Genomic DNA, 234,136 nt, shown 5'->3' on the forward strand with positions numbered 1-234,136 from the left:
CAGTAAATACCTGTTTTATTGTTCTCCTGCAGTCTGAGTATTAGTGATCCTCGGACACTACAGGAAGCACCTGCCACCCATTAAAATCCCCGGCATCAGGTAACTGCTCCAGGAGGGGAGTCCCGGTCGGGGAGGTGGCGGGGCGGGAGGCGAAGCCTGGGCAGGGGAGGTCCAAGGATTCCTTGTGGGCCTGAGGGAGAAGGTGGCAAGGATATCCGGAAAGGTAGCAGGTAACTCACCACTCCATTTTAACTGCCCTGATGCCTGGTTCAAGTTCTGCTCAGCACTGTTTGTGCTCAAGCACACATTGCTCAGTATTGCTGACTGCACAATAAAAGTGCTCTGGAATTTCAGAGAAGTGTTTACTGAGTTTACAGACACTGAAGTCACTTCTCTAAATTGACTGATCTCTTTAAGTGTATTAGCTACCAAACAACAGTGTGCAAGCTGAGAGGATCATCACAAGGCTCGATATACCGTGAATTTCATGCTGGTGGTTGCTAAAATTAGAGAGGTCTGCGGTGCCAGCATCAAAGGAACAGATTTCCCAATGCGTGCTGCATTGTAAGACCTATCATGTCCTGGACTCGAGCGTTGGATTTGGATAAGGGAATCGGAGTTCATATGGTAGTTGAGGCCTGTAACACAGTGATCTCAGTCAAGGATCTCAATCAAGTCAGCAACAGCTTGTTTGAGGGGATGGTTCTTCAACTCTCAGAATTACTCTTTCCTAACTGATATTCCACAGCAACATTTAACTAAAGGTGTTATATCCGTGTATCTTAATGTTGTGTCCTTCAATAATCAGACAAAGACTGCAGGGAATGATCAACAGGTGTTTACTGAATGAGGGTTCAAACTGCAACTGACTGTACAGATCACTACTCAGGGTTTATATACAGGTGTGGTCACTGCCGGTACTACAGGATACAGGAGCTGTAAAAAGTAGTTCTCCCCCTTAAAGGTACATACATTACAATTCCTCCCCTTTTAGATTAACAGTACCATAACACTCATTTAACAATTAAATATCAACTAATTACAATTAACACTTTTAACATGCAACATTAACTGAAAATAGTCTATTTATAAATTCAGTCTCTAGGGAGGCTTCCTGATTCTTTCTGGATAACGCCTTTCCCGAGTGTCTCGCTCTTGGTGCGGAGGCGATTCTAACACCCTGTCGTCAGTTGATTCATCAGCTTCCAATGCTATTGTTTCTGAGGTAGATGCGACCTGTACGTCGGGTTCCTCACCAGGTACGTATGGCTGAGACATGGGGTTGACTCGTTCCTGTGACTCTAGGATCTGGTCAGCATGGCGTCTCACAATGTTCTCCCCAACATCCACTGTGTACATTAGTAGCCCCTGCCATGTGCATATCATTCCTGGTTGCCATTTCTCTGTTCAGTAGTCGCAGGCCAAGACTGGTTGCCCTACACTGAAGCTCCTTGTCGGCTTCTCATTGATGTGCTGGAATTGCTTACTCTCAACATCTCTTCGTACATTTGGTCTGAGCAAATCCAGGTGAGATCTCAACCTTCGGTTAAAGAACATCATGGCCGGGGCCTGGTTGGTGACTGCATGTGTCGCATTTCTGTAGGCTAACAGGAAATTGTCCACCTTATGCTGCAGTGGAATGTCGTCATCGCACATGGCCTTTACTGCTTTTTTAAAGGTTTGTACGAACCTCTCAGCCAATCCATTTGTGGCTGGATGATACGGGGCGGATGTGTAATGCCTTACCCCATTCCTTTTCATAAATCTTCGAAACTCTTCGGACACAAACTGTGGTCCGTTATCAGAGCAAATCTGCTTTGGCAAGCCGTTCCTGGCAAAAATGGTCCGTAGGACTGCAATAGTTTTCTCCGTGGTGGTGGAGGACATTTTGATCACCTCAGGCCATTTCGAGTGTGCATCCACGGCTATTAAAAACATTGAGTCCATGAATGGACCAGCAAAATCAATATGCACCCGTTGCCATGGAGATGAGGGCCACTCCCATGGGTGTAGAGGGGCATGTGGTGGTGCATTTTGGACCTTCTGGCATCCTGAGCAGCTCTTTGTCAGGTCCTCGATTTGCTGATCGATCCCCGGCCACCACACATAAGCCCTAGCAAGGCTTTTCATTTTCACCCCTCCCAGATGACCTTCGTGAAGCTCATTGAGCACTCTCTCCCTTAACTTGGGTGGAATTACCACTCGGGATCCACACATCAAGGTCCCCTGGCATACTGACAGCTGTTCTCTTCTGGATGAGAATGCTGGCAACAGTGAGTCGCCATGTGCTGGCCATCCCTTCACCGTCAAATCATATACCCGAGACAGTGTCGGGTCATTTCGGGTCTCCTTCTCTATACCAGCGTTAGTTACTGGCAAGCATTCAATTATAGTCGAATGAAATATTTCAACAGGATCCACTGCTGGTGCTTCCTCCGCAGTAGGCAGTGGCAGGCGTGATAGCCCATCAGCGTTTCCATGCTGTTTCGTGCCCTTATACTCGATTTCATATTGGTGCGCCCCTAGAAAAAGGGACCATCTTTGTAGCCGTTGCGCAGTCATCACCGGAATGCCCTTCTTTGGATTAAAGATGGAGACAAGTGGTTGGTGGTCAGTCAGCAAGGTGAACTTCTGCCCGTGCAGATAGTGATTGAACTTTTTCACTCCCCACACTGGGCTGAGGGCCTCCCTGTCAATCTGGGCGTAGTTACGCTCCGCTGAGGTTAGTGACCGAGACGCAAAGGCTACTGGCCTCTCCGAGCTGTCCGGGAATTTGTGCGACAGCACCGCTCCAATGCCATAGGGTGATGCATCACACGCCAACCGAATTGGTAGTGCTGGGTTGAAATGAGCCAACACCTCTTTTGATGGTGTGGAGATGCCGGAGTTGGACTGGGGTGGACAAATGTAAGAAATCACACAACACCAGGTTATAGTCCAACAGCTTTATTTGAAATCACAAGCTTTCGGAGCGCTGCTCCTTCTTCAGGTGAAGTGGAGAAATGCATAAAGACACAGCTTATATAGTCAGAGAATCATGTCAGATGTTTACAGGTAACCTTTCCAACTGCCATTTATCGCACCTCGGCAGGGAGATAATCACAGCAGTCAAAGGTGTGAATGGTGTCCAAACAGGTCAGTCAGGGAAACATTACATCAAAGAACAATGAGGTGGGGTCACAAGGGGTCAAATATTGCAGATGCTGGGGTCTGTATGAAAAACAAAAAAACAGACAAAACACATTTTTTTTGGCTGGACATCACAGCAGGTCCAGCCGCATCTGTGTAGAGAGAACAAGCCAATGTCGACTCGAGTCTGGATGACCCTGCATCAGGTGGGGTTACATGTAGCGTGACATGAACCCAAGATCTCGGTTAAGGCCGTCCTCATGGGTGCGGAACTTGGCTATCAGTTTCTGCTCGACGATTTTGCGTTGTCGTGTGTCTCGAAGGCCACCTTGGAGAATGCTTACCCGAAGATCGGAGGCTGAATGTCCTTGACTGCTGAAGTGTTCCCCGACTGGGAGGGAACACTCCTGTCTGGTGATTGTTGCGCGGTGTCCGTTCATCCGTTGTCGCAGTGTCTGCATGGTCTCGCCGATGTACCATGCTCCGGGGCATCCTTTCCTGCAACGTATGAGGTAGACAACGTTGGCCGAGTCACATGAGTATGTATCATGTACCTGGTGGGTGGTGTCCTCACGTGTGATGATGGTATCTGTGTTGATGATCTGGCATGTCTTGCAGAGGTTGCTGTGGTAGGGTTGTGTGGTGTCGTGGTCGCTGTTCTCCTGGAAGCTGGGTAATTTGCTGCGAACGATGGCCTCTTTTGATGTGATCAATGCTTTGCTCTTCTGGAAAGCTCGTTTACATTAGTCACCCCACTTCCATGGTACCCCCGTTTGCAGTAGGGTGTTCAGTGGGTGTAGTACGGTAGACAAATTCGGCAAGAACTTATGGTAGTAGTTCACCAGCCCGAGGAACGACCTCAGTTGTGACACATTTTCCGGTGCTGGAGCCTTGACTACTGCCTCAATCTTTTCAGGGGACTTATGTAACCCCTCTTTATCAATAACGTGGCCACAATACGAGATCTGCTTCTGGAAAAACTCGCATTTGTGGCGATTAGCTCGGAGCCCATATTCCTTCAATCTAGTGAGCACCTGCTCTATAGTATATTTTGCCCGTGACCAGGATGTCGTCCAAATAACACTGGGTCCCTGGAATCCCTTGCAGGACTTGTTCCATTGCCCTTTGCCAAATAGCCGGAGCTGACGCTACCCCGAACACCAGCCGGTTGTATTGGTAGAGACCATCATGAGTGTTGATCGTGAGGTACTGTTTCGAGGCTTCTTCTACCTCCATTTGCAGGTACGCCTAGGCCAGATCAATCTTAGTGAAGCATTTCCTTCCAGATAGCGAGGAGAAAATATCTTCAATCCGCGGAAACGGATATTGTACAGTGTGAAGGACTGGGTTCACTGTCACCTTAAAGTCCCCACAGATGCGAACCTTCTTTGGTTACCCAGGCGTATTACTCAATGACCTCTTCATTACAGGAACGATGGGTGTAGCCCACTCGCTCCAGTCCACTTTGGACAGTACTCCTGAACGTTCCAAACCTTCCAGCTCTGCTTCGACGGCTGGGCGGATTGCATAAGGTACTGGTCTGGCCTTAAAAAACTTTGGGCTTGCATTTTCCTCTATTTTGATCATCGCTGTTATGCCTTTTAGTGTTCCGAGTCCCTGCTGGAACACTTCTTGTGCGTCAGTTAGCATTTTTGACATTCGCCCAGGTATGACGTCGTCATCCTTTTTGGCGTCTACAGTCAGTGCTTGTATGGAATGCCAATCTAGCTGTATCTTCCAGATCCATTCACGTCCTAGTAGTGGTGGTCCTCCATCTGGCAATACATATAGGTCCATTTTTGGTGTTTCCTTGCCGTTATATATAACGTTCACCCTTATTTTTCCTTTGGGGTAGACTTTTTGCCCCGTGTACGTCTTCAAGACAATCTTTGTATCTCTCAAGGGTATATGTGAGAATAGCCGCTTGTAGTCCCTTCGGTTTATGACTGTTAGGGCTGATCCTTTGTCCAATTCCATTTTCACTTGGACTCCTGCTATCTTGAGCGTGATCCAGATAGTTTGGTGATCCTCCGTTTTGATCACATTGGGGCAGAAATTCCTCCCCAAACGCGTGAGTACGGAAGGGATACTCACGCGTCTGGCTGGAGGAAATGCCGGTTTTCAGCATGCACAGCGCATGCGCTGAAAACCGGCATTTCCTCTCCTCTCACCCAAGAGTTGAAGAGGCTAGCGCGTGCGCTGTAGGGGGCAGCGCGTGCGTCTTGGATTTCCTCTGTTTTGGGGGATTTGCGCATGTGTAAAGGCCTCCGGTCTTTACGCTTGTAAAAAGCACACGTAAGTATTTATTTTTACAGGTAAGTGGTGTTTTAGTGCAATTTAGAATTTTTTTTTCCACAGGTTTATTATTTTAAAGAATCTACAATAAGGTAAGTTTAGTTTTAGACCCTTTTTATTAAAAAAAAATTTTTTTCAAAAAAAAAATTGTTTAAATTATTTTTTAAAACTTATTTATACTTAATTTAATGATTGGGATTTTTTTTAAATTTTATTTAAAGTTTAAGTAGTGTTTTGGGGTGCAGTACTTCTCATGAGTTTGACAGTTCTTACTCTCAAACTTATGAATGAAGTTTCCCCTCCCCTGATTGGCTGAACAGTGCTCACCTGATCCCAGCCGGCACATCGCACTAACTACGCCGCTGGGTCAGGTTAGCACAGCGCGCCGACATCAGAACCTGGCCACTGAAAGGAAATCCACTGCGGGCCAGGTTTCAGATGTCGGCGCGCAGGGTGAGCGCACATCGGGGGCTTGCACGTGCGGCAAGCCCCCAACACCAAGTTCTGGGCCATTATGTAGTTTCAGACAACCCAGCTCCTTGCTTCCGGAGTCTGTATCACTCTTCTGTTCGTCTGAACTACTCTCCGTCACCTTATGTACCTTCTTGTACTTCTCCTGTAGAGATTTCTTGCTGCTGGTTTTCTTTCTCGACCTGCAGACTCTTGCTATGTGTCCTACTTTTCCACACTGTCTGCACACTTTGTCCTTGAACCAGCAATCATTATGGTCGTGTGTTGTTCTGCCGCCGCGATAGCACTTCACTGTTCCGTATGACATTTCATTTGTGCCATATTCTTGCGGTCTCCGTTGTATCTCTGCAGCGCCCCGTGCTGCTGCTTCGTGTGAAACTGCAGTGCTGAAAGCCTTGTCCAGTGTAAGATCCTTTTCTGATAGAAGCCGTTTCTGGGTTCCTTCACTTTGAAGCCCACACACAAACTTGTCCCTTAAAGTATCTGCTAGTCCCGTTCCAAACTGGCAGTGTTTCGATAGCTTGCGCAGTTCCGTTAAATACTCAGCATTACTTTCATCTTTATGCTGGTTCCTTTTGTGAAACTTAAATCTTTCTGCTATCAGCAGCGGTGTGGGGTTTAAGTGGTCCTGTAGGAGTGACACTATGTTTTCAAAATCCTTTTCTACTGGCTTCCCTTGGGTTACTAGGTTTCGTAGTAAGCCATACATTTTTGCACCCATTGAATTCAACAATACCAGCGCTTTCTTGTCATCTGGCACGTCATTCACCTTGCAGTATACTTTTATGCGTTCGACATATGTCGTCCAATCTTCGACTTCATTGTCGAACGCTGTGATACTGCCACTCTTCGGCATTTTTGGGTTTGGTTAGACTGGCTTAAAATGGCGTCTCCCACGCTTTCCTTTCTTCCCCGCTGCGGCTTAAAATGGCGTCTCCCGCGCTTTTCTTTCTTCCCCGCTGCGGCTTAAAATGGTGTCTCCCGCGCTGCTGCCAATGCCGCTCTCGGCGGTTCTCATGGCAAATGGCGACACCCTGTGGGTTTCGTGCGCTGCTCCTGCGCTGCTGCCAATGTCGCTCTCTGCGGTCCTCGTGGCAATGGCAGCACCTCGCGTTTTCCTGCGCGCCTCTCTCCCCCGTTGACGCTGCTCGGCCCTTGAACACCGGCTGCGCTCTGCTCTCTCTCGTCTCTCTCCCCGTTGACGCCGCTCGGTCCTGAACACCAGCTGCACCCTGTGCGCTCTGCCCTCTCTCTCTCCCCCGTCGACGCTGCTCGGCCTTTTTCTGTGCCGCTCGGTCGGCTCTAGCCGCCGCTGTCCGGGAAGGGTCTGCGGAGTACCTGTTGCCAGCCCGTTTCGCTGGACCACCGTGACTGGAAAGCCAAGCCTGGCTCTCAACAGCCTCCCCTGCGATGCTCAAATCTCCGTTAGATGACTGGGCGGTTGCCCGTGGTCGATGCCCGTGCTTCTGGACTTGACCTCCTTCCACTGTTCTCCAGGAGCGAATCCCTGGGAGGTGATGCAGAGTTGCAGGTAGGTTCGAATCTGCGTCATTGCCAATAATCAGACAAAGACTGCAGGGAACGATCAACAGGTGTTTACTGAATGAGGGTTCAAACTGCAACTGACTGTACAGATCACTACTCAGTGTTTATATACAGGTGTGGTCACTGCCGGTACTACAGGATACAGGAGCTGTAAAAAGTAGTTCTCCCCCTTAAAGGTACATACATTACAAAAGGAACTAGGAATACTTTACAAAGTAGAAAGTGGGGAGCATTAGCTACCATGCAATTAGAAGTTTCACTCATAAGAATCTATATTATCTGGCAAATTACTGTAAATCTTTAAAGACATATTTCTGCAAACCTGGACCTTCAGGTAACTTGTTGTAATGCTAACAGGGTCTTGTCTTGATTGTATTTAAGATAGATTTTTCTTAGCAAGTTCAGGATATTATGAAAAAAGTGCAACTGAAGTCACATCCCTTAAAGAAAACTACATTGGTATGGAGTTACAGAAAGGAGGGGAGAAAGAGGGCAATAAATGGAAACTGCGGAGATTGAGTGCATCATTGACTGTTGTCCATCCAGATTGTTTTACTTTATTTTTACTTCCCAAATTGGCTCTTTACACCTTGATCTAGAGTACAGTGTAGCTGGAAGATATTTCTGCAGACATAATCAGTGCCATCCCTAGGTTGAGGCAAGCGTGGGAAGGAAATTCTCCACAGCACTTTTTTCCTCCTTATTCTGACAACTAAACCAAGACTGGCAAAGCAGCTGACTTGGAAAATCTTGAGTGTAACATTTGGGTCTCTTTGCTGAGAGTCTGATATGCTAATGGTGCAGATTACCAGGCCATGCCTAGAGCAGGCTGTATTGACACTGGCAACCTAGTTACAGAAAAATGGTTTATTGAGAATATGTGAAGGCTCAAAAGGTTTCTGTGATGTGTCAGCTTCTGGTGAGTGCACCAACTTGTATAAGAACATAAGAAATAGGAGCAGGAGTAGGCCATTTCGCCCTTCGAGCCTGCTCCACCATTCAATAAGATCATGGCTGATCTTCTACCTCATCTCCACTTTCCTGCACTATCCCCATATGCCTTGATTCCCTTAATATTCAAAAATCTATCGATCTCTGTCTTGAATATACTCAACAACTGAGCCTCCACAGCCCTCTGGTGTAGAGAATTCCAAAGATTCACCACCCTCTGAGTGAAGAAACTTCTCCTCATCTCAGTCCTAAATGGCTGACCCCTTATTCTGAGACTGTGATCCCTGGTTCTAGACTCCCCAGCCAGGGGAAACATCCTCCCTGCATCTACCCTGTCAAGCCCTGTAAGAATTTTGTATGTTTCAATGAGATCACCTCTCATTCTTCTAAACTCCAGAGAATATTGGCCTAGTCTACTCAATCTCTCCTCATAGGACAAATCGTTCATCAGAGTTACAAGCCAGAAAAATGAATGCTCATTAAACTTGCTTGACACTAGTGTGTTCACTGTGCCAAAATATTTCTGATGAATCATTTGAGGCCAGGGAAGCTATTGCAAAGTGAATGTTACTTAGTTTGTGAATGTCAGTCAAATGTTCACTTAACTGAGATTTTAGCACACTGTAGCAGTCATTTTGTTAAAAAAAAATCCCTAAATCTATCAGACAGTAATCAAAGACTTGTGTTAAAGAAGCTATGCTATTTGAAGTTGTTTGGATTCCATTTTTGTATTGAGGACTCCATTATGTGGTTAAATACAGTTCCTTCAGAAATTTGGTAAAACAGGCAGTATCTGGAGAAGGTCAACAAGACCCCCCCAAATCTCCAAGGCCCTTGAAAGACTGGTACTAACTGTCATCATATAAGATAGATTCTGATTCCTTCTGTAGTTCTAATCCTCTGATAGATACATCTATCCGTTTGACAACTTTGTGTTTACCTTTTTTGTACATGTAAGGAGACAAGACAGCTTATGTTATGTCCTGTGGAGTTTTTCCCCCCCAGGTATCACGAGACAGTAAGATTTTGTAATGCTGAGCTAGTGATACCTAATGTAAACCAAGGGTAAAGGTCATGAAAGAGCTATGATGTAATGGGCTTCCAGCTGAGGGATAAAAGCAAGATTATTGGAATGCGAAGTTAGGAAGACTGAGGGTTGGCCACCCTGCTACTGAGCTTAGTAACTGCAACATGAGGCCTCCCGCAGCCTTCACATCATCGCGTGTGTTGTCAGTGAGTATAGTTTCCTCTAATAAATTTATCAGCACAAGACTCCACGTCGATAACTCTCATTCTAGTTCTAAGCTTGTCTCTCTCTATAGTATATTTACTAACAGTTTGCACATTTTTAAGTTTTAAAACCTGCTCCCAAGATAAATAGGGAATTTACTCATTAAAGACCACTGATCATTTGTATCACAAAGTACAGATGAAAGTGAATAATGGCGAATGAATTGAAATATTTTACTTGCGGGTGTACAAGGAGACATTCAACTTTTGTTGGCTGGGATGGGGTGGGGGAAGTGTCAGTTTTTGGCACTCTAAAAATGACTTGGTCTCAACTTTGTTTTCAAATTACCAACTAGTCCTCCTGGGTGTGTGTGTGTGGCGGGGGGGTGGCGGGGGGGGGGGGTGGGCGGGAAATGGGGGAGTGGAGGGAAGGGGAAGCAAATGGGGTCTCTTCAGGGTTGTGATGACTCCAAGGTGGCAGATTAGAACTGAAATGGCCCCTGTGGCAGAATTGTTGCTTGAACACCGGAATTAGGCAGATTTTTAATACTTCAGGGCACTTCTGATGTTCTCCCAGCCAGTCTGACTCATAAATGGGATCTGGTGCAGTAGAATTGGAAATAACAAGCAAATACCCTAACAGATAGGGAGATCTTGACTGGGCAAGTAGTGGAAGTTTACCAGTGCTCTGTGCTGATAAGCTGTGTGGTTTTAGCTGGGTAAATTGAAGCAGTATTCCTATGCACACTTGGGGGGTCCCTAAGCCATGGCTCTTTCCAACATGCACCTGAGCTCTCTCAACTTAGCTAAATGGAGAGTCTTCTTACGGGGAGAAAGTGTGCACTTCATACTGGGGAAACAGGATCTCTATCTTTTTGGATTTCTTAGAGCTTTGATTGAAGACTGTTAAACATACTGTTGGATTTTCTGTGTGTCAAAAACCAAAAATGTTCATTTTTTAATTTGGAAGAGATCTGAATAATGGTCCTTTAAAAGCCGAAATCAATTCTAAATAAACCAATGGCCTCCCTAATGGTTCAGGTTGATAAAGTAAATATTTTGTGATATGAACAGTTTTGAGTAACAACTTCCAAACAATGGTGTCAATAGTTAAGGATGTCACACATTCTGGTCTCAGCTAAATCATTGGCAGCCTTCATATTAGCAAGACCAATAAAAATACAAAGAGTGGGAAGTAATAAACAGTTTGCGGGCTCTCGGGTCATTCATATGACTATGAGCGGCCCAGCTATATCTCGTTTCATAACCCCCTAGAGTGAGATTGCTCAAGACACTCTGTGAAGGCTTAGTAATGTTGGAAAATGGTGCCTTATTTAAGTTTGAGATTTGGCCTCAAAAATTGGCTTAAATAGCAGTTCTTAGTGTTGCTGCTGAATAAAACCAGTATCATAAAATATGACTTGGCATTAACACAATCTAAACAAACATTAACACTGAGTCTGCTATTTTCTAGTTAGTGTTAAGTCAGTGTAAAATATATTTTCTCGTTCTTTATTAATATGTAGAGAATACAAGTTAATAAGTACCTGATGATATATTTTTCAAGAGAATATAGACATGTATCAAATGTTTGCACACAATTATTATTTTACTATAGCCATTTCCTTGATAACTTTGTTAACACTAATTCAAATTACAGAGGTTAGACAGTTCAGGTTCACACAGGTGACTATCAGGTGAGTCATGTAAACATTACTGCACAGTATTTCATTAGAAGAATAAAAGTAACCCTAGACAAAGTCATTCAAAACATTGCCAACTTCTGCTCAGACAAAAGACTTCGGTACATTGTTCAATGTGCTTTGGTTCTGCAGGCTGCCTAGATTAGAAATACTGGAACTCATTAAATAAAGTGTTTAATCCTGAAATACCTTCATGCTTAATAATCACTTTTTTGGAGAGAGAGTGAATTACAACAGTTCGAAGATTTCTCTAATTTATCTTTATTGTCTTCAGCATCAATAGGGCATTTTAGATGCTGAACAGCACAAAGCACACTTATTTTGATCGCTGAATTCAGTACCCTGAGATCATATTGTATTTCTTTAGCCATACTGAAGAATACAAACATATTGCAAGACCATCAGTATGAAAGACAATCCTACAAGGATAAAGTGTACAGTGATAAACATATATATTGCTGTTTAGATATCCTCTGAATATTTAAAATTGTAATATTAGCATACAATGACCATTGGGCAATATTAACAGCTGCCAGCACCTGCCAACCTTATCCCAGCATAAGTCATGACTTTTAGGAGGAGGGGTAAAATAAGAGGAAGACAATTCAAAATGATCTGACCCTAGGCTGGATTTTCATTCAGAAGTCAGGAAGGAGGCGGGACTACAACTTTCGGGTTTTAGTCCCGCCTCCATCGAGATGCGGCCAATCCACGCAATTTTCACTTGATTGACCTTGTTGAGCCCGCCCAGCGGGCTCAGCAGGCCAATTAAGGGCCACCCGGCAACACGTGACGTCACAGACTGAAATTTCATCTGTCAAGACGTGTTGACAGATGAAATATCAGTGTTTCACAGCTGTTTGACGCTGTCAAACACTGACAGTCTTACTTCTAACCTGAGTCCTTCTACGCAGACTCAGTTAGAAATCTCGCCGGTACTGAAAGCTGCAGGCTGTCACTTTTGACAGATCGCAGCCATTCTACTTTCTGTGCCGGCTGAATGATGGACTCCCGAAGCCTAGAGGAAGGAAGGCTGTAAAGGTAAGTACAGGTAATTTAAACTTCTTTACACACTTTAGACACACCAAAACACACTTACCTTTGCACTCATGCACCCATCACTCACCTGAACACCGACATCTCGACCCCTCCAAGTCCTTCAACCCGATGGCCCAACTCCTCTAACCTGCCGTGGTTTGGAGCCGTTGGGATTCCCACACGACAACCTTCAAAATAGGGATTAGGCTAAAAACTGCCTGTTAACTACCTGTTAACAGGCAGTTAATTGGCACTAATCCCTTCCCGCCTCGGGTCAGCGGGTCCCAGTGCGGGGCGGGTACCCGCCTCCTTTGAAACTTACATGGAGGCGGGTTTTGGGCGGGATGGTGTCGGGACCCCCGAATTCGGGATTTTAGCCCCCCGCACGCCTAAAAGCCCGCCTCACGGCACACTGAAAATCGACCCCTATATATTTCAGCAGGGAAAATATTTTCCCAATAGTCTAGAGACATCCAGATGTTTTTATCAAGATCATCAAACTGTGGCATTGGAACATCACAAAGGTAAGAGTCTTCATCTTCTTAGGCTCTCTTGCCGTGCCGGAGCTCCGAGTAGAGCGTTTGTTTTGGGAGTCTCGTATCGGGCATACGGACGATGTGGCCGGTCCATCAGAGCTGATCGAGCGTGGTCAAAGCTTCGATGCTGGGGATGTTGGCCTGAGCGAGAACACTGACGTTAGTGCGCCTATCCTGCCAATGGATTGGCAGGATCTTGCGGAGGCAGCGTTGATGGTACCTCTCCAGTGCTTTGAGGTGCCTGCTGTACATGGTCCATGTCTCTGAAGCATACAGGAGGGCGGGTATCACGACTGCCCTGTAGACCATGAGCTTGGTGCTGGGTTTGAGGTCCTGGTCTTCAAACACTCTCTTCCTCAGGTGACCGAAGGTTGCACTGGCACACTGAAGGCGGTGTTGGACTTCGTCATCGATGTCTGTCCTTGTTGACAGTAGGCTCTTGAGGTATGGAAAGTATAAGGCCCATGCTCTCGTACGCTTCGGTGAAGGTGTTGACGATGGTTTGGAGTTCGATCTCAGAGTGTGCGCAGATGCAAGCATCATCTGCATACTGTAATTCGATGACAAAGGCTGGGGCGACCTTGGATCTGGACTGGGGGCAATGGAGGTTGAACAGTTTCCCGTTTGTTCTGTAGATTAGCTCCACTCCAGTGGGGAGCTTACTGAGGGTTAGATGGAGCATTGCAGCCAGGAAGATCGAGAAGAGTATTGATGCGATGACGCAGCCTTGCTTGATCCTGGTCTGTACATGAATTGAGTCTGTGGTGGATCCATTGGTCAGGATCACGCCTTGCATGTTGTCGTGAAGCAGGCGGAGGATGGTGACAAACTTTTGAGGGCAGCCGAATTTGAGGAGGACACTCATGGTTGACAGTGTCAAAGGCCTTTGTGAGGTCAAAGAAGGCCATGTACAGCGGTTGGTGCTGTTCCCTGCATTTCTCTTGTAGTTAATACGCAGTGAAGATCATGTCCATTGTGCCCCTTAGTGGACGGATTCCGCATTGCGACTCTGGGTGGAGCTTTTCAGCCACTGGGAGAAGGCAATTGAGGAGGATTCTTGCGATGACATTTCCTGTGGTAGACAGCAGGGAGACTCCTCTGTAATTACCGCAATCGGACTTGTCACCTTTCTTGAAGATGGTCACGATTACGGCGTCTCTGAGATCCCCTGGCATGCTCTCCTCCTTCCAAATAAGAGAAATGATTTAACATATTCGCACCAATAGTGCTTCTCCGCCATGTTTTAGCACCTCGGCGGGGATTCCATCTGCTCCTGAAGCCTTGTTGTTCTTCAGTTGTCGGATGGCCTTCTCAACCTCATGCCGGGCTGGGGTTGTGCTGAGGTGGCGGCGGGTAGCATGCTACGGGATGGAGTTGAGGACACTCGCATCGAAGACAGAGTCTCGGTTAAGGAGATCTTCGAAGTGCTCCTTCCAGCGGGCACTGACTGCCGCTCTGTCCTTGATGAGTAGCTCTCCGTTCTTGGCCCGCATTGGGGTAGGACCTTGGGTGCTTGGGCCGTAGGTGGTCTTGACTGCGCTAAAGAATCCACGCACGTCGTGGTTGTCGGCTAGCTGCTGGATCTCCTGCACTTTCTCCACCCACCATCTGTTCTTTAGGTCGCGAGTTTTTGTTGGACCTCGGCCTTCAGGTGTCTGTAGAGCTGCTTTCTTGCTCTCGAGTTCTGTTGCTGTTTCCAGATCAGGAATGCCTTGCACTTGTGGCTCATTAGCTCCTGGATCTCCTGGTCGTTCTCGTCGAACCAGTCTTGGTGTTTCCTGGTCGAGTGACTGTCTTAGTCACTCTATTTTTAGACTCATAATTGCTGATTAGAGTCATAGGGCTAGATTTTCAGTTGCTTGCGCCAGCAGTTAGCGCCTTAAGAGAAGTGATTTTCGGGCGCTATGCGTGTAGCGCCTGGGCGCAGCGCAGTTTGCGCCCCGCCCCAAATTAAGTTGCCCGTTAGCGCCGGCGCAAAGTTTAGCGGCCGCCCGGATGCGCGCGCAGAAAATGACGTCACATCCTCGTGCAACGCCCTTTGGCCGCCCCGAATCCAAACTTCAGTCGGACCGCCCCATTGTGCGCCTGGCGTCCAGAGCGTTTGTAAAATGGAACGCAACACACCCTGGGGAGCGCAAATTAAAGGGCACTCGTACAAAAGGCACTCTGCATGTGTTCTGTGGAAGTAAGCTGTGTGTTGTTCTGAACGGTCTAATTATTCCTCCTCCTCCTCCTCCTCCTCCTCCTCCTCCTCCTCCCGTTTCTCCCGTTTCTCCCCAGACTTTGCATTTGAAAAAAATACATGCACCCTTCCCCTTTAAGAGCTCACTGGCACCAGAGTGTCTGCCGTGCGCTGCGCTCGAGCTCGGGTGTTGCGCTCTCCACCGCCGGCTTAGCGCCTAAAGATACTAGTGGAACGCCTCTTTTAGCGCTCCACCAACCTCTTAGGGCGAAGCCACTGAATTTCCGGCAACGGGGCGCTACTTTGGGGCGGGCGATAACTTCGGGCGGGCGCTAAGCTTAGCGCCCCAAAACTGTCTATACTGAAAATCTAGCCCATAGAGTCATACAGCACGGATAGAGGCCCTTCGGCCCATCGTGTCCGCGCCGGCCATCAAGCCCTGTCTAATCTAATCCCATATTCCAGCATTTGGTCCGTAGCCTTGTATGCTATGGCATTTCAAGTGCTCATCCAAATGCTTCTTGAATGTTGTGAGGGTTCCAGCCTCCACAACCCTTTCAGGCAGTGAGTTCCAGACTCCAACCACCCTCTGGGTGAAAAAATTCTTTCTCAAATCCCCTCTAAACCTCCCGCCCTTTACCTTGAATCTATGCCCCCTAGTTATTGACCCTTCTACTAAGGGAAAAAGCTCCTTAGTATCCATCCTATCTATGCCCCTCATAATTTTGTACACCTCAATCATGTCCCCCCTCAGCCTCCTCTGCTCCAAGGAAAACAAACCCAATCTGCCCAGTCTCTCTTCATAGCTGAAGCGCTCCAGCCCTGGTAACATCCTGGTGAATCTCCTCTGCACCCTCTCCAAAGCTATCACATCCTTCCTGTAGTGTGGCGACCAGAACTGCACACAGTATTCCAGCTGTGGCCTAACCAGTGTTTTATACAGCTCCATCATAACCTCCTTGCTCTTATATTCTATGTCTCGGCTAATGAAGGCAAGTATCCCATATGCCTTTTTTACCACCTTATCCACCTGTTCCGCCGCCTTCAGGGATCTGTGTACTTGCACACCCAGATCCCTCTGACCCTCCATCTTGCCTAGGGTCTTACCATTCATTGTGCATTCCCTTGCCTTGTTTGTCCCCCCAAAGTGCATCACCTCGCACTTTTCCGGGTTAAATTCCATTTGCCACTGTTCCGCCCATCTGACCAACCCATCTATATCGTCCTGCAGACTGAGACTACCCTCCTCGCTATTTACCACCCTACCAATTTTTGTATCATCCGCGAACTTACTGATCATACCTTTTACATTCATATCCAAGTCACTAATGTAGACCACAAACAGCAAGGGACCCAGCACCAATCCCTGTGGTACCCCACTGGCCACAGGCTTCCAGTCACAAAAACAACCTTCGACCATCACCCTCTGCCTTCTGCCACTAAGCCAGTTTTGTATCCAATGTGCCAAGGCACCCTGGATTCCATGGGCTCTTACCTTCTTGACCAGTCTCCTGTGCGGGACTTTATCGAAGGCCTTACTGAAATCCATGTATACCACATCCACTGTGTTACCCTCATCTACACACCTAGTCACCCCCTCAAAAAATTCAATCAAATTAGTCAGACATGATCTTCCCTTGACAAAGCCATGTTGACTATCCCTGATTAATCCTTGCCTCTCCAAGTGGAGACTAATTTTGTCCCTCAGAATTTTTTCCAATAATTTTCCTACCACTGATGTTAGGCTCACTGGCCTGTAGTTCCCCGGGTTTTCCCTACTCCCCTCCTTGAATAATGGTACTACATTAGCGGTTCTCCAGTCCTCTGGCACATCCCCTGTGGCCAAAGAGGTTCTGAATATATGTGTTAGAGCCCCCGCAATCTCTTCCTTTGCCTCACACAGCAGCCTGGGATACATTTCGTCCGGGCCTGGGGATTTATCCATTTTTAGGCCTGCTAAAACCGCCAATACCTCCTCCCTCTCGATGTTAATATGTTCGAGCATATCACAGTCCCCCCGCCCTATTTCTATGTCTACATCGTCCCTCTCCATAGTGAAAACAGATGCAAAAAATTCATTTAGAACCCCTCCTACATCTTCCGGCTCCACACACAGATTGCCACTTTTGTCCCTAATGGGCCCTATTTTTTCCCTAGTTATCCTCTTACCCTTAATATACTTATAAAACATCTTAGGATTTTCCTTTATTTTGCTCGCCAGTGTTATTTCATGGCCCCTCCTCGATCTCCTAATTTCTTTTTTAAGTTGGGTTAACTATTATCTATAAGGTATTATTTGAAAGGTGTAGTATCTCCTTAGACCAGGCATCACCTGCTGTTTAACTCAATATTCACTTTATCCTCAGTAAATTAAATGCCGCAGTAATCCTGTGGAACATGAGCAGCCCACAAGCTTTTAATAAACAAGTGGTTTATCTGAACAGTCAGGTCAGGGTAGCAGGGAAAACTAGATGGATTAGAGAAATATATCATGTTAAGCCTGTACAATGGTTTTGTCCTTAAATTTTTCTGTATTATGTATACTGCTATATTATTTACTTTTAAAAAACTTTTTTAACATTCAAAATGACCTTATGATTGGAGTGACCATCTCCTTACCACTTGCAATCCTGAGATATATTGCTGAATCAGTATTGAATCTTTGGAACTGAGGTCAAATGAATGCCAGGACATGTTTCAATTTTGGAAGCCTGGTGAGGTTTAGAAAGCGTGTTTTCTTTCACTTCATTTCATTGTGTGGAAATGGTATTTTTTCCTACTGAAAAGCTTTAACTGAAGTACTAATGAATTTGTGTGGACACACCCATTTAACATAGCATTCTTTGGGACCTTGTTCTATTGTGAAAATTTCTCAAAGTCACATGTAGGTAAGATAAAATGGAAACCGAGGTGTTACTGGGGTCCTGGGCTACTTGTCACAAGTACTGCAATCTCCTGTGTATGATGTCACAAGTTGTGAAGAACACAGAACACCATCCAGGTTAGCAGCAGGAGGAATCTGCTGGGATTTTGACCTCAGGATCACATTTTGGTGAGTATTTGTGAAATCCACCACAGTGTAATCAGAAGAGTTAAATGACTTGTCTTCAATGTCTCTTGCTTCAAGTGCCTTCAAGGAATTAGCATCCATGGGTGGTGAACCATCGTTAGTGATCCCTTCATCCAAACAGTGCTGGACAGAAACTCGAGGGCCAATTGCATCTTTAGTAGCACACGGCCCAGCTTCAGTATAGCCAATGGCCTTATCAACATCCGGCGTTGTGCAAAAGGTGACAGGTTGTGAATGGGCTTCAGAATCCTCATTCTGTGAAGGCAAAGTGCTTCCCTGAAATCAGCTGCATATCACTTCCACTGCTGATCCCAGTTACAATTGTGTAGAAATCCATGTTAGCTGTCTGTTTAGTTGTCACATTTTGATCCAGAGTCTCACAGATCTCATCTTCTACAGATGTATTCTGTGCATTGTTTTTCAGAACTACACTATTGCTGTGTTTTTTGGGAGGACTCACTGGGTGCTGGCTTAGCTCAGAATCAATTTTATTAAGTAGTCCACCATTGTGATTAGCTAAACAATCATCACAAATACTAGGAAGGCGGCTAAAGATGGTGCTCTCTGCATCAGATGTATTGGTTTGCATATCACATCTAGCACCCCCTCTATCTTCCAGAAACTCCTTTGCTGTTTTGTAGTTGGATGCAGGCATTTCATCTGTGTTATCTTCAATAAACTCTTTGCAAGAATCCTCATTGTAATGAGGTGGTGTGTAGCCATGAAATGAATTTAGCATCAAGTTGATTTCATCGACTCTTCTTCTCTGTAATATTTAAAGGCCGAATTACAATAACTATAAATGAAAGAAGTGTTAAAGTGTGTTTTCAAACAGGTTTAAGAATTATTTTATATATTACATTACAAGGGCTTTACATGCCTTCTCATATCCTGCATAAATTGCTAAATTACATAAGAACATAAGAACATAAGAAATAGGAGCAGGAGTAGGCCAATCGGCCCCTCGAGCCTGCTCCGCCATTCAATAAGATCATGGCTGATCTGATCCTAACCGCCAATCCACTATCACAGAACCATCTCCTGAATCTAACAGAATTAGACACATGAAATAGGAGCAGGATCAGGCTACACGGCCCCTGGGCCCGCTCCGCTACCCACAGGGCCATGACCGATCCGAACCTAGACTCATGTCCAAATTCCTGCCCGCTCCCCATAACCCTTAATTCCCTTTACTTCTAGGAAGCTGTCTATTTCTGTTTTAAATTTATGTAATGATGTAGCTTCTACAGCTTTTTGGGGCAGCATATTCCATGGACCTACCACCCTCTGAGTGAAGTAGTTCCTCCTCATCTCAGTTTTGAAAGAGCAGCCCCTTATTCTAAGACTATGCCCCCTAGTTCTAGTTTCACCCATCATCGGGAACATCTTCCCCGCATCCACCCGATCCAACCCCTTCACAATCTTATATGTTTCAATAAGATTGCCTCTCATTCTTCTGAACTCCAATGAGTAAAGTCCCAATCTACTCAGCCTCTCCTCATATGTCTATCCCCTCATCCCCGGGATTAACCGAGTGAACCTTCTTTGTACTGACTCGAGAGCAAGTATGTCCTTTCTTAAGTATGGACACCAAAACTGTATGCAGTATTCCAGGTGCGGTCTCACCAATACCCTGTACAACTGAAGCAATACCTCCCTATTTTTATATTCTATCCCCCTAGCAATGAAAGCCAACATTCCATTGGCCTTCTTAATCACTTGCTGCACCTGCATACTAACCTTTTGAGTTTCGTGCACCAGGACCCCCAGATCCCTTTGTACTTCAGTACTTTCCAGTTTCTTGCCATTAAGATAATAACTTGCTCTACGATTTTTCCTGCCAAAGTGCATAACCTCACACTTTCCAGTATTGTATTCCATCTGCCAAATCTCAGCCCACTTACTTAGCCTGTCTATGTCCCCTTGCAGGTTTTTTATGTCCTCCTCACTCATTACTTTCCCTCCCATCTTAGTATCATCTGCAAACTTTGATATGTTACACTTGGTCCCCTCCTCCAAATCGTTAATATAGATTGTAAAGAGTTGGGAACCCAGCACTGACCCCTGTGGAACACCACTAGTTACTGATTGCCAGTCTGAGAATGAACCATTTATCCCAACTCTCTGCCTTCTGTTAGATAGCCAATCCTCTATCCATGCCAGAATATTACCCCCAATCCTGTGATTTTTTATCTTAAGCAATAATCTTTTGTGTGGCACCTTGTCAAATGCCTTTTGGAAGTCTAAATACACTACGTCCACTGGTTCCCCTTTATCCACCCTATACGTTACTTCCTCAAAGAACTCCAGCAAATTTGTCAAACATGACTTCCCCTTCATAAAACCATGCGGACTTTGTCCTATTAAATTATGATTATCCAAATGTCCTGTTACTGTCTCCTTAATAATGGACTCCAAAATTTTACCTACCACAGATGTTAGGCTAACCGGTCTATAGTTTCCAGCCTTCTGTCTACTGCCCTTTTTAAATAAGGGTGTTACATTTGCAGTTTTCCAGTCTGCCGGGACCTTTGCCGAGTCCAGGGAGTTTTGGAAAATTATTACCAATGCATTCCCAATCCCTACCGCCACTTCCCTCAAGACCCTAGGATGTAAGCCATCAGGTCCAGGTGATTTATCCGCCTTGAGTCCCATTATTTTACCGAGTACCACTTCCTTAGTGATCTTGATCGTGTTTAGCTCCTCCCCCCCTTTAGCCCCCTGTTTGTCCAGTGTTGGGATATTCTTAGTGTCTTCTACTGTAAAGACTGATGTAAAATATTCATTCAGTGTTTTTGCCATCTCCATATTTCCCACCATTAATTTCCCGGTCTCATCCTCTAAGGGACCAACATTTACTTTAGCCACCCTTTTTCTTTTTATATAACTATAAAAACTCTTACTATCTGTTTTTATATTTTTTGCTAATTTACTTTCATAATCTATCTTCCCTTTCTTAATCAATCTTTTTGTTATTTTTTGCTGTCTTTTAAAGTTTTCCCAATCCTCTATCCTCCCACTAGATTTGGCTACCTTATATGCCCTTGTTTTTAGTCGAATACTATCCTTAATTTCTTTACTTAGCCATGGATGGCTGTCTTTTCTTTTACACCCTTTTCTTCTCAGTGGAATATATATTTTTTGGAAGTTGTAAAATAACTCCTTAAATGTACACCACTGATCATGTATCGTCCTACCCTTTAATCTATTTTCCCAATCCACTCTACTCAATTCCGCTCTCATACCTTCATAGTCTCCTTTATTCAAGCTTAGCACGCTTGTTTGAGATCCAACCTTCTCACCCTCTAATTGAATATGGAATTCAACCAGTTATGGTCACTCATTCCAAGGGGATCCTTTACTAGGACATTTTTAATTAATCCCGTCTCGTTACACAGGACCAGATCTAAGGTTGCTTGCCCCCTGGTCGGTTCAGTTACATACTGCTCAAGAAACCCATCCCTAATACACTCAATGAACTCATCCTCAAGGCAGCCCTGCCCAATTTGATTTGTCCAATTAATATGATAGTTAAAATCCCCCATAATTATAGATGTTCCCTTATTACAGGCCTCAACTATTTCCTGATTGATACTCAGTCCAACAGAGTTGCCACTGTTCGGAGGCCTATAGACTACGCCCACTAGTGTTTTTTTCCCCTTATTATTCCTTACCTCCACCCAAACTGTTTCATTATCCAGATCTTTTGACCCAATATCATTTCTCTGTATTACAGTGATTCCTTCCTTTATTAACATAGCCACCCCACCTCCCCTTCCTTCCTGCCTGTCCTTCCTGATCGTTAAATAACCTGGTATGTTTAATTCCCAGGCATTGTCACCCTGCAGCCATGTTTCTGTAATGGCCACAAGATCATACCCATATGTAGTTATTTGTGCCATTAACTCGTCTATTTTGTTACGAATGCTACGTGCATTCAGATAGAGAACTTTCAAAGATGTTTTGTGACACTTAGTTCCTGCTTTTGCCCTTTTTATTACTTTACCTTTTACTCCATACCTTCTGCCCCTTCCTGACACGCTCTGGTTTTTAATTTCCCCACTGCTACCTAAGTCTATGACCTTCTCTGTTGTCATTTTTATTATTTGCTCTCTAGGAACCTCCCCCCCACTAGTTAGTTTAAAGCCCTCTCTACAGCCCTAGTTATATGATCCGCCAGGACTCTAGTCCCAGCACTGGCCAAGTGAAGCCCGTCCCGACGGAACAGCTCCCTCCTGCCCCAGTACTGGTGCCAGTGTCCCAGGAAGCAAAACCCATTTCTCCCACACCAGTCTTTGAGCCACGCATTTAACTCTCTAATTTTATTTGTCCTAGCCAAATTCGCTCGTGGCTCAGGTAATAATCCAGAGATTATTACCCTTGTGGTTCTGCTTTTTAATTTGGCCCCTAGCTGCTCAAACTCCCTCAGCAGAACCTCCTTCCTTGTCCTATCTATGTCGTTGGTACCAACATGGACCACGACAACTGGATCCTCCCCCTCCCATTCCAAGTTTCTCTCCAGCCCAGAGGAGATGTCCTTAACCCTGGCACCGGGTAGGCAACACAGCCTTCGGGACTCTCGCTCTCGGCTGCAAAGAACTCTATCTATCCCCCTAACGATACTATCCCCTACCACTACAACATTTCTTTTAACTCCCCCCACTTGAATGGCCCCCTGCTCCACGGTGCTGTGGCCAGGTTGCTCATCCTCCCTGCAGTCCCTGCTCCTGTCCCCACAGGGAGTAAGAGCCTCGAACCTGTTGGACAAGTGCAAGGGCTGCGGCTCCTCCAACACTACCTCCTGGATCCCCGTACCTGCCTCACTTCTAGTCACACCGTCCTGACCCTGGCCACGGACTACATCTGCATTAATTAATCTAATTGGTGTGACTACCTCGTGATACACAGAGTCCAGGTAACTCTCCCCCTCCCTGATGTGTCTCAGTATTTGAAGCTCGGACTCCAGCTCTTCAACACGGAGCCGGAATTCCTCGAGCAGCCAACACTTACTGCAAATGTGATCACCGTGAGCATCAATGGTGTTCACCAGCTCCCACATATTGCAGCAGCAACACATCGCCTGATCTCCCATTCTATGTAATTAATTAAATTTATCAATATTATTCTTAAATATCCTCTGCCCCGATTCTAGATGGTGAATATCACACCTTAGAAACTATAAACCAGAGATTTAAGCTTAAAAGGGAGAAATACTTACCAACCAATCACTTACCCGCTTTCTGGTGACGTCACACTTGGATTACTTTTTACCTCTCTCCTTCCCTCCGAGTTCAGAGACTGGAGACTGGTAGGCCTTACCTGGTCTCTGGGACTTTTATACCTCGCTCTGCCGCTCAGGGTTCCCGCCGACGCTGTGAGGCCTTACCTGGTCTCTGGGGACTTTTATACCCCGCTCTGCCGCTCAGGGTTCCCGCCGACGCACTGAGGCCTTACCTGGTCTCTGGGGACTTTTATACCCCGCTCTGCCGCTCAGGTTTCCCGCCGATGCTGTGAGGCCTTACCTGGTCTCTGGGGACTTTTATACCCCGCTCTGCCGCTCAGGGTTCCCGCCGACGCACTGAGGCCTTACCTGGTCTCTGGGGACTTTTATACCCCGCTCTGTCGCTCAGGATTCCCGCCGACGCACTGAGGCCTTACCTGGTCTCTGGGGACTTTTATACCCCGCTCTGTCGCTCAGGATTCCCGCCGACGCACTGAGGCCTTACCTGGTCTCTGGGGACTTTTATACCCCGCTCTGCCGCTCAGGTTTCCCGCCGACGCTGTGAGGCCTTACCTGGTCTCTGGGGCCTTTTATAGCCCCGCTCTGTTCTATCTTCTTGAAAAAGTGTTTGGCAAACCTTTTAAAATTTGTTTAGAAACAACCTCATGATGTAAATTAGATTACATATAACCATTGTGAAAAAATGGCGGTTTTGGCTCATCTCCCTCCCCAAACAAAGGAACGGACCGTCAAACACTTTTTAAATGAATTGTGCTGGACTGGGAATCAATTTTGTCTCAACTGAGATTATAGAGCCCAAGAAGGAATGGTTGTCCGATCTTTGGAGCCAAGTTCATTTTCATTTGGGTGTCAGTCACACCACAGGCACTGGTCTCCCTTGTATCACTTTCCTTCCTTATGAATTCAATGAACAATAATAGAAGTATGTGAATCATTTTTCTCTATGTTTGGCCCTTGTTGTAAATGAAAGCAAAAATAAATAACCTGAATTCTATTTTTTAACAGTGTGTTGGTGTGGACAACATAGAGCCTTGTGTTACTGTTTTGCTTGTGCTGTTTAGTGGCTCGAGTGTTGCTTTGTACTGCTGAGTATTAACTAATGCATAGACATCGGTTTCTGATGTGCTTTCACAGTGACATGGCTGATGTCCAAAGAGATGCCATGGAGGAAATAGTCTTAAACAGCCCAGTCCAGATAGTGAAGGCATTTTTGTCCAGGATTAGAAAAATCATTATTTAAAAAAAGCAAAACATTTGGAAAATTGACATATGGCAGGTAGATAGACAAATTTTGAAAAATGTGTGTTTTAAAAATATATTGTTTGTGCTATTCTCATGTTGTACACATGACTAACCCTTGGAAATTCCCTGCCCAAGTGTTTGTACTTGTAGCCAAGTATTGGAAAGTCCCACTCCAGTTGGGGTGAGTTATGTGAATGCATTTTATTCAAATTAAAACAGCGGCAGCCTGTGAAACTATGGTGGTGATTCACCAGTCACACTCTCCCAGCGCCTGTACAGTGTTGTAGCCCTATCTCCAACCAGCATTCACATCGAGATAGGCTTCCACTGGAAATGCGGGCACTCAGCAGGAGTTAGCATCTCCAGGTGAGGAGGGATAAAAGGAGAAAATCTGAGAGAATGATGGAGAAAAACACACAATCTTTAACTGTCAATTAAGAGACGAAACTGCTGAACTTTCCAGAGAGTCTTGTGCTTGGTTCTCAACGTGCTTTACAATCAGAAACAGTTAAGTTATATAAGGCACAAAAAGGAAAGGTTTTTTTTACGCTGTGAAAAGTAACTAGGGAGTGATTCTGCAACAAAAGTATAAGGAGAAAGCTGTGCATTTGATAGGTTTGTCCTATATTGTGCACAGAGGAACCATCTGGCCCACCTTAGCCTTTCCATCCAGAAAGACCCTATTGTCCCACCGCACAGCATCAGCTGTTTCTTAAATTAGTCCAGGACTTTCATCTCCACCGCTGCTCTGGGACAGGAGGCAAGAACTGTGAGATCAACCGTAAAAAATTAAGGTTTTATTACAGCTGCCAAAGGGAGGGTCTTGATGATTCAATTTGTTACTGTAAACATTTATGTTATTCTACAAATAAAAGAAAGATGTTTCCTTCAATTATTATATTGTTTCACTCACAGGTAGTCTGTTTTTAGAGAAGTATTAAAATCTCTACGCTAGACAGGGTCATAATAAAGATTTGGCCAGAGATTGTCTCTTAACCAGCAGAGGGAGCTACTAACCAGTCCGCCATTGTTTCTCAATAAACCTTGCATTGTGCAGTATGAAGAGTTAATTTTAGTAGAAATTGATTTACATTAAAAAATTGAGTTAATAAATTGGACAATTCTATTGTTTGGGAAGACACCTCTGAGAGCACTGTATCAAGGCATCACTAAGAAATGGTACAAAGTTATCTCCGCATCAGTGAAGTTCAAGAAACAGCGGCCTGGAATTTCCTTAACTGGCATAACCGGCAAGCTATGCTAAAATTTATACCAATCATACCATCGACAATTTAGATCCAAATTTCCTGAGAATCTCATTAGCATAAATAAAAACAGCATAAAACAAGCAGAAAACAGCATAAACAAGGACTTACACCATATTCCTTTTTTTAATGTATGAAAGTTAAAAGTTTGAAGCCATCAAACCATCCTTTATGCACATTAGGCACAGCATGTTTAAGAAAATACAATCATGGAAGCTTTTCAATTTTTAATGTAACTTGTTCTGATGCCGTAAAATGCATCCAAAGATACAGAAAATACAATGTAGATGTCAATGATGAAAAAAAATGCTTTAAAAAGTGTAATAAAACACTAGAAATATGACTTTGGGTCTTCCTGTGCCTAAAATTTTAAGCGTAAATTTACACCCATTCAGAAATGGCTGAAATGTAGGAAGCTCGTGTTCTCCAGTCTTTAGCATGGGGGGGGGGGGGGGGCTACGTTAATGAGGAGCGGAGAGTTTTGGAGGAAATTTCAAAGGATAGGGGAAATTCAGGCGTAGCGCAAAGATGGGTAGCAAGGCACTTACGCCCAAATTTCGTTGAACTTTTGCGCTTAAACTCGGCATTATGCCACATTTATGCTGTTGTTTTGGTGCAAGTTTACAGGAAATTGTGGGCTGACCTATGGGCTAAATCAGTCCTCCAATCCTGCCAATTACTGAAACACTCTCACCCACTCCCCTTGCTGCTTTAGTATTTGTCAAAGTGCGCATCATTCGGAACTCAGGATTGCATGGTATCCAAATCATAGAATCATAGACATTTACAGCGCAAAAGGAGGCCATTCGGCCCATCTTGGTCCATAGCCTTGTAGGTTATGGCACTTCAAGTGCATATCCAAGTACTTTTTAAATGTGGTGAGGGTCTCTGCCTCTACCACCCTTTCAGGCAGTGAGTTCCAGACCCCCACCACCCTCTGGGTGAAAAAATTTCTCCTCAAATCCCCTCTAAACCTCCGACCAATTACTTTAAATCTATGTCCCCTGGTTATTGACCCCTCCACTAAGGGAAATGGGTCCTTCCTATCCACTCTATCTAGGCCCCTCATAATTTTATACACCTCAATTAGGCCTCCCCTCAGCCTCCTCTGTTCCATAGAAAACAACCCCAGCCTATCCAATCTTTCCTCATTGCTAATATTCCCCAGCCCAGGCAGCATCCTCGTAAATCTCCTCGGCACCCCCTCTAGTACAATCACATCCTTCCTGTAATATGGTAACCAGAACTGCACGCAGTGTTCTAGCTGCGGCCTAACTAGTGTTTTATACAGTTCAAGCATAACCACATGGCCAATTTTTGTATCATCTGCAAACTTCTTAATCATACTTCCTACATTTAAGTCCAAATCATTGATTATACCACAAAAAGCAAGGGACCTAGTACTGAGCCCTGTGGAACCCCACTGGAAGCAGCCTTCCAGTCACAAAATCACCCTTTGACCATTACTCTTTGTTTCCTGCCTCTGAGCCACCTTGGTGGTGGGAAAATTATTGGAAAAGATTCTGAGGGACAGGATAAATCTTCATTTAGAAAGACACGGATTAATCAGGGACAGTCAGCATGGATTTGTTAAGGGAAGGTCGTGTCTGACTAACTTGGTTGAATTTTTTGATGTGGTAACAAGGAGGGTCGATGAAGATAGTGCATTTGATGTAGTCTATATGGATTTTAGCAAGGCTTTTGATAAGGTCCCGCATGGCAGACTGGTCATGAAAGTAAAAGCCCATGGGATCCAAGGCAAAGTGGCAAGTTGGATCCAAAATTGACTCAGAGGCACGCCAAACTTAAAGCAACCAAGAATTTCAGCTTTCATTTTTGTCTTAACTTTTCAGCCATTGTGCTTCTAAAGTGAATTAATCACCCCCACCCTTCCCCAACCCCAGGGTTTAAACAGCGAAACATGACACAAAAAGAATCTAACAGGAGGAGCATCACAATTAAAGGGAAAGAAGGAGGAAGGATAAGAAGAGGCAGTCTTTCTTTTACACACATGGGGTGGGGTTATGGTTTATTGTATATTGGGCTGCATATTTGTGTATAGTGGACTATTGCACAATCATATGTGGCCCACTCACTGGTTTGACAAATGTATCCAGCTCCTAGCTCCAAAAGGTTGGACATCCCTGGTAGGTAGCTTGTGCAAACCTGAGTAAAGTACCCATATTGTGTATATGTTGACCATCAGCCCATGTATTCTTCAGCCACTAAAGTAGAAACAACATAGTTGGCCTATGTAGAATTAATCAGGACTTCGGTGAAGGTGTTGACGATGGTTTGGAGTTCGACCTCCGAGTGAGCGCAGATGCAAGCGTCGTCTGCATACTGTAATTCGACGACAGAGGATGGGACGACCTTGGATCTGGACTGGAGGCAACGGAGGTTGAACAGTTTCCTGTTTGATCTGTAAATTATCTCCATTCCAGCGGGGAGCTTACTGAGGGTGAGATGGAGCATTGCAGCAAGGAAGATCGAGAAGAGCGTTGGTGCAAAGACACAGCCTTGCTTGGCCCCAGTTCGTACGTGAATTGGGTCTGTGGTGGAACCGTTGGTCAGGATCACGGCTTGCATGTCATCATGAAGCAGGCGGAGGATGGTGACAAACTTTTGAGGGCAGCCGAATTTGAGGAGTGTGGTAAACCACTGTAGTTCACTGTGTTCACTGTTGTTGTTGTTGTTGTTGTCGTTCACTCTTGTTTCACTGTTGTGCCTGACTATGCCTCAGCTGACTCCGCCCCTGGGCTACCGAGTATAAGAGCGGCCGCATGGCAGCTCCTGGCATTCGGTCGTCCACTAGAGGCATAGTCCTGATCTGTCTGAAGTGCAATTCAGTAGTTAATAAAAGCCTGTTGTTCTGAACTCTGCCTAGCCTTTTATTAGAATTGATAGCGCATCAATTTTATTAACTACTGAAAAAAAAAAAAAACGATGCTGCAGATTCTTAAGATCAAGTGCCTGGAACTCGACCCGCAAGAACCGGACTCGACTGCTAAGTTCTCGCACTGGCTGCACTGTTTTGAGTCCTTTCTGACTGCATCCGGCGAGACCGTCGCCGCCGATGCCGACAAGCTCAGGGTACTGAACTCTAAAGTAAACCACCGAGCTTTTGCCCTTATCCGGGACGCTACGAGCTACCAGGGGGCTATCGACATCTTGAAGGAGCAATACGCACGCCCGGTCAACTATGTTTACGCAAGACATCTCCTGGGGTCTCGCAAACAACAGCCCGGGGAACCCACAGAAGCATACATACGGGCGCTGAAGGAACTCGGCCGAGCCTGCGAATGCAAGCAAGTAACAGCCACGGAACATACGGAGGAGCTCATCCGGGATGCCCTCGTGGCGGGCCTCAGGTCCACTCACACACGGCAGCGACTGCTGGAAATTAGCGAGCTCGACCTAAAGAAGGCGATTTCACTCACCCTCTCGTTGGACGTAGCCCACCGGAACATGGAGGCCTACTCCCCGGACCACGCGGCCGCCTCATGGATGCCGCAGCCGCCGCCACCTTGGGACGCGGCGCCGCCACGGGCCCTGGCCTCAACTGCTGCAGCGACGTCCCGCCCGAGCCAGAAATGTTATTTCTGTGGCCAAACCAAACACCCCAGGGCGCGCTGCCCGGCGAAAAACGCGGCCTGCTCTGCCTGCGGTAAGAAGGGACACTACGCTGGTGTCTGCAGAAGCCAGAAGACCCCTACCTCCAGCAGCGCCGCGTGCGATTCATGGGAGCGGCCATCTTGCCTCCCTCCAGCCTCGTGGGGATCGGGATCGTCATGGGCGCCGCCATTTTGTCCTTCCTCTCCGACGCCGCCATCTTGTCCGCCATTCTGCCAACGGGCCCCCGACTCACCCACCGCCGCCTCACCGGGGTTCTACAGCGACGCTACCGACTCCACAGCGGCCTCCACCACGCTGGATCAATCCAGACCCCATCAGCTAGCCAGGTCCACGATGGACATCCAGGTAAATGGCCGCGCCACAACTTGCCTTTTTGATTCCGGGAGCACGGAGAGCTTCATACACCCTGATACAGTACGGCGCTATTCTCTCTCGGTCCGGCCAACGCGCCATCGGATCTCCATGGCCTCGAAATCCCACTCAGCAGACGTCGGCGGCTACTGCGTAGTGACCCTCTCGGTGAAGGGCTCCGTATATAAAAATGTAAAGCTATTCGTCCTGCCACATCTCTGCGCTGCCGTTCTACTGGGGTTGGACTTTCATTGTCACTTTAAGAGTGTCACCTTGACATACGGTGGACCTCTTCCCCCGCTCACTGTCTGCAACCAGCAGTTTTTAAATTGCCCGCCGCGCCCCACCTGTAGTCTCTCCACCCTCAAAATCACCCCCCCCCCCCTGTTCGCCAACCTCACCCACGACTGCAAGCCTATCGCCACAAAGAGCAGGCGATACAGCACCGGGGACAGATCCTTCATAAGATCTGAGGTGACGCGGCTCCTGAAAGAGGGGATTATTGAGGATAGTACCAGCCCCTGGCGAGCCCAGGTGGTAGTCGTTAAGACTGGCAACAAGCAACGCCTAGTCATCGACTACAGCCAGACTATCAACAAGTACACCCAGTTGGACGCATACCCCCTCCCCCGCATAGCCGACATGGTTAATAAGATAGCGCAATACCGCGTTTTCTCGACCATTGACCTCAAGGCAGCATACCACCAAATCCCTATCCGCCCTGAGGACCGCCAGTACACAGCTTTCGAGGCAAACGGCCGCCTTTTTCACTTCCTCAGGGTTCCTTTTGGCGTCACCAACGGTGTCTCCGTCTTCCAGAGGGAGATGGACCGGATGGTCGACGAGAATGCGTTACAGGCCACGTTTCCCTACCTAGACAACGTGACCATCTGCGGCCATGACCTGCAGGACCATGACGCCAATCTTGATAAGTTCCTCCGCACGGCCCAACTCCTAAACCTCACGTACAACAAGGAAAAGTGCATATTCCGCACAGCCCGCCTCGCTATCCTTGGTTGCGTGGTGAAACACGGAGTCATCAGTCCTGACCCTGACCGGATGCGCCCGTTGATGGAACTTCCCCTGCCCCACTGTCTCAAGGCCCTCAAAAGGTGCCTGGGCTTCTTTTCCTATTACGCCCAGTGGGTCCCTCATTATGCGGACAAAGCCCGTCCACTTATCAAGTCCACTTCCTTCCCCCTGACGGCGGAGGCCCGCTTAGCCTTTCACCGTATAAAAGATGACATTGCCAAGGCCACCATGCACTCGGTAGACGAGTCCATCCCCTTCCAGGTGGAGAGCGATGCATCCGACTTTGCCTTGGCCGCTACCCTTAACCAGGTGGGAAGACCCGTGGCCTTCTTTTCACGAACCCTCCAGGGCTCCGAACTCAGACACTCCTCTGTGGAAAAGGAGGCCCAGGCCATTGTGGAGGCGGTGCGCCACTGGCGGCACTACCTGGCTGGAAAACGATTTACCCTGCTTACTGACCAGCGTTCAGTTGCTTTCATGTTCAACAACAAGCAGAGGGGTAAAATCAAAAATGACAAGATTTTGAGGTGGAGAATCGAACTTTCCACCTACAATTACGACATCTTGTACCGGCCAGGGAAACTCAACGAACCCTCAGACGCTCTATCGCGAGGCACATGCGCCACCGTGCAGATCGATAGACTACGGGGCCTCCACAACGACCTCTGCCACCCGGGGGTCACCAGGTTCTTCCATTTCATTAAGGGCCGCAACCTGCCTTACTCCATCGAGGAGGTCAGGACCATGACCAGGAGCTGCCCAGTCTGTGCAGAGTGCAAGCCGCGCTTCTATAGGCCTGACAGAGCAAACCTGATCAAGGCCACCCGCCCTTTTGAGCGCCTGAGTATCGACTTTAAAGGGCCCCTCCCCTCCTCTGACCGCAATGTGTACTTCCTCAACATAGTTGATGAGTACTCCCATTTCCCTTTTGCCATCCCCTGCCCGGACATGACCACCGCTACGGTCATTAAATGCCTGCACAACCTCTTTGCTCTGTTCGGTTTTCCCAGCTATATTCATAGCGACCGGGGCTCGTCCTTCATGAGTGACGAACTCCGTCAGTACCTGCTCATGAGAGGTATTGCCTCAAGCCGGACCACCAGCTACAACCCCCGGGGGAACGGACAGGTTGAAAGAGAGAACGCGACGGTCTGGAAGGCGGCCCTCCTAGCCTTAAAATCTAGGGGCCTTCCGACCTCCCGTTGGCAGGATGTCCTACCCGATGCGCTCCACTCCATCCGGTCACTGCTGTGTACAGCCACCAACGCAACCCCCCATGAGCGAATGTTTGTTTTCCCCCGGAGGTCCACATCCGGTAACTCACTACCACACTGGCTGACGTCCCCAGGGCCCGTCCTGCTGAGGAAGCATGTAAGGTCCCACAAAACGGCTCCCCTGGTAGAGAAGGTTCACCTCCTCCATGCCAACCCCCAGTACGCCTACGTGGCATACCCGGACGGGCGGGAGGACACAGTCTCCATTAGAGATCTGGCACCCTCGGGGTCCACTGACCCGCCACCATTGCCCCCCACCACGACCCCCTCCGACACGGCCCAAAATTCAGTAGACCCAATTCTCACCCCTGTCCATTCCACCCCAGTAGACGGCATGCCGCGCCCCCAGGACCAGCCGGAGCCCACTCGCCCACCCAACACCAAAGGGGACGATACGCCGGTGCTGGACCCCGCTCAAGACGCGTCGTGGGAAGCTGTACCATCGCAACCGTCGCCACGAAGATCTCGACGGCAAACGAGGCCGCCCAACAGACTCGCCTACTCGAACTTTTGATACACTTCACCCCGCCGGACTTAATTTTAAACGAGGGGTGAATGTGGTAAACCACTGTAGTTCACTGTGTTCACTGTTGTTGTTGTTGTTGTTGTCGTTCACTGTTGTGCCTGACTATGCCTCAGCTGACTCCGCCCCTGGGCTACTGAGTATAAGAGCGGCCGCATGGCAGCTCCTGGCATTCGGTCGTCCACTAGAGGCATAGTCCTGATCTGTCTGAAGTGCAATTCAGTAGTTAATAAAAGCCTGTTGTTCTGAACTCTGCCTAGCCTTTTATTAGAATTGATAGCGCATCAAGGAGGTCACTCCATAATCCCTCACGGTCGAACTCCAAACCATCGTCAACACCTTCACCGAAACGTACGAGAGCATGGGCCTTACACTAAACATCCGTAAGACCTCTACCAACCTGCCCCCGCCACACAGTACTGCCCCCCGATTATCAAAATCCATGACAAGGCCTTGGACAACGTGGACCACTTTCCATACCTCGGGAGCCTACTGTCAACAAGGGCAGACGTCGACGACGAAGTCCAACACCGCCTTCAGTGTGCCAGTGCAGCCTTCGGTCGCCTGAGGAAGAGAGTGTTTGAAGACCAGGACCTCAAACCCGGCACTAAGCTCATGGTCTACAGAGCAGCAGTGATACCCGCCCTGCTGTATGCTTCAGAGACATGGACCATGTACAGCAGGCACCTCAAAGTACTAGAAAGGTACCACCAACGCTGCCTCCACAAGATCCTGCAAATCCATTGGCAGGATAGGCGCACCAATGTCAGTGTTCTTGCTCAGGCCAACATCCCCAGCATCGAAGCTTTGACCACGCTCAATCAGCTCTGATGGATGGGTCACATCATCCGCATACCCGATACGAGACTCCCAAAACAAGCGCTCTACTCGGAGCTCCGGCACGGCAAGAGAGCCCCAGGTGGGCAGAGGAAATGCTTCAAGGACACCCTCAAAGCCTCCTTGAAAAAGTGTAACATCCCCACCGACACCTGGGAATCCCTGGCCCAAGACCGCACAAAGTGGAGGAGAAGCATCCGGGAAGGCGCCGAACACCTCAAGTCTCTTCGCCGGGAGCAAGCGGAAGCCAAGCGCAGGCAGCGCAAGGAACACACATCAACCCAAGCACCCCACCCACCTGTCCCTTCAACCACCGTCTGCCCCACCTGTGACAGAGACTGTAGGTCCCGCATTGGACTCATCAGTCACATGAGAACTCATTTTTAATGTGGAAGCAAGTCATCCTCGGTTCCGAGGGTCTGCCGAAGAAGAAGAATCAGGACCTGTAAATTGAGAGCAGTTCCCACATGGAGGCAGCAATATTTCCAATATTAAATTCCTGCCTTTTAAAAAGCACTGGGCAGATGAATGAGCAAACTCATTTGGTGCATTGCTTGTGAATGCCCTGCCCCATGTTTTGCCTCTTTTCAAAGTGAACAAAAGTTGCTCAACTTGTTTTGCAACATTTGAGCTGTCCTGTAACACGCACTGCACTACTTGGGGTGTGTCACTGAAGATGGAATGGTGAATGTAAATCAAGTCTCTGACTTTGCTGTGGCAGACCTCAGCTTAGCTCTGAGTACCAATACATTAAAGTTTAACGTGTTGCTCATGTTCAGAGTCTCAGCTGCAATCTACCTCATTTATACATCAGACTTTTCATCAACGCGAGGGAAAAGTACATGGCAGCAGCAGCAAGTAAACATGGTCACTCGCAGCCCAACTGTCTGCCCAACATTACCTTCTCATGATTCTAACAAGGAACACCTTCAACTGGACTCCTCTAAGTGGGGTTGAAATAAAAATAGGTGTGTTTCTAACATGTGTGCCCTTTTTTGAGCTGTTTTATTAAGCTAAAAAGCCTAAATGAAGCCTAAGTCCTATTAAAATCACTTAAAGAGGCCCCTGATGATGGGTTCTGTGCTGGGTCAATGACACTGGCCCAATCAGAGCAGAACAGTTTCAGATTTGATCATTATCTGTGTTGTACATTGATTTCATTATGTGGGGGAGGGGGGAGGGCGGAGGCGTCAGTAGAAATGCGACAAATGGTCGCAGCAGCTGTAGGCTAGCAAGGGGAAGAATCCAAGAACTGCTGGAAGTGTGCGTGTTTACACAAGGTGAGGACAGAGCCAGGCTCAGCTGTGGTGCCCTCTGTGGTAGAATAGCCCAGTGACGCTCACTGTCTAGATTTGCACTTGAAGCATGGCCGTTGGAGCGAGGAACTGGACAGTACCTGCTGCCCATGGAACAACCACCGAGCATCTTACTATTATCAAGAGGAGAGACAATGGTTAAAGGGAGAGTGAAACAGTAGTGAGCAGACAGGGGTCAGGTGCACTGGCAGCAGATTCATTTATTTGTCACCATGAATTCAACTGTGGAGCCCACCAGTGTCTGCACCAAATGTATCTGCTTGCAGAGCGTTCTTAATGTTCTCAATGCAAACGGTAGAAAATTGGGGCCGTGTTGTCTGATCTTCTTTTCTTTCGATTCAGTTCTTTTCCATTAACGGGGGTTAATATGTAGCTTAGTTCTGATAATAATTGCATCTGCTGTGGAAACGTTCACCTTTGTTCTTCTCAGACTCGCCTAAGTGTGGTGATTAACTGCTAATTTTCAGTGACAGTGCATGTTGTTGCCTGCTTTCTACGTATTTCGTTTTGCTATCACTGAAGCCTTTCTGCTGTTTATATTAGCACGATAGCAAAATACTGCGGATGCTGCAAATCCGAAATAACAACAGGAAACGCTGGAAAAACTCAGCAGGCCGAGCAGCATCGGTGGAGAGAGAAACAGAGTTAACGGGCCAGTAATTCCAGTCCCAACGCGTGAGTACGGACGGGGTACTCACGCGTGGGCCTGTTGGAAGTGCCGGATTTCAGCATGCACAGCGCATGCGCGGGAAACCGGCATTTCCTGTCCTCTGAACCAAGGGGTTCAGAGGACAAACGCGTGCGCGCAGGAGTCTGCGCGTGCGCGCTGAAATTCCTTTTTTCCACAGGTTTGCGCGTGTGTAAGGGCCTCTCCTTGGAGACATAAGGACTTCATTCTTTAAGGTAAGTGGTCTATTACTTAAAATTATTACATTTTTTCCACAGCTTTATTGTTTTTAAGGACTTTACAGTAAGGTAAGTGTAGTTTTAGACCCAATTTTAAAAAAATTATGTTTTTCAAAAATTTGATTAATTGTTTAAAATAGTTTTTTAAAGTTATTTATAGTTTATTTAATTATTGGGATGTTTTAAACATTTTATTTAAAGTTAAACCAGTCTTTTGGGCGCCCGTACTTTTCATGAGTTTGACAGTTCTTACTATCAAACTCATGAATGAAGTTTCCCCTCCCCTGATTGGCTGCACAGTGCTCACCTGATCCCAGCCGGCACATCGCACTAACTACGCCGCTGGATCAGGTAAGCACAGCGCGCCGACATCTGAACCGGGCCAGTGACAGGAATTCCAAGCAGGCCCAGGCTTCAGATGTCGGCGCGCCGGGTGAGTGCACATCGGGGGCTTGCACGCGCGGCAAGCCCCCGAACCTAATTTCTGGGCCAACGTTTCAGGTCGATGACCTTTCGTCAGAACTGGAAAAAAAGCAGGAAATGGAAAGCAAGTTTGGGTGCTGGGAAAAGGGGGAGGGATGAAATAACAAAAGGGAAGGTATGAAATAACAAAAGGGAAGGTCAGTGATAGGATAGAAAGCAGGAGAGATTAAGAAGCATTGAGAGACTTTAAGAGATATTCAAGGCAAGAGGAGGTGGTAATGGGACAGGTTGAGGAACAAAGGATGGCTCTAGATGGGGTGTGAATTGTGCTGGTAGAATGAAGGACAGCTGAAGGAAGGGAAGGAAAAACAAAAAGTGTGGATAAAAAAAGAAAATATATATATGTGATAGGGGCCGAGGTTATGATCTGAAATTGTTGAACTCTATGTTGAGTCCAGAGGGCTGTAGAGTGCCTAATCGAAAGATGAGGTGCTGTTCCTCGAGCTTACGCTGAGCTTCCGTGGAACAATGCAAGAGGCCGAGGACAGTGAGGTCTGAGTGGGAATGGAGCGGTGAATTAAAGTGACAGGCCATCAGGAGCTCGGGGCCCCCCTTACTTACTGAACGGAGGTGTTCCGCAAAGCAGTCACCCAACTTACTTTCCATTTCCTGCTTTTTTTCCAGTTCTGACGAAAGGTCATCGACCTGAAACGTTAACCCTGTTTCTCTCTCCACCGATGCTGCTTGGCCTGCTGAGTTTTTCCAGCGTTTCCTGCTGCTGTTTATATTTCTGTTTTATGCAAATGGAAACTTACTTTGTCAACACCTACTAATTCCATTTTTCTCAATTTAATACGTAACTATTCTTAACAGTTTCTTTTTTCCAAATACTGATGTACCTACCAGTTTGTATTTTATAAATAACAATGTATAGCAAGTTTATTTGTACTTTGCTATAGGTTTTCTGTAAGTTGTGTTTTAAAATGTAAATCATTATGAATAACTACTAATGATTACTACTTACTATTTTAGCAAAATAGCACCATTAATGTATATTTTCATAAGTTATTTCCTGAGTTTTATTTTGGACGTAGGAAAAGTACACAGCTAGAGGTTTGAAGTTACACTTTGAAAAGGTCTGTTCAGGATCTGGGCGCACTGCCTAGAGTTCCTATGTTTGTCATCTATATTTATCCCCTTAGTGTACCACTGCAGATTAAAATAACAGAACTACTTTTGTTGGTTTCACAAATTCCTTGAGGAATTTTAATGTTCAGCTGAGAGAGCTTCTGCATGGATTTTAACAAGATGTGGTTTGCCACCAAGCTGTGTTTGCGTGGATTGCTGGGAGGTTTACTGGGACTGTCAAAGTGCATTTTGTCATTCTACAAATTCTAAGTTTTCCTAACTGTGGGTGACTATTTGGACTGTAACAATCAACATCTAATATATTGAAAATAAATTGATTACATTTGAAAGTGGAAGCATTTAGTACTTACAGCTATTAATACCTTCCAGTTACTTTCTGATATGAATGTTGATATACTGGGAGCTTTGTCCTGAGTTTGTCTTTCTTGAATAAATACACATAGTTTAACTCCCAATACTTTTGCATAAGTAATTTCATAATTTACACCCTCAGTGGTGCACATGGAATGCTGGGAACTTCAGATACAGGGGACTAAATTCGATAGCCCCTGAAAACGGGCGTGGGAACTGCGATGCGTGATTAACCCACACCCGTTTCTTCCAATGTAGGCAGAATGCCAACTTCTGCTGCCTGCTGATTAACATGATTGCAGTGTGCAGCCAGCGCTAACCGCGCTGTAGAATAGCTACACACATCAGCAGGGGGCCCAAAATCATACCTTGCTAGCACTACTTAAAGCTAGCCTTCACTGCTTATAGCGAGCCTGCACCTCTTAAAGGGGAGGTGCATTGTGGCTGGGGCAGGTGCTGAGAGTCATGGTCCAAGAGATTCTGACCTGGGAAAGAGTGAGGAATGGCACAACAGGGGAGAGAGCAGGCTCCAAGGTTTTCTGACGCTCCACTGGAGGCCTTGGTGGAGGTGGTGGAAAGGAGGAGAGATGTATCCACAGAGGGCCAGGAGGTCCTCTAGATACACGCTCAGAAAGCAATGGGAGCAGATAGCCATGGCGGTCAATGCCAGGAGTCAAGTCCCGAAGACCTGGATGCAGTGCCGCAAGAAGTTCAATGACCTCACACAAGTGGTCAAGGAATGCAACTTCAAATGCCATATTCTACCAACTGCACCACTAGCCTCAGCTGCTGCTTAATGCACCACACCCCATCACTCACCCACCAACAATCTCTATCAATCAGCACTCATACCCAACATTCGTAGCTTCACCTCACTCTCACTTACCACTGCCGCAAGCCTCACACTCACATCTCACAGCTTGCACACACTGCTAACTATTTAACTATGATAGCCACATCACCCAAACAGATTTCACCAAACTCACTGATACATTTCCCTCTACCTTGCAGAACAAAGCGGTGCACAATCGGACGCAGCAGGAGCTAACTGGTAGGGTACAGGCACACCTCCTAAACCCCGTAAAGGAAACGGTCCTGGCCATTATTGGGACGGGCATTGCTGAGGCCGAGGCCAGCAGCAGGGCTGGATCCATCGAAGGTAAGGTATCCTCATTCCTAATGCTGCTTCGTATATTCCACTTCCCCCTCATCCCACAATTTCTTCTGATTTACAGGCTGCAGATGGTGTAAGCATGCACCTCTTACTTTCACCACCCCCCTTCCCCTCATCACAACCTTATCCTTGTGCCTTTCTCCTTTCAGATATCCAAGAACTGCCAGGCAGTGGTGGAAGAGCAAGAAGAAAGTGAAGATGAGGGAACGCCATCACTCGATTTAACAGCTGCAGGCACTAGTTCAGATACTGCCACTGCACGCCATTTAGAGGAGAGTAGAGACAGGATTTGCACGTGGTGAGACACCGGGCACGAGTGGCCTGCAGCCAGAGCTGGGGCAAGGATAGCGCAGGTACCAGCTCATCAGAGGGCGAGGTCGCACACGAGTTCTGCTGCAGAAAACTCAGATGAGAACTTTGATGGGGCAGGCTACAGAAGAAGGCTGATGGGTATACACAACAAAATGATTGGTGCATTGGGAAGCCTGCCAGAAAGCCTGTGTGCAATGTCAAGGAGCATGGAGGAGTCCAGTACCAACTTGGCACAGGGCTTTGTGCAGAGCTTGGAGCCCATCCTTTCCAGCATGGAAGTGGTGGCCAACTCCATTAGCACACTTGTGGACCCAACCATGATGCAGCGTCTGAAGGCCAAGGTCTCAGCTTCCATTGCAGCAGAAGCAGCAGCCACCCAACGTCTGGGTGCTGCAGTGGAAAATAGGACAGGATGTACAATGGGCGGGCGATTTTCTAGCACTGATTTTGCTCCCTCGCCAAAGTTGAATTTTGCCACCTAGATTTCTAACTGTTGGGAGGGAACTCTGTGCATGCTGTTCAGGCATGTGCCATGCTCTCTCCTGGACATGACATAAGCCAAGCAATTTCAAAAAATTGTTCTTGGGTGACACTGGCAAAACAGCATTTATTGCCCATTTCCAGTTGGGGGAAAAATTAGGTTGGCTGTGCCACCCATTAGCGCTTAAAGAGGTCGAGAAGTGGGGCGCTAACCAACTAGCGCCCGGGCGCAGCAAACCCTGCGCCTCTTCCAAAATTGAGTGGGCATTTAGCGCCGGTGCTAAACCGTAGCGCCCGCTCACCGGCGCACGCAGATCATGCCGTCATTTCAGTGTGCAACGCCCTTGGGGCGCCCCGGACTGGAAATTCAGTGGCGCCCCCCTCCGTTCCGCCTGTCGCTACCAACGACAGGTTACCTGGAACGTTTCCCAGTTGCAGTCGGGCTGGGGGGGCGCTATTTAAAGGGGACTCTTCCTGGATTATTAGTGGTAGCCATTTTTGGACCACACCTTCTGTGAGAGAGAGAGAGAGAGTTGCTCAGAGACAAACGGAGAGCCATTTCTGCAGTGAGCCAGCGCTGGCTGAGGAACTTTAGCCTTCTGAACATAACTTTGCAGTTGGTAAGCTTCACAACCGGCATAACTTTCAGTGCTCACTTACTATGGGGGCTGCATTGGATGGGAACGTCGTGCTTCTCAATCATATTGACAGGGCACAGAGACGCAGGGATAGAGTGGCAGGCATGGCCAGATGGTGGAGGGCCAACAGACGTCGGCACACGAGACCTTACACTGCCAGGGTTTTCCGCCAACAGTTTTCGTATATCAACATGTCAGAGGAGCAGTGTTTCCGAAGGCTGCGCTTCAGTGAGGAGGTGGCCACTGAGCTCTGCCACCTGCTTCAGCCAGATTTGCAGCCTCAACTAAGGTGCAGGACATCTCTGTCGGTGGCTGTGAAGATCACTGTGGCTCTAAACTTCTATGCCAGCGGCTCCTTTCAGGCCGCTGCTGGGGACATTGCCAACAGTTCGCGGTGCATTGCTGTATCCGTCAAGTGACTAATGCCCTCTTTAAAAGGAGATGGCAGTACATCTCCTTCCCAATGACCCCAGACAAGCAGCAAGAGTGCGCAGAGGGCTTCGCAAGGATAGCGGGCTTCCCAATGGTGCAGGGCGCCATTGACTGCACGCATGTGGCTTTGCGGGCGCCTCTAGAGAATGCGGAGGATTTCCACAACCGAAAGGGGTTCCATTCTTTGAATGTGCAGCTGGTCTGTGACCACCGACAGCTGATACTCGCTGTCAATGCCCACTTTCCAGGCAGCAGCCACGACGCCTTCATCCTGCGCCAGACTTCTGTGGCAGACCTTTTCGAGGCCCCAGTTCACCCAGGAGGCTGGCTTCTCGGGGACAAGGGCTATCCTCTGTGCCCCTGGCTGCTGACCCCGCTCCATTCCCCCAGCACCCCTGCTGAAGAACGATACAACGAGAGCCATCAAGCAAACAGGAACATCGTGGAGCACACAATCGGCGTGCTGAAGCAACGGTTCTGCTGTCTGGATCATTCCGGAGGAGCCCTTCTGTACTCACCTGAGCGAGTCTCCCACTTCGTGGTTGTGTGTTGCATGCTGCATAACCTGGCAATCCTCAGGACCCAGCCAATGCCACCAGACATTGAAGCACCAGCAGAGGAGGAGGAGGAGGAGGAGCAGCACCAAGACGGGAGGGAGGCACAAACTGCAAGGGTCGTCCGTCAGAGGCTTATAGCAAGTCGCTTCTAGGCCTCTCTGAGGGAATGCTTTCTGCCATTCCAAGAACATGAATGGAACCGTTCTGCTACCCCTAGGCCAGTCAAGGCAACAATTTGTGCAAAGAACAGACATGGACATTGTGAATAAATAAACTTCTTTATTTAACAAACTGTGTATCCTTACCGCATGACAAAGCAATGGAAACAAACACCAAAACAAACAGACTGCCACATAACTGGCTCTCACACCCTGGAGACAATGTCCAAAACATAACCAACATTCAGACCAGCATCCTCGGCCTTGAATGAAAGAAATAACATAATTTAGCAACACCTCCTACTTTTTGCCCCTCGATGGTGATCTGCTTCCCTTGCGGAATTGCCCCCTTCCCGCCCTGCAGCTCCTCCGTAATGGGACCCCAGTGGCTGCAGCAAGGCTGGGAGAGGCCTGCTGACTGTCCAAAACTGAGACCGCAGATGCCCTTGAGGGACGGCCTGGACCAGCTCTGGGCCTGGAGGGCCCGGCTGCTGACTGTTCCAACTCTGCATGGGCGGCAGCAGTCTGTCCTACAGGTGGTGGCAGCTGCAGTGGAGAAGTGCCAGTGGTGGCATCAGGAATGCTGTCATCCTGAGAGCAGACAGCAGCTCCCTGGTCGGCCGACACACTGGCACTCTGACAGGGCAGCACCGCAGCATGCGCAGCAATTGGCTAGTGCACAGATTGCTGGCCTGCTGTGGCGCGGCGAGGGCTCCGGGGAATCCTGCCCGATCCAGCGAGGGTGGCAGCAGTCAGTGCTCGCGTGGCCTCAATCTGCGTCTGCATGAGACCAGCCACTGACTACGTGGCAGCACTCAGCACTTGTGTGGCAGGTGCCAGTGCTTCGCCGAAGTCCTAGACAATCCTTTCCAGTGCTGCGCCGAAGTCCTGCACACTCCTTGCCTGTGCTGCGCCAAAGTCCTGGACACTCCTTGCCAGTGTCTCAATGGAATCGGGCATCCTTGCCACTGCAGCCATGAGCTCAGTGTGCCTCTGCCCAGCCTGGGCGTTCATTTCTGCGAGGGCACGCACCTCTTCTGTGTTCTGTGCAGCAGCACTCGCGGCCCGACTCACCCTCCGGGGAGATGGTGCCCCCGAGCTTCCCTACCTCCCTCGTGTTGCTGCAGGCTGCTGGGTCCTGGAGCTGCATCCTCCTCAGACCATTCCCCCCTGCTCCCCTCCAGGGAAGGCGTCTCCCCAGTTTGGACATGGGCTGGCTCGCCTGAGGGTGGCACGGATGGTCCGGCTTCCTCCTCCTCGTCTCCTCCAGAGTCACTCGCACTGGCAACTTGAGGGCCCGCCTTCCGAGCTGGTGATGCAGCATCTGAAAGCAGGGAGGTTCAAGAGTGGCTTTAGCGAAAGGACAGGGTGGCAGCAAGGGATGCATGAGTGCTGCAATGCTCTGAGTTGGCTCGAGAGTGAAAAAGCATGCTGGTGTGGGGAACAAGTGGAAGGAGAGTGGTCAAAAAGGTGAAGACCTTACCATTGCTGTCCACAATGGGGTCGGGATCTCCAGAGGCGACGGGGCCAATCATCTGGCTTGCCACAATCTGATGGACTCGTTCCTCCAGGTCTGTGAGGGTCTGCAGGTGAGACCGGCCTCCTCCGGTCCGATGCTGTTGCCTTCTATTATGGGCTAGCTTGGCCTGCAAGAGAAAGGACAGGGTGTGAGGAAACCTGCAGCCCTGATATGGGATGACATGCCTCCCATGGTCGATTAGCCCTTACATTATGCTGCCCTGACCTGGGATGACATGCCTCTCATGTTCGATTAGCCTTTACATTATGCTGCCCTGATCTGGGATGACATGCCTCCCATGGTCCAGGAGCCCTTACATTATGCACAGAGCTGAATGTGCGTGTTTCCAGAAAGGGCCATGGGTGCTGGGTGACAGCTGGCCATTGGGGCTTTGCACACCCTCTGGCCATAAAGTGAGGTCCAGATGGAGGGATGAAGATGATTCTGAAAAAGGCACTCACCCTGACGACCCGAGTGAGGTCGTTGAACTTCTTCCTGCATTGCACAGGAGTCCTGGGAACCATGCTGCTGGAGGTGACTCTGTGGGAAACCTCCCTTCAAGCTCTGCGATAATCGCTGTGCTGAGGCCTCCTGCCATTCTCTGGGTAGAGTACAGATCGCCTGTGCTCCACCGCGCCAACCAGAGCATCCAATGCCCCCTCGCTGAAGTGCTGCGCTCTCTCCCTGGCACTCTCCATGTTCAGGCAGTTGTCGACGCCACAGGTAGGTTACCGCCGAGTTTGAGGCCTCCGATGCGCAGGGTGCGGCTGGAGATGATGATCGATCCGCCCCTTTAAGAGCTGTCCGGCGCCAGCGTGTCTGGCTGCACTCGATTATTGACAGCACCTGCGCTGCGCCCGCCCGCGGAGATATTGCGTCGCGCCACCGGGTTAGCGCCTTAAGACTGTCGTGCAGCGCCTGATTTAGCACCGCAATCACCTTCAGGGGTGCAGGTACCCAATATCGCTGGAGGTGGCAATAATTTGCGCCTGACGCTAAACTTTGCGCACCGCCAATACTAGCGCCCCAAACGGGGCGATACAGAATTTCTCCCCCTAAAAGTCAACCATGTAAACACAATTCTGCATTGGTGGCCGTGCCTTCAGCTGCCTTGGCCCGAAGCTCTGGAATTCCCTCCCTAAATCTCTCCACCTCTTTCCTCCTTTAAAACGCTCCTTAAAACCTACCTCTTTGACCAAGTTTCTGGTCAGCTGCCCTAACTTCTCCTTATGTGGCTCGGTGTCAACTTTTTTTTTGTCTTATAACGCTCCTGAGAAGCACCTTGGGACATTTTACTACGTTAAAGGGGCTATATAATTACAAGTTGTTGTAGCATTGTAAATGCACCCTCAAACACTTTGAACACTTTCAATGTTTTTTATAATACTGCTGAGCCTGGTTCCACAGGCACCTCCATTCACCACTCACCCAGCTTTACCAAAGGTGGCCTCTTTGTTTCGGCAGCACTGGGCTTCTGTTGTACAAGAGATTGATTCAAGAAAAATCACAGGCCAATAATTTCTGGAATATGTGTTGTAGAGCAGAAACATTTACGCACAAGACTGCTGAAAGTGCTCCTTCTCAGAACTGGCAGGGGAAGCTAGATAAGCGCATGAGGGAGAAAGGAATAGAAGGATATGCAGATAGCGTTAGATGAGGTAGGGTGCGAGGAGGCTCGTGTGGAGCACAAATACCTGTATAGACCAGATGAGCTAAATGGCCTGTTTCTGTGCTGTACATTCTATGTAATATATAAATTCTGTAGACTGGAACTTTTGCTGTAACCCTTTTATTGTCTGAGGCACCACTCACACATCTTCTAGGCAATTTTACCTTCAGGAGACATGGGTCAATTCCATTGATCTTGGGTTTCGGAATGGGAGGAAGCATGAAACTTTTGATTCTGTAAAAATAAAAAAAGTGAAAGGTGAGCTTGCTACTAAAGGAGTACCATCTTCATAAAATAAAGTTTGGCTTTTTAATTTTTTTGAAATGCATCATCATGTCACTGATACAAGAGATCAACAAAAATTGATTGTTCTGATTAAACTTGCATCCCTTCACTCCATGGTGCCACTCACTAGTGCTCTAATTTTTGATATCGCCACATTTTTATTCCTATATTTTCACATCCATATGTATAGTGAATGAATATTGCTTTTGCCCATTCATATCGTAAATGATAACATTGTAATCAGAATGTTGTCATAAGTTTGCCCACCTTAGGTTTGTGGGCTTATGGTGTCAGTAGCTAGAAAGAAGTAACTGTCAAGTAAGTGGTCTTTCTTGGGGTTGGAAGAACTGGCTGATGTAGTGAGTTATCTCAATGTTCTTTCACCTCTGGCATCTGAATTTGAATCCACCCTAGATTGACAGAATGAAAATCTGCTCTCTGAAACCCGTAGGCTGAATTCATCAGATTCAGACACCAACAAGTAAAAAAAAGGTCCTTTTGCCACTTTAGTTTTCAGTTCAATCCAGTGCTCATCCTTAAACAAAATGGCCCTGAAATTCTTTGGATGTTCATCTGGTCTCCCACTGTATCTCTAGTGGGCAACCAGCGAAACCACGCTCCCACCCCCACCCCAAAAAGGACAGTGCCGGGTCCCCAGTGAAAATTCAGACTGTCCTTCAACAACCAGGGGGAAAAGCCAGTGGTAGGACTGCCTACTCCAGGAGTTTCTGTTCCTCGGGCAAAGTTAGGATCCAGTGAATCATTGGAGGCAGGTATACCAATTAAGGTGAGGCATACCGGCCTCCACAAGGTTGGATATCGATCTCAGTGGTGCGGCCCAGGCCAGGTAAGTGACCTGGACCCCTGATTTTGTTTTAACAGATCGGTCCCCATTACCGAAGAGTCCGATGGGACCATGGCCAGGGTTGGCTGGGGTGTCAGGCCCCATGTACAGCAGGCACCAGAGCTTTATGTTACTCCAGTCAGACGGGCAGCAGTGATGGGTCCGAAGTAACACTCGTGCCCACCTTTACCATGGCAATGAGGTACCCTCCCAGTGGCCCTACAAACTCTGGCATGGCCAACATAGGTGGGCACCAGCAGGCAGAATCCTGGTGTTCTGCCCCCACTATGGCTATATTACACTATGATCCAATCTGATGGTCACTATACATTATTTGGTTTCTGTAAAACAAGTAAATCATAACTGTAGGTTAGGCCTCTTAGCCATCCTCACAGTGTTTACAAGAATTTTATTCTGTTCTGGATAATTAAGGTACTTTTTTGCTGGGTTTTTGCATAAACAGTCTATATTGGAGATAATCTTCAGTTTTACCTTTTCCTCAGGCATACAGCAGCACTCAGTCCTACGATCAGTTTTCTGCCCTTGCAGCGCGTTCCTATGCAGAGCTAGACAGGTAGCTAACAACTTGATATCTTCCCATAAAAATCACAAGGCTTGACTTTTCTTGTAAACTTTACTGAAAGATTCTTATCGTGAAACTGAAATACAATACAGAAATGGAAGCACACATTAGTATACAAGCACATAACTGATATGCATACACAAATTTAGGTACGCCTGAGCAACACAGTACATTTGGCATGTAACTTACCAAAACACGTGGAAACACAGCTTACTGTGAATATACATTTAGCAAACTGAAAGGCATTCTCTTTAAATTAGCCCTGTACATAGTGCATCAAAATACAGCTACAAGTTAACCAGCTAGACAGAGAGCGAGCACTTCACGGCTAGCTGTGTAAGTTTGCTTACAGAGAAAAGTTACAAACTAAACATTTTCTGCAAAATATAGTGTACACTAATCATCTATAACATTCTCAAGTACTTACAGACAAATAGTGTCTAAGGCTGGAGCGTGACAAGAATATAACTTCCCAGACCATGTGTGGCTGCAGGTCTGTGATATACAGTAGTTTACTTTACTGCACTTTACTGTACTTTACTGCACTTTGCTGTGCTTTACTGCACTTTACTGTGCTTTACTGCACTTGCTAGGTACTAGGTGGCAGCACACAATGGAAATTGACCCAAATTACTCAAACCCCTGAATTAACTGGAAAACTAACATAAATTCCTAAAGGAAGGCAGCACACTCCCCGCTTGGTACAATTCCATTGTACCACTACAGATACAAAAGAAAACCTAAAGAAAACGTCCTTTGGCTGCAAACATACTCAGAATCCTTTCTCTAGGTTTCTTCAGAAAGGAGGACTACGATCTCTGAGACTGGCCACAGAAACACTTTGACAGTCCCTTCCTTGACAATCTTCACCTCCACCTTGCGGACCCTCTTGTCCCTGCTCGGCAGAGTTTTGACAACCAGTCCCACTGGCCATTCATTTCTGTGTGCTTGGCTGTCTTTCAGCAAGACAACATCTCCCACTTTGACATTTGGCTTGTCTTCTGTCCATTTCCTACGGCTCTGTAGGGTGGACAAATACTCTCCTCTCCATCTCTTCCAAAAAGTGTCTGCAAGACACTGGACTTGCTTCCACTGCTTCCCGTGCAGCTCAGCCATGTCGAAGTTTCCAGAGGGGGCTGAAATAGCACTCATCTTTTGAGTCAGGAGCATCGCTGGGGTGAGGACTGCAGGCATGTCTGGGTCGGTGGACACCGGCACCAGGGGTCTTGCCTTCATGATCGCCATGACTTCAAGCCATGAGAGTGCTCAAGACATCGTGTGTGAGATGAGTGGGTCCCGTCCGAAGCAGCATAGCATCCAGAATACGCCTGGCAACACCGATGAGCCTCTCCCATGAACCGCCCATGTGGGATGAATGCGGGGGGTTAAACACCCACGTGCATCCTTTCTTTTGGAGGTAGCTTCTTACTGCTGCATCATCCGTGTGGATGTCCTTACAGGCACCCACGAAGTTAGTCCCTCTGTCGGAGCGGAGAAGTTTGGCTGGATCACAGATTGAGAAAAACCTCCTCAGGGCATTAATGGTTAGGAAAGCTTTGTCGTCCATGGATAGTGCTGGCTTGTCATCATCCTTGGACCTTTCAAACACTGAGCATCCTAGGCTGTCTGTGCTCACAGTGAGGCCTGCCTCTTCCTCACAGGCAGAGGAGGTTGACCTATGATGCTGCGTCATGCCATCGTAGTCTTCCTTTACCTGGATCCTGTTTGGGCATGGGCTGAGAAAGGGTGTGCGACCGTTGTGCAACATGTTTGTTTTATAGACGCTGACATCCGCTGGTTTGTGGACTGTTCCCAGGCAAACTCCACCCACGAGGACCCATCCCAGGTCAAGTCGCTGCGCATAAGGAGCATTGTGGGGCCCGTTGATTTGCTCACGCACCTTGTGCACCCTTAAGATGTCTCTTCCCAAGAGCAGGAGGATTGGAGCGTCCGGGTCCACAGCTGGAATCTTGTTGGCAACTGGCTGTAGGTGGGGCTGATGGCGTGCGACCTCTGGGGAGGGAATTTCCGTCCTATCATCTGGCATCATGTCACACTCAATTAAGGTGGGGAGGGGAAGCTGTAGTTTCCCATCCATGGATTCGATCATGAAGTTGCCAACTCTCCTACCCGTAGTCTCTGTTGTCCCTGAACAGGTTTTTAGCATGTACGGAGCTGCGCTGGCCTTGACTTCAAAGAGATTGAAGAATTCTGTCTTCGCTAGAGACTTGTTACTTTGCTCATCAAGCACTGCGTACATCTTGATTGCCTTCTCCTTTCTCCCTGCAGGATATGCTTTAACCAAGCAGATTTTGGAGCATGAGCGTGGGCTGCTTGCATTTCCACAAACCTCTGTACACTTGGAGGTGACTGAAGAAGATGCGCTTTCGCTTTGCTCCCCGCTATCCTCTTTGTCAACCGCAGCACTCTCGGTGGTCGAAGGAGGAGGACCTGGATGCAGGGCTGTGATGTGTTTTTCACTGTTGCACTCGAAGCACTTGATTGTCGCCTTGCAGTCTTTTGCCATGTGCATAGTCGACCCACAACACCTGAAGCAGATGCAATTCTCTTTCAGGTATGATTTGCGCTCATCAACAGGCTTGCCTCTAAAGCTTCGACACTTTTTGAGTGGGTGGGGCTTCTTGTGTATTGGACACTGACGATCTGGGTCATCCACTTTATTCCCAGCAGAACTGGATTGGTTGACTGAGGGTTCGGCTGGAACATTTGTTTTGTGCACGCTCACAGAGGCTTTGTTGCTGTACTTTGTGGGTTTCTCTGTTCTCGAAGGAGCGTAACTGCTGGAGGTGGAGAAAGTGAAACTTGGATCATTCCTCACCTTTGCCTGTTGTTGGACAAACCTGGAGAAGAGAGAGAAGGGGGGAAATGCTACTCCGTAGTCCTCCTTGTATTTGGATCCCTTAGCTATCCATTTCTCTTGAAGGTTGTAGGGGAGCTTTTCCACTATTGGGTTTACCCCACGAGCTGTATCCAAATACGAGAGGCCTGTCAGGTAACCTTCTCCCTTAGCACACTCCAGTTCGAGGAGAATGTCACCCAGTTCTCGAAGCTCGACATTATCTTTGTTAGTTAGCTTCGGAAAGTCCTCAATCTTCTTAAGCAGTGCGTGTTCAATGACTTCTGGTGTCCCATAACAGTCTTTGAGACGTTGCCAAACCAGGTTGAGGCCTGCTGTGGGATTGCGGATGTGCGCTGAGCGAATTCTCCTCGCCTGTTCTGACGACTCAGCTCCGAGCCACCTTGCCATCAAATGTAGTTCTTCTCTGGCTGACAGATTCAAGTCCTTGGTGGTAGTCAGGAAGGACGCTTTCCATGACCAATAATTTTCAGGACGGTCATCAAATTCTAGAAGACCTGAACTTAACAATTCTCGGCGGATGAGGTGCCTAGCGAGGTCTTGTGCACCTTCTGGCTCGGGTGAGGACTGCTTGGCTGGATTGGCCGAGTGCTGTGGAGGTCTCTGCAGGTAAGTCCTACTTGTTTCTTCTATTTTAAGCTCAGTGTCTCTGAAAACAGGCTGTTTGTTACTGTGGTGAGTAGCTGGTTCTGCGTCGAGATACCTGGATGTTTCCTTGAAGAACAATTTGGAGTGTTGTTGGACATACTCACTTGTACGTTGCACTAGACTGAGGGGCTGTTCTAGAACATATGCTTCATGGCTGTGCTCCCCGCCTTCGTTCTCCTCACCTTCTTCATAAGCTGCAGCTTCAGCTTCAGCGGCAGCGGCAGCTCTCTGGCTTTGGAGAATGTGGAGACTGGCGTCGAGGTCAACTCTCTGCTTCATCACACTAGCTTCTTTTTCAGTGAAGGACAATTGAGCCTGGGCAGCTTTTGCCTTGGCATGTGCTTTGGCGGCTGCAGAAGCTGTCGATGATGACAGTCTGCTGGACCGCCGAGATGATCTAGAGGATGCTTTAGAGGACTGTGACTTGGCATCATTTGCTCGAAGAGGCTCATGCTTCTCGGTTGGCTGGTCGACGTCCTCTATGGTATATTGTCTTCCTGAGCGTAGACTCATGGTAGCTGAGTGGTATCTTCTTGTGCTTGAGCCTGCTGTGCTGTTGTCTTTTCACTTTTCTGCCCTTGCAGCGCGTTCCTATGCAGAGCTAGACAGGTAGCTAACAACTTGATATCTTCCCATAAAAATCACAAGGCTTGACTTTTCTTGTAAACTTTACTGAAAGATTCTTATTGTGAAACTGAAATACAATACAGAAATGGAAGCACACGTTAGTATACAAGCACATAACTGATATGCATACACAAATTTAGGTACGCCTGAGCAACACAGTACATTTGGCATGTAACTTACCAAAACACGTGGAAACACAGCTTACTGTGAATATACATTTAGCAAACTGAAAGGCATTCTCTTTAAATTAGCCCTGTACATAGTGCATCAAAATACAGCTACAAGTTAACCAGCTAGACAGAGAGCGAGCACTTCACGGCTAGCTGTGTAAGTTTGCTTACAGAGAAAAGTTACAAACTAAACATTTTCTGCAAAATATAGTGTACACTAATCATCTATAACATTCTCAAGTACATACAGACAAATAGTGTCCAAGGCTGGAGCGTGACAAGAATATAACTTCCCAGACCATGTGTGGCTGCAGATCTGTGATATACAGTAGTTTACTTTACTGCACTTTACTGTGCTTTACTGCACTTTACTGCGCTTTACTGCACTTTACTGCGCTTTACTGCACTTGCTAGGTACCAAATATCCACTAGGTGGCGGCACACAATGGAAATCGACCCAAATTACTCAAACCCCTGAATTAACTGGAAAACTAACATAAATTCCTAAAGGAAGGCAGCACAATCAGTATAATGAAGCTGGCTATCAGACCCAACGGCACTTTAATCTCTGCATAGCAAAAAGTTAAACATTTTTAGACAGTTATTACTTTTTGTGTCTATGAGGTAAATATTATGAGTTAGTATTACATAGACCGGAATCTTCCCAGCCCTGTGAGTGCGGGCTTGGAGGCGGGCCCGCTGTCAAAATGGCCCTGATTGACAGCGGGGCGGAAGTCCGCTCTGAACCCACCTCCGTGTAAGTTTCTCAACTGTCGGGTCTGCCTGTGTATCGCAGACCCAACACCAAGCGGCAGGTCAGTTAATTAAGTACTTAACAGGTCGTTTAAAGCTGTTTAAGAGGATTAAAAGCAGGCACTTACAATTTTACCATCTTTCTGATGAGTTTGTCGTCCCTCGGGGAGCACGCCAGGTAAGTGGAGTCGGGTTCTCAAAGACTCTCCATTGCTTTCAATAGGTGACAGCTGCAAAAGTGGTATAAAAGCTACCATTTTACAGCTGTTCACTTTCCAATGTCAGAAGTTGCAGCCTTCAGTGTTAGGAAGAGTCTTTTCAGCCTCATACACTTTAGAATTGTTTGTAGTGAACTCTATATTCACTGTAACCTTCTTTGAAGAAAATTTCTGACCAGTGTCAGATTGCTTCTGTCAACTCAACTGGATCTGGCATATCAACAATCAAAATGGGCATGATTTATGCTCTCTCGTCTTGGCCCTCCGAGTCTGATGAGGAACAGCTGCAGGAACAGCAGAACCAGCCACACCAGCAGCAGCAACAACAAGAGCGCCAAGCTTCTCCTCAACCATCTCATGCTGCACAGGGTGGAGGGCATCAGCGCAGGGATGCACCGTGCTGGAGGCATTACCCCCCAGCACAGGGTCTATAGGCAGAGGATGAGCTACCTAAACATGACAGAGCAGCAGTGCCGACAGAAACTCAGGCTATTGCACCAGGTGGTCACCGACCTTTCTGCATTGCTGGAGGAAGACCTGCAGCCCAGAGGAAGGGGTGAACAGCCATTGCCAGTGGCTGTCAAAGTCACCCTTGCCCTCAACTTCTTCCAGACATCTGCCGCAGACATTAGCGGCATTTCCCAGTCTGTCGCACACAGATGCATCACACAGGTCACTGATGCCCTATTTAACAAGTTGGGCAAATATAAAGTTTACCACTCATCAAGCCAGTGTGACTGAGCGGGTGATCAGCTTCGCCACTCTGGCTGGCTTCCCACGGGTGCAGGGAGTGATTGACTGCACACATGTGACGATCAGGGCACTCCATCACAATCCGAGAGCTTTTGTGACCCGCAAGGGTTTACACTCCCTAAACGTTCAGCTGGTGTGCAACTGCAATAAAATCATCATACAGGTGTGCGCCAAGTTCCCTGGCAGCTGCCATGATTTGTACATCCTGCGCCACTCCACCGTCCCCCAGCTGTTCGAACCGCCAACCAGTCTTTCAGGTTGGCTGCTTGGGGACTAGGGCTAGCCCCTCAAGACATGGCTGATGACACCTTTGAGGAGGCCAGCGAATAAGGCTGATGGAAGGTATAATCAGAGCCTCATCTCCATGAGAACAATCAGCAAGCAAACTATAGGGTTGCTTAAAATGTGGTTCAGGTGCCTGGACAAATCTGGAGGGGGCCTTCAGTGTGCACCTGCCAGGGTATCGAGAACAGTTGTGATTGGCTACGCCCTTCACAACATCGTTCAGTAGTGAGGACTGGCGCTAGATGATGAAGATGGCGCAGAGCCTCACTGGAGGAGGAGGAGGAGGAGCAACATGAGGTTGGCAACGCCGACGAGGAAGAGCTGGAGGAGCCAGCAGAGCCATTAAGACCAGTGCATGAGAACGTTGCTGGTCGTAACACCAGGGATGCCCTCATAAATACCAGGTTCCAGTAACTTTGTGGATGTCACACATTTGCCTGGTACAGACGTCCACGTGTTGGCATCATCCCACACCAGCAACTCAAACCATTCAATCAATGACTACTTCCTTACTTTCATCATCAGCACCATTGCTGCATGTCCAATCAGTCATGACCATACACTCTGCCACCTCCATTCTATCCCACACATCTGGATGCGACTGCAAAGTGAGAGAATTAAATGATTTAATTACAGAGCTCTATATTTTTACAACCATCTTAATGATACTGATAAACACACCCGAGTGAAAACCTTTGTGACTATTTGTGTGGGATCTTTCTTTTTTGGGTGCTTCTTCGTGGTGCTACTCCTGTGGCTTCAGCTGAGGTAGAGGCTGCCTCCTCACCTCCCTGCTGCATCTGCTTAGATGCCTTTGGCAGTTGTCCTCTGGGTTTTGGGGCCCGGCCAAAGTCTACTCCTCCTGCAATTGCAGGGACAGGCTCACTCTCCAGGGAGGCATCTGTGGCACTGACTGAGGGACTGGCAAGGGGGTGGAAGTTGGAGCGCTTGGAGCGGAGCCCCCACTTCCATGTCCCCTCCAACCATCATCCCTCTCATGTGACACCAGCACTTCCCTGCTAGCAAGAAGCTGGAGAGCACCTTGCTGCACCTCAGTGCGGACATTAGAGCCCACGTCTATACTGACATCCCTCCTGGAAAGGACATCTATGAGCCTCTGGTTTCTCTCCTCCATAGATGCCCATCTATCCTCCATAGATGCCCATCTATCCTCCATAGATGCCCATCTATCCTCCATAGATGCCCATCTATATAGAAGAGAAGCCATGTTGTCATTACACTGGCGCTGTGATTCCTCCATGCAGGTAGCCATCCTATCCATCGAGGAAGCTATAGATGCCAGTGACTGTGACACGGTGCTACTCATGTTGGAGATGGACTCCTCCATTCTCTGCAGACTCGTAGTCAGCGCAGTTGCAAAACCAATCAGAGCCTCCTGCACTTGTTCCTTCAGCTCCAGGATCGCCCTCTTCTTGAATGGCCCCCGAGGCTCAGCGTCTGCATGGAGCCGAGCAGAGCTGGAAGACTCCTGCGCCCTCCGATGAGGAGTTTCCACTGCTGTCACTGTCTCCACCATCTGCTCTTGCTCACTTGTGATGTGTGAGACATTAGGTGACAACACTACTCTATCTCGCGATGGCCTCACCGAGGTGTGCGTATCTGCGCTGGTGCTGGTTTGCGTTCTGTGAGGTGACGCTGCGCCCTCAGAGGCAGAAGGCTCCTCTGAGGAGTCTTGTTCCTCTTGCTCTTGGACAATGGGGGCAGGGGGTCTCCTGATGGACCTGTTGGAGAGTAAAGACATGATTTAAATATATGACATCTTACATGCAGACACATACCATTATACACATCATCACCATTAATTTTCTGATCACATACCACCCCATATGAGTGGCTGATGAAAGGCATGCAACTGTATGGATAATAATTGTCACCAGCTTCTTCTATTGAGCCTCTCTCTCCATCCCCCACTTCCGGAACCTCCACCACACCAGCAATATCGAGTGCTGCCCCCTCTGTGCTTGACAAATGAAAGATGGACTGAGGGCCTCCTCCCGTTCTCACCCACTCCCTCTTATTGTGGGCAATCTTTTCCTGCAAAGAGGCAAAGAAGAGAAGGTTTAAAGAGACTGATGGAATGACCATCATTTATGGAATGGCATACAGCTTCACAGGGAGACTTTGATGGAGTGGCTTGGCGATACCAAGTTGCCTCCTTTTGTGCTGTTACTTGCTTTCATTGCATAACGATGATGCTGAGTGTGAGTGGGGGAAACTAAGATGGGGACCTTATAATGCAAATAGAGAGAGACGGATGGATGAAGGTCTAAGGGATCTGGGGCTGAATAACTTTGTGCAGGTGTATGGCTGGCAATGCACAATGGTGGGGATGTGATGACAGGCACAGCATCATTAAGGAAAGTGTAGGTATATACTTACTTTTCCTGATCTTAGAAGATCATTAAACCTTTTCCTGCACTGTACCCGGGTGCGACACACTACTGAATTCACGTTATCTCTTCGGCTATACTAAGCCATGCTGATTTAGTCTGTTGAGGAGGCCGCTTCCTGCCATCTGCAGGGAAGAGAACCTCCCTACGTGCCCTCACTCCCTCAACAAGATGCTGGCAGGACTCATCGTTGAAACGAGGAGCAGATCTCTGCCTTTCAGACGTCATGGTACAGACCTCCACTCACTAACACAAGCTTCACGAAAGAAAGTCCAACTGTCAGCAAATGGGGTCATAGCCCCTTTAAATATACCGGCAAGAAATGCGTCATCTAGTGACATCACCGGATCCACTCCCATTAATTGGAACGGGAAATGCGCAGGGCGGCCTAACAAGGCCCTTAATGGTAAATTCTTATTTTTGGCTGAGATCGCCGCAGGAGCGGGTTCGTCACCCACCGTCGCCATCTCCCGCCTTCACCCCACCCAGGTAGGTGAAATCGCGGCCATAGAGTCTACAGCACAGAAATGGGCCATTCAGCCCAACTGGTCTCTGCCAACGCTTATGCTCCACATGAGCCTCCTCCCACCCTTCTTCATCTAACCCCAGTATGGAACCTCACTTGATGCAAAGACAGATTGGACGATTAGGCATTGAAATTAGTGCACCCAATTTATGGTGTTCCCAAATGTTTGGTCATAAGAATGAATAGTCAGGAGATTGAAAGTTCCAGTGGGCTGGATTTTTCCAACCTCGGTGAGTCCGTGGCGGGCGACATCTGTGGGGTGTGGGGACCTCACATCTGTCTCGATACCAGCCTCCAACAAGATTTTACATTAATAGGGCTTGTTAAGCCCGCCCTGCGAGGTTCCCGGCCAATTAAAAGGAAGCGGATCTGATGACGTCATTTGATGACGCATCATCAGCCGGTTTCCTTAAAGGGGCCATGTCCAAATTGATTTTGACAGTTCTGCTGTCAGTGTTCCACAGCATTGAGGTGCTGCAAACACTGACAAGCACTGCACAAAGGTGCACGGCTGCACCCAGGCTCTCCCATGACTCCCTCCATATGCTTATGGAGGGAGTCACAGCACGCAGGGAGGTTCTCTTCCCTTCCAATGGGCAGAAGAGACCTCCCCAGGAGACCAACACAGCCTGGTTGCACATTGCACTGGAGGACACAAGCAGGGATGTCGTCAGGAGTACCTGGCTGCAGTGGCACAAACCTTTCAATGATCTCAGTAGATCACGAAACGTTACTGCAAAGCCCCACTCAACCTCATCCTGCTGTACCACTCATCACATCCCCATCCCTCTGCCTTCCCTACTTTACTCCTGCACATCCTTACTTACACCAACTTACCTTGCATCTCCACCCATCCCTCTCTATCTACATTATCACGTCCCCATCTCACTAGCCACCCCTCACACTCACCCTCATCCTTGTCCAATCATGTGGCAGCCAAGTGAAGTAAATCTGGCCATGGGAGAGCCTGGGTGCAGCCGTGCACCTTTGTGCAGTGCTTGTCAGTGTTTGCAGCACCTCAGTTGTTGATGATGCTGGTATGCCCGGTGATGTTGGTGTTGGGGCTGATCGTTGTGGGGTTCTGAGGACCAAGGTGAGATTTTTTTAAGGGCACCAATGTTGCTGGAATAGATGGCAGGTGAGGTTGAGATGACAGAAGCGATCTGTCAATGGTGAGAGAGGTTGCTCCAAGAAGGTGACACTGAATGGAAAGTGCTCCAAACACTTCAAACCTCCATAAAGCTGAAAAGTGTATTTCAAATCCTGAAGTCTCCAGCTTCTGAGATTGGAAACTGACCAGCTGTGAATGGTAGCTTTTATATCACTTTTGCAGCTGTCACCTATTCAAAGAAATGGAGAATTGTTCAGAACCCGACATACTTACCTGGCGTGATCCCCAAGCGACGTGAACCTCGTGGAAAACTCGGGAAAATGGTTTGTACCTGGTACAATGCTGCTTAAATTGCTTTAAACACCCTCTTAACTATCTCAATTGTCTGACCCGCCACTTAGTGTCGTGTCTGCAAAGCGCAGACAGAGCCAGCACTAGGGAAACTCACAAGGAGGCGGGTTTAGAGCAGGATACTGCCCCGTTGTCAATCTTTTTGATTTTGACAGAGGACCCGCCTCCAAACTCACCCTTTGAGCGCTGGCAAAATTCAGTCTATAAATTGGGCAAACTGGACTCATTGCTCAATTGTCCAATCTGTCCTCCCACTGAGTGAGGCATCATACTAGGAGCACTATCTTGTAACATTTAGTCATGGGGAAAAAATTCGGTTGCTTTGCACCTCCCATTAGCGCCCGAAGGGGCACTAACGAGGCGCAAAGCAAACGCACCCGGGCACTGCGCCGCTAACGCCTCCCGAAGAATTCAGCAAGAGGTTAGCGGCGGCGGTAGCACCCTGTAGTGCTGGGCCGCTGGCGATGATGTAATCGCTGTGCGCAGCATCCCGACCGCAAACTTGGCTCGCACCCCCTGACCTAACGTCGGACGCTATGTCCAACAGGGTCAGGGTGGCATTTTTGCGGCCGGGTGGCGATAATTAAAGGGCAGGTGCTGGGCGGCCATTTTTTTTGGGCCTCCTGCCAGCACCTGCCCCCTCTGGCCTCCTCCTGCGGGGTGCCGGCCGCGAGCCCTCTTGAGTGCCGGGCTCTTTTGCCGGCACCCCGCTCCCCTGTGGTCCAGCAGGACCCCGCTAGGCCCCTCCCCTTTTATCAGGGGAGGGAGGCCTGTAGTACCGCGGCGCTACATGCCGACACGTAGCGCCACGATATTCAATGGGAGCGCCCAAGAGAGAGGGGGAGCGCTTCCAGTAGTGTCCCGCCTCCTGCTTGGGGCGCTACCATTGAAATTCGGGCACGGGGGCACTAACTTTTTTGGGGTGCTACAAGTACCACCCCGGCAAAGTTATCGCCCCAAAGAGGGCGCGAGCCAATTTTCCCCCCATAGAATCATACAGCACAGCAGGAGGACATTTGACTCTAGGGGCTAGATTTTCAGTATAGACAGTTTTGGGGCGCTAAGCTTAGCGCGCGCCCGAAGTTATCGCCCGCCCCAAAGTAGCGCCCCGTTGCCGGAAATTCAGTGGCTTCGCCCTAAGAGGTTGGTGGAGCGCTAAAAGAGGCGTTCCACTAGTATCTTTAGGCGCTAAGCCGGCGGTGGAGAGCGCAACACCCGAGCTCGGGCGCAGCGCACGGCAGACACTCTGGTGCCAGTGAGCTCTTAAAGGGGAAGGGTGCATGTATTTTTTTTCAAATGCAAAGTCTGGGGGGGAGGAGGAGGAGGAGGAGGAGGAGGAGGAGGAGGAGGAGGAGGAGGAGGAGGAGGAGGAGGAATAATAATAATAATAATAATAATAATAATAATAATAATAATAATAATAATAATAATAATAATAATAATAATAATAATAATAATAATAATAATAATAATAATGATTGATTGGTTGGTTGGTGCCCGGAAACATAAATAGACCGTTCAGAACAACCACAGCTTACTTCCACACAACACATGCAGAGTGCCTTTTGTACGAGTGCCCTTTAATTTGCACTCCCCAGGGTGTGTTGCGTTCCATTTTACAAACGCTCTGGACGCCAGGCGCACAATGGGGCGGTCCGACTGAAGTTTGGATTCGGGGCGGCCAAAGGGCGTTGCACGAGGATGTGACGTCATTTTCTGCGCGCGCATCCGGGCGGCCGCTAAACTTTGCGCCGGCGCTAACAGGCAACTTAATTTGGGGCGGGGCGCAAACTGCACTGCGCCCAGGCGCTACACGCATAGCGCCCGAAAATCACTTCTCTTAAGGCGCTAACTGCTGGCGCAAGCAACTGAAAATCTAGCCCATGGTGCCTGTGCCGGCTCTCTGAAAGAGCTACCAATTAATCCTACTCCCCTGTGCTTTTCCTATAGCACTGCAAATTTTTCTTTTTTAGGTATACTTAATATCCAATTCCCTTTTGAAAGTTGTAATTGAATCTCCTTCCACCAGTCTTTCAGGCAGTGCATTCCAGCTCATAACAATTTGCTGAGTAAAAAAAATCTCCTCATCTCCCCCATGGTTTTTGCAAATAATTTTCAAACTTTGCTGGAATGCATGAATGTCTCCTTTCTTAAACCAAGTTATTATATATTTGATAGTTTATCTTTAATATTTCTTCAAAGGCAAATATCATTGTGTGCGCAGCTAAATAAGCTCTTCTGTATTTCCCAGGAGGAAGAGGTCAGCCACCCTGGTGACTACCTGGGCACTTTCAGATCCACAACTGCTGCCACATATTCAACAACTCCATCCTGGCATCTTCCCTGTATAAACACCAGCACAGAGACACCAACTTATGAGGAATTAGTTAGACAGTCAGAAGAGTTGTAACTGGGTGAGTCACTGGTGAGAATGAGGACTTGGGAGTGGAAGAGAGGGATAGTGCCGTTCCTACATGGAGGGGGAGAAATGGACACAGATCTCACGGGTTCAGTTTTCAAAAGAGTAATTATTTGAGAGTGCCGATCTTATGTGGAAGCAGTAGAAATGGTTTTTATGCATATGGTTGAGATGATGGATAAGTGGAAGGTGTAGCTATCTGCATCTGCACACAGTACAGGAGTTTCTCATGGCCTGCAAAACGTCCTGGAGACTGTGACTGCACAAAAGATTTCTGTAGCATCAAGGTACCAGGCAGAGCTTCTAAGGACAACAGTGCTGCAATAGGTGCTATGAATAGGATACTTTCACACAGCTTCCCATACCTGATTAGGACTATTCTGTCTGTGATGACACCGACCAGTGGCACCTCAGAATTTGTGCCCAGCTCCAGTGGGCTGCAAGGAGTGGGCACAGATATCGCCGTCTCTCTGGACAGTGGCACTTACTTAATGTCTCCTCAGTGCCTTTATATTAGAGAGCTTGAGATATGGGACCAGCACCCCTTGTTACTGCGAGTGCCAGACTGCCGGAAGCTGCTCCCTCTGGGACAGCAGCAGCTCTGAGAAAGGAATCACCTGAGCGCTCTAAAGCTCCCAGGGAACAATCCCAGCCACCAGCACTTAACCTCATCTCAATCAGGGAGCTGTTTAAAGGAGTAGTAAATTCGGAAGTAGGGTAAATAAGGTAGCTGGCGCAAAAGGTAGTCATGGTGTTAAGCAATAGTTGCAGTAAGGGATCATTGACTTTATTGTCACTTCCTGGTGAATGTTGTTTAAAGTAGGCAGCTTGATCACAGAGTTGTGAGTTCACTTCTGGGTCTACTTTTGACATTTTGGGAGTTGGAGGATGGCAGGGGAAATGTAAACTTTTGTCTTATGAAGGACATTGGCAGAAGTCTTGGAAAATGAGAGACTTTGTGAGAGTGTGTGGGGATGAACAGACAGGTGTGAAGTGACTTTATTTGGTGAATCAACCTTTATTTATTGAAAGTTCTGGCTATCAACTGTACTCTTCTTGCTCTGAGTCTAGTGCTTGCTGACATAGGCAACTTCTCCCTTTCTTCTAGCATTGCTGCCACCCTTCCTAAAACTGTCATTACCTCCCCCATTTAAAAAGTCTATCCTGGACCCTTCTATTCTCACAAACTTAAATCAAATCTGCTCCTTTCTTCCAAGATTTGTGCTCCTTTTTGAGTCCCTCAAGTCAGCCAGTTCGAAGCCACTAACCTGTCTCTGCCGAATGCTACGCATCTGCTTCAACCACATCCTTCAACATCTTTCCACTGAGTGTATGCCTTGTTTTTCCTTCCACCTCTCATTAAATTGCATCTGCTACCTGTCTGCCCTTCCCTTTAACCTGTCTATTTCCCCCTGCAGCTTTTTACAGTCCTCTTTACTGTTTGCCAAACTCCCTACTTTTGTTGAGGGAGAGATGAAGTTCTGTTATGCACAAAGTGAACATTTGACATTTGATTGGTTGCATTCACTTTTTTTCCCCCTTCTATTTTCATAATTTTATTTCTAACATCTTTACAGCTGACTATTTACAGCTTAAAATGAACAGAAGGATTGAAATAAGCCCCTGTACCTTTACGATAGCAAAATACTGCAGATGTTGGAAATCCGAAATAACAACAGAAAATGCTGGAAAAACTCAGCAGGTCAGGCAACATCCGTGGAGAGAAATTTGAGTTGACGTTTCGGGTTTGACCCTTCTTCAAAACTGGAGAGAAAAGGAACTAGATCGAAGGCAGGGCTGCGATCGGACAAAGGAATAAAAGAACCAAAAGAAGTAAAAGAGATTAGAAGCTAGACGAGATCCCAGCCTATTACCATCTCGTCTAGCTTCTAATCTCTTTTACTTCTTTTGGTTCTTTTATTCCTTTGTCCGATCGCAGCCCTGCCTTCGATTTAGTTCCTTTTCTCTCCAGTTTTGAAGAAGGGTCAAACCCGAAACGTCAACTCAAATTTCTCTCCACGGATGTTGCCTGACCTGCTGAGTTTTTCCAGCATTTTCTGTTGTTACCCCTGTACCTTTAGTTTGTCCAGGCGGTATAGTGATTATCTCACTCCATGAACTCCATGAGCTCCAGTGGCCTGAGTATTGGGGTTTGCACCGAACTTGGATCTGGTATGATTCACCAGGTTTAAGATCAAACAACACAAATTTTGTTTCTTGTAGAGGTCCATTTATCTGGGAAAAAAAAGTAAAAGAGCATTCAGTTCAATTTTCTTTTACAATTCTAAACATTTTAATAAAAAGATTAAAGAGGTCATGCCCTCTGTTTTAAAAGTCTGTCTAAAAACATAATTGTCCTTCGTGAAAATTATAGTTTAGTCCAGACTGAGCAGCTGCAAATAATTCATTCCATCTATTCCCTCTTTGCCTTGCGAGGTTACTGAAGGTCAGGTTCAGTGACACACATTATTGAGGCCAATCATCTGTGAAGCCGAACCAATCATATTTCAAGATCTGCTGTCAAGCTGTTGAAGAACAGGACTTCCCGCTAACTCAGCTCACAAAACATTGTCTGCCTCCCCCAGTGCTATATGCATGAACAGTTTTGGCCATTAAAATCATATGCGTACTAGTACTTTTGGGATCCATAGAACAAGTGTGCTACAGTGAAGGATGTGGTACAGGAAGTATTTTATATGGTTTCTCTATTAGATAGAGAGACTTCATGTGCTTTTTAACATCAGAGATGGTAGATGAGAGTGTGACAGTGAGGAAATAATATGCTTTCACATCTTGGCTTCTTTTAAAGGAAAACATAATAGTCTTTGTGAACAAGATACAGTTTTATGTGCAAAGATATCACTAAAGCACTGTTGATAAGGAAAATCTTTACAGTATAAATCACACAAAGCAAAAATAATAAAATCAAGAGTTAACCCAAACCAACAATGCAGATGAGGGGACCAAGTAAGTAAAAGGTTTCAAACATTTTTAAAGAAAAAAATTAATGGGGCAGAATTTGCAGTCGGTATGACGGGGTATCATAGAATCACAGAAATTTACAGCACAGAAGGAGGCCATTTGGCCCATCATGTCTGTGCCAGAGTACGCCATCATACCGCCTTTGAAATTGACCGCAAGTTCGGGATTGCACGTGCTGAAAACCGAACTTGCGATCTATCAAGTTCTGACTCGACAGGTCATTCGCTGTCACTGTCAAATCCTCATTGCTGGCACAGAGTTGGACTAATTGCCCACCAACTGCCCAGCAATTACACAGGAAAATTTACGGCTGGTGCAAACAGGCGCAGGAGCCTGTTTGCACAGCGTAAGGGGAGGGTTGGATGTGGGTGAAGCATCAAAACAGCAGCTTTAATGCTCAAAAAGGGATCTGTGTTTATTTTACCACATGCTTTGCTGAAATGGCATGTTTTACAGCACATCAGGGCAATGAAGTTCAGTAAATGGGGTTGACTGCATGGCACGATCAATTTCCTCAGAACTGCAAGATTTAAGTTAAGTTAAGCAGGGCTGTCATTTCAGTGCATTTAATTGAAGATTGAAAAAAAAATCACTGCATTTCCATATTGCGGGTGATGAGGTGCTGAGCTTAACCAGGGATAAATCGACCATGTTCACTTGATTATTATGGACTACCACTGTTATCCCATGAGTCAGATAAATGGTGTAATATGTGAATTTAAAATTTGATTGATGTTGGGCATCGGAGATTTCTGTTTCTTGATTGGTGCACCGCCCCACGTGATCCCAGGTATGCTTACACACAAAGTGTGCCCCTGGGATTCGTGGGCCACTACGCTACACACAACTCTGCAGTGAAACAACACAAGTTTTCGAAGGGGGCCTCGCACCAGGTAAGTGCCGATTTCTTTCAGAGGTTGGTAGCATACTCCTTAGCTACGCCGCCGACCGTAATTTCAGGGCCAATAAATGTGAGAAATTTTTATAATAATTAGACAAACGTTAAGATAATATAAATAGATAAGAGAGAAAGGGTGAGGAAGATAGAATGATCAAAAGTAAAGTGCCTTGATTTTTTTTAAATAGTGCTTATTTTAATCATTCAGTTTATACCAATGGTAACTTGCAATTATATAGCACTTTAACATAACAAAAATGTCTCAAGGTGCTTGACAGAGGCATAGGAAAAAATGTACACTGGTTCAAGGAAAGAGATATTAGGGTGACAGGTGAGCGGGACATGGTGTGGGATAGGATATGAACAGCAGAGTTTTGGATGAGCTGAAGTTTATGGAGCATGGAGGAGGAGAGGGCTGGGAGAGCATAGAAAAGTCGCAAACATATGCATCTGTCCTCTGACAGACAGGTCTTCAAACCAGCCAGTATATCCTACAAGAATGCTTTGACCATTGTCTTCAGGCCTTTGGGGGAACATGTGGAGAAATCCTAGCAGCTGGCTTTCAAGAGATTTGGAGCAGAATCTCTCAGGGTCTGCAGGATCTAACTGATACCATCAGACTTGCCTTTCTGCTAATCAGTGGGCACTCGGATCCAGGGCCCAGTACATGATGTGGTTAGAATCTGCCATTACGATGCCATATGCTCTCCTGATGTCAGCTCATCTGATCTTTCTAACCAGGTCCTTCAGCTGGTTGTTCATGTAGGTATCAGGATACAGGAGCAGGTTGTCCACGCACCTGCAGTGGCGAAGCAACCTGAAGAAGAATCCTTACGGGGCTCAGAAGCCCTGAGATGAGAGTCACCGCAGTCCCAAAAGGCTCATTATACCACAGCACATCCAAGCACTAGCGGCGTTCCTGGTCCTCAGGTATCGCCTCAGCGCAGCGCCAGGATAGATTTAAGAACAGGCATAGAGCGGCACCAGAGGTAGGTACTGTGGTTAAAAGAAGCACTTGCTATAAATATATACATGCACAGTAAAGCCAACTCATGATATGAAGTCCAGTGTTCTGAAATGAGCCTGTTCTTTGTAATTTTTGTTTGAGGCAATGTTTGGTGGTCAGTTTGCACTGGGAGACGGAGTTCCTTCTATGCTATGTACAGGGGCGGAATGATCATGGGGAAATCGGGAGAGATCCTGAGTGTCCCCATGAATATTTTATCAGCGGCCCCTCCGTTTCTCTGTGAGAATCCCGTACCCTTTTGGGGGAGCCAGTCCGCCCCTGGCTGCCTGACCTAACTGTTGCCTACTTAAGCAGACATCTTGTGAAGCATCATCGCGGGAGCAGTATGGTCTGTAGTCTGTAGAAGGGTACCTCCTAGTTGGTCCCCTTTTCCTTTGGTGTAGCTTTATTCTGTGAGTCTTTGTCATTTCCTCTTCCTCCTGCTCCTGCTCCGCCTCCATTATAAGGACAAATGTAAGAAATCACACAACACCAGGTTATAGTCCAACAGCTTTATTTGAAATCACAAGCTTTCGGAGCGCTGCTCCTTCTTCAGGTGACAAGTAGGGGAATGGCCACAGTGAAGGCTATGGTAAGGGCTCAGAGTCAGAAGGGTAGGAAGGCAAAGATTTCCCTGCCTGAAACTGCTGAAAGGCAGCTTACAGAATCCTTTCTTAGTTGCACAGATGAGAAAATCTTTTTCTACTTGCTTCATTCGAAGCTGATGTTTCGGATAAAGTATGTGGACATTCAAAGCCTGTGAACTCAACCACTTCGTGGTTTGACAAGTCATGCAGGTCATTTACTCCTCATTTAACTTAAGTTGGTGCAATTGTGGTGTAAATAGTGGGATTTCTGGGACAGTGGCTTTGGCCTGTCAGCTGTGTAAATACCTTGGAGTGGGGGCATCTTCTGCCAGCACACAATCGTACCGGAATTTAGCATGTAGTTTAGAACGGGTGTAACTGATGTATCTGACTTATGCCCCAAATTCCAGTCCCCTGTGCCAGAACTATATCACCTTTTCACCAACAACAAAAAAAAGTCAGAATTTCAGGCTCTGCATGTTTTATTAAATTTAATTAAACTATCCAAGAATGACAAGTTATAGATCATTCCATTCAACTCTATCTCCTCTACAATCTTTCATGTGAAATTTGCAATATCCTGATGTATAATGAAAAGATTGAAGATAAACCAGGAAGCCTGGCTTTTCTCACACAAATCTAACTAAAATCAGTGGTAAGTTATTATGCAGGTAGCATGTCTCTGATGTTAGACGAGATTAGAACCGTGTTCTTGAAAATTCAAATGAACACCAATCACATGATGTCACATGGTGCTGGCATCATCAAATGATGATCACATGAGCTGCTCATGTATCCAATCTTATCATATCATTTCCAAATATATTTACAATCAATTGTCAGGTAGAAATTTTTGTTTATTTCAGCTCCATCACTCTGCATTGTCACAGGCTTTAAAAGTACTCATCGTAGTCTCTTTACTCTGCTTCCTTCTGCCCTGCAAGTTTGTAAATTATTTGCACAGCTTCCTTTAAATTTCCTTCTCTCTCACTGTGCTACACTCTAGTCTCAGGCAGGTGATTTCCACCAAAATCACAGTTAAACAGCATACTGGCAGGTGGATATATAATCTCATACTTTATTTGAAACTGGTTTTTGAAAGTTTAAATAAACACGATTTCTTTAGGGCTTATCCTCCTGGCTCACTCCAGCAGTGTCTCAACAATAACTAACATTTCTATAGCACTCCTCACGTCCAGGAAGATATCGTAAAGCACTTTACACGGCGATGGAAAATAACAGATGCCAAGTATGAGGGACTAAGCGAAAATAGAAGAAAGTTAGAACAGGCAGAGCGGTTAAAAGCCTGGTCGAAGAGAAGGGATTCCAGGTGGTTCTGAATGCAAGGAGGGAAGCGATGAGGTGGAGGGGTTTATTAGTCAGCTGTGTGGCTCACCTCAGATCAGTAGCTTCAGTGGATGAACCAGATGCAATTTGGAAATTATAGGAAGGGGAGCTAGCCTGGGAAATCTACATTCTTCCAAACTGTTGATAACGTAATACCAAATGTCGCCTTAGGAGTTGGAGTCTGAGAGTCAAGGTCAAAAGGAATTTGATAGTAAATGAAATAAATAAAATAGGTGAAATTAAAAGAGAATTTTGACTAAAATGTAGTAATTTGAGTAAAAACCTTGCTGTTTTCAACTCCAGAATAAGCCTTCCACAAAAGGCTTGGTAATCATTAATTGTACCAACTTCTGGCAAACTTGGGAACAGGATAAGCAGCTAATTGGAGATATGGGTTGAATGGTAATCAGTCAGGTTACTGGAAAAGTAACGGAGACTTGGGCATGTGATTCCTAAGAATGCGTCACAGGAGCAGTGGATCATGGGTAAGATGAAATACGTAGGACCAACTGAGAATCAAACACGCGATGTTCTGCTCAGTATGGCTCAGTGTAAACCAAGTGGTGCCTTTATGCACTATTTCAAATGGCTCGTAACTTCAAGAATATCTCAAAAAGAAAATCTTAGATAAAAACAAATATGTATATTGCATAAACAAATCATAACTTTAGTACTTCTGAGTTTTATAGTCTTCCTTGCTCAAGAATAAAAATACATACATGTAGGCTCGTGTGGAGCATAAACACTGGCATGAACATGCTGCCTGGCCTGCTGAGTATTTCCAGCATTGTCTGTTGTTATTCCAGATTTCCAGCATCCGCAGTATTTTGCTATTATACTGGCATGAACCTGTTGGGCTGAATGGCCTGTTTCTATGTTGTAAATACTTTGTAATAGTTTCCTCCATATATCAGCAGAAAGGTGACATTACACATTAATCTGCATCAGATTATATGTACTTTATCTGGCAACTGAAGTTGTATTTCCTTTTAAAAGGAATCTTGTTTCCTACCTCAAACTTTCCAATGATTACACCTACTTTTCCACATGGGAGAGCAACACTATAAAAACAGAAAATGCTGGAATCACACAGCAGGCAGTCAGCATAAATGGAGAGAATAAACGGGTCAACCTTTCAGGCTGGGCTGTTCCTCAAAACTGACAAATGAAAGATGAGCAGGACAGTTAGGTGGTGCCTGTAAAACCTTTTGCTCACTATGGCTTGCAGATTATATAATGTAAAGAACTAGATTACAATGAAGGAATGCTGACATTGCACCATATTAATCAAAACAAGTTCTCAGAATTCTTTCAGAAACACTGTCCCATTAAAAACAATAGGAGTACAAGAGGGTAGCAAAATGTTATACTTCCCAGATCAGCATGAGTTTCACAGGTGGACTAGCACTTCAACTGTACTCACATGAACCTGCCCTGGGAGTGTTTGATGGGACAGTGAAGAGAATGTTTTGCTCTGTATCTAACCAGTGCATTACCTGGCGTAGGAGTGTTTGATGGGGCAGTGTAGAGGGAGCTATACTCTGTATCTGTGCTGTACCTGCCCTGCGACTGTTTGATGCGACAGTGTAGAGGTTGGGAGAATTTTTTCATGCAGAGAGTTGTTGGAGTATGGTATGATTTGCCATAGGAAGTGGTTAAGGCAGAGACCATTGCATCTTTTAAGTGAAAATTGGATAAATATTTGAAGCAGAGGAAGATACAGTGATATGGTGAGACCACAGGACAGTGGGATTAGTTTTAGATTGCTTTGGTAAAGAACTGGCACAGACATGAAGGGCCAAATGGCCTCCTTCTATGCTCTAAGCTTCTATGACCTCATAGATGCCTATTGTTCTTTGCTCAGACAGATTGGTTAACCTCATGGAGAGAAGCCCTCCAAGAATTGGCATATGTGGAGTAACATGGTAATAGTCAGCTGACACTCAAGTCAGTGGTAGTTATGCATCATCACTTGGCCTTGTACTCGTAGCATTAGATGCTACTTCTAACAATAATTAGCCTACAGTGACTCCAGTAAAGGCACAGGTACAAAAGGACTAGTACAGAGACTGGGGCTTTTTTCTTTAGAAAAGAAAAGACTCAGAGGTGACCTGATAGAGGGCTTGAAAATTATGAAGGGGTTTTATAAGGTAGACGTAGAGAAGATGTTTCCACTTGTGGAGGAGGCCAAAACTAGAGGCCATAAATATAAGATAGTCATTCATAAATCCAATAAGGAATTCAGGAGAAACTTCTTTACTCAGGGAGTGGTGAGAATGTGGGACTCACTACCACAGGGAGTAGTTGAGGCGAATAGTATAGATGTATTTAAGGGGAAGCTAGATAAGTACATGAGGGAGAAAGGAATAGAAGCATATGTTGATAGAGTGAGATAAAGTAATGTGGGAGGAGGCTTGGGTGGAGCATAAACACCGGCATTGACCTGTTGGGCTGAATGGCCTGTTTCTGTGCTGCAAAATTCTATGGGGGAAAAATTCATTCCCTTAGCACCTCCTGTTAGCGCCAACAGATGGCGCTAATGGGGCACTAGAGCAGTATCGCTGGGGCGAGGTGAATCCAACGTTACACGCCAAATCCCGCCCTCCCCCGTAGTGCCGCCGGTAAGAGTTATCGCCGGGAACGTCAACGCCAGTGAGTGTGCAGTGCTCACTGACCGCCTGATCTGCTAAATTGATTGTCGCCACCTACCTTAGCACCTGGAGTAAACACCGACAGGGATTACTGGCGTGAAGCACCAGGAAGCCGGCTCCAGGGATGTTATTTAAAGGGATCATCAGTAATGACTTGCAGCTGTCAGGTTAGTACAGTTTCAATGGTTTCTTGTCAGTTTCACATACTCCAACAGTTTCATTCAGTAATTTAAGAACATAAGAACATAAGAAATAGGAGCAGGAGTAGGCCAATCAGCCCCTTGAGCCTGCTCCACCATTCAATAAGATCATGGCTGATCTGATCCTAACCTCAAATCTTCTATCACTCTCCATCCACCCGAACCCATGTGATCTCCCGGGAGAGGCAAAAAACCAGATAGAAAACCCAATGGCCAATTTGGGAGAAAAAATCTGGGAAATTCCTCTCCGACCCATCTAGGCGATCGAAACTCGTCCAGGAGATCACTCTGTCCCTATATTTTCTACAGTACTTACCTTCTGTAAAGGCGATCTCCACCCCAGCCAGGAACAGGAATAAAACCATCTCCTGAAATCTAACACAGAATTAGAACACAAGAAGTAGGAGCAGAACCAGGCTACACAGCCCCTGGGCCCACTCCAATACCCACAGGGCCATGACCATTCCGAACCTAGACTCTGTCCAATTTCCTGCCCGCTCCCCGTAACCCTTAATTCCCTTTACTTCTAGGAAACTATCTATTTCTGTTTTAAATTTATTTAATGATGTAGCTTCCACAGCTTTCTCGGGCAGCAAATTCCACAAACCTACCACCCTCTGAGTGAAGAAGTTTCTCCTCATCTCAGTTTTGAAAGAGCAGCCCCTTATTCTAAGATTATGCCCCCTAGTTCTAGTTTCACCCATCATTGGGAACATCCTCACCGCATCCACCCGATCAAGCCCCTTCACAATCTTATATGTTTCAATACGATCGCCTCTCATTCTTCTGAACTCCAATGAGTATAGTCCCAATCTACTCAACCTCTCCTCATATGACCACCCCCTCATCCCCGGGATTAACCGAGTGAACCTTCTTTGTACTGACTCGAGAGCAAGTATGTCTTTTCTTAAGTATGGACACCAAAACTGTATGCAGTATTCCAGGTGCGGTCTCACCAATACCTTGTACAACTGCAGCAATACCTCCCTGTTTTTATATTCTATCCCCCTAGCAATAAAAGCCAACATTCCATTGGCCTTCTTGATCACTTGCTGCACCTGCATACTAACTTTTTGAGTTTCGTGCACCAGGACCCCCAGATCCCTTTGTACTACAGTACTTTCCAGTTTCTTGCCTTTAAGATAATAAGTTGCTCTACGATTTTTCCTGCCAAAGTGCATAACCTCACACTTTCCAGTATTGTATTCCATCTGCCAAATTTCTGCCCACTTACTTAGCCTGTCTATGTCCCTTTGCAGGTTTTTTATGTCCTCCTCACTCACTACTTTCCCTCCCATCTTTGTATCATCTGCAAACTTTGATGTGTTACACTCGGTCCCCTCCTCCAAATCGTTAATATAGATTGTAAAGAGTTGGGGACCCAGCACTGACCCCTGCGGAACACCACTAGTTACTGATTGCCAGTCTGAGAACGAACCATTTATCCCAACTCTCTGCTTTCTGTTAGAGAGCCAATCCTCCACCCACGCCAGAATATTACCCCCAATCCCGTGATTTTTTTATCTTGAGCAATAATCTTTTGTGTGGCACCTTGTCAAATGCCTTTTGGAAGTCTAAATACACTACGTCCACTGGTTCCCCTTTATCCACCCTGTATGTTACTTCCTCAAAGAACTCAAGCAAATTTGTCAAACATGACTTCCCCTTTAAGAAACCATGCTGAGTTTGTCCTATTAAATTATGTTTATCCAAATGTTCCGTTACTGTCTCCTTAATAATGGACTCTAACATTTTACCAACCACAGATGTTAGGCTAACAGATCTATAGTTTCCAGCCTTCTGCCTACTACCCTTTTTAAATAAGGGTGTTACATTAGCAGTTTTCCAATCTGCCGGGACCTTTGCTGAGTCCAGGGAGTTTTGGAAAATTATTACCAATGCATCCACAATCCCTAACGCCACTTCCCTCAAGACCCTAGGATGTAAGCCATCAGGTTCAGGGGATTTATCCGCCTTGAGTCCCATTATTTTACCAAGTACCACTTCCTTAGTGATTTTAATCGTATTTAGCTCCTCCCGCCCTAGAGCCCCCTGTTTGTCCAGTGTTGGGATATTCTTAGTGTCCTCTACCGTAAAGACTGATACAAAATATTTGTTCAGCGTTTTTGCCATCTCCATGTTTCCCACCATTAATTTCCCGGTCTCATCCTCTAAGGGACCAACATTTACTTTAGCCACCCTTTTTCTTTTTATATAACTATAGAAACTTTTGCTATCTGTTTTTATATTTTTTGCTAATTTACTTTCATAATCTATCTTCCCTTTCTTAATCAATCTTTTAGTTATTTTTTGCTGTCTTTTAAAGACTTCCGAATCTTCTATCCTCCCACTAGATTTGGCTACCTTATATGCCCTTGTTTTTAGTCGGATACTATCCTTCATTACTTTACTTAGCCACGGATGGCTATCTTTTCTTTTACATCCTTTTTTCCTCAGTGGAATATATATTTTTTGGAAGTTGTAAAATAACTCCTTAAATGTACACCACTGATCATGTACCGTCTTACCCTTTAATCTATTTTCCCAGTCCACTCTAATCAATTCCGCTCTCATACCTTCATAGTCTCCTTTATTCAAGCTCAGCATGCTTGTTTGAGATCCAACTTTCTCACCCTCTAATTGAATATGGAATTCAACCATGTTATGGTCACTCATTCCAAGGGGATCCTTTACGAGGACATTTTTAATTAATCCTGTCTCATTACACAGGACCAAATCTAAGGTTGCTTGCCCCCTGGTCGGTTCAGTTACATACTGCTCAAGAAACCCATCCCTAATACACTCAATGAACTTATCCTCAAGGCTGCTCTGCCCAATTTGATTTGTCCAGTTAATATGATAGTTAAAATCCCCCATAATTATAGCTGTTCCCTTATTACAAGCCTCAACTATTTCCTGATTAATACTCCATCCAACAGAGTTGCAACTGTTCGGAGGCCTATAGACTACGCCAACTAGTGTTTTTTTCCCCTTATTATTCCTTATCTCCACCCAAACTGTTTCACTATCCTGCTCCTTTGACCCAATATCATTTCTCTGTATTATAGTGATTCCTTCCTTTATTAACATAGCCACCCCACCTCCCCTCCCTTCCTGCCTGTCCTTCCTGATTGTTAAATAACCTGGTATGTTTAATTCCCAGTCATGGTCACCCTGCAGCCATGTTTCTGTAATGGCCACAAGATCATACCCATATGTAGTTATTTGTGCCGTTAACTCATTCATTTTGTTACGAATGCTACGTGCATTCAGATAAAGAACTTTCAAATATGTTTTGTGACACTTAGTTCCTGTTTTTTCCCCTTTTAGTACTTTACCTTTTACTCCATACCTTCTGTCCCTTCCTGACACGTTCTGTTTTTTAATTCCCCCACTGCTACCTAAGTCTATGACCTTCTCCGTTGTCATTTCTATTATTTGCTCTCTAGAAACCTCCCCCCCCACTAATTAGTTTAAAGCCCTCTCTACAGCCCTAGTTATATGATTCGCCAGGACTCTAGTCCCAGCACTGGCCAAGTGGAGTCCGTCCCAACGGAACAGCTCCCTCCTGTCCCAGTACTGGTGCCAGTGTCCCAAGAAGCAAAACCCATTTCTCCCACACCAGTCTTTGAGCCACGCATTTAACTCTTTAATTTTATTTATCCTAGCCAAATTCGCTCGTGGCTCAGATAATAACCCAAAGATTATTACCCTTGAGGTTCTGTTTTTTAATTTGACCCCTAGCTGCTCATACTCCTTTAACAGAACCGTCTTCCTTGTCCTATCTATGTCATTTGTACCAACATGGACCACGACAACTGGATCCTTCCCCTCCCACTCCAAGTTTCTTTCCAGCCCAGAAGAGATCTCCTTAACCCTGGCACTGGGCAGGCAACACAGCCTTCGGGACTCCCGCTCTTGACTGCAGAGAACCCTATCTATCCCCCTAATGATACTATCCCCTACCACTACAACATTTCTTTTTACTCCCTCCACTTGAATGGCCCCCTGTACCACGGTGCTTTGGCCAGGTTGCTCATCCTCCCTGCAGTCCCCGCTCCCACCCTCACAGGGAGTAAGAACCTCGATCCTGCTTGACAAGAGCAAGGGCTGCGGCTCCTTCAACACTACCTCCTGGATCCCTGGATTTCAAGGTTCTTTTGTATCAGGAGTTTTGTGGCAACTAAAAAGTAGCTACATTTATTCTTCAAAGAATCAAACTGCTACACTTAGAAACATTAATGGGGGCTGTATTGGCATGCCACCTCGCCCTCTAAGCTCTACGGCGGAGGAAACGTAGGCAGCAACAAAAACAGGAACATTTGCGCAGAGGGAGGAGGAGAGCCATCAGGGCCCTCAATAGGAGGCCTTACCCTCTGAGGGTATTCCGAGAGCACTTCTCCTACCTTCAATTAAGCGAGGAACAGTGTATTAGAAAGCTTCACGTCACCAAGGAGGTGGTTACAGAACTCTGCCACCTCCTGCAACCAGACCTCCAGCCTCAGATCGGGGCGACCACGGCTCTCCCATTGGCAGTCAAAGTCACTGCGGCCCTCAATTTCTTCACCAGTGGATCCTTCCAGTCTGCAACAGGAGACACAGCTAACATCTCGCAGTTCGCTGTCCATCGCTACATCTGGGAGGCCACTCAGGCTTGGTACAGCAGGAGAAGGGATTACATTGGCTCCCGATCACTAGGGAGAAGCAGGACAAGCGTGCATGTGGCTTTGCCAGGATAGCAGGCTTCCCAATGGTGCAGGGTGCCATTGACTGTACTCACTTGGCTTTGCAGGCACCACATAACAATCCTGAGATCTTCCATAACCACAAAGGCTACCACTCACTTAATGTGCAATTAGTGTGCGACCATGCACAGCGAATCCTCACTGTCAATGCCCACTATCCTGGCTGCAGCCATGATGCCTTCATTTTGCTCCAGACTGGTGTGCCAGCACTCTTCCAGCCACCATGTCAAGCTCGTGGCTGGCTGCTCGGAGACAAGGGCTATCCACTCTGCACCTGGCTCATGACTCCCCTCCACAACCACACAACACTCCTGCCCAGCACTCATATAATGAGAGCCATGCTGCCGCCAGGTACATCAGTGAGCAGACCATTGGCCTGCTGAAGCAATGGTTCGGTTGCCTTGACCGCTTGGGAAAAGCCCTCCAGTACTCAGCTGAGCAAGTGTCTCATTTCATGGTGCTCTGCTGCATGCTCCACAACTTGGCCATCATGTGGGCATAGCCCTTGCCACCAGGGATTGCGGGACTACCTCAGGAGGAGGAAGAGGAGAAGGAGAAGGAGGAACAGGAGCGAGGGAGGAGGCAGCCATTCATTCGGCCTTCCGGAAGGGTGGTCCGTGACCACCTCATCAGACTGTGGTTCGAATGAATTAAACCCCAGATCCCTGTTGCTCACCACATGCCCATCATTCCATCCCTGTTGCGGCCATATCACAGCGCAAAGCTGAAATGAGAGACACAAATTAATCCAAACTAAATTAATAAATATATCAAAACTCAGTGAATACATATTTACACCAAAAATATTAACTATTCACTCTTGTGCAATCCCTTAGTGCCTCTCGTTACTGTGCCTTTGCCTACTCCAGTGCTCATACGAAGTGTTGGCCCAGTGGCTGCAGCACGGCGGGTGGAAGGCTGCTGAGTGTCGGTGCCAGAGTCTACAGATGGCCTTGCAGGACGCCCTCGACCAGTTCTGGGCCTGGAAGAGCCGGCTGTAGACTGCACCATCTCAGCATGGGCAGCAGCAGTCTGGGCTGGCTGGATGACAGGCAGCGACAAGAGCAATGGTGGAGTGGCAGTGGTGGGAGCAGGAATGCTGTCATCCTGAGAGAGGACAGCAGATTCCTGCTCCACTGACCCACTGCCACACCTTCGGGGCAGCACCTCAGCTCCCCAGCAATCTGTTGGAGCACAGATTGGTGGCCTGCTGTGAAACTGTGAAAGCCCCGGTGGACGGTGTTCGACCCAGCACGATGGCAGCAGTTAGAGCTTGTGTTGCATCAAGCTGAGACTGCTTGAGAGCAGTCTGAGATTGGATGCCACCAAGCATAGACTGCATTACAGCACTAAGACATTGTGTGGCTTCCGCCTGTGCTGCAATGAAAGCTGCCACATTGCCCATGACACGCGGCTTTAGGTCTGGGTCACCACGGTCTCTCTGGGAGTCTACCATCCTTTGCAGACTGGTAATGATGGGCTCCTTGGTGTGCGCAGAGCTCTGTGCAATGTTGGAGGCGGACTCCTCCACGCGCCTTACCACTGAGGAGAGGCTTTCGGGCACCCTTGCCATTGCACCTATCATCTCCATGTGCATCACCCTGTGCAGGTCCTGCTACTTAGCCTCTAAAGAACTCGTAGTGCCAGTATCTGAACTGGTGCCTGTGGGTGAGACATGCAGTGATGCAGTGTGTTCTTCCTCCTCCTCTTTTCCTGCCTCGCTCTCTACGGTGCCGTCAGGGACAGGCTGCTTAGGTGCTTGCTGATTATCTGAAAGCATAAAGGCACAAGAGTCGGGTTAAGGTGAGGGGAGGGGGGCAGGAAGGGAGAAATGCATTAGCTGGAAAGTGCGAAATGGTTGTGGTGTGAGGGGGAAGTGGGATGTGAGAAGAAGGAATAGGGATAAACATACTGTTGTTGTCCCCAAGGGGGTAAATGTCACCGGTGGCCATGGCGTCCACCACCTGATGCCCAATAATCTGCAGCACTCGATTCTCCAGCGCAGACAGTGGTTGTGTGTCGGCTTGTCCCCCGCCTGTGCGCTCCTGCTCCCTCCTGTTGTGAGCCACCTTGGCCTGCAAGAGAAAGGAAAGTCTGTGAGTGAGTGTGGAGCAATGTGTTTGGGTGATGTGCCTGCCATAGTTGAATAGCTGTCATTGTGTTCAAGGTGTGAGATGTGGGTGTGAGTGTTGGTAGGTGGAGATTGTTGGTGGGTGAGTGCTGGGGGTGTAGTGCTTTGGGCAGTGTGTGAAGATTGTGCTTCAGATGGTGATATGGAGCATTTGTTGAAGCATTCACTCACCCTGACCACCCAAGTGAGGTCGTTAAATTTCTTCCTGCTCTGTGTGTGGGTCCTGGGGACCACAGTGCTGCCCGAGATGTGCTGCGCTACCTCACTCCACATGGTGCGGAAGACTTGTGGTGAGGGCCTCCTGCCACTTGCCCGGTAGAGCAACGCCCTCCATCTCCACAGCGAAAACCAATGCCTCCAATGCTTCATCGCAGAATCTGCGGGCTCTCTCCCTGGGGCATGGATCTGCCATGAGTACACCTGGTTCAGTCCTTTAGCTCCTTCTCCTTGTTCTGCTTCTGCTTCTGCTTGCTGAGGCAGCTGCACAGCCAGCAATGCTGAGAATGAGGTTCTGCAGCATCAATGAACCTCCCCTTTAAGTACTGAGAAAAGCCTGTGGCAATCATGACTTGCGAATAGACTGCACCTAATATTGGTCCACCCTTTGAGTGTAACGCCCATGAGCTTGGGCTTTAAAACTTGAATTAGGACGCCAATTATTTTTTTGAGCAGTGAGCACGAATTTTGCATGCAGTCTAAAGCATTAATGCCAGCGCTAATTCTCCAACTTTTCTACTGACACCGCCCATTCCTGGGCTATAATGAATTTCTAGCCCTATGTATTTCTATGTAATTTTATGTAGCTTTATCTCATGAAGCTCGCCAGTTGAATATGCAGCCATTCACCAGTTTTACCTCTTCAACTAGGAAAGTTCTTCAGTCTCCAGGTTACAGACTCTGTTGAGGTAGGTGCACTACCTGGGTTCGTAGTCACTGCAAGCCTTTGATCTCTTATGTTCTCTGCACTCTTGCCCAGCCTCTTGTTCTCTTATTCCAATTTAATATAATCACCTATGGTTGCTAGTGCTACCCCATGCTGTCTGACAAAAAGTGATGAGCACCATTCACTTCTTTGTTGATACTTCAAAATCTTCCCAATTGTTAAAATCACGAACACTGGGGGTAACTTTAACTTTTGACAATGGTATAAAACGGGCGATATCGAATCAGACGGCCATTAAATACATCCCACCCAATTTTCCTCTCCATTAATTTCAATGGAAAGAAAAATTAGGCGGGCTATATAATGTACAGCCATTCCAATTTCACCCATTTTACACATTGCTGAAAGTTAAAATTACCACCACTATATCCAACCCGGCGTAAAATATTCACATTTTGAGTTGACTTTGCAGCTGTAAATTGCAGTCAAGCTTGTTAATAACGATGTTAACAAGGGTTTAACAATCAAATATTCTGGGCCCACAAAAAGCTTTGGCCCACTGTCAGCCCATCCAAGGCCCCTCCTCCCCCATAATCACCTCCCCCTCCCTCAGGCTCCAGCTGTCAGCCAGCTCAGTGGAGGATCCAGCCGATTTGCCATCCTCCCATATCTATTGAGTTACAGCAGGATGCTCACTTGGCTCCCGCAGCTTTCCTGCAGCATGTAACTGAGGCCTGGGCCTCAAAATGGCGCAGGCCTCACAGTAGTAACAATGAGTGGTCAGCGAGCACGCTCCAACCACTGTCCACCTGTTGTCTGCCCCAAGTTAAAATCGCTCCAATACGCACAATCTGTATTTAAAAAGAAAGAAAGATTGCATTTATATAGCGCCTTTCACGACCACCGGACGTCTCAAAGCGCTTTACAGCCACTGAAGTACTTTTTGAAGTGGAGTCACTGTTGTATTGTAGGAAACGCGGCAGCCAATTCGCGCACAGCAAGCTCCCACAAACAGCAATGTGATAGTGACCAGATAATCCGTTTTTGTTATGATGGTTGAGGGATGAATATTGGCCAGGACACCGGGGATAGCTCCCCTGCTCTTCTTCGAAATAGTGCCATGGGATCATTTACGTCCACCTGAGAGGGAAGACAGAGCCTTGGTTTAACGTCTCATCCGAAAGACAGCACCTCCGACAGTGCAGCACTCCCTCAGCACTTTGGTTCCAAAAGCAGTTTAGTTCGTTCCTCGAGCTTTGAAGAACACCGACAAAACTTGAACCAATTGTAACTACACTTGGTACAAGACTCTGGCTTTCAAACTCTGATTTTTGTTCATTTAAGTTAATGGATGTCTTGGTTACAAGTGTGAAATCTTTCCTGCCTGATTTTAGCTATTTTTAGTTCTGTGCCCAGCTGATCCTTTATGCCAAACACAATAACCGAAAATCTATTTATTTATGTATTTTGACAGGATTTAAAGGGACGGGCACCAGGCCAAAAGCCAAAAGATAAACAAAAAAAAAGATTGTCACAGTATCTGCATGCTATTTCCCTGAGGGTGCAGGACAGTAACACTGACATTGATATTCACACTTCCAATGGAAAGAGTAAGCATATAAATAAAGATGGATATATGTATCTTTGTACTTCTTTTGACACCAGTAAACACCTTTGTTGTTTATGTCCCGCTCCAGAGACTTGAGCACAAAATCTAGGCTGACACTGCAGTTCAGTACTGAGGGAGTGCTGCACTGTTGGAGCTGCTGTCTTTCAGATGAGACGTTAAAACTAGGCCCCTAGGTCTGTCCTCTCAGGCGGACATAAAAGATCCCATGGCACTATTTCGAAGAAGAGCAGGGGAGTTATCCCCGGTGTCCCAGCCAATATTTATCCCTTAACCATCAACACTAAAACAGATTATCTGGTCATTATCACATTGCCGTTTGTGGGAGCTTGCTGTGCGAGAATTGGCTGCCGTGTTTCCTACATTACAATAGTAACTACGTTTAAAGTTTGATGTAGTGTATATAGATTTTAGCAAGGCTTTTTACAAGGTCCCACATGGAAGACTGGTCACAAAAGTAAAAGCCCATGTGATACAAGGCGAAGTGGCAAGTTGCATCCAAAATTGGCTCAGAAGTAGGAAGCAAAGGGTTATGGTCAATGGGTGTTTTTGTGACTGGAAGGCTGTTTCCAGTGGGGTTCCGCAGGGCTCAGTACTGGGTCCCTTGCTTATTGTGATACATATCAATGATTTAGACTTGAATGTAGGGGGCATGATTAAGAAGTTTGCAGATGATACAAAAATTGGCCGCGTGGTTGATAATGAAGAATAAAGCTGCAGACTGCAGGAAGACATCAATGGACTGGTCAGGTGGGCAGAACAGTGGCAAATGGAATTCAATCCGGACAAGTGCGAGGTAATTCATTTGGGGAGGGCTAACAAGGCAAAGGAATACACAATAAATGGTAGGACACTGAGAAGTGCAGAGGAACAGAGGGACCTTGGAGTGCATGTCCACAGATCCCTGAAGCTGGCAGGACAGGTAGATAAGGTACGATAGCAAAATACTGCAGATGTTGGAAATCCGAAATAACAACAGAAAATGCAGGAAAAACTCAGCAGGTCAGGCAACATCCGTGGAGAGAAATTTGAGTTGACGTTTCGGGTCGAACCCTTCTTCAAAACTGGAAAGAAAAGAAATTAGATCGAAGGCAGGGCTGCGATCGGACAAAAGAAGTGAAAGAAACAAAAGAGCTAGACGAGATGGTAATAGGCTGAGATTAGGTGTAAAGTGTACTGGCAGGGCAAGAGATAGCTGCCAGGTGTGAGAGAGAAACAAAAGGAAAGTGGGGGGGGAAAAGGAGTGGAAAAATTACAAGAAAAAATGTGTAATAGGGGCCGAGGTTATGATCTGAAATTGTTGAACTCGATATTGAGTCCGGAAGGCAGCAGAGTGCCTAATCGGAAGATGAGGTGCTGTTCCTCGAGTTTACGTTGAGCTTCCGTGGAACAATACAAGAGGCCAAGGACGGTGAGGTCCGAGTGGGAATGGAGCGGTGAATTAAAATGACAGGCGACTGGAAGCTCGGGGTCACCCTTACGGACTGAACGGAGGTGTTCCGCAAAGTGGTCACCCAATCTGCGTTTGGTCTCCCCAGTGTAGAGGAGACCGCATCGTGAGCAGCGAATACAGTATACTAGATTGCGAGAAGTACAAGTAAATCGCTGTTTCACCTGGAAGGGGTGTTTGGGGCCATGGACAGTGGGAAGGGGGGAGGTATAGGGGCAGGTGTTACATCTCCTCCGCTTGCACGGGAAGGTGCCAGGCGAAGGGGAAGGGCTGTTTGGGGTGATAGAGGAGTGGACTAGGGTGTCTCAGAGGGAGCGGTCCCTACGGAATGCTGAAAGGGGAGGGGAGGGGAAGATACGTTTGGTGGTGGGATCACTTTGGAGGTAGCGGAAATGCCGGAGGATGATCCGTTGAATGTGGAGGCTGGTGGGGTGAAAGGTGAGGACAAGGGGAACCCTATCGTGGTTCCGGGAGGGAGGGGCAGGGGTGAGGGCAGAAGTGCGGGAGATGGAACTGACACGGTCGAGGGCAGTGTCAACCACGGTAGAGGGGAATCCTCGGTTGCGGAAAAAGGAAGACATGTCTGAAGCACTGGTGTGGAAGGTGGCATCGTCGGAGCAGATACGGCGGAGACGGAGAAACTGGGAGAATGGAATAGAGTCCTTACAGGAAGCGGGGTGGGAGGAAGTGTAGTCCAGGTAGCTGTGGGAGTCAGTGGGCTTGTAGTGAATATTGGTCGATAACCTATCCCCAGAGATGGAGATGGAGAAGTCGAGGAAGGGAAGGGAAGAGTCAGAGATGGACCATGTGAAGGTGAGGGAAGGGTGGGAATTGGAGGCAAAGTGAATGAAATTGTCAAGTTCGGGGCGAGAGCAGGAAACGGCACTGATACAGTCATCAATGTATCGGAAAAAGAGGTGAGGGAGGGGACCCGAGTAGGACTGGAACAAAGATTGTTCCACATAGCCCACGAAAAGGCAGGCATAGCTAGGACCCATGCGGGTACCCATGGCAACACCTTTGATTTGGAGGAAATGAGTGGTGTTAAAGGAGAAGTTGTTCAATGTGAGAACAAGTTCAGCCAGGCGGAGGAGGGTGGTGGTGGATGGGGACTGGTCGGACCTCTGTTCAAGGAAGAAGCGGAGCGCCCTCAGGCCATCCGGGTGGGGGATGGAGGTGTAGAGTGATTGTGCGTCCATGGTGAAAAGGAAGCGGTTGGGGCTAGGAAACTGGAAACTATTAAAGTGGCGGAGGGCGTCCGAAGAGTCGCGGATGTAGGTGGGAAGAGACTGGACAAGGGGAGAAAAGATAGAGTCAAGATAGGAAGAGATCAGTTCCGTGGGGCAAGAACAGGCTGAAATGATGGGTCTACCAGGGCAGTCCTGTTTGTGGATCTTGGGAAGGAGGTAGAAGCGGGCTGTGCGGGGTTGGGGAACTATGAGGTTGGTGGCAGCGGGGGGAAGATCTCCAGAGGAGATGAGGTCAGTGACAGTCTTAGAAACGATGGTTTGATGTTCGGTAGTGGGGTCATGGTCCAGGTGGAGGTAGGAGGAGGTGTCGGAGAGTTGGCGTTCAGCTTCCGCTAGGTAGAGGTCAGTACGCCAAACAACAACAGCACCACCCTTGTCAGCGGGTTTACTGACAATGTCAGGGTTGGATCTAAGAGAATGGAGTAATGCAAGTTCAGAGGGAGGTAGGTTGGAGTGAGTGAGGGGAGCAGAGAAATGGAGACATGTCTTCCTTTTTCCGCAACCGAGGATTCCCCTCTACCGTGGTTGGCACTGCCCTCGACCATGTCAGTTCCATCTCCCGCACTTCTGCCCTCACCCCTGCCCCTCCCGCCCGGAACCACGATAGGGTTCCCCTTGTCCTCACCTTTCACCCCACCAGCCTCCACATTCAACGGATCATCCTCCGGCATTTCCGCAACCTCCAAAGTGATCCCACCACCAAACGTATCTTCCCCTCCCCTCCCCTTTCAGCATTCCGTAGGGACCGCTCCCTCCGAGACACCCTAGTCCACTTCTCTATCACCCCAAACAGCCCTTCCCCTTCGCCTGGCACCTTCCCGTGCAAGCGGAGGAGATGTAACACCTGCCCCTATGCCTCCCCCCTTCCCACTGTCCATGGCCCCAAACACCCCTTCCAGGTGAAACAGCGATTTACTTGTACTTCTCGCAATCTAGTATACTGTATTCGCTGCTCACGATGCGGTCTCCTCTACATTGGGGAGACCAAACGCAGATTGGGTGACCACTTTGCGGAACACCTCCATTCAGTCTGTAAGGGTGACCCCGAGCTTCCGGTCGCCTGTCATTTTAATTCACCGCTCCATTCCCACTCGGACCTCACTGTCCTTTGTAGTGTATGTGCTTTAAGTCAGAACTACTTTTTACAGCTCCTGCATACTGTAGTACCGGCAGTGACCACACCGGTATATAAGCTTTGCGCATGCCTCTGTACCCCAGTCTAGAGATCACCCTCCTCCAGTAAAGACCTGTTATTTGTTTATGTACAGCATCCGTGTAATTATTTATCCACTGAACCACGGATCTAACAGTGGCGACGAGTGTTGATGCAAATCTACCTGCAACATAAAAAAAATAAAAAATAGTCGAGTCCAGGAACACGGGCGTCGACCACGAGCAACCGCCCAGCAGTCAGGCAGAGATCCAACTTCGCTGGGGAGGCTGTGGAGAGCCGGGCTTGGTTCCCCAGCCACAACGAGCAGTAAGAGACCGATGACAGGTCCAGAGCAGACCCTTCCCGAGCAGCGGCGGCTGGAGCCGACCGACGGCAGAGAGAGAGAGCCGGGCAGCGTCGACGGGGTAAGAAAGAGGGTGAAGAGAGCAGGGCACAGCTGGGGGTTGATCACTGAGCGGCGTCGAGGAAAAATACTGCAAACCGGAGAGAGGGTAAGAAACAGCCGGGTTCTAGACTGAGCGGCGTCGACAAATATCAAGAGAAGAACGCGCAGAGCACAGCCAGGGATCACGGGCTGATCAGGGTCCGCGGGGCGAAGCAAGGGGAGACGCCATTGAGCTGCGGAGAAGCAGGGAGAGCACGGGAGGCGCCATTGAGCTGCAGAGAAGCAGGGAGAGCGCGGGAGGCGCCATTGAGCCGGGGAGAAGAAGGAAGCGCGCGGGAGATGCCATTTTGCGAAGCCGCAGCGGAGAAGAAGGGCGAGCGCAGGAAGGAAGGAAAGCGCGGGAGACGCCATTTTGTGCCAGCGGAGAAGAAGGGGAAGCGCGGGAGGCGCCATTGGGGATAGTTAACACACAACCAAGGATGCCGAAGAGTGGCAGTATCTCTACATTCGACAATGAAGTCGAAGATTGGGCGACATATGTGGAACATATTGAGGTGTACTGCAGGGCGAATGAAGTGCCAGATGCTAATAAAGCACTGGTTCTGTTAAATTCCATGGGTGCAAAAACTTATGGGTTACTGCGAAATCTAATAACCCCAGAGAAGCCAGTAAACAAGAATTTTGGAAGCATAGTAGAAATCCTACAGGACCACTTAAACCCCACACCGCTGCTGATAGCCGAACGATTTAAGTTCCATAAAAGGAACCAACACAAAGACGAAAGCAATGCTGAGTACCTAATGGAAGTGCGCAAGCTATTGAAATACTGCCAGTTTGGAGCGGGACTAGCAGACACGTTAAGGGACAAGTTTGTGTGTGGGCTACAAAGTGAAGGAACCCAGAAACAGCTTCTATCAGAAAAGGACCTTACGCTGGACAAAGCTTTCAATATGGCAGTAACACACGAAGCAGCCGCAAGGGGCGCTGCAGAGATACAACGGAGACCGCAAGAATATGGCACCAACGAAATGACCTATGGAACAGGGAAGTGCTATCGCTGCGGCAGAACAACACATGACCAGAAAGATTGTTGGTTCAAGGACCAAGTGTGCAGACAGTGTGGGAAAGCAGGACACATAGCAAGAGTCTGCAGGTCTGGGAAGAAAACCAACAGTAAGAAATCTCCACAGGAGAAGTACAAAAAGGTACACCAGGTGATGGACAGTGGTTCAGACGAACAGAAAAGTGACACAGACTCCGGAAGCAAGGAGCTGGGTTGTCTGAAACTACATAAGGTAACCGAAATGGAGGATCACCAGACTATCTGGGTTACACTCAAGATAGACGGAGTCCAAGTGGAAATGGAATTGGACACAGGGTCAGCTCTAACAGTCATAAATCAAAGAGACTACAAGCGGCTATTTTCACACATACCCTTGAAAGCTACAGAGATTGTCTTGAAGATGTATACGGGGCAAAAAGTCTACCCCAAAGGAAAAATAAGGGTGAAAGTGACATATAAAGGTCAGGAAATACCTAAAATGGATATATATGTATTGCCAAATGGAGGACCACCACTGCTAGGACGTGAATGGATCCGGAAGATACATTTAGATTGGCATTCCATACAGGCACTGAAGGTGGAGGCCAAAAAGGATGACGACATCACACCTGGACGACTGTCAAAAATGCTAACTGACGCAAAAGAAGTGTTCCAGGAGGGACTAGGAACACTAAAAGGAATAACAGCAACAATTAAAATAGAGGATAATGCAAGCCCAAAGTTTCTGAAGGCCAGACCAGTGCCTTATGCGATCAGACCAGCGGTTGAAGCAGAGCTGGAAGGGTTGGAACGTTCAGGAGTACTGTCCAAAGTGGACTGGAGCGAGTGGGCTACACCCATCGTTCCTGTAATGAAGAGGTCGTTGAGTAATACGCCTGGGGAACCAAAGAAGGTCCGCATCTGTGGGGATTTTAAGGTGACAGTGAACCCAGTCCTTCACACGGTGCAATATCCGCTTCCACGAATTGAGGATATTTTCGCCTCGCTATCTGGTGGTAAACGCTTCACCAAAATTGATCTAGCCCAGGCGTACTTGCAAATGGAGGTAGAAGAAGCTTCGAAACATTACCTTACGATCAACACCCATAAAGGTCTCTATCAATACAACCGGCTGGTGTTTGGAGTAGCCTCGGCTCCGGCTATCTGGCAAAGGGCGATGGATCAGGTCCTGCAAGGGATTCCAGGGACCCGGTGTTATTTGGACGACATCTTGGTCACGGGCAAAAATGACGGTGATCACCTCGCTAACTTGGAGAAGGTGCTCGTCAGATTAAAGGAATATGGGCTACGAGCTAATCGCCACAAGTGCGAGTTTTTCCAGAAACAGATCTCGTATTGCGGCCACGTCATCAATGAAGAGGGGTTACATAAGTCCCCTGACAAGATTGAGGCAGTAGTCAAGGCTCCAGCACCGGAAAATGTGTCAGAACTGAGGTCGTTCTTCGGGCTGGTAAACTATTACCACAAGTTCTTACCAAATTTGTCTACGGTATTACACCCGCTGAACACCCTACTGTAAGATTCGCAATTTTCAGCAAAAATCACGCAAGAAAACTGGATAAAATAAGACTGTTTATTGACCAAAGTAAGCTTGCACAGAAAAACCTTTGATAAAAGGGCATACAAAATGGCCGCCAGGCCCCGTGATCAGTTTATGAACCATTTTATTTCTGTTACTGCAAGCCAGACAGGCTTGTGGATTGAAGACAGTGAGCCCACGAAAGCCAGTCTCTGGGAACCGAAACTCAGAGCAACAGCATACATATTCAATGGATTATAAGTACAGGATGGGGCCCATCAAGATATGGGCGGACAATGTAAAAACACTTATACCCATTTATCGTACAAAGGAAAAACCGTTTAGCAGCCATCAAGGAAAATGTCCGGACCGATCAATATGCGAACCGAGCCACGGTGACAATGCAAAAGACATTGAAAGACATTATCGGCCAGGAAGGCCAGTTTAAGTTATCACCGGCTCCGTTACAAGACAAAGCGCCCCTGCAGAGATTTCTGCCCGCCAAAATTAATACAAAGACAGGACTATGATTTGGCGGGAGATAAGACTGTCCCAAAAGAGTATAACTATGGATTGAAAGTCCATCTAAGTTACTTCGGACTTCGGGTTACTTGAACAACTTCTTCTTCACTGCCACGGCTTCTTGTTGGGCGACTTCAGGCTTCCATTTCTTCAAGAACTTTCTTCTACGAGGAACGAACGAAGGGCGGACGGTGCCCGGATCGGCGCCTCTTCCACTTCGGCAGATCGATGAAAACGTTTTCGTCTTTTTAAAGACGGACGGTTTCGGAAAAAAGGACAACGTGGCCGGTGTTCAGCCAAACAAGGCTCGGCCACGACGAGAAGACGACAAGGGTGGCCCGGGTACTGGGGTCGGGAGATCATCGACGACCCAGGCCGACGGAGAAGAAACCCTCTGGAGAACCGGCGATCGATGCCACAAGATTCTCCCATGTGCATAACCTGCATCTAGGTCTGCTCCATGAACAAAAACCCACGATTGTGGATCTCAACCTTAACGAGCGCTCATCGAGGCTGGGTCTACCCCACCGCCTCGAGGGAGGAGAGAATATCGACTGCGCCAGAAGTTTCCAAATCCACGTGACGACGGAAAGCGGTGCCAAAAAGGCTGCGAACCCCCTTTCTCGCGATTTCGAGAGTGGTGAGCATGATCCCAAGTTCCCCAGGTCGAAACTTAGTTTAGGTATAGGGGAGGGAGTTAAGGGAAATCGTAATGTGTTTCCCCTTTTTCGATGTGCCGTGTGTTCCCCATTTCCATAGAGTCAAGTTCATAAATTTGTGCATGATTGTAGTAACCTTAATCTGTGCCTATGACATGTATTTTGTAATGCTTCAAACTGTTTAAAAATAAAAGCATCCATTTCGTGCTATTCAACCTGGTCTATTGAGTTCTTTCTCTGCACTACTGTTCTCTGCACCTAAGTCCAAGGTCTAGAACCGTAGGGGGAGTGGGTCGAACCACTCAAGGGTAATTATTGCACGAAGCCTGGCAGGAGACCAGAAAGAGCAAGAGAAACCCCCTACACTACTGCAAACAGGGGTACCATGGAAGTGGGATGACGAACGTAGATGAGCTTTCCAGAAGTGTAAAGAATTGATCACATCAAAAGAGGTGTTGGCCCATTTCAACCCAGCACTACCAATTCGTTTGGCATGTGATGCATCACCCTACGGCATTGGAGCGGTGCTGTCGCAGAAATTCCCAGACGGGTTGGAGAGGCCAGTAGCCTTTGCGTCTCGGTCACTAACCTCAGCCGAGCGCAACTACGCCCAGATTGACAGGGAGGCCCTCAGCCTAATATGGGGAGTAAAAAAATTCAACCATTATCTGCATGGGCAGAAGTTCACCTTGCTGACTGACTACCAACCACTTGTCTCCATCTTTAATCCTAAGAAGGGCGTGCCAGTAATGACTGCACAGCGGTTACAAAGATGGTCCCTGTTTCTAGGAGCGAATCAATATGAAATAGAATATAAAGGCACGAAACAGCATGGGAACGCTGATGGGCTATCGTGCCTGCCACTGCCTACGGTGGAGGAAGCACCAGCAGTGGACCCTATCGAGATATTTTATTCGTCGATAATTGAACGATTGCCAGTAACAAACACGGATATAGAGAAGGAGACCCGCAATGATCCGACGCTGTCACGGGTATATGAATTGACGGTGAGGGGATGGCCAACACATGGCGACTCACTGTTGCCAGCATTCTCATCCAGAAGAGAACAGCTGTCAGTATGCCAGGGGACAGTGATGTGTGGATCCAGAGTGGTGATTCCACCCAAGTTAAGGGAGAGAGTGCTAAATGAGCTACATGAAGGTCATCTGGGGGGAGTGAAAATGAAAAGCCTTGCTAGGGCTTATGTGTGGTGGCCGGGAATCGATCAACAAATCGAAGACCTAACTAAGAGCTGCTTAGGATGCCAGAAGGTCCAAAATGCACCACCACATGCCTCTCTACGCCCTCCTCTCCATGGCAACGAGTGCACATTGATTTCGCTGGTCCATTCATGGACTCAATGTTCTTAATAGCAGTGGATGCTCATTCAAAGTGGCCTGAGGTGATAAAGATGTCTTCAACCAGTACAGAGAAAACGATTGCAGTCCTACGGACCATATTTGCCAGAAACGGTTTGCCAGAGCAGATCTGCTCTGATAATGGACCACAGTTTGTGTCCAACGAGTTCCAAAAATTCATGAAAAGGAATGGGGTAAGGCATTACACATCCGCCCTGTATCATCCAGCCACCAATGGATTGGCTGAGAGGTTCGTACAAACCTTTAAGAAGGCGATAAAGGCCATGTGCGATGAGGAAATTCCACTACAGCATAAGATGGACAATTTCTTATTAGCCTACCGAAACGCGACACATGCAGTTACCAACCAGACCCCGGCCATGATGTTCTTTAACCGAAGGTTGAGATCTCGTCTGGACTTGCTCAGACCAAATGTGCGAAGAAATGTTGAGGACAAACAATTCCAGCACATCAACAAGAAGCCGACAAGGAGCTTCAATGTAGGGCAACCAGTCTTGGCCCGTGACTATCGAACAGAGAAGTGGCAAACCGGAACGATATGTACAAGGTGTAATGATATCAGCAAATAGTGATGTTATTTGCCTGTTCAATTATGATGCCTACCAGCATGATTGCATGTATTGATTGCTTGTGCCTGACCAGGAGAGGTCATGTGACCGAGACAAGCAAGGCAGTCGAGTTTGGTTTCGGTTTCGTTCTAGATGCATCACAGCATGGTGTGTCCTGTAAAGGCTGTTAAAAAGAGTTGAACAGACTTTAGGTTAAAAGACATTCTCTTTCATAAATGAGTCGTCCTTGAACCCACAAAGAAATCAATACACAAGGCAGGGGCCATTAATGTACACAGTGGATGTCGGGGAGAACATTGTGAGACGCCACGTCGATCAGATCTTAGCGTCACAGGAAGGCTTCAACCCCATGTCTCGAGTACCTGGGGATGAACCCGACATACCGGTAGCATCTACTTCAGACCCAGTAGCAGTGGAACCCGATGAACTACCCGGTGAAAAGGGGTCAGAATCGCCTCTGCACCAAGAACAAGAACCTCCGGAAAGGCGCTATCCTGAAAGGGTCAGGAAGCCGCCCCAAAGACTGAATCTATAAATGGACTTTTGTTATTGAATGTACATGTAAAAATGTAATTGTTATTTGAATATTAAGGGGGTATTATTAATCTAAAAAGGGAGTAATTGTAGTGTATGTGCTTTAAGTCAGAACTACTTTTTACAGCTCCTGTATACTGTAGTACTGGCAGTGACCACACCGGTATATAAGCTGTGCGCATGCCTCTGTACCCCAGTCTAGAGATCACCCTCCTCCAGTAAAGACCTGTTATTTGTTTATGTGGTGTATGTAACCTGTTCCACCTTAACAGAACTACCTTAAGAGATGTACTACTTTCTCTTGGCTGCTGTATACTGTAATACCGGTGGTGACCACACCGGTATATAAGTGTTGTGTAGGGATTTGCTGGGCAGTTCAGCCCTGACCTCCGAATAGTAAAGACCTGTTAAAGTTATTCTTGTGGTCTGTGTCCAGTGATTTATAATAAGCATAACTGGGACACACAGACTTAACAGTGGCGACGAGTCCGATCTTACCCCGCGGCAGTTTTACATCCAAGGCAGCTTCGTCCTCAGAACGGGCGTCGAGAAGAGGCATCTGCCCTCATCATCCTGCTGAGCACCATCGCACGGGAGGCATCGAGAACCCGGGTTAAAAAGAAAAATTCTGACCACGAAGCCCTCCATCAGCGACAGGCAGTGATCATCCCTTCTACCACGGTGGTGGGTAAGCCGATCAGCGACACGAGCAGAAAGTCGGCCGCGTTGACTGTGGAGTGGGGGAGGGAAAACGGAGGAAAAAGGGCGGAGAACTCGACCACGGCCGGTGAAAAGGGCCGGGCTGCAATCGAGGCCGAGAGGCGCAGCGACTGGGGCAGCTTAAGGCATTGAGAACCGCTGGGGAGGCGAGAACGGCAGCAGCAAGGCAATCGCCATTGCAGCCAGCGGGGGAAGAAGACGAGCGCGGGAAAGACCGCCAAGCGCGGGAAGCCGCCATTTTAGTAGGCGGGGGAAGAAGCCAAGCGCGGGAAGCCGCCATTTTGAGAAAAAGAAAAATTTAAAAACTTGCAAGGATGCCTAAACATGGGAACATTAATACCTTTGATAGCGATATCGAAGATTGGACCACGTATGTAGAACGCATGGAAGTTTATTGTAAAGCAGATAAGGTACCAGATGATGAGAAAGCACTAACCTTATTAAGCTCAATGGGTGCGAAGACATACGGGCTATTGAAGCACCTTCTGTCACCAGATAAACCGACGGATCAGACTTTCGCGAATATTGTTACTGTCCTGAAAAATCATTTAAACCGCACGCCGCTGATGATAGCGGAACGATTTAAATTTTACAGAAGAACACAGCTGAAAGACGAAAGCAACGCTGAATTTTTAATTGAACTGCGTAAGCTATCAAAGTACTGTCAGTTTGGAACAGGACTAGCAGATGGGCTGAGAGATAAATTTGTGTGTGGATTGTTAAAAGAAGGAACACAAAAGCGACTGCTCGAGGAGAATGATCTTACGCTTGATAAAGCTGTCACTATTGCAGCATCGCACGAAGCCGCAGCGAGAGGCACTGCGGAAATGCAGCTACGGTCACCGGAACTCAGCACCAATCAAATGGTCTTGGGTACAGTAAAATGTTATCATTGTGGAAAGACAACGCACGATCAGAACCAGTGCTGGTTCAAAAATCAGGAATGCAGAAAATGTGGCAGGCTTGGTCACATAGCTAAAGTATGTCGGTCAGGAAAGAAGACCAGCAACAAAAAGTCACCGCAGGAAAAGTACAGAAAGGTACACAAGGTGACAGAGAACAGTTCGAACGAACAGAAGTCAAATTCAGACTCCAGCAGTAATGAACTGGGTAGTCTAAGAGTACACAATGTTGGTAATGAAGCAGACCTCCAAACAATCTGGGTCACACTTCAGATAGCAGGAGTCCAAGTGAAGATGGAATTGGACACTGGATCGGCATTGACGGTCATGAATAAGCAAGATTACAAAAGGTTATTCCCACATATTCCCCTATGGGATACGGAGATTGTATTGAAAACATACACGGGGCAAAGAGTATACCCCATCGGGAAGATAGAGGTAAAGGTGGTCCACAAGTGCAAAGAAAGCCGAGGAATGGACTTACATGTGCTACCTGAGGGAGGTCCACCACTACTGGGACGGGAGTGGATTAGGAAAATAAATATGGACTGGCATTCCTTAAAAGCACTAACGGTAGATTCCGGTAAAAAAGATGTCAAACCTAAACGATTGTCCAGAATATTGGACGATGCTAAAGAGGTGTTCCAACAGGGACTGGGAACACTGAGAGGAATTACGGCAAACATCAAGGTTGAAGAACATGCAAACCCGAAATTTTTCAAAGCCAGACCGGTACCTTATGCGATACGACCTGCTGTGGAAGCTGAGCTGGAAGGGCTAGAACGTTCAGGAGTACTGTCTAAGGTAGAATGGAGTGAGTGGGCCACGCCCATTGTCCCCGTCATGAAGCGTTCATCGAGCAACAAGCCGGGGGAACCGGGGAAGGTTCGCATCTGTGGAGATTTCAAGATCACTGTTAATCCGGTGCTTCACACGGTGCAGTATCCGCTTCCGCGGATTGAGGATATCTTCGCTTCGTTGTCTGGCGGGAAACACTTCAAGATAGACCTGGCGCAGGCGTACTTACAGATGGAAGTTGAGGAAGAGTCACGCCAGTATCTCACGATCAACACGCATAGAGGCTTGTACCGGTATAATAGACTGGTTTTTGGAGTGGCATCGGCTCCAGCAATTTGGCAGAGGGCCATGGAGCAGGTATTACAGGGAATTCCAGGCACACAATGTTACCTGGATGATATTCTGATTACAGGAGATGATGACGAGGAACACCTTGCAAATTTGGAACTGGTGCTCACCAGATTGAAAGAATATGGACTTCGAGTTAATCGCCAGAAATGTGAGTTCTTTCAGAAGCGGATCTCGTACTGTGGTCATGTCATTGACCAGGAGGGGCTTCATAAGTCTCCTGACAAGATCAAAGCTGTTGTGAAGGCTCCCGCTCCGGATAATGTATCCCAGTTGAGGTCGTTCCTAGGGTTGATTAACTATTACCATAAGTTTCTGCCAAATTTATCCATGGTGCTGCACCCGCTGAACGCTCTTTTGCAGAAGGGAGTACCATGGAAGTGGAGCGAGGACTGTAAGAGGGCCTTTCACAAAAGCAAGGCATTGATCACCTCAGAGGAAGTGTTGGCTCACTTCAACCCAACGCTGCCTATTCGTTTGGCTTGTGATGCTTCTCCATATGGTATTGGGGCAGTACTCTCACACAAGTTGCCAAATGGCCTGGAGAGGCCAGTTGCGTTCGCATCCAGATCATTGACCTCCGCTGAGTGCAACTATGCTCAGATAGATAGGGAGGCTCTCAGCCTTGTGTGGGGAGTAAAGAAGTTTAATCATTACCTGCAGGGCCAAAAGTTTACGCTTCTGACAGACCACCAGCCGTTGGTATCCATTTTTAACCCTAAGAAGGGTGTTTCGGTGATGACAGCACAGAGACTCCAGAGATGGTCCCTTTTCCTAGGGGCACATCAATATCAGATTGAATTCAAAGGTACAAAGCAGCATGGTAATGCTGATGGGCTGTTGCGCCTGCCACTACCTACAGAGGAGGAGGCACCGACGGTTGACCCTGTTGAGTTATTTCACTCGACCATCATCGAATGTTTACCAGTCACCAATGCAAGTATTGAAAGAGAAACCAGGAACGACCCGACACTGTCCCGGGTCTACGAAGTGACAGTGAAGGGATGGCCAGCACATGGTGATCCACTGTTACCGGCATTCTCAGCAAGACGAGAACAGCTGTCCATCTGTCAAGGAACATTGATGTATGGAACAAGGGTGATTATTCCTCCTAAGTTAAGAGAGAGAGTTCTAAAGGAACTGCATGAAGGTCATCTGGGGGGAGTCAAGATGAAAAGCCTTGCTAGGGCTTATGTGTGGTGGCCGGGTATCGACCAACAGATAGAGGATCTGACGAAAAGCTGCTCAGGGTGCCAAAAAGTGCAAAATGCACCTCCGATTGCACCGCTGCATCCATGGGAATGGGGAATGGCCTTCAACCCCATGGCAACGTGTACATATTGACTTTGCTGGTCCATTCATGGACTCCATGTTTTTAATTGCGGTGGACGCACATTCTAAATGGCCAGAAGTGATTAAGATGACTACCACTACCTCGGAAAAGACGATCGCGGTGCTAAGAACGATATTTGCAAGAAATGGATTGCCAGAACAAATATGTTCAGACAACGGGCCGCAGTTCGTGTCAGAAGAATTCCAGAAATTCATGAAGAAGAATGGGGTGAAACATTATACCTCTGCCCCATATCATCCGGCTACAAACGGGTTGGCCGAGAGATTTGTACAAACGTTCAATAAAGCAATAAAGGCCATGAGCGAAGATCAGATTCCACTACAACACAAGGTGGACAAATTCCTACTGGCATATCGAAACGCCACTCATGCAGTGACAAACCAAAGTCCTGCCATGATGTTCTATAACAGGAGGTTGCGGTCCAGGTTGGACTTGTTAAAACCAAATGTGCGGCGGGAAGTTGAAAACAAACAGTTCCAGCATATAAATAACAAGACCACTCGGAGTTTCGAAATAGGACAACCAGTGTTAGCCCGGGACTATAAAAACGAGAAATGGCAATCTGGAACAATTCGGGCCAGACAAGGACCCCTGATGTACACGGTAGATATTGGTGAAAATGTAATACGGCGTCATGCTGACCAACTGGTAGAATCGAGAACAAGGGTCGAACCCATGGTTACGGCAGAGACAACCGTGGAAGAAGTTAGTGAACCTGAAGCATCTACCTCAGAAGTGAATGTACCTGATGATGATGTCCAATCCATAAGAGACCAACTAGATGAGTCACCCCAGCAACGAGAATCAGAGACCCCTGAAAGGCGCTATCCAACTCGAATCAGGAGGCCTCCTCAGAGACTGAATCTTTGAACTGTTTTGCATGAAGTTGTATATATATATATATGTTATTATGTTATGTTAAATGGGGATATAACTGTTAAGCTAAAAAGGGAGGATTGTGGTGTATGTAACCTGTTCCACCTTAAGAGAACTACCTTAAGAGATGTACTACTTTCTCTTGGCTGCTGTATACTGTAATACCGGTGGTGACCACACCGGTATATAAGTGTTGTGTAGGGATTTGCTGGGCAGTTCAGCCCTGACCTCCGAATAGTAAAGACCTGTTAAAGTTATTCTTGTGGTCTGTGTCCAGTGATTTATAATAAGCATAACTGGGACACACAGACTTAACAGTTTATGTACAGCATCCGTGTAATTATTCATCCACTGAACCACGGATCTAACATCCTTGGCCTCTTGTATTGTTCCACGGTAAACTCGAGGAACAGCACCTCATCTTCCGATTAGGCACTCTGCAGCCTTCCGGAATCAATATCGAGTTCAACAATTTCAGATCATAACCTCGGCCCCATTACACATTTTTTCTTGTAATTTTTCCACTCCTTTCCCCCCCCCCCCTCCTTTTGTTTCTCTCTCACACCTGGCAGCTATCTCTTGCCCTGCCAGTACACTTTACACCTAATCTCAGCCTATTACCATCTCGTCTAGCTCTTTTGTTTCTTTCACTTCTTTTGTCTGATCGCAGCCCTGCCTTCGATCTAATTTCTTTTCTTTCCAGTTTTGAAGAAGGGTTCGACCCAAAACGTCAACTCAAATTTCTCTCCACGAATGTTGCCTGACCTGCTGAGTTTTTCCAGCATTTTCTGTTGTTATTTAGGTAGATAAGGTGGTTAAGAAGGCATACGGGATACTTGCCTTTATTAGCCGAGGCACAGAATATAAGAGCAGGGAGGTTATGCTTGAACTGTATAAAACACTAGTTAGGCCTGAGCTAGAGAATTGCGTTCAGTTCTGGTCACCACATTACAGGAAAGATGTGATTGTGCTAGAGAGGGTTCAGAGGAGATTTACGAGGATGCTGCCAGGACTGGAGAATTTTAGCTATGAGGAAAGATTGGAGAGGCTGGGGTTGGTTTCTTTAGAACAGAGGAGGCTGAGGGGAGATTTAATTGAGGTGTATAAAATTATGAGGGGCCTAGATAGAGTGGATAGGAAGGAACTGTTTCCCTTGGCAGAGGGGTCAACAACCAGGGGGCATAGATTTAAAGTAATTGGTCGGAGGTTTAGAGGGGATTGGAGGAGAAATTTTTTCACCCAGAGGGTGGTGGGGCCTGGAACTCACTGCCTGAAAGGGTGGTAGAGGCAGAGACCCTCATCACATTCAAAAAGAACTTGGGTGTGTACTTGAAGTGCCGTAACCTACAAGGCTGTGGACCAAGAGCTGGCAGGTGGGATTAGGGTGGATAGCTCTTTGTCGACCAGTGCGGACACAATGGGCCGAATGGCCTCCTCCGAGCTGTAAATTTCTATGATTTTATGAGTCTATGATTTAATTGCCTTTAAAGCTACTTTGAGATGTCCTAATGTCGTGAAAGACATTATACAAATCCAAGTCTTTCTTTCGTTCTTCCTTATTTTCTCCCACATATGATGGACATGGAAGAGCACATTTACTCTCTCCGTTACCGCTACCCAAACAGTTTGGGCTTGTCCTTTTAAAGAATCCTCCTTTGCTGCACCTCCTGCAGCAGAATCTCCATGGAAGTGGAGAAAAATGCTTTGAGTTTTTTCAGTGACATCGTGGAATGCACTTTCACAAGGAATCAATACTCAAACGCCATCTGTCCACTAAGTTCCTTCACAGTGCTGAAATCCTGCTTTAATGGTAAGCAGCAGCCCTGTTAGAGCTGAAGGTACACCCATCTTTGCAGCTCCCAGCCAACCAGCCTGCAGGCCTGCCTCCCTGTGCACATTTCCCACGTGCAAGGAGCATATGAAAATGATGGAGAGGGCCTAACAAAATCAGCAGGGCTGGCCCTTCATGCTGCCAGTGTAGATGCGGCCGCACCATGGCAGAATGCAGATCCGGGTTTGCAGGTCTCACAATGTCAAGGCTTATATGTAGTCTCTTAACTCCATAACCCTGATAAGAGTATGAAGGAATATATAAATCAATTAACAACTGAACAAAAAAGTCTTGTATTAATAGCAAATGCTCAAAACAAAGTCAAAGAGCATAATGTTCACTTGTTACTTTCTCTGTATTTCTTACCTCTCTGCTGAATGTATCCGACGTAGATTTATATTGCAACTCGTACTATAGTGTGATCCAACCAAATCCAATGTCAGCACTGGTGGGTGGTCACCAAGTTACCAGTACCTGCTTGCGTGACTCATTCTGACTCATATTTAGAAATTGCCAGCTGATATTGATTGGAGGATCTGGCTCCACTGTCACAAAGTCGAAAAAAACAGTGACAGCATCTCTATTGCTAATTTATTCTACAGTATCTGCTTGTTTCTTGCTCGTTCTGCCGTATCTGTGTATTTCTCATTTATTCTGCAGTATCTCGATTGTTCATATATTCTGCGGTGTCCCTTTGCTTCTCATTTATTTCACAGAATCTTCTATGTCTCACTTATTCTACAGTCTCCTTATTCCTCACTTATTCCCACAGTATGTTACTATTTCTCATTTATTCCGCAGCATATCTATTTTTAACTTATTCAGTGGTATCCCCTTATTTTTCATTTATCTGTAGAGTCTCCGTATTTCTCAGTTATTCGGCATTATCTCTGGGGTAGAAATTGGCCCACATCACGCCTGATTTCTGGGCGCTAAATGAGTGTTCTGTAAGGTTCGCAAGAATTTCGGAAAATTTTTACAGCCCCCGAAGATCATTTTTGATTAAAGAAAACCTGGGTGGAATATACCTTAAAAACCCAGGGTATCAAAATGGCTGTCAGGCCTCATGGCAGAAGACAAAGACAGCCTCTCCCATCGCTGGCTGACAAAAGGATTTGAAAACACCAGCCTGTGTGAATGCATGAAGTACTTGAAACTGTCAATCAACTGCAGTTTAGGAAGTTTCACCCACAGGACAAAGGATGTTTGTTTACAGAACTCTCTACAATGTTGACTCAAAGGCTTAAGTACTTAAAGCTGTCAATCAATTGCAGTTGGACTGCGACCGCAGGACAATGGTTTGTTTGCAAACCACTTGAGTGCTATTGACTGAACACTTAAGGATGCCGGAGACATTTTGTATTCAGCACAAACCAGTTAAAATGAATGGGTAATACCTTCAAACCCATTACAGTCAATGGGGACAGATTGGCCCCTTTTGTATAGCCCAGATACATCCAGATTTGGGCGCGAAGACAATGGCTCCCAATGGGGTATAAAGATAGCCTCTCGGGAAGCCATTCTCTTTCTCTCTCTGCCGCCTCACCTCCATGCCCTGCCTACAGAGGAACAGCTCAGCAGCCCGCCCAAGAAGTGGAATACCAGCAGTTACTTTGAATTACTGGGGTATCTCTACTTTGGGGTGGTGAAGAATCCAAGACAGACCGCAGGGGCACGGAGCAGGCATTTACTGGTGAGCATAAAACTTTCTTGCCCTTTACAAGGCAACCTAGATAAGTATTAGGGGTGGGAATTAAAGGGGGATTTTGTTAAATTGTAATTTTAGTCAATTTTCCCTCGATGTGTCCGTTTCTCCTCCCCTATTAAGCAAAGGTGTGCTGTATTAAGCAAAAGCATGCTGTATTAAGCAAAGGTGTGCTGTATTAAGCAAAGGTGTGCTGCATTAAGTAAAAGAGTGCTGTATTCATCATTATTTTCAATTTATTCTTATTTTCAATAAATACTGGTCTTCTTTGCACCCAACCACGAGTCTCGTTTTGTCTACATCACTACTGAAATAAGTCAGAACCAGAAAAAGGGAGCGATTCAAAACCACACGGGGCTCTGGAGCAGCTCAGATACTTCTGACTGGCCAGAGACAATAACCCCAGTAACCCCCCCACCCCTGTTTCTACATTCTGAGGATTAATCCCGTCTGCTGCCATGTTGTTTTGGGTGACATTTGGTTGCCCAGGGCAGCCAGCTGTACGGAGTGCTGAATTTATTAAAATATGTAAATAAGGGTCATTCAACAAGCAAAATACAGTTGTGGGATTGCCATACTCACTGGTGCCTAGGCCCACCCAGTGATTCCTGGCTCCAGCGATATTTAAAGTGCTCCTCAGCTGCACGCAGGTAAATCTCTGGTTAGCCATTTTAGGCTGCTCCTGGGTTTGGAGGAGTTTTTGGCTTCCGTGGCTGAGATATTTGTTTCAAAAAGTTCTGGAAAATTACCTTTCGTAGCTTTAGCTGTTTATTGTGGTACAATGGGTCTGTTGCTGGGCCAGCCTATGGGGCTGGAAGAGGAGAGGAGGAGGAGGAGGAGGAGCAGCAAGTAAGACAGCAGCGACCCGCAGCTGCTGGCATGAGGTGGCGAAGGAGAGCAGAAGCCTGGGCAGTCACCTCCACCCCAATGGTAGGCAGGTGCCAGATTTCCTGGCTGCCATGCAGCAAGTGGGCACTGAAGATGTGCCTGTAATGACACACCTGCCCAGTGGTCCCGTGTAAATGAGGTGCCCTCCTGCAAACTCCAGCAGGGTCAGTGTTGGAGGACACTGGTGGATGCGATCCCAATGTAACTCCAGATTTTCAGGGCCATAGTGTTCTAACATTGAAAGCTCATTCAAATCTCTTCTATTGTTTGATTTGCACCAAATTTGAACTAAAGGTATTATTGTGATATCTTTAAGGCAATCCTTGTAATGTCATGAAGGCATTCAGCCTAGAATACCATTCAGCTATCAACTTTTCACTTGTCTATATAAACCATTCAATCAACCAATCAGCTATCAACTTAAATATGTAGCGATTAAATATAGCAGTCCTCACCTACATCTATAATGTCCAGACAATAATCATCAGATGGCTCAGATCCATATTGATTCCAGGCTGTGACAGGAATGCAGTACATCTCCCAGATTTCAGTGTGCTCACTGTCAAAGAAACAGCTGTTTTCTCCACCAGTGACAAATCAGGACATTCCTGCTCTTCTCCATTACTGAGTTAAACAACAACAATGGACATGAGTCTTTAATATTATGCAAAACTGTCAGGCAGGGCTTTTTATATTTCTGGAAGCACAAATCATTATATAATTCCTGCAAAAGTCAGGACTGATGTTCAAAGGTCCTTAAAGAGTTCCTGACTAGAACCTACCTTTACAAACTTAACCCATTCATAAGTATTTTGTAACTTTTTGTGGTGACATGACGCCTATACACCTACAATATTATACAATAATAAAGGAATCATCATGTCGCTGGTAATGCCTCACTGCCTGTTACAAATGTTGTGGTCTACACTAGATATTCTCTTGGGTTCAGCATCACTGATCACTTCTGTCAGCAGATCGTGAGTTCCCTATGAACTGGAGAGTACCTTTACCACCTAATATTTAGTTAAATGATACTGTGGCCGAGGGACTATAACTATAAGGCCCCTCATATACTGGATACTCTAATTTCACATACTCCAATGTGCATTCTTCAATCTTTCTGGAAGACAAACTGATAAGCACTCTAGTGAGGTAAGGCCAAATGTAAACTAACAAACTGGCATATATAGTATATAAAATATATGAATGAACAGAATGTAAAATAAAGTAAAATACAACTATTCCCATCACTGCTCGTAACATCAAAATAACAAAATACACACATTTGCCTTTTGTTATGGGCTAAATACACTTTACAATTCAGCATACACCAAATTGATTAGCATTTACCATACTCTTACAAGCTGCAAGTGTTCATACCTCAGCATAGAGCCTCATAGCCTCTCTCACTTTCTGGAAGGAAAGTGAGGCCTCTCTGTCTCTCACTCTTCCAGGCTCAAAATGTTGACGAATTATGTAGAAAGGAATGAACAGATAAAAGCTGGCATCTAACTCCTCCTTCAGTTCTCTGTGTTGCGGATGTCTTGCCAAGCCACCGATCAAACTTACTGTAGTGTATGTAACTGTTCTACCTTTAAGAGCACTATTGTATGTAACCGTCCACCTTTAAGAGAACTATTTTAGGTGTGGCACTACTTTATCTTGGCTGCTGTATACTGTAATACCGACGGTGACCACACCGGTATATAAGTGCTGTGTCAGGATTTATTGGGCAGATTCGCCCTGACCTTCGAATAGTAAAGTCCTGTTAAAGTTACTCTTGTAGTCTGTGTATTAATTCAACATAATACCCACAGACTTTACACTTACCTCCTTGAATGAGAAAGTACCCCCTTGTTGTCGGAGCTATGGCTAATGCATTGTCTGTTTTACTGGGCCCCCTGCTGGCCACCTGTCACATTTTTGGGATTTTTGATCTTTTTGTGATTGAAGGTTCTGGATATGATTCATATTAAAATGTTACTTTGAAGTTAACTTTAACTCATAATGATTTCAAATCCACTCTGCAGCCAGAACTGAAGGTGGGTTTGGAGGAAAGACGTGTATTCAAGCCAAGACAGATGGGGCAGTCTGTGGAACGTTGTTTTCAGTACAGATAACGGAAGCCAATTTAGAACTTGTTGTGTGCCACCCAAATCCATTGTGTCAGGATGATCATATTCAAATTGAGAGCAGCAAGAGATAATAGCTGAGTGCTGCTGGACATCCTGGAGAGATGTATGTAGGACATCTTGGGGAGCAACAGGCTTTCCAATATAAACAGGATGACTTTGAAGTGTCATGAGGGGAATGCATGGCTTGTCTTCTGATATGAAAAGTGCTTGTGTAAGTAAATACATGACAGTAATGACGTTAGGGGCTAGGGTAATAAAACATGGGTAGAGAATCCATTAGCTATAGTATGGAAAGATAACAGTTGGTAAAGCTTTTTCTTTAAAGGGTTTAAGGACAGTTAGTTCAGGAAGTCTTGTTGAAGGGAAGTAGCTTTGAAGTAAAGTACTACAAGTGTTCACATGAAGAGACTGTCTTCAAAGCATTTGGGAATAGATATGTCATGCAGTCTTATCTGTGACATGCACCTTTGATGTAGCCAAAATATATTTATATGGTGTATAAAGGAGCATGGTTTTCCAATAGTAATTCAGAGGGCTCAAAAGATACAAAACTGAAAAGCCACTCTCTCTGTATACAGTTAGGCTGATCACCTTTACTGTGTGTCAATAAAGTCTGCTCCATATACTCCACTGCGAAGTGTCTCGTGCTTACTCGGAACGTGTTGTTGTGAACCAGAGGAGGAAGGAGGCTAACTGCTAACAAGTGCCTCCACCCAAGGAATGGTAACTGGTTTAATTGCAGTCTTACTGGCCAACCCACAGACAGGGAAAGAGTCAGAAGTCAGACTGCTAACCTCTTGTCCAGGGGACAAAGAGGACCGATAAGCACATGTTTTGGGTCTGATATAAAAAGACTTTTGAGGGAGACAGGCTGGAGCCAATAACACATTGATAAAAAAAACTAAGCCCAATTTAGGAACAAAACACTGAAAAATTCCTCTGTGATCCCCCCTTAGGCAATCAAAAACGAGTCCAGGAGATCAAATTGATTTATATTATTTAGTATCTCACCCACCTTTTATAAGACACGATCTCTGCCCCAGGCAGGAACTGGTCCAGTTCTCACATTGCTGGTACGATTGGTATAACTAAGATTCTGGTTAATGGTGACCCACAACATGTTGATTGTGGGAGTCTCAATAATGCTGTAGCCTTTCAGGTTCAGTGAGGTAGTTGGGCAAATTGTTGGGTAGTTGGGGACCACTGGAGGCTGCTCAAAAACTTTCAATTTTCAATCTCCGGCCCACTGCTGGCCTGTTCGTGCCTCCCAGTTTCCGCCAGGTGGTCAGAGTTAATATGGCTGTTTGTCTCCTTGGCTGAATACAATAGCTTTAGTTTGCCCATCTGGTTTCCTGAGAATCAGCCACGGACACCCCAAAACATCGTTACTTGCTTCAGATCACTGCCTGAATCTCTTGCCAGTGTCATAATAGGATTCTCTCATTGAATTTATATCTGGACCAGCATAAATTTGACATGAAGGTCATATTTCATAGAGGCCAAATTGTACTCACCCAACTGAGTACATTACTGTGTAGTTATTCAACATTAATTTCCGATCACTCTTCAGTAACCACCAGCAGGTAAAGGTTTCTTCATTGGGTGATCTACACCGTTCAATTTGTGGCTTGACTGGTGGAGGACCTGCAATAAGCAAAGTTTGGTTAAATTGTACCCTTTTCTTAACCTTCTTTCCACTTGGCAGTTAATAGATGGTAAAATTATCCACAATCCACATTATCGGTGAGTGTTCTCAGTGAGGTGAGAGGGTCTGTGTCCATCTTTTCTCCAGCAGTTGATGGTGATGTGACACCAGACATTGTTACTGGGAGTTGTAAAGGAAGACTGGCAAAATCCCAAGGAATTTGGGCCGCAGCTCCACTTCGCCACCTTCATCCTCAATTTCACAAACACCTCTGTGTTGTCAGCCATGGAGAGTCGGATTCTTCTCCAATTGAATACTGGCAAAAGTGAAGCCCCTCTTGATGCAATCTCGCTTGCTTAGGGGCTGAGACAAGAGGCATACAACCTCAGTATCCTGTTGAACCCTACACTGAGCTTCAAACCCATATCTTATTTAAACTATGACCTCTGCAACATTGCTCAACTCCACCTCACTTCACCCTCCTGCAACCAAAAACCCTCAATCAATGTGTTTTTTACTCAAAGACTCAACATGTACCCCCAGTCCTCGCTGGTCTCCTTAGCTCACCTGCTAAGCTCTGCTGCCTGTATCCTGTCTGTTAGATCCGTGGTTCAGTGGATAAATAATCACACGGATGCTGTACATTAACAAATAACAGATCTTTACTGGAGGAGGGTAATCTCTAGACTGGGGTACAGAGGCATGCGTACAGCTTATATACCGGTGTGGTCACTGCCGGTACTACAGTATACAGGAGCTGTAAAAAGTAGTTCTGACTTAAAGGCACATACACTACAATTCCTCCTTTTTTAGATTAATAATACCCCCTTAATATTCAAATAACAATTACATTTTTACATGTACATTCAATAACAAAAGTCCATTTATAGATTCAGTCTTTGGGGCGGCTTCCTGACCCTTTTGGGATAGCGCCTTTCCAGAGGTTCTTGTTCTTGGTGCAGAGGCGATTCTGACCCCTTTTCATCGGGTAGTTCATCGGGTTCCACTGCTACTGGGTCTGAAGTAGATGCTACCGGTATGTCGGGTTCATCCCCAGGTACTCGAGACATGGGGTTGGCGCATTCCTGTGATGCTAAGATCTGATCGACGTGGCGTCTCACAATGTTCTCCCCGACATCCATGGTGTACATTAATGGCCCCTGCCTTGTACATATCGTTCCGGGTTGCCACTTCTCTGTTCGATAGTCCCGGGCCAAGACTGGTTGCCCTACATTGAAGCTCCTTGTCGGCTTCTCGTTGATGTGCTGGAATTGTTTGTCCTCAACATTTCTTCGCACATTTGGTCTGAGCAAGTCCAGACGAGATCTCAACCTTCGGTTAAAGAACATCATGGCCGGGGTCTGGTTGGTAACTGCATGTGTCGCGTTTCGGTAGACTAATAAGAAATTGTCCAGCTTATGCTGTAGTGGAATTTCCTCGTCACACATGGCCTTTATCGCCTTCTTAAAGGTTTGTACGAACCACTCAGCCAATCCATTGGTGGCTGGATGATACAGGGCGGATGTGTAATGCCTTACCCCATTCCTTTTCATGAATTTTGGAACTCGTCGGACACAAACTGTGGTCCATTATCAGAGCAGATCTGCTCTGGCAAACCGTTTCTGGCAAATATGGTCCGTAGGACTGCAATCGGTTTCTCTGTAGTGGTTGAAGACATCTTTATCACCTCAGGCCACTTTGAATGAGCATCCACTGCTATTAAGAACATTGAGTCCATGAATGGACCAGCGAAATCAATGTGCACCCGTTGCCATGGAGAGGAGGGCCACTCCCATGGGTGTAGAGAGGCATGTGGTGGTGCATTTTGGACCTTCTGGCATCCTAAGCAGCTCTTCGTTAGGTCTTCGATTTGTTGATCGATTCCCGGCCACCACACATAAGCCCTAGCAAGGCTTTTCATTATTACTCCCCCCAGATGACCTTCATGTAGCTCATTTAGCACTATCTCCCTTAACTTGGGTGGAATCACCACTCTGGCTCCACACATCACTGTCCCCTGGCATACTGACAGCTGTTCTCTTCTGGATGAGAATGCTGGCAACAGTGAGTCGCCTTGTGTTGGCCATCCCCTCACCGTCAATTCGTATACCCGTGACAGCGTCGGATCATTGCGGGTCTCCTTCTCTATATCCGCGTTTGTTACTGGCAATCGTTCAATTATCAACGAATAAAATATCTCGATAGGGTCCACTGCTGGTGCTTCCTCCACCGTAGGCAGTGGCAGGCGCGATAGCCCATCAGCGTTCCCATGCTGTTTCGTGCCTTTATATTCTATTTCATATTGATTCGCCCCTAGAAACAGGGACCATCTTTGTAACCGCTGTGCAGTCATTACTGGCACGCCCTTCTTAGGATTAAAGATGGAGACAAGTGGTTGGTGGTCAGTCAGCAAGGTGAACTTCTGCCCATGCAGATATTGGTTGAATTTTTTTACTCCCCATACTAGGCTGAGGGCCTCCCTGTCAATCTGGGCGTAGTTGTGATCCGCTGAGGTTAGTGACCGAGACACAAAGGCTACTGGCCTCTCCAACCCGTCTGGGAATTTGTGCGACAGCACCGCTCCAATGCCGTAGGGTGATGCATCACATGCCAAACAAATTGGTAGTGCTGGGTTGAAATGGGCCAACACCTCTTTTGATGTGATCAATTCTTTACACTTCTGGAAAGCTCATCTACGTTCGTCATCCCACTTCCATGGTACCCCTGTTTGCAGTAGGGTGTTCAGCGGGTGTAATACCGTAGACAAATTTGGTAAGAACTTGTGATAATAGTTTACCAGCCCGAGGAACGACCTCAGTTGTGACACATTTTCCGGTGCTGGAGCCTTGACTACTGCCTCAATCTTATCAGGGGACTTATGTAACCCCTCTTCATCGATGACGTGGCCGCAATACGAGATCTGTTTCTGGAAAAACTCGCACATGTGGCGATTAGCTCATAGCCCATATTCCTTTAATCTGGCGAGCACCTTCTCCAAGTTAGCGAGGTGATCACCGTCATTTTCGCCCATGACCAAGATGTCGTCCAAATAACACTGGGTCCCTGGAATCCCTTGCAGGACCTGATCCATCGCCCTTTGCCAGATAGCTGGAGCCGAGGCTACTCCAAACACCAGCCGGTTGTATTGATAGAGACCTTTATGGGTGTTGATCGTAAGGTAATGTTTCGAAGCTTCTTCTACCTCCATTTGCAAGTACGCCTGGGCTAGATCAATTTTGGTGAAGCGTTTACCACCAGATAGCGAGGCGAAAATATCCTCAATTCGTGGAAGCGGATATTGCACCGTGTGAAGGACTGGGTTCACTGTCACCTTAAAATCCCCACAGATGCGGACCTTCTTTGGTTCCCCAGGCGTATTACTCAACAACCTCTTCATTACAGGAACGATGGGTGTAGCCCACTCGCTCCAGTCCACTTTGGACAGTACTCCTGAACGTTCCAACCCTTCCAGCTCTGCTTCAACCGCTGGTCTGATCACATAAGGCACTGGTCTGGCCTTCAGAAACTTTGGGCTTGCATTTTCCTCTATTTTAATTGTTGCTGTTATTCCTTTTAGTGTTCCTAGTCCCTCCTGGAACACTTCTTTTGCGTCAGTTAGCATTTTTGACAGTCGTCCAGGTGTGACGTCGTCATCCTTTTTGGCCTCAACCTTCAGTGCCTGTATGGAATGCCTATCTAATTGTATCTTTCGGATCCATTCATGTCCTAGCAGTGGTGGTCCTCCATTTGGCAATACATATATATCCATTTTAGGTATTTCCTGACCTTTATATGTCACTTTCACCCTTATTTTCCCTTTGGGGTAGACTTTTTGCCCCGTATACGTCTTCAAGACAATCTCTGTAGCTTTCAAGGGAATGTGTGAAAATAGCCACTTGTAGTCTCTTTGATTTATGACTGTTAGAGCTGACCCTGTGTCCAATTCCATTTCCACTTGGACTCCGTCTATCTTGAGTGTAACCCAGATAGTCTGGTGATCCTCCATTTCGGTTACATTATGTAGTTTCAGACAACCCAGCTCCTTGCTTCCGGAGTCTGTGTCACTTTTTTGTTCGTCTGAACCACTGTCCATCACCTGGTGTACCTTTTTGTACTTCTCCTGTGGAGATTTCTTACTGTTGGTTTTCTTCCCAGACCTGCAGACTCTTGCTATGTGTCCTGCTTTCCCTGCTATGTGTCCTGCTTTCCCACACTGTCTGCACACTTGGTCCTTGAGCCAACAATCTTTCTGGTCATGTGTTCTTCTACCGCAGCGATAGCACTTCCCTGTTCCATAGGTCATTTCGTTGGTGCCATATTCTTGCGGTCTCCGTTGTATCTCTGCAGCGCCCCTTGCGGCTGCTTCGTGTGATACTGCCATACTGAAAGCTTTGTCCAGCGTAAGGTCCTTTCCTGATAGAAGCCGTTTCTGGGTTCCTTCACTTTGTAGCCCACACACAAACTTGTCCCTTAACGTGTCTGCTAGTCCCGCTCCAAACTGGCAGTATTTCGATAGCTTGCGCAGTTCCGTTAGGTACTCAGCATTGCTTTCGTCTTTGTGTTGGTTCCTTTTATGGAACTTAAATCGTTCTGCTATCAGCAGCGGTGTGGGGTTTAAGTGGTCCTGTAGGATTTCTACTATGCTTTCAAAATTCTTGTTTACCGGCTTCTCTGGGGTTATTAGATTTCGCAGTAACCCATAAGTTTTTGCACCCATGGAATTTAACAGAACCAGTGCTTTATTAGCATCTGGCACTTCATTCGCCCTGCAGTACACCTCAATACGTTCCACATATGTCGCCCAATCTTCGACTTCATTGTTGAACGTAGAGATACTGCCACTCTTCGGCATCCTTGTTTGTGCGTTAACTCTCACCAATGGCGCCTCCCGCGCTTCCCCTTCTTCTCCGCTGGCACAAAATGGCGTCTCCCGCGCTTTCCTTCCTTCCTGCGCTCGCCCGTCTTCTCCGCTGCGGCTTCGCAAAATGGCGTCTCCCGCGCTCTCCCTGCTTCTCCGCGGCTCAATGGCGTCTCCCCTTGCTTCGCCCCGCGGACCCTGCTCAGCCTGTGATCCCTGGCTGTGCTCTGCGCGTTCTTTTGATATTTGTTGACGCCGCTCAGTCTAGAACCCGGCTGTTTCTTACCCTCTCTCTCTCTGGTTTGCAGTATTTTCCCTCGACACCGCTCGGTGATCAACCCCTGGCTGCGCCCTGCTCTCTTCACCCTCTTTCTTACCCCGTCGATGCTGCTCGGCTCTCTCTCTCTGCCGTCGGTCGGCTCCAGCCGCCGCTGCTCGGGAAGGGTCTGCTCTGGACCTGTCGTCGGTCTCTTACTGCTCGTTGTGGCTGGGGAACCAAGCCCGGCTCTCCACAGCCTCCCCAGCGAAGTTGGATCTCTGCCTGACTGCTGGGCAGTTGCTCGCGGTCGACACCCGTGTTCCTGGACTTGACTATTTTTTATTTTTTTTATGTTGCAGGTAGATTCGCATCGACACTCGTCGCCACTGTTAGATCCATGGTTCAGTGGATAAATAATCACACGGATGCTGTACATTAACAAATAACAGGTCTTTACTGGAGGAGGGTAATCTCTAGACTGGGGTACAGAGGCATGCGCACAGCTTATATATCGGTGTGGTCAGTGCCGGTACTACAGTATACAGGAGCTGTAAAAAGTAGTTCTGACTTAAAGGCACATACACTACACTGTCCTACGTGGTGAACTGCTCACCCATCACCCCTGTCTTGCTGTTCCCTCAAGGCATTGAATTCAAAATCATTGTTCTTGTTTCTAAATCCCTCCATGGCCTCGCTTCCACTTGTTTCTGCCATCTCCTCCAGCCCTTATATCCAGCCCATACTCCAAAGGCTTCTGAACCGGGCCTCCTGTGTAACCGCCCACCCCACACCTCCCCCACCACGCACTGTTCCTTTCTTGGGGGAAGAATCTTCAACTGTCTCAGTCTTACAATCTGGAACTCGCACCCTAAATCTCTTTGCCTTGCTGTTCCTCTCCCTGCCTTTAACAGCCTCTTCAAAACCCATCTGTTCAGTCAGTTATGTCTCCTAATTCTTCTATTCCTGCTTGGTGTCCATGCCTTCCTGTGTGTCTTAGGGTGTTTATTATAATAAAGGTGCTATTCAAATGCAAGTTGTTCAAATTTACTGGTTACAATAATATTTTTGAAATCTGGAGATTTCCATTTACTCTCATTTTCAATCCCAGATCACAAATTAAGGGAAGATTTGTTCCAGTACAGTTCAATCTATACGCTCAAAGTAATCCTTGTTCGGTTGGGTAACTTCAGCAAAACAAAAAAAATCATCTTGACCAACCCACCTACTAAATTGGAAACGAGACAGAATTTGTGGCCTAATTTCTCAGTACAAGTATAAATCAAACACTAGCTAAAATCCCCAGGGATCCTCCATCACTTTCCTTGTGCTCCTTTGAGATCAACCTGCTCCTTCATTCTTTTTATTTTCAAAAAAGATACAGAATAATCAGGTAATGAACAGGCTCTGTCAATGATGATTTATGCTCTGTGGTCCAGAAACAACCTGTTGTCAAAAATTTTGACTAAATTGAGTTAGAATCATATTAGCTTCCTATACAATGAGGTCCAAGGTTGTCAGATAGTAATAAAATATCAGAACGATTATGTCAAATGGATTTTTCCCCATACTGATGTGCCTATACTTTTAGATGGTTTTTGTCTTGGAATTAGATGCAATAGAACGTTCATGATGTACCCAAATTATTACCTTCCTGATTAACTACCAGAATTTTCCCAGGGCAAAACTTTGCGTGGCATGTCAAAGCTATATCAAATTTCTTTCGTTTTGGCTAAAAATTCGGTTGCGTACAGCCCGTTGTTTGGGCGCTACGGGTGCCATTTGTGTTGAAAATAGCGTCCGAGCAGCACGAGCACACTTCTGGTGCGGGCCGCGCCAGATCCCATTTTGGTGAGGACATTAGCGGCGGTGCCGTAAGTATGCAGAGTACGCAGATCGTGACGTCAATCAGCGTGTAACACTGATTTGACGCCTGCACTATCATTTTCAACCTCAACACTGGAGATAACACCCTCTCTTAACCTCGCACAGCTGAACATGCAGCAGGAAGGACCCCCCATCAGCGCTGTTTAAAGGCATCATCACCTACGTACAGGTTAGTTGCGGATTGATTTCTATTAGCTAGTTCTGAATTTGTAGAAGTGTTTGCTGCTTTCTAGACTTCTTTAAAGTTGCCTAAAGTCTACAAGGAGTGGTGTGGCACGTGCTCAAGAACTTAGTACTGATTTGCAAGGGATTGCTCCCAGATATAGGTACAGTAATTTGTATCCCCCTTGGCCTGCAGTATGACAGGGAGAAAGAGCAAAGGTGACACAAGCTGCTGGAAACATACACTGAAACATACAAAATTCTTACAGGGCTTGACAGGGTAGATGCAGGGAGGATGTTTCCCCTGGCTGGGGAGTCTAGAACCAGGGGTCATAATCTCAGAATAAGGGGTCGGCCATTTAGGACTGAGATGAGAAGAAATTTCTTCACTCAGAGGGAGGTGAATCTTTGGAATTCTCTACCCCAGAGGGCTGTGGAGGCTGAGTCATTGAGTATATTCAAGACAGAGAGCGATAGATTTTTGAATATTAAGGGAATCAAGGGATATGGGGATAGTGCAGGAAAGTGGAGATGAGGTAGAAAATCAGCCATGATCTTATTAAATGGCGGAGCAGGCTCGAAGGGCCGAATGGCCTACTCCTGCTCCTATATCTTATGTTCTTAAGAGGCAGGAGGAGGAGGGGGAGAAGGCCTCTCAGCAGGAGGCCATATCCACCCAGGGTCTTCAGGGAGCAATTCTCCTACCTCATCCTCAGCAAGAAACAGTGCATGTGACATCTCTGCTTCACTAAGGAGGTACTCACTGAAATCTGTCACCTGCTGCAGGCAGACCTGCAGCCTCAGAGCAAGATGAGGACAGCATTGCCAGTGGCTGTAAAGGTGAGCGTGGCTTTGAACTTCTTTGCCTCGGGTTCCTTTCAGGCTGGAGTAGGCGACATCTGTAATATCTCCCAGTTCGTCATGCACTCTAGTGAGGTGAGTGAGGCTCTGTCAGCAAAGTGAGCTAACACATTTCATTCTGTCTTGCCAGAGAGAAGCAGGCAGAGCGAGCATATGGCTTTGCCAGGATAACAGGCTTCCCCATGGTGCAGGGTGCCATTGAATGTACACACGTCGCTTTGCAGGCACTGCATCTCAATTTGGAGATGTACCTCAAATGGAAGGAATTCCACTCCCTCAATGTCCAGCTGGTGTGTGGCCATACTCAGTGCATCATGCAGGTCAGTGCTCAGAATCCTGGCAGCAGTCATGATGCCTTCATTCTGCGGCAGTCTCCTGTACCATCAGCATTTGAGCCACCGCGACAAACCAGAGGGTGGTTATTGGGCGATAAGGGCTATCCACAGACCACCTGGCTCATGACTCCGCTGCGCAACCCACACACACGTGGGCAGCATGCATACAATGAAAGCCATGCTGCCATACGGAATCTGATAGAGCAGACCATTGGCTGTCCTTAAACAACTCTTCCGCTGCCTGGACTGCTCTCCCCAGGGCACGTCTCAAGATACGTCGTGGTCTGCTGCATGCTCGACAACCTCGCCATCATGAGGGCACAGCCCTCGCTGATGTGCCTTCAATAACTCAAAGACAAGGAATTTAAAGGATTCAACTAAGGCTTTTAATCACTAAGAACATAGCAGCATTACAGGTCTTCCCACATCGGGTGTCTGGTAGGAATGACTCATCCAGCTCCTGAGACCTTTATATGGCAAAAGACAGGGGCGTAGCCAATACACACAATAGGAATAAAAGGGGGCGGTTCACACAATACAAGCAGGTGAAACACACAGGTAAAACACATAGGCTGATGAAGGCATATATTTCATCACATTCACACCTTCTACAGATTTAGTCTGTCCGGGGGTGTGATAGTCCTTCCTGAACGTCACAACAGTACCTCGGGTTCCGACCGGGAGTCCGTGGTGCCTTCCTGGGCATACCCATGTGCTGGGGTTGTTGCAGGTACTGCTGGGGGTGGTGATACCTCTGGGGATGGTGGAGGTTCTTCTGGGGGTGGTGGTGATGGGTCATCGTCGTCGCTTCCTGCTGAGGCGAGGTCCTTTATGGACACGGTGTCTTCACGCCCGTCGGCGTGCTTGATGTACGCGTACTGTGGGTTTGCGTGGAGTAGGTGTACTGCCTCCACGAGGGGATCCGTTTTGTGGCCCCTCACATGTTTCTGTAACAGGACTGTCCCTGGGGCGGAGAGCCACGAGGGTAGGGATACTCCTGAGGTTGATTTGTGGGGAAAAACAAACATCTTCTCGTGAGGAGTGGCGTTAGTAGCAGTACACAGTAGCGACCTTATCGAGTGGAGTACGTCTGGGAGGACCTCCTGCCAGCGGGAGGTGGGGAGGCCTTTAGACCTTAGTGCTAAGGTGACCGCCTTCCACACTGTCGTGTTCTCCCTCTCCACTTGCCCATTACCCCGGGGGTTATAACTAGTGGTCCGACTCGTGGCTATCCCCTTTGACAGCAGGTATTGGCGCAGTTCATCGCTCATGAACGACGCTCCCCTGTCAGTGTGGATGTAGTTGGGCATGCCGAACGTGCAAAGCAGGTTGCCGAGGCACTTGATGACCGTGGCACTGGTCATATCTGGGCAGGGGTAAGCGAATGGGAAGCGGGAGTACTCGTCCACAATGTTGAGGAAGTACACATTGCGGTCGGTGGAGGGGAGTGGTCCCTTGAAATCTAAGCTCAGGCGCTCGAATGGCCGTGTAGCTTTGATCAGGTGGGCTCGGTCGGGCCTGTAAAAACGGGGCTTACATTCCGCACAAGTGCGGCAGTCCCTGGTCATAGACCGGACCTCCTCGATGGAATAGGGCAGGTTACGGGATTTTATAAAGTGGAATAGCCGGGTGACCCCCGGGTGGCAGAGACCATTGTGGAGGCCCTGTAGCCTGTCCCCTTGGATGCTGGCACACATCCCTCGTGATAGGGCGTCGGGGGATTCGTTGAGGGCCCCCGGCCTATATATTATGTCGTACTCAAACGTGGAGAGTTCGATCCGCCACCTGAGAATTTTGTCGTTCTTGATCTTCCCCCTCTGTTTGTTGTTAAACATGAAGGCTACCGACCGCTGGTCGGTAAGCAGGGTGAAGCGTTTGCCGGCTAGGTAGTGCCTCCAGTGCCGCACTGCCTCCACTATGGCCTGGGCCTCCTTCTCTACCGAGGAGTGCCTGATCTCGGGCCCTTGGAGGGTTCTTGAGAAAAAGGCTACGGGCCGCCCATCCTGGTTGAGGGTGGCTGCTAAAGCGAAGTCGGACGCATCGCTTTTGACCTGGAAAGGGATGTTTTCGTCCACTGCCCGCAGCGCGGCCTTCTCAATGTCATGTTTAATGCTGTTGAAGGCGGCGTGGGCCTCGGCCGTGAGCGGGAAGGACGTTGATTTCAGGAGGGGACGGGCCTTGTCGGAATAATTGGGGACCCATTGGGCGTAATAGGAGAAGAACCCCAGGCACCTTTTCAGGGCCTTGGGGGTGTTTGGTAGGGGTAGCTCCCGTAGGGGACGCAATCGGTCGGGGTCCGGACCGATTTCCCCGTTTTCCACCACGCAGCCCAGGATACAGAGGCGCGTGGTGCTAAAGACACACTTATCCTCGTTGTAGGTGAGATTGAGTCTGAGGGCGGTTTTCAGAAATCTCGCGAGGTTCGAGTCGTGGTCTTGCTGGTCGTGGCCGCAGATGGTGACGTTGTCTAGTTATGGGTAGGTGGCTGTTAACTGGTTCTCATCGACCATGCGGTCCATCTACCGCTGGAAGACCGAGACCCCGTTCGTTACCCCAAAGGGGACTCTGAGGAAGTGGTAGAGACGTCCGTTCGCCTCGAAGGCGGTGTATGGACGGTCCTCCGGCCTAATGGGGAGCTGGTGGTATGCCGATTTTAGGTCGATGGTGGAAAACACCCAGTATTGCGCGATTTGGTTAACCATATCCGCTATGCGGGGCAGAGGGTAGGCGTCTAGCTGGGTGTATAGATTAACCGTCTGGCTATAATCTATCACCATCCGCTTCTTTTCGCTACCCTTAACTACTACTACCTGGGTGTGCCACGGGCTGGTACTGCATTCGATGATACCCTCCCGCTTGAGTCTTTCTACTTCCGACGCAATGAACCGTCTATCCTCCCAGCTGTACCGCCTACTCTTGGTCGCTATGGGTCGACAGTTGGGTGCGAGGTTGGCGAACAGAGAGGGCGGCTTGACCTTCAGGGTAGCCAGACCGCACACTGTGAGGGGCGGCTGGGACCCACCGTAGGTAAGCGTGATACTTTGGTGGTGGCACTGGAAGTCCAGACCCAAGGTCACGCTCACACAGAGATCTGGCATTATCAGTAGTTTAAAATCCCTGTAATCATTGCCTTTTACCGACAACATAACCGCGCAGAAACCTGTAATTTTTGAGGTATGAGTCTTATCGGCCATGGCGATTTTGCCCTGTGTGGGGACTATCGTTAGAGAAAGTCGTTTTACCAGGCTAGGATGAATAAAGCTTTCGGTGCTCCCGCAGTCAATCAAGCATTTAACCTTGTTCCCGTTTACCTCTATGTCCATCATCGATTTAGACAACGCATGTGGCCTGGATTGATCCACTGTGATCGAGGCCACCAGTGGGTCCTGGAGGTCCGTGTAGTCGGGGCAAGATGGTGGACTCCATGAGGGTGGACAAGATGGCTTCCAAGATGGCCGCTCCCACGGCGCGCATGTGGCAGTGGTGGAGTTGGAGGCGGGGTTCCCTCTGCAGACTTTGCTGAAATGTCCTTTCTTCCCGCATTTAAAACAGGTGGTGCCCTTCGCTGGGCACAGATGCCTGGAGTGTTTGTCCTGGCCGCAGAAGTAGCATTTCGGGCCCCGATGCATTGCGGCAGTAGTGGGGCTCCTGGGTGGAGGCTGGGGCTCCGATGGTGCTGGGCTGGCCGGAGACCTGGGAGGTGAAGATGGCTTCCAAGATGGCGGCCCCCACGGCGCGCACGAGGCGGAGTGGGCCGCGTGGCCAGGGGAACAGGATTCAGAGTTCCTCTGGGCCATATTCAGCGATCGCGCTATATCTATAGCCTGTTTTAAGTCCAGTCCCTCCTTTTCAAACAGTTTCTGCCGAATATAATTTGAACTGAGGCCCGCAATAAGGGAGTCTCGAATCAGCTCCTCCGTGTACACGATGGCAGACACGGCCTTACAGTTACAGTCTCTGCCCAGTACTTTTAGGTTTAGTATAAAGTCCTCTAGTGACTCACCATGCCACTGCGTGCGAGTAGTCAGAAGATGCCTGGCGTACACCACGTTTATTGGCCGCGCGTAGTGGGCCTTCAGGATGGTGCAGGCCTCCTCGTAGCTGGTGGCATCTTGGATGAGGGGGGAGACCCGATGGCTCACCCAGTTTCGCAGGATTCCCAGTTTCATGTCTCCGGTAGCGGTTTCGGCTGCGGCTATGGCAGTGGATGAGTTTGCAATGAAAAATTCGAAGCATTGGAACCAGTGTCCGAACTGTGTGGCTGCGTCTGAGGCATGGGGGTCCAGATCCAAGCGCTCTGGTTTCAGGAGTCAATCCATCCTGGTGTTTTAGTGATTAAAATTGATGTGCCTTCAATAACTCAAAGACAAGGAATTTAAAGGATTCAACTAAGGCTTTTAATCACTAAGAACATAGCAGCATTACAGGTCTTCCCACATCGGACGTCTGGTAGGAATGACTCATCCAGCTCCTGAGACCTTTATATGGCAAAAGACAGGGGCGTAGCCAATACACACAATAGGAACAAAAGGGGGCGGTTCACACAATACAAGCAGGTGAAACACACAGGTAAAACACATAGGCTGATGAAGGCATATATTTCATCACACTCGCCACCAGGCATACAGCTACCAGCTGAGGAGGAGGAGGAGGAGGCAGAGGAAGAGGAGGAGGAAGGGACGAGGCAACCCAGACAGCCCCTTTCTACCCGGGCTGTCTGCAATCGACTCATTCGACTGCGGTACCAGTGAATGCAAGCCCAATAGTCCCACACCTTACCTTCCCTCTGTTACTGACCATCACAGTGTCCTCTTGGCCACGGTCCTACAATAAAAGCCACCACAAAACAAACATTCCAAACCAATTTTATGAATCAAACCATTATGAATCAAACCATTTCATCCAAAAGTCAACTAATCACCCTTGTGCATTCCCTAAGTGCCTGTCTTCCGTGTGCCTTTGCCTGTCCTGGTGCTCCTATGCAGTGCTACCCCAGTGGCTGCAGCATGGCTGGTGGAAGACTGCTGACTTTCAGTGGGGAAACTGCAGATGGCCTTGTGGGATGACCTCGAGTAGCTCTGGGCATAGTAGGCTCAGCTTTGGACTGCACTACCTTGGCATGGATGGCAGCAGTCTGGGCTGGCTGGCTGACAGGCAACAGCAAGGGCACTGGAGGAGTGGCAGTGGTGGGAGGACGAATGCCGTCATCCTGAGAGAGGACAGCAAGTTCGTCCTCCACGGAGCCACTGCCACACCCCGGGGCAGTGCCTCAGCCATCCTGGTAATGTGCTGGAGGACAGATTGCTGGACTGCTGTGACACCCTGCAAGTCCCTTTGAACACTGCCAACCACAGCCATGATGGCAGCAGTCTGTGCGTGCATTGCAGCACTCAGACGTTGGGTGGCTTCTGCTTGTGCTGCAATGGAAGCTGAGTAATCGGCCATCAGACGCTGCATGATGTTTGGGTCCACAAGTGCGCTAATGGATCTGCCACCCCTTCCATGCTGGAAAGCATGGGCTCCAAGCTCTGTGCAAAGCCCTGTGCAAGGTTGGAGCTGAACCCTTTCCCCCTGCCCTGGCTGCAGCCCACTCGTGCCCGGTGACTCAGCACGTGCAGATCCCGCCTCTAAGCTACCCTCTGAAGTCCGCGCAGTGCCTATATCTGAGCTGGTGGTTGCGAGTGTCAGATCGAATGATGGTTTTCTACTTCATCATCACTCTCCTCTTCCTCCACTGCCTGGCCAGGTTGGATTTCCTGGGTCTCTGAAATGAGAAAGGCACAAGGGTAGGGTTGTGGTGATGGTGGTGGGGTGGCGGCGGGTGGGTGGAAAGGAAGAGGTGCATGCTTACAACATGTGCGGCTTGTAAGTGACAAGTGATTGTAGGATGAGGGGTAAGTGGGGGATGCAAGAAGGAGGATTAGGTGTGAGCATACCGTCATGTTCAATGGTTTCTGCACTGCCGCTGGCCACAGCCTCAGTCACAGCCACTCCAATTATGCCGAGCACCGTCTCCTCGAGCGAGGTCAGTATATGAACACGCGCCGGTCCCCCTCTGGCTAGCTGCCGCTCCCTACGGTTGTGTGCCACCTTGTCCAGGAAGAGAGAGGGAAGTATGTCAGTGAGTGTGGTTCAATGTGTTTGGGTGATGTGGCTGTCATAGTTGAATAGTCGCCAGTGTGTGCAAGTTGGGAAATGTGGGTGTGAGGCTTGCAGTTGTGGTAAGTGTGTGAGGTTGAGGTGGAGCATATGAATTTGAGGTAAGAGTTGTGTTTGGTAGAGATTGTTGGTAGGTGAGTAATGGGAGTGTGGTACATTGAGCAGTGTGTGAGGCTAGAGGTGCAGATTGTGAGATGTGACATTTGAAGATGCATTCACTGACCATGATCATGACCATGAGCACAGCATCCAGGTCCTCGGGGCAACACTGTTGCCACTGACCTCCCTGGCTATCTGTTGCCACTGCCTTTGCAGTGTCTGTCTGCAGGGCCTCCTGGCCCCCTGTGGAAACAGGACCTCTCTCCTCCTCCCCACCTCCTGTACTAAGGCCTCCAGGGCTGTGTCTGAGAACCTTGGAGCACTCTCTCTGGCCTGTTGTGCCATTGCTGAATGTTTCCCAGTTCAAACTGCCTTCTAGAGTGACTTGCAGCACCTGGCCTTGTCAAAAGTTTGCAACCATCTTCAGCCAGAAGTGCCGAGTGGATGATCTATATCGGCCTTCTCCTGAGGCCCCACCACCACAGGAGCCAGTCTTCAGCCAATTCAATTCACGTCACATGATATCAAGATATGGCTGTGCACACTGAATACAGCAAAGGCTATGGGCCCCGACAATATCCCGGCTGTCGTGCTGAAGATTTGCACTCTAGAACTAACCATGCCTCTATCCAAGCTGTTCCAGTACAGCTACAACACTGGTATCTAACCGACAATGTGGAAAGCTGCCCAGGTATGTCCTGTCCACAAAAAGCAGGACAAATCCAATCCGGCCAATTACCGCCCTATCATGTCTACTCTCAATCATTAGCAAAGTGATGGAAGGTGTCGTCGACAGTGCTGTCAAGCGCCACTTACTCACCAATAACCTGCTCACCGATGCCCAGTTTGGGTTCTGCCAGGACCATTCGGCTCCCGACCTCATTACAGTGTTGGTCCAAACATGGACAAAAGAGCTGAATTCCAGAGGTAAGTTGAGAGTGACTGCCCTTGACATCAAGGCAGCATTTGACCGAGTGTGGCACGAAGGAGCCCTAGTAAAACTGAAGTCAATAGGAATCAGGGGGAATACTCTCCACTGGCTGGAGTCATACCTAGCACATAGGAAGATGTATTTGTTGGAGGTCAATCATCTCAGCCCCAGGACATTGCTGCAGGAGTTCCTCAGGGCAGTGTCCTAGGCCCAACCATCTTCAGCTGCTTCATCAATGACCTTCCCTCCAACATAAGGTCAGAAATGGGGATGTTCACTGATGATTGCACAGTGTTCAGTGCCATTCGCAACTCCTCAGATAATGAAGCAGTCCATGCCCGCATGCAGCAAGACCTAGACGACATTTAGGCTTGGGCTGATAAGTGGCAAGTAACATTCGTGCCACACAAGTGCCAGACAATGACCATCTCCAACAAGAGAGCATCTAACCACCGCCCCTTGACATTCAACGGCATTACCATCGCCGAATCCCCCACTATCAACATCATGGGGGTCACCATTGACCAGAAACTTAACTGAACTAGCCATATAAATACTGTGGCTGCAAGAGCAGGTCAGAGGCTGTGTATTCTGTGGTGAGTGCCTCATCTCCTGACTCCCCAAAGCCTTCCATTATCTACAAGGTACAAGTCAGGAGTGTGATGGAATACTCTCCACTTTCCTGGATGAGTGCAGCGCCAACAACACTCAAGAAGCTCGATACCATCCAGGACAAAGCAGCCCGCTTGATTGGCACCCCATCCACCACCTTAAACATTCACTCCCTCCACCACTGGCGCACCGTGGCTGCAGTGTGTACCATCTACAAGATGCAATGCAGCAACTTGCCAAGGCTTCTTCGACAGCACCTCCGAAACCCACGGCCTCTACCATCTAGAACTACATGGGCAGCAGGCGCAAGGGAACACCACCACCTCCAAGTTCCCCTCCAAGTCACACACCATCCTGACTTGGAAATATATTGCTGTTCCTTCATAGTTGCTGGGTCAAAATCCTGGAACTTCCTCCCTAACAGCACTATGGGTGTACCTTCACCACGCAGACTGCAGCGGTTCAAGAAGGCAGCTCACCACCACCTTCTCCAGAGCAACTAGTGATGGGCAATACATGCTGGCCTTGCCAGCGGCACCCACATACCAGGAACACATTTTTAAAAACTCTACCTCCCCTTTAAGAAGTGCAGGCTGGCTTTAAGAAGTGCAGGCTAGCTTTAATTTGTGTTAGCCTCGCATGAACTTGGAGCACCTGCTGAGTGTGCAGCCAGTGAGCAGTGTGTTTAGCACTGGGCTGCCCGCCACTATCATTTAAATTAGCAGGCAGCACCAAGTTTGTGTGCTAACTGCATTACTTTGAACGGGCATCAATTAATCGCGCATCACGATCCCCGCACCCATTTTTGGGGGCTATCGAATTTTTAGCTCTTTTGTATTTTATTTCCCTTTCTTGGTCTTTTATTATTTGTATTGTATTTGACTTCATACTTTGCCTGAAATATTCCCATACTAAACATGTGAGATCAAAATTTGGGGGCGCTCAGCTATCTGCCAATTTCTATTATTCAGCTAGGATGGGGGAAACCCCCTAATTATGGCAAATATTGGAGGTTCCACTTTAGTTGCTACAAGTTTCTTTATAGTATTGTTGCTGCTACATTCCTACATTCTTTACTGTGATAAGATGCCTATTTACCTCATTAGTGTGTGCTGCTATAATCTTCAAATACACAACTCATCTTCTTGTGATAGCACTACGATCATTGCTTAGGAATATTGCACACAAGAGCAAGAATATATTACTCCTCATTTTGAAAATGGCTATGTTTCTTACAGACAACGGGCAAGACAATGGTTATCCCGTGTGCTGTGTTCATTCCGCTGCCACTGCGAGCAACTTATGCGAGCAACTTACTGGAGCCCGCGCTTTATAACAGCTCCTTCTCTTTGTGCTACTTGCTGAATTTATGCTCCTTGGGCACTAGATGTTATTCCCACTTATTACTCTGCTTTTCATCTTCTACTTCACAAAAAATGCTAGTACCATCTTCAGATGAATCAGTCTTGATTTGGGACATACCTAAATCATTTGTGAGGATACAAAAATATGATTTATGAATGTATCATTTTGAGCTCTGAATCATATAAAGAGGTTTTATTAAAGACAATTGGATAAAAACTGACCTATGTTTACTTACAAAATGTTAAGAAATTGAGATAAAAGTGGGTAACAAACATTATTTCATATGAATGTATTATATTATCAGAATATAATGACAATTGCCATCCATGTCATTTAACCAAAATTAATTTGTTTCATATGTTAATGAGTAAAATACATCTAATATCCAATGATTTGAAAACCTTGCCAGTGCCGCTATATCCAATCTCAGAAACCATCAACTGCCTACAGAGAATGTGAGAAAGAGGTCTGTCACTCCATCCTCTGAAGGTGTCAGAAGTGACATCCTTCCCATGTGCCTCAGCAAACTTTACAGTTCAATACGATCTTCTCCTTTGCAATCTTCCTGACATAACTGAATCTTTATCTGACATCTTGCCAGGTTCTTTTACTGTGAGAGATTGCATTCAACCTCTCATTGGCTACTTCGATGCACACGCTCCGGATTTGGGGATTGATAGGGTTCCTGAAGGTGGAGGCCAATCTCTTTAGGGATCAATTTGATCTCCAGTTCTGTAAATCTTGGCTTTCTGAATCTTTCATTTAAAGATACAATTTCCACAACAGTAAGCTGTCAGTATTACAGCAGGGGAGTTTATAACAGTCAAAGGCCTAGTTTCCAGCTAGTTAAGATGGTTAAATCAATTGCTGAAAGCATGTGTTGGTCAGATGGCTTAACACGGTGCTGATTTCAAATGATCATATCAGATTGAAGCAAATGACAGCTTGACAGTAACTATGGAGAAGTACCCCTTACACCTGCAGACAGAATGATTCTAGCACAAATCTTTAAAACCGGTGATTAAAAAATTAAATAAAGCTTCCAGTGATATCGTGGCCCAGTTAATAGCATGAATAAGTCACTCCAAGATCAGACATGAATTCTTAAAAATACATCTGACCGCAGAAGTCGGAGGACATCCAGGAGTGGATCAGATCAGAGGCTGGGTATTCAGTGTCTCACCTCCTTACTCCACAAAGCTGCTCCACCACCTACAAGGCACAAGTCAGGGGTGTGATGCAATACTCTCCACTTGCCTGGATGAGTCCAGCTGCAGCAACACTCAAGACGCTCGACACCATCCAGAACATCCACCCCCCACAGACCTTCCCTGATGTAATGAGTGTCCACCCCTTTTTCCTCTTCTCTGCACCTGGAGAATGCCAATTTCCAGGTGCAGTAATGAGGAAACTCGATCCAGCAAGGAAGGCCCATGCTCAGCACTTTGTAGGGTGCCAATCAAATCCTCGCAGCAACCAAAGACACAGAAGGACAGCAGTGGCAGCAAAAAGACTCCAAAATCCAAAATGGCTGTGGTAATGATCAATAACATGTCATTCTATAGTGGACACTAGGTGGAGCCGTAGAGCTGTGTAGAGCTGTATATAGCTGTATGTATAAGACTACACTACCCAGCTGTATGTATATTAAGACTACATTACCCATGAGGCACTAGGCTACCCACAAGGCAGCAGTCAAGATGGATGCCTCTACAGATACTGTACCTAGTCCACATGTGCTCAATAAAAGTGTCTAGCAAAAGCTAGCAGTGTTCATAATAAGAATGTCTATTTATTAATAAACATAAGATGGTACCAGGATGGTGAAGATCTGCTGAAAATTGTGAAAAGCGACATGGAGAATTTGAAGCCACCAGAGCGTTTGAAACTCACATGAAACATCGACTACAATTGGCAGACTCTTAAACAACAATTCCAACTCTACATTGCAGCCATCGGATTCGGTACGAAGCCAGACGCAAGGAAGATAGCGTTGCTGCTTACGGTTGCAGGCCCACAGGCGATAGAGGTATTTAATACATTTGTATTTAATCCAGAGGAGAATAAAGAAAAATTAGAAGATGTGCTAAAAAAATTTGATGCACATTGCTCTCCCAAAAAGAATGAGACCTATGAAAGATACATCTTCCGTTCTCAGACACAACAGCAAAATGAGACTTTTGATAGCTTTATAACTGATCTGAAACTGAAAGCACAGACATGTAATTTCTCTGAGCTCAAAGCATCCATGATTCGTGACCAGATTGTGTTTGGTATTCATGACAATAACGTCAGGGAACGTCTGTTGAGAGAAACCGAACTAAATTTGGAAAATGCTGTGAAAATATGCCAAGCCAGCGAGCTAGCTCGAAAGCACGCGAAGACTTTCAGTGAAATCAATAATGATGCGATTGTAATGAGTGATAATGCTGCTGTTGGTGAGGTGTCCTACAAGGGGAAGAAACGTGGGCAGAACAGAAATGAAAAGCAATCGGAGGATGAAATTTTTAATTGTAAATGCTGTGGTTACAAACACCAGTTAAGACAATGCCCAGCATTTGGAAAAATGTGCACAAAGTGTAATGGAAAGAATCACTTTGCCAAACAATGCTTTTCAAAAGTAAAAACTAAGAAAGGGCAACGAGTTAATGTAATTGAGGACACTGATTTAAGTGAGACATTTTTTGTAGGAATGGTGTCATGTGACAATATCAAAAAGGATACAGAAAATGTGCAGCCCTCAGAAATGGACATTGCTGAACATAAAGTTAATGCAGTAAAAGAGGACAAATGGATGATCCCACTGCAGGTAAATGGAGCATTAGTTACCTTGAAACTAGACACTGGGGCAAAAGCAAACTTAATCAGTATGAGTGACATTAACAATATGAAAGAAAAGCCCAAAATACAGAAAAAGTCAGTACTACTGAAGGACTATAATGGACAGAAAATAGATAGCTTAGGTGTATGCAGACTTAAAGTGACAGTCAAAGACAAAGTGCATCATCTCATGTTTTCTGTTGTGGCTGAAAGACTTGATTCACTATTAGGTGACAAAGCTTTGAAGACTTAGAACTGGTCAAGAGAGTCTACCGTATAAACTGTGCCATAAGCAGACCAGATGACTCAGTGGATTCTGTAGTGAGTAATTTCCAGGATGTGTTCAAAGGATTTGGAATTCTACCATTCACATACAAGATCCAGCTAAAGGAGGATGCTCAGCCAGTGGTACATGCTCCACGAAGAGTTCCAGCACCCCTGCGTGACCGGCTCAAGAATGAACTGGACAGAATGACCACACTAGAAGTCATCAGGAAAGTCGAAGAGCCAACAGACTGGGTTAACTCCATGGTATGTGTAAAGAAAAAGAACAATGATCTAAGAATATGCATGGATCCAAAGGACTTAAATGCAAACATAAAACGTGAACACTACCAGATTCCCAAGCGAGAAGAAATCACCAGTGAAATGTCAGGTGCCAGATACTTTACAAAGCTCGATGCCTCACAAGGATTTTGGCAACTAAAACTGGATGAAGAGAGCACCAAATACTGTACCTTCAACACACCATTTGGCAGGTATTGTTTCCTCAGAATGCCTTTCGGGATAATATCTGCATCTGAAATCTTTCATAGAGCGATGGAACACATAATTGAAGGTCTGGAAGGAGTTCGGGTCTATGTTGATGACATCATCATCTGGGGCTCCACACTGAAAGAACACAATGAGAGACTGACTAAAGTGCTACAGAGCATACGTCGGAATGGACTGAAGCTCAACAAAGCCAAGTGTCAGTTTGGCGTCCAGGAAGTCACTTTCCCAGGAGATAATCTATCTGGTAAAGGAATAGAGCCAGACATAAAAAAAGTAAACGCCATACTCAACATGCCCCGACCCACTGACAAAAAAGGAGTGCTACGCATCATGGGGATGATAAACTTCATTGGAAAGTTCATTCCTAACTTGTCAGACAAGACAGCCTGTCTGCGAGACCTGCTACATAAAACAAATGAGTTCACATGGACAGAAAGACATGAACAAGAGTGGATAAACCTCAAAACAGTGCTGACAACCACACCTGTACTCACCTTCTTTGACCCAACAAAAAGAATCAAAGTGTCAACGGATGCATCAAAAGATGGCCTAGGTGCGGTCTTGCTACAAGCAGAGGGTGAAGATTGGAAGCCTGTTGCCTATGCCTCCAGGTCTATGACTGATACTGAGTGTCGATACGCCCAGATCGAAAAGGAATGTCTAGGCTTGGTAGTTGGACTAGAAAAGTTTCATGGCTACATATATGGACTTCCCACCTTCACAGTTGAGACAGACCACAGCCCTCTGGTTGCCATCATAAAAAAAAACCTGAATGAGATGTCTCCAAGGATTCAACGACTCATGATGAAGCTGCAAAGATATGACTTTGAACTGATCTACACACCAGGCAAATACATAGTGTTAGCAGATGCACTATCCCAAGCACCCACAATGAGTCATGTGAGCTCTACTGAAGAAGACGTGGATGTTCATGTGAGTATGGTCACTGCTGTGCTGTCCGTGTCAGACACAAAATCAAAGCAAATAGCAGAAGAAACAGTAAAAGATACAGTGTTACAAACAGTAATAGAGAACATTCATCATGGTTGGCCAAAAGGTTCCTGTCCAAAATATTTTCACATAAGGTCAGAATTGAGTGTCGCAAGTGGACTATTACTAAAACAGAACAGGATAGTCATTCCACAGGCTCTACGTCAAGGCATGCTCAAAAGGATTCATGAGGGACACCTCGGAATTGAAAAATGCAAAAGGAGGGCAAGAGACACTGTTTATTGGCCTGGCATAAATAAGGACATTGAGAACATGATAGGCAAATGTGAGACATGTCAGAAACACCAAAGTTCTCAAGCAGCTACTGAAGAAAGCGACAGAAAGCAAGTCTGATCCTTATCTCGCCCTGCTGAGCTACTGAGCCTCACCTTTAGACTGTGGTTCTTCACCTGCTGAACTACTAATGGGTCGCAAGTTGCGCACCACGCTACCCTGCTGTGCAAAAGAACAGCAAAGTGAGGAACTGAGACAGAGACTTCAACTGTTAAAGCTGAAACAGAAATCATACTATGACAAGTCATCCAAAACTCTAAAACCATTGACAAGGGATGATGTTGTCAGGATTGAGGATCCAGATGCATGGAACAGGAAAGCTACAGTTCTTGAGGAAGTGAGACCAAGGTCATACACTGTTAGAACTGAGGAAGGACAGATTCTCAGGAGGAACCGCCGTTCCCTCCTAAAAACACAAGAGACTATTCAAGAGCAGATTGATGACAATGCCGCAACTGCATCTTGTCATTCACCGCCAGAACAATCTCATGAAGACACATCAGACTTACCCATGTTGAGAAGATCCACACGTGAAGTAAAAAAGCCTGATAGACTTAATCTTTGAGTACAATGTAAAGCTTTGAAAATGTGTTGACTGTTTTGAAAATGTTTATGTTTATAGAGCACTAACAAAAGTGTTACTGATATTATCTTTATTGTTTTCTTGAAAGTTGATTGATATTGATTTTGTTAAACCTCAAAGAAAGGGGGATGTAGTGATCAATAGCATGTCATTCTATAGTGGACACTAGGTGGAGCCATAGAGCTGTGTAGAGCTGTATATAGCTGTATGTATAAGACTACACTACCCAGCTGTATGTATATTAAGACTACATTACCCATGAGGCACTAGGCTACCCACAAGGCAGCAGTCAAGATGGAAGCCTCTACAGATACTGTACCTAGTCCACATGTGCTCAATAAAAGTGTCTAGCAAAAGCTAGCTGTGTTCATAATAAGAATGTCTATTTATTAATGAACATAATAGCTGTGTTCCAAGCAAAAACAAGTAATGCATGGGAAGAAATGCAGTAAAATTGTGCCAAAAGTGCAAAACAAAACTCCTTTCCTACCCTGAGAATATTCACCTACCATTAAGGGACCAGCTTGAGCTTGCAGGCCCCAGGGTCCCGGTGTGGCCATGTAAAATGGCCAGCAGCACATTGCGGGTTGTCCCTTGTCTGCAGTCAGGAATTTCAAGAAGGGACTGCATTTACATAAATATGCTCGTTAAATGGGGGCTTACACATGCCAATAGTGTGTCCTCAGTTTTGTTGCTGAAATTGTTGGCCGGCCACAAGTTGCCTGTGTGACCGTGGTGTGGCTCGATTATTTGACTCGGGTCTAATTCCTGCAAGGCTTCACATCACTGGCAAAGTATCAGAATGTCGGGGCTATAGAGAGAACAATATTTTATTAGCATAAATTATGCCGCTATAGAAAATCATTCAGCACGGTATGTAATTGCCTGTTACATAGTATTATATTTCTACGTACCAGTTTGATTGGGAATACCAGAGTCCCCACCATACGCATAAGGCAAAGAAAGTCAGTTAGACCATTGCTAGAAAAAAGTACAAAGAAAAATGATGGATAATTTCACTGTACACAAGATCGATATTTCACACACTGAAGGAGCTGTGAGTTATGGATTGTAAATGGAGTGTCATAACTCACTGTCACCACTGCAATATCTTTTATGCATTTTACAGAATGAAAAAGTTATTCAGTTCTCAAAGGATCAGAGTTATTTAATGAATTACAATTCCAGTTCACTGCTGATTCCTGTGTATCAAGGTTTTTTAATAATAGGAATAATGGGATAGAGAATTTTGCACTTGGTCCTAATATTTGGTGCTTTGAGGAGCACCATTCACAAGATGTCGGGACAATGTTACTCCACTTTCCTGGGAATTCCGTCAGTGTTCCGATGGAGTTACAGGCCTATAGAGCCTCCTCGGAATTCCAAGGCCACGTGTTTTAGATTAATCAGTTTAAAATGAACACATGGCAATAACCAGTTTTCTGTTTTACAATTTCTGCTTTCTTTATCACCTATTTTTATGTGCTCCAGTAAATTTAGAAACTTTGTTGACTTTTCTAACAGCAATCGTCCATGCCTTTCTTCTGCCCTCTGCCAGCATTTCTGGTTTTACTTCACTGAAAAACATGTTTAAATTTGATCCATCGACTCAACAAAACGAAGCCGTTCCTGTGCCTGAAGTGATCCTGCCAGTCCCGCCTTTTCTGATTTCTGAATGGTCACAGCCCAAATTCTGCCCTTCCTCCTCGGTTTCATCTCTCTCCGAAGCCCAGGAATTTGGGGGCCCTGTACAATTAGCACTCAGATTTTCACTGCATGATAGCATTCATTCTTGGTGGTGTTCTATTCAGGTGCAGGCTAATTAACATGAGACACTGGGATTATTTCACTGTAAATGGAATTGCATATTTATAACCAATTTGATATGAAATGGCTCCTTCTGTACTGTAAATATAAAATGTTTTTCCAACCTGTGGAATATTTTGTGGGTACTTTCCAAGTGCACATCTCTAAATAATTTTATAACAATTATATACCAGAATGTCAATCCCACTTTCACAGTGAGTTTACAAATGCTTCACAATTAAAGCAAGCATACATGCAGTCACAACAGTGGGCACGGAGCAAAAGCTGCTACCTCTGTGTCAAATTGGATCAACTTGATTTGATCTGGAGTAGCAGAAATCACCCAGGGGCTGAGCCCTCGATGCAGAGACCCAATCAAGTACTGCAGTGGATGCTGAGATTTGTTCCATCACCAGGTTGCTGCTTGCGAATTGTGAGGCCATTTTGCTGAACCAAACGTACCTGCTTTTTGAATTGATCTTACCTGTGATATTTTTACACTGAGGGAAATGGAAACGGCTTGTAATTGGATCTTTTTTTAATCTTAAGCGTAATTTGAACTTAGACTTGATTTGAAGTGGGCGCTACACTTTACTGTGTAAACAAAAAAAATACTTGTATTATAAATATAATATAAATATATTATAAATCTCGTACCCCAGCCGTGTGTCTTAAAGAACATTTTTTTTTACTCAGACTAAACTGATTTGTAATTTCAATTAAATAGAAGCTGTACCTGGACATGACAGTGATCTCCTAATGACTCCTAATTGAAGGAGCAATAAATGCAATCTGCACCTGGGAGGCCAACATTGTTGTTCAAGATTATCGTTGCAGCTGGTTTAACCATGATTCAGTTCATGTTTACCATTGTGATTTAACCTGCTGCCTGTTATAAAAGCTGTGCTTTCTCGTGGGGATTAAGCAGTGTTAATATAAAGGTGGAGAATGTGAATATAAACAACTACCACAACAGTGGTGTCCTCAGATGCTGAGACACACATCGCAGAATACCAAATAAACATTTCATCGCTGTTCCGATAAAACCTATTTGCACCTCCTGCCCTCTAATTGGGCCTAGGTTTTATAATGGAAGAATTCTCAACTTAGCAACAGCAAAGGTTATTATGGTTTAATCAGTATGGCATTAAAAAAATGTTGATATCTGCGATTTTTCAAAACCTGATCAGTTCTACTGCTGTAAGTTAATGGTGTTGCTCATGTAATTAGGAACTAGGAGAATCGCAGTGCTTAGCTTTAGTAAGCAACAATTTTAATCCAGCTGCGAGTTTGAGGTTTAATTTGTACTGCACAAAATGTCAGTTGTTAATAACAAGTACCTTAACAGTGAAAGTCCGTAGTCTTCATCAAATGGAGTTCTGCTAAAATCTATACAATCGATTTTCAAAACGGGCACAAACTGGGCGGAATAGAAGTTAAAATTGAATTGCTCTTTATCCCGCTCGAATATTGCCTCGCGGTGATCGTAATGGCATGCATCTGAGTCAGTCAGATACCTCATTAATATATGTTAATTGTGGTCGTTTCGTTCAGATTCTACTCCGAGGTAATTTTAATGGTCTACTGGCTGTTGCTCCAACCACTGAAACCTACAGTCGAGTCTCGGAAAGATAAGTAAAATGCTTTTATTTGTAGAGCTTGGAGAAGCAGGCGTGCTCCTCTGTAAGAAATCGTGAATTGGAAGAAATTGTGAATTGTAAAAGAAATAATGGTTTTATAAAAGAAATGGGTTTGCCTAGCTCCGCAGCCAGGATAAGCTGTTGACACAGAGAAACCAATCATGTCAGATAAGGAGTTGCACAAAGAGCTGAAGGTGTTTACAAGGGCATAACGCAGAAACAGGCCTTCATGTAGGCATAGCTAGGCCTGATAAGAGGATTGAGCAAGGAGCCCTGAGATGAACAGACTGTCCAAGAGAAGGTAACCAGAGGTCCAAACAAGAGATAAGCGGAGGGATGAGCTCATGGGGACAGGCGGGGTTTGCCGTAGGTACCTATTCTCCTGTAATTGGACAATTGAATGGGTAACAAATGATTGACGCGAGGTATACACCGCCCACCCCTCCCTCCGAAATAATAAGGTAATATAAATGGGCAGCTGAAAGGGAAAAATAGCAGAGAGGGGAAGAACTTCCTCTGAGGTGGATTCATGCTGGCTTCGGCTTAACATCTCCGCCAACCTCGGGAGACGACCAAAGAGGAAGAGACCACTGCGCAGGCTGCAGGGATCTGAGGCCACCGTTCTGCCTCAACACCCGTCTGTCCATTCCGGGGCCAGTAAACCATCTGTTACAACAACAACTTGTATTTATATAGCGCCTTTAACGTAGTAAAACGTTCCAAGGCGCTGCACAGGAGTATTTTAAGACAAAAAATTTGACATGGATCCACATAAGGATAAATTAGGGCAGGTGACCAAAAGCTTGGTCAAACAGGTAGGTTTTAAGGAGCGTCTTAAAGGAGGAAAGAGAGGCAGTGAGGTGGACAGGTTTAGGCAGGGAATTCCATAGCTTAGGGCCTAGGCAACAGAAGGCACGGCCACCAAAGGTTGAGCGATCATAATCAAGGATGCTCAAGAGGGTAGAATTAGAGGAGCGCAGATATCTCGGGGGGTCGTGGGACTGAAGGAGATTACAGAGATAGGAAGGGGCGAGGCCATGGAGGGATTTGAAAACAAGGATGAGAATTTTGAAATTGAGGCGCTGCTTAACCGGGAGCCAATGTAGGTCAGTGAACACAGGGGTGATGGGCGAATGGGACTTGGTGCGAGTTAGGACTCGGGCAGCCAAATTTTTGATGACCTCAAGTTTACATAGGGTGGAATGTGGGAGGCCAGCCAGGAGTGCTTTGGAATAGTCAAGTCTAGAGGTAACAAAGGCATGGATGAGGGTTTCAGCAGCAGATGAGCTGAGGCAAGGGCGGAGACGGGCGATGTTACAGAGGTGGAAATAGGCGGTCTTTGTTATGCTGCGGATATGTGACTGTTTATATGTCTACTATATCTATCCTGATTTAACTATATTTGAACTGCCGCTCCTTAATAAAGCGACCTATGACTCCTAAGACCCTTTGGGTAATCTGTGTGTGGCCTGTGATCAAAATCTTACACCTCCAGGCCTAACAAGGGAAGTCTGAGCCTCTACTGCCCAGGATCTTCCCCCCCCCCCAACTTCTCACAAGCAGAACCCTGCCAAACCTCCCCCTCTGCGACTTACCTGAGTGCTGCGGGAGATTTCTAGGGTGCCCGATCTTCACCTGCCGGCATCCAGCCATCCACCTTACACCCCTTTCGGACAAGATGTTCTTGAGGCCCGGACTTTAAGATTGTCTGGAACTTCTATGGAGACTCCCAGGCCGGAAGTTCAGTGGCTCCCCCCAGCTTTCTGCGTGGGAGTGAAAGCCCATGCTTTTCTCACTTTTACTGTTTAGTTACATTTTTAATCTATGCACTATGGACCCGATCTTCAAAGCCTCTGTTGTTGGTGTCCAGCTGTTGCTGCAAAGATGACCTAAACGGAATACAGCTCTCCCTTAAAATGAATAGTTTGTATTTTTTTTAAATAACCTTGGAGTGAATTCAAGACAGTAATGTAATCTGCCTGATGTAAGTTATTTTGATATCATAGTTTGTGATGTCATTTGAACTCTTCAAATAGATTAGGCAGATGCTGGACATCTGAAATATAAACATAAAATGCTGGAAATACTCAGCAGGTCAGGCAGCATCTGTGGAGTGAGAAACAAAGTTAATGTTTCAGGTTGATGACCTTTCATCAGAACTGGAAACCGTTCCAGATGTAATAGGTTTTAAGCAAGCACAGGGAAAGGGGGCGGGAGGGGAGGAAAGAACAAAAGGCATTTCCCATTTCTCGCACTTCTGCTCTCAACCCTTCCCCTCCCTCCAAGAACCACGATAGGGTTCCCCTTGTCCTCACCTTTGACCCCACCATCCTCCACATTCAACAGATCATCCTCCGCCATTTCCGGCTCCTCCAGCGCGATGCCACCACCAAACACATCTTCCCATGCCCTTCCCTTTCAGAATTCCAACGAACCGTTCCCTTGGCGACACCCTGGCCCACTCTTCAATCACCCTCAACGCCTGCTCCCATTCTATGGCACCTTCCCATGAAAGCGCAGGAGATGCAACACCAGCCCTTTCACCTCCTCCTTTCCCAGCATCCAGGGCCCCAAACACGCCTTCCAGGTGAAACAGCGATTTACTTGTACAGGTAGACTATCCTTTATCCGAAAACCTCGGGACCAGCCGTGTTTCGGTTTTCGGAAAATTTCGGATTTCGGAAGGTATTTTATAAGACTGGGAAATTTGTCGGGGGTGGGGGTCGGTGGGGGGTCGGGGTCGGCGAGGGGTCGGGGTCGGCGGGGGGTCGGGGGGTCGGGGTCGGCGGGGGGTCGGCGGGGGGTCGGGGTGGGGGTCGGCGGGGGTCGGGGTCATGCGCACGACTTACGCTGAACGAAAACACTTTCGGCTTTCAGAGGATTTCGGTTTTCGGAAGTGCGGATAAAGGATACACTATCCCTTATCCGAAAGGGTGGGGGTCGGCGGGGGGTCGGGGGGGGGGAGAAAAGAATATCGGACAGGCCGCTGCAGCTATCGGACGGGCCGCTGTATTGTTGGGTTCACTCTCCCGGTATACCTCCTTCACACTGCCCGGCTCGGCCTGCAATCTCCTACCCAGGAGGGAACTCAGTGACCCTCTGCCCTGCTCAGCGTAAGTCGTGCGCCACTCTGGTCATGTCGTGCGCACGACTTACGCTGAACGAAAAAACCTTTGGTTTTTAGAGGGTTTCGGTTTTCGGAAGTTCGGATAAAGGGTAGTCTACCTGTACTTCTTTCAAGTTAGTATCGTGTATTCGCTGCTCACGATGCGGTCTCCTCTACTTTGGGGAAACCAAACGCAGATTGGGTGATCACTTTGTTGAACACTTCCATTCAGTCCGCAAGCGTGACCCTGAGCTTTCGGTTGCTCGCCATTTTAATTTTCAGTCCCACTTTAACCTCGGCCTCCTACATGGTTCAAATGAAGCTCAACGAAAGCGCGAGGAACAGCACCTCACCTTTTGATTAGGCATTTTACAGCCTTCCGGGTTCAACAATGAGTTGTCCCATTTTTTCACACAGCAGGTGCTGGTCATGATTCTGCTGTTCATTAAATCACTCCTACCTTTCACCCTATCACAGACCTTGCCTTTTGTTCTTTCCAACCCTCCACCCCTTTCCATGCGCCTGCCCTTGCTTAAAACCTCTTACATCTCTAACATTTACCAGTTCTGATGAAAGATCACAGACCTGAAATGTTAACTCTTGTTGCCTGGCCTGCTGAGTATTTCCAGCATTTTCTGTTTATCCTCAAAAAGATTACTGGTTTATAATCATTCCTAGCTATCTATCACTCTACATATAATTCACACCTGATCACTTTGAATAAGCCTGTTGATATCCTCACTATTTCCTAGGGCCAGCATCTGTTACATTTTCGAAGTGCAGACCATTTGCCCCTGGAGGCAGGCTTCAGGCCTACATCTGTGCAAAAACTTTTCATTACTTGCAAGATGATTTATAGCCCCTTCAGCTAACCTATTTTCCTCAGAGCAGAGGTATACCATAGGGAGCCAGCCTCCCAACAGGTGGACTCCCCGAGTAGGGCTGGTCATTAGGGACCAGGCCATTTAGTAAGTGCTCAGTTTACCCATCAAACCATAATTTCCAGTCCCCATGTAGCACAAGCATTGACTCATTTCAGACTTGAAACCGTAATAAACGTATATTTTCACCCAAAAAGAAAGAAAGAATTGCAGCACTGATTTTCTCTGATGATCACAAGCTTGGAGAAACCATTAGTGATACAAGCCTAGAATTGATTGTGTTTGACATTAGTGTACAAATGCTTCATGTATTTGTAGGATCTTACTTTGTCCACTAATTTAACACTAGCCCTATGCCTGTATGCTAATAGTCCATATAGTAATTTCTATGCCATGAAGGGAATTTATTCACCATCAACTTTAACTTTATTCAGTTTTCATTTATCCCTCTGTGCTCTTCTTCATCCGAGGAGAGTGGATCTTATGCTTCTAGTTCTAGTGGATTTACGTTATATCCACTGTGGCTGCCAAACTGTGTGTGCAGTGACGGCAGCTCCTTTCACAAAATAAAGTTCCACTAAGCAGCAACTCACCTAGGTTATGTGAATAACTTTTAATGACTTAGTCTGGGTTAAGCTCTGGCAATTACCTTGACTCAGCGAGGTGCCTCTGGTAGTCCAGTCCCAAACAGTGGGCACCTATTGGCTCAAGGGTGAAAATATACTTCTATTACGGTACCAAGTCTGAAGTGAGTCAATGCTTGTGCTACATGGGGACTGGAAATTATGGTGTGATGGGTAAACTGAGCGCTTACTAAATGGCCTGGTCCCTAATAACCAGCCCTACTCGGGGAGTCAACCTTTTGGAGGCCAGCTCCCTGTGGTATACCTCTGCTCTGAGGAAAATAGGCTAGTTGAAGCGGCTGGGGTTGACCCATAAACCAGCTTACAAGTAATGAAAAGTTTTTGCAAAAATATAGGCTTGAAGCCTCCCTCCAGGAGCAAATGGCCTGCACTTCACAAATGTTTTCAGATAGGGTGAGTTCCTGGTGGAGGAATGGCTGCAATGCAGGAAGAGGTTTCATGACCTTCTCCACACAGGAAAAGTGAGTATGACTTTCCCATCACCCTCAATCTGATCCCCATCGCCTCTCCTCACCAGCACTCTGCTTTGCCAACCTCTTCCTCCACATCCTACTTGGCACTTAAATCCCTGCACCCTTACCCATTCCCTCTCTCTATGGTCACGTTAACTTAACTATTCGACCATGCAGCCCTCACACTATCACTGTGATGCAATGACAACAACTTACAACACAGAGGGAGGGTCCTTTGTCTCCTTCTAAGCATCTATGCTACGCATTCTCTATACTCACTCCTTCATTCTCACTCAAACTCCACTTGTGTCCCTCATTGCAGGAAAAGAGAGCCCATAATGAGAGGGAAAGAGTCATGACAGGAGGAGGGCCACCCTCAGTAGCCCAGCTCACCGCCTGGGAGGAGGCGGCCCTGGAAATCGCCAGGATCGAGGAGGATTCCCAAGTGGGGGACGGAGAGACAGGCGCATCACAGCAAGCTGGTGATAGAATAGTTTGGCATCTCTCTCATTGACATTGCATGAGTCACTGATAATGAATCTGATGCTCTAACAGATTGACTTATGATCATCTGCACTATTCAATGTGCATGTAACCTTGACCTCACATCTCTAACTCTTTCCTTTACTCCCCCACAGGACCATCGAAAGCCCCTGTCCCCACTGTCCAGGAGGAAGAGCCTGAGCTTCCAGACTCCTCAGAGGTAGCTGCAACCTCTGAGGGTGCAGTATCAGCAGAATTCAGTGCACCCAGCACCAGCGCAGACACTCACACCTCAGTGGGACCTTCGCGAGATAGAGTAGTGTTGTCACCTGGTGTATCACAGCTCACAAGTGAGCATCAGCAGATGGTGGAGACAGGGTCAGCAGTGGAGAGTCCTCGTCGGAGGGCGCAGGACTCTGCCAGCTCGGCTCAGCTGCATGTCAACCCTGTGCCTCCTGGTCCATCCAGAAGGAAAGTGGTGCTGGAACTCCAGGAACAGGTGCAGGAGTCTCTGGCAGGTTTTGTCTCCAGGGTCGCTGCAAGTGTGGAGCGAATGGAGGAGTCCATCGCGAACATGAGCAGAGCCTTTGAGGAGGCATTGGCGCATGAATGCATCACCACGGAAAGGATGGCAACCTCCATGGAAAAGATGGCTAACTCCGTCGTAAGGCTGGCTACTGTAGAGGAGAGGATGGCTACGGTAGAGGAGAGGATGGCTACAGCCATGGAGGAGCTTAGTCACCAGGGTATGGAAAACATGGTAATTGTTCAGAATAGAATGACATCTCTTGAGGAGCGATGGTCAGCTATTGAGCATATAAACCAGACCTTCATGGAAGTCCTCTGGAGTAGGACTTCCAGTGCAGAAACGGGTCCTCATGGCATCCCTGAAGAGCAGCAAGGTGCTGTCAAGCCGCTTGCTAGCTCTGAAGTGGGGCTGATCCATGAGAGGGATGTTGGTGACAGACAACAAGGAAGTGGGGGCTCCTCTCCAATGCTCACACGACCATGCCACTGCAGAGCCCTCAGTCAGAGCCCCACCAGAGTCCTCACCCAACTGAGATGGGCGTCTCATCCCCTGCATAGCCGCAGGAGCAGCAGACTGCTGGCGAGCCCGCACAGGTTCGCCACCCCAGAGGACACCCGCCAAAGGAATCGAGACAGGAACAGCAAGAAAGTGAGCAAGAGGCCTCCACATCTGCTGAGGCCACAGGGGAAGCACCATGTAGGAGCACATGTAAGAAGAAGATAAAGCACAAGTAGTCACAATGGTAGTCACTTGGGTGCTGTGATGTTTTGTATTTGGACCAGCCATCATTATCATTGTATTATAAACATATTTGATGACAAACTGTTGAAGTTGTGGCCTGTGTCATTTCGCAAATGGGACTTTCACATTGAGGGCTTAGGGCGCCTTACAATTGTCAGTATGGTGGTCAGAGTGATAGGAATCCGTAGGTTCTTGTCCATTGTGGATGCTCTGGTAAGAAGGTGTGATACAAAAGTGTTTGATTGTGCAGGCTCACCAAATCTGGCCAAGATGAGTGCATCCCTTGCATCCCGGGCAGCAATGTTGTCGCTCGCTGGTGCATTCTGGCCTGTGCAGCTTCAGGTGGGTGACTAGCAGCTTGGCGCTCCTGTTGATGCTCCTGCTGTTGGTGCTGCTGCTGCGGCTGGTCTTCATCCGAATCTGATGTCCAGGAGGAAAGGAATTAAACGGTCGGCATGCTTCTGGTATATGCCTCAGTTGAGGAAGTGCTCAGTCAAGGTGGGGGAGAGGGGTTTCCCAGGAGGTCACACTGAAGATGGGTGTCAGGATCCAAACTTCCACAACAATGAGTAGGCCTGCTAAAAGTTCACCCAGACCTGAGACAACAAAGTTCTGCCACCTGCAAATGATCATCGGTGAAAACTCCTTTGTAATGGTGGAGCTGCAGCTGTTAGTAAGCAATCCAATTGTGAGGCTGCCAGGATTACCTGGCGTGTTCCAGAGGAGGTGTGTAGGATAGGGGGAGATGTCTAAAAATGGGAAAGGCCTCTCAAAATGGGATTATAGAAGCAATTAAGTGGTTGTTAAGGGCCTTAAGGGGCTATCCCGCCTCTTGGAGGCGGGATGGAAAGGGGGTCATAAAAGACGCATGTGGGAAAATTGCTCAGAGGCGGGATGGAGGCAGGATCAGGCCAGCCTACCATTTTTTGCGATTTTACCACCTCACACGCCTCCAAACCCACCTCCTCGTGCTTGGCAAAATCGAGCCCTGAGTGTTCATTGGCTGATTTAATGTATTAACATTTTGATCAGCTTAGAATACTTATTTCATTTAAAAAAGTAGCTTTAAAAAGGTCTGATCATATTCTTCATCACAAAAACCCTCAGAATCATATTTTTGTCATGCGTATTTAGTTTATTATGATATGTATGTTTATGTAAATTTTCTTTTGAGTTCTTCTAACTTTGGCTGGAAATTTCCCATTAAAAAAGGGTGGGTTTGGAGCCTGGGGGCAGTTAAAGTGTTAAAAATGGGATACCCGACCTGATCCCGCCTCCAACCCGGCCACTTCCGGTTTTGCTGGAGGCGGGACGGTGGGCGGGCGACCAACCTGCTCCCAGGGGGCGTTACCTCAATTGAAATATTGTAATGAGGCTGGAAGCCTCTTTTTCCCTGTCCATTTTGAATTCAACGGTCTGGGGACGGGTTTCACACAATTTGTGAAACCCGGCTGTTAAACCGAGGCGAGGCCTGCTGCATCCAGGAGGTAAGTGGATTTCTACCTACCTCCTGGATTCAGGGTAGGAACATCTTGTGTAGGGTAGGAACACCGACCATACTCACACCCCGTGACTGGAGACCCCCCCACGAGGCCTCCGATCGCATTCCCAGGCCGCCCCCCATGATGATGAGGCCGGCCACGATCCTCCACCCCCCCACCCCCTGATCCCTTGCTGATCCCCCCCACCACGATCCCCCCCAATCACCTGCCGATCCTGACCTCCCCGATCCCCTGCTGATCCTGCAACACCCCCCCGCGATCCTCTCTTCCCCCCCCGCCGACCCCCTCCCGATTCCCGACCCCCCCACTGATTGCTGACTCCCCCCCATCCCGCCGATTGCCGACTCCCCCCCATCCCGCCGATTGCCGACTCCCCCCATCCCGCCGATTGCCGACTCCCCCCCATCCCGCCGATTGCCGACTCCCCCCCATCCCGCCGATTGCCGACTCCCCCCCCATCCCGCCGATTGCCGACTCCCCCCCATCCCGCCGATTGCCGACTCCCCCCCATCCCGCCGATTGCCGACTCCCCCCATCCCGCCGATTGCCGACTCCCCCCCATCCCGCCGATTGCCGACTCCCCCCCATCCCACCGATTGCCGACTCCCACCCCGCCCCCATCCCGCCGATTGCCGACTCCCCCCCCAATCCCGCTGATTGCCGACTCCCCCCCCCCCATATCCCGTCGATTGCCGACCGCCCCCTCACAACTGAGGCCTACCCGCCCGCAGCCAGCCAGCCTCTCAAGCTGGCTGGCTGCGGGCGGGAAACTGAGGCCTCACGTTCAAATTAGCCTCCCGGGTTTCCCGCCCACCTCGGACCTCCTCTGCCCCAAACCTGCCTCCCGAAGAAAATTCCTACCTTTATGTTTCAGTGTTCCGTTTACTAGAATTTATCAGTTGTTTAGTGACCATTTACCAGCTGCCAGACTATGAACAATTTATACAAACGTACATCAATATATCTCCAATAGTATTCAAAGCTAGGAACAAGGAGAGTGTTGTTAATTATCAAGTCAGCTTTCACATATTTGTTTCCTGTCATTTTTAAAAGGATTAATTCTGAGACAAGCTTTCTGATTTCCTTTGAGTGTCTGTCACCTTCTCACCTTCTTTTGCTTCCTTACCAGTTTTCAGTTGAGAGCCCAAGCGATGTACTTCCAGCCCTGAGCCCTGTGAGGTGGGTGAATGAAATTAGGTGATAATGCTCCCTATTATTATTTTATATATGGCAAGTTGGAGAAGTACTTCAGTAGGCATGGCTTAGATTAGTATTCAGTGGAAGTTAAAGTGTCATTGCACCCTTCCATGGGGTTGCGTGTTGGTGTCCCAGTGAACTGCTGAGACCAGCTTCAGAAAATAGATAGTGTGATAGTTTAAAGCTGTACATCATGGGACTTTGCTAGAAATAGAAGAGTTAATGGCCCAAGAAGAATCTTACCAGGTTTTATTTCACTGTTCCTCTGACTTTTAGCTCCAAATGCCATCAAAGCCAATATCAGGATGGTCGGCATTCTGTGGCAGGCAGTTCTCTGGCAGCTTCTCTGTAAAATAGAAGCAGTTGCTGAGAAAGCTAAATCAGGAATTCCCAAATGTCTCTGATTTATTTTTAATAAGGATTCACTGTACAATAGTTGTCCTGCATTAGTCTGCATATATCCCATTTACTGTACATTAGGAAAGAGCATTTGGAAGGTTTCAATAAGACACCATCCTTGCTGACCTACCTTGGCTCCCAATCTCCGAATGCTTCCAATTTAAAATTCTCCTCCTCCTGTTTAAGTCCCTTCATGGCCTCGCCCCCTTCCTATCTCTGTAAACTCCTCCAGCCTTACAACCCCCTACAGCTCTTAGTTCCTCTGACTTTGGCCGTTTGTGCATCCCCCATCCCTTCGCCCCTACACTCCTCTGTATTGCCACTCCCCTCTCCTCCTTTAAGAACCTCCATAAAACCCACCTCTTTGACTAAAGTTTTGGTCACACCTCCTAGTATCTCCTTCTTTGGCTCGGCGTTCAATTTTGTTTAATTGCATCTCGGTAAAGTGCCTCGGGACATTTTTCTACATTAGCGGCAAGTTGTTGTTGTTTGGGGGTATTTTTGGGGGGTCCAGGCTACTTCCAATACTGCCCATCTGGAGGCTGGTATACCTCACTCAGTGTACTGGCCTCCAGTACTATGCCAAGGCTTAGATGAGCCAAGGAATTGTGAAGTCCTGCCATAGGGAGCCCACTGCCACTGGCTCCACCCTCTGATGAGATTTGTCTTGTAAGGGGTGGGTGGAGACCTGGCACAACCTGATCCCTGCCGTTTTCTGGTGGGTTCCTGTGGTCTCCCGCTAGAATTGCAGTGGGAGACTGGCAGAACCTCTGCAGATTGTTGGTGCCACTACGTGAATGCAAGCTGTAGATATTGCTGTTACTCGTTTGGAGCGACCTTGGGACCACACTGTGAATCATGGCCCCGCAGTTTACAGGGTGGCTGGGGGCGAATTCTGTTTACAAGAGTGAAACCAGGAAAGTCCGGCAGGTCTTCATTATCATTAGTTTTTACTCCATTTCCTGCTCGGCAGCCAGGCTGATTGATCGGCAATTGGGAGGGAGGAGCGACCGGGAGAGATAGTGGGGTTGGAAGGATGGGGGGCGGGGAGAGCTCGGCCGATCGCAGCAGAAGATTTGCTTGAAGGGCGGGTGTGGGGAGCACTCCTGCTCTTCCTAGCCCAAAAGCAGGGTTGTAGAAAGCATTTACCTCCTGGATCCTACTGCTCCCACCTCCCTTTAGCTGCCGGGTTTCCTGAACCCTGGGAAACCCGTGCAGGAGGCGTTAATTTCAAATCACCGCCAAAATATCAGGAAAGGAACCTCATTAGCATATTATAATGACAGACCCGCCTCTCCAGAGCGGGTTACTCAGAGGCTAAGCCATCTGCCGCGGTTAAAGTGGAAACAGATGTGTGTGCATTGGGTTGGGGCCAGGTTTCGCAAATTTGACGATTTAACTCCCCCTCTCCGACCCTCTCTGCCCATTGTGGGGGTGGAGGGGTTTAAAATTGCCCCCCCCACCATGTTTCAGTACAGATAAAAATGTACAATAGCAAAATACTGTGGTAAAAATGTAGTTGCTTAAATTTTGTTCATTAAAATATCATTTCGAATTTTGATGTAACAGTGAAGCCTTCATGAAATCATGAGAAAGCTTGAGTAATTTAGCCGAAAGTTTTAAAGGAGAAGTTGTTGTGGCATCACAAACAATTTTAGTGTAAAGTTCAAAGTGCATCATTTACACAGGACAATTCACGATTTGTGGACTTTGTTCCATGCCTAGTTTTTTTTAAATTTTGGCCCACGTGAATTAGTAGAGTAGAAACTAGTTCATTCATAGCTATTAACGAGACTCTACCAGTTTTCTCAGCTTCTCCAGAGCAACCACCCCAGGAGTATTTAAAAAATATATTTTTTTATTCGTTTATGGGATCAGGGCATTGCTAGCAATGCCAGCATTTATTGCCCATCCCTAGTTGCCCTTGAGAAGGTGGTGGTGAGCTGCCTTCTTGAACCGCTGCAGTCCGTGTGGTGATGGTACTCCCACAGTGCTGTTAGGGAGGGAGTTCCAGGATTTTGACCCAGCGAAGATGAAGGATCGGCGATATACTTCTAAGTCAGGATGATTTGTGACTTGGAGGGGAACTTGGAGGTGGTGGTGTTCCCATGCGCCTGCTGCCCTTGTCCTTCTAGGTGGAAGAGGTTGTGGGTTTGGGAGGTGCTGCCGAAGAAGCCTTGGCGAGTTGCTGCAGTGCATCTTCTAGATGGTACACACTGCAGCCATGGTACGCCAGTGGTGGAGGGAGTGAATGTTTAAGGTGGTGGATGGGGTGCCAATCAAGCGGCCTGCTTTGTCCTGGATGGTGTCGAGCTTCTTGAGTGCTGTTGGAGCTGCACTCATCCAGGCAAGTGGAGAGTATTCCATCACACTCCTTACTTGTGCCTTGTAGATGGTGGAAAGGCTTTGGGGAGTCAGGAGGTGAGACACTCGCTACAGAATACCTAGCCTCTGACCTGCTCTTGTTGTCACAGTATTTATGTGGCTGGTCCAGTTAAGTTTCTGGTCAATGGTGACCCCCAGGATGTTGATGGTGGGGGATTAGGCGATGGGAATGCCATTGAATGTCAAGTGGAGATGGTTAGACTCTCGCTTGTTGGAGATAGTTATTGCCTGGCACTTCTGTGGCACGAATGTTGCCTGCCACTTATCAGCTCAAGCCTGAACGTCGTCCAGGTCTTGTTGCATGCGGGCATGGACTGTTTCATTATCTGAGGAGTTGTGAATGGCGCTGAACACTGTGCAGTCATCAGTGAACATCCCCATTTCTGACCTTATGTTGGAGGGAAAGTCATTGATGAAGCAGCTGAAGATGGTTGGGCTTAGGACACTGCCCTGAGGAACTCCTGCAGCAATGTCCTGGGGCTGAGATGATTGACCTTCAACCACCACAACCATCTTATCTAAAACAAACAGGGCCACGACTTCTGATAAAATCCAACATATTATGAGATATTTCCATTCCCTCGAGGTTTAGAAAAATGTACAATCGGAAAAAAGAAACAATTTAAAATGAATCAAATGAGCAAATAACCCTGAATGTAACACAATTGCTGGCTGCACGCAGGGAAACTGAGCCCAAGGCTTGTCTGCTAGGCCCAACCGAGAAGGTAAGTAACTTATCTGAATGTGGAGCCAGGAGGAGCAGGAGTCCTTTCGAGAAAGAATCCTGCCGTTCTGACCCGGTGGTTTATTCTTAATTGCCTGTTGAAGTGGCCTAGCAAGTCGCTTAGTTGTATCAAACCGAGCAACTAAGGCCAGAGGCCAGTGTCGGAAGGAGCAGAGAGCGGTGGTACAGTGAGTACTTAAACTCACTTTCGCGGGCTTTCTTTCAGAGGCTTACCAATCTCACAGACTGGCGGCGGTGTTCCGGAGCCACGTCACGATTGAAAATGTGACGTGGGCAAGAGGAAGCAGCTGATTGGGTGAGTACGGCCAGGTGAGTATTTATACTACTCTATAGTTTGACAGTTAAGATTAATAGTTTATAAAATTTAGAAGGTCTTAATTTTTGTGGTTATAGTTTCTAAGGTCTCTGTTGTGTATCAGGAGTGCTAGTAACCAAGGGCCCTTGAGTATATCATTTAATTGTAGTGGAATTAGTGGAATTGATTTGATTTAATTTACTTTAAATTAATTAAAGGGTAATTCATGGCAGGACAGCTCGGCCCCGTGGCATGCTCCTCCTGCACTATGTGAGAAATCAGGGACACTTCCTGTGTCCCTGACGACCATGTGTGCGGGAAGTGTATCCAGCTGCAGCTGCTGACAGACCGCACTGCAGCGCTGGAGCTGCGAATGGATACATACTGGAGCATTCGCGATGCTGAGGACATCGTGGATAGCACGTTTAGGGAGTTGGTCACACCGCAGGTAAAGGCTGCACAGGCAGGAAGGGAATGGGTGACCACCAGCCATCCCCCTCTCAAACAGATATACCCCTTTGGATATTGTTGAGGGAGATGGCTTATTGGGGGAAGGCAGCAGCAGCCAACTTCCTGGCACCCTGGGTGGTTCTGCTGCACAGGACAGGAGGAGAAAGAGTGGGAGAGCTATAATGATAGGGGATTCTATTGTAAGGGGAATAGATAGGCATTTCTGCAGCTGCAAACAAGACTCCAGGATGATATGTTGCCTCCCTGGTGCAAGGGTCAAGGATGTCTCGGGGCGGCTGCTGGGCATTCTGGAGGGGGAGGGAGAACAACCAGTTGTCGTGGTGCATATAGGTACCAACGATATAGGTAAAAAACGGGATGAGGTCCTAAAAGCTGAATATAGGGAGTTAGGAGGTAAATTAAAAAATAGGACCTCAAAGGTAGTAATCTCAGGGTTGCTACCAGTGCTACGTGCAAGTCAGAGTAGAAATAGAAAGATATTTCAGATGAATATGTGGCTAGAGGAATGGTGCAAGGGGGAGGGATTCAAATTCCTGGGACATTGGAACCGGTTCTGGGGGAGGTGGGACCAGTACAAACTGGATGATTTGCAACTGGGCGGAACCAGGACCGATGTCCTAGGGGGAATGTTTGCTAGTGCTGTTGGGGAGGGTTTAAACTAAAATGGCAGGGGGTTGGGAACCTGTTCAGGGTGACAGAGGAAAGGGAAGCAAGGATAGAAACAAAAGACAGGAAGGAGAAAAGCAAAAGTGGAAGGCAGAGAAATCAAGGGTGTAAATCGGACAGGGCTACAGTAAATAATAATTCTAAAAGGACTAAGGGGGAAAAATTCAGTATCGCCCCATTTGGGGCGCCATTATCAGCCATGCGCAAAGTTTAGCGCCTGGCACTAATTATCACCTCCGATGGCAAACTTGGCTTTTATCGCCCCTGGAGATGATTGGAGCGCTAAATCAGGTGCTTCACACCTGTCTTAAGGTGCAAAGCCCGAGCAGCGAGGCGCTACCTCAGAGCGCTGGCGAAGCAAGGAAGGGCAAATCAAAATGAACCTGCAAAGTGCTGCTCTGTACCCAAAACCCCTTCACACAGCGTTGAATCGCTCCAGAAGTCTGTCTCTCTCAGAAAGCGTGGTGCAAAAATGTCAGCAACAAAAAAAGGCAGGAAGCGGTCAACTTTAAATAGCGCTCCCCCAGTCCGTTTCTGACTGCAAAACGCTCCCCTCAACCCGTCGTTGCTAGCGGCAGGTGGTAAGGCAGGGGACGCCACTCAATATCCGGTCCCGGGCGCTACCGGGACGTTGCGCACTCGGCTGACGTCACGATCTGCTGGTGCAGGAGATCGCAGCGGCAGTGTTTAGTGCCGCCGCAAAATGTCTAGTTAATTTTGCGAGTGGCGCAAATATCGCCGCGTCCAGGCGCTAGTTGCTTTGCGCCCCATTAGCGCCCTCTTACGGCGCTAATGGGAGGCGCAAGCAACTCAATTCTTCCCCCTAAGAGCATTCATAATAAGGTGGATGAATTAGCTGCGCAAATAGATGTAAACGGATATGATGTAATTGGAATTACGGAGACATGGCTCCAGGATGACCAAGGCTGGGAATTCAACATCCAGGGGTATTCAATATTCAGGAAGGACAGGCAAAAAGGAAAAGGAGGTGGGGTAGCATTGCTGGTTAAAGAGGAGATTAACACAATAGTAAGGAAGGATATTAGCTCTGATGATGTGGAATCTGTGTGGTTAGAGCTGAGAAATATCATGGGGCGGAAAATGTTAGTGGGAGTTGTATACAGACCCACAAACAGTAATGCTGAGGTTGGGGATGGCATTAAATGGGAAATTAGAGATGCGTGCAATAAGGGCACAGCAGTTATCATGGGTGACTTCAATCTACATATAGATTGGGCTAACCAAATTAGTAACAATACTGTGAAGAAAGAATTCCTGGAGTGTATACGGGATGGTTTCCTGGACAAATATGTCGAGGAACCAACTAGAGATCAGGCCATCTTAGACTGGGTATTATTTAATGAGAGAGGATTAATTAGCAATGTTGTTGTGCGAGGCCCCTAGGGGAAGAGCGATCATAATATGATAGAATTCTTCATTAAGATGGAGAGTGAAGTAGTTGACTCAGAGACTAGGGTCCTGAATTTAAATAAAGGAAACTATGATAGTATGAGGTGCGGATGGATTGGGGAATGGTACTTAAAGGGTTGACGGTGGATAGGCAATGGCAAACATTTAAAGATCGCATGGATGAACTACAGAATTTGTTCATCCCTGTTTGGCATAAAAATAAAACAAAAAAGGTGACTCAACCGTGGCTAACAAGGGAAATTAGGGATAGCATAAGATCAAAGGAGAGGACATATAAATTGGCCAGAAAAAGCAGCAAACCTGAGGATTGGGAGCAGTTTAGGATTCAGCAAAGGAGGACAAAGGGATTAATTAAGAGGGGGAAAATAGAATATGCTTGCAGGGAACATAAAAACTGACTGTAAAAGCTTCTGTAGATATGTGAAGAGAAAAAGATTGGTGAAGTCAAGCATAGGTCCCTTGCAGTCAGATTCAGGGGAATTTATAATGGGGAACAAAGAAATGGCAGACCAATTAAATATATACTTTGGTTCTGTCTTCACAAAGGAGGATACAAATAACCTTCTAGAGATGTCGGGGAACATAGGGTCTAATGAGAGGGAGGAATTGAATGAAATCAGTATTTGTAGAGAAATGGTGTTAGGGAAATTGACGGCATTGAAGGCCGATAAATCCCCAGGGCCTGATAATCTACATCCTAGGGTACTTAAGGAAGTGGCCCTAGAAATAGTAGATGCATTGCTGGTCATCTTCCAAAATTCTATAGACTCTGGAATAGTTCCCATGGATTGGAGGGCAGCTAATGTAACCCCACTATTTAAAAAACGTGGTAGAGAGAAAATGGGGAATTATAGACCAGTATGCCTGACATCGGTAGTGGGGAAACTGCTAGAGTCCATTATAAAAATGTAATAGCAGAGTACTCGGAAAACAGTGACAGGATCGGACAAAGTCAACATGGATTTACAAAAGGTAATTCATGCTTGACTAATCTACTGGAATTTTTTGAGGATGTAACTGGTAGAATAGATAAGCGAGAACCAGTGGATGTGGTGTATTTGGACTTTCAGAAGGCTTTCGATAAGGTCCTGCATAAGAGATTGGCGTGCAAAGTTAAAGCACATGGGATTGGGGGTAAGGTACTGACTTGGATAGGGAACTGGTTGGCAGGCAGGAAGCAAAGAGTTGGAATAAATGGGTCTTTTTCCGTGTGGTAGGCAGTGATTAGTGGGGTACTGCAGGGATTGGTGCTAGTACCCCAGCTATTCACAATATATATTAATGATCTAGATGAGGGAACTAGATGTAAAATCTCCAAGTTTGCAGACGACACAAAGCTGGGTGGGCGTGTGTGCTGTGAGGAGGATGCAGAGAAACTCCAGTATGATTTGGACAGGTTGGGTGATTGGGCAGATGCATGGCAGATGCAGTATAATGTGGATAAATGCGAGGTATCCACTTTGGTGGCAAAAACAGGAAGACAGATTATTATCTGAACGGCAATAGATTGGGAAAAGGGGAAGTGCAACGAGACCTGGGTGTCCTTATGCACCAGTCACTGAAAGTAAGCATGCAGGTGCAGCAGGCAGTTAAGAAGGCAAATGGCATGTTGGCCTTCATAGCGAGAGGATTCGAGTACAGGAGCAAGGATGTCTTGCTGCAGTTGTACAGGGCCTTGGTGAGACCACACCTTGAGTATTGTGTGCAGTTTTGGTCGCCTTATCTAAGGAAGGATGTTCTTGTCATGGAGGGAGTGCAGTGAAGATTCACCAGACTGATACCTGGGATGGTAGGAATGACGTATGACGAGAGATTGGTTCGATTAGGCTTATATTCGCTAGAGTTTAGAAGAATGAGAGGGGATCTCATTGAAACTTATAAAATTCTAACAGGACTAGACAGACTAGATGCAGGAAGGATGTTCCCGATGGCGGGGGAGTCCAGAACCAGGGGTCACAGTCTAAAGATAAGGGGTAAGCCATTTAAGACTGAGATGAGGAGGAATTTCTTCACCCAGAGAGTGGTGAACCTGTGGAATTCTCTACCACAGAAGGCAGTTGAGGCCAACTTATTAAATATATTCAAGAAGGAGTTAGATATATTTCTTAAGGCTAAAGGGATCAAGGGATATGGGGAGAAGTCAGGGACCGGGTACTGAATTTGGATGATCAGCCATGATCTCATTAAATGGCGGAACAGGCTCGAGGGGCCGAATGGCCTACTCCTGCTCCTATCTTCTATGTTTCTATGCAACACCCATATCCCGAGAATGAATATTAAAAAAAAGACAAATATGTGTTCTGAAAGCTGTAAAAGTACCTCAATGCCTAAAGGTCAGCTGGTGGTGTACAAATGTTTCAAAAGGGATAACAGTTAGAGCTGTTTGCTAATGGCACCACAACAACAGTAACAACTTGTATTTATATAGTGTAGGAATAGGCATATTCCTAACCAAATCACTGAGGTCGACTCAGGAGAAACAATCCAACAGGTCTTTAATGAAGGATTTGACGAAGTACAGAAAACAACAAGGATCGATGCAGGAGAGCCTTGGAACAGGTCTTACCCGAAGGGGGACACCACGAGGACTGACTAGGCAGTCCGGAGGTTTGCGCGATGACGTCATCGCGTTTGCGTCGTGACGTCATCACGTTGCTCGCGTTTGCCCGCGCTTGGGGCGGTCACGTGAATTGCGTGATGATGTCATCGCATTTACCCGGCACCCGGCACTGCAGCTGGCCGTTGCGGCCGAAGTCGCGGGAACAGGAGGCCGAGCTGGGCCGGCGGCCGTCGAGGGAGCGGGAGGCCGAGCCGGGCCAGCGATTGTCGCGGGAGCGGGAGGCTGAGCTGGGCCGGCTCGCGTTTACCCGCGTCATCGTGTTTGCCCGCGTCATTGTGTTTGCCCGCGTCATCACGTTTACCCGCGTCATCATGTTCGCCCGCGCTCCCAAAGGGGAAACACCCCGTACCGTCAAACTGTCGTTAAAGGGAATTATGACCGGTAAGTAAGGGACACTCGGTGGTACCGCTGCATGCGCCCACCCAGAATTCGCTTTAACGGACGTCAAAAGGTGAGGTGGTCTGACGAGCCTGTCCGAACGACTCCTGCAGTCTCGAGACGGAGACTGCTGGGTGGCTGGCGGTCTCGCGGGCGGTCGTAATTGGGTTGGCGTAACGATGATGGGTAACTGCTGGTCAGGCGGACGATCGGACCTGGTGTGCCGTAACGACGATGGGCGGCTGATGGTCAGGCGGGCGGTCGTGCTGTCTCGACGTGGCGGCCGAGGTCGAAATATGCCGGCTGACTCGTGGTGGCTTGCCAGCTGGGCAGGCATGAACTATGGCTCTGTCGATGTTGGAGAGAAAAAAAAACAAAGTCCCCAGTCTGACGAAATCTGCAGGAACGCCGAACGGGCGATTCAGGAGGAAATAAACGTGGGTCTTGGCAGGCCGGTGAACTCGCCGACAGGTGAGCGAACTCTTCGACAGTCGGGAACGCACGGAACGGTGCGTGCCGTAGTGCTACTATGGTAACACAGAAGAGAGTGAACCATTGCTGCGTTGATCAGTGATCGGTGATGACAGCAATTTTCGCGTGGCCGATCGCGGCCGCGGGATGCCCGTTGGACCCGTCCTCGATGGTCGCAGCGTCAGTAGATGTTTGCTTTCGTTGAGGGGAAAACTGTAGAGAGGGCGGCAACGCTTCTAGTTGTTGTTGATTTAGGGGGAAAACTGCCGGGAGGGCGGCAACGCTTCTAGTTGTTGTTGATTTTGGTAGGGTGAAAAACTGCTGGGAGGGTGGCAACGCTTCGCCGTTGCGCCGAAAAGCGTGGTAGAAAAGACAGACCAGCAGGCTGACGGGCTGGTGCAGCGTCGGCGGGGGATGGGTCCTCGTGGGTTTCGAAGGGCGAATCCTCATGGATTGCGAGGGGCGAGTCCTCGTGGGTAGCGAGGGGTGGTTTGCGAGGACCGAGTCCTTGTGGCCTCTCCGCTGGGGCACGCTCCGATCCTGTGAGCCCGTAAACGTGCTGTACTCGCGCTGTGAGGGTGTTATACTTGCTGTTCTGCTGTGGGGTTGTTGAAGAGGCTGACGCTCCGAAAGTCGGTAGAGCTGTCGAAAACGGAGACCGTATCCAAATACGTGGTCTGCGCCGTATCGATGTTGCACAAGGCGAACGGGACTTCTACCAGGATAAAGCACGAGGGCGGTTGTTGCTCCCAGTGTTGTGGTAGCTGAGCGAAACGGCTGTAGCTTCCAGGCGTGCTTCTTTCATGAAAGACGTTCACGAAAAATCGGGGTCCGGCTGTGCTGCTTTCGTGAAAAACGTTCACGAAAAACGGGGTCACCAATGTAGGAATTGGTGTTCGTCAGTTGTTGTTTGTCGGTTGTTGTTCATCGGTTGTTGTTCGTCGTGCCGTTCTTCTGTGAAAACGTTCACAGAGACGGGGTTCAGGCTGTGCGCTTCTTCCGTGAAAAACGTTCACAGAGACGGGGTCACCAATGTAGGTATTGATGAGCTCCCGCCCTCACGTCGTTGGGTCACCAATGTAGGAATAGGCGTATTCCTAACCAAATCACTGAGGTCGACTCAGGAGAAACAATCCAACAGGTCTTTAATGAAGGATTTGACGAAGTACAGAAAACAACAAGGATCGATGCAGGAGAGCCTTGGAACAGGTCTTACTCGAAGGGGGACGCCACGAGGACTGACTAGGCAGTCCGGAGGTTTGCGCGATGACATCATTGCGTTTGCGTCATGACGTCATCGCGTTGCTCGCGTTTTCCCACGCTTGGGGTGGTCACGTGATGCGCGACGTGACGTCATCGCGTTTGCCCGCGCTTGGGGCGGTCACGTGAATTGCGTGATGATGTCATCGCGTTTACCCGGCACCCGGCACTGTAGCTGGCCGTTGCAGCCGAAGTCGCGGGAGCTGGAGGCCGAGCTGGGCCGGTGGCCGTCACGGGAGCGGGAGGCCGAGCTGGGCCGGCGGTTGTCGCGGGAGCGGGAGGCCGAGCTGGGCTGGCTCGCGTTTACCCGCGTCATCGCGTTTGCCCGCGTCATCGCGTTTGCCCGCATCATCGCGTTCGCCCGCGCTCCCGAAGGGGAAGCACCCCGTACCGGCAAACTGTCGTTAAAGGGAATTATGACCGGTAAGTAAGGGACACTCGGTGGTACCGCTACAGTAGCACCTTTAATGTAGTAAAATGTCCCAAGGTGTTTCACAGGGGCGTTATAAAACAAAATTTGACACCGAGTCACATAAGGATATTAGGGCAGATGACCAAAAGCTTGGTCAAAGAGCTAAGTTTTAAGGAGCGTCTTAAAAGGTGGAAAGAGAGGTAGAGAGGCGGAGAGGTTTAGGGAGGGAATTCCAGAGCTTAGGGCCTTGGCAGCTAAAGGTATAGCCGCCGATGGTGGAGCGGTTAAAATCGGGGATGCTCCAGAGGCCAGAATTGGAGGAGTACAGATACCTTGGAGGGTTGTGGAGGAGATTATAGAGATCCTACTAAGCCGTTCACTAAAGGCACCACACCTCAGCAGCTCCGACTGAGCCAACTGTGTGAAAAGGATAAAGGTCCGTCTGTTACAGGGTTCCTCCATCCCATTGATGCAGGGAAAGAAAAATGAAAAAGGAGAAAACTAAATACAATTCACTAAGCCTTTCAACAGCGAAGGATAGTTTCAGTAGCAAAATAACTGTAAAGACCTCTACTTTTTATCTTAGGACAATAGATGTGGCCTCTGCATTTTAAACCAAACAGCAGGGATTATGCAACTGCATTTGAATTTTCAATAGAAAATTCTGTTAATTTTTTTAAGCCATTGTTCATACAACTGACAGAACAGAAACAATTGAGTACAGCCACACACTTCATAGAATAAATATAATGGCCCGTATTTTCCGATCGGAGGCTTCCTGCGTGCGGAGGCCTCCAATCTGGAAAAAATCTACGGACTTACCTGAGGGCTCCCGAGGTCCGGACACTTCCGCTCCTGGGCCTCTCCAACTCGAAATGCGCAGGGCCCACGTATCCCAGGGGCGCATGCGGTTCGCAAGTGTCCCTGGGATCACGTGAGCCATGGGGAGGCATTCAAAGAAGGGAATCTCCCTTCATACGCTTGACAGATAGACCTGTCAAAAATATGAATGGAGTTCACCCCAAAAACACTGTAAAACATGAAATAACTTTTTTTTAAATGAGTTGAAATTACAATAAATTTAATATTTTAAACAAAAATTTAATTTTTTTGAAAAAATAATTGAAGTTTTTTACGGGGCTAAAAATAAACTTACCTTTTTAAAAAGTATTTTTAAATGATAAATGAGTGAAAAAAAATGTTTTAAAACTTTTTTTCAACTTTTATGCTGCGTAAGATTTCTAAGGGTTTTCTGCGGGCAGAGGTTCTCCAGAAAGTGGAACTCTCCGCCCGCAGAGGCCCTTCTCCAGGGCAGGGGTGCGATCTGTCGAGAGCATTCTTGACAGGTCGGAAGTGCCGGTTTTCAGCGCATGTGCTTGGCATGCCTGAAACCGGCATTTCCAATGTCCCTGCGGGTGTGTACACAGCTCGTACCCACCCGTAGGGATCGGAACATATGGCCCAATGAATTTATCTTGTCCTCTCGCCTAGTTTTCTTTTTGTTGGGACTTGGCCTGTCATCTTGGTTTCTCAACAAAGGAACAGAATTCAAAGGCTCTGAAGATAATACTTTTCATCCTTAACATTTTCTGTCATTGTTCACTTATTTGAACTTAAGAAAAGACATACTTGCTCTCGAGTCAGTACAAAGAAGGTTCACTCGGTTAATCCCGGGGATGAGGGGGTGGTCATATGAGGAGAGGTTGAGTAGATTGGGACTCTACTCATTGGAGTTCAGAAGAATGAGAGGCGATCTTATTGAAACATATAAGATTGTGAAGGGGCTTGATCGGGTGGATGCGGTGAGGATGTTCCCAATGATGGGTGAAACTAGAACTAGGGGGCATAGTCTTAGAATAAGGGGCTGCTCTTTCAAAACTGAGATGAGGAGAAACTTCTTCACTCAGAGGGTGGTAGGTTTGTGGAATTTGCTGCCCCAGAAAGCTGTGGAAGCTACATCATTAAATAAATTTAAAACAGAAATAGATAGTTTCCTAGAAGTAAAGGGAATTAAGGGTTACGGGGAGCGGGCAGGAAATTGGACATGAGTCTAGGTTCGGAATGGTCATGGCCCTGTGGGTAGTGGAGCGGGCCCAGGGGCCGTGTAGCCTGGTTCTGCTCCTACTGTGTTCTAATTCTGTGTTAGATTTCAGGAGATGGTTTTATTCCTGTTCCTGGCTGGGGTGGAGATCGCCTTTACAGAAGGTAAGTACTGTAGAAAATATAGGGACAGAGTGATCTCCTGGAAAAATTTCGATCGCCTAGATAGGTCAGAGAGGAATTTCCCAGATTTTTTTCTCCCAAATTGGCCATTGGGTCTTTATCTGGTTTTTCGCCTCTCCCGGGAGATCACATGGGTTCGGGTGGATGCACAGTGATAGAAGATTTGAGGTTAGGATCAGATCAGCCATGATCTTATTGAATGGTGGAGCAGGCTCGAGGGGCCGATTGGCCTACTCCTGCTCCTATTTCTTATGTTCTTATGTTCACCCAAGCACAGCTTTAATTTTGGTCTGTAGGCATGATCAAGGTGAAGCCAGTGGGAAATTAGACATCAGGGCTCGGAATTTCCTTAGGGTCTGGGCATAATGAGAGGGGGTGTGGTGGAGGTGCAGGAGGGGGGAATGGGAGGTAAAGAAAAAGAATTGGGTGGGACTCTTGTTTCGAGCACAGGCGAAGTCCAACTAGAATCTGGTCTTAAACCAGAAGAGCCAGCAAGATTTTCCATTGGTGCATCAATCAGGTGAAACTTCTGTACAACCCACTGAAGGCCCATGATGTGGCAAAGAGGCATGGTTGCTTTCCCTTCCAGAATTATTGCAGCTCCCACCTCCTTCACACCCACAAATTTGGACACCAGTAAGAATTTGGTGTCCAGATTATTGTAGAATTGGCTCACCTGGGTGTCCAAGACTGGAAACCGTGGAAAACTACAGGCAAGCTCAGGCACATGGGCCCCTTATAAAGGAGTTTGATTAACAACATTAATAGATCTTTCAAGCCAATGGTGCAGGCTGGTTTCCTGAGTGACTTCCCCACTCCCCACTAGCAAGCGCCAGTATGTTAATACAATACAATACATTCAACGATAATAACAACTTGCATTTATATAGTGCCTTTAACATAAGAACATAAGAAATAGGAGCAGGAGTAGGCTATTTTTTTACTAATACTAATTTCTTTCAGTTTCTCATTCTCCACTATCTCTGGGAAGTTTTTATCGTCTTCTTCCGTGAAGACAGACACAAAGGGCTGGATTTTGCCAGCCAAGCTGAGTTGGGGGCGGGATTGCTGCCTTCCGGGTTCTAGTCCCGCTCCCAGCGACGTCTGATGACCTGACGCTATTTTCCCCTGATTGGCCTTTATTATGTCCGTGTATAATTGAGACACGGACTGCAGGAGTTGGTTATAACAGGTCTTTACTGAATGGAGGCAACCTGGAACTACTATGTAAATGTTACTACACAGGCTTATATACAGAGGTGGTCACTACTGGTACTGCAGTATACAGGGGCTGCAGAATATAGTTCCTTCTGCAAAGTACATACACTACAATTCCTCCCCTTTTAGCTAAACAGTACATAACATTCGATTAACAATGAAATAACATTTTTACAATTACAGTTGCTAGATACATTAGTTGAAGTTAAGCAATTATAAGTTCAGTCTTTGAGGAGGCTTCCTGATTCTGTCTGGATAACGCCTCTTTGGGGTATCAGGTTCTTCTGGCAACGTTGAGTCGGGATCAATGTTGTTGTTTGGTTCGTCTGCTTCCAATATCACCGATTCTGAGGTAGATGCAATTGGTACTTCGGTTTCATCGCCAGGTGTATCAGATCGTGGTGTGGAGTTGACGTTTCCCAGTGACTCTAGAATCTGGTCAGCATGGCGTCTTACAATACTCTCTCCAACGTCCACGGTATACATTAGAGGTCCTTGCCGTGTACAGATCGTTCCTGGCTGCCATTTCTCTGTGCGGTAGTCCCGGGCCAAAACTGGTTGACCTATCTTAAAACTCCTGGTTGGCCTTTCATTCATATTCTGAAACTGCCTGTTCTCCACATCTCTTCTGATGTTTGGCTTAACCAAATCCAGGCGGCATCTTAGTCTTCGATTGAAGAACATCATGGCTGGAGTTTGGTTGGTAAACGCATGTGTCGCATTTCGGTAGGCAAACAAGAAGTTATCCACCTTGTGTTGTAGGGGTATGTCTTCATTACACATTGCCTTGATAGCCTTCTTGAATGTTTGAACGAACCTCTCAGCCAATCCATTGGTGGCTGGATGATATGGGGCGGATGTGTAATGCTTAACACCATTGTTCTTTAAGAACCTCCGGAACTCTTCAGACACAAACTGTGGTCCATTGTCGGAGCAAATCTGTTCAGGCAGCCCATTCCTGGCGAATATGGTTCGTAAGACTGTGATAGTTTTTTCTGTGGTGGTTGAGGACATTTTTATTACCTCTGGCCACTTTGAATGTGCATCCACCGCAATTAAAAACATCGAGTCCATAAATGGACCAGCAAAATCAATGTGCACCCTTTGCCATGGAGATGAGGAGCACTCCCATGGATGTAGAGGGGCTTGTGGTGGGGCGTTTTGGACCTTCTGGCATCCTGTACAGCTCTTGGTCATCTCTTCGATTTCTCTATCGATTCCCGGCCACCACACAAACGCTCTGGCTAAGTTCTTCATTTTTACCCCTCCCAGATGACCCTCATGAAGCTCATTGAGCACTCTATCCTTCAATTTGGGTGGAATTACTACTCTGGATCCACACATCAAGGTTCCTCTGCACATTGACAGCTGTTCTCTTCTCGGCGAGAATGCTGGCAGCAGTGGTTCGCCATGTGCTGGCCATCCCTTCACCGTTAAATCATAGACCCAGGAGAGCGTCGGGTCATTTCGTGTTTCCTTTTCTATGTTTGCATTCGTCACAGGGAGACATTTGACTATGGTCGAGTGGAATATCTCCACTGGATCCACTGCAAGTTCTTCTTCCACCGTCGGCAACGGTAGGCGCGACAATCCATCAGCATTCCCATGCTGTTTAGTTCCTTTGTACTCGATGTCATATTGGTGTGCCCCTAGGAAAAGGGACCACCTCTGTAGCCGTTGTGCTGTCATTATCGGTATGCCCTTCTGAGGGTTGAAAATGGAAACAAGGGGTTGATGATCAGTAAGTAGAGTAAATTTCTGACCGTGCAGGTAGTGATAGAACTTCTTCACCCCCCACACCAGGCTGAGGGCCTCTCTGTCAATCTGGGCATAGTTACGCTCGGCTGAAGTTAACGAGCGTGACGCAAAAGCTATCGGCCTCTCTGAACCATCAAGGAATTTATGTGACAGTACCGCCCCAATGCCGTAGGGCGACGCATCACACGCCAGTCTTATCGGTAGTGATGGGTTGTAGTGAGCCAATACTTCTCTTGAAGTGATTAGGTCCTTACTCTTCTGAAAGGCCCGCTTACATTCATTGCTCCATTTCCATGCTACTCCCGTTTGTAGTAGGGCGTTCAGTGGGTGCAGAATTGTGGACAAATTCGGCAAAAACTTATGGTAGTAATTCACCAATCCGAGGAATGACCTCAGTTGCAACACATTTTCAGGCGCTGGAGCCTTAACTACCGCTTCAATTTTGTCAGGGGACTTATGTAACCCCTCTTCATCAATCACGTGGCCACAATACGATATCTGCTTCTTAAAAAACTCGCACTTGGGGTGATTGGCCCGTAGTCCATGTTCACGTAGTCTAGTGAGCACCTGCTCTAGGTTGGCAAGGTGTTCACTCTCATCTTCACCTGTCACTAGGATATCGTCCAAGTAACACTGAGTCCCCGGAATTCCTTGCAGGACTTGTTCCATCGATCTTTGCCATATCGCCGGAGCTGATGCTACTCCGAATACCAGTCGATTATACTGATAAAGACCTTTGTGAGTGTTTATCGTGAGATACTTCCTACAGGATTCTTCAACCTCCATCTGCAAATATGCTTGTGCTAGGTCAATTTTTGTAAAACGCTTCCCTCCAGATAGTGAGGTGAAAATATCTTCTATCCTCGGGAGAGGATACTGTACTGTGTGAAGGACTGGGTTCACAGTCACCTTGTAGTCCCCACAGATGCGAACCTTCCTTGGCTCCTCAGACTTATTGTTTAACGTTTTCTTCATGACAGGAACGATGGGTGTCGCCCACTCGCTCCAGTCTGCCTTAGATAACATGCCTGCATTCTCCAGATTCTCCAGCTCTGCCTCGACGGCTGGGCGAATTGCATATGGTACCGGTCTTGCTTTGAAAAACTTGGGAATTGCATTCTCTTCTATTTTTATCGAGGCGGTTACGCCTTTAAGAGTTCCCAGTTTTTGTTGAAATACCTCTTTGGCATTAGCTAAGATTGTTGACAATCATCCAGGAGTGACGTCGTCATCCTTTTTACCAGCCACCGTCAGTGCCTGAATGGAGTGCCAGTCTAAACTTATCTTTCTGATCCATTCACGTCCCAATAACGGTGGTCCACCATCTTGCAGTATGTACAGATACAATTTCTGTCTTTCCTTGCCATTGTATTCGACAGGCACCCTTATTTTTCCTCTGGGGTATACTTTTTGCCCCGTATACATCTTCAAGACAATGGATGTCTCTTTCAAGGGTATGTGTGAGAATAGCCGCTCGTAGTCTCGTCGATTCATGACGGTTAGAGCTGATCCTGTATCCAATTCCATTTTAACTTGGGACCCTGCTATCGTGAGGGTGACCCAAATGGTTCGGTGATCCTCTTTTGCGATTACGTTGTAAAGTTTGAGACAGCTTAATCTCTTGTTCCCGGATTCACTATCGCTCATCTGGTCTTCGGAACTACTGTCCGTCATCTTTTGTACTTTCCTGTACGGTTCCTTAGTAGCCTTTTTGTTGTCGTCGGTCTTCTTCCCAGACCTGCAAACTCGTGCAATGTGTCCCATCTTTCCGCATTGCCTGCATATTTTGTCCTTGGACCAGCAGTCCTTCTGGTCATGGGTTGTTCTGCCGCAGCGATAACATTTTTCAAATCCCCGTGTCATTTCGTGGGTGCCGTATTCCTGTGGCTTTTGCTGTATTTCCGCAGCTCCCCTTGCTGCTGCTTCGTACGATACTGCCACGCTGAAAGCCTTATCTAGCGTCAGCTCTTTCTCTGAGAGTAACCTCTTCTGGGTTCCTTCACTCAGGAGTCCACAGACAAATTTGTCCCGTAAGGTATCTGCCAGTCCTGCTCCGAACTGGCAGTGCTTTGATAGCTTGCATAGTTCCGTAAGGTAATCAGCATTGCTCTCATCTTTATGCTGATTTCTCCTGTGGAATTAAAATCTTTCTGCTATCAGCAGCGGTGTAGGATTTAGGTGTTCCTGTAGGATAGCAACAATTTCGTTAAAACTGTTCGCCTTCGGTTTGGCTGGAGTAATCAGGTCCCGCAATAGGCCATACGTTCTTGCGCCCATTAAGTTTAGCAGTACCGATGCCTTTTTCTCATCGGCTACTTCGTTTGCCTTGCAATATACCTCAACTCTTTCCACATACGTGGTCCAGTCTTCTATTGCATTATCAAAGGCAGTGATATTGCCAGTCTTCGGCATCTTGGAAATCTAAAATGGCACCTCCCGCGCTTTGCTTTCTTCCCCGATTTAACAAAATGGTGCCTCCCGCGCTTTGCCTTCTTCCCCGCTGGATTAAGATGGCGCCTCCCACGCTTTCTGTCTTCTCCGCTGTTGCTAGCGCTGTTGCTGGCGTTTTATGCCTTGATGGCGACGCCCTATGGTCTTCGCGCACTTCCCCCCGCGCTGCTGCTAACGCCGCTCTCTGCGGTTCCCGTGGCAAACTGCAGCTCCTCGCGGCTTTCTGCGCGTTTAATTTTTATTATTTCCCCGTCGTCGGAACAACCCTGCGGGACTCTTGCCTCCCTCTTCTCGGGTCTGTACGCTGCCCGGCTTCGTGCTCCACCCTCTGTCTCTCTCCTCTTCCCGACAACGCTGCTCGGCCCCGTTGCAAAGCCACCCGCTCGAGCTCTAGACCGCCGCAGCCCAGGAAGGATCAGTGTACTACCTGCCACCAGCCCGATTAGCTGAAGCACCATCGACAGGATAACCAAGCCCCGCTCTCGACAGCCTCTCCTGCAAATCTTCAACTCCGCTGACTCAGAGGCGGATGTCCACGGTCGACGCCTGTTTCTTCTGTTTCTTTCTTCCTTCTGGCCTCGACCTCTGATAACTTCGCTTCAGGGATGGATCCCCATGAGGTAGTGCAGACTGTAGGTAAGTTCGTATCTGCTCGTCGCCAGCATTATGTCCGTGTATAATTGAGACACGGACTGCAGGAGTTGGTTATAACAGGTCTTTACTGAATGGAGGCAACCTGGAACTACTATGCAAATGTTACTGCACAGGCTTATATACAGAGGTGGTCACTACTGGTACTGCAGTATACAGGGGCTGCAGAATATAGTTCCTTCTGCAAAGTACATACACTACAGCCTTGTTAAGCCCGACCTGCAGGCTTGCTGGCCAATTAAGGGAAAGCCGATGTCAGATGACATCAGTGGCTTCATCTGCCAGCTTTCTTAAAGGGACAGGCCCCATAATTTTTTGACGGATGAATTGTCAGTGTTTGACAGCATTGAGGTGCTGTCAAACACTGACAAACACCAAAGGTGAGAAAACAAATGGTAGCTGCATGTGAGATTGCAGAAACCATCTGTCAATTCTCCCGATCAGATGAGGCTTCACAGAAACATCAAATCTTGTCACCTGCAGTTACATATAAACAGAATAAAAATATTTCTCACTACATTCTCTCACCTGTCGTACTTACCTGTGCACAGTTGCACCCATCACACTACCTCTGCAGCTGTCATTTGCACACTTACACTGCAGCAGACCCACAGCTCGCCTCGCTGACTCTGGCAGGGTTTCCTGCCATTGGGAAACCCGCATCAGCAGGCTGAAAATGGGGAAAAGCCTCTTAACTGCCTGTTAACTATCTGTTAACAGGCAGTTAATTGGCTCTAATCCCCTTCCTGCTGCTAGGAGACGGGTCCCTGCGCGAGTCGGGTACCCGCCTCTCAGGAAGATGGTTCAGAGGCGGGTTGGGAGTGGGTTTGGGACCCACTCCCAATTTTTCCCATTTTCCCAGCAGTCCCGCCTCCAAACCCGCCTCCTCAGGGCTTGGAAAATCCAGCCCAAAGTATTTGTTTAATTTCTCAGCCATTTCCTTATTCCCCATTATAATTTCTCCTGTCTCAGCCTGTAAGGGACCCACATTTACTTTTGCTAATCTCTTCCTATTTACTTACCTATAGAAGCTTTTACAATCTGTTTTTATGTTTCTCGCTAGTTTACTCTCATATTCTATTTTCCCTTTCTTTATCAATTTCTTGGTCCTCCTTTTCTAAAATCCTCCCAATCCTCAGGCTTACTATTCTTTTTGGCATTATTATAAGCCTCTTCTCTTGTTAGCCACGGTTGGACCACATTTCCTGTGGCGTATTTGTGCCTTGTGCTGTTCTGAATCATCTTTTGTGTGTATTCTTCCAAAGCCATCAGACCATAAGGATTCACACTTAACTGCAGAACACTGTAAATATTAAGACTATTTTTACTTTTCTCAAATTCCATTTTTCTAGTATTCAACATGTGAAAGATTCAGAACAGCTTTAACAAAAGGAACAAAAAGAAAAGCACTGCAGATGCTGGAAATGTGAAACAAACATCAAAAACACTGGAAACACTCAGCAGGTCAGGCAGCATTTGTCGAGAGAACACAAGTCAATGATACGGTTACACCTTCTCAAGGGCAATTAGGGATGGGCAATAAATGCTGGCCTTGCCAGTGACACCCACATCCCATAAACAAATAAAAAATTTTAAAAATATTGAACTGGTAGATGTTACACATGAACATCACACGATGACAGCGCACACAGGAAAAGTAATAAAAAGACCTGGAAAGTGTTTAAGTGGAGCAGAAGATGGCTAAATGTGATATACACGAGACAAAAGGAGGCATAATGAGAGAAATCAAATAAATAAAAGACATATAAGGCTCAGATATAGCTAAAACATCCGCAGTCTTTTGCTTTTGTTGTAGTTAAAGGGAAATAGGTAAGTAGAATGGGAAACATAAGAACTGGTAAAGACTCCAAGTGGCCCAGGTGTCAGGTGGAAGAACAAAACAGGTTGACACCAGCAGTGTTACCGCTCCCTCCTCCAACCCTGGAAATGCCGGCGCACCCATCCCACATTGCCAGCACCTACTGCCAGAGAGAAAATGGGAGCTATAGTTAAGGTCTGAAGTTGTTCAACTCAATATTAAAGCCAGAAGGTTGCAAGGTGCCTATTGAAAGATCAGCTATAGCTCAAGCTTATGTTGAGCTTCATTGGAACAATGTAAAAGACCAACTACGCCATTGGTGACCATTCACAGCCCTCCTCCCAAACTGTTGCTCTGTACCCAATCCCGTTTTCCACAGATCCTTGGACATTTTGCTACATTAAAGTCATCAGCGGCGTTGGCCCAAGCCAGTGTCATCACAGCTGACTGATCAGTCGAGATGTAATCGGAGCCGTCTTCTCGTTGTATTTCATGAGCTGCCACTGCTCTGTCTCTTGTGTCTAGAGCAGCATTGTTAATAATTACTAAATACATGTTTAATTAAGTGCAAAATTAAATATTAAATATTGTATGTGCATTTTCTGTTTTGAAACAGAGTAGATTAGACACTGGGGGGGGGGGATTTTAACTCAGGTGCGGAATGGTGTCGTGTTATCCGAATTTCGTGTTTCCCACACGAATCAAAATGGATGTGGGAGATTGACGCAATTTTAACTGAATTGGCCAATTGATTTCCAACGTGTGGGAAGCCTTTGCAAATGGGTTTTCATGACTGAAAGTCCCCTCCGATGACGTCATCATTGCTGCTGCATTTAAGGTCCACAGCAAGCCTTGCTTCTTCTGCAGACTGCCAAGCTTCTTGACTGTGCAGTGTGAGGGAGCTGCAGCAAATATGACAAGCGGGAGGGCCAGATCAGCTCCTCGCTTTGACGAGGTGGCACTGCAGGCATTAGTGGATGGGGCTAGGGCCAACAGGGAGGTGCCCTTCCCTTCATCAGGGAGGAAGAGGCCTCCCACTCAGACCAAGGCAGTGTGGATGCAGGTGGCTGAGGAGGTCAACTCCTTGGGAGTCACCCGCAGAACCTGGATACAGTGCAGGAAAAGATTTCATGACCTTCAGCGCACTGGAAAAGTGAGTATGGATTTCCCATCACCCTCAATCTGATCCCCATTGCCTTTCCTCACAAGCACTCAGCTTTAGCAATCTCTTCCTCCACATCCCACTTGACACTGACATCCATGCACCCGTACCAATTCCCTCTCTCTCTATGCTCACATTCACATAACTATTCGACCATGCAGCCCTCACACTCCCTATCACTCTGATGCTTTGAACACAACTGACAACACACAGGGAGGGCCCTTGGTCTTGCAACCTCACTCCATCTTTGTCTCCTTCTAAGTATCTATGCTATGCAATCTCTGCACTCACTCCTTCATTCTCACTCAACCTCCACTTGTCTCCCTCATTGCAGGAAAAGAGAGCTCACAACAAAAGAGAGCGAGCCAGGACAGGAGGAGGGACAGCCTCAATAGCCCACCTGACCCCCTGGGAGGAGGCCGTCCTGGAAATTATGGGAATAAAGGATGATTCACGCGTGGGGGACAGACAGACGGGTGTAACACAGCAAGCTGGTGACAGAAAAGTTTCCCATCTCTCTCTTTGACATTGCATGAGTCACTGATAATGATTGTGAAGCTGTAACAGATGGACTTATGAGCATCTGCAAAAAGCTATGTGCATGTAACCTTTGCATCACATCTCCGACTCTTTCCTTTACTCCCCCACAAGACCATCATAAGCATCCATCCCCCCTAGCCAGGAAGAAGAGACTGAGCAGCCAGACTCCTCAGAGGAAGCTGCAACCTCTGAGGGCACAGCGTCAGCAGAATTCAGCGCACCCAGCACCAGCGCAGGCACTCACACCTCGGTGGGACTTTCGGGACATAGAGTAGTGTTGTCACCTGGTGTATCACAGCTCACAAGTGAGCATCAGCAGATTGTGGAGACGCAGGACTCTGCCAGCTCGGCTCAGCAGCATGTCGACACTCTGCCTCTGGGTCCATCCATGAGATCAGCAGTGATGGAACTCCAGGAACAGATGCAGGAGTCTCTGGCAGGTTTTGTCTCTAGGGTCGCTGTGTGTGTGGAGCGAATGGAGGAGTCCATAGTGAACATGAGCAGAGCCTTTGTGGAGTCATTGGCGCATGAACGCATCACCACGGAAAGGATGGCAACCTCCGTGGAAAGGATGGCTACCGTAGAGGAGAGGATGGCTACGGCCATGGAGGAGCTTAGTCGCCAGGGTATGGAAAACATGGTCATTGTTCAGAATAGAATGACATCTCTTGAGGAGCGATGGGCATCTATTGAACAGAGAAACCAGACCTTCATGGAAGTCCTTCTGAGTAGGACTGCCATTGCAGATACGAGTCCCCATGGCCCCCCTGATGTGCAGCAAGGTGCTCTCCAGCCACTTCCAGGCGCTGGCCCCTTCTGGCCTGTGCAGCTTCAGGTGGGTGAGCAGCAGCCTGGCGCTCCTGCTGCTGCTGCTGTTGCTGGTGCTGCTGTTGTTCCTGGTTCTGCTACTGCCACGGCTGGTGCTCGAGCTCCTCTAATGCCCAGATGGGAAGGAAATAAATGGCTTCCATGCTTCTGGTATATGCCTCCGTTGCGGAAGCGCTGAGTGAAGGTGGCGAGAGGGGTTTCCCAGGAGGTCACACTGGAGATGGGTGTGAGGCTCCAACCTTCCACAGGTGTGGTTAAGCCCTCTAAAAGTTGCCCCAGACCTGAGACCACTAAGTCCTGCCACCTGCAAATGATGGCTGATCAAATCAACTCTTTAATGGTTGGCCTGTAGTTGATAGTCAGCAATCCAATAGTGCTCCCGCCAGGTTTCACATTCGTGTTTCCCACCAGCGTGTTTTACGTGGGAAAAGGGTTAAATTCGCAAGGGCCTTTCAAAATAGGATTATAGAGGCCATTTAGTGGTTATTAAGGGCCTTAAAGACCAGTCCCGCCTGTTGGATGCGGGATGGAGTCGGGACCATCAGACACGCCTGAGTTAAAATTGCGCGGAGTCGGGAACCAGGCCGGGGGGGTTGGGTGGGGGGGGGTCCCGCCCGCCCGCCGGTTTTTGCGATTTTAACCCCCCGCACGCCTCCAAGCCCAACTCCATGGCTCAATGAAAATTGAGCCCTAGGTTTGGACAAATTCAAATCATGATCTAATTTTGGTCACAGAATTAGGAAGCATAGCAAAAATCTAAGTTTATTTTATTTGTAATTTTTAAAGTGTTTTAGATAGAAGGTGAAGCAGAGAGATTGGTGAATGCAAAGGAGACCAAAGTCAGAAAAGCAGAAGGGCTGTGACTGCATGTTGGATTGAAGAGCTAAGGAGGGGTGGGGCTGTAGAGAGGTTTTGAATTTGATTGAAAAATTATTGAACTACTACTGGCAAGAAAGTCATATAAAACTTTACCAATATTTGTAGGTGTCCTATTAGATTTAATTGCATTCACCATTCTCTGCTCCATGTTCGGTCACAGAACCTCCAGCTGCGGGCATTCTGGAATGCCCTCCCAAAATTCCCCACCTCACCTTGTCTTTTGTGTGTATTCTTCCAAAGCCATCAGACCATAAGAATTCATACTAAACTGCAGGAGAGACGTGTACATCAAATCTGCTGGAAAGAACAATGGAGAGGCCCAGGGAAAGAGCTCAGAGTGCAGCCCCCATAGTCTCTTCTAAATCGATGCAAGGTAGGTCAAATCAAAATGAACCTACAAAGTGCTGCTCCGTACCCAAAACTCCTTCACACAGTGTTCAATCTCTCCAGAAGTCTCTCTCTCTCTCTCTCAGAATCTGTGGTGCAAAAATGTCACCGACAAAAAAAGGCAGGAAGCGGTCGCTTTAAAAAGCGCTCCCCCAGTCCCTTCCCGACTGCAAAATGCTTCCCTCAACCTGTTGTTGCTAGCAGCAGGCGGTAAGGCAGGGGGCGCCACTCAATATCTAGTCCGGGGCGCTACCAGGGCATTGCACGCTCGACTGATGTCACGATCTGTGGGCGCAGGAGATCGTGGCGGTAGTGTTTAGCGCCGCCGCAAAATGTCTGGTCAATTTTGCGAGCGGCGCAAACATCGCTGTGCCCGGGCGCTAGTTGCTTTGCCCTCTTAGGGCGCTAACGGGAGGCGCAAAGCAACCGAAGCAACCAAATTTTCCCCCCTAAGACTATTTTTACTTTTCTCAAATTCCATTTTTCTAGTATTCAACATTTGAAATTTGCAGGTTTTACGTTCAGCAGTAGTATTATTACTACTTCATTGACATAAAAGTTCATTATAATCAGTATAGCCTGTTAAATCTTCCAAAAAAGAAAGTACTTACTTCAAGTTAACTTCTGCCCTATGTTCTGATAGTTCAGTATTGCTCGGATCCATCTTATTTTTATAATTACAAGCTTACCTTTCCAACTTGAAAAACTGGTCCTTTCAATGTTGGTGTTCAATCTTCTTCCTATACTATGTTTGAGCCTGCAGAGACTTGATTTCTTTTGTGTGTAGAATGAAATTCTTTGCGACTTACAGGAGCAGGACACTGTCTCTTCTTCATAGTGCATATGAATGAATGTTTCATGAATCCCGTGTCCCAATCAGCTTCTTTACACTTGATCCCTGCTGATACGTAAGCAGTGGAATGAATGAATGAATGAATTCATAATGTATTAGCTTTCTAAAGTAGTACAAAGAACATGAGAAGCTTTTCACATTGAAAGAGGAAGAAAGGTTGTACATGGTTGTGCATCAATACTCTTTAGTACAACAGATGAGCTTAGTCCAGCTGCTGTGTGATAATGGTAAAACATTTTAAAAGGGGCAGCTTCCTTTTTTTATAAATCTAATATTTTGCTTTCCCAGACAAAAGGAAAGTTGACACATGAACATGTCAATGTATTCTTTTGACCTGTCTTTCTCAGTGGGGAATTTAAGCTTTACTTGTCCCATTAAGAAGCACAAATTGCATCAATAGGGTCGTGAATCTTTGGAATTCTCTACCCTGGAGCTGTGGGGGTGGAGTCATTGAATATATTCAAGGCGGAGATTGACAGACATTTGAACTACAAGGGAGTTAAGGGGTATGGGGAGAGAGCGGGAAAGTGGTGTGGAGACCAAGATTGGATCAGCCACGATCCTATTGAATGGCGGAGCAGGCTCGAGGGGCCAATTGGCCTACTCCTGCTCCTGTTTCTTATGTTCTTATGTTCTTATGAAACATTTTTAATGTAAACATTTCTGAACTTATAAAGGCTAAATTCCATTCATTTTTCCACACACATGCAGTGAACAATTGACATACAGTTATGTCACAGTGTGTTTTGGTTTGGAGCTAAAGCACATGGCTTGTAGTTTTGTCATTAAATTTAATGTGTGCTCCTTCTAAGAAAAGAAGGTCGGGTGACATAAGGAAAGGTAGAATAACGTGCAGCAGATGGACAAAGACTTATTTCCGCCTGCATGTTTCAAACTGGCACAAACTGGTGGAGGTGTTCATTACGCCACTCGTTTAATCAGAGGAAGAGCAGTATTATCAGTGGTTGCTCCTGAATAAACTGAAGGAGTTTGTTGGGCTAATACATCAGCAGTGTCACCTTCAGTGGACTAACTTGTAACTGTACCCACCCCCTTTCCAACTCCTAAAAACACTCCACCAAAACCAGCATCATCCAGCGAGGTAAATGAGCAGGAAAGAGAGAGGGAGACAGCCCAGCATGTAGCTGTTGACGTCGTGGAATCTCTTAGGAAGGCTTAATACATATCTTAATTTACAAGTTCCACTTTATAGGAATCTTACTTTGTAATATAGACTACATTTATTATTCCATAGGCTCTGAATTAATACCGTCTGCAGTAAAGGGTCAGCCATCAACAAAAGGGAGTTTCGAGCTGTGACATTACCACTACCAGCTCACCATCTATAACACAGTCTGCGGCAGAACTTCCGCTGGAGTCCACCTGCCGTAACTCTGCCGAAGGTCGCCGGAAACCCCAGAGAAATGACTGCTTCTACCCCATTGTATAGATGCGTAAAATAAACAACAGGGACATTTGAGGGAAACTAAAGAATCAGGCAAAATGAGGAATGCATGAACAAATGCTGACACATGGGAGAATTGATGGAGGCCCAGAAATTCGGGTCAGGGGCTTCCCGCGGGTGCAAGCCCCCGACCTGCACTTACCTTGCGTGCTGGCTGTTGAGCTGTGGGCCCGCGTGGAATTCCGATCCGGGGCCTGGTCCAGCTGCCGGCGCGCAGTGCTTACATATCCCAGGGGTGCAGTTAGTTCGATGCGTCCCCTGGGATCATGTGGGCCATGGGCAGCCAATCGGAGCAGGGAATGCTCCATTCATAAGTCTGACAGGAAGTGCTGTCAAACTTAGAAATACTACGGGCCCTTTCTTCTTACAAAACATCACTAAAACTTCAAATAATTTTTTTTTTAAATCACATTTTTAAAATAAACTATAAATTAAATGAAATAACTATTTTAAACAATAATTTAAATTTTTGAAAAAATAATTTTATTTTCTAACGGGGCTAAAAATAAACTTATCTTGCTTTAAAGTATTTAAAAATAATAAACCTGTGGAAAAAATGTTTTAATTTTAATTAATTCACCACTTACCTTGTAAAAAGCAGGCCTTACGCCTGCTTTTTACATTTCTAAATTCTGGAGACTTACGTTCCCGGGAAAACCTGTAAAAAAAAAACGAAGTTCGATGCGCATGCGCAGCCTCCCCGCGCACGCGTTCAACCTCTGAACCCCTTCATTCAGAGGAGCGGAAGTGCCGGTTTCCCGCGCATGCGCAGTGCATGCAGGAAATCGGCACTTCCATCGGGCCTACGGGTGAGTACCCCGTGCGTACTCACCCGTGGAGACCCGAATTTCTGGGCCAATAACAACTATTAAGGAAATAGGAACTACCACCACGGAATGATCGTATAACTGTATACGGCATGCTTGCATCCTCCAGACCATTGGCTGCACAGTAAATGGACCTCTTGACCAACCATGGTCGCAGGGGTGGGTGGGGATAAAAGTACAGGAAACTTTCGATTTACCGGCACCTAAATAACCGGAAATCTCGGTTAACCGGCAAAATTCAGGAGTAGGTTCAGGTAAGTTTTACTTCATATTGTACTTGCCTTCCTCGATCTGTTGCTGTGCAAGGGTGTGGCTGCAGCTGTTGCTAAGCTACAGAGACGCTTGGAACTTGTGGCCATTGTTCTGCACTTGTTGCTAAGCAACAGGGTTTGTTGCTTTATATGGAGCTCTCAGCTCTCCCTATCTTTTACTATAACTTTCGGTTATTCGGAATTTTTGATGAACCGGCACCACGTCGGTCCCGTCGGTGCCGGATAAAAAAAAGTTTCCTGTAGGATGGGGCAATCGGACTGGGGTGTGGAGGAAGATGGCCAAGCATGGTAGGGCAAGATGGGAAAGGAGATCCTTGCAGGGGCTCACATAACAGAAAAGGCACTCTATTAAAGTAAAGGGAGGTAAATATTAAACTTTTTGTAATTCTTGACAACAGTACTTTTGCACAAATGGATAGTGTATGAAATATTTTACTCATTTTGAAAGTTTGTAACAAATGCTTTTAATAAGATCGGGACAAAATTATGCCTTACTATTTGTATCTGAAGAATCACCATTGCTTTGACAAACATGAAGCATTTATGAATAATATTTAGCTTGAAATAAGCTTCTTTAATTCAGTTTCATGATAAGACACGCAAGGATTGCTGAAGGAATTTAAGAAAGGGAATTGGTTCATTCTCCTGGGTGCGTTATGAATTTTACCTAGATATCAGGGCAAGTGAAAATACTCTAGGACTTGCCTACGAGAGTAGCCTGAGACACAAAATCCAAAAATATCTAGAGTAAAAAGTGTAAAATAGACCAAAAATATTACCGTCACTTGGTAAGAAATGTTCGGAGAGCTTCAGAGCTCTGGAACATAATTCGCATCACAAAAGCATTATCCATATGTCAGTGTGTCCTTTTCATGCAACATCGAATGATATGCTAACAAAAATAATGCTAGGCTCCTTTAAGACCAAGGGGGAAAAATTCGTTATCGACCATTTTGGGGCACTAACATCGCCTGGGTGCTAACTTTAGCGCCCGGCGCTAATTAGTGCCGGCAAACGCGAAATTGAGTTTTCGCTCCCCAAGAGGGAAGTGGAGTGCTAAATCAAGCTCTACACACTTCTCTTAGGGTGCTAACGTCGCAGAGCAGGGCGCTACCTTCAGAGCGCTAATCAAGTTCTAGTGCTGTCAATTAGAGAGTCCTCAGACAGACTGGTGCCTTCCAGTTCTTACAGGTGTGGTTCAATCATGCTGCACAGCCTCACCCTGATCATTCCTGCTTGTGAACTAGGCCTGCAAGGAGCTGCATGCCTTCATTCAAGCAACTGATGGCTGATCAGAGGCCCAGAGAGAAAGAGAGCCGGTTCAGCGACCATGCCTTGGAGGCTCTGGTCGCGGCCGTGGAACGCCGATGGGCAGCGCTCGTATCGGACACTGGCAGGAGGCCATTGCCACAGGCCTTTAGGAGGATGTGAAGGGAAGTGTGGTCCCCAGAACTCCCACCCAGTGCTGGAAGAAATTCAACGACCTCACTCGGGTGGTCAGGGTGAGTACATGCTTCAAAAACCTCTACATCCCACCATCTCAACCTCACTCTCTGCACAGATGGTATAAACCGCCAAATCCCCACTACTCACCCATCAACTATGTCCACCTACTAAAAGTGACATGCGCATCTCAAGCCTTGCATACATTAACAGCCATTCAACTGTGGTGGGCACATATGTCAAACACATAGCTGCACACTCACTCACACGCTTTCCTTTTTCTTGTAGGTCAAGCTTGCTCACAACAGGATGGAACAGGTACAAACGGAAGGAGGTGAGGCGGACCTGCACCCTCTTACAGAACTGGAGGGGTGAGTGGGCCGCATTATTGCTCCCCATGTTGTAGGCGCTGTGGCAATCGGAGAGGTCGACCACCTTGGGGACAACAATGGTATGTTCATCACCTCTCCCTCTTCTCTCATGCCACTTCCCCCTCACACCACAAGCCTTTCCCACTTTCCATCTAAGTATACTGTCTCCATTCCTTGCTCCCTTCCTGCCCCCCTCCCCGACCTTAACACCACTCTTGTGACTTTATGCTTTCAGATAACAGGCCACCATTTGACCAGCCTGTCCCTCAGCCTCCCAGTGGCAGTGACGCGGGAGAGGAGGAGGAAGAACAAGCCGGAGCCTCACTGCCTGTGTCTCCCGAAAGCGCTAGGTCTGATAATGGAGTGACACGGTCACTGGAGGGGAGCCTGGTACATGGGTCTGATGTGAGTGAAGCTCCGTGACCCAGCGGGCTGTAGCAACGCCACGGGGAAAGGGAAGCTCGAGGGCCATCTCCCCGGAGGGTGAGTGCACGCCAAGTTCTACTGCACAGAACTCAGATGAGGATCTCGATGTGGAGGTGATGACCACACAGGTGATGAACATGCACACTGAACTAATGGGTGCAATGGCAAGGGTGCCCGAGAGCATGGATGCACTGGCTAGGAGCGTGGAACAGTCCGCCTTCAGCATTGCACTCATCTCTGCGCAAATCATAGAGCCCATCCTTGACAGTTTGCAAAGGATGGTCGACTCACAGAGAGACCGTGGGGACCCAGACCTCATGCTGCGTATCATGGGTGAGGTGGCAGCAGCTATTGCAGCACAGGCCGAAGCAACGCAATGACTTAGTGCTGTAATGCAATCAGTGGTTGTTGGCATCCAGTCTCAGACTGTTCTCATGCAGTCTCAGATTGATGCCGCGCAAGCGCTGACTGCTGCCATCCTCGCTGGGTCGCCCACAGTTCACCAGGGATCTCAGGGTGCCTCAGCAGGCCAGCAATCTGTGCTCGAGTAGATTGCTCTGGATGCTGAGGTTCTGCCCTGGGGGAGTGGCAGTTTGTCGGTCGAGCAAGAAGGTGCTGTCCTCTCTCAGGATGACAGCATTCCTGCTCCCACCACTGCCACTCCGCCACTGCACTTGTCACAGCCTGTAACCCAGCCATTCCAGACTGCTGCCGCCCAGCCTGAGGTGGTGCAGTCTGCAGCCGGGCCTTCCAGGCCCAGAGCTGGTCAAGGGCGTTCTGCAAGGACATCTGAAGTCTCTGGCTCCCAGACTCAGCAGCCTTCCGCCAGCCTTGCTGCAGCCACTGGGGCCACATTACCGAGGAGTAGTAGGGTTGGGAAGGGGGATTTCCAAAGGGCAGGGAAATCATTGAAGAAGGGGGAGTAAAGAATACTTTATTAGCAAATGGGGGTAGTGTATATATTAATAAATTGATGTGTTTGTAAATATATTGGCCCAGAAATTCGGGTCTCCACGGGTGAGTACGCACTGGGTACTCACCCGTAGGCCGAATGGAAGTGCCAGTTTTCTGCATGCACTGCACATGCGCGGGAAACCGGCACTTCCGATCCTCTGAACGAAGGGGTTCAGAGGTCGAACGCGCGCGCAGGGGAGGCTGCGCGTGCGCTTTGAACTTAGTTTTTTTTTACAGATTTTCCCGGGAGGGTAAGCCTGCAGGATTTACACATTTAAAAAGCAGGCGTAAGGCCTGCTTTTTGCAAGGTAAGTGGTCAATTAATTAAAATTAAAACATTTTTTCCACAGGTTTATTATTTTTAAATACTTTAAAGCAAGGTAAGTTTATTTTTAGCCCCGTTAGAATATAAAATTATTTTTTTCAAAAATTTAAATTATTGTTTAAAATAGTTATTTAATGTAATTTATAGTTTATTTAAAAAGTGTGATTTAAAAAAAAATGTATTTGAAGGTTTACTGCTATTTTGGGGCCCGTAGTATTTATAAGTTTTGACAGGTCTTCCTGTCAATCTTATGAATGGGCTTTTCCCTCCTCCGATTGGCTGCCCATGGCTCACGTGATTCCAGGGGACGCATCGCACTAACTGCGCCCCTGGGACACGCAAGCACAGCGCGCCGGCAGCTGGGCCAGGCCCCGGAGCAGAATTCCATGGGGCCCTACAGCTCAACAGCTGGCGCGCAAGGCAAGTGCAGGTCGGGGGCTTACACCCGCGGGAAGCCCCCGACCCGAATTTCTGGGCCATTGTTGTGTTTCTTTATGTATAGTTGTGTTTCATAAGAGAGAGTTGTATTCGATCTTAAATTGTTAATTTGACGTTGCACATTTTGTGATATTTCTCATTTGAGCTTTGCCCAGTGATAGGGGCTGTGAGCTGGATGTAACGATGTGGCTGTGCTGCGCAAACACCATGGCCTAGAAATTCAGTTGGGCGCGCCAGCCGCTAGCGCCTTAGGGGGAGTAGATCTCGAACGCTAGGCGCTTATCGCCCGGGCGCAGCGCGATCTGCGCCTCTCCCCAACTTCAGGACACATTTAGCGCCGGCGCAAAGTCTTAGCGCGTGCCCTGCTGCGCGCGCAGATCATGACGTCATTTAATAGTGCAACGCCCTTTGTGCGCCCCAAACCGGAACTTCACCCATTGTGCGCCGGGCGTCCCGAGCGACTGTGAAGTGGAACGGTACACAGGCCAGCCGGGCCAGGGGGAGCGCTAATTAAAGGGCACTTACCCAGCAGTATAAAGGCCAGCCATTTTGCAGCATTCACTCTTGTGCAACGGTTTTTTGGACAGAGACCAAGGAGGAGAGTTTACTGGTTTGGACCAACACTTGGACAGGTATTTTTGGCTCAGGCCAGAGCTTACCAATTATCTTTGCCTTCATTCAGAGCTCAGTGTTTGCCAGCATATAATGGGGGCTGCATTGGGTGGCAACGCTGAATTTCAGCCTTATGCCAGAAGGACTTACAGACGCCGTGAGAGAGTGGCAGCCCTGGCTAGACGCAGAGGGGGCAACAGGCGTCGCCAACTGAGGCCTTACCCACGCAGGGTATACCGCCAGCAGACCTCCTATCTGACCATGTCTGCCGCGATGTGTGTTAGGAGGCTGCGATTCAGAAGGGAGGTGGTTGCAGACATCTGCCGGCTGCTTCAGAAAGATCTGCAGCCACAGCTGATGCGCAGGACGTCTCTGTCAGTGGCAGTGAAGGTGACGGTGGCTCTCAACTTCTATGCCTCCGGCTCCTTCCAATCCGCTACTGGGGACATCGCTAACATCTCCCAGTTCGCCGTGCATTGCTGCATCCGCCAGGTGACCGAAGCCCTTTTCAGAAGGAGACATCAATTCATCTCCTTCCCCATGACCCTGGACAAGCAGCAGCAGCGTGCAGTGGGGTTTGCAAGAATAGCGGGCTTCCCCATGGTGCAGGGCGCCATTGACTGCACGCATGTGGCTTTGCGGGCACCTCTTGAGCATGCTGAGTACCGCAACTGGAAGGGCTACCATTCCCTCAATGTACAGCTGGTGTGTGACCACAGGCAGCGCATCCTAGCTGTCAATGCCCGCTTTCCAGGCAGCAGCCACGATGCCTTTATCCTGCGACAGACAACTGTGGCTGACATGTTCCAGGCACAGCCTCCCCCAAGAGGATGGCTTATCGGGGTCAAAGGCTATCCTTTGTGTACCTGGCTCATGACCCCGCTCCGCGCGCCCACGACCCCTGCTGAAGAGGCATACAACGAGAGCCATCAAGCGACGAGGAACCTCATAGAACAAACAATCGGCGTGCTCAAGCAATGGTTCCGCTGTCTCGACCGCTCCGGGGGAGCCCTCCAGTATTCGCAGGATTGAGTCTCCCAATTCGTCGTCGTTTGCTGCATGCTGCACAACCTGGCTATCCGCAGGACTCAGGCACTGCCACCTCACGTTGGACCACCACCTCAGGAGGAGGAGCAGGAGGAGCATGAGGACGACGAGGACGAGGAGTACCAGCCCAGGAGGGACGCACAAGGTCCAAGGGCCGCCCGTCGTCGGCTTATTGAACGTCACTTCTAGGCCCCCTGTCAGGGGATGGCTTGTGCCAATGATAGAACATGATTGCAGCCGCTCCGCAAGCCCTCAGCCGGTTAAGGCAACAAACACTTCAAAGATCAAACATGGACAATGTGAATAAATAAAATGCTTTATTGTACAAACTCTGGGCCCTTCCCACATGAAAACCAAAAACAGATGAAACCCCCAAAAAACACTCAAACACATTACTCGCTCCCACAACCTGGGGAGGATTAACAAAATAGGGCAACTAAAATGGCCGTCATTCTCGGCCTTCGTCCAAAACAAACATCACATCATCGGCCTTCAAAAAACAAACCTCGGCCTCAAGAAACAAACACAAATGGCCACACATTCGACTATTTGGCCTGCTAGGGCGATGCCTTGGCCATCTTTGGGTGGCCCCTGCCCGCCCTGCTGCTCCGCCTCAAAGTAAGGCCATTGGCTGCTGCAAGGCTGGGGGCAGGCTCCTGAGGGGCACATGTCGTGACGGCAGATGCCCTTGGGGGTCGGCCTAGTCGAGGTCTGGCCGTCGAGCGGGCGGCTGTTGATTGCTGCAGCTGTGGCTGGCCAGCATCAGTCGCTGCAGCAGCTCCTGGCAGCTCCACTGGGAGAGTGGCAGTGGCGGCTGGAGGAATGGCGGCAAGCTGGCGGATGGCAGGTGCTCGCTGGTCGCCTGAGACACTGGCACTCGCCCGGGCCAGCACTGCAGCATGCGCACCAATCTGCCGAGGGACAGACCGATGTGCTGCTGCAGCGCGCCGGGTGCCCTGGCGATGCCTGGCTGACACAGCGAGTGTGGCAGCAGTGAGTGCCCGTGTTGACCTGTTCACTGACCGCAGCAGAGCAGCCAGTGACTGGACGGCACCACTAATCACCTGGCCAGTCGCTGACAGATCTGCCCGGTATTCCGCCCGACTGGTGGCCTCTAAGGGCCCGAACTCGGCCACACTCCGAGAGAGGGAATCGATGGACTCAGGCAACCGTGCCACTGCCGCCATGAGCTCCGTGTGCCAGCGCTCCGAGTCCGCGGACAAGTCTTCGAGGCCTTCCATCTCCTCAGCGAAGAGCATCTCCTGACTGGAGGCCGGACTCTCCCTCTGGGGAGAAGGCCGCCGAGCTGGCCGACCCTTCCTGCGTTGCTGGAGGCCGCTGGGCCCAGCAATTGGACTCCCCTCCGACGCATCCCCCCTCTGGGGAGAAGGCCGCCGAGCTTCCACCCCCCTCCCGCCTTTCTGCAGCACGCAGGTCCCAGGAGCTCCCCTCCCCTTCGACACTTCCGCCACGCTGCCCTCCAGGGAAGACATGTCCCCTACATTGGCCTGGGTGGCCGCGGCTGAGGGTTCCCCTGATGGGCCGCCTTCCTCTTGCTCCTCCTCCTGCTCCTCCTCGGAGGGTCTGTCACTGGCAAGTTGAGGGACCTCCTCTTGACCATCTGAAAGCAGGAAGGCACAAGAGTAGCTTTAGAGTGAGGAGAGGGCGTCAGTGCGGGATGCATGAGTGGTGGCATTCAGCGCATTGGTCGGACAGTGGCAAAGGATGTAGATCTGATGCGCAAGTGGGACGAGAGAGGTGCAAAAGGTGATGTCCTTACCATTGCTGCCCAGAACAGGGTCGGCATCTCCACATGCAACGGGCCCAATCACCCGGCCACCCATGAGGCGCTCCACGCGATGTTGCAGGTCGGTGAGTGGCTGGATATGGGGTCGTCCTCCCCCGGTCGCAGTCCGGCTCTTGCGATTATTCACCAGCTTGGCCTGCAAGAGAAAGGACGGCCTCTAAGTACAGTGTGTCGCCGTGATCTGGTGTGCACTGCCTCCCATGGTGGAATAGCCTGGCCAGTGTGTCGCCATGATCTGGTGTGCACTGCCTCCCATGGTGGAATAGCCTGGCCAGTGTGTCGCCATGATCTGGTGTGCACTGCCTCCCATGGTGGAATAGCCTGGCCAGTGTGTCGCCATGATCTGGTGTGCACTGCCTCCCATGGTGGAATAGCTTGGCCAGTGTGTTAAGTGCAGAATGTGCAATTGATGCTCCTGCCTGTCCCATAGCTGCTGGATGAAGGCTGGCCATTAGAGCTTTCAGGTCCCTTTGCCCATAATGTGAGGTGCACATGCAAGGATGAGGAGGTCACTGGAAAGGGTACTCACCCTGACAATGCGTGTGAGGTCATTTAACTTTTTGCGGCATTGGGCACCAGTCCTGGGGACGTCGCTGTTGGCTGACAGCTTGCTGGCGACATGCCTCCAGGCTCTCCTGTAGACGCGGACCGTCGCTTTCTTGCCATTGTCCGGGTACAAAACATGGCGCCTCTTCTCCACAGCAGCAAGCAGCACACTCAGATCACGCTCTGAGAAGCGCTGCGCACGTTCACGGGCCTTCTCCATGTCTTCAGGCGCTATTTGGGTCCAGCAGCAGTGTTCAGGCCTAGCTGGAGGGCTCCACTATCCAGGGCGTGGCAGCAGACACAGTCGACCCTTCCCCCTTAAGAGCTGGCCGGCGCCAGGGTGTCTGCTGTCAATCACGAGATGGCCGCACCTGCGCTGCGCCCGGCCTCGGCGCTATCGATCACCACCTCCGGCTTAGCGCCCAAAGAGAGGCGTCCAGCAGCAGTTTTAGCGCTCACCCGAACTAGTAGGGCGAAGCTAATGAATATCGGAGAAGTGGCCTAGATTTGGCGGCGGCCGCAAACTTTAGCGGACGCCCCACTTTAGCGCCCCAAAAGTGGCGTCAATGAATTTCTAGGCCCATGTGCTATATCATTGATTGGAAGCGCTGTCTAATGAGGCACTCACGCATGGCTCTTGCAGAAGCAAGATTGAGTGGCTCCCTCCTCTGTTGCTGCTGCTCCTCCTCTTCATTCTCCTCCTCTGCCTCCTCCTCCTCCTCTCCCTCTTCCTCCTCCTGAGGTGGACCTGCAATCCCTGATGGCAATGGCTGGGCCCTCAGAATGGCCAGGTTGTGCAGCATGCAGCGCACAACGATGAAAAGGGAGACTCGATTAGGGGAGTACTGGAAGGCTCCTCCAGTGCGGTCAAGGCAGCGGAACCGTTGCTTTAGCACCCTGATAGTGTGTTTGATCAGGTTCCTGGTGGCGGTATGGCTGTCATTGTATGCGTGCTGAGCAGGAGTGTTGGGCTTGTAGAGGGGTGTCATCAGCCAGGTGGCGAGTGGACAACCCTTGTTTCCGAGCAGCCAGCCGCGAGCTTCATGTGGTGGGTGGAACAGTGCAAGATGAATGCATCGTGACTGCTGTCAGGATAGCGGGCATTGACGGCGAGGATGCACTGTCTGTGGTCGCACACCAACTGAACGTTCAGAGAATGGTAGCCTTTGCAGTTACAGAACACCTCTGCATTGTGATGACGTGCCCGCAATGCCACGTGGGTGCAGTCAATGGCGCCCTGAACCATGGGGAAGCCTGCTATCCTTGCAAAGCCACATGAGCATTCATCCTGTTTCTCTCTGGTCATGGGGAATGAGATGTACTCCCTTCTCTTTTGATACAGAGCGTCTGTCACCTCCCGGTTGCAGCAATGACCGGCAAACTGCGAAATGTTTGCAGTATCCCTTGTTGAAGCCTGGAAGGAGCCGCTGGTGTAGAAATTGAGAGCGACTGTGACCTTAACTGCCACTGAGCGAGACGTCCTGGTCCTGAGCTGAGGCTGGAGCTCTGGCTGCAGGAGGTGGCAAAGCTCTGTGACCACCTCCTTGCTGAAGCGGAGCCTTCAAAAGCACTGCTCCTCTGACAAGATGAATGTAGGAGAAGTGCTCCCGGAATACCCTGGGAGGGTAAGGCCTCCTGTTGAGAGCCCTGTTGGCCCTTCTCCCTCTGGCCACGTTTTGCAATCTTTCTCTCTGCCTCCGCTGCATCCGACGGTGACGCTGGAGGGCGAGGTCAAGTGCCATTACAGCCCCCATTAAATGATGGAAATGTTGCAGTATCAAATATAACCCAAATGAAAGTGAAAACATTTTCTCAGCCAGAATACTCCTTCAAGTTGAAAACCGTCAAATGGGTCAAAACGCCCGTCTGCTTGTGTCAAACTGTTTGCCGACAAAAAACCCTGGAAGTTGACCCCTTTATCTAGCGCTCCTCCAGCGCTCATCCGACTGCAAACCGCCTCCCACCACCTGTCGTTGCTAACGGCAGGCGCTCAGGCAGGGGGCGAGAGTGAATTTCTGAGCCGGGGCACTGTGCACCCGAATGACATCACTATCTCTGGGCGCAGGAGATCGTGGCACTAGTGGTTACCGCCACCGCAAGCCTCCAGCTCAATCTCACCACCGTTGGTGCTGGCGCCGCGCCCGGTCACAAAGCCAATAGCGTCCCGTTGGTGCCCCTGGAGGCGCTAGCAGGAGGTGCAAAGGCACCCAATTTCTCCCCCCAAGAATCTTAATTTCCTTCCCCAAATACTATTTTCACTTGAAACTTCCTTTCAAACTTGGCATCATGTCATTTTCCTTTGTGATAGTTTTCATGAACAACTCCTTTAATAAACAACCCCTTCTCCATGGCAGTGTATGCTTTAAGGTGACACGTGATATCCTTATTTTCTCAGGAACTATATTGAGACAGTGCACTCATCACCTGTATCCATTACAATACACCCTGTGCCAGCAGGTGACACTTTAACCCTCAAGAAAACATTGCCTATTGGGTATTCTGCATCACCTCTTATGGTTATGGCTTCTTGTTCTGCCCACCTGGATCATCTGCTAAAATCAAACATCTATTACTGTTGGGTTTTTTTATTCGTTCATAGGATGCGGGTGTCACTGGCAAGGCTAGCATTTATTGCCCATTCCTAGTTGCCCTTGAGAAGGGTGATACAATGTTCCCACTCATTTTTTTTTGTACTGAGTGGGCCACGAACTCCTTTGAGCGCAACCTTTTTATCTGTGGGCAGATTTTTTTTTACAACAACGACAGCAACAGCAACCACTTAGAGGCAGTAATGCCAAATTGCAACCTCAAATCATGAGACAACCAGACAAGGTTCGATACAAGTTTAACATAACTTCTCTGCTTTTGAATTCTATTCCTCTAGACATGAACCCCAGTGCTTTATTTAAACTTTTATGGTTTTTTTTAACCTGTGTTGCTACTTTTAATGACTTGTGATTCTATACCACGAGATCCCTTTGCACCTCTACCCCATTTAGACTCTTAGGGGGAAAAATTCGTTAGCGACCATTTTGGGTCACTAACATTGCCTGGACGCTAAATTTAGCGCCCAGCGAAAAATAGCGCCGGCAATCGCTAACTTCAGTTTTAGCGCCACAAGAGGGAGGTGGAGCGCTAATTCAAGCACTTCACTTCCTTCGTAGAGCGCTAACCCTGAACATCGGGGCGATGCGTTCTGCAGCGCTACGCATTGGGCCACATGGAGCTGCCGCGTGGAAGGGCTACTCCCCTCATTAAAGGGGAGGGCCCAAGCACACAACTCTGCGGGAACCTACCTGGACCACCGGGGAGCAGGGTGCCGTGCCAGCAGCCCGGCACTCAAGAGGACCCCGCATTGAAAGACCCAACGGGCCGTGACAAGTAAGTCGGCTGATTTATTTTCCCCGCCCGCCACCTCCCCTTTACTTACCGTCCCGCAAGCCTCCTGCCGCTCCGTTCCCACCCCCTGAATCGGTCGTTGTCATCACCCGGCGCAGATTCAGGGGGTGTGGGCCAATTTTGCAGGCGGGGCGAAAACAGGACGCGGCCCACGGACCGCCTGCACAGCGAAGCGGGCGCTACCGGTTACCGCCGCCACTAAACTCCCGCTGAATTTAGCGGGAGTTGTTAGCGACGCTGCGCCCGGGCAAAAAGTCGTTTGTGCCCCATTAGCGCCCCCAGGAGACGCTAACGGGAGGCGCAAATGCACCGAATTTCTAGCCCTAATTATTTTCCAAGGAGTAGGTCGCCTCCTTATTCCTCCTACCAAAATGTACCACCTCACAGTTATCTATATTGAAGTTCATTTGTCATTTACATGCCCATTCTGCAAGTTTGTTTACGGTAGAATTAATTAAAAGCTTTTAGTTCGTCATGTACAAACTATTTAAAAAAAAATCATGTCAGAAATGACTGGGATATAAAAGAACTGCATAATAATGCATTAACACTCAGAAATGTCACTCAGTTTCACGGTTATGCATCGATAAACAACCCAAAAGCTGAAGATAGGCTGAAAGAGGCATATTTATTTGTGTAATTAGTATTAATTTTAATGTTTCCAACGTATTAGCCCATCCCTCGTGTCACTATAGCAACGGCTGCACAAGCAGCAGGAGCAGCGGCTTTCCTATGGCGCTGATGTGCTTATGTCCACATAAGTGATTAGAATATTCATTACAATGCAACCAGACAACCAACAAAGTGCTGTAGTTCTTTAGTTTACAGTATTAAAAAAGAATTGAACAAAAATGCGTATCTGTATTTTCAACTTCAATCATTTTCATTAATAAACGTTGGGCTAGAAATTCGGTATCGCCCAGGTTGGGGCGTTAAATTTTAAAATGTTAGAGAATTAGTGCCAGGCCTCCTGCTAAATTGATTGTTCACGCTCCAAGAAAGAACTGGAGCGCTAAATCAAGCACTAATCACCTAACTTAGGGCGCTACACACAGAGAGCGGGGCGCTACACACAGAGAGCGGGGCGCTACACACAGAGAGCGGGGCGCTACACACAGAGAGCGGGGCGCTACACACAGAGAGCGGGGCGCTACACACAGAGAGCGGGCCGCTACACACAGAGAGCGGGGCGCTACACACAGAGAGCGGGGTTACACACAGAGAGCGGGCCGCTACACACAGAGAGCGGGGCTACACACAGAGAGCGGGGCGCTACACACAGAGAGCGGGGCGCTGCACACAGAGAGCAGGGCGCTACACACAGAGCGGGGCGCTACACACAGAGAGCGGGGCTACACACAGACAGCGGGGCGCTACACACAGAGAGCGGGGCGCTACACACAGAGAGCGGGGCGCTACACACAGAGATAGCGGTGCGTTACACACAGAAAGCAGGGCTACACACACAGAGAGCGGGGCTACACAAAGAGAGCGGGGCTACAAACAGAGAGCGGGGCGTTACACACAGAGAGCGGGGCGCTACATACAGAGAGCGGGGGGCTACACACAGAGAGCGGGACTACACACAGAGAGCGGGGCGCGACACACAGAGAGCGGGGCACTACACACAGAGAGCGGGGCGCTACACACAGAGAGCGGGGCTACACACAGAGAGTGGCGCTACACACAGAGAGCGGGGCGCTACACACAGAGAGCGGGGCACTACACACAGAGAGCGGGGCGCTACACACAGAGAGCGGGGCGCTACACACAGAGAGCGGGGCGTTACACACAGAGAGCGGGGCTACACACAGAGAGCGGAGCGCTACACAGAGAGCGGGGTGCTACACACAGAGAGAGTGGGGCGCTACACACAGAGAGCGGGGCGCTACACACAGAGAGCGGGGCTACACACAGAGAGCGGGGCGCTACACACAGAGAGCGGGGCGCTACACACAGAGAGCGGGGCGCTACACACAGAGAGCGGGGCTACACACAGAGAGCGGGGCGCTACACACAGAGAGAGGGGCGCTACACACAGAGAGCGGGGCGCTACACACAGAGAGCGGGCCGCTGCACACAGAGAGCGGGGCGCTACACACAGAGAGCGGGGCGCTACACACAGAGAGCGGGGCGCTACACACAGAGAGCGGGGCGCTACACACAGAGAGCGGGGCGCTACACACAGAGCGGGGCTACACACAGAGAGCGGGGCGCTACACACAGAGAGCGGGGCGCTACACACAGAGAGCGGGGCACTACACACAGAGATAGCGGTGCATTACACACAGAGAGCAGGGCGACACACAGAGAGCGGGGCTACACACAGAGAGCGGGGCTACACACAGAGAGCGGGGCGCTACACACAGAGAGCGAGGCACTACACACAGAGAGCAGGGCGTTACACACAGAGAGCGGGGCGCTACACACAGAGAGCGGGGCGTTACACACAGAGAGTGGGGCGCTACACACAGAGAGCGGGGCGCTACACACAGAAAGCGGTGCGTTACACACAGAGAGCAGGGCGCTACACACCGAAAACGGGGCGCTACACACAGAGAGCGGGGCGCTACACACAGAGAGCGGGGCGCTACACACAGAGAGCGGGGCGCTACACACAGAGAGCGGGCCGCTGCACACAGAGAGCGGGGCGCTACACACAGAGAGCGGGGCGCTACACACAGAGAGCGGGGCGCTACACACAGAGAGCGGGGCGCTACACACAGAGAGCGGGGCGCTACACACAGAGCGGGGCTACACACAGAGAGCGGGGCGCTACACACAGAGAGCGGGGCGCTACACACAGAGAGCGGGGCGCTACACACAGAGATAGCGGTGCATTACACACAGAGAGCAGGGCGACACACAGAGAGCGGGGCTACACACAGAGAGCGGGGCTACACACAGAGAGCGGGGCGCTACACACAGAGAGCGAGGCACTACACACAGAGAGCAGGGCGTTACACACAGAGAGCGGGGCGCTACACACAGAGAGCGGGGCGTTACACACAGAGAGCGGGGCGCTACACACAGAAAGCGGTGCGTTACACACAGAGAGCAGGGCGCTACACACCGAAAACGGGGCGCTACACACAGAGAGCGGGGCGCTACACACAGAGAGCGGGGCGCTACACACAGAGAGCGGGGCGCTACACACAGAGAGCGGGGCAACACACAGAGTGCGGGGCACTACACAGAAAGCGGGGCGCGACACACAGAGAGCGGGGCATTACACACAGAGAGCGGGGCATTACACACAGAGAGCGGGGCTACACACAGAGAGCAGGGCGCTACACACAGAGAGCGGGGCGCTACACACAGAGAGCGGGCCGCTGCACACAGAGCGGGGCGCTACACACAGAGAGTGGGGCGCTACACACAGAGAGCGGGGCGCTACACACAGAGAGAGCGGGGCGCTACACACAGAGAACGGGACGCTACACACAGAGAGCGGGGCGCTACACACAGAGAGCGGGGCGCTACACACAGAGAGCAGGGCGCTACACAGAGAGCAGGGCGCTACACACAGAGAACGGGGCGCTACACACAGAGAGCGGGGCGCTACACACAGAGAGCGGGGCGCTACACACAGAGAGCGGGGCGCTACACACAGAGAGCGGGGCGCTACACACAGAGAGCGGGGCGCTGCACACAGAGAGCGGGGGTCTACACACAGAGAGCGGGGCGCTACACACAGAGAGCGGGGCGCTACACACAGAGAGCGGGGCTACACACAGAGAGCGGGGCGCTACACACAGAGAACGGGGCGCTACACACAGAGAGCGGGGCGCTACACACAGAGAGCGGGGCGCTACACACAGAGAGCGGGGCGCTACACACAGAGAGCGGGGCGTTACACACAGAGAGCGGAGCGTTACACACAGAGAGCGGGGCTACACACAGAGAGCGGAGCGCTACACACAGAGAGCGGGGCGCTACACACAGAGAGCGGGGCTACACACAGAGAGCGGGGCGCTACACACAGAGAGAGCGGGGCTACACACAGAGAGCGGGGCGCTACACACAGAGAGCGGAGCACTACACACAGAGAGCGGGGTGCTACACACAGAGACAGCGGGGCTACACACAGAGAGCGGGGCGCTACACACAGAGAGCGGGGCACTACACACAGAGAGCGGGGCGCTACAAACAGAGAGCGGGGCGCTGCACACAGAGAGCGGGGCGTTACACACAGAGAGCGGGGCGCTACAGACAGAGAACGGGGCGCTACACACAGAGAGCGGGGCGCTACACACAGAGAGCGGGGCTACACACAGAGAGCGGGGCGCTACACACAGAGAACGGGGCGCTACACACAGAGAGCGGGGCGCTACACACAGAGAGCGGGGCGCTACACACAGAGAGCAGGGCGCTACACACAGAGAGCGGGGCGCTACACACAGAGAGCGGGGCGTTACACACAGAGAGCGGAGCGTTACACACAGAGAGCAGGGCTACACACAGAGAGCGGAGCGCTACACACAGAGAGCGGGGCGCTACACACAGAGAGCGGGGCTACACACAGAGAGCGGGGCGCTACACACAGAGAGAGCGGGGCTACACACAGAGAGCGGGGCGCTACACACAGAGAGCGGAGCACTACACACAGAGAGCGGGGTGCTACACACAGAGACAGCGGGGCTACACACAGAGAGCGGGGCGCTACACACAGAGAGCGGGGCGCTACACACAGAGAGCAGGGCGCTACACAGAGAGCAGGGCGCTACACACAGAGAACGGGGCGCTACACACAGAGAGCGGGGCGCTACACACAGAGAGCGGGGCGCTACACACAGACAGCGGGGCGCTACACACAGAGAGCGGGGCGCTACACACAGAGAGCGGGGCGCTGCACACAGAGAGCGGGGGTCTACACACAGAGAGCGGGGCGCTACACACAGAGAGCGGGGCGCTACACACAGAGAGCGGGGCTACACACAGAGAGCGGGGCGCTACACACAGAGAACGGGGCGCTACACACAGAGAGCGGGGCGCTACACACAGAGAGCGGGGCGCTACACACAGAGAGCGGGGCGCTACACACAGAGAGCGGGGCGCTACACACAGAGAGCGGGGCGTTACACACAGAGAGCGGAGCGTTACACACAGAGAGCGGGGCTACACACAGAGAGCGGAGCGCTACACACAGAGAGCAGGCGCTACACACAGAGAGCGGGGCTACACACAGAGAGCGGGGCGCTACACACAGAGAGAGCGGGGCTACACACAGAGAGCGGGGCGCTACACACAGAGAGCGGAGCACTACACACAGAGAGCGGGGTGCTACACACAGAGACAGCGGGGCTACACACAGAGAGCGGGGCGCTACACACAGAGAGCGGGGCGCTACAAACAGAGAGCGGGGCGCTGCACACAGAGAGCGGGGCGTTACACACAGAGAGCGGGGCGCTACAGACAGAGAACGGGGCGCTACACACAGAGAACGGGGCGCTACACACAGAGAGCGGGGCTACACACAGAGAGCGGGGCGCTACACACAGAGAACGGGGCGCTACACACAGAGAGCGGGGCGCTACACACAGAGAGCGGGGCGCTACACACAGAGAGCGGGGCGCTACACACAGAGAGCGGGGCGTTACACACAGAGAGCGGAGCGTTACACACAGAGAGCGGGGCTACACACAGAGAGCGGAGCGCTACACACAGAGAGCGGGGTGCTACACACAGAGACAGCGGGGCTACACACAGAGGGCGGGGCGCTACACACAGAGAGCGGGGCACTACACACAGAGAGCGGGGCGCTACAAACAGAGAGCGGGGCGCTGCACACAGAGAGCGGGGCGTTACACACAGAGAGCGGGGCGCTACAGACAGAGAACGGGGCGCTACACACAGAGAGCGGGGCGCTACACACAGAGAGCGGGGCGCTACACACAGAGAGCGGGGCGCTACACACAGAGAGCGGGGCACTACACACAGAGAGCGGGGTGCTACCCACAGAAAGCGGGGCGCTACCCACAGAAAGCGGGGCGCTACACACAGGGAGCGGGGCGCTACACACAGAGAGCGAGGCATTACACACAGAGAGCAGGGCGTTACACACAGAGAGCGGGGCGCTACACACAGAGAGCGGGGCGTTACACACAGAGAGTGGGGCGCTACACACAGAGAGCGGGGCGCTACACACAGAAAGCGGTGCGTTACACACAGAGAGCAGGGCGCTACACACCGAAAACGGGGCGCTACACACAGAGAGCGGGGCGCTACACACAGAGAGCGGGGTGCTACACACAGAGAGCGGGGCAACACACAGAGTGCGGGGCACTACACAGAAAGCGGGGCGCTACACACAGAGAGCGGGGCATTACACACAGAGAGCGGGGCATTACACACAGAGAGCGGGGCATTACACACAGAGAGCGGGGCATTACACACAGAGAGCGGGGCTACACACAGAGAGCAGGGCGCTACACACAGAGAGCGGGTCACTACACACAGAGTGCGGGCCGCTGCACACAGAGTGGGGCGCTACACACAGAGAGCGGGGCGCTACACACAGAGAGAGCTGGGCGCTACACACAGAGAACGGGGCGCTACACACAGAGAGCGGGGCGCTACACACAGAGAGCGGGGCGCTACACACAGAGAGCGGGGCGCTACACAGAGAGCGGGGCGCTACACACAGAGAACGGGGCGCTACACACAGAGGGCTAGATTTTCAGTATAGACAGTTTTGGGGCGCTAAGCTTAGCGCCCGCCCGAAGTTAGCGCCCGCCCCAAAGTAGCGCCCCGTTGCCGGAAATTCAGTGGCTTCGCCCTAAGAGGTTGGTGGAGCGCTAAAAGAGGCGTTCCACTATTATCTTTAGGCGCTAAGCCGGCGGTGGAGAGCGCAACACCCGAGCTCGGGCGCAGCGCACGGCAGACACTCTGGTGCCAGTGAGCTCTTAAAGGGGAAGGGTGCATGTGTTTTTTTTCAAAGGCAACGTCTGGGATGATGAGGATGATGAGGATGATGATGAGGAGGAGGATGATGATGATGATGATGATGATGAGGAGGAGGAGGAGGAGGAGGAGGAGGAGGAGGAGGAGGAGGAGGAGGAGGAGGAGGAGGAGGAGGAGGAGGAGGAGGAGGAGGAGGAGGAGGAGGAGGAGATGTGGTGGCCGGAAACATAAATACACCGTTCACAACAACACACTGGATACTTCCACACAACACATGCAGAGTGCCTTTTATAGGAGTGCCCTTTAATTTGCGCTCCCTAGGATGTGTTGCGTTCCATTTTACAAACGCTCTGGACGCCAGCCGCACAATGGGGCGGTCCGACTGAAGTTTGGATTCGGGGCGGCCAAAGGGCGTTGCACGAGGATGTGACGTCATTTTCTGCGCGCGCATCCGGGCGGCCGCTAAACTTTGCGCCGGCGCTAACGGGCAACTTAATTTGGGTCGGGGCGCAAACTGCGCTGCGCCCAGGCGCTACACGCATAGCGCCCGAAAATCACGTCTCTTAAGGCGCTAACTGCTGGCGCAAGCAACTGAAAATCTAGCCCAGAGAGCGGGGCGCTACACACAGAGAGCGGGGCGCTACACACAGAGAGCGGGGCGCTACACACAGAGAGCGGGGCGCTACACACAGAGAGCGGGGCCCTACACACAGAGAGCGGGGCGCTACACACAGAGAGCGGGGGGCTACACACAGAGAGCGGGGGTCTACACACAGAGAGCGGGGCGCTACACACAGAGAGCGGGGCGCTACACACAGAGAGCGGGGCTACACACAGAGAGCGGGGCACTACACACAGAGAGCGGGGCGCTACACACAGAGAACGGGGCGCTACACACAGAGAGCGGGGCGCTACACACAGAGAGCGGGGCGCTACACACAGAGAGCGGGGCGCTACACACAGAGAGCGGGGCGCTACACACAGAGAGCGGGGCGCTACACACAGAGAGCGGGGCGCTACACACAGAGAGCGGGGCGTGACACACAGAGAGCGGAGCGTTACACACAGAGAGCGGGGCTACACACAGAGAGCGGAGCGCTACACACAGAGAGCGGGGCGCTACACACAGAGAGCGGGGCTACACACAGAGAGCGGGGTGCTACCCACAGAAAGCGGGGCGCTACCCACAGAAAGCGGGGCGCTACACACAGGGAGTGGGGCGCAACACACAGAGAGCGAGGCACTACACACAGAGAGCAGGGCGTTACACACAGAGAGCGGGGCGCTACACACAGAGAGCGGGGCGTTACACACAGAGAGCGGGGCGCTACACACAGAGAGCGGGGCGCTACACACAGAAAGCGGTGCGTTACACACAGAGAGCAGGGCACCACACACCGAAAACGGGGCGCTACACACAGAGAGCGGGGCGCTACACACAGAGAGCGGGGCGCTACACACAGAGAGCGGGGCGCTAAACACAGAGAGCGGGGCGCTACACACAGAGAGAGCGGGGCTACACACAGAGAGCGGGGCACTACACAGAGAGCGGGGCGCTACACACAGAGAGCGGGGCGCTACACACAGAGAGCGGGGCGCTACACACAGAGAGCGGGGCGCGACACACAGAGAGCGGGGCGCTACACACAGAGAGCGGGGCCCTACACACAGAGAGCGGGGCGCTACACACAGAGAGCGGGGGCTACACACAGAGAGCGGGGGGCTACACACAGAGAGTGGGGCGCTATACACAGAGTGCGGGGCGCTACACACAGAGAGCGGGGCGCTACACACAGAGAGCGGGGCGCTACACACAGAGAGCGGGGCGCTACACACAGAGAGCGGGGCGCTACACACAGAGAGCGGGGCGCTACACACAGAGAGCGGGGCTACACACAGAGAGCGGCGTTACACACAGAGAGCGGGGCGCTACACACAGAGAGCGGGGCACTACACAGAGAGAGCGGGGCGCTACACACAGAGAGCGGGGTGCTACACACAGAGAGCGGGGCGTTACACACAGAGAGCGGGACGTTACACACAGAGAGCGGGTCTACACACAAAGAGCGGGGCGCTACACACAGAGAGCGGGGCGCTACACACAGAGAGCGGGGCACTACAGACAGAGAGCGGGGCACTACAGACAGAGAGCGGGGCGCTACACACAGAGAGCAGGCCGCTGCACACAGAGAGCGGGGCGCTACACACAGAGAGCGGGGCGCTACACACAGAGAGCGGGGCGCTACACACAGAGAGCGGGGCGCTACACACAGAGAACGGGGCGCTACACACAGAGAGCGGGGCGCTGCACACAGAGAGCGGGGCGCTACACACAGAGAGCGGGGCGCTGCACACAGAGAGAGCGGGGCTACACACAGAGAGCGGGACGCTACACACAGAGAGCGGGGTGCTACACACAGAGAGAGCGGGGCTACACACAGAGAGCGGGGCGCTACACACAGAGAGCGGGGCACTACACACAGAGAGCGGGGCTACACACAGAGAGCGGTGTGCTACACACAGAGAGCGGGGCTACACACAGAGAGCGGGGCGCTGCACACAGAGAGCGGGGCGCTACACACAGAGAGCGGGGCGCTACACACAGAGAGCGGGGCACTACACACAGAGAGCGGGGCGCTACACACAGAGAGCGGGGCGCTACACACAGAGAGCGGGACGCTACAGACAGAGAACGGGGCGCTACACACAGAGAGCGGGGCGCTACACACAGAGAGCGGGGCGCTACACACAGAGAGCGGGGCGCTACACACAGAGAGCGGGGCTACACACAGAGAGCGGGGCTACACACAGAGAGCGGGGGGCTACACACAGAGAGCGGGGTGCTACCCACAGAAAGCGGGGCGCTACACACAGGGAGCGGGGCGCTACACACAGAGAGCGAGGCACTACACACAGAGAGCAGGGCGTTACACACAGAGAGCGGGGCGCTACACACAGAGAGCGGGGCGCTACACACAGAGAATGGGACACTACACACAGAGAGCGGGGCGTTACACACAGAGAGCGGGGCGCTACACACAGAGAGCAGGGCGCCACACACAGAAAGCGGGGCGCTACACACAGAGAGCGGGGCGCTACACACAGAGAGCGGGTCGCTACACACAGAGAGCGGGGCGCTACACACAGAGAGCGGGGCGCTACACACAGAGAGCGGGCCGCTGCACACAGAGCGGGGCACTACACACAGAGAGCGGGGCGCTACACACAGAGAGCGGGGCGCTACACACAGAGAGAGCGGGGCGCTACACACAGAGAGCGGGGCTACACACTGAGAGCGGGGCTACACACAGAGAGCGGGGCGCTACCCACAGAAAGCGGGGCGCTACACACAGGGAGCGGGGCGCTACACACAGAGAGCGAGGCACTAGACACAGAGAGCGGGGCACTACACACAGAGAGCGGGGCGCTACACACAGAGAGCGGGGCGCTACACACAGAGAGCGGGGCGCTACAGACAGAGAACGGGGCGCTACACACAGAGAGCGGGGCGCTACACACAGAGAGCGGGGCTACACACAGAGAGCGGGGCTACACACAGAGAGCGGGGTGCTACCCACAGAAAGCGGGGCGCTACACACAGGGAGCGGGGCGTTACACACAGAGAGCGGGTCTACACACAAAGAGCGGGGCGCTACACACAGAGAGCGGGGCGCTACACACAGAGAGCGGGGCACTACAGACAGAGAGCGGGGCACTACAGACAGAGAGCGGGGTGCTACCCACAGAAAGCGGGGCGCTACACACAGGGAGCGGGGCGCTACACACAGAGAGCGAGGCACTACACACAGAGAGCAGGGCGTTACACACAGAGAGCGGGGCGCTACACACAGAGAGCGGGGCGCTACACACAGAGAGTGGGACACTACACACAGAGAGCGGGGCGTTACACACAGAGAGCGGGGCGCTACACACAGAGAGCGGGGCCCTACACACAGAGAGCGGGGCGCTACACACAGAGAGCGGGGGCTACACACAGGGAGCGGGGCGCTACACACAGAGAGCGAGGCACTAGACACAGAGAGCGGGGCGCTACACACAGAGAGCGGGGCGCTACACACAGAGAGCGGGGCGCTACACACAGAGAGCGGGGCGCTACAGACAGAGAACGGGGCGCTACACACAGAGAGCGGGGCGCTACACACAGAGAGCGGGGCTACACACAGAGAGCGGGGCTACACACAGAGAGCGGGGTGCTACCCACAGAAAGCGGGGCGCTACACACAGGGAGCGGGGCGCTACACACAGAGAGCGAGGCACTACACACAGAGAGCAGGGCGTTACACACAGAGAGCGGGGCGCTACACACAGAGAGCGGGGCGCTACACACAGAGAGCGGGTCTACACACAGAGAGCGGGGCGCTACACACAGAGAGCGGGGCGCTACACACAGAGAGCGGGGCGCTACACACAGAGAGCGGGGCACTACAGACAGAGAGTGGGGCACTACAGACAGAGAGCGGGGCGCTACACACAGAGAGCGGGCCGCTGCACACAGAGAGCAGGGCGTTACACACAGAGAGCGGGGCGTTACACACAGAGAGCGGGGCGTTACACACAGAGAGCGGGTCTACACACAGAGAGCGGGGCGCTACACACAGAGAGCGGGGCGCTACACACAGAGAGCGGGGCGCTACACACAGAGAGCGGGGCGCTACACACAGAGAGCAGGGCGTTACACACAGAGAGCGGGGCGCTACACACAGAGAGCGGGGCGCTACACACAGAGAGTGGGACACTACACACAGAGAGCAGGGCGTTACACACAGAGAGCGGGGCGTTACACACAGAGAGCGGGGCGTTACACACAGAGAGCGGGTCTACACACAGAGAGCGGGGCGCTACACACAGAGAGCGGGGCGCTACACACAGAGAGCGGGGCACTACAGACAGAGAGCGGGGCACTACAGACAGAGAGCGGGGCGCTACACACAGAGAGCGGGCCGCTGCACACAGAGAGCGGGGCGCTACACACAGAGAGCGGGGCGCTACACACAGAGAGCGGGGCGCTACACACAGAGAGCGGGGCGCTACACACAGAGAACGGGGCGCTACACACAGAGAGCGGGGCGCTGCACACAGAGAGCGGGGCGCTACACACAGAGAGCGGGGCGCTGCACACAGAGAGAGCGGGGCTACACACAGAGAGCGGGACGCTACACACAGAGAGCGGGGTGCTACACACAGAGAGAGCGGGGCTACACACAGAGAGCGGGGCGCTACACACAGAGAGCGGGGCACTACACACAGAGAGCGGGGCTACACACAGAGAGCGGTGTGCTACACACAGAGAGCGGGGCTACACACAGAGAGCGGGGCGCTGCACACAGAGAGCGGGGCGCTACACACAGAGAGCGGGGCGCTACACACAGAGAGCGGGGCACTACACACAGAGAGCGGGGCGCTACACACAGAGAGCGGGGCGCTACACACAGAGAGTGGGACGCTACAGACAGAGAACGGGGCGCTACACACAGAGAGCGGGGCGCTACACACAGAGAGCGGGGCGCTACACACAGAGAGCGGGGCGCTACACACAGAGAGCGGGGCTACACACAGAGAGCGGGGCTACACACAGAGAGCGGGGGCTACACACAGAGAGCGGGGTGCTACCCGCAGAAAGCGGGGCGCTACACACAGGGAGCGGGGCGCTACACACAGAGAGCGAGGCACTACACACAGAGAGCAGGGCGTTACACACAGAGAGCGGGGCGCTACACACAGAGAGCGGGGCGCTACACACAGAGAGTGGGACACTACACACAGAGAGCGGGGCGTTACACACAGAGAGCGGGGCGCTACACACAGAGAGCGGGGCCCTACACACAGAGAGCGGGGCGCTACACACAGAGAGCGGGGGCTACACACAGAGAGCGGGGCGCTACACACAGAGAGCGGGGCGCTACACACAGAGAGCGGGGCGCTACACACAGAGAGCGGGGCTACACACAGAGAGCGGCGTTACACACAGAGAGCGGGGCGCTACACACAGAGAGCGGGGCACTACACAGAGAGAGCGGGGCGCTACACACAGAGAGCGGGGTGCTACACACAGAGAGCGGGGCGTTACACACAGAGAGCGGGACGTTACACACAGAGAGCGGGTCTACACACAAAGAGCGGGGCGCTACACACAGAGAGCGGGGCGCTACACACAGAGAGCGGGGCGCTACACACAGAGAGCGGGGCACTACAGACAGAGAGCGGGGCACTACAGACAGAGAGCGGGGCGCTACACACAGAGGGCAGGCCGCTGCACACAGAGAGCAGGCCGCTGCACACAGAGAGCGGGGCGCTACACACAGAGAGCGGGGCGCTACACACAGAGAGCGGGGCGCTACACACAGAGAGCGGGGCGCTACACACAGAGAACGGGGCGCTACACACAGGGAGCGGGGCGCTACACACAGAGAGCGAGGCACTACACACAGAGAGCAGGGCGTTACACACAGAGAGCGGGGCGCTACACACAGAGAGCGGGGCGCTACACACAGAGAGTGGGACACTACACACAGAGAGCAGGGCGTTACACACAGAGAGCGGGGCGTTACACACAGAGAGCGGGGCGTTACACACAGAGAGCGGGTCTACACACAGAGAGCGGGGCGCTACACACAGAGAGCGGGGCGCTACACACAGAGAGCGGGGCGCTACACACAGAGAGCGGGGCGCTACACACAGAGAGTGGGACACTACACACAGAGAGCAGGGCGTTACACACAGAGAGCGGGGCGTTACACACAGAGAGCGGGGCGTTACACACAGAGAGCGGGTCTACACACAGAGAGCGGGGCGCTACACACAGAGAGCGGGGCGCTACACACAGAGAGCGGGGCACTACAGACAGAGAGCGGGGCACTACAGACAGAGAGCGGGGCGCTACACACAGAGAGCGGGCCGCTGCACACAGAGAGCGGGGCGCTACACACAGAGAGCGGGGCGCTACACACAGAGAGCGGGGCGCTACACACAGAGAGCGGGGCGCTACACACAGAGAACGGGGCGCTACACACAGAGAGCGGGGCGCTGCACACAGAGAGCGGGGCGCTACACACAGAGAGCGGGGCGCTGCACACAGAGAGAGCGGGGCTACACACAGAGAGCGGGACGCTACACACAGAGAGCGGGGTGCTACACACAGAGAGAGCGGGGCTACACACAGAGAGCGGGGCGCTACACACAGAGAGCGGGGCACTACACACAGAGAGCGGGGCTACACACAGAGAGCGGTGTGCTACACACAGAGAGCGGGGCTACACACAGAGAGCGGGGCGCTGCACACAGAGAGCGGGGCGCTACACACAGAGAGCGGGGCGCTACACACAGAGAGCGGGGCACTACACACAGAGAGCGGGGCGCTACACACAGAGAGCGGGGCGCTACACACAGAGAGTGGGACGCTACAGACAGAGAACGGGGCGCTACACACAGAGAGCGGGGCGCTACACACAGAGAGCGGGGCGCTACACACAGAGAGCGGGGCGCTACACACAGAGAGCGGGGCTACACACAGAGAGCGGGGCTACACACAGAGAGCGGGGGCTACACACAGAGAGCGGGGTGCTACCCACAGAAAGCGGGGCGCTACACACAGGGAGCGGGGCGCTACACACAGAGAGCGAGGCACTACACACAGAGAGCAGGGCGTTACACACAGAGAGCGGGGCGCTACACACAGAGAGCGGGGCGCTACACACAGAGAGTGGGACACTACACACAGAGAGCGGGGCGTTACACACAGAGAGCGGGGCGCTACACACAGAGAGCGGGGCCCTACACACAGAGAGCGGGGCGCTACACACAGAGAGCGGGGGCTACACACAGAGAGCGGGGGGCTACACACAGAGAGCGGGGCGCTACACACAGAGTGCGGGGCGCTACACACAGAGAGCGGGGCGCTACACACAGAGAGCGGGGCGCTACACACAGAGAGCGGGGCGCTACACACAGAGAGCGGGGCGCTACACACAGAGAGCGGGGCGCTACACACAGAGAGCGGGGCGCTACACACAGAGAGCGGGGCTACACACAGAGAGCGGCGTTACACACAGAGAGCGGGGCGCTACACACAGAGAGCGGGGCACTACACAGAGAGAGCGGGGCGCTACACACAGAGAGCGGGGTGCTACACACAGAGAGCGGGGCGTTACACACAGAGAGCGGGGCGTTACACACAGAGAGCGGGTCTACACACAGAGAGCGGGGCGCTACACACAGAGAGCGGGGCGCTACACACAGAGAGCGGGGCACTACAGACAGAGAGCGGGGCACTACAGACAGAGAGCGGGGCGCTACACACAGAGAGCAGGCCGCTGCACACAGAGAGCGGGGCGCTACACACAGAGAGCGGGGCGCTACACACAGAGAGCGGGGCGCTACACACAGAGAGCGGGGCGCTACACACAGAGAACGGGGCGCTACACACAGAGAGCGGGGCGCTGCACACAGAGAGCGGGGCGCTACACACAGAGAGCGGGGCGCTGCACACAGAGAGAGCGGGGCTACACACAGAGAGCGGGACGCTACACACAGAGAGCGGGGTGCTACACACAGAGAGAGCGGGGCTACACACAGAGAGCGGGGCGCTACACACAGAGAGCGGGGCACTACACACAGAGAGCGGGGCTACACACAGAGAGCGGTGTGCTACACACAGAGAGCGGGGCTACACACAGAGAGCGGGGCGCTGCACACAGAGAGCGGGGCGCTACACACAGAGAGCGGGGCGCTACACACAGAGAGCGGGGCACTACACACAGAGAGCGGGGCGCTACACACAGAGAGCGGGGCGCTACACACAGAGAGCGGGACGCTACAGACAGAGAACGGGGCGCTACACACAGAGAGCGGGGCGCTACACACAGAGAGCGGGGCGCTACACACAGAGAGCGGGGCGCTACACACAGAGAGCGGGGCTACACACAGAGAGCGGGGCTACACACAGAGAGCGGGGGGCTACACACAGAGAGCGGGGTGCTACCCACAGAAAGCGGGGCGCTACACACAGGGAGCGGGGCGCTACACACAGAGAGCGAGGCACTACACACAGAGAGCAGGGCGTTACACACAGAGAGCGGGGCGCTACACACAGAGAGCGGGGCGCTACACACAGAGAGTGGGACACTACACACAGAGAGCGGGGCGTTACACACAGAGAGCGGGGCGCTACACACAGAGAGCAGGGCGCCACACACAGAAAGCGGGGCGCTACACACAGAGAGCGGGGCGCTACACACAGAGAGCGGGTCGCTACACACAGAGAGCGGGGCGCTACACACAGAGAGCGGGGCGCTACACACAGAGAGCGGGCCGCTGCACACAGAGCGGGGCACTACACACAGAGAGCGGGGCGCTACACACAGAGAGCGGGGCGCTACACACAGAGAGAGCGGGGCGCTACACACAGAGAGCGGGGCTACACACTGAGAGCGGGGCTACACACAGAGAGCGGGGCGCTACCCACAGAAAGCGGGCGCTACACACAGGGAGCGAGGCACTAGACACAGAGAGCGGGGCGCTACACACAGAGAGCGGGGCGCTACACACAGAGAGCGGGGCGCTACACACAGAGAGCGGGGCGCTACAGACAGAGAACGGGGCGCTACACACAGAGAGCGGGGCGCTACACACAGAGAGCGGGGCTACACACAGAGAGCGGGGCTACACACAGAGAGCGGGGTGCTACCCACAGAAAGCGGGGCGCTACACACAGGGAGCGGGGCGCTACACACAGAGAGCGAGGCACTACACACAGAGAGCAGGGCGTTACACACAGAGAGCGGGGCGCTACACACAGAGAGCGGGGCGCTACACACAGAGAGTGGGACACTACACACAGAGAGCAGGGCGTTACACACAGAGAGCGGGGCGTTACACACAGAGAGCGGGGCGTTACACACAGAGAGCGGGTCTACACACAGAGAGCGGGGCGCTACACACAGAGAGCGGGGCGCTACACACAGAGAGCGGGGCACTACAGACAGAGAGCGGGGCACTACAGACAGAGAGCGGGGCGCTACACACAGAGAGCGGGCCGCTGCACACAGAGAGCGGGGCGCTACACACAGAGAGCGGGGCGCTACACACAGAGAGCGGGGTGCTACACACAGAGAGAGCGGGGCTACACACAGAGAGCGGGGCGCTACACACAGAGAGCGGGGCACTAGACACAGAGAGCGGGGCGCTGCACACAGAGAGCGGGGCGCTACACACAGAGAGCGGGGCGCTGCACACAGAGAGAGCGGGGCTACACACAGAGAGCGGGGCGCTACACACAGAGAGCGGGGCGCTACACACAGAGAGCGGGACGCTACACACAGAGAGCGGGGTGCTACACACAGAGAGCGAGGCACTAGACACAGAGAGCGGGGCGCTGCACACAGAGAGCGGGGCGCTACACACAGAGAGCGGGGCGCTGCACACAGAGAGAGCGGGGCTACACACAGAGAGCGGGGCGCTACACACAGAGAGCGAGGCACTAGACACAGAGAGCGGGGCGCTGCACACAGAGAGCGGGGCGCTACACACAGAGAGCGGGGCGCTGCACACAGAGAGAGCGGGGCTACACACAGAGAGCGGGGCGCTACACACAGAGAGCGGGGCGCTACACACAGAGAGCGGGACGCTACACACAGAGAGCGGGGTGCTACACACAGAGAGAGCGGGGCTACACACAGAGAGCGGGGCGCTACACACAGAGAGCGGGGCACTACACACAGAGAGCGGGGCTACACACAGAGAGCGGTGTGCTACACACAGAGAGCGGGGCTACACACAGAGAGCGGGGCGCTGCACACAGAGAGCGGGGCGCTACACACAGAGAGCGGGGCGCTACTCACAGAGAGCGGGGCACTACACACAGAGAGCGGGGCGCTACACACAGAGAGCGGGGCGCTACACACAGAGAGCGGGACGCTACAGACAGAGAACGGGGCGCTACACACAGAGAGCGGGGCGCTACACACAGAGAGCGGGGCGCTACACACAGAGAGCGGGGCGCTACACACAGAGAGCGGGGCGCTACACACAGAGAGCGGGGCTACACACAGAGAGCGGGGCTACACACAGAGAGCGGGGGCTACACACAGAGAGCGGGGTGCTACCCACAGAAAGCGGGGCGCTACACACAGGGAGCGGGGCGCTACACACAGAGAGCGAGGCGCTACACACAGAGAGCAGGGCGTTACACACAGAGAGCGGGGCGCTACACACAGAGAGCGGGGCGCTACACACAGAGAGTGGGACACTACACACAGAGAGCGGGGCGTTACACACAGAGAGCGGGGCGCTACACACAGAGAGCAGGGCGCCACACACAGAAAGCGGGGCGCTACACACAGAGAGCGGGGCGCTACACACAGAGAGCGGGTCGCTACACACAGAGAGCGGGGCGCTACACACAGAGAGCGGGGCGCTACACACAGAGAGCGGGCCGCTGCACACAGAGCGGGGCACTACACACAGAGAGCGGGGCGCTACACACAGAGAGCGGGGCGCTACACACAGAGAGAGCGGGGCGCTACACACAGAGAGCGGGGCTACACACTGAGAGCGGGGCTACACACAGAGAGCGGGGCGCTACCCACAGAAAGCGGGGCGCTACACACAGGGAGCGGGGCGCTACACACAGAGAGCGAGGCACAAGACACAGAGAGCGGGGCGCTACACACAGAGAGCGAGGCACTACACACAGAGAGCAGGGCGTTACACACAGAGAGCGGGGCGCTACACACAGAGAGCGGGGCGCTACACACAGAGAGTGGGACACTACACACAGAGAGCAGGGCGTTACACACAGAGAGCGGGGCGCTACACACAGAGAGCAGGGCGCTACACACAGAAAGCGGGGCGCTACACACAGAGAGCGGGGCGCTACACACAGAGAGCGGGTCGCTGCACACAGAGAGCGGGGCGCTACACACAGAGAGCGGGGCGCTACACACAGAGAGCGGGCCGCTGCACACAGAGCGGGGCACTACACACAGAGAGTGGGGCGCTACACACAGAGAGCGGGGCGCTACACACAGAGAGCAGTGCGCTACACACAGAGAACGGGGCGCTACACACAAAGAGCGGGGCGCTACACACAGAGAGCGGGCCGCTACACACAGAGAGCGGGGCGACACACAGAGAGCGGGGCGCTACACACAGAGAGCGGGGCGCTACACACAGAGAGCGGGTCTACACACAGAGAGCGGGGCGCTACACACAGAGAGCGGGGCGCTACACACAGAGAGCGGGGCACTACAGACAGAGAGCGGGGCGCTACACACAGAGAGCGGGCCGCTGCACACAGAGAGCGGGGCGCTACACACAGAGAGCGGGGCGCTACACACAGAGAGCGGGGCGCAACACACAGAGAGCGGGGCGCTACACACAGAGAACGGAGCGCTACACACAGAGAGCGGGGCGCTGCACACAGAGAGCGGGGCGCTACACACAGAGAGCGGGGCGCTACACACAGAGAGCGGGGTGCTACACACAGAGAGAGCGGGGCTACACACAGAGAGCGGGGCGCTACACACCGAGAGCGGGGCACTACACACAGAGAGCGGGGCTACACACAGAGAGCGGTGTGCTACACACAGAGAGCGGGGCTACACACAGAGAGCGGGGCGCTGCACACAGAGAGCGGGGCGCTACACACAGAGAGCGGGGCACTACACACAGAGAGCGGGGCGCTACACACAGAGAGCGGGGCGCTACACACAGAGAGCGGGGCGCTACACACAGAGAGCGGGACGCTACAGACAGAGAACGGGGCGCTACACACAGAGAGCGGGGCGCTACACACAGAGAGCGGGGCGCTACACACAGAGAGCGGGGCGCTACACACAGAGAGCGGGGCGCTACACACAGAGAGCGGGGCTACACACAGAGAGCGGGGGGCTACACACAGAGAGCGGGGTGCTACCCACAGAAAGCGGGGCGCTACACACAGGGAGCGGGGCGCTACACACAGAGAGGGGGACACTACACACAGAGAGCGGGGCGTTACACACAGAGAGCGGGGCGCTACACACAGAGAGCAGGGCGCCACACACAGAAAGCGGGGCGCTACACACAGAGAGCGGGGCGCTACACACAGAGAGCGGGTCGCTACACACAGAGAGCGGGGCGCTACACACAGAGAGCGGGGCGCTACACACAGAGAGCGGGCCGCTGCACACAGAGCGGGGCACTACACACAGAGAGCGGGGCGCTACACACAGAGAGCGGGGCGCTACACACAGAGAGAGCGGGGCGCTACACACAGAGAACGGGGCGCTACACACAGAGAACGGGGCTCTACACACAGAGAGCGGGGCGCTACACACAGAGAGCGGGGCGCTACACACAGAGAGCGGTGCGCTACACACAGAGAGCGGGGCGCTACACACAGAGAGCGGGGCGCTACACACAGAGAGCGGGGCGCTACACACAGAGAGCGGGCCGCTACACACAGAGAGCGGGGCTACACACTGAGAGCGGGGCTACACACAGAGAGCGGGGCGCTACCCACAGAAAGCGGGGCGCTACACACAGGGAGCGGGGCGCTACACACAGAGAGCGAGGCACTAGACACAGAGAGCGGGGCACTACACACAGAGAGCGGGGCGCTACACACAGAGAGCGGGGTGCTACACACAGAGAGCGGGCCGCTGCACACAGAGAGCGGGGCGCTACACACAGAGAGCGGGGCGCTACACACAGAGAGCGGGGCGCTACACACAGAGAGCGGGGCGCTACACACAGAGAACGGGGCGCTACACACAGAGAGCGGGGCGCTGCACAGAGAGAGCGGGGCGCTACACACAGAGAGCGGGGCGCTACACACAGAGAGCGGGGCGCTACACACAGAGAGCGGGGCGCTACACACAGAGAGCGGGGCGCTACACACAGAGAGCGGGGCGCTACACACCGAGAGCAGGGCACTACACACAGAGAGCGGGGCGCTACACACAGAGAGCGGGGCGCTACACACAGAGAGAGCGGGGCGCTACACACAGAGAGCGGGGCTACACACTGAGAGCGGGGCTACACACAGAGAGCGGGGCGCTACCCACAGAAAGCGGGGCGCTACACACAGGGAGCGGGGCGCTACACACAGAGAGCGAGGCACTAGACACAGAGAGCGGGGCGCTACAGACAGAGAACGGGGCGCTACACACAGAGAGCGGGGCGCTACACACAGAGAGCGGGGCTACACACAGAGAGCGGGGCTACACACAGAGAGCGGGGTGCTACCCACAGAAAGCGGGGCGCTACACACAGGCAGCGGGGCGCTACACACAGAGAGCGAGGCACTACACACAGAGAGCAGGGCGTTACACACAGAGAGCGGGGCGCTACACACAGAGAGCGGGGCTCTACACACAGAGAGTGGGACACTACACACAGAGAGCAGGGCGTTACACACAGAGAGCGGGGCGCTACACACAGAGAGCAGGGCGCTACACACAGAAAGCGGGGCGCTACACACAGAGAGCGGGGCGCTACACACAGAGAGCGGGTCGCTACACACAGAGAGCGGGGCGCTACACACAGAGAGCGGGGCGCTACACACAGAGAGCGGGCCGCTGCACACAGAGCGGGGCACTACACACAGAGAGTGGGGCGCTACACACAGAGAGCGGGGCGCTACACACAGAGAACGGGGCACTACACAGAGAGAACGGGGCTCTACACACAGAGAGCGGGGCGCTACACACAGAGAGCGGGGCGCTACACACAGAGAGCGGTGCGCTACACACAGAGAGCGGGGCGCTACACACAGAGAGCGGGGCGCTACACACAGAGAGCGGGCCGCTACACACAGAGAGCGGGGCTACACACTGAGAGCGTGGCTACACACAGAGAGCGGGGCGCTACCCACAGAAAGCGGGGCGCTACACACAGGGAGCGGGGCGCTACACACAGAGAGCGAGGCACTAGACACAGAGAGCGGGGCGCTACACACAGAGAGCGGGGCGCTACACACAGAGAGCGGGGCGCTACACACAGAGAGCGGGGCGCTACACACAGAGAGCGGGGCGCTACACACAGAGAGCGGGGCGCTACACACAGAGAGCGGGGCGCTACACACAGGGAGCGGGGCGCTACACACAGAGAGCGAGGCACTAGACACAGAGAGCGGGGCGCTACACACAGAGAGCGGGCCGCTGCACACGGAGAGCGGGGCGCTACACACAGAGAGCGGGGCGCTACACACAGAGAGCGGGGCGCTACACACAGAGAGCGGGGCGCTACACACAGAGAACGGGGCGCTACACACAGAGAGCGGGGCGCTGCACACAGAGAGCGGGGCGCTACACACAGAGAGCGGGGCGCTACACACGGAGAGCGGGGTGCTACACACAGAGAGCGGGGCGCTACACACAGAGAGCGGGGCGCTACACACAGAGAGCGGGGCGCTACACACCGAGAGCGGGGTGCTACACACAGAGAGCGGGGCTACACACAGAAAGCGGGGCGCTACACACAGAGAGCGGGGCATTACACACAGAGAGCGGGGCTACACACAGAGAGCAGGGCGCTACACACAAAAAGCGGGGCGCTACACACAGAGAGCGGGGCGCTACACACAGAGAGCGGGTCGCTACACACAGAGAGCGGGGCGCTACACACAGAGAGCGGGGCGCTACACACAGAGAGCGGGCCGCTGCACACAGAGAGCGGGGTGCTACACACAGAGAGTGGGGCGCTACACACAGAGAGCGGGGCGCTGCACACAGAGAGAGCGGGGCGCTACACACAGAGAACGGGGCGCTACACACAGAGAGCGGGGCGCTACACACAGAGCGATAACCAATTTCAGGTGCATGCCAATCGAGACTCACCATTCACACTGGCTCCTTCCAGTTTTTAAAGCGGAGGTTCAATCATTCTGCACAACCTCATTCTCAACATTGCTGGCTCTGAAGGCAACCTCCAAGGAACTCAACAGCTACATCTCGTATCCTCATGGCTGATCCCAGTCCCAGGGAGAGAGCTCGCCGTTTCAGTGACCGGGCATTGGAGGCATTGGTCGCGGCAGTTGAACGGAGGGCAATGCTGTTCCCAGCCACTGGTCGGAGGCCATTGCCCCAGGTCTTCAGGGCAATGTGGAGGGAAGTGGCCCAGGACATCTCGACCAGCAGTGTGGTCCTCAGGACCCTCACACAGTGCCGTCAAAAATTTAACGACCTCACTCAGGTGGACAGGGTGAGTAAATGCTTCAACAAGTCCTACATACCAGCATCTGAACCTCAGTGTGTACACACTGCACAAACCACCACACCCCCATCACTCACCCACCAAGCATTTCCACCTACTCATACTCACATCCACATCTCACGCCTTGCCTACAATCACAGCTATTCAACTATGGCAGGCTCATCTCCCAAACACATAGCTACACAGTCACTCGCACACTTTTCTTCTTCTTGCAGGCCAAGCTGGGCTACAATTGGAGGGAGCAGGAATGAACAGGTGGGTGTGAAGCGGACATCCAACAGCTTACAGACCTGGAGGAGTAAACGTTGAGAGTCATTGGGCAGCAGGTGGTGGGCGGCATGGCCAATGGCGACGTCGACCCCCTTGGGGGCAACAACGGTATGTTCATCCTCTCTCCTTCTCTCATCCCACTTCCCCCTTGTAATGATCAATAACATGTCATTCTATAGTGGACACTAGGTGGAGCCGTAGAGCTGTGTAGAGCTGTATATAGCTGTATGTATAAGACTACACTACCCAGCTGTATGTATATAAGACTACATTACCCATGAGGCACTAGGCTACCCACAAGGCAGCAGTCAAGATGGATGCCTCTACAGATACTGTACCTAGTCCACATGTGCTCAATAAAAGTGTCTAGCAAAAGCTAGCAGTGTTCATAATAAGAATGTCTATTTATTAATGAACATAAGATGGTACCAGGATGGTGAAGATCTGCTGAAAATTGTGAAAAGCGACATGGAGAATTTGAAGCCACCAGAGCGTTTGAAAATCACAGGAAACATCGACTACAATTGGCAGACTCTTAAACAACAATTCAAACTCTACATTGCAGCCATCGGATTCGGTACGAAGCCAGACGCAAGGAAGATAGCGTTGCTGCTTACGGTTGCAGGCCCACAGGCGATAGAGGTATTTAATACATTTGTATTTAATCCAGAGGAGAACAGAGAAAAATTAGAAGATGTGCTAAAAAAATTTGATGCACATTGCTCTCCTAAAAAGAATGAGACCTATGAAAGATACATGTTCTGTTCAAGGACACAGCAGCAAAATGAGACTTTTGATAGCTTTATAACTGATCTGAAACTGAAAGCACAGACATGTAATTTCTCTGAGCTGAAATCATCCATGATTCATGACCAGATTGTGTTTGGTATTCATGATAAAAAAGTGAGGGAACGTCTGTTGAGAGAAACCGAACTAAATTTGGAAAATGCAGTGAAAATATGCCAAGCCAGCAAGCTAGCTCAAAAGCACGCGAAGACTTTCAGTGAAATCAATAATGATGCAATTGTAATGAGTGATAATGCTGCTGTCGGTGCGGTGTCCTACAAGGGGAAGAAACGTGGGCAGAACAGAAATGAAAAGCAATCGGAGGATGAAATTTTTAATTGTAAACGCTGTGGTTACAAACACCAGTTAAGACAATGCCCAGCGTTTGGAAAAATGTGCACAAAGTGTAATGGAAAGAATCACTTTGCCAAACAATGCTTTTCAAAAGTAAAAACTAAGAAAGGGCAACGAGTTAATGTAATTGAGGACACTGATTTAAGTGAGACATTTTTTGTAGGAATGGTGTCATGTGACAATATCAAAAAGGATACAGAAAATGTGCAGCCCTCAGAAATGGACATTGCTGAACATAAAGTTAATGCAGTAAAAGAGGACAAATGGATGATCCCACTGCAGGTAAATGGAGCATTAGTTACCTTGAAACTAGACACTGGGGCAAAAGCAAACTTAATCAGTATGAGTGACATTAACAATATGAAAGAAAAGCCCAAAATACAGAAAAAGTCAGTACTACTGAAGGACTATAATGGACAGAAAATAGATAGCTTAGGTGTATGCAGACTTAAAGTGAAAGTCAAAGACAAAGTGCATCATCTCATGTTTTCTGTCGTGGCTGAAAGACTTGATTCACTACTGGGTGACAAAGCTTGTGAGGACTTAGAACTGGTCAAGAGAGTCTACCGTATAAACTGTGCCATAAGCAGACCAGATGACTCGGTGGATTCTGTAGTGAATAATTTCCAGGATGTGTTCAAAGGATTTGGAGTTCTACCATTCACTTACAAGATCCAGCTAAAGGAGGATGCTCAGCCAGTGGTACATGCTCCACGAAGAGTTCCAGCACCCCTGCGTGACCGGCTCAAGAATGAACTGGACAGAATGACCACACTAGGAGTCATCAGGAAAGTTGAAGAGCCAACAGACTGGGTTAACTCCATGGTATGTGTAAAGAAAAAGAACAATGATCTAAGAATATGCATGGATCCAAAGGACTTAAATGCAAACATAAAACGTGAACACTACCAGATTCCCAAGCGAGAAGAAATCACCAGTGAAATGTCAGGTGCCAGATACTTTACAAAGCTCGATGCCTCACAAGGATTTTGGCAACTAAAACTGGATGAAGAGAGCACCAAATACTGTACCTTCAACACACCATTTGGCAGGTATTGTTTCCTCAGAATGCCTTTCGGGATAATATCTGCATCTGAAATCTTTCATAGAGCGATGGAACACATAATTGAAGGTCTGGAAGGAGTTCGGGTCTATGTTGATGACATCATCATCTGGGGCTCCACGCTGAAAGAACACAATGAGAGACTGACTAAAGTGCTACAGAGCATACACTGGAATGGACTGAAGCTCAACAAAGCCAAGTGTCAGTTTGGCGTCCAGGAAGTCACTTTCCTAGGAGATAATCTATCTAGTAAAGGAATAGAGCCAGATATGGAAAAAGTAAACGCCATACTCAAAATGCCCCGACCCACTGACAAAAAAGGAGTGCTACGCATCATGGGGATGATAAACTTCATTGGAAAGTTCATTCCTAACTTGTCAGCCAAGACAGCCTGTCTGCGAGACCTGCTACATAAAACAAATGAGTTTGCATGGACAGAAAGACATGAACAAGAGTGGATAAACCTCAAAACAGTGCTGACAACCACACCTGTACTCACCTTCTTTGACCCAACAAAAAGAATCAAAGTGTCAACGGATGCATCAAAAGATGGCCTAGGTGCGGTCTTGCTACAAGCAGAGGGTGAAGATTGGAAGCCTGTTGCCTATGCCTCCAGGTCTATGACTGATACTGAGTGTTGATACGCCCAGATTGAAAAGGAATGTCTAGGCTTGGTAGTTGGACTAGAAAAGTTTCATGGCTACATATATGGACTTCCCACCTTCACAGTTGAGACAGACCACAGCCCTCTGGTTGCCATCATAAGAAAAAACCTGAATGAGATGTCTCCAAGGATTCAACGACTCATGATGAAGCTGCAAAGATATGACTTTGAACTGATCTACACACCAGGCAAATACATAGTGTTAGCAGATGCACTATCCCGAGCACCCACAATGAGTCATGTGAGCTCTACTGAAGAAGATGTGGATGTTCATGTGAGTATGGTCACTGCTGCGCTGCCCGTGTCAGGCACAAAATCAAAGCAAATAGCAGAAGAAACAGTAAAAGATACAGTATTACAAACAGTAATAGAGAACATTCATCATGGTTGGCCAAAGATTCCTGTCCAAAATATTTTCACATAAGGTCAGAATTGAGTGTCGCAAGTGGACTATTACTAAAACAGAACAGAATAGTCATTCCACAGGCTCTATGTCAAGACATGCTCAAAAGGATTCATGAGGGACACCTCGGAATTGAAAAATGCAAAAGGAGAGCAAGAGACACTGTTTATTGGCCTGGCATAAATAAGGACATTGAGAACATGATAGGCAAATGTGAGACATGTCAGAAACACCAAAACAAACAAGCAAAGGAACCAATGATAGTAGCTGACATACCAACAGCAGCATGGCAAAAGGTTGGTATGGACCTTTTTCATTTAAATGGTAAAGACTATCTAATAGTGATTGACTACTATTCTAACTATCCTGAGATGGCGCTGCTCTCAAGCACCACAGCAAGCAGTGTCATAATGCATGTGAAATCCATCTTCGCCAGACATGGAATTCCCAGGATTGCCGTTAGCGACAATGGTCCGTGCTTCAACTGTAAGGAGTGGCAACAGTTTGCAGCACATTATGGCTTTCAGCACATCACATCCAGTCCTTTGTATGCTCAGTCAAATGGTAAGGCAGAGAAAGGTGTTCAAGTTCTCAAGCAGCTACTGAAGAAAACAACAGAAAGCAAGTCTGATCCTTATCTCGCCCTGCTGAGCTACCGAGCCTCACCTTTAGACTGTGGTTCTTCACCCGCTGAACTACTAATGGGTCGCAAGTTGCGCACCACGCTACCCTGCTGTGCAAAAGAACAGCAAAGTGAGGAACTGAGGCAGAGACTTCAACTGTTAAAGCTGAAACAGAAATCATACTATGACAAGTCATCCAAAACTCTAAAACCATTGGCAAGGGATGATGTTGTCAGGATTGAGGATCCAGATGCATGGAACAGGAAAGCTACAGTTCTTGAGGAAGTGAGACCAAGGTCATACACTGTTAGAACTGAGGAAGGACAGATTCTCAGGAGGAACCGCCGTTCCCTCCTAAAAACACAAGAGACTATTCAAGACCAGATTGATGACAATGCCGCAACTGCATCTTGTCATTCACCGCCAGAACAATCTCATGAAGACACATCAGACTTACCCGTGTTGAGAAGATCCACACGTGAAGTAAAAAAGCCTGATAGACTTAATCTTTGAGTACAATGTAAAGCTTTGAAAATGTGTTGACTGTTTTGAAAATGTTTGTTTATAGAGCACTAACAAAAGTGTTACTGATATTATCTTTATTGTTTTCTTGAAAGTTGATTGATATTGATTTTGTTAAACCTCAAAGAAAGGGGATGTAATGATCAATAACATGTCATTCTATAGTGGACACTAGGTGGAGCCGTAGAGCTGTATATAGCTGTCCGTATAAGACTACACTACCCAGCTGTATGTATATAAGACTACATTACCCATGAGGCACTAGGCTACCCACAAGGCAGCAGTCAAGATGGATGCCTCTACAGATACTGTACCTAGTCCACATGTGCTCAATAAAAGTGTCTAGCAAAAGCTAGCAGTGTTCATAATAAGAATGTCTATTTATTAATGAACATAAGACCCCTCACACCACAAGCCTTTTCCACTTTCCAGCTCATTATACTGTCTGCATTCCTTGCTCCCTTCCTGCCCCTCTGCCCTCACCTTAATGCAAGTGTTGTGCCTTTATGCTTTCAGGTAATCAGCAACCAGCTGACCAGCCTGTCTCTGAGCCTCCCAGTGAGAGTGAGGTGGGGGAAGAGGAGGAGGAAGAAAGCACTGCGTCACTGCATGTCTCACCCGCAGGCACCACCTCAGATACTGGGACTTCGCGATCTTTAGAGGCAAGTTTAGTAGAGGGGTCTGCACGGGGTGATGCAGCAGGGACGAGCAGGCTGTAGCAAGGCCAGGGGGAAAGGGTAGCTCTGGAACCAGCTCCCCGGAGGGTGAGTTCTGCTGCACAGGACTCAGATGAGGACCTTGATGGGGAGGCATTCACAAGAAGGGTGAGGGGCATGCACTTCGAGATGATAGGTGCAATGTCAAGGGTGTCTGCGAGCCTGTCGGCAATGGTAAGGAACATGGAGGCGTCCGCATCCAACATTGCACAGAGCTCTGCACACACCATGGAGCCCATCCTTGGCAGTCTGCGAAGGATGGTGGACTCCCTGAGAGACCGTGGGGACCCAGACCTCATGCCACGTGTCATGGGCGATGTGGCAGCATCCTTTGCAGCGCAGGCGGAAGCCACGCAATGTCTTAGTGCTGCAACACCATCAATGGTTGCTGCCATCAAGTCTCAGACTGCTCTCATGCAGTCTCAGCTTGATGTCACGCAAGCTCTGACTGCTGCCATTGTCGCTGAGTCCACCACAGTCCACCAGGGATCTCACGGTGTCGCAGCAGGCCAGAAATCTGTGCTCCAACAGATTGCTAGGGATGCTGAGGTGCTGCCCCGGGGAGTGGCAGTGGGTCAATGGAGCAGGAACCTGCTGTCCTAACTCAGGATGACAGCATTCCTACTCCTACCACTGCCACTCCACCATTGCCCTTGCCGCTGCCTGTCATCCAGCCAGGCCAGACTGCCACCGCCCAGCCTGCGGTGGCGCAGTGTACAGCCGGGCCTTCCAGGCCCAGAGCTGGTCGAGGGCGTCCTGCAAGGTCATCTGTAGTCTCTGGCACCGACACCTAGCAGCCTTCCACCAGCTGTGCTGCAACTACTGGTGATAGACTACATTTTTGCAGTAGATTAGGAAAAGGCACTGTAAAGAGGGAAAGTAAGAGTTTGCACAAGGGTGATTAGTCAATATTGTTGTTGTATATATGTGTTTACTGAATGTTGATAAATTTATTAATTGAATTTTGCAGATTATGTGCTGTCTCTCATTTCAGCTTTGCGCTGTGATATGGCATGCAAAATGGATAGAATGATGGGGATGTGGTGAGCAGCCGGGATGCGGGGTAGAATTTATTGGAACCCCAGTCTGATGAGGCAGTCATGGACCGCCCTTCCAGAAGGCAGATTGAGTGGCTGCCTCCTCCCTCGCTGCTGTTCCTCCTCTGTTCCTCCTCCTCCTCATCCTCCTCCTCTCCCTCTTTCTCCTCCTGAGGTAGTCCCGCTATGCCTGGTGGCAATGGCTGGGCCCTCTTGATGGCCAAGTTGTGCAGCATGCAGCAGACGACGACGAAAAGGGATATCCTCCCGAGTGGTCAAGGCAGCGTAACCGTTGCTTGAGCACTCCGATGGTCTGCTTGATGATGTTCCTGGTGGCGGCATGGCTCTCATTGTATGAGTGCTGGGCAGGAGTGTTGAGGTTGCGGAGCGGAGTCATGAGCCAGGTGGAGAGCGAAACCCCTTGTCTCCGACGAGTCAGCCATGAGCTTGATGTGGTGGCTGGAAGAGTGCTGGCACCCTGGTCTGGCGCAGGATGAAGGTATCATGGCTGCTGCCAGGATAGCAGACATTGACGGTGAGGATTTGCTGTCTGTGGTCGCAAATCAACTGGACATTAAGTGAATGGCAGCCATTGCGGTTACGGAAGATCTCAGGATTGTTATGCAGCGCCCGCAAAGCGACGTGGGAGAAGTCAATGGTGCACCATGGGGAAGCCCGTTATCCTGGCAAAGCCACATGCACACTCATGCTGCTTCTCTCTGGTGATGGGGAAGGAAATGTAGTCCCTTGTAGAGAGCCTCTGTGACCTCCCGGATGCAGCGATGTATGGCGAACTGCGAAATGTTAGATGTCTCCTGCTGCAAACTGGAAGGGCGGAATCTTATCTTCCAGGCTGAGTTTGAGGTGGGACTGCAGGTTTTTGGGTTCCAGTCCCGCCCCCAGCGACGTCTGACGAACTGAAGCTATTTTACCCTGATTGGCCTTGTTAAGCTTGCCCTGCAGGCTTGCCGGCCAGTTAAGGGAAAGCCGGTGTCAGATGACGTCAGTTGATGACGCTTCATCTGCCGGTTTTCTTAAAGGCATATGCAACATACTTGTTTGACAGATGAATTGTCAGTGTTTGACAGCATTGAGGTGTTGTCAAACACTGACAATCAATGTCCAAAGGTGAGCCCTTGTACCCAGGCTCTCCAATTACTCTCTCCTTAGGATAAAACAGATGGCAGCTGCAGCTGAGATTGCAGAAGCCATCCGTCACTTCTCCCGATGAGATGAGGCTACACAAACACTTCATAGCTTGTCACCTGCAGAAACATCTAACCACATTAAAAATTACTTTAACAACATTTCCTTAACTCTGATACTAACCAGTGTCCCATTGCATCCTTCACACCACTTCTGCAGCTGTCATCCAAACACTAACATAACAACAGACCCACAGCACGCCTCACTTACCCTGTTAACAGGCAGTTAAGTGGCTATAATCCTCTTCCCGCCGCTAGGAGTCGGGTCCCTGCGCAAATCGGGGACCCGACTCCCAGGAAGATTGGTTGGAGGCGGGTTGGGAGCGGGTCCATTTTTGGGGGTTTTCCCAGCAGTCCTGCCTCCAGACCCACCTCCTCAGGGCTGGTAAAATCCAGCCCGAAGGATCCACTGGCATAGAAATTGAGGGTGATGGTGACCTCGACTGCCACTGAGAGAGCCTTGGTGGTCCTGATTAGAGGCTGGAGGTCTGGCTGCAGGAGGTGGCAGAGCTCTGTGACCAGCTCTTTGGTGAAGTGGAGTCTTCTAAGACACTGCTCCTCAGTTAAATTTATGTAGGGGAAGTGCTCCCGGAATACCCTGGGAGGGTAAGGCCTCCTGTTGAGAGCCCTGTTGGCCCTCCTCCTCCCTCTGGCCACATTTTCCAATCTTTGACTCTGCCTCCGCTGCCTCCGACGTTGATGCTGGAGGGCGAGGTCGAGTGCCAGTACAGCCCCCATTAATGTAACCAAGTGTAGGACTTTGAAAACTTAGCAGAATGAAAGTGATAAATTTTTAGCAGGCAGAACACTCCTGAAAGTAAGAAACATTTAACCCACTGAAAATGGCTGTTTCAATGTGAAACTGAGAAGGCAGCATTGATTGGCCACTAAAATGAGAGCGAATGTTGATCCCTTTAAATACCGCTCCTACAGCGGCCGTCCGAATGCATCATGCCTCCCCTTCCTGCCATTGTTCAGGCCAGGAGCTAAGGCAGGGGGTGACAGTCAATTTTGCATCTGGGCCGTTAATGGGGCATTCCACATGCATTGGCGTCACAATCTACCAGGCGCTAAAAGCCAAGGCGCTAACTGTTAGCGCCACTGCTAAATCCCGGGTGAATGTCACGTGCAGCGTTGGATTCGCCGCGTCTGCTGCAAACCCATTAGCGCCCCATTAGCGCCACCCACCCACCCACCCCGGCACTAACGGGCCAAATTTCTCCCCCGTTGTCTTCTTGAACCAGCACAACCCCATGGAACATGTCAGAAATGCAGCATTTATTCACAAGTGCAGAAAAACACATACACAATTTGCGTCACCGAATTAAAAACAAAAAGCAGGAAAAGCTATGATTTAACAGAAATAAACATTCATCTTTCTTCCTGGACAGGAGAACCAATCAGACTGATTTTTCCGTCCTCGGCTTCTTACACTGTTCCAACGAAGCTCAACATAAACTCGAGGAATAGCACCTTATCTTTCGAATAGGCACTTTACAATCTTCTGGACTTAACATCGCGTTCAACAATTACAGACTATAACCTCGGCCCCGATATTTTTTTTCCCCTTGTCTTCTCACATGGCAGCTGTTGATGATTCTGCCATCGCCATTCACACCTCATCTAGAGTCATCTTTTGTTTCTTAACTTGTCCTATTATCTCTCTTTATGCCTTGCACCATCATCCCTTTTGTCAGTCAATCTCTCCTGCCTTCCATCCTTTCACAGACCTTCCCTTTGTTCTTTCCTCCCCTCCTCCCTGCCCCTGCTTAAAAATCTCTCTTCTCTAACCTTTTCCAGTTCTGACGAAGGGTCCTCGACATGAAACGTTGACTCTATTTCTCTCTCCTCGATGCTGCCTGACCTGCTGAGTCTTTCCAGCATTTTCTGTTGTTATCTCCTGATCATTAGTCCAGGCCTCTGGATTACTAGTCTAGTAATGTAACCACTGTGCTACTGTACCCTATGTATCTCTATTTGAAACAATCTTCAGCCATTGTAATCATTATGGATGAGTTAATTATTGCATTCCAGTCATAAATGTATGTATATTGTGAAATAGTACCAAAACTGGTTGAAGTTGGGTATGGGTGGACGATACAACAGTGGCATTTCTGCATCAAATTATTCAAATCTCAGTACCAAAAGAAGAAATGGACAATGACTGGAAAAAGGATGGAATGAGTTCTGTTACATCCCGATGCAGAAGCAGAAGTGAAGGCAATCTATTGTTGGTCTGTGGTATGTGTCGGGCAACACCATCCACTCCAAAGACCTTGACGTGATGGAGGTAATCTTGGTGATCACAATAAAGAGCTGTTAAGCCTCAAACTCAATCCCTCACTACCGGAATACAATACAGTTAACTCAGTAATACCCCTAAACAGAGCTTCTGGCAATATTCACGTTGATGGCCTATTCAAACAGCATTATTCACTCATGTTTACATTATCGAGCACTGACACACACACTGACGCATTGTTTTAGATGTATGTACCCCTCTGATTTTTAAACCAAGCAAAAGTGTATTTAGGACAAACAATTTCCACTTGCACAGAGACAGCAGCTCAAAGATTTTCTATAAATAAACATGTTTTACAGGCATGTTCCCTTGAGGATGAGGTCTTTCATTTCAAGGTTGGGCTTAATGTAATGGAGACGAAGATAACAGTCGTGTTGTTTTTAATTAAAATGAAGAAGAAAAAACTCACCCAGGAATGGTTTGAAAGAGCTTCACCCCAAGTTTTAAGGGCAGTTTCTCCCAATGACGAGCTTCTTTCTTTGAAATGTTTGGTTTGGTCTGATAAAAATCAAGATGACATTTAAAATACCAACACAGCACATCCTTTGACGACTAGAAAAGATATACAGTGGAAGATTGGCATTTTACTACTGGCACGCATTTATTAGTAAGAGGTAATCGATTCAAAAGGAAAGGAGATTGATTATGATGGAGACCTTGCTTTTAAAGGTGCATTGTCACAATAATAAAGTGTCCTTTAAGACACTTTGGGGGCAAAGTTTGGTTGATTTGCACCTCCTGTAAGTGCCCTAAGAGGGCGCTAATGGGGCACAAAGCACCTAGCGCCCGGGCGCGGCGCCGCTAACGCCTCCCTCAAAATTCAGCGGGAGGTTAGCAGCAGCAGTAAGCAGTAGTGCCCCACGGTGCAGCGCCTCTGGCGATGACGTAATCGCCGTGCGCAGTGCCCCGCTCGCAACCCGGCCGCAATCTTCAGTAGCACCCCCTGAATTACCGCTGGTCTCTATGTCCGACAGCATCAGGGGGGCGTATGTGCGGCCAGGGCGCGATATTTAAAAGGGAGGTGCCGGGTGGCTATTTTTGTTGCTGGCCACATGCCAGCACCTGCCCCCTTTGCCGTCCCCGGCCTTCTGTGAAGCCCCCTCGCGGGGTGCCGGCTGCGCTCCTTGATCCCGGCACTCCTCTTGACTGCCAGGCTCTTTTGCCAGCACTCCGATCCCTACCATTGGCCCAGAGCCTGCTCATGTCCTGCAATCCACACAGACTGACATCTACCTGGACATTAACCCAGACCCTGCTCACCTCCTCCAATCCACACACAAGGACTCCTACCCTGCCATTAACCCAGACCCTGCTCACCTCCTCCAATCCACACACAAGGACTCCTACCCTGCCATTAACCCAGACCCTGCTCACCTCCTCCAATCCACACACAAGGACTCCTACCCTGCCATTAACCCAGACCCTGCTCACCTCCTCCAATCCACACACAAGGACTCCTACCCTGCCATTGGCCCAGAGCCTGCTTATCTCCTCCAATCCACACACAAGGACTCCTACCCTGCCATTGGCCCACAGAATGCTAACCTCCTCCAATCCACACACAAGGACTCCGACCCTGCCATTAACCCAGACCCTGCTCACCTCCTCCAATCCACACACAAGGACTCCTACCCTGCCATTGGCCCAGACCCTGCTCAGCTCTTCCAATCCACACACAATGATTCCTACCCTGCCATTGGCCCAGACCCTGCTCACCTCCTCCAATCCACACACAATGACTCCTACCCTGCCATTGGCCCAGACCCTGCTCACCTCCTCCAATCCACACACAATGACTCCTACCCTGCCATTGGCCCAGACCCTGCTCAGCTCTTCCAATCTACATCAACTGACTCCTACCCTGCCATTGGCAGAGAACCTGCTCACCTCCTCCAATCCACACACACAGCATGCCTACCCTGCCATTGGCCCACAGAATGCTAACCTCCTCCAACCCACACACACTGACTCCCACTCTGCCATTGGCCCAGAGCCTGCTCACCTCCTCCAATCCATACACACTGATTCCTACCCTGCTGTGATAAATCCAAATCGTGGAACAAGGAACTCAAAGAGGCTAGATGTTAGAATTAACATGAGTACTTTATTAACAACTGGGAAACACATTTACAGACAGCCTGCATCAGCATCCTGGCATTCCACCTTGTGTTGACCTTAACAGGAAGTAAAACCCCTGACCTTAGCAGCAGCATTGGCTACAGCACCACCCGGTGGACAACCACAACCATAACAACCCAGATCACTATATCCCTCCCCCCCTTAAGATTTCAGTATGAATTTCTTAACAAACAACCATTCCTAAGGGTCACATAAGAAGTCTCCATTCACTATGTTCCATACTTGACGAATCTAACAGGTCATTATCAATCTCTCTGGTGGCTGGCGAGCCCTTTGTGACCGTCTAACAGTAAAGTCCCTGCTTGTTTGTGGTGAAGCCACGAGCTGCTCCTGAGTAGTGCTCGGACTATCTGACTCTGCAACGATGGTTCCCTCTTGACGAATGGGTTCCTGTGGAATTTTCTCGGTCCCTGGTGGTGGCACCACAGATGCACTTGGATAACTGGGGGTAAACCTGTCCTCAGTCATTGCATCTGGAACCTTCATTTCAATTTCCCCATGTCGGGGAAGTATCTGATCTACATGTCTGCGTACTACCCTACCATCTCCCAACATGACCTTGTATGATACTGGACCGGTCATTGAGTCTATGAAGCCAGGAATCCACTTTGGTCCATAATTGAAATTCCTGGTAAGGACCGTATCTCCTTCTCCAAAACTTCGGCTCTTTGTTCTTTTGTCATGGTTCACTTTTTGTTTGTTTTGTCTGTTTTCCATTTTCCTTTTTAGGTCTGGGTGGACAAGGTCAAGAGTGGAGCGTAGTCTACGACCTAATAACATCTCAGCAGGAGAGAGTCCTGTGGTGGATTGAGGTGTTGTCCTGTAGCTGAACAGAACCCGTGACACTTTGGCTGCAAAACTCCCTTCTGCACTTTTTTTCATCATCTCTTTAAATGTTTGTATGGCTCTCTCCGCAAGTCCATTTGAGGACGGATGATATGGAGCTGAGGTCACCTGCACTATGCCATTGTTTCTCATGAACTCTTTTGTCTCTACTCACAAAACAAGTGGCATTGTCACTTACCACGATCTCCGGTAGCCCTTGATTACTGAAGCTCCGATGCAGGCAGTCTATAGTAGTAGTGGAGGAAGCAGAATTTACAGGATAAACATCCATCCATTTGGAATGTGCATCAATGATTATGAGGAACATCTTCCCCATGAATGAACCCACATAATCTAAGTGCAATCTTCTCCATGGTTTATCCGGCCACTCCCAGGGGTGGAGAGGAGCCGCTGCTGGTGCCTTCCGGTGTTCCTGACAAGTGCTGCATGTCTTGACCAGATTTTCTATCTCCTCATCTAGCTTTGGCCACCACAAGTAACTCCTAGCCAAGGCTTTCATTCGCGAGACCCCAGGACGACACTGATGTAGTTGCCCTAGGGTAGACTGTCATGCTGGCTGTGGAATAATCACTCGTGCTCCCCACAACACGCAACCATCCTGCACACTCAGCTCTGTTTTCCTGATACTGTAGGGTGTGAAGTCAGCCCCTTCCGGATGCTGTGGCCATCCCCTCACCACATATTCTCGAACTCTAGACAGTACTGGATTTTTACCTGTCCATGTTCTTACTTGCTCTGCAGTCACAAGTGCTGTGTCAGTGTCCTCCAACATCAACACTCTGTCCTCTGGAGCTGCACGGATAGGTGTGCCTGGCAGTGGAAGACAGCTCAAGGCATTTGCGTTCCCATGGTACTTGCCCGCCTTGTAGATGATGACATACTCATATGCCCTCAACGTCACGGCCCACCTCTGGATCTGGGGTGACACCATCTGTGGAACTGCTTTCATTTCATTGAAAAGAGAGAGAAGAGGTTTATGATCGGTACATATGGTGAACTTCCTGCCATATATGTGCTTGTGGAACCTCTGTAACCCAAACATTACTGCTAACCCCTCTTTGTCTAACTGGGAATAGTTTTTTTCCGCTGGTGTTAGAGTTCGAGATATAAACCCTATTGGTCTTTCAGTTCCATCTTCCATGCAGTGTGAAAGAACTGCCCCCACCCCATAAGGTGAAGCGTCACAAGAGAGAATTATGTCTTTCTCTGCATTGTAGTGAACCAGCACATCAGACGACAGCATCAGTTTCTTGGACTGTTCAAATGAAACCCCCTGCTCCTCTCCCCACTGCCACTGTGTCTCCTTGCGCAGTAGTTTGTGAAGAGGTGCTAACACAGTTGACAAGTTTGGTAAAAACCTGTTATAATAGTTCAGCAGTCCCAGGTAAGCTTTTAACTCAGCCACATTTGTAGAAGCAGGAGCGTCCTGCAGTGCTTGTACCTACTCCTTGAGTGGATGGAGCCCGGTGGTGTCCACTCTGTGTCCCAGGAACACTGCCTCATTCCCCAGGAAAGTGCACTTACTCCTCTTGAGCCGGAACCCTGCCCTCTCCAATCTCTGTAGTACCTCTCTCAGAGTGCTCAGATGCTCCTGGTCGGTTCTTCCCGTCACCAGAATGTCATCCAGATAGATGGAAACATGTGGAATCCCTTGCAGTACACCTTCGATTGTCCTCTGGAAGATAGCTGGATTAGATGAGACACCAAACGGTAAGCGGTTATATGTAAACAAGCCCTTGTGTGTATTTATGGTGACATACTTCTTTGATTCGTCATCCAGTGTAATCTGCAAGTTGGCATGACTCATATCCAACTTTGTGAATTTCTTTCCTCCAGCCAGGTTTGCAAAGAGATCCTCTGTTTTGGGAATAGGATACTGCTCCAGTTTGGACACCCGTTTGACAGTCAATTTATAGTCTCCACAGAGTCTTACCGAATTGTCCAGTTTTAAAACAGGTACTATGGGAGCTGCCCATTCCGAACATTTCACTGGCTCCAGTATGTTCTCTCTCAATAGACAGTCAAGCTCAGCCTCTACCTTTGGCTTCATGGCATAAGGCACAGGTCGTTGTTTAAAAAACCTTGGCAGTGCCTCCTTGTCTACATAAACCTTAGCTAGGGGGCCATTAAATGTGCCAAGTTCCTCCTTGAACACACTCTCATGTTCACTCAACACTTCTTGCAAAGTCAACTGTTTGCCTGCATCTATTTTATGTACTGCTCCCCAGTCTAATTTAAGTTCTTTTATCCAGCCCCGACCTAACAGGTTTGGTCCGGTACCCGATACTATAACTACAGGTAGCTGTTCCACTGTGTCCCTGTGTTGCACAGTTACCTTAGCTGTACCTAATGTCACTACTCATTCAACTGTATATGTTTTAAGATGCAGGGAGCAAGGCTTTAACTCTGGAACTTTTGCACGGTTCCCCAATTTTGAGTACTCTGCCTTGTTCATTATGGTCACACCGCACCCTGTATCCACTTCAAAGTTCACCTTAGAGTCATTTACTGTCAGTTGCAATGTGATAGGAGCCACTTTTGGAATGTTCTCTAACATGCTATACATTATGAACATGTCCTCTTCTTCCTCAGCTTCCCCGCTGATGTGGTGTGCTCCATGTTTTTTCATGTCTCTCCCTGGGTTTTGCTGTCCTCCTCCTTTTGGTTTGGATTCCTCCACAGGTGATTTTGCCCTGCAAGCTCATTTTATGTGTCCTTGTTTCCCACACTTGTAGCACTTTCCCTCCAGAAACCAGCATTCACTCACCAGGTGATCGCCCTTGCATCTATAACATGCCTTCACATGCTCACGTTGTGGTTTCTGATGCATGTCCAACTTGTGCACAACAACCTGACCTACAACTTGTGTAGCATTAGCCCTGTCTGAACCCTGTATTTCTTTTACATCTCGGTTCGCTGTCTCTATGGCTTGAGCAAGTTCCAATGCTTTCTCATGAGTAAGCCCAGTCTCGGATAATAATCTACGCTGCATTCGGTCGTCCATAATTCCGCAACCTAGCCTATCTCGCAGCATTTCCTTCAGGTTGTTCCCATAATTGCAATCTTGTGCTAATTTACGCAACACCACTACATAGTCCATTACGCTCTCTTCCTCTTTCCCGTTCCTTGAATTAAACTTGAACTGCTGTACAATCTCACTAGGCTTAGGGTTGAAATGTTCCTTTAGCAAGGCCACTAATTCAACAAATGATTTGTCTCCAGGCTTTTCAGGACTGAGCAGATTTTTCATCAAACTGTAGGTTTGGCTTCCCACTGAACTAAGCAGAATGGCTTTCCTTTTTCCGGCATCATTTATTTCATTTGCTTCGAAAAAGTAACCCAACACTTCACAGTATTCTTCCCAGGTTTGTGCTTGAATATCAAAAACGGAGACCGTTCCTACCGTGGCAGCCATGCTCTCGTCCAGCCTGTAGCTAACTTTAGCTCGTGATTTTGTTGTTTAAACGTCCCGGCAGACTTTTCTTCTTTATGCAGGGTCCTTTAGTTGCCTCGTCGCCAAATGTGATAAATCCAGATAGTGGAACAAGGAACTCAAAGAGGTTAGATGTTAGAATTAACACGAGTGCTTTATTAACAACTGGAAAACACATTTACAGACAGCCTGCATCAGCATCCTGGCATTCCACCTTGTGCTGACCTTAACAGGAAGTAAAACCCCTGACCTTAGCAGCAGCATTGGCTACAGCACCACCCGGTGGACAACCCCAACCATAATAACCCAGATCACTATACCTGCCATTGGCCCAGAGCCTGCTCATCTCCTCCAATCCACACACACTGACGGCACTGTGTAAGAGCTGGCAGCCAATCAGATGAAACTTTCCCCCTGCCCCACCCCCCGTGACATTGTGTCCCTCGCTCTCTGTTGGCTCACACTCTGGCCGTTGGGCCCTGCCCTGGGAATTTGACTGCACGGGACCTTGCAAATCGCTGCACACCCTTAGAGGGAACATTGCCCATTACCTCTCACCATTGATCGATCGCTTCTGTCATCTCTGCTTCACCTGCCATCTATTCCATCAGCATGGGTGCCCTTTCTACTCTCACCTTGTCCAAGCCATTCCTTTCACACTCACCACCATTGCGGGGGGTATCGTTATGTCTCACCATTCACTGCAACTCACTAAGCCACTTCCAAAGGTACACACAAATCTGTCCAAGAACGCAAAGTGTTGAAAATAAAGGTTTTAATGTTTGACACCACTTTAACAGAAACTTTACATGAACATTGCATAAAACACCCAAGTGCCTACCCTTGTGTGTTGTTAGTTGGAATGATTGCACTAGGATGAGGGTGAGTTTGAGGGGTGGCTAGTGAGATGGGGATATGATAATGTAGATAAAGAGGTTGGGTGGAGGTGCAAGATAAGTTGGTGTGAGTAAGGGTGTGAAGGAGTAGGGTAGGGAAGGCAGAGTGATGCGGATGTGATGAGAGGCACAGCAGGATGAGGTTGAATGTGGCTTTGCAGTAACGTTTCGTGATCTACTGAGATCATTGAAACATTTGTGGCACTGCACCCAGCTTGTCCCTGCTTGTGTCCTCCTCTGCAATGTGCAACCAGGCTGTGTTGATCTCCTGGGGAGGTTCTCTTCCGCTCATGGGAAGGGAAGAGGACCTCCCTGCATGCTCTGGAGGGAGCATATGGAGGGAGTCGTGGGAGAGCCTGGGTGCAGCCCTGCACCTCTGTGCAGTGCTTGTCAGTGTTTGCAGCACCTCAATGCTCTAGAACACCGACAGCCCAAATGTCAAAATAAATTTGGACATGGTCCCTTTAAGGAAACCAGCTGATGACGCGTCATCAAATGACATCACCAGACCCGCTTCCTCTAATTGGCCTGGAATCAGGGGAAATTCATTTCAGAGGCTGGGATGGAGATAGCAGCGGGGTCGGGACCCGCCACTGACGTCGCTCACCACGGACCTGCCGAGGTTAGTGAAAGCGTGGCCAATGTCTTCGGACCCCAGCACAAAGTCTGTTCCCTAGCCAATGACTCCATCCCTCTACATAGCATCTGTCTGAGGCTGAACAAGACTTTTCACAACCTTGGTGTCATATTTGAACCAGAAATGAGCTTTCGGCCACATATCCACAGCATAACTAAGACATCCTACTTCCACCTCCGTAACATTGCCAACTCTGCCCTGGCCTCAGCTCATCTGCTGCTGAAATCCTCACCATGCCTTTGTTACCTCTAGACTTGACTATTCCAATGCACTCCTGGCTAGCCTCCCACGTTCTACCCTACGTAAACTTGAGGTCATCCAAAACTCTGCTGCCCGTGTCCTAACTCGCACCAAGTCCCATCCGCCCATCACCCCTGTGCTCGCTGACCTATATTGACTCCTGGATAAGCAACGCTTCGATATTAAAATTCTCATCCTTGTTTTCAAATCCCTCCATGGCCTCTCCCCTCCCCATCTTTGTAATCTCCTCCAGCCCCACAACCCACCAAGATAGCTGCGCTCCTCTAATTCTGGCCTCTTGAACATCCCTGATTTTAATCGCTCAACCATCGGTGGCCGTGCCTTCAGCTGCCAAGTCCCTAAGCTCTGGAATTCCCTCCCTAAATCTCTCCGCCTCTCTACCTCTCTTTCCTCCTTTAAGATGCTCCTTAAAACCTACCTCTTTGACCAAGCTTTTGGTCATCCTGCCCTAATTTCTCCCTGTGTGGCTCGGTGTCAAAGCTACAGACCTCTATCTGAATAGGTGCTGCATAATGGGGCGACAGCAATTGTTGATCAGTGAAGTCACAACGGATGGGCTTTTGTTGGGTGAGGTGATGAAGGCATATGGAGCAACGGTGGGTGAATGGATCAGCCAGGATCTCACTGAATGGCGGAGCACACCCGAGGGGCTGAATGGCCTCCTTCTGTTCCTGTCTTCCTGTAAGAGTTTTTTGCAGGGGTGGCCACAGATGGGAATAAGGTTGGAAGGTGGTAGGGGATTACGGGTGATAAAATGAATTGTCAGAGATGGCCTTGTCAGTGATTGAGGCCATGCAAGCAGTGAGGCCAAGAGAGATGGCATAGTAGAGGGGTGGATGTGATGGGTAGGGGTGTTTAAGCGACAACAGGAGGGCAGTAAAATCGGAGGAGAAAGGACAAGGGGAGTTGAGATGGAAATTGTAATGACCAAGGATGAGTAGTCACTGAGTGCAGAGGCTGAAGGAGGAAAGTAGGGAGGATATGTGGGTGAGAAATCAGGGGTGGACAACAAGGATTTTAAAGGAGACAAGAGTGGAACAAATGTCACAACGGGCCGCTCTGATGTCACAGCAGACCGCTCTGATGTCACAACGGGCTACACTGATGTCACAACGGACCGCTCTGATGTCACAAAGGGCCATTCTGATGTCACAACGGGCCGCTCTGAGGTCACGCCAACTTCCTGATGACATCATTAAGCAGCATGCTATTGACAGAGCTAAGCAATCCCACAATTAATGGATCAGATCAAAGCTCTGCAGTCCTGCCACATCCAGTCGTGAATGGTGGTGGACCATTTAACAACTAACGGGAGGAGAAGGCTCCATGAATATTCCCATCCTCAATGATGGTGGAGCCCAGCACATGAGTGCAAAAGACAAGGCTGAAGCGTTTGCAACCATCTTCAGCCAGAAGTGCCGAGTGGATGATCCATATCGGCCTCCTCCTGAGGACCCACCATCGCAGAAGCCAGTCTTCAGCCAATTCAATTCACTCCACGTGATATCAAGAAATGGCTAAGCGCACTGGATACAGCAAAGGCTATGGGCCCCGACAACATTCCGGCTATCGTGCTGAATACTTGTGCTCCAGAACTAATCATGCCTCTAGCCAAGCTGTTCCAGTACAGCTACAACACTGGCATCTATTCGACAATGTGGAAAACTGCCCAGGTATGTCCTGTCCACAAAAAGCAGGACAAATCCAACCTGGCCAATTACCGCCACATCGGTCTGCTTTCAATCATCAGTAAAGTGATGGAAGATGTCACCGACAGTGCTATCAAGCGGCACTTACTTACCAATAACCTGCTCACTGATGCCGAGTTTGGGTTCCGCTAAGACCACTTGGCTCCCAACCTCATTACAGCCTTGGTTCAAACATGGACAAAGGAGCTGAATTCCAGAGGTGAGGTGGGAGTGACTGCCCTTGACATCAAGGCAGCATTTGACCAAGTGTGGCATCAAGGAGCCCTAGTAAAACTAAAGTCAATGGGAATCGGGGGGGAAATGCTCCACTGGCTGGAGTCATACATAGCACAAAGGAAGGTAGTTGCGGTGGTTGAAAATCAATCATCACTGCCCCAGGACATCGCTGCAGGAGTTCCTCAGGGGAGTGTCCTAGGCCCAACCATCTTCAGCTGCTTCATCAATGACCTTCCCTCCAACATAAGGTCAGAAATGGGGATGTTCGCTGATGACTGCACAGTGTTCAGCGCCATTCACAACTCCACAGATAATGAAGCAGTCCATGCCCGCATTCAACAAGACCTGGACAACGTTCAGGCTTGGGCTGATAAGTAGCAGGTAACATTCGCACCACAGAAGTGCCAGGCAATGACTATCTCCAACAAGCGAGAGTCTAACCACCTCCCCTTGACATTCAATGGCATTACCATCGCTGAATCCCCCACTATCAACATCCTGGGGGTCACCATTAACCAGAAACTTAACTGGACCAGCCACATAAATACTGTGGCAACAAGAGCAGGTCAGAGGTTAGTTATTCTGCACCTCCTGACTCCCCAAAGCCTTTCCACCATCTACAAGGCACAAGTAAGGAGTGCGATGGAATACTCTCCACTTGCCTGGATGAGTGCAGCTCTAACAACACTCAAGAAGCTCGACACCATCCAGGACAAAGCAGCCCGCTTGATTGGCACCCCATCCACCACCTTAAATATTCATGCCCTCCACCACCGGCATACCGTGGCTGCAGTGTGTACCATCTACAAGATGCATTGCAGCAACTCGCCAAGGCTTCTTCGGCAGCACCTCCCAAACCTGCGACCTCTTCCACCTAGAAGGACAAGGGCAGCAGGTGCATGGGAACACCACCACCTCCAAGTTCCCCTCCAAGTCACACACCATCCTGACTTAGAGGTATATCGCCGATCCTTCATCGTCGCTGGGTCAAAATCCTGGAACTCCCTACCTAACAGTACTGTGGGAGTACCTTCACCACACGGACTGCAGCTGTTCAAGAAGGCAGCTCACCACCACCTTCCTAAGTGCAATTAGGGATGGGCAATAAATGCCGGCCTTGTCACCGATGCTCACATCCCATAAACGAATTCAAAAAAGCTTCAATCCTTGACACATGAAGATCCCAATTTGGGGCAATTCTGCTAGAAATGTCTGTCCTACACTCCCATTTCCACATCCTTTGTCACAAATACTTTGAGTGTCTGTGGTGCGATGGATTCTTTATTAGGAACAAACAGCTGCTCAATCCAATATGGCTGCCAAGGGTTGGGAATGTTGCCTTGTCCGTATGGTCTGTGTCTCAGGTCTGGACCTTAACCCCCAGCACCCAACTTAAACTGCCACAAAGAGCTGGCAGGACTTATATGGGCACATGACCCAGGGCCACATCACAACTGAGGGGTTATGTAACCTGGCCTCACAATGAAAACCATGACAACACAGAAACCCAGGGCTGGACAAAATACAGCAAAGTGCTACAAACTGCATTTCTGCATGAGATGGATGTTGTGACAATGAGGCTATTTTCAAACATGTAGAAGCCGGAATCAGTTCAATGAAAGGTCATGAATGAGAGAGAGCCATGGAAATGACCTTGGAGCTTCTGAAACTTTACTGGAGGAAGCTAAATGTTAGTGATGTGGTGCCTGGAAATAACACGGGGACTCCGATTGGGCGACTGATGCCGCGCTGTGCAGACCCATCGCTTCCCGTTCGACAGATGGCCCTGGACTCTTTGGGGGAGAAATTCGGTATCGCCCCATTTGGGGCGCAATTATCGGCCGGGCGCAAAGATTAGCGTCTGGCGCTAATTATCGCCTCCGACTGCAAACTTGGCTTTTATCGCCCCCGGAGGTGATTGGAGCGCTAAATCAGGCGCTACACAACTCGCTTAAGGTGCTAAGGCCGAGGAGCGAGGCGCTACCTCAGAGGGCGGGCGCAGCGCAGGTGCTGTCAGTTAGCGATTGAACACAGACACATTGGCGCTGGTCAGTTCTTAAAGGGGAGGGTCGATCTTGCTCTGCAGCCACACCCTGCTCACTGGAGCCTTGAATCTCGGCCTGGGCGGACCTGTGGCTAAATCTAGCAGCCAGACACTATGGAAAGGGCCAGGGAGCGAGCACAGCACTTCTGCGAGCGGGCTTTGGAGGCTCTGATTCGCGGGGTGGAGCACAGAAGATCCATTCTGTACCCAAAGAGTGGCAGGAGGCCTTTGCCACGCGAGTACAGAAGACTGTGGCGGGAGGTGGCTCAGAGCGTGTCCTCCAGCAGCATGGTGCCTGATGTAATAAAACTCACTACGCACTTGGTTTGAGTATAAAGCAAGGCTTTAATCAACTTGTTTCAGAACATGGAGGTCTAGTTGTACTTCACTAGTTCCTGTCTTACAAAATGTCCCTGGGCAAGCTGGGCCCACACCCGAGTATTTATACTCCTTGGACGGCGCCACCAGCTGGTCGTCCAGCGTTATTTCATGATAGTTTCTTGATGAATGATGAGATTTATAACATTCTTCCTGCCTAAAAGATTTGGGAGTCCGACGACTTCCTCATAGCGGATTAGGCTGACCAGGAATAGCCGCAGTCTTTTAGATTTTTGTTTCTGGCTAGAAGGCCCATCTCCCCGAACCGTGTCTTGGTCCCTGGGCCGCTTGATCCATACTGGTGGATCGACAGGGCCCGTGTTGCTCTTATCGACCCGAGGGAGGCTGGGGAGATTGTGACTCTGGGTGCGGGTTCCCACAGGCGCAGAACTGGCTTCATCCTGTTGAATAGACAGGGATTGACCGGCGTCCTGGCCTTGGGTGGCCATTCCTATGGGGAGCGCTCGGCTCCCCGAGTGGATCCGGTGGGGCAGCTGGCAGATCTCTCGATGTCCCAGGTAGGGCGTCATCTTCGGGGGAGCACAGAGTGCCGGCATCATCCCTGTGGGTCCCTCTATCGGTTGGATCCGTGGAACCGGCCGGACAGGGAGCCAGGTCCCGGAGTGAAACAGTGGACTCCCGGCCATCAGGGTACCGCACGTGCGCGTACATGGGGTTGATGTCCGTGAGTTCTACCTCGTCGACGAGAGGATCATTTTTAGATGATCGGACGAATCTTCGGAGCAGCACGGGGCCGGGAGCTGCCAACCATGATGGTAGAGGCGTCCCATGGGTGGAGCGACGCTAGAAGCTGAAGAATCGCTCGTGAGGTGTGACGTTGGTAGACGTAGAAAGGAGAGACCTGATGGAATGCAACACGTCAGGGAGCATAGTTTCCCACTGCTGGTCTGGTAGGTTGCGTGACCTCAGCGCAAGACGAAGAGCGTTCCAAATGATAGCATTGTGTCTCTCAACCTGTCCGTTACCAATGGGATGGTACAGTGTCGTTTTACTTGTGGTGATTCCCCGTTGGGAGAGATAACTTTTGAGTTCGCTTGACATGAAGGAGGGACCCCGATCAGAGTGGATGAAATTGGCCGTACCACAAAGGGAAAAGACATGATCAAGGCATTTGATCACTGTGGAAGTAAGCATATTGGGACAGGGGAAAGCAAAGGGAAAGCGTGAATATTCGTCCACCATAGTCAGTAAGTAGGTATTTCGCGTTGAGGAAGGCAATGGCTCTTTAAAGTCAATGCTGAGTCGCTGCATAGGCTGCATAGCGTGTATGAGCGAGTCATCCAATGGACGGAAGAATTGCGGTTTTAATTCCGCACAAATTCTACAGTAGGAGCACATACTTTTCACATCTTCCGTAGAAAATGGGAGATTTTTAGATCGCACAAAGTGCAACATACGGGTATCGCCAGGATGGCATAAGTCAGTATGAAAGTCCACCAGAGTTGAAGTTGACATAGAAGAGCAGAATGCCCGCGTGAGGGTATCCGGGGCCACATTCTCTTTGCCGGGTCGATAATGTATGGTGCATCCAAAGGTGGCCAATTCCATCCTCCAGCGTTGTATTTTATTATTCTTGATCTTAGTGCGTTTCCGGTTATCCAGCATAAAGGCCACGGAGCGCTGATCGGTTATAAGTGTGAAATGGCGACGAGCGAGAAAATGACTCCATTTACGTACCGCTTCGATGATGGCCGTAGCCTCCTTCTCGACAGGAGGATAATGGAGCTCGCTACCCTGCAAAGTTCTGGACAGAAATGCAACGGGTCGACCACCTTGATTCAAGGTAGCAGAGATCGCCACATCCGATGCATCGCACTCGCCCCATCAATGGAACGAAGCGTGACTTTTTCCAGTTGTCGCTTGAGGAGGTTGAAAGCTAAAATAGCCGTTGCCTCTAATGGAAATGACTTTGCGTGAAGCAGGGGCTGGATCTTGTCGGAGAAGTGGGGTATCCATTTTGCATAATAGCCGAACATGCCGAGTGCCCGACGAAGAGAGCCGAGATTCGTAGGGGGAGGGAGCTCCTGAAGCGAATGAAGTCGCTCCAGATCCGGTTTGATGACACCGTTGCCCACCCAGTAGCCAAGGATGTTGACTGATGGTACTGATTTCACAGATTTGGACTCATTTACGGTTAAGTTGCGATGACGGAGAATGTCAAAAAATTTCTGGAGGTTGGCATCATGCTCCTTCTGGTCATGACCAGCAATGGTGATATTAGCCAGATATGGAAAAGTGTCCGTTAAGTTCTCCTGTTTGACTAGGCTATCCATTGCCCGTTGAAAGACGGCCACCCCATTGGTGACCCAAAATGGAAGGCGACGAAACTGGTAAAGCCGACCATTGGCCTCAAAGGCCGTATATTTTTTGTCAGAGTCCTTTAACGGTACTTGATGATATGCACTCTTTAAATCAAAAGTTGAAAATACCTTGTAGTTGGCAAGGTTATTGACCATGTCATCGATGCGTGGGTAGGCATCCAGGTCGGTATACTGGTTAATAGTTTGCGAGTAATCGATGCAAAGACGTTTCTTGTGCTGCTTCAGAGGATTTTTAACAACGATGACTTGAGCCCGCCAGGAAGATGAACATGGCTCAATGATACCATCAGCTAGAAGGCGAGAGATTTCTGTCCCGATAAAGGATCGATCATCTTGGCTGAAACATCGTGATTTAGTGACTATGGGCTTACATCGGGGGGAAAGATTGGCAAACAAGGAGGGCTCGTCGAGCGAAGCCGCCGAAAGCGCACAAAACGGTACTTTGGAAATAGTAAGCTCCGACTTTGACCCTCCAAACTCGAAAGTGAGTCTTCTGTGTTGTTTCTGGAAATCCTGTCCCAGGAGCACATCACTGCATAGGTTCTTGAGCACCCCGAGCCAGGTGGAGAAATAAGTACGGCCATTGAGAATAAGGTCGACAAGACAAAAGCCAGAAGAATTGGTGGTCAGTGTCGTCAGAGCCATTGCAATTTCCCTGTCCGAGGGGTAAATACGCAGTTTTAACTTACTGACAGCCCACTCACTGATGAAGCTGTCAGAGCTGCATGAGTCGATTAGTGCACTCAAAATGTGTCCATTTACCGAAACCTTCGTGGCTGCATGGGACAGACTTTGGGGAAAACAGCTGTGATGGGAGGAGGGGCAGTTTTACCCTTGACAGCTGTAACCTTAGTAGTGATTCTTGGGGGAGGAGCAGTTTTATAGATTGCAGCTGTAACCTTAGTAGTGGCTCTTGGGGGAGGAGCAGTTTTATAGATAGTAGTTGCAAAACTAACAGGAGCTCTCGACCGGTATACCTTAGAAAAGCGGCCTTTCTTACTAACAGCGGCTCTTGACTGGCATACCTTAGAAAAGTGACCCTTCTTGCTGCAATGATTGCAGGTCGCGTTACAAGCAGGATAAAATTTCCGATAATGGAACGCACCTCCACAGAAGAAACACTTCCTTCCAGATTGCCAAGATGCCGCTAGGGCAGGGTTGTCATCAGTGTGGGTTTCTAGGGTAGGGTTGTCATTCAGCCGGGTTGGAGTCGTCATCCGTGAGGGCTTCCGCCCAAGGCCTATCGAAAGAGTCACTAAAAGTGATAGCAGCAGCCTGTGCACGTGGTGAAAGATAGGTGTCTGCATTCCTCTTTGCTAAGTCCAGAGAACATGCCTGGTCATAGGCAGCCTGTAACTTGAGGGCTTTATTCTCCAACAGACGCTGACGTATGAAGGGAGATACAATCCCATTAATAAAGGAATCACGAATTAACTCCTCCTGGTACTGCTCAGCTGTAACAGCTTTAAGATTACAATCCTTGCTGAGCCTGTGAAGTTTCTGAAGGAATTCGTCAAGTGATTTCCCGGGTTGTTGTCGAGTTGTAGCCAGTAGATGCCGAGCAAAAATTTCATTTGGGGACTTGACATATAGCTGCTGTAGTATTTGGATAGCGGCGTCATAGTCTACACAGTGTTCGATATAATCAAACACATGAGGGGATACATAATTATCAAGCATTCGTAACTTGTTAGGAACATTCTCACCACACTCCTCAAGGAAGTTGCTAAAGGTACGATACCAGTGTTTCCATACCTTAGCGGCTGTAAGTGAATTCGGGTCCAAGTCGAGTCGGGCGGGTCTGAGTAGTTTCTCCATGATGGATCGATTACTTGTCTGAGTTCTGTTGTATCCGTGTGTTATTGGAGACACGGAATGCAGGAGTTGGTTTAACAGGTGTTTACTGAACAAAGTCTGGAGGTGAACTAAAAGATACAAGACACTATACAGGCTTATATACCCGAGTGGTCACTACCGGTATTACAGTACACAGGGGCTCTTAAAGGTACATACACTACAATTTCCCTTCTATGGTTCGAGTCGTAGCTGGCTGTTCCCGAATCACCCAAAGCGTGGAGTCAATATCAAGTTGATTAAATTGACGTAATAAAACTCACTACGCATTTGGTTTGAGCATAAAGCAAGGCTTTAATCAACTTGTTTCAGAACATGGAGGTCTAGTTGTACTTCACTAGTTCCTTGTCTTACAAAATGTCCCGGCCAAGCTGGGCCCACGCCCGAGTATTTATACTCCTTGGATGGCACCACCAGCTGGCCATCCAGCGTTATTTCACGAGTAGTTTCTTGATGAATGATGAGATTTATAACAGTGCCTAGGACCCATGTGCAATGTAGGAAAAAGTTCAACGACCTCACTTGGGTCGTCAAGGTGAGTGTCTTTTTTATTCAAAACCTCTTCATCCCTCCATCTCAACCTCACTTTATGGCCAGAGGGTCTTGAAAGCCCCAATGTCCAACACTCATCCAACACCTATGGCCCTTTCATCAAACACACATGCACATTCCACACTTTGCATACAGTAAGGGCTATTCAACTATGGGAGGCAGATCAGGCAAGACCATGGCTGCATACAGTAATGGCTATTCAACTATGGGAGGCATATCAGACAAGACCATGGCTGCATACAGTAAGGGCTATTCAACTATGGGAGGCATATCAGGCAAGACCATGGCTGCATACAGTAAGGGCTATTCAACTATGGGGGGGCATATCAGGCAAGATCATGGCTGTATATTTACTCAGACGCCGTCCTTTTTCTTGCAGGCCAAGCTGTCTCATAATAGGAGCTTCAAACCCTCAGCGATCTTGAGGAGCGCGTCCACAGGATTGTGACAAGCCGGGTGATTGGTCCTGTCACCACTGGAGACGCCGACCCTGTTCTGGACAGCAATGGTAAGGTCATCACCTTTTTGTCCTCTCTCCTTCCACTTGTTCCTCACAACAGCAGCCTTTGACACTTTCAATCCGAATCACTAAATCGCTGCACTCATGCCTCCCTTGTTGCCACCCTGTCCTCACGCTAAAGCCACTCTTGTACCTCCCTGCTTTCAGATGGTGATTCACCAGGTGAGGAGACGGGCCCTCAAGCTGCCAGTGAGAGTGAAGCTGAAGGCGAGGAGGAAGAGGAAGCCGGACCATCAGCGCCACCCTCAACCGAGGCAGCCCATGCCCATACTGGGGACACGCCTTCCCTGGAGGGGAGCAGGGGGGAATGGTCTGATGAGGGTGAAGCTCCAGGACCCAGCGGGCTGTAGCAACGCGATGGGGGTAGGGAAGCTCGGGGGCCTTCTCCCCGGAGGGAGAGTATGGCCTCGAGTCTGCTGCACTGGATGCAGACGAGGAGCGGGTCCTCGCTGAAATGAGTGCCCAGGCGGAGCAAAGGCACACTGAGCTCATGGTTACAGTGGCAAGGTTGCCCGAATCCATTGAATCATTGGCAAGGAGTGTGGAGCACTTCGCTGTAGCACAGGCGGCTGCCACGCAAATGCTAAGTGCTGCAATGCAGTCAGTGGCTGGTCTCATGCAGACGCAGATTGAGGCCACGCGAGCACTGACTGCTGCCACACTCGCTGGATCGGGCACATTTCCCCGGGGCTCTCACCACGCCGCAGCAGGCCAGCAATCTGTGCTCCATCAGATTGCTCCAGATGCTGAAGTGCTGCCCCGTGGGAGTGCCAGTGTGTCGGTCGAGCAGGGAGTTGCTGTCCTCTCTCAAGATGACAGCATTCCTGCTGCCACCACTGGCACTTCTCCACTGCAGTTGCCACCGCCTGTAGGACAGACTGCTGCCGCCCATGCAGAGTTGGTGCAGTCAGCAGCCGGGCCCTCCAGGCCCAGAGCTGGTCCAGGCCGTCCCTCAAGGGCATCTACAGTCTCAGTTTCTGACACTCAGCAGCCTTGCTCCAGCCTTGCTCCAGCCACTGGGGTCCCATTACGGAGGAGCTGCAGGGTGGGAAGGGGGCAATTTCGCAAGGGAAGCAGATCACCCTCGAAGGGCAAAAAGTAGGAGGTGTGACAAAATGTTTTTCATTGTTTTATTGAAGGCCGAGGTTCATTGTCAAATTTTTGTTACTGTTTTGGACGTTGTCTCCAGGTTGTGAGAGATTTGTCTCTCTGCAAACCTCTCTCTCTCTCTCAGAACAAGTGGTGCAAAAATGGCTACCACACAAAAGCCAGGAAGAGGCCCCCTTTAAATAGCGCCCCCTCCAGCCCCACAGCGACTGGGATGCATTCCAGTCAACCTGTCGTTGGTTGCGCCAGGCGGAAAGGAGGGGGGCGCCACTGAATTTCCGGTCCGGGGCGCCCCAAGGGCGTTGCACTCTCGAATGACGTCAAGATCTGCATGCGCAGGAGATCGGGCAGTATTGTTTAGCGCCGCCACAAAATGTCCGATCAATTTCGCGAGAGGCGCAGATATCGCCGCGCCCGGGTGCTAGTTGGTTTGCGCCCCACTTAGCGCCCTCTTAAGGCGCTAACGGGTGGCGCTACCAACTGAATTTTTCCCCCCAAGTACATAATCCTGGCCATGCATTTGTTGTGTGAAGGCACCAATCTAGTTCAGCAAACGGAGCAGTTAGAGGGACTGAATAGAGTCAGAGAACAGTCGGTTAACCCTGACAATTCAGTCCTCTTTAACTCATGCTCTCAAATCACAGAGGTCATTTCCAAATGTTTGCCCCATGACCAGCTGGGCAACTTACTCTTCATGGTCTTCAAAGGACTGTCCGACCAACACCCCAGCCGTTCCAATGCTGCCACTGTTCTTACACAAACTACCATTAAACTACGAGGCAGTGAACTTGGGGACCAGGTCTCGGAGATAATTGACGCACTGAGACTAGAATTACAATTAATTCCTTACGAGCAGGTGAAACTTTCAGTTCTGCGTAGTGTAGCCATTCTGGCCTCACACAACACAGCAACAGTTGTGTCCTGTCTCCTCACCTACCCCGTCCCTTTGGACAATTACGTCAGTGACATGTGGCGATCACTGGCTGAGGACACAGAATGTGAACAATGGGAGAGCTGCTGGACATACTGAAAAAGCAGTTGCCCTTTGGGATGAGCAGAACCTGTCCCGTCAGTGAGAACGCACCAGAGTATTCAACCCTTGAATCCCTGGCTGCCGTCTGTGGGCTGCGACAGATGATCACTAAGCCCGAGTCAGTAAAGGCGGTGACTGCATTATTCCCGCAGTTATTCAGCGCCCTGCTCATTCATTGCAACTCTTCCATTCAAGTTTCTCTGCTCAATAGTTTTGTTCCTGGTGATAAATTAAACCAGAGACAATTCTCAGCTGCGTTTGAAACATCTAAATGTAGAGATTTGTGTGTGAACTGTGTGAGGGTACTAAAGGGCCTGCTGGCTCGGACAAACAATAGAGAAGTAACTACTTACATGGTGAACAGTGGAGGATGGGACCAGATGAAGAACCTCCACATATTTGACAAGGGGGTTGTCTTGCTGGCCAGAGGAATGGTGCGATTTGCTGGCATCAACCTGCCTGGCATTGTGGAAGAGCTGGCAGCTCAGATCCATACCATCCAAGAGTGTCAGGCAGTCACCGTTGCTTCCTTCTTTGGAGAGCTATTAAAATCTCCACTGGTTTCACAGCTGCAGCTCACAGACACTCTGGTCAGCACATTGCTAAGGTGTTTGCCTGATGCTTGTCCAGTTGCCCAGTTGCTGTGTGTCAGGGGCCTGGGCAACATTACAATTGGAGCCCATTACTGGTCTCATCAAGTGATGGGCACAATGCTGAGTCTGCTCGGGACCAAGGAGAACCAAGAGGAAGTGTTAACATTTGAGGTGCTGTCGTGCCTCTCCAAGAACATAACGAAATTGAGAGAGAGCGCCATCCAACCCTTTGTAAAAAAAAATCCTCACCAGCATTCAACCACTCTTTGATGCCGAGTGTGATCTAGTGCAGGCTAAAGCGATCAGCATGTTGGGGAACTTAACCAAATGTGGAATCGGAGGTTCCAGATCCTTCTTCTACCGGCTGATCCATTCCAACCTTGTGCGTTTGTTGCTGCACCTGGATGGAAAGAGTGAGGAGGTCACCAGGTCTTGCAGTTCAACACTGCAACTGGTTGTCCCCCTCATTGGATCGGTCAAGGCTTCCTCATTAATCAAGAACTATCTAGGGGAGCCTAAGGGGAACTACATGGATCTCTTAAGGGACCTTTCACGACAGTTGGCTGAAGATTTCCCCAACAGGATCACTTCCTACGCCATGGATTGTCAGTCCTTCCTCCACAACCCCCAGGAGCAGCTCCGAGCACATGCAGCGGCCTTTTCAACTTTACTTCTTCAGCACTCAGAATGTGTCCGATCTGCCCGGAGGCTCACCTGGTGGAACAGCTGCCTCAGGAACTGCTGCAGCCGCCGTCAGTATGAAGCCTAAACACACAGGCCCCGATCGTCCTCCAACTCCTCGTCTTTGCATCAAACTGATCAATTTTCCAAAATGACTTGTAAATATGTAAATTCATGAATTGTAAATAAATAGATATTCTGTTGTTGAAACTCTCGGTCGATCTTGAAACGGTGCAGGTTCTGCGGCTGTGTGACTTGAAGAGTGTAAACATACTCACACACTCACCCTCACCCACACATACACACCCTCACACACATACACAAACTCACACATACTCGCTCACACACACACACACACACACACACTCACACACTCACACACACACACTCACACACTCACCCTCACACACACTCACACTCACAGACTCACACACACTCACACACACACACTCACAGACTCACACACACTCACAGACTCACACTCATACTCACACACTCACACACACACTCACAGACAAACACACACACTCTCACACACACTCACAGACTCACACACACTCACAGACTCACACACACCCTCACACACACTCACACTCACAGACTCACACTCACACTCACACACTCACAGACTCATACACGCTCACACACACTCACAGACTCACACACACTCTCACACACACACATAGACTCACACACACTCTCACACACACACTCACACACTCACACTCACACTCACCCTCACACACACCCTCACACACTCACTCTCACGCACACACACTCACAAACTCACCCGCACACACACGCACCCTCACACACACCCTCACACATACACCCTCACACACTTACCCTCACACACACACTCACACACACACACTCACAGACTCACACACACTCACACACTCACACTCACAGACTCACACTCATACTCACACACGCACACACACTCACAGACTCACACACACACACTCACACACACTCACAGACTCACACACACTCACAGACTCACGCACACCCTCACACACTCTCACACTCACAGACTCACACTCACACTCACACACTCACAGACACACACACATGCTCACACACACTCACAGACTCACACACACTCTCACACACACTCACCCTCACACACTCACACTCACCCTCACACACACCCTCACACACTCACTCTCACACACACACACAAACTCACCCACACGCACACTCACCCTCACACACACTCACAGACACCCTCACACATACACCCTCACACACTCACCCTCACACACACACTCACTCACACTCTCACACATACACAATCACTCACACACTCACCCTCACACACACACACCCTCACACACACACAACCTCACACACATCCTCACGCTCATACA

The 234,136-nt window shown here is 49.2% G+C and overlaps 1 protein-coding gene across 1 annotated transcript; it reads right to left on the reverse strand.

Moving 5' to 3' along the window:
* Nucleotides 1-17,656: 17,656 nt before the first annotated feature.
* crfa4 (cytokine receptor family, class I receptor 4) lies at nt 17,657-160,436 on the reverse strand. Its single transcript, XM_086006068.1, is given in 13 exon segments — nt 17,657-18,433; nt 18,435-18,916; nt 44,801-44,870; nt 46,258-46,307; nt 51,193-51,239; nt 61,574-61,733; nt 96,255-96,433; nt 98,937-99,077; nt 99,080-99,105; nt 102,131-102,313; nt 137,986-138,013; nt 138,472-138,574; nt 160,242-160,436. Coding segments are annotated over 13 exon segments (2,088 nt in total). The 3' UTR covers nt 17,657-18,009.
* Between the last annotated feature and the right edge of the window lie 73,700 nt (nt 160,437-234,136).

The sequence above is a fragment of the Somniosus microcephalus genome, chromosome 14, assembly GCF_052327205.1.
Source record: "Somniosus microcephalus isolate GS21.2 chromosome 14, FLI_Smic_1.0, whole genome shotgun sequence".
Classification (NCBI taxonomy): Eukaryota; Metazoa; Chordata; class Chondrichthyes; order Squaliformes; family Somniosidae; genus Somniosus; species Somniosus microcephalus.